Source organism: Tetranychus urticae, chromosome 3 (assembly GCF_039701765.1).
Source record: "Tetranychus urticae isolate SD_2017Ah chromosome 3, NJAU_TeUrti_SD_1.0, whole genome shotgun sequence".
NCBI classification, from domain to species: Eukaryota; Metazoa; Arthropoda; class Arachnida; order Trombidiformes; family Tetranychidae; genus Tetranychus; species Tetranychus urticae.
This window is the reverse complement of record NC_142960.1, coordinates 2,333,635-2,621,992: the sequence shown is the minus strand read 5'-3', so window position 1 is coordinate 2,621,992 and position 288,358 is coordinate 2,333,635. Positions and strand designations below refer to the sequence as shown.

At 32.0% G+C, this 288,358-nt stretch overlaps 10 protein-coding genes and 2 long non-coding RNA genes across 16 annotated transcripts; 8 read left to right on the top strand and 4 right to left on the bottom strand.

The window, feature by feature from the left end:
- Positions 1-54,174: 54,174 nt before the first annotated feature.
- LOC107365998 (cell adhesion molecule DSCAM-like) lies at positions 54,175-102,070 on the bottom strand. Of its 2 annotated transcripts, none has more exons than XM_015933576.2 (14): positions 101,743-102,070; positions 84,851-85,060; positions 81,845-82,009; positions 81,257-81,583; positions 79,602-79,928; positions 74,069-74,295; positions 73,202-73,388; positions 68,365-68,523; positions 65,849-66,904; positions 65,559-65,726; positions 65,019-65,462; positions 56,268-56,564; positions 55,580-56,038; positions 54,175-54,758 (listed from the first exon to the last, which is right to left on the bottom strand). In XM_015933576.2, exons 1-14 carry the CDS (start codon positions 101,798-101,800, stop codon positions 54,481-54,483), a joined length of 4,362 nt encoding a protein of 1,453 aa, XP_015789062.1. In that variant the 5' UTR covers positions 101,801-102,070; the 3' UTR covers positions 54,175-54,480. The 2 variants fall into 2 exon arrangements, with proteins under 2 accessions (XP_015789062.1, XP_015789063.1); XM_015933577.2 differs by having other exon boundaries at positions 84,851-85,057; positions 101,743-101,928.
- A 10,755-nt stretch (positions 102,071-112,825) lies between these two features.
- Positions 112,826-137,702, bottom strand: LOC107365959 (nose resistant to fluoxetine protein 6-like). The gene is made up of 10 exons (XM_015933541.3): positions 137,197-137,702; positions 135,835-136,073; positions 117,554-117,762; positions 117,001-117,128; positions 115,999-116,244; positions 115,577-115,926; positions 115,282-115,361; positions 114,854-114,976; positions 114,067-114,374; positions 112,826-113,332 (listed from the first exon to the last, which is right to left on the bottom strand). Exons 1-10 carry the CDS (start codon positions 137,570-137,572, stop codon positions 113,004-113,006), a joined length of 2,388 nt encoding a protein of 795 aa, XP_015789027.1. The 5' UTR covers positions 137,573-137,702; the 3' UTR covers positions 112,826-113,003.
- A 1,374-nt stretch (positions 137,703-139,076) lies between these two features.
- LOC107365957 (cell adhesion molecule Dscam1-like) lies at positions 139,077-189,797 on the top strand. 2 transcript variants are annotated; one of them, XM_025161602.2, is made up of 14 exons: positions 139,212-139,412; positions 142,648-142,809; positions 151,518-151,664; positions 152,476-153,210; positions 156,385-156,792; positions 159,728-159,916; positions 162,258-162,545; positions 165,382-165,684; positions 177,005-177,619; positions 184,170-184,586; positions 185,277-185,459; positions 187,197-188,235; positions 188,316-188,583; positions 189,072-189,797. In XM_025161602.2, the coding sequence occupies exons 1-12, from the start codon at positions 139,355-139,357 to the stop codon at positions 188,132-188,134; spliced, it is 4,443 nt and encodes a 1,480-aa protein (XP_025017370.2). In that variant the 5' UTR covers positions 139,212-139,354; the 3' UTR covers positions 188,135-188,235; positions 188,316-188,583; positions 189,072-189,797. The 2 variants fall into 2 exon arrangements, with proteins under 2 accessions (XP_015789024.2, XP_025017370.2); XM_015933538.3 differs by lacking the exon at positions 188,316-188,583 and having other exon boundaries at positions 139,077-139,412.
- A 30,644-nt stretch (positions 189,798-220,441) lies between these two features.
- Positions 220,442-221,586, top strand: LOC107365944 (uncharacterized). The gene is made up of 3 exons (XM_015933523.3): positions 220,442-220,838; positions 220,913-221,013; positions 221,070-221,586. The coding sequence occupies exons 1-3, from the start codon at positions 220,710-220,712 to the stop codon at positions 221,479-221,481; spliced, it is 642 nt and encodes a 213-aa protein (XP_015789009.1). The 5' UTR covers positions 220,442-220,709; the 3' UTR covers positions 221,482-221,586.
- Positions 221,587-222,614: 1,028 nt separating this feature from the next.
- Nup107 (nuclear pore complex protein Nup107) lies at positions 222,615-225,600 on the top strand. The gene is made up of 3 exons (XM_015933522.3): positions 222,615-222,876; positions 222,970-223,290; positions 223,362-225,600. The coding sequence occupies exons 1-3, from the start codon at positions 222,705-222,707 to the stop codon at positions 225,536-225,538; spliced, it is 2,670 nt and encodes an 889-aa protein (XP_015789008.1). The 5' UTR covers positions 222,615-222,704; the 3' UTR covers positions 225,539-225,600.
- Positions 225,601-226,596, bottom strand: Sys1 (Sys1 golgi trafficking protein). The gene is made up of 2 exons (XM_015933524.2): positions 226,253-226,596; positions 225,601-226,022 (listed from the first exon to the last, which is right to left on the bottom strand). The coding sequence occupies exons 1-2, from the start codon at positions 226,480-226,482 to the stop codon at positions 225,785-225,787; spliced, it is 468 nt and encodes a 155-aa protein (XP_015789010.1). The 5' UTR covers positions 226,483-226,596; the 3' UTR covers positions 225,601-225,784.
- A 188-nt stretch (positions 226,597-226,784) lies between these two features.
- Positions 226,785-231,965, top strand: Nup358 (nucleoporin 358). Of its 2 annotated transcripts, none has more exons than XM_015933507.3 (15): positions 226,785-227,018; positions 227,137-227,204; positions 227,321-227,706; positions 227,868-227,932; positions 228,019-228,165; positions 228,228-228,293; positions 228,367-229,777; positions 229,840-229,995; positions 230,062-230,256; positions 230,368-230,543; positions 230,615-230,804; positions 230,863-231,009; positions 231,075-231,269; positions 231,386-231,561; positions 231,631-231,965. In XM_015933507.3, exons 1-15 carry the CDS (start codon positions 226,941-226,943, stop codon positions 231,691-231,693), a joined length of 3,519 nt encoding a protein of 1,172 aa, XP_015788993.2. In that variant the 5' UTR covers positions 226,785-226,940; the 3' UTR covers positions 231,694-231,965. The 2 variants fall into 2 exon arrangements, with proteins under 2 accessions (XP_015788993.2, XP_015788992.2); XM_015933506.3 differs by having other exon boundaries at positions 228,016-228,165.
- Positions 231,966-234,839: 2,874 nt separating this feature from the next.
- Positions 234,840-236,224, top strand: LOC107365744 (uncharacterized). The gene is made up of 3 exons (XM_015933300.3): positions 234,840-235,209; positions 235,288-235,379; positions 235,747-236,224. The coding sequence occupies exons 1-3, from the start codon at positions 235,117-235,119 to the stop codon at positions 235,937-235,939; spliced, it is 378 nt and encodes a 125-aa protein (XP_015788786.1). The 5' UTR covers positions 234,840-235,116; the 3' UTR covers positions 235,940-236,224.
- Positions 236,225-239,511: 3,287 nt separating this feature from the next.
- LOC112539249 (uncharacterized) lies at positions 239,512-240,611 on the top strand. The gene is made up of 3 exons (XM_025161615.2): positions 239,512-239,880; positions 239,956-240,047; positions 240,395-240,611. The coding sequence occupies exons 1-3, from the start codon at positions 239,788-239,790 to the stop codon at positions 240,567-240,569; spliced, it is 360 nt and encodes a 119-aa protein (XP_025017383.1). The 5' UTR covers positions 239,512-239,787; the 3' UTR covers positions 240,570-240,611.
- Positions 240,612-242,081: 1,470 nt separating this feature from the next.
- sff (BRSK family serine/threonine-protein kinase sugar-free frosting) lies at positions 242,082-283,827 on the bottom strand. Its single transcript, XM_015933508.3, has 16 exons — positions 283,224-283,827; positions 283,058-283,152; positions 280,725-280,810; positions 277,795-277,935; positions 277,464-277,614; positions 266,808-266,876; positions 266,324-266,470; positions 250,018-250,052; positions 249,593-249,644; positions 248,294-248,406; positions 248,065-248,180; positions 247,107-247,221; positions 245,441-245,748; positions 244,728-244,900; positions 244,284-244,521; positions 242,082-243,883 (listed from the first exon to the last, which is right to left on the bottom strand). The coding sequence occupies exons 1-16, from the start codon at positions 283,327-283,329 to the stop codon at positions 242,898-242,900; spliced, it is 2,931 nt and encodes a 976-aa protein (XP_015788994.1). The 5' UTR covers positions 283,330-283,827; the 3' UTR covers positions 242,082-242,897.
- Positions 278,317-281,787, top strand: LOC107365934 (uncharacterized). 2 transcript variants are annotated; one of them, XR_016200272.1, is made up of 5 exons: positions 278,317-278,605; positions 278,686-279,257; positions 279,349-279,437; positions 279,495-280,628; positions 280,695-281,787. It is a non-coding gene; the product is annotated as an uncharacterized LOC107365934 (long non-coding RNA). The 2 variants fall into 2 exon arrangements; XR_001569517.3 differs by lacking the exon at positions 280,695-281,787 and having other exon boundaries at positions 278,359-278,605; positions 278,672-279,257; positions 279,495-280,103.
- A 1,863-nt stretch (positions 283,828-285,690) lies between the features above and the next one.
- On the top strand, positions 285,691-287,692 carry LOC107365849 (uncharacterized). Its single transcript, XR_001569504.3, has 3 exons — positions 285,691-286,342; positions 286,434-286,744; positions 286,920-287,692. It is a non-coding gene; the product is annotated as an uncharacterized LOC107365849 (long non-coding RNA).
- The last annotated feature ends 666 nt before the right edge of the window (positions 287,693-288,358 follow it).

The following is a 288,358-nucleotide window of genomic DNA, read 5'->3' as shown; positions in this document are numbered from 1 at the left end:
TAACATCTCATATCTTTACCATCAACTTTATTTTGATCAATTGGCGACCACGGCAGGATGGTCTGCCTCACCAACCCAACAGAACCTCAGTATAAAAAATTATAAAATTTACCAAATCAGTCAACTTTCTTCCTCAGCTACGATTTTACCTCAGCTACGTTAAATTAAATTCAGTCATGGTTTTAGCAGATTCTGTTACCACTCTATTCTTTTCTACTCAAAAAAGCACAGTTACCGGTTTTCAAGATCAAGAAAAGTGATTCTATTTCACAAAAAAAACTAACAGCGAAAATAAAAATAGTGCTAGTCCAAAGTTCATCAGCCATGACCCACTCATACACGGTGCAACCCTTGTATGAGTGCAAACAATGTCAAATTTTAAATTAAAACCAATTGTGATTGAAAGATTTGATGCTGTAAATTTTGCCAGACGACACATTTCTAATCCATTAGTTCAACTAATTGGAGTCACGGGACTGATGAGCTTTATTAGTTTATTTTGTTTGCTCATTGGTTGCAAAATTAGAAATAGAAGAACTACTTATGTCCAACCAAATAGAAAAGCACAAAACTTTATCGGCCTGGTGACTAGAAGAACCATTACCAAGGGCAAAAATCCGAAAAGTTACAATGTTGTTCACCTTTATTAACCTTTATTAATTAAAATCTTTGTTTTCTTTAAATATTTTACAGAATGGACGATCAAAATAGAGCCAGCCTTGCCAACTTCATACACGTGAGGAATAGAGCAGAAGAAAAATTGAATTCTATAATAAATGTATTGAGGACGAAGAATTTCCACTTTCAAGGCGTGTACGCTATCTTTATATGTTATACAGGAACTGGCAGTTCTAGAACTGATGTTGGAGGCTGCAACACCTACAAAAAATTATATTTGATAAAATTACATGGTAACGGTGGAACCAGAAGATTCCAGGCCCTGGTTGGAGACATGTTTGTCGCTCTTGAACAAATAGAACGATATATAGATTGTAATCATTTAACTTTCTTCTACGCCATCATACGTAGAGAAAATATAGAAGAGTTTATAAACTTTGTTCGATTCTAGTTAATTAAACTTTAGAATAACTAACTTTAAATGATTATCATAAATGTTGCAAAAGAGTTCAAAAACTCTGTTTAGTTCATTTCATCCTATTTTAATTCCTTGTAGAATGGAGAGACAGCGTACAAAATGGATGGTCATGCGGAAAATTGCCATTAACCCCATTAGGGGCATTAATTTTCTATTAGAAACAGGCGAAGGTTATCCCTCCGAACCATTCTTCTATAGATACCTAATGGAGAAACGAATTTGCAAAAAAATGATATCGATGGTGAAAGTATACTGTCGCTATTACCGAGCTAAAGCCAGAAACCTTATAAGGGAAACTCAAAATTTAAAAGTCGACTTATGTATGCGAATAGAAGAATTTGAAAAACTAATACAAATTAATCATTTAAACAATTATTACTTGCTTTTTAGAAAAGAGATTTTAGATGAATTCAGAAATTATGAAAATGACCCTAACTTAGCTAATTAACCCTTAAAATCATTAATTGTGAATGGTTTCCATATATGTTGTAAATGGAGACTATATAGTTGTAACCGAATTGTAACTTCGTCATCTTCGGACCTTCGGTAAAACTCTATTTACTTATTCAATCGGGCGCAAATTGCGAATCGTAGAAAAAAAGTTCGGGATTTAACAACACTTATTTGTATACACATGCATGATTTCGAAGAATTACTAGATAAGTATCAAATGACTTACTATTATTCACTTTTTTCTAAGGAAATTTTGCATGAATTCAGCAATTCGGAAAATGATATGCATTTAGCAAATAAGACCTTAAATATTAATTGTAAATGATTGCCATAAATGTTGTAAATAGTAATCATGTAGTTCAAAATTCGTAAATCGTTAATCCTAACTGTAACATCATCATCATCATCTGAATCATCATCTAAAATAGTCAAAAGAGGGACCTTTTGCGTCTGAGGACGGGGGAATGGTAAAATAAGAGAGTTGGCAAGCTAATCGCGCCAACTCTCAAAACAAGACTAAATTTTATTTTAAGCTCAACTTAGGCTGTAGCTTTATAAGGCTCTAAAAAGAAACATGAAGATGAGGATGAGGACGAAGATGAAGATGAGAAAATAAAAATATATGTATATCATGTACAATGTTATTTAGATTTAGATATATAGATTTCTGTTTGTATAAGTGACATTAGTTTTTAACTCATATTAAACAAGTTAATTTATAAAATAAGTGTGTTTCATTGTTCCTAGTGAAAATTCTTAGCACCATTTACGCTAAGAGCTCCAATCCCAAACATTTCATAAGACAATTACAAATTGCTCACCATTTAGATCATCATAATTCATCATTTCACAATCATGTATTTGTGAATTATCAGGAAAAAGTTCATTGGTAGCTTCTTGTAGTCGAATATCTTCATCTCTAATGGCGAGTAGACATTCGACTAAGAAATTGTCATCTTGAACAATTGTCTCGAATAGTTAAAGACATTCTTCAGTCCCCGCTGAAACAACCAATTCACCATTTAAATCGCAATGTAAATTTGTTCCAGATGAACTCGAAGATGGAGAAATCGATGATGCTGACTCCAGCGAAGATGATAATGAAGGGACAGGTGAAACTGGTCGAGAAATTGATGATGAAGAGTGGGATGATCCAGATTTTGAAGTTGATGGAGTAGAACAATCGTCCAAAAGTTTTTTGAACTTTTCATGTGAGGGAAGCACCACTTGTAGGGGCTTACACCCGAACTTTTTAAACAATTCATTTTCTTTAATTTCTTTCATATTTAACTATTTAAATAAACTGTTGAGCACAGAATGAAATTGAAAGATGCTGATGGATGAATTGACTATGTTTTTTTCTGTGCTTAATTTCATAAATAGTAAAATATTATCAATTAAATCATTTTCATTTTAATAAAGTGAAAGATGAAATTCTAAATCACGTCATTTTCGCAAAGGGTTAAAATGAAAATTGACATGAAATGCAAACAATCGGAGAGCATAAATGGAAGAGACAAAAAGCAAAATACTCAAAATAATTTTTTGTTAAATAAAATGTGCTGGTCATAGATTGCGATGATGTATCTGTTTAACGTGAAAAGAAAATGAATCCGATAAGTTTCAAGAAAATGATTATATTTATTAAATTGACCTAAAGTGACAAATTTTGGGGCTGTTGAAGATCAATATGATACATTTCATACTCATGCTGCATTTTTTGAAGGTAGATTAACAAGCAAATGAACCGTACTGGAGCTTTCTTTATCGAGTTGCATTCGTTTGCATTTGTTTAAAGGGAAACATTCGTTATCCTTCTTTCATTCAGGTTCAGCCTTGAACAATCAAGTGAAACAAACGGCCAAGTGTAAGAATCATTCATGCATTTAAAACCATAGATACCGTAAGATGGCGAATCATCAATAGTGACCTTAAGAAGGCGCATCATTGGAGCATTAAAAAGATAGATATCAAAAGACGGTGTGAAGGTCAATCGTTAGGTCAGTCGAGCGTTAAGTCAGTCGAGCGTGAAACAATCATGCGAAAGGGGGTGTTATTTCCGTTTTCGGTCTGTGGAGTTGAAGTGTATGTTTTCGTACTACTGCAACAGATTGGTGACAAACTTTAGCGGTCATACCTTAAAATGTCAACTCAATAATATACTGGTATGTATCATATTATCTTATGCGCACCTATTCAGGCTTTATTGATGGTTTGTTGCCCGAAAATTTCCAAAAAGGACACAAAAAGATCATGAGCTATGCAACTTCATTTTTAAAGCTAAGCCAATGTTAAATCTACGAGAACTGCTGTGTAACACATATATGCGTTTGTGTCCACATTTTTTTCAGCTATGCATATTTTCGATGTGTTATTCGTTCTTCTCATGTTTTTCTATTCTGGAAACCTGTGAGACCAACTTCTGGTAAGGTTTTTACGATTGGGAGCTTTTCAAAAGTTCAGCGGCTGTTTTTACTCTTTCAACAAATAATAAAGAAAAAAGTAAAACCATTCCAATCGAGACAGTCTTATCATTTACCTAATTTTCATTTATTGATTAAATCATGTAACCATGTTCTTTCTCGAGTAAAAAGTTGACTCAAAAAGCTCAACCAGCATAAATGGAACAATGTTTAAAACAGAAATTGGTTGAAAGAAGAAAAAGAAAAATTACATGAAACAAACACAATTCTAATTGTATCTTCAAGTTTATCATTCCCTGTTATTTCTTTGTTTAATGTTCACAGGGAAGGTCATTTAGTTATACACTTTGTCATTATCAGAATTGAAATAACATGCTTTGGGAGTTGACTATTTTGTGCCTCGCATTTTCCTTCTCCAAACACACAAACACAGTTTCCATCAGTTGCATCTTATTATCCCAATTATCATTTTTGAATAACTTTATTGGTTAAAAGTGAACAGTAAAAAAGAAAAGCGCAAAAGAAAAAAAAGTTATTCAAAAAGTTGAGAGTCGCAAACTTGAAACTTGAAAGTTGAACAAAAATTGAAATGTTTCCAACCAAATTGTCATCCATTATCACAACTTAACTCCATCAGAATTTACTGGGAGTTTTGAGCCTTTCTCCTTTCAATTCCAAGTTTTTTTCACATTTTTTCAATTGTTTTCTTTCATTGTTGAATACTTTTCTTTTCATCAATTGATTATCATGTAATTACGTTTAAGCGGCAACCGAAATGAGCAACTTTTCTGCACTTGTTTCATTAAACTTTTCAATTCTCTCATTATTAACCCAATTTCTCATAATTTATTCATCTCATTTAATCAATTCAATTGACACCAAAATATTTCTCCCTTCTAATTATCATTACTCTACTATAGCTCACTTTCACTTGTATAAAACAACCAAGACTGGGAAGGGAAGGAATGCGAGAAAAAAAGGAAAAGAGGAGAAAATGATAACCAAATTATATTAATACAAAATGATATCAACTAAGAATGTGAGGCGCAATAAAAAGTTATCATTAAAACGAAGAAACGAAAAGGGAAAAAAGTGAAACTCGATAATGAACAATATAATTTGGGAGGAAGAAAAGGAAGCAGAAAGTTTCATCTTCATTATTAAAAATTTCATGATGAAAAGAATGAGAATGAATTCAATCACAGTTAGCTAATTTTCGTTGCTGCAAATTAGAGTAAAGTTGCACTTGTTTATGTTTGCCTTTACTTGCTTCTTTCGTTGTTTACACACTTTTACTTCATTAGATTCATCATGTAAAGCTAAACGTAGTTGCTTGGAATCGTAATGAACGAACAAAAAAAGGGAAAACTTATCATTTCTACTGAAATTGTTGGATATTTTGTCATCATTTGTTTATCCTCTAAATGATTGACAAAAGTTTATTCTCATTTCTAGATGAATGCACTTTCCTATTTCTGTCATTTCACTTGAAATTAATTTGTTCACCGCTCAAGATTATTAATATAATCCAATCAGAGTAAATGTTTGAAAAACGATTAAACCTCTTTTTCTTGGTTCTCCTTGTTGACAGAGAAATAAGTTTTACTCGATGAATAAATAAAACGTGCCAAACGAATGGAAAATATTTTTCACCCTTTTCGCTCTATTCTGGTTATCTCATTGTCAACAGAAAACTTTGTCATCTGAAAACAGGACGAAAAAAGGAAAAAGTGGTTGAAACCGGAAAATGATCAGTTTGAAAGATTCTTTGTTTTTCCAATTTTCCGTTTAAATGAGGTTGATTAAACAATGGTGAAGCATCAAAGTTCATTAGTTATAGTTTTGCATCATTTTTTTCTCTCTTCATTTTCAGCCATGATAAGAAGGGTTTTGCAGAGGAATATCAGGAGAAGGAATGCTTGGAATGAGGTAAAAAAGGCAAAGTTGATGATGATGATGATGAAAAGAAGGAAAAGGAAAGGGAAAATGTTGTGATGGAAAACGGAAAGGGAAGTTGAAAAGCAAATAGCGATGAGAATCAAAATTTTTTCTCGCCAACTTTTGTACAATCTTTTTCCATCATCATCATGATCGTCATCATGGAAAAGGTAAAAAATGTGGAGAAAAGTTGAATTGAAAAATCGACTTGAACTAAAAGCCTGTTGGGTTAGGTTGACATAAATTTCAATCTCATCGTTTGAATTCTTTCGCATCTTCATCATTCTCGAGGGAATCCTTTTTTTCCTTCTCTCTCTCTCTTGCTCTATGAAAATAGTCTTTACCTAGTTTTTTTGCTTCTCTCATCTTCTCTCAACTTATCTTCATCATTTTCATCTTTACCTTGTTCTGTCCTCTCTTTTCCTTTTCTCTTTCTCTTTAAGCTTAACAACTTGCAAGTAAAAATATAAATCTCTTTATATCTCCCAATTGGCAAGTCAAAAGGTGATTAAATGCAACTAATGGATAAAAATATCGATTATCGAAACAAGAGCAACATTTATATCTCATTATAATGATACAGATAATTCAACGAATTTTCAGTTTCACTTTTCGCTCTTTCCTTTAACGTTTAGCTTAATTTTCTTTATCCTTTCCATTCTAATAACTTCAACTTGTCTTTTCATTCTTTCTTCACTTTTCTTCATTTTTTCCTTCTTTTTTGCTCTTCATTTGTGTTTTTATATTATTACTTCAACTTGTCACTTTTAACCTTGTTTTCCCTCCCTGAAACATTCCTAATATTGAATCTTCTTTTGCACTAAATTAGAGAACCATTCATATTAATCTGTAATTGTAATTCAATTATCGTTTCAACTATAACTTTTTATTTCTTTTCTTGCACTCTTTATCCTACTTTTTATTTAGCAGCCAATTTTTATTTATTAATATCAATCAAATGGAAGGTGAAAGGAAAGAAAAGTTGGCCAAAAAGAATGTGAAAGAGAGGAAGAAATAAAGATGAGGATGATGAAGAGAATAAAGTAGGAGAAATAAATAAATAAGTATTGATTGAAACTTTGTATTACTAGAAAGGTTCAACTTGATTATTGGTTCACTTCGCATTTGGCTAACCTTTACTTTTGCCCTAATCTTAGGTTTACACTATTAATCTCGCAATGCATGGCAAATGAATGAACAAGGTTGAAACTGGCAAGACAGGGAAGGACAAAGAATAGAAAAGGAAAACAAAAAAGAGTCTCACAAGACTTGCTTTATTTTGTTTTTGTTTCTATGCGTGGACATGATAATGTTTAACCAAGGTTTACTTTTTGCTTAATTGCAAGTGAATGCGAAAAAATAATGAATAAGATTGGTAGGAGTTAAGAAGAGCAATAAGAAAAGTTTGCATTTTTAATGAACACAAGTGGCTGACTCTGCCACTTTCCAGTGCAAGAGCAACTCTCTATTGGGTCACAATTATGCTTAACTGTTGGCCTACTTGAGTGGCTTCTGGGTTGAAGATGGTTGATTAACTCTTGAAAAGATTGAAAGTGCCAAGTTGAGAGAGAAGAGAAAAGTTGAAAGACAAAATAACGATTCATGCAACTTGAAGGTTTAGTCTTGTGAGGTACATTTATGGTCAATGGTGGTCAATGAGTGTCAATGTGGACACTTTGAAAATATAATTATTGGACTTGAATCAAGAGTTGAACAATGATGTTTGATGAGAATAAAGAGTGAAATATCTGTAATGTTTGTGTGTGTGCTGTATTTGATGTGTCCATGTGTGCCAATGTGTGATAAGTTGGAGAAGGTAAAGAGAAAAAGGCTTTTTACATGAATTGGCTTACTTGCTCAATACATGATAATAGAATAAGAATGTTTCAGGAAGCAAAGCCAAAAGTAATTGACATGTTACTTGCAACTTTTATCCTTTTGTCCTATTCACTGTTTTTATCTTTTCCTTTTTTTCTCTACACACATACACACACTTTTATAAATATATGTTGTATTGTACATAATGTATAATAACAGTATTGATGATTCCATGTTTCAATAGTAAAGGTGAAAGTCTGAATTGCGCATTCTGTTTTATTGTCAGAAGAAGAAGAAAAAAGTTTTTTTCTCATTGTTTCCAAAGTGGAAGAGGAAAGGCAAAGAGTGATGATGAGAGTAAAGAGGAAAAGGTAAAGAAGGAAAGATTAGGAATGAAGATAATTTGGGCAAATCAAATTACTGGAAATCCAATTTTTGGTTGCAAATCTAACTTGGAACGAAAATTGCGTTACTTTTTCTGTTTACCTGTCAATGGTTATAAGGCGCAAATAGGTGCCAACATTATATGCTTTTTAGGTTTAAAAATAAGGCAAAGTGACACTCAGTCAATCAACATCAATGTTGACTTGCAATTTCAGGTGGTAAGTGTTAATGATTACTCGAGTTAATCTTGTTTTTCTTGCTGCTGCTCTTCCCTTCAACAGTAAAACCTTGTAAGTCAACATTTGCTTACAGTATTTAATTGTGAAAAATGGACAAAAAGAGAAAATTATTTTTACCTTTAGAGATTCAGATGAAATTAAAACTCAATTGAAATGCCAAGCAAAAGCAATCAATTTAATCTTTTTAGAAAACAATTTCAAGGAAAAAAGTAAACAAAACTTTCATTTCCAATTGATTATCAAACTGTTTGAGTTTCTCATCAAATGTAAAACTAAATTGAAATTTTTGATGAAAAAGTAGAAAAATGATCGAAAAAATGATCAAAGTTTAAAAAATCCAATTTTCGTCACAAAATTAAGAGTAAACTTTTCCTTAACCTTGCTTGAAATTTTATACCCAATTCAGTTTCCACAGAAGCCTTCTCAGCCTTAATTGTGAATAGTCATGAGATTTATAATTTTGCCTTTTACTTTGCTCTTTACTATGTCAATGAATGATTGAACTAGAAAGCCTGAATTACTGTAAGATTATCATGTTGACATAAAAAAGAAGAAATGTGAATACAAACGATTTGTACTCTTCTGTTGGTTTAGATAAAGTTTTTTTTCCTTCTTCTCTGTATGAACAAGGTGAGCATGGAAAGAGACAGGAATAACATGCAAAACAGAAAGGCTTAAGCTGGAAATGAACTGAATGTATTAGAAGGAAAAATTTATCCCTAATTTTGGGTAAAAAAGGTAGAAAAGATGATGATGAAGAAAAGTGCAAAGAATAATTTGTTCGGATAAATTGATGGGAATGTTACAGGGAGTAAAGTATTATTATTAAAATTAGATGAGTTCATGTCATGTATTATATTTGCAAGTTGAAAGAGAAGGGATCAGTTGAAAATGAAATGATGAAAGGTAAACTGCTATTTTGTTTTTTCTTCTTTACTGTTGCTTTGCTTTTTTCTTCCCTCCTTTTTATGCTGTTTTACTATTTTTTTTCAGTATTTTGACGTTTTGTTATTCTGGATATTATTGTGTGTTCTTTCTCTACAAGAATTGGATTTTACTTTTTCCCTTATCACTTTAGTCTTGGAATCAGCTTTGCAAGGGAAGGTTATCAAAGTCAAACATTCAAAGTCAACTGTTTCATCATTTATTTTTCACTCCAAGCCAAACAGTATCAACAATCAATATCAACACCTGGAACACATGTTTTTATCAATCTATTGCGCTGTGACTATTTTCCAAGAAACCATTGTTTTCTTTTCCTTTCGATTGTCTTGTTTCAAGTTTAAATGTTAACAGATTTGTATATACTTGAACACTCATTTGTAGAGCAATTGATCATTCAGTTGCACGTAACATCGATGTAGAAAAGAATTGGCTTTCATTGTAAAGAAAATCAACAGACTGTAAAACGATCTTATGAGTAGACAGATAAAACTATCTTGAATGATAAAAACTTATCAATTCGAAATCAGATTTCAACTCAATGAATATTTAATCACTTCAAGAATCGAAATAATGATGAACATGATAAAAATACAGCTATCCATAATTAAAATGATGCTCATTTTACCAAATTCGTTTAGCGAACTAAGTCTCTATCGAAATTTCAGTCATTCTAGCGGCACGTACAGAGCAGCACCTTCGTTATGCAAACCAAACAAACTAATTTAAATTGGTACTACAAAAATGACCTTCTTCTATTCCAGTTTCAGTTCGATCATGTTGAATATTATTCGAATCCTTTTTATTTTATGTAATATCTACTAGGTGTTCGGATGAACTATCCCTACATTGGCGCGTTTATTACTCAAGAACTATGAATGCTTGCAACACCTGCCTTACGTCATGCGATAGACGAAATGTCAAATCTTTGTATAGCGCTACTTTGTAAAATTTCCGAATACAGGGTGCTTCTGGTAAATTGTCAAAGTCGAAAAAGTGTCAGTAGTATAGAAACATACGCTTCTGAGCCATAGAACGGAAACGGAAATAGGGGAAAAACTCGTGCCCCTCAGTCACTGACCCCCTGACACCGTCTTTCAACGTCTATTTTATCCCCTGAGGCACTTCCGCTTGAACACCGTCTTTCAACGACAGTTTTACCGTCTGACATTTCCGGTTGAACACCATCTTTTAACGTCTGTATTTGACCTTGAATTCTTGTTTACGATTCACACCGTCTTTCAACGACATTTTTAGGGCTCGTTCTTAACACTGTCTTGCAATCTCTATTTTCGACATTAATTTTGGCTGAAAAAAGGAAAACGAATGTTTCCCTTCTTTAAGTCATCAATATATCATCTTTCGTTAGCATAAATACCTCAGGCAATTCAAAGCAAGTGAAAACACTTACAGAAATGGTGTTGTTTTTTCAAATTTCTTTATTTTATCAAGCGGTACTTCACCACGGATGTCTTCCTCTATGATCGTTTTTCACATATATTGAAGCAAGAACACAGTACATAAAACAATCAGTGTCACAATCCAATTTCAATAAACATTTCTTTTCCTGAAGTTCTTGGGGTAATTTATATCGGTGACATCCACCTCTATGAGGTTGATAACAAGCAATAAGTACATCAATTTTACTGATGTCAACTATAGTGAAACCACTTCCTCTTGATCGATGATTTCTTTTATTTCAGTGAAGCACTCATCAAGTTAATGACTAATATTATCTCCTGGTAATGATGGTTTCATTGTTGAAGGAATGTCAGCTGATGTTAGTTCAAGCATGTTCATCTTATGGAAATAGACTTTAATAATAATATAGAATTTTATTGGTCCTATGTCATCAAGATTAATTTTGAGTATGTCTTTGATGCGGGATTTTTGATGTCGCTTCACAATATCAATATCCACCATATCAGTCATGTCGTTAGTATATACGCGGAATTTTCGATGGAATGCAGCCTCAATAAGTTTATAGTCACTTTGAAATGATGGTGAAGGTAAATCTAGGATGGATAGGCTAGAACATGTCCTTTGATGTGCTCGATAACGTGCTTCGTTTACATAGCTTTTTTTACATTTCGCACATTTCATTTTCATTTTAGGTGCTGATGCCTTGGCCTTGACACATGGGGCATCCTGAATCACAGGTTCTTTGTCAAAAAGACTTCAAGCCTTTTGCAGTTATTTGTGCAGGTGCATTGATGGATCAAATATTCCGATAATGGCTCAGCTTCTTGTTTAAATTTGACAACAGAATCCATATATGCGAAAGCTTTATTTCGTAAACGCAGCCGCAGCCCGTTTCTCAAGGCATTAGGAGCTTTCCTTCGATCGGCTTTATAGTTGATTCTGTACATCTCATCAATCGCTGCATTAACTTCAGACATTTCAAATAGTGAAAGATGCAACACTGTATTTACCTCCTGAAAAGATAAAATATAAACGAAATTTAGTAAAAGTAATTGATACAAAATCAAAAAAATTACTTTCATTTCTAAATCTATGTTCATCTCTTCTCGATGAGTCGGAACAATGTCCATTGCATTTTCCTTCTCCAGATTCATAGCGTTTAAAGCACTAGTGAGGTGATCCATTTCAGAAACAGAGAGAATCCAAGAATTTCAAGTGTTAAACTTTAACAAATAATCAAATGATTTGTACGTAGTCAAATTTACAACTGAAATCGTTTTTACATTTCTCCGTGGTATTTATTTGCTCAGAAATTAACAACGAAAATTGCTCATGAATTACGTTTGGTCATCGCAAATCATTGCAGGAAGCCTTTAGGCTATTTATGAAATTGTAACATTGAATCATTCAAGCATTTGAATTGTCAAAACATTAAATCGCTCAAGCAAGAAATGACAACAGAAAAGCAACATGATTTTACTTAATTGATGTTTGAATAATTAAATAATTTTGCCTATTTATGATGAAAAAGCAACATAATTTTACCTATTTATAAAAAGCTTACCACTTTAAATTGACCGCTCAAAAAAATTTACTGCGCATGTACACATAATTGCACAGCAACGATAAATCAGCTGTTTGTATAGACATAGACATCGTTCTGACAAGTTTAATAGATCAAATTTGTGATTAATTTTGCATCCTAAATCGAGCAAAATGAACTTCTTAGTTTTTGTGCTTATGGTAACAGGTAAGTTTTGTGTATATTTTATCAATAGATCATTGTTTTTAACCATCGAATTATTGTGTTTAGCAGGAGGTGAAAATGAAGTGGCAGCATCACAAGCCCCATCAACAGCATCTAATCAACTCCAAATTGATGAACGAATGACTAATGAGGAAAATGACCAGGAAATGAATGACCAGGAAGGTGGACAGGAGGATGAACAGGATGGTGGAAAAGGTGATGAGCAATCTGCGATTTGAAATTGGAGAAGTCCGACATCTCGGGCTTCTTCAATTTCAAAGTAAGTTTCTTTTAAACTTGCAAAGCTGTTTTTTGATAGATGTATTTTTCTTTAGAGTCTACACCAAAAGGTCCAGTATTTTGTAGGGTAGGTTGCACTAAATCTTAATGGTAAGTTAAAAAAATAATTGGTGTTTAAATTGGTTATATCATTTGAAATATCATGAGAAATCATAAAAATTGAAATTATTTAATTTTATGCTTATTTAACCAGCTAGAAAGATAGTTGAAACATTAAATTGATTCATTTGACACTCTTATGCTTTCAAATAGGGAAAAATTTATTTTTCGTTCTTTCAGTCAAAAATCATGTCGGAAATAGACATTGAAAGACAGTGTTAACCGTATTCATCCTTAGGATATGAAAATGGTGTCGAAAGATGGTGTGAATCGTAAACAAGAAACGATGATTACGCTTAATAAGCATGATTTCATCGCTTTTTGATTCGACCCGTCGACTTGTCAGACACCCGTGTGATGATGATGATATTTTAGTTAAGTTTGATAAGTTTGATGAGTTACTTGTGAAGAGAGTTATGATAGACGGGGTTGCTTGTTGAAATTAACGTTTACTTCATTAAGACACTTTATTACTGTTCAACTCGTTTGAATACATAAGATGGTTTGTTTGTCTAGTTGGAACTCAGACAATGAGTTCTTAACTGTTCAGAGTTTATCACTAGAATGCATAAAATGCAAGATTTTTTCTGAGTTTAAATAATTAGATTTATCAATTTGGTATTTGGGAAAATCTAATCTTAAAATCTACTTACGTCTTATTGACGCAAATTAGTATGATACAATTTCATTTGCGTCAATAGAGGATTTATTGTTTTAAATCTGCCGGCCGCTTTTCGGAACAGTCCCTGTTCTGTTTCCATCAGTTGATATCTTTACTCTCCACTAACCAGCTCCTGGCTTCTAACCCCGTTGGAACTCGTCCATACGTTTTGAGTAGGTTATAATAATTCACGTATAATCTTAGGACAAGTTATTGTTTTACACTTGATCCGAGACTGCTTAATAGTTGTTGCATTGAGGATGCCCGCTACTCAATCAAACAAAATCATTTTTTGCTATAGAATATTATACATGAAATTAGTTGGAAATTTTCGGAAATATATCCCAGCTGATTGATATATGCTTGCGAACTATCATGAGATGTTTTCTTAAATTATATTATGCATATTAAAAAGCAATATCTTGATAAATTCTGTATCCAATATTCGGTCAACTTGATTGTAGCTATTGATCATGCCAGATACAGCAAACCTTTTCTTGTTCTTTTTCATTCCGTTTATAAGTGTCCAAAAGTTATGTCTAAAATTTGAAGCTATGTGATCTTCAATAAATTGTCTGTCCACAATCTGTCCATGTTGAACACCATTAATAATAGATTAGAAGTGTGAGAAGCAAGCCAACTTTTGTCCAAAGAGAGAAATAAAAGTTCGTCCCTTCTTTTGACAATTTTAATCAATTTTCACTTTTTATTTCACCTTTTAATGTCAAAATAATTTCATAATTTACTTGACATCACAAATTTCGTCGTGTTACAATAGCTTTCATTTTTCTAATTCGATATTTGGCAAACAAGGCAAGGCGAAAAAAGTAGAAAAACACAAAAATTCTAACATTTTCCTCAACCTAAATCAATCGTTTTACAATTTTCATCTTGAAACTTATTCTCATCATTTTTATCCTTATTCTTAACCATCACCATTGATCCCACCTCAAGGCATTCAAGCAGATTCACAGTTTAAATGGTTTAAACGGCAACGAATGATGATAACGATGACCTACAATACTGCTCCTGATAACCTTTTCCCAATCAACATCCTAATAGTGTTTTTCATTTCCATTGTTTACCATTCTTGGTTATTGTTGTTATTGTTTTGCATCATTTTCATCCCTTTTCATCATCTTCTTGTTTCCCTTTTTTTTATTTCCTTTTATGGTTACCTTTTGCCTTCAAGCCAATTCCCTTACAGCATTTTGATGGTCTCTTATAATAATAAAGAAGCTTTTCTTTTCTCTTCATCTTACAAACAAAAATGCACTTCTTTCTCCCTCATAATCAGGGTAAAGTTCTGGTATTGGCTCAAGTTTTATCTCGCCTTATTTCATTCTCTTTCACCTCTCGATTAAACCTTTTTTCCCTCTTCTTTTATTATTATTCTTCTTCTTTATCTTCATCTTCTTTATCCATCATCAAGTAAACTTCAACCATTCCAAGTGTAATTCTGTATTCGACAAGTTGAAGGTAAACATTGTTAAAATTAATTAAACAAGAGATTCTAATACCCAAACAGTTTACCATTCAGATCGATTCTTTGGTCTGATAACTTGCAAAGAATAGTGTTTTTATTAAAATGTGAAAAAACAAAAAGGCTGGATAATTACTTTGTTAAAGAGCACAAAAAATGTTTAATCCTTTTCTCCTTCCTACCTTTACTTTTCAATGAAAACTTTTCATGATCAACCATTAATTTTCAAAAGTTTATCCTCTTTAAATGACAAATTAACAATCGATAAATCATTTCAATGATTACTTTTACTGAATATATTGATATCATGACAAGAAGGAAAAAGCTTGTGATTAATGGTTAATTAAGTTGTAAAAGTTATGAGGTTCTGTTGATGGAAAGTCATAAACTAGAGTTTGACATTGATCAAGTTTGGGATAGAGGAAAATGTAAAAATGTAATATCGAGTGCTGGGAATGTTGATGGAAATTTTCATTGCGAAATTTCTTTTTAACTGTCGATTGATTGTTTAGTCGAAGGTTTAATTATTAGTCATTGTGATTCATTTTGTGTTTTGTGTTATACTGATAATTGGCTTATCGGATGATCGGAAAGTTGATGAGACAAAAGGAATTGAAGAAAAGGAGAAAAAGGTAAACCAGGCGAATAACCTTTTCCTTTGTTTCTCAAGCAGATTATATTTATATCTGAGTGCAAGTCAAGGAATCTCATGGAATTGCTATCTAAACCTTGATTCAACTCCAATCAATGATGCTTGGTTGGCTTTGGATCAATTGTTGCCAGTTTTGCTTCTCTTTCGTTTAACCTTTTTAACCCTTTTCTTGTTCATTCTCATACTTGTGTCTTTACTTTGGTCAATAATAATTGACCGAGAATTTGCATCTTGATCTATTGCTATAATTGGGTTTTTCATTTGTACTCAGTTTTGTTCAAGAGAAAACACTTTCCTTCAGAATTTTGACAATTTCATCATTTTTTATTTTCTCTGCATTTCTATTCAATATGCAAGCCGACAATTTATCGTGATTGTTATTGAAAGCGGAAATTAGGTGAAGCAACATGGTCAGCTGAATCTAAATGCTGGAGTAAATAAAACTCTACATTGGGAATAATATTTTTTTCTCTTTTTTTCTTCTTCTTTTTACCTTAACCATTCATTCCGAATGTATTTATTTTCTTTATTTTCTCATGTATATCAGGCTATTCCTTGTTTACCTTTCATTAAGTAAACCTCTAAACATGAGGCCAAACATATGAACGACAATCAAAGTTTTACAAGCACATGAAATGAATGGAAAGAGAAGTGAAAACAAAATGATGAAAGGAAAAAGAAGAAAAGAAGTCGAAAAACTGATTAATATTATTATTGAATAATGAGAAGGTGAGTGGAATAGCATACAAATATTTGGCAAGAAGAAACAAAAAGAAAGGGAAACAAAGAGAAGCAATAGATTAGGAAGGTAAAGAATCATTACATGAAGCATATTTTGCATGAATAAAAATTCATATCTTCATGTCAATTGGTCGCTCTCAATGTAGCACTTGCACTTGATGTCTTCACTTTACTCGACTCTCAAACTTGTACAAAAATCATTATGCAAAAATGCGCAACATTGTTGGAGCACCAAACATGTTACAATTAACTCCTAATAAAACTCAAAAATAAAACATGAACTTCAAGTTTTTCCGACCAACTAACTTGTAAGACTTACAAGATACTTGTTAGAGCAAGTGTCGATGATTCCGTAATAACTGCAGTACACCAATGCATGAACTTTGACTCCACAAAGCCCTCCATTCATTCCTGAGTTGCATCAAGTCTTGCACTTATTTGGAATAGTCGACTTGATTGTGCCTCAAATTGCCTGCTAAGTTCGGCTGCTTTTTGTCTCAACTAATTTTCATTTGCATTCATGTGCTTAAGCAAGAAAACCTGTGATGATTGAATAATATGATGGCAAAATACTTCAATCTCTGAACTTCATTCTGATGTGAATGAGAAGATCGACAGAAAACATTTATTGGATTTGTACATTCGATGAATTTTGCTCTTTGGTGTTTATTGACTGAACTTGGTTTTTACTTTTCGAAACTTTGGTTATTTTCGCTAAAAAACTGTTCTTTTTTGCCGACACTTTTCATGTGTTCTCTAAAGTTGACTTGAGCTCAACAAATTGAAGCAATTTTTCTAATATTTGCACATTCATTAACCTTTCACCCTCATCATCATGCACCAAATCTTTTTTCAATTCAGTGTCTACTGAATCATTTCAACATTATACAGAATTCAGCTCTTGATTTATTTGTACTTTAAATGCAAGTTTTCCAGTAAATGTAAAAGAAATAGAGAATCATGCAATTTTCCCTGGTAAAACAGGAAAAGAGAAAAAAAAGTTGAAATGTTAAGATTCGATTGGAATGGAGATGATGAAGGGCAAATATTTGTAAAGATTGTTTAAGATTCTCAAATGCATGACTTTTGATTGTCATAGCCATTAATCTGATCAGAATCAATTGTCATGTAAATCAGACAGAAGAGAAGAAGAAAAATGTGAATTTACAAGAAAAGCAGAAATGAAAACTAAAGAATTGAAACGTAATTTTCATAACGCATACATCCATGTTAATGATATTTATACTTGAAATAGAGTTTGATAGGAATGAGAGAGAAAAAAAGAGAAAAAGCTTGGAATAGAAAAATTCTGTTTGATAATGTTATATTTATACACTAACCAATAAGTAAATAATATTGATAACAATAGTATTTTTTTCCTTGATTCTGCAATTTCTTTTTCTCTTTCCTTCTTTATTAAATAACAAAGCAGGAAAATATGAACAGACAAAAAGATGATGTAATTTCAAGAACATATCAATAAACTGAAAGAAAAAGAAATTACTTTTGAAAAGTTCTTTCAACCTTCAAAATCGCATTTCCTATGTGATTCCTTTCGAGTTTCTGGCAATATTTAAATTTTCACTTTTCATGAGAAGAAGAAAAAACTGGAGAAAAGTTGACAGAAAAGGAAAATTGTTTTTTCCAAATTTTCGACAGACTCACTTGCTAAGAAGAGTTGCATGAGTTTGATTCAGTTTATCGTTTGCCGATGATTAGAACAATTTTTTCGTTCTTTTTGCTCCAAAGTTTCAACGAATGGAAATGAACATAAAGATAATTGAATATTGTGAATGGATTAATGGTCATGATAAAAGTCATTTTACTCTTGTAATGGTTGGCAACAATTCATTTATTACTTTGCCTTCTTTCATCGGACATTCAGGTTCATTCATTTACTTATTAATAATGATAATCAATAGTAATGATGATCAAGTGAAAAAAGAGGAAGAAATAGAAGTCGAGAGAATGCTGTCCATCATGTAATGGCTCAATGTTTATGCATTGTTTTCGCTCATTTCTTATCAATGAATTTTGATTCACTTCTTTCATTGCTGGCAACTAATCAACTGAAACTAATATCGATCATACATGATAATGATTCGGAGAAAAAACGATATTAAGAAAAACATTTCTGTGTTGATAGAAGGTTGATGAATTGAAAGAAATGAGAGGCGAAAAAACATATTTTCCGAATTTTCTCCACCAACTTTCTTCTGAAAATTTATTCAGAATATGTTCATGTTTATTAGTTAATAGCAAATTTACTTTTCCTTTTCATTTGTTTTGCAAATTTTCTTTTTCAACTTTCCTCCATGAGCTGAACGTTTTTGCAAAGTTCTGTGCGTCAGAATATAAACAACAACTTTTCTCGCGTTTCACAGTTTCGCATATTTCAATATTCGATTCCACGTTTACACGCAATTTCGCGCACTGTTCGTCCAAAGATTGAAGATTCATTCGCTAATGTAAAAGTTTTGTCACTCTTTATTGGCTTAGAAGCACTTTGAGATTGCTTGTCTTCAATGGAGCTTTAAGTCAAAGAAAAGATGAGAATGCAAAAAATGAAGAATCCAAACATTGCTCTAGTTTTCTGCGAGTTACATATTTATCAGTTCATCTCATTTCAGTTCCATTTTGAAATTTTTCTCTTCTTCTTCTCTGCAATTTTTAATTTGAGTCTTGCTTCAATGCAACTTTAATAAATCAAAAAGCATGAAAGATTAAAAAAGATGAAATCAAATGCTGAAAATGCCTTTCCTTTTATGCTTCAAATTGAGCCCCAACATCTATTTCATTGGAATGTATCTTAACTTTATCATTAATTCTGAGCATTTTTTTGATTCTATTTTGCTGAGATTCGTCAAAATTTCAGAGTAAAAAGCATTTATCTGTCGACAATTATTTTCTTCTCTTTTTTCTATTTTTTCGATCAGTCTTTCAAATCATGTAGTTAACCCGAGCATGTTATACCATTTACCTTTTTTAACCTCTTCTTACCTTCTTACCTTAAATCCTCTTTTCTCTTCTCAACTTACAGAAATAATGATTGCGATTTAATTATTTTATTGTTTCCCTGTTTACCTTCTGGGAGTTACAAGAGATAAAAATCAAAACAAAATCAAATTGTTTTTAATAATGATGCATATCTAGTTGACTAAAGGTATTCACATTGTAATAAATGTTTATTCAATTGCAATCAATCTTCATCTCATCATCATCAATTTATGGATAAAATTTTTTATTGCGGTTGTTTTGCTGTTGAGTTATTAGTTTTTTCATCTTAACCAATTCAACTTTTCTACTTTTTCATATCTAACCATAACTTATATTAAACCTTTTTTTCAAGTTACATCAAAGTGATGGAAACTCGAATTTAAGTGTTGAGGATGAAAAAAGGCAAGATAAAGAATTATCAATTACCATTTGGGGAAGCGAAAAAAATGATGAGATGATGAAGAGGAAAAGGAAAGGATGAGCAGAGAAAAGGAAGAGAGACGAAAAGAAAAAAATGTTGGAGTTAAGATGATTGATGCACTTGATGTAACTTCAACTTTATCTTGTTGCTCTTCATTTCTTAAAGAGAGAAGAAAATTTTTCATCATTTTCTCGCCATTCATTCATTCATTCATTCATCTGTATTTCATCTTGAAATGTAGAGATTTTTGTTTTAGCAAATTTTTCCTTTGTAACGTTCAGGTAAGCACAAAGATCCGAATCTTGAAAATGAATTGAAAAATTGAGAAAAGGTAAAGTTGATGATGGAGACAATGATGATGAAAATGATATCAAAGAGGTTGAATAAATGTGCAAGCGTAAAAGGTGGGAGAAAGACAGAGATGGATGAGTTGAATAATACAAGAATAAGAGTCGAATGAAAAGTTCTGAAATCGATGAATCATCAGACTTTTGAGTGGCAAAAGGTAGGAAGGAAAGAGAATGAAGAAAAATTTTTTGCTTCAATTTGATGAGAAAAAAAGAAGTGAGGTTATAAAAAGAAAAGAAAATTATTCTTATCATTCTTATGATACTTGAGTTGTTAGAATGAAAAACTCAGTGAAAGAAAAAAGGTTCAGTATGTCCTATCAAATAAAAAAAATGACATTTGAAGAGTTAAGAGGGAATTAAAGAGCAGATCAAAAAGGAGAAAAAAATTTCAGATGAAAAAATTCGAAACAAAAGAAGGCAAAAATTGTCAGACAAAAAGAGATTTATCAATATTCCACCACAACGCCATCTGTTGGTCAACATTGCAACTTGCAGGGAGTTTGACTGGGAGTAGTTTTTATATCAAGTGAATATCTAAAGAAAGTGAAAAAGTAAATATAAGTTGAACATTTTTTTTCTGTCCATGATTAATATAGTTTTCACATTTTTTTCTCCTTTCGAATCATTTAGACTTTTCCTTTTCTTGTTTGTTTAACTCTGTTATTTTCTTACTTGCCTCGACTCCATCTAAATGGTTGCACTTGAATAATGATGCTTATGCTAATAATGTTGAACCTTTTTTTCACCTTCTTGGGTGTGATACCTAAATTCAGAGTTGATATGATTTTTCGAATTTCCATCAATCCAAGTGTCCGAAAAATGTGTTTTCCTGTCAATGAATTTCTTTGCACTCTTTGCTTCCCTGTTTTCACTCCCTACATTTGCCAGCATTTGAGAGGCTTTAAAGAAATGGTTAACTTAGCAAACTAACAGAGTTAAATATTTACATTTACAGTTGGCTTTGCTCAATGGGATGATAAAAAATTCACTCCCAACCCTTTTGTACTTCTTTTGCACACATTTATTTCCAAACAGTTATTCAATATCTAATTGATCAAAAAATTGATCAACGAAACAATTTTGCCAAGAAAAAGTCTATTTATAACATTTTTTTTATTCCTCACTTGCAAATGTTGCCATCATTTTTTGATATTAATTTTTCACTCCCAGTAAACTTCACCTTTCTTTCCCATCTCAACATTTGATTGGGCAGGGAGTGAAGAGAAGAAAAAACAGTTATTCTTCAATTTCGATATTCTTACTTTATTGGCATTCACCATCCTTTCAAAACTTGAACTCACTCTATTCTCTTCTCTTACAAGATAAATATATCATTCTGAATAGGCAACATTTCAAACCCATCAAACCACTTAATATGAGTATACAGAATTGAATACTTAGCTCAACTGGAGGTTTAAAATTACATTTTGTTATAAATGCCAAAAAAGGAAGAAATAAGAATGAAGGAAAAAGAATAGAGAAAAGAAGAAAAATTGAGAAATAAAAGGCAGGCAAACAAAAATAAGCCTCAGAATAAGCAACTGAAAAGCCATGTTCTTCTCTCTTTCGTTCGATTCATCTTCTTCATCTTGTTGATTTTCATCATCTTCAGAATCACAGATTACCTACATTTTGTTTGATTCAACTTATTTTCCTCTACTTTCAAGTGAATAAAAAGCAAGCACAAAGAGAAGAGACAATTGATAGAGGAAAAACAAAAAGTGAAATGAATTTAAATAAAGTTATCAATTGTTTCAAAAAGTCCGGAAATTTGGCATTGAATAAATATTTAGAGCATTATCTTAACAATTTTCCTTCCATGATACAGAAAATATTTATTTATTCCAATAAAGTTTAAAGTCAAGAAGTTTACTTTTCTCCTTTACTCATCTCATTATAAAGAATAGAATTACATTGGAGAGAGAAAAAAAGAAATTCATTTCGTCCTCAATATTTATTTATACCATCAAATGTCACCATCATGATCATCATTTGTTCAATTGATTTCCATTTTTCTCCTCATTTTTTTTACAATACTCAACTTCAAATCTTGGCTTTGCTGTAACTGTAAACTGACGACACAAAGTGAAATGAAGAAAATAGTCGAAGAGCAAAAAATTTAATTATTTTGCTTTTTCTTTCGACTTAAAGTCACTATCGAACTGTTATCATTTCAAATGTACTGTAAGGGATGTACATAAAAAACCTTAGTCCATAAATAAATATCGCTTTGAGGTACCAATATCAAAATTAACTTTTATTAAAGAAATGAGATTTAGAAAACGTTGGGAAATAAATCAAAATTAAAGAAATAAATAAATTTAAATCTAACTGGGGAAACTGAGGTTAAACTGCTTTAGTAATTTGGCTAACAAGACAATATGAGTGAAGTGTTAATGTTGATGAGAAAATACTTAATAATGTAATTTAAATTTGAGAGAGATATTTATACAGAGCTTATCAATGACATCACTTTAGATAGCCAATGACAAATAGCTTAATGAGAGGGGAAAGAATGACTAACTGACCCTAACTTAACATTATTAATAGCCTATCCCTAACATAGCCCCTTGGTTGACTGAAATTGCGTGTGTTCAGAAGGTGGACGATCTTTTGCCATTGTTATGTCGAACAGATTGGCCACAACTCTCCACGGTATTTCATTTTACTTTTCAATTCCACTTGACTTTCGCCATTTGGCAAACAAACGATTGATGTTAATGCTGTAAGGTGGACGCAAAATTCTGTCTCCATCGATTATTGCTGCAGGGTCGTATGAAGGTGACCATTTCCATTTTGGATCTGCTCTCATTCTTAATTTGTCAGGCCAGTCTCCAATTATTTTCATTACTTCTTTCAATAGTGTAGCCATTTGTGAGTTTCTTGGATAAATATAATTTCTAAATGGTCTTGGTGTTAGTGCTCCTTTCTTAACTTCTTTAAATTCTTCTTCAAATTGTTCATGATCGATTAGGTACAAAAATAATGTATAAGTAGCATCAATGATAGGTGAGTGTTCTCCATCTTGTATGATTTTCTGAAAAAGGATGAAAGTCGAAAATCGCAAACCAATTGTTTCATTTCTTGCAAGTCGAGGGTTATAATATTGATTGACATCACGAACTCGTGGACGAATTTTATACCAATCTTCTTCGTTGATACATAATGAAACAAAATCATTCAATCCTCCAGCAACGCAAATAATATCATATTGAAGAAGTATTTCAATTGCTTCCTCTCGAACCTCATAAAAATTTTGAGCATCTTTCAAATGTTCCCAGGTAAGTCCATGAAAGACTGTGTTGAAACTTTGAATAGCATACTTCGGATATCGAATAATTTTGTTAAGTCGAGCATTTCCAGCTCCATCCACAATACCAATCCAAACAGTCTCTTACTTCCTGAGCTGAATTTGAGCAACTAAATTCTATTTTAGAATTTCTAATTTTCACAAGCTTTTGACTTCTAATTGTAATCACTTTTCTTTGGTCGAACTATTTTATCAGCTTTTCTTTGGTTTCTTTGCACTTTTGAGGAAGAAGAATGAGTTTTTGAGTTCACTTTTGTTGAATTTGATGATGAAAAGGGCTTCAAGAGGACGACCTCTTAGCTCCTAATTTCACTATTTTTGGCACTTATATCACAGTTGTTTCAAATTTTTGCACTTTTGTTTCACTGATTTTGCTGAATTGATGAAGTTGAGTTAAACACTGATGATGAATTTGATGAAGAATTTGGTGAAAGACTTGTTGGAATACGATGGAGAGAACACTTGTGGCTTGTTCAATCTGAACCTTAACGTTGGAGAATATGGTGAACAGAGGAGACCTCTTATCACCTATTCTTTTACCTAAAATTAAGTGTTAAGCGGAGTCCGCTATACACTTAATTATGTTTATTAACGTTAATTTGATTAATGTTAAGCGGTGACCGCTATACATTACCATAAATACCTTTTAAATAGAATAGAATAATTTTGACTTATTTATGTCAACTGTGAGAGAGGAAATGGTAATTAAATGCCTGTGTCCGGCTTTACATTAACATAAATGTCGCCCTCTGTGACCATTGGGCGTAACTAATGAGGAGGTGTGTCTTCACCCTTTTGTTCTCTTTTGTTCCTCATTGTTCTCTTTTGCTCTTGTAAGGTCAGGCGCTTTTGTTTTAATCAACAGTTTCAGTTAATTAATTAATTAACTAATTAATTTTAATTTTCTTTTTCCTTTTATTTCGATTGAAAAGCGGGCTCCGCTTTTCGATCTTAAGGTTGACAGTTGAGACGCGGTCTCCGCATCTTACTGTCTTCCTAGGTCTTTTCACTCTCTAGGTTTTGGTTTGTTCCTTACACGTTTCTAATGTTTCTGTTTTCTCTTCTTTTCATATTTTAGGTAATTCTTTTTGGTTTCAATTCTTTGTTCAGTTTTCCATGCAATTTGTTAAGTCCCGGCAGCAGACTTCCAGGATCTCAAGCCTTTCTTTTATTTGGAATTTGTGTTTATTTTCTTTTTCGTTGTGCCATGGTTTAACCCAGTTGAAATGCGGTCTCCGCGTTTCTCTGGTTCTGTGTTTCGATTCCACTTCTCTCAGTGTTTTCTTCAGTGTTTTCTTCAGTGTTTTCTTCAGTGTTTTCTTCAGTGTTTTATTCAGTGTTTTTATTTAGTGTTTTTATTTAGTGTTTTAGTTCAGATGAATCCAGTATGAAATGCGGTGTCCGCGTTTCTCTGGATCCTTTAGTTTCATTCGAATTCTTTTAGCTTTTTCTCCTTGATTCAGTGAGGTCCAGTTGAAATGCGGGCTCCGCATTTCTCTGGCCTTGTTAGTGCTTTCAATCTTTTTAGCTTCTTTCATTTTATTCTTTTATTGAGCTTTGTATAGTAGCGTGAGAAGAGGTCTCCTCATCTCGCTTTTACCACCATTTTTAGTTTATTTCTTGCACCTTTTAGTAATTAGTTGAGCTGTTTGTAATAGGTGAAAAGAGGGCTCCTCTTTTCGCCTAATTTTTCTTTCTTTCTTTGCTTTTCTTTTCTGAGTTTGATGTAATTCCAATTTCTTTCAGAATCCTCAGTTATTCCATTTCTTTTTAGTTTTTAAAATGTTATTTGATGAGTTTTTGTTTTGGGTGAAAAGAGGACTCCTCTTTTCGCCCGATGTTTCTTTTTGTGTTAAAACCTTTGAGTTAGTTTAGCTTCCAACTCTTAAAATTTTTTTTTTTTAAAAGAGGAATATATTTACAATTTGTTTTAGTTGATTTTAAATGATCTCGTCTTAGTTTCCATTAAATGCGTCCTTTCTTTTTGTTTTCTTTGCACAGCTTTACTAGGCTATATTTAATTCATCTATTTTCTCGATGATGCTCTAGTTTCCATTAAGTGCGGTCCGAATGACCTTTTAGTATACTTTCTTTTTGGCCTTTCGTTTATTGTTTGATTTTCAGGACTTTGCATAGCTTGACTAGACTCTTGTTCATCATTTTCTGAATCGGATGCTTCATCAACCTCGGTAGCTGAGTCTTCTTTCAGATTTTTCTCAGGGTATTGTTTTAATATTATTTCAAGGTTTGATGGCTTAGTTATTGTCAAAGGTTTCATTCTTTGATAATTTTGTACAGACACTTTTCCTGTGTCTAAATTGTACAATTCAGCGCTGCATTTATATGCATTTAGAACTACGTATTCTCCTTTGAATTTCGGTGTAGTCTTTTTGGGGCCATTAGAAACATGTTTGATGGTGCATATGTCACCTCTTTGATACTTTGGTTCAGTTAATTTTTCGTTTCTTTTCTTGGCTGTTTTTGCGGAACTTTCTTCCAATTTTTCTTTTACTTTTTCTCGCGCTGTTATTATATCTTTTTCTTTGTAGTTAGGGTCAATGCTAAATTCATTGTGCATTGTGCCCCTTGGTTCATAATTGAACATTAGATGAAAGGGTGATTTTCCCAATTCTATCTTTATCGCAGTATTGTATGAGAAGACAATTTTAGCAATGTCTTTATCCCATTCTTTTTCATCATCTTTTGCAAACATAGCAATTCTTTGTGAAATTATGCCATTTAATCTTTCAACCATTCCATTAGTTTGTGGTCGATATGCAGATGAGTTGATTAATTGTATTGAGTTTCTTTCTGCGAATTTTTTCATTTCATTTGAAATTAAATTTTTGCCATTGTCAGATTGAATAATCTTAGGCGTTCCATGAACATTTATTATGCCAATTAGGAAGTTTATTATGTCATTTGACGTTCCTTTCTTATATGCTTTTGCCCATCCATATCTTGTTAATGAATCGACAGCAGTAATTAGCATTTTATTTCCAGTTTTAGACTCAGGGTAAGGTCCAACTAGATCGATTTGGATTCTATCCATAGGTTTGTCAGCAACTGGCATCGGTTTTGCCCGTCCTTCATTTGTTGTCTTTGATTTATATTCTTGACAAAGTTTACATGCTGCAACCTTTTGTTGAATTATCTCCTCCATTTTAGGAAAGAAAAATTCTTGTTTTATTTTTGCTAGAGTTGGTTTATATCCAAAATGTCCAGCTTCTATCGAATTATGACAGCTTTCCCATACTTTATTAATTAATTTATCTGGTAGATAATATTTTGGTGCTTTGTTTTTGTTGATTTTGAATATGATTCCATCTTTGATTTCATATTTCTTTGTTTGTCTTCCTTCAGACAATTCAGTTCTGATGAATTCGCACCTTGAATCTTCTTTTTGTGATTCTTTTAATTCACCCATGAACTCTTTTTCTTTTCTTGGTAGTTTCACGCTGAACAATAGATTCGCATGATATCCTTCATCCTTTAGTAAGCTGTCTTCGAGCATTTCAACATGTATTTCAGCGGTCGCCGCTTTAATACAGTTGTTTTCATCATTTAGTCCTTGATCGTACATAGTAAAATCATTTTTATTAGGATGAGAAATTCTTTCAAAATACAACTGATTTAGATATTTGTCATAGTGATCATCTTCAATTTCGCCTTCAGGTCTGTGTGCCCATTCATTAGATCTTGACAAACAATCAGCTGGATGTTTTTCACCTTTCAAATATTCTACATTAAAATCGAAATCAGCCAATAAAACTTGCCATCTCATTAGCCTAGGTGATTTAAAAATTTTTTGTTTAAAAACGCATAATGCGTGATGATCCGTAACGATAGTGAATTGTTTATATCTGAGGTAGTTCTGGAATTTCATACAGGCGTAGACAACTGCTAATGCTTCTTTTTCTGTTGTTGTATAGCCTCTTTGATGCTTTTGTAGTTTACATCCAAAGAAGTAAACCGGTTTCCAGTCTTCATTTTCCTCTTTTTGTGTCAGCATTCCTCCGATTGCTACGGCAGATGCGTCCACTACCATTTTTATTTCTTTTTGCGGATCGAAATGAGTTAATGCACATTCTTTAATTAAAGCTAATTTTAGTTTTTTCCAATCTTGTAGCTGTTGAGCGTTCAGTGCAAATGTAACTCCTTTGTATTTGTTTTTGCATAATTCAGTTAGACTTGCAGAAGTTTGTGCATAATCTTTAATGAATCTTGAGAAGTAATTGAATAGTCCCAGTTGGGATCTAACATGTTTGAGTGAGGTTGGCGGTTTTAAGTTTTTAACTCTTTCAATCTTTTTAGGGTCTGGTTTTACTGTTTTGCCTGACACTAAATGTCCAAGACAAACAAATTCTGTTGTACCAGTTTTCAACTTTGAAATCCTTGACTTGAAGCCATATTTTCCAAGAGCTTTGCATACTTTTTCCATATTTTCACATAGTTCATTTATTGTTTTGCCAAAGATAGGTATATCATCGAAATACCCTAAACAGCATTTGTATCTTAAGTCTCCAAGGACTGTATTTATGCATTCTTGAAAGTAAGCAGGGGAATCAGCTAATCCCATAGGTAGTCTCTTAAATCTGAAACAACCTTCCTCTGTTACAAAACTTGTTTTATCTCTTTCAGCTTCAGGAATTTCAATCTGGTAGTAACCTTGTGCAAGATCTAGAGTTGTAAAATATTTGTTTCCTCTTAACATGTTTATAGCATCATCAATGTTAGGCATCGGATAGACTCTTTTTTCAATCAGCTTATTCAATTCAATATAGCTGACAACCATCCTGAATTTACCATTAGGTTTCGGTACGATGAATGCTGGTGCGCCACCTCCAATTGTTGATTTTTCAGCTATTCCATTTTCAATTAATTCATCAACAATTTTTCTTAGTTCCATTCTGTGAACTTCATTTAATCTAAACGGTTTGAGTTTAGGAATTGGTTTATCACCAATGTTAATTTTAATATTGCAGACTGAAGCAGGAACACATCCAAGGTCATAAGTTGACTTTGAAAATGAATTTTGATTTCTCATTAAAACATTCAATAGTTTTTGTTGATCATTATCAGGCAATTGTGGGTTAATTGTTTTCTTTAATGCTTCTTTTATGTCTGTTATTTCTGAGGGAAAATCATCTTTCCTCACTTTTGCTTCTTCAATCTTTGCTAGTAGTGATAGTTCATTTGGATAAACTTGAAGCAATCTTTCCATTAGTGGAGTTTCACCCATTAATTCAATTTTGTTAGCATCAAAATCTTGTGCGAAGAATGTTTCGAATAGCATTGATATTTCATTCTCTTTTGGTCTTTCAATTTCAACTTGGTAATTCTGATTGTCATCAATTTGTTTGATAGTGAAGGGATTCTCTTCACCGGTTCCAATAATTCTTGCATCTGTGTATTTGATTAGATTTGCTCCAAATAGCAATTCATTGTTTAAACCAGGAATAATATAAGCTGCCATCAATCTTATCTTATTTCTTGAGAACAGTTTCAGCGCTACGATTTTAGGACATGTGATTCTTGATTCATTTACACCACAGAATCCAATATTAACAGGATAAGAACTTAAATTTAATTTTCTTGCAGTAGCTTCACTGATTAAAGTTGCACATGCTCCAGTATCTAAAAGTGTTTTAAATACCAAACTTGTTGACCTTTCTTTTATCAATGTCATTGGAAATAGTTTCTCATTTTTGTTGTATGCTTGTTCTAGAAGTTGACAAATTTTACCCAAATCATCATTTCCTTTTATCAGAAGACTTTCCATATCGATAACAGTATCATTTATGTTTGCTTTAACAAACGCGATTGTATTCCCACTTGAACTTGGTTGAGAACTTTGAGGTTTTTGATAATTGTCTTTCTTTTTATCTTTGAACCAACAATCATCGACATTATGACCCATCTTTTTACAATGACTACATTGCTTTTTAGGTCTGTCTTTGTACTTATTGTCATAGTACTTGTTCTCGTTTCTTTTGAATGGCGTAGGATTTTTTGGTTGATATGGTTTTCTGGATTCTTTCTGATATTTGCTTTGTTCTTGTTTTGAGAAAACTTCAGAAGTAATTTGTCTTTCAACATGAGCATAATCATCAAATGTTATATTCTTTATTATTTCCATGCAAATTTGATGAGGAATAGTTCTTAATAACAGCATTGCAGCACTTCTAGGATCTCTCGTGAAATGAGGATTCACTATCTGGCAGTATTCTTTGACTTTGTTTAGATGCTTAATTATATCACCTCCTAGTTCAAACATTGATGTGTTGAACTTTGCGAAAGCTTCAGCAATTTCTTTACCAGTTGTAACATTTAAGAGCAATTTTTCTTTTAATTCTTGGTATTTAATATCAGGTTTATCTTCAATTGTTTTCTCTGCTATTCTTCTTGCGTCTCCTCTCAATGAACTTCTGAGAAGTCGCACCCATTCTATTTTAGTTGGATCAGCTAGTCTCATATCGTATTCCATCATTTCGAGGTATTCATGAAGCGGCACATATTTACCACTTTCAGCAGGCCATTTAGCCATGAGACATCTTTTTCTAGCTGTGTGATCACCACTTTTGAATCTTTCATGTTCATTTAAAGATCTGTTGAGATCGATTAGGTTCTCACTTTTTCCAAACATGTTGTTTATGATGCTAGCTTGCATTGGATGAATACCATTAGTGACCATTGTATCTTTATCTAGATATTTAGCTTGATGAGGGTATTTGATTCCACCACCAAGAAGTTTAGCTAATGTTTCTTCCGTAATTCCAGCATTTCTCAGAACTACAGACATTTCCCACGGTTCATCCACTTCATAAACTTGAGAGTCAGCAGTAATATTACCAGGTATTCCTTCGAATGCTCGTTGTATTGTATGAGCATGTAACACTTCGATTCTTAGCGCTTCAACTGAGTTCTTCTCAGGAGCATGGATACCCATTTTATTTGCTAGGTCAATTAGCTGCTCTTTTGTTAACTGCTTATAAGTATTCATCTCAATAGCTTTGAATCTGCTTAGGCTGTCTGTAAAGCTCAAATTGAATTCACCAGTTTCCTTGTTTTCCAGTTTTTGATTTTCTCCGTCTATCATTTACTCCAAATTAACTTGTCTTGGCAGCAGATTACTGCCCAGTGGCTAAGTTTGAATTCCGGGTGAAAAGCGGCGTCCGCTTATCACCTTTCTTTCTCTTAGGCACTGACACTAAAGAAGCAAAGCTGTAGTTAGCGACAAGCTGAGGTTTTTCCAAGTACACAGGGGGCCCAATTTCCTAATTTCGTTGAGAACAACTAGATCAGGTTGTGTGACGAGGAGACCTCAAGACACTTCCTTCTCTTCGCTGTTTCGGTAGACGACACAATATTTGCCCGCGTAGGGACAAGACGAAGAGTTCACAAAAGTTAAGTTGATAGTTTGAACAATTTAGGATTGTCGAGGAGACCTCAATAATCCAAGTTAGTTCTGTTTAGCTTTAGAAACACTAGGAAAAAGGATAACGAGGAGACCTCAGAATCCTTACAATTCCTTAACGTTTGTTTCACTTAAGCTTAGACGCGATGAGGCATCTCCACCATTTTTATGTAAGGGATGTACATAAAAAACCTTAGTCCATAAATAAATATCGCTTTGAGGTACCAATATCAAAATTAACTTTTATTAAAGAAATGAGATTTAGAAAACGTTGGGAAATAAATCAAAATTAAAGAAATAAATAAATTTAAATCTAACTGGGGAAACTGAGGTTAAACTGCTTTAGTAATTTGGCTAACAAGACAATATGAGTGAAGTGTTAATGTTGATGAGAAAATACTTAATAATGTAATTTAAATTTGAGAGAGATATTTATACAGAGCTTATCAATGACATCACTTTAGATAGCCAATGACAAATAGCTTAATGAGAGGGGAAAGAATGACTAACTGACCCTAACTTAACATTATTAATAGCCTATCCCTAACAGTACATTACCAAAGGATTTACAGAAATATAAACATTCGACTCAAAATGATTTTCAAGTAAGTATATAACCACCTCAGGGGATTATCGATATGCTTAGATGAAGTAAAATGGTGAAAAACTATAAGAGAAAAGGAAAATTGTGAAAAATTTCTATTCCCTGAATTGCATCAACTTTTCAACATTAGCTCATTGAGCTTCATGATAATGGTGATAACTTGAATCTATTAGGTTGATATAAATTTTGTGTTTTCAAGGCAACCAACAAAATATAAACGTTTTCCATCATTTGGTATTCCAGTGAAATGAAAATCTTATAATGGTCCATTTTGTTTCACATTTTCACACTGAAATCTATCAGATTTAAATTCACTCATCTCATGTAATCTGGTATCATTATTTGCTACTTTTTGATCAGTTGATAACCAGTTCACTAGTCCTTGATGAAATATTAGCCGATCTCAATGTTTACAATTGGCTAGTAAAATGATCTCAAGTGACAATATTTGGCATTCCAACAGGCGAATCAATCTTTCCTATTGAATGTTAAAGATTTACCAGTGATAAGAATAGACACATTTGACGAGAAAATTCATCATTTTTGGGTTAGAAATACATTGCTATTTGCACATCTTCAACCGAATTTTTTCGCAAATGCAGACACATAATTGTGAATGTTTAGTCAATTAGATAACAGTTCGATGGATCTTTCCTTGATTACTTCTCAAAAGAAAGAGTAAGAAAACGCATAAGTTCAAAGTTAAATACTTTAACTAACATTGCAATCGTGTAACGTGTTTTACATTAAGCAAATAAAACCGTCAGAAACGAGCAGTACTCAAATCTTGACTTACACTTGCATTATGATGTTAAGTGCCTGGATTTTGGACTACATCAAGTTTCATAAGAACTGTACATTCGAGTTGAGTCCAGTGAACGTTCACGTCAAAACTGCCAGAGTTACTTGTTTCATTTTTATAGCACTTTTCGGCACATCTCTAAATCAAGTCCAAGTTTGAGCTTGAAATCAACAACTGCAGTTTATCTCTACCAATTGTAACTTTATGTTGCACATCAGTTGATTCAATTGCAATTTTTGGATCCTTTTGATCAAATGTTATTTTCTGCAAACTTTAATTTTTAGTCCATTTTATGAAGTTTTTGAATTGGAAAATATAAACTATTAATTTTTCAAGAGTATCAAGAATTTATAAATCATGGCTTTGTTACTGACCACTCAAACCGATGGGGAAAGAGCAGTCAAAAGTATACATTTCGTGAGCAATAAAAATGAATTCAAACAAGTTTCAGAATAACTGTTGATAATTTTGAACAGTTTTGAACTTTCAGCTTGATGTATCACCAAGTAATGTTTGCGTATTGGTCATTATTGCTGCCATATTACAGTGTAATACTTTGTGCAAGATCAAGGGTAAACAAGCAATACATGTTCACCTGATCATTTTGAGCGAAATTTACTTTCACAATATTGTGACATTGATTGACGTTACCAAGCATTGAAAGAGTTTATTTGAAAAGTTTCATCGCAACTCGAGTATGAAATAATCAATGGAAAACAAAGTTTGAAAGCTCGAACATTTTTCCAGTTGAAACTGGCGAAAGAGAACATCAATTTCTTTAAGTTAATTGAAATCTGTGCTGCACTTTTGTATAGCTAATAAATGATGCTATTTTTTGAATCAATTGTCTATCGTATTAAAAAGATCATCAATTATAGTAAAGTGAAAAAAAGAGTAAAACTTGGAAATTGAATTTTATCAATTGAATGAGTGAATGCTAATGACAAGACAATCAAAAGGAAGAATGGGACAAAAAATGAAACGAAAAGATTGAGCAAATTAGGGGAAGAAATTGCTGCGAAAATTAGACTCGAGAGACTTTAAACAAATTGTGATGATTGCAAAGATTAAGTGGCTCCTTGAATTTAATTCTGTTATTGATTGATATTCTTTACAACCTTTTGTTCACAACCTTTTTACATGATAATGATAATTATACTGATAAGAGTCTAAATGTTGTTGATAATATTGACTCAATTTCAACTAACCTTAACCTTAAGGGTATTCCAGTTTTGAAAGAAACAGTCGATTGTAATGAAATGTAAGAAGCAGAGTAAAAAAAGTAAAAGATGAAAATAGTTAAGAGTTAGTAACTGAATAGTGAAAGGAAAAGTTTGGCGCAAATGAGAATCCAAGTTTCTACTTGGAAGGATGAAAAAAGCTTCGGGCTTCGGATTGATTATATTTTACTCTTCATCTTATTTTTTCTCCGTTCAACCTTCTTTTTCTTCTCTTTTTACATTTTTCCAGATAATATTTACATATACATTTACTAATATATTAATAATGTCACATGAACTTTCCAAGAGCCTCATAATGATAATGATGGAGAAAAGTTGAAGGCAAAAAAGGGTTCAACTTAGGGTACAACAATGTAAATGAAAGAAGAGAGAAAAATGTCGAAAAAATTGAAAACTTTCAATATCATGCAATGAGAATCTGATACTTGATAAAAGATGATCAAGAATGATTGGATAATTTGAAGAGTCCAATTTTCTGCAAAGTAATTACGCATGGAAAAGATAATTATATTGAATAAGATAATGAGCAACACGATTCAAGTCGATCATGAATTGCATGCAATTTGAGCGAAAATTTAAATTCAACGAAAATCTCATGGAAAGGTAAATCAAATTGCAGAATTGAGAAGAAAATTTCATACAAAATTCTTGAGCAGACAACTTTGATAGGATTATTCGGTTGTGATTACCTTGTCTTTGTGCCACTTTTTGCCATTAAAGTTGATCAATAATCAATTATCAGATTATGAAGAAATAATTGCAATTCGTTGTACCTTGACTTGATGAAGTGAACAATAAAAATGGCAATAAAATAGGTAAAAATATTAATAAAAGATAATCGTGACTTTAACCTTGTCAGATTAGTTCGTTAATCTTAATTGATTAACTCTTGGATGTTTACATTGGAAATAAATGATGAGCTCGGAAAATATTTTTCATCCAAATAGTTGAGCTTAATGTTTTGTTGTTTATCATTCAAATAATTTTTCCGATTTTTTCGTTAAAACTCTTTGATTCCCAATTTCGATTTGTTTTTTAAAGTTCATTTTCTTTAAATTGTTTGTTTTTTCTTTTGTGTCTTGATCTAGTATTAAAAATTCAGCAACAACTCTTTGACTACATTTATCATTTCTGTCTGTTCAGGTTTCTCCTTTTTAAATGTTCTTTCATTAATCTACCTGTGCAATTATTTTACCAACTTTACTTTTCCATCTTATTTTGTAAACTGTCAAACTTGTTTTATCTGTTTACACTGCTTTAGTGGCCAATGAGTAGCAATTTATATTGTCAAAATCAAAGTTTCAATCTTCAATAACAGGGTAAAATCGAGAAACGAATGGCGAAAATAAAACAATTTTTTCTACTTCTTTTTTCCTCTTCTTTCAAATCTTTTCATCCTCATCCGCCTTTCAAGTCTTCATCTGGATTCTCATTCTTTTCTTTTATACTCTTTTTTTTCTTCTCTTCTTCTCTTCGTCTTTTCTATCTGATGAATTTTGTTCATTCTAGGTTTAGAGGCTAACCAAAAGTAAGAAATGAAAAGCGTCTCAGTAACACTTATAAATATCATTAATCAACGTATTCTTCCTTCAGATTGTTTCTTTTTCTCGTCAGATTTACTTGGAGCAAACAAATTTATTATATCAATAGCATGAAATAATGACCTTTTTCTCCAAGAAAATCAGAAGAGAAAAGGAAAAAGATCTTTCATGTTATTACTTGTAACTAGTCATTTCATGTTGAACACTTTTTTTGCTCAAATGAATTTTTACACCCTTTTGTCAGCTATCAATATTTACGCTTAATGTGTAAAATTTCATATTTAATACAAAATCGGTTCAACTTTTAGTTGTGCAACAGATCAGTACCAGTTCTTTCAGATTCATTTGCAACAATTTTCCATCCACAATTCCGAATAATGCAATATACAAAGTGTTCATCTTTTTTCCAAGAGCTTCTTTAAGCATTGGACTATCGTATACTCTTTTAGATTGAATTTCAGCTGAATTAAATAATCAATTTCTTTTATTAATGATTACTTTTTAGTCTAAACATACTCCGAAAGCTATTGTAAAGTGAATAGTTTTTTATGTCGGTAAAGGTCTAGAAATTCGTAGCGTAGCGTAGCGTAAATGGCGTACATGGTAGCGTAAAATAGTAAAATGTGATCGAGTACAGAATTTAAAACAGTTTAAACCGAGACAGCAAGTGAGTAGGACAAAATTACGCGCGACTGACAAGACGCTTGAAAACCAGCTTGCAAAAATTGAGGCAGACAAGGGGGAAAATATGTGTATGCACGTTTGTATTTACTGTGGCGCTGAATATAAAGATTTCGTTGAGTTGAAGGAACGAAAGTTGGAGCTAAACATAGGAATGGTTACTAGCGAGTTCAATGTTCTGAAAGGCTGGACTTGATAGTAAATCGATTAAGAATAGGGCTCAGTATCTATTTCAGAATTTTCCCTTGGACCAAAATTACTTATGAGGGTATTGAAACATTGTGTTTCACTGATGATCCAGTCCCTCGGGAAATACTCGCACAATGGTTAGACATGTGGTTAACAATCGGCAGCCGTTCGTCATCTTCCTGATGCTCGTGCAGCTTATAAACCCGATCAAAGACCAACTCAAGCTGTGCCTTAGACCCAGACAATTCTACGCTTGTAAGATCATTTATTTTTTCTTTATTCCCTTTCCAATCTTATCACTATCCATTTTTAGTGTGTACCACCCTTACTTTAGCGGAGCGCTGACCTCCGAAGATCACTTTTCAAATCTTTTCTTTGCTCATATTGTTAAGCATGACCTAATCTATGAGCGTGTATAACACCATGTCAACCTGCGCTTTTGTAGCCTTTCACGACTCATTTTCTTTTATACTGTTTCTCCCGATATTTTTCTTATTTTTCATATCTAAGCTTCTCAATTTCCTCTTTTTTATCTATCAACAAATGTTTTCTATATTTGATTATTTTAGTTCAGTTCAATATTCAAAATAGTATTTTCAAAATACTTATAAAAACGTGTGATTACTTTACTATTAATGAGTGGTATAAATTATTATCTTTAAATTGAATTATAAAAATATGCCCAATATGGATTAATCAGAGACCAATGAGCACCTGCTATTGTGAATCATTCTGGAATAAAATACCAAATAAATAATAAATTTTACATTTATTGAGAAAATAAATTAGTTGATTAATAGGTGATTAAAACTAAGTTGTATATACTTTATGATAAAAACTAGAACTAGAACTTCTTTTTCATTATAAGCTATATTTATATTTTTCTTTTTCATCTCCATCTCCATCCTCATCATCATCACCAACATCCTGTTGGTAACCTTATAAGGCTACATCTAGAAATAAACTCAACTTACGTTTGAGAGTTGACAAGAATAGCTTGCCAACTCTCTTATTTTTAGCATTTCCCCCTCCTCAGGCTCAAAAGGTCCCTCTTTTGTCTGACTAGATGATGATTCCGAAGATGATGATAGAGTTACATTTGAAATTAAAATGAAACTTCATGGTTACCATTTACAACATATATGGAAACCATTCACAATTAATGTTTATAAGGATTAATTAGCTAAGTTAATGTTATTTTCGAAGTTACTAAATTCGTTTAAAACTTCTTTAGGAAATAGTGAATAATAGTATGTCATTTGGTATTGTTGCAGTAGCTCCTCAAAATCCTCTATTAATATACAAATGTGAGTTATGTAGTTCCGGATTTTTCTTCTATGGTTCGTAATTAATGCCCGATGATATCTGCAATAAACTTCCACTATGTGTACCATTCTTCCACAAATTCCTTTCGATGCGAGGAAACTACGCCTTTCTATTTCTACTCCATTCTATTGAAGTTAATATCGGTTGATTGGAGTAAGTTATTTATGATTTTAATTTGTAGAGTGGCCGATCGCTTCATGGATAACCATCTATTTAATCTATATTCGGACATTCTAAAGAAAATGAGAAGAATTATATGGGTTAGCTTTTTAGATTAGGATTATAATTAAAGTTTAGTTTACAATTTGAACTATATGATTATTATTCACAACATTTATGATAATCTTTTATAATTAGGCATTCTAACGTTGCATTAACTATAATCTAACAAAAATTTTAAACTCTGCTATGTATTCTTTACGCAAGATGGCGTAAAAAAAGTTAAATTATTGCATTCGATGTATCTTTCAATTTGTTCCAAGGCGACAAACATATCTCCAACCAGGGCTTGGAATCTCCTGGTTCTACCATGTCCGTGTAATTTGTTGAAATATAATTTTCTATAGGTGATAGCAGCTTCCAACATTAGTTCCAGGACGGCAAGGTATAACATGTAACGATATCGTACACGTCTCGGGAGTGGGAATTCTTCATCTAAGATTTGTTCATTATAAAATCTAATTTTTTCTTCAGCATATTCTTTCACATGCCTCCAATTTGCGAGACTGGATCTATTTTGTTCGTCCATTTCTGTAAGATATTTAAAAAAAAAACAAAGAGATTGGATTAATAAAGGTGATCGACATTGTAGTTCTTCGGATTTTCGGCCTTAATAATGGTTCCTCTCGTCACCAGGCCGACAAAATTTCGTGTTTTCCTATTTGGTTGAACATGAGTCGTTCGTTTATTCCTTATTTTGCAACCAATAAACAAGCAAAGTAGACTAATAAATGACATCAGTCCTGTAACCCCGATCAGTTGAACTAATGGATTAGTACTGTGTCGTCTGACAAAATTTACGGCATCAAATCTTTCAATCACAATTGGTTTTAATTCGAAGCTTGACATGGTCGGATTTAACAAGAGATTAATCTTCAAGGTTTCAGTTGCGTTAATGGTCATTTTTACGTGAGTAACATTGTAAAATGTTTTTCCAATTGTGAAAACAGTATCCTTAGTTATTCTGAATGGATAAATTGGACAAGGTTTAGTTATATCAAATATCGTAATGTTGTCATATTTCAAGGGCAAGGTCATTCAAGGTCATTGCGTTATTTGACCTCTAACTGATGTTTAGAGGTCATTTTCTAAGAGTGCAAAAATTTTCAGATTGGTTGATGCTAGTGACATGTGCATAATTTATACTGGTCAAAAGATATGAGTGTTTACACATTATTGTGTTGATCAATTGGTTTCAATAAAAATGCATTTATCTTTTCAACGGTGTAAGATACTAACTCGTAGTAAACATCAACCAATCTGAAAATTTTTGCACTCTTAGAAAATGACCTCCAAATATCAGTTAGAGGTCAAATAACGCAACGACCTTGAATGACCTTGACCTTGAAATATGGCAATAGAGTATCGCTGAAATTTCCATGAACAAAATCTCTAGCCTCAAAGTCAATCCAGTGCAGAGTAATAGCCGTTTTACAACAGGAAAATTAGCTGAAATGCCCTGTACTTTTATTCATCCTGCACTGTATCCTGTGTCTAATTTACGGTTTTTTCCATTAAAAGTTCCATCAGATATTATGTCTACGGAAATTAAAACCCATAAATGGAAATGTTCAAACACATCAATAGCATATAAAACTGCTGAATATTTGAGATGGATCTACTTCAAGGCTGATTTGCGAAAGGTTCATCTTTAAAGATTGTCCCAGTTAATCAGATGTGATTATTTGGAAAATAAAGTTCTTACAAAAATAGTCCTGTGTCGTATGTTTCTTTCTTATATTAAAATTTTTCATGTGATTTTTTTTGAAGGAATGAAACTTAAATATGAAAATGGATAAGCTTATTAAACCAGAAATCTAAATCTTTCATAGCAGCATTGAAGATTCTCTGCTGATTAACATCCTTTAGTGGTTTCAATGGTTTCTCAGCCATCTACACGCTAATCGATGTTAACGTATTCTGCACAAAATCCACAGATCTAGCACATTGATGCACTTTTTAGGCTGTTCCTGTTCCTTGCGAGTTTTAATGCAGCTTCTATACCATTTTGCTGCAGTTCCAGTTGAATAAGCTGCAAGAGCTATTAGTTTTGTTTCATCATCCCATTCTAAAGCAACAGCAGAGCTTTCGAATGATTCTAACCATTAGAGTAGATCTTCTCTTTCATTGTCATCAGAGAAGTTACCTATGTGTATGAATTCATTCACGAACTGACGCTCTTTTGACTTTTTAGTCACACTACTTAATTGCGTTTCTTTCTTCTGAGTTATTGGCATTTTGCTTTTATGCAAATTAAGCTGGCTGATGGTAAAATGTGTACATAAAATAGATATCAGCTAGAATTTTGTAATTGAGCACTAATATTGGTGCAATTATGTTAATTAAAACTATAATGTTAATACTAGATTCATTAATAGTGAAAGTTAAATGATTTTCTTCAGTTTCTGAATCTTCTAATGAGCTATACGAATTCAGTTGAATTTTATATACTATGTCCTCCCTACTAGAATTTCTACTAAAATTCAAAAGACTAAAATGATAAAACAACAAAAGATTTTACACATTTTCTCTTTATCTACTCATCATTGAGTGTTACGTAATACACCCAGTCAACGTGTTATTTTGGTTGATTCTAATAAAATAATGTTCATTTAATTGTAGAAGGCTATCAATAATATACTTAAAGGTAAAAACACTTGACTAACTATTTCATTATCAATGCAAAATATTTTTGTAGTTGGACTGATCATGTAATCCAATTTATTAATTCAGTAAATCACTGATTTAACTCAGTTAATCACTTGAATTTAATTCATTTATAATTGATTTGATTCAGTTCAAATCGTCAGTTTAATTAGTTGATTCAATTGCTTCAATTCATAAGGGATGTCCAAGGTCTGATCTTTCGATCATGATATATCGATATATCGAAAAATTTAAAAAGTAGGTGTTGTTAAAAAGTATTCCGAGAGATTCCGAAATTATATCGATAATATGGGGACTAAAAGGCAGAAGTATGACCAAGTTTCAGAGTATGTCTTCAAAAGATGTGAACAAAGTTACAACAGTTTTGTGACAACATGAAGCCGATATCGAGCTCTAACAAAAGCCAGGGAAATAGAGATATGAATGAACCTTGTAAAAGGATATTAGTTTCCCCCAGTGTAGGATTCAAAACAAATTTAGCGAAATTTATTAGATTTTTCCTCTCCATTTTACCGCTCTTGCTCGCATCAGCATATAGCAATGTTTAGACCCTCATTGCCGTGTCGACGGCTCGCTTCACTCTTGTTCCAAATCTTCCATTAGGCACTTGGAAGGAAATATAGATTTTCGGACTCACCAAACCAGACTTTGCTATCAATAATTAAACTGTGTATGAATGCGTTATGGCTGCTGAACTTTGCACTGGAACCATTGTTATCTAGTCTTCTTTGATTTCCACAATTTCTTATTCTTCAGCATCACTGTCGTAAGCCTTATCGTATTCCAAACCAATCTCTTCGTCCACTTCTAGTCTTATTCTTTTTTTTGAATTCAATTATCTTTTATTCGCACAACTTTAATCTCCAATTTGCTGTTCTACCTAAATTTTCTTGTACTAATCAAAGTGCCTTTTGTGAATTTCTTTCAATCATTGTAACCAATTCAATTTGTGACCAAAATTTATAACCATTGTCACTCCCTGATGGTAGTACAAACCATCTAGCGGCACATTACAATATGTCTGCGGGTTGCTTTCTATTCATTTCCGTTTTTGCTATATATTGATCGAAGATTTGTCGCGCATAAACATTTTTTTAATAGACGAGTTCTCTTCTTCCGATGCACCAAACTTGGCTACAGCCAAAGAAAAGAAGAACCTTGATTGAGGATACTGGATTGAGATCCATTTCACAGTATCGCAGGTAAACTAGAGAAGTACTGACTTTGCAATGATCGACTGTGAACTTCAGACGTTAACTGATGAAGTTTCGTCGAAATTTCGAGTATTTATACTATTTATATACAATCAAATGTCTATGTAAATATTATCTGTTTTTCAAGACCAATCAATGTAACGTTAACATATGTGTATATGCATCAAAATGTCAACCAAAAAACAATAGGTACAAATAAAATTATTATTGCCCATCTCTAGGCGTAAGAACGCCACCAGTGGTAGAGGGCAAAGAGTAAAAATTTCCAAAGAGTTTCCAAAAATGCAATTTGCTTGAAGGCGCTATGTTTATAGGCATTTTTAGTTAAAGGAACCATTGTATATACCTAGTTATCGGGAGTTAAAGATGCCGCTAACTGATTCGTTCGCAAATCTTCATTGTATTTTCACCGGTGTATTCCCCAGTGTTATGAACAGAGACTCCTTCTCCGATATTTTTCCTCTCTTTGGTAGATTGGTCCGAATTATTTATTCCTAAACCTTGTCCATAGGAATTTGTTCGCCAGATTGGAGATCAATTTTATAATTAGCGCGGGGTGATGTAATGAGAAAAACTTTCTTTCTCATGGCTCATTCACCTAAATAAGGAATGCTTTCTTTCCGTATTGATTACCAAATATGAACTTTATATATTTATTCTTTAAAACCCTAATATGAAGTTATCTCGTAAAATGCTCCCATGACCATTGATATAAAAAGAACTCAATAATCTTCAGAGAGTAAGTTCCGATCTAGTACTTAATCAACTCTGTTACGCTACCACTAAATCTCTAGCCCTAGAATGTATGAATTCTCTTGTTGAACTGAATAAAGTCATCTTAGACAGTTAACCTTTGCATTGTGGATAAGTTTTATCGTGTCCGTAACTTTCGTTACAATATTTACTACTACTAAGCGTTCAATATATTTTTCACTACTCATACGTGAATACAATAAACAAAATGCGCGGGAAAATGTGGCATAAAGGGGATTTTATCACTACTGCAACCATTTTCCCAAGGTGATAGGAAAATCTAACCGTGAAACTAAAGATCTTTTTAACAATGGAATGGAATTCCAGGCTTGTTTTGACGCATTTCATGTTGAATTTGGTTGCAATAAAATGGCAAAATATAATAGCCTGAAAATGGTTCACTAAATGCACATCCCTACAAAAGATAATGTTACATTGCACTTCGAAGGGAATGAAAAATTGTAGTTTAAAAATTATCTTGAAATGCATAAAGCTTTGCGCCCATTTTTGAGTAGAATGAAACTGAATGGCAGAATTTGAAATTTATTGTTGAACATTCAAATGCAATTTTTGCGTCTGGATAAGCTGGTTGAAATAAGTATTGTTTCTTGTTCTTAGAAGCTGTTTTTCAACTAAAAGAGAGAAAAGAGAAAAATATTCAACTCAGTTTTGCCAATAAAGAACCATTATTTTTACTCATCACCATTTGAAACAGATTGAATAGTTAATGGAGTTGATAACCTTTTACTTGAACTCGAATGATATTGAGTTGATGAGCGTTTTATTAATAAGTATTTGACATGAAAATGAGAACTTTTTATCTTTTCTTTTTTTCGAGTCACTTTTTTGGTCTTTCACTATTCACTTTACCACACCCAGAAAGGGTACAAAATGTTACAACCAATGAAGGATGATGATGATGATGATTATGATTATGATGATAGATAAAAGACGAAAAAGATTATTATTTTTCGTTACAAAGGTTGTTTTATTTGATTATTGTTGATGAGAAATTGTTGAGTAATGATTAAAGAAACAGAATAAAAATCATTCATGATTGATCCTGATTCAGTTTCAGCATCTGAACTCACAACTATTGCATTACATTTGAAACCAGAGGAAAAGAAGGAAAAGTTAAACGAAGAATGGAAAGATGATGAGAGAAATTCAAGAAGGACGAAAAGGAAAAGAAAGTAAAAGAGAGAAAACTGTTACGTAAAGTCATTACAATAGTAGTTATTCAGTACAATGGAAGCATTTTTCTACAGAACTTTTACTTTTCTCTCTTTACTTTCCATACTTTCGTACAGATTCTCTCAATACGAAAAAAAGATGAAGAAAAACTTTGCCTTTGTGTGAATATACATCTAATAAAAGTTTGATGATGATGATGGTGAGGATGATGAGGATATTCAAAGACATGAATGATAAACAGTAAAGAATCAATCAAGAGTAAAATATCCTTGAGGAGAGGGTGTGAAGAGAATAATGAGGAAAAGTAAAAGAGAGTAAATTTCGAGAAAATGATTCGAGTGAGAAGAGATGATGTGATGATGAATTTTACCAAGTCAGTCTATTGATTTGGTAAAGATGCTTCAAGCTAGAAAGAGGAAAAAAATTCATATCAACATTCGTTTGTAAACCTTTTGCTCAAGTCAAGTGTGCAAATTGAGAGAAATGAGAAAGATTCAGTGAAACACAATGATGAGTACCAAAGGCTAAAGTTGGATTTGAAGAACGAGAAAAATGATTCGAGAAGATGAAGGAAAAAAATGATAGAAACTGTACTCTACGAAAAAGGTGAAAAGTGAAAAAATAAAGTAAATGGATCGATTCACTGAGCCACCTTCACAACCTGACTGATTACACTTTTAGGTCACAAACAGAGATGCAACTCTGCCTCAGACCGAAACTTTAATCTTACCCAAGGTGAATCGACTATTTTTCACTCTTCTTTTTATGGTTAACTTTTTCTTCACCTTTTCCATCCTTCCCTATTAACCTTTGCCAGTCGATATTTTTCACTCTCTTTACCTTCCATTTCATGATAAATATCCATCATTACCATTGGACTATCTGAGAAAATCTTTTTTCTCTCTTTTTTCCCTTCTTCATCTTCACAATCAAATGGTTGATCTTTTAACTTTTGCTTGTTGCCCTCTTCATCTTAAACCTACTCAACTTGATTCACTGATTATCTCTGAAAAAAGGTCAGAATGTCGATTAATTAATGGGAAAATATGTTCAACAGAATTTACTTGAAAAAAATGAGAGAGAAACTGATTGAGGATAAAGGTACACACAAACTTATTACAACGCTTTATCATTGTAATAACATAAAAGTTTCATTTAATAAGATTTATCATGAAACTTGCAACAAAAGGAAAGTCGAGAAAAGAAAGAGAGCATTTTTTTCCTCAATACAATTGAAAGGCTTTAGCATAAACTAGTTGATGCTGACTTTTCCTCTTCTACTTCATCATCACCATCATCATCATTCTGATAACTTGATAATGTCATTTAATATGATGTTACCTTTTTTCTGAATGCTATATCAAAAGATTTCCCTTTCTCTCTACTCTTTTCTTCCTCTTCATCGTTCTGATTTTGCTGCTCTCTGCAATTGTTTTTCTTCTGTCGTTCTCACTCTCTTCTCTTCCACACAAAAGTCTATCGAATCATTATTTATCAGCTCTTATAGATTGTGCTGATGATTTAACATTTAATATCAATAGTATGAAAGAGAAGCCAAGAGAATATAAATGGTACTGTTTATACTATTATTACATATACAAAAGGAGCTTTAAAGGGATAAAAACTAAAGGAAATGCTGAGAAGCGGATATCAAGGATGAGAAGGATAAGAGTGAGAGAAAAGTTCAAGAGTATGATGATGAAGCTGATGAAGCTGATGAAGCGAGAGATGAAGCTTGAGAAAGTGAAAAAGTAATAGTTTCTTTGGTGAATGCTCTTTTTTTCTCAACAGTAAGTGTCTTTTCTTTCTGTGACTCAAAGGGTCAACAAAATTGGTTATTTTATTCTTCCGGAAACTCAATTATGAGTGATTCTTATTTCATGACAGTGCTCAGCAGTGCTTTTTATTATTATTACCTTTGATATGGAAAATGAAAAGCTAAAGGAGAAATGAATTTTATTTTCCATTTTTATCTTGCAGTAAAAATTCAGTGACACATTAGTTTCATCAACAGTGTATGGATGAGAGTCTTTACGCTTGGTACATGTTACAATGTTATTAAGGATTAAAATGCTATCATGCATCTTAGTTTTCAAATAATATCCATTTATGTGGCGTTTAACTTGCAGTTATGACACTGTTAAATCACGCGTAACAAGTAATATGATCGTTACCGATGCCTAGTTGCACATTAGTCAACACTAAGAAAACTATAAGAAACAGAGACAAAATTGTTAACCGTAAAAGTTGTATGAGCATGTTGAGAAATAATCTGTTTGCCAGTTAATGCGCAAGTTTTAGTGATAAAGGCAAACAAATTTCATTTCTACATTTACCATGATCGTGAGTTTGCCAGCTGAGGACTGATGTGACATCTGATGAGCAGCAATGAAGCTAGCTTTGATGCAGCCAAGACGTAATGTTAATAGGAATTGAGTCTAAAAATAGTCAAAGAATCGAATGATGAAGATTTTGCTGACAACGAAGACGATAATCAAAAATTTACTGGTAATGCAATTGAAAACTTAAATTGTGTATCTATACAATCTATCCGAATATTAATATTATCTTTTTAGGACTTTTTATAAGTTTCATAAATACTTCTATTATAAACAACAAAAATTTGCGCTGAAATCGTGATTAAACAGAAAGGGTGCTAAAGAATCGAACAATCGATGCAGGCAGTAGCAACGAAAATCAGAACGCAGGTTTTCGAGAAAATTTACATAAATTTAGGAGTGGGAAGATTATTAAACCAGTATAAAAATTTAAAACATTTCTCAATGTTTGCATATTGCTAACTAGCATATTATGTCAAAAGATAGACCACTAAGTACAAGGAAACCTAGCGCACTGTTAATCGCCGAATTGAATGAAACCTATCTCATCGTGTAGAAACCCATTGCTGATGAAAAAGTGAAGCACAATCATGCATAAAGCCTATTTCCGGTACCATGAGCAATCAAAATCTAATGAATTGAAATGAATTCATTAATACAATAATGACACCGTATAATCGGAGCTAGTTAAACTTTGTGGGTTGAATAACGTCTATAATGACTTAAGAAGGTGAGCAAAGTCAAATATTGTAAGTTGAATTCATTATTGCTAAAAATGAGAGAGTTGGCAAGCTAATCTTTGATTATTATTAACAAAAAAAACCCGGAACAAAAATTAAAATATCCTTGAGCTTAAATAAGCGGTAATGAGGTAATTTTTTTTATATTTTTTGAAGCAAATTAGTATGCTTCTCGAGTCACTTTTTAAAAAGTTTGCCTTGAAGATGTTGATACTGATATTTCTATGTTAATTAAATACAAAGTCTTAGATTGACGTTCGAAAATTGAAACATTGTTAGCGAACGTGATCTTATATTCAAAACAAATTGTCCTTGTGCGCGCTAGTATATAAGCTGATTGATTTTAAACCAATTTTCATATCAATTTAATCCTTCCATCGTTCACTTTCCAAATGTTCACTTAAACTGTGCTCATCTTTCAGTCTTCTTTGCCTTACTTTGCCTTTTCTCTGCTTTTCCTGACTTATTGGCCTAAAACTAATACGAAAAAAACACAAATAAAATCAATTGAAAAAAGTCGAAACTAAAATCAGCTCGAAAAGACAAAGTTTGTATCAATGAAAAGAAATCGGAATAGAAATCAACCAGTACGATAAATCTAAAGATAAAATGAATCAAAGTCAAAACAAATAAAGACTGATCAAGGTAAAGTGCATTTAACAGGATTGTCCAAATCAAAGAAAAAATTGCATCAAAATCAATGCCAAAAGATGATTTGAATCAATGAAACAAGTTTGATGAAACCAATGAAAAAACGTTGCAAGAAAATCAATGCAATAAATATTCATTCATAACAATTCAACATTACAATCGCAGCAATGCAGAAGAAACAAAACACAAAAGTTCAGCAAAAGCAGAGAAAAGGCTAAGTAAGGCTAAGAAGACTGAAAGATGAGCACAGTACAAGTGAACATTTGGAAAGTGAACGATGGAAGGATTAAATTGATATGAAAATTGGTTTAAAATCAATCAGCTTATATACTAGCGCGCACAAGGACAATTTGTTTTGAATATAAGATCACGTTCGCTAACAATGTTTCAATTTTCGAACGTCAATCTAAGACTTTGTATTTAATTAACATAGAAATATCAGTATCAACATCTTCAAGGCAAACTTTTTAAAAAGTGACTCGAGAAGCATACTAATTTGCTTCAAAATATATATAAAAAATTACCTCATTACCGCTTATTTATGCTCAAGGATTTTTTAATTTTTGTTCCGGGTTTTTTTTGTTAATAATAATCAATGGTAATCGATTATAGTTCAGTTATATTGAAATTGATGGGTTAGATTGTGTAGTTTTACTACTACTATGCAGAAACATTTCAAATGGTGCTCCACGCAACCGAACCAATGTAACTTGTTTTTATTGTCGAAAAGTTGGGCATCTAGCCAGTGATTGTCGCAAGACTCGTATTCAACGACCCAGATACAGCAACTGACGATTCGACTCTTCCTGATTCTGATTTATCCCCTACCAAAATTTGTAAATGTGCAATACCTCTTAAATTGATACAGGCCTCAAGCTAGTAATTATAAAGTAGTTGTTATTGACACAGTTGTGTCTCGAATATTGTTAAACTGTATCAATCAATAATTACACAGAATTGTCTGTAATCGAAACAATGTTTACTCCTAAAGGAGTATAAAAACGAATTGTTTTATCATTTAAGTTATCATTAAAGTAATGGTTTAAAACGAACTAACATCTTATATCTTTACCATCAACTTTATTTTGATCAATTGGCGACCACGGCAGGATGGTCTGCCCACAACTCACAACACAACAGAACCAATTAAATTTAGCTTTGAAAAAAATAAAATTTTCACGTAGAACCTTTAACCAATCTTTCTCAACAGATAACTCTTCATCTCCTGTCGTCAAGCCTCCTCAACCATCAGCCTCTCTCATCAATAAGTCACCTTCTCCTAAGGCACCCTTATCTTTTGTCAATTCGCCTTCTCAACCGGCATCTTCCGCACTTGCTGCTTCAACTGCTGGTGGATCCTCTGCCTCATCAAAAACTTTACTTTGTAGTGGGTCAGTAGACCAAAGTAAGTAAAAAAACACTTCAACGTTTATATCGTATACCTAGATTTGCTAGAAGCCAGGGCAGTTCCATAGAGGAAAACGCCCGGTGCTGCAAATCAGGTATCGCGTACGCGAGGGTGCTGATTTGTTCAGTAGTTTACAAAAAAAACACACACACGCAAGAAAGTCCAAAACTATTTAGATTTGTTTTTTTATTATCTATAGATGACAGTTCGAGACTAGATCGTCAACGCAGACGAAACAGGAATTCGCGTATACACAAAAAATTAAATGAAACAGAAAATAACTGCAAATAATACGCTAGTCTGATCAATAGGGACCATTGTAATCGCAATGTAAATATGTAGTTGAACTAAATAAAAGTTATTTCAAGTCGGAACTCTGTTTAGTAAAGTTCTTAATCTTTACATTCATGGTGGCTCGTATGCGGCTCGCTTTCCTTCGTTTTTCATGTGGAAGTCAAGCAACACATACTTCCATCTTAAATCAGCAACAGCAATTAAGCAATTGTCATCTTAAATGTTTCACAATTGAACCTTCAATTTAATTTTAATTACTAAACCAAATTGTCTCATTATCAAATCTGGTTTCAAAGTAAAAATAAATTTGGACCAGTTGAAAGTCATCTGGAAAGCAATTTAATCACCAGCAAACTCTTATTCACTCAGTCAGTTCTCATCCCGATTATAAACTTGAGCTGAACCGTAAGTAAATGAAAGTTAGATTCAAATAATATTTAGTTAACGTACTCTAGCATTAAAAAAGAACCTAATTGTGTACCTAATCTAAAATATATCATTCTAGTTAGATTGAATAATACTCTTATACTCATAATACCTAAATTTATTTTCATCAATTTTTCAAAATGTATCGATCCATGGTTTAAGAACTTTCCAGTTCGCCATCTTTCGTACATCTCCAATCTTGATTCTTATTTTTTGAAAATAATTTCATCCCAATACCATTGTATAGATTCATGGTTTAAGAACTTTTCAGTTCGCCATCTTTCATACATTTCCCAGTCTATATTCCTAATTTATCTGAAAATAATTTGATCTTAATACCTAAACTGTATCGATTCATGGTTTAAGAACTTTCCAGTTCGCCATCTTTCATACATTTCGATTAATTCGCTATCTAATTCTAATTCAAGTTTAATTAATCCTAAAATTTATCAATTGATTACATTTACTACTTGCATAATTAAGATTTATTTAAATGCTTTCTCGGTTTAACGCTGAATTAGTTACATTTATTCTACAATTACGAATGACTAAAGATAATCTTCAAGAGAAGTATCTAAGATAAAAAACAATTAATCAATATTTTAGCTAATTATCAGCAAAACACTTGGATCTATTCTCATATCACTAATAATATATGAAACAAGGAATCGATAAAAATAATTTGTGTGCTTGTCAAGATGAATTAAGTTTGAAAGACAAATTAGATCAAATAAAATCACATTGTACCTAGATAAGTCAACTTTTAAAGATTAATCATTAAACAAATAAATCAAGTCTACAAATAGACTACACCCAGACTAACAAAATTAAATTGTATTGCATTGAAAATTACATCTAAATTGATAGATTACTCGCAGAAAAACCACACCTCACTTGATTGGATTTGAAAGAGGAATTATTGCGCAATCTTGAATGCTTGCAAATTCACACGAAGAAGAATTACGATTGAATTAAATTAGAAGTGATTCCTTTAGTAAAGCTTTTACACACTATTTCGTGATCAAATATTTTAATAAAATATCCAAAAATCTTGCGTGCTTGACAATAGTTAAATTATGAAAATTACAAAAGGCACTTTACTTTTTAATGAATATTGATAAATTGGTTTTTCTATTATATCTTTTCAACTTAATTTTCCTTGAATTCTGTAATAACCTCAACAATTACATAAGGCGTTGGTTTCTAGGAGAGTTTATACTATCGACAGTTTGTTTCTTGGCATTGATTACAATCATCTCTATTATAATAATAGAAATGAATAGGATTAATTAAATTCAGATATCACGAATAAATTACAATCTAACTGACGCATTGCAGGGTACACCCTAAAACATTGAAAGCAAAATCTTTTGTTGTAAACCATTCATTCAATGAATCATCACATGTGAAATAAAAATTGAATACCTAAAAATAATCAAAATATAGAGATTAAAGCAATAAGTACTGCATTAAGAATCCACCCTTGGTTTGTTAACCATCAACCGATAGTAATGTTGCTTCATCACGTAGTTCCCTAGTTCCCCTATTAGAGCACTCTGGTGCAGTGATAGCTGATACAACATACTTACTTCTACAACTTGACCTACTTTTCCAGTTCAGACCTAATGTGCTTCTTTGTGACAAACCGTTTAAATAAATGATCACTTACCAAAATAAAAAACAAAGGTGATTTCAATTGTTTGGCGAGCAAGCTTCAACTGTTGTTGATGGTGCTTTATCTTTAGCACCCCTCTCGGCCACCGGCCATTTGGCCCAATCAGCTCGCATTGACGCAGGTACATCAAACTATTAATCTAATTACTTCGATTCCGTCGGTAACTTTTGTGACCTTGTCCTCATCAATACAAAGTATAGCACCCCATGGAAATAGTTTTGGTCGCTGTTTTACCCCAATTTTGTTTATACCACCCTAAGCAACTCTAACATCACACGATATTGTTAAATAACAATCGCTGGAGTTCCGTTCCTTACCCACTACATGCTTATAAAGCAATCTGATGTCCGTAAATTTATAAAGACATTTTTTGTACGCAAATACAAATACACAGGCATTTTTTTACTTATATTCAGTGGCTGCTTTCTCTTGGTTTACCAACATTCTCCTTTCCCCTTCTACATTGCTACTATCTCGACCGGCCCAATCTTTTAGCTGTTCCAAACTCACTTCCTGCATCCTACTTAACTCTATCCTGGATCGATAAATCTATCCTCAGGAATTCTGGACTGCTCACATTAACCCCCGCGAAGAATAAAGTACTCGGTTTGAGCGTGAATTGGAGTGTTGACGGGGTGATAACCCATATCAGCATGGCTCAGAACGAATTGTGCTAGCGGTACAGGTGGACTTTCGATGATTCCTCGCTTATTCTTTGATCTTTCTTTGATATTTTAGATTTTTTATGAGATTCAGTTTTATTCAATTCACTGGGTTCGGATGGTATATTTCTATCTACTTCACTGTTAACATTATTGTTGTTGTCATCATTTCCATGATTATACCCATTACCATTGTTGCAGTTATCATTATTACCATTATCATTGCCACAGTTATCATTATTATCGTTATCGTTGTTACAATTATCGTTATTACCATTATCAGCCTCATTATTTCCTGTGTCATCGTTGTTCCTTGTCTCCTCTCGTCGTATGCTAAAATCGATCCAAAATCGTCCTGATGGCGAAGGAACTGTACCCGGAGTGTATGAGAATTCATAATCCACAGACGAGTCATCATTCAAAGCTAAATTCTCGGATTTACCAGGAACAGGTTCTTGTGCGCTCGCTGAAAAAGTAAAGCAAACAAGAAATTAACTATATTTATAAATTTTCAATTCAAAATTGTAGCAATCAAAGCTGTAGCTCACGCCGTCAAGTATAAATGTAACTAGAAAAGCAAAAAACGCAGACGTGAGGGAGCCTTGGAAAGAATCCAAAGGATGGGAAAAGGGAGTCACTGAAAAGAGCCGAAGAGAAAGAAACGAAATCGAAATCTCACCCAGAGAAAAATAAGAGCAGGCGATAAAACATGAATACAGCAGCATAGAAGGTGACATCTTTTGAGTGAATTAAGAAAAATAATCACAAAAACATGAAACTAAACCTGGTTTTAGATGAACTCTCCATGAGGTCTTGTATTGTTACTACCAATGAATGAACATATGATAAACCAGGTACCGTTTCGTATCTATGAAGTGTGCAGGCGCCCTATTCAAACTCTGTTTTCGTTGACTCGTTGCTTTGGCTTACTATCCATTGTTTAAGTTGCAGTAAAATATCTTTGAGTAATTGTATCATTTTTTGCATAGTAAATAGTTGTTTTTCTGCTTAGGTTCTGTATTTTCTTTGAAACAGGAGTTGTTTCAATGCGACGCGGGGCAATTGTAACGTAAATAAATGCCCTGATATGGTTATGAAGTATTTTCCACTATAAGGTGATGATAATTGTATTTTAATTGATAACCTTTATTTGGATTAATGTACATATATAGTAATGTTGACTGATGACACTTTTCCCTAGTATATACACACTCCCGAATGATGGAGAAGTTAGTTCTGTTAAGATAAGCCTTTTAACTTGACATCCACATTGATATTGTAACTCTCATCTGTTTGTATCAAGCCTTCCCTTGTTCCCTTATGAATCCTACTATAATCCATTAAACTAGTTCAAAACTAAAGTTGATTCACATTTTCATTAATGTTGTCCTCTTTTTTCGTTACAGAAAAATGAATCTTTAGGGCGAGAATCAGTAAGTTACTATTGAACACCGTATCTCCATAGATTACTGCATAGAAATCGGTGGAAAAAACAAATTTCATTTTCGCCTCAAGGATTTATTTTTCTTGATTGATTTTTTACGAGCATTCAAATAAGAAACATTTGACTGAAATTGCAATAAATTTTGTACACTCATTGAATTGATAATTAATGATGGACCAAACTTTTGAAACATTTCATATTAATGTTAAAATTTTCAAAATTGATTCTAATTGTTAAGAATTTGTTTTCAAATGCTCAACACTAAGCGAAAGATTGAACGCGATTCAACCTGTAAACCATGAAGAAATAATCTAATTATCTCAAAATTTTAATATAAAAATCTTGGGTGAACTTGTGGAATAAACTTTTGAAATGGAGTGTAGAATATATTTCACTAACCGGAGTTGCACTATCTTTCTCCTATCATGTTATTAAAAAAAATTTTGACTGTAAATTTTCAAACTGTATTTTGCAACGATCCAAAAACCATGAAGCCTAAATCGTAGAAACAAAAATTTTTCTATTTCACCGTTTCAAGTTCTAAATCAATGAAGAGGAAAATCTGAACCTCTAGCTAAAGCAATTACAAGAGAAAAGATCAAACTAATTAGTTCCAAAATTTCCAAAACAGCTTAGTCCAAATCTGTTTGAATAGAAAAGTTATAGCACTATGCCATTTTTATTTCTGATTTTTATTCTGTTCAGTTTTATCTTCTGAAATTAGAATGCATTGACTCTGAGCTACAATTCCAGTCTGGTTAATATTATCAATTCGACGATGGCCATGATAAACACACATTAGCAAAAATAGTTTTGTGTTTAAAACTAATTAATCATTGACCAGAATTGAGCCAAGCAAGTATTTGAGCACACTGAAGCAATTCATCGTAATAATTACAATTCTCATGAAATGAAAGTAATAAAAATACGCAATCGGATTGATTGCCATTCGCCGCATTTTGAGCTAAATAAACAACCATCCATGATCAATATTGCAATTTGATTTGCAAGAGATAGATGGAGACAGGGAACAGATACAGTGAAACTTGTCATAAGTCTTGAACAACTCGTTGACCATACGCAGTTCAGCTCATTACATGCAGTTTTAATCTCACGTCAGTGTTAATAGCTCGCCATTGCGAATTCCGACTGATTTCACCACAATCTCTGGCTCAGCAGAATAGTTACATTCATTATCTAGAAGAGGGCAATGAGAAGCGACAATGTTTCATTCTTTTTAATTCGTTACCAAAAATATACAATTTTGCATTCGAATGAACAGTTTAATCAATTTTGTACATTGAAATTAAATAAAAGAAAAAGTTAATCTTTTGTGAAATTTGCATTCCATGTTGATAAACTATGGGTAAAAGAGTGAGAAAAAGACACTTATTTTTCTCTATTTCGCTCCTTTTTTTATAATTACATTTGAGCTTTCATCTTGTAACGATTGTACATTTGTCAGGATAAAAAATGCCCAGAGAGGCAACAATAAGGAAAGGACACATTCACAGGTATTAATGAAGTGCTGTGAAAATTTTCTGCTGACGATGAGGTACATCATAAATGTGATCGTAAACCCCTTTCCTTGGAATCCGATTATCAATAACAAAACGATACTCGTCCTCCATTGAACATAATTGACCTGGATTATCTCGAATCTCAAGATTCTCATTGTTTCCTGTTGAATAAAGGGATGTACAATAGGCTCGCTGGTGTTCATAGACAGGTTCACCTTTGATTGCCTTATTATATGAATGAAGGGAAACTGAATCAGCACCCTGGTGAGTCCCATCTATCATCATGGTGCATAAGAGAGAAGAGTAAGAAAAGTGAGAATTAGATACAAGACAAAAAAGCAACTTGATAATGATGATGATTATAATGATAATTAAATGTATCATCAAAGCGAAAGAAGGAAGAGCGAAAAAAAGAAACAGTTTTTTATCTTGTTGCCATTATTTTTACATCATCATCATCATGATCATGGTAATCATTAAATGAGCTGATATTACTAATAGCATAATAACTTGGATTTGCTGTTGAATCCAGTTCTTGTTGTTACTCAACTAGAAACAATGATAAACCCTGTCATTATTTTTCAGTGTTCAGTAAAAGAGAGAAAGACAAAAGTTTACTTTGACTGAACAAATATTGTATGGAAAAAAATGTTTAATTCGAAGCAATAATTTTTTTCGATTTATATTTATATTTCAATTCATTTTCTCGCGAGAGAAAGCAATCGTTCTTCACTGACTTTAAATGATAATTAAAGGTAATCTGAAACTTGGGCATTGACTTTATCCTGTGAAATGATTGAGATTTTGGTTATTGATGGAGAGGCTGGATTGAAGAGTCAATCTGATGAAATAATGTGAAAAATGATAATCACGATTGATATTTGATATAAAAAGAATGGCAAAAATGATGTTCCCTCGAATTCATTTTTTCACTTTTTTCAAGTCATTGAGCTACTCGAATGATTGGCTATCAATTTGTTCATTATTACAAGAGCATTAAACTTTGATTGGGTTGGCTTGATTAGATTTGAGGTCAATTTGAGAAACTTTAGGTTCTTCATATTGAACTCTTGTCAAGTGGTCCTTCAATACTTACAAAGGTCACTTTGAATTGTTTCACGTTGAGGTCTCAAAAAGACTATGTAAATGGCGAATAGGGCAACCAAAATGAGAACAATAATGGCACTTATTGAGGGAACCAAAATCATCAATCCTTCGACCAGTGATTTAGAGTCATTGTAAAGTAAAGGGGCAACTGTGGCTCCAGTTATGTCGAGAGTGGCAACCAGATATTTGGCTTCGGTTGGACCAGCTTCATTCTTAGCCGTCACAAGTAAATCATACCAGGTTCCGGGCAACATTTCTCTGATATCGATTCGATCAAGATTGGGAAGAATTCGATTGGAATGAAGAATCCATTCAGGTTGATATTGAGGTTTGTATTGAACCTCAAAATAGTCAATCGGACATTTACCATCAGACCAATTGGTTAACCATAAAGTAACCATGGTAATGTTACTCGTAATGAATGAATTTTTATCTGGAGCAATTGGAGCTTAGTAATTTAGAAGAAAATCCGAAAAAAGAAAAGAAATGAGAAAAGAATTGGTAACCATGACAACAAGAGAATTTCATTTTCAAAGTCGATCTTCAACTAGCCATACATTTATTCATAGATTTTCGTCATTTTTCGAAAGATGCTTGACTACATGTTGATGTAATCAAGTTGCACTTTCGAGCACAAAGGATCGACTTGAACTGAAGAGATTGAGAAAAATTCTTACCTGTTCCTTCGGTTTTGAAGAAAATTTCATTGCTTGGCTCACCTTTACCGACTTCATTAAAGGCACACATTCGAGCCGAATATTTGGTTCCACAAAGTAAATTTGATAAAAGGTAACGTCGATAAATCTTGGGCAGTCTAATGTCATCATAAACTTCTTCCTTTTCAAACTTGTCACAACGAAAGCTCAAAATGAAACCGTGAATTGAATCGGCTTCAGCATAACCAAGTGACCAAGTAAGTGAGGCACTGCCACTGGTTGAACTTTCAAAGGACAATTTGGGTGCTTTTGGTGGATCTGAAAGAAAAATGAGGAAAAAATGTTCCAATTAGATTAATGATTATGATGACACTAATGAAATGTTGAGCTTTTTGTTTCTCTACATTCATTTCGTTTATTCCTTTCTAATCCAAATTTATTCCAAATTCCAGTCAACTTGTTCAATTGTAAAGAAATACTTTTTTTTCTAACCTTTATTCTTGCACTTTTAACCTTTTTCCCTTTTCATCAAAATAATTGTTCCAAATTATTACCAAAAAATGCAACAATAATTAGCAAAGTTCATCATTAAAACTCACAGAATCAACCTTTTGTTTAACTTCCAATGTATTTCATTTGTTGAAACTCGAAATGCTGTTTATCAAATTATCAGTTTAAATTCAGTTTTACATTTACATTTATAAATCACTAAGAGTGTGCAGAAAATGTGTAAAGATAAAAATGAAAGGGAAAAAAGTGTTTTATATCGTTATCAGTTGTCATGTTTATTCAGCTAAAATTAATTCAGTTAACCTGAGCATTATCAATAACAAGTAGAATAATCATTCAATAACATTAATATTGTCATCTTTTTAAATTCCGCCAGAATGCACAGAAAAGAAAATCAATGAAAAAGTTGTGCAATTTGACAATTTTTAGCAAACCATTTTTAGAAGCATTTCACTTAAGAAAAAGTCATCTCATATCTTTATTCAGGGATATTTCAAGTAACAATTATTTTGCAAATTATCAATAAGTAATCACTCGCACTGTGAATGCTCACCAGAAAAAAATGGAGTCGAAATTGACTCAAGTTTTTCACTTCACATCTAATAGTTCAGTTAATCAATTTGGTTTTGAGAAAACTTAGTTAATCTTTCCAAGTTGAGAAGTTGCCCCATTTTATGCACATTTGTGATCATACTTTGCACTCAAATAACTCATGAACGGTTTATGTCAGAGTGCAGATTTGTGCCAGGGACTTGGAGAGTTTATCAACTTTAAGTTCAGATTTTCAAGATGACTCAAGGTTCCCTGATTATTTGACCTTTGACAGAAATATTTAGGTCGTTTGCTAAAAGGGTCAACCTTTTTTACTCTTGTTTAATTTTTTTCTCGATAAAGAAACTAGCATAAAAGAAACCCGAATATTCAAAATCAAGTTTTGTCAACAGAAGAATACGCTAACATGCACATTCTTCGGACAAGATGAGTTGACCGCCAGCGCATGTAAAAAAGATGTAAGTGTCCAACAAACGTAATTAACTAACGTCCAGTTAACCAATTCATTTCAGGTGGCTCTTATATGTTTCTAACTGTAACAAACATCAACCGGTGTAAATATCTGGTGATTTCAGAGAACGGCATTCAAATGACTGTCAAAGGTCAAATAGCTGAATGTCTCTGAATAACTTCGAAGGTTCGAATCCATCATTCTTCAATTTGTTGAAACTCATGGTTCGCATCTTAGGTATTTAGCACCAACGTGAGTTATGACTTTGAACAAACATACGCTATATTGACTTTCTAATAATCCTTTATGCAGAGTCTTGACTTTTGAAACAAACTAGTACATTGTATTCAGAAATGTTGGCCAAGACTTTTAGCCACATTACAAGTTGTATTGATAATTGAATGGTTTTTGTTGGAATAAAGTACGATAACTAAATAATGCAATGAGATTTTTGGTTTCCATGACTGTGCATAGTTATAATGTGATGGTCGTCAGAAAAATTAGAAAACAAATGAAAAGAGAATTTAATGTAAATAAGAATAAATTTGTTCAATTCTTGATTCTATTTTTCAAATTGGCTAAATTTGTGATGAACCATGTTTACCAAGATGAACATGGAGACAAAATGATGAGGATGTCAAGTGAAATGAAAGATGTTGAAAAGAAATGTAAAACTACTCTAAAGCTATATCGAGAGAAAAGAAAAGTTTTCAAGTGAATCAATCGTTCAGAATAATAACGATACTTGGAATCATTTTTTATACAAGAAAAGAGAGAAAAAAAATTTTTCTCATTTTTTGATCATCTTTTTGTCTAACGATTTAAAAGAAACAATGTTAACGACTTAAGTCATCAAAAAGAAAATGGTTTTTTTCTCTTGCAAAAGAAAGCAACGAAAAGAGACTCACAATTGAAACTATTATAATCAAGTAAAGCTATGAAAAAAATATGAAAATACTCATTGGAAGGGAATTTTTTCTTTCTCTTTACTTTACTCTTGGAACAAAATGTTGAGATTTTCAGATGAATGATTCGAGTTTGATTTGTGCAGGGAAAAACGTTGCCAGTTGAAACACAAACTCGTGTTGCTGATCAACTTTTAATGTTAACTTTTATTCCAAGTAAATAAGAAAAAAGCAAATTCAATGAAATGATTCAATTGAAATTCAAAAGGGTAAAGTTGGTGAATATCAAATTCATTGTTTTCCCTTTGCAAATGTTTCGATTTTAATGTTTTTCCATTGATCCCATCATTGACCCAAACTCTAATGATATGGAAAATGATAATAATTGGAATATCAAAACATTTCTCAAACAGAATTCTAATGAATATTCCAAGCATTTGTTTAATCATGACGAGTAGTTGAGTTGGTTTTTTGTTCTTTGCGCTTTTGCTCTCCATTCATCAACCATGTTAGACAATTGGAAGAAGAAGAAGAAGAGCAAAAAAGAAGTTTTTTGGTTCTTTTCTTCTTCTCCATTGGGTGTATTTCTTGGTTAATTTTCAGGTCAATTGGAACAAATTTGGTCACATGAATCATGATTCAATTTAGTCTTGCTTTCATATTAAACTTGTTTAACCTGACAAAAGGTATTTTCCAGTTCAATGGATCAAAAGAAAAGGCTCGTGCATTCATTCACAGAATTTCAATCAACCCTGACTAACCTGTAACTACATTTATTTTTCAACAGATAATCTTTTGTTTCACTTTTTCCACTGATTTATTAATTCTTTTAAATCAGTCTTAACCCTCCGTTGCTACTCTTATGACTTTTTTGTGCTCATTAAACTTCAAAACTTAATAGTAAAAAAACCTTTCGAGTTATAGATTTTTGCTTTTGGTTTATTGTCAATCACAGTCATAGGTCTATGCATCTGAAAAATCAAGATCATGGACATTATAGTTTACCTGCAATCTAGCAATAATTGTGAAGCGACCTGGTAAAATACAAAAATGTCAGAAGAGTAGTTTTGTTGAAATGCATTACCAATGCTACAGAGCAATAAAAAGACCTTTTTATTTTTTGGCCACTTTATTGCTTTTTTGTAAACACTTGCAAAAAGAGTAGTTTATAGCTTTTACAAGCCTTTGAAGGGAAAGGAAGTAAAGTTAGTGAGCTGAGGGAGGTTAAAGGTCAAACCAAACTTTTTGTTTTTTAGTTTTTAGTCTAGTTTTAGTTTTTACTTTTCTTAGTTTCTTTGACTTGTGGAGTTTTTTTCTTGCTTGTTCAATTCTTCATTTCAATATAATTTGATTTAGTTATGAATCGAGCGAGATTGGTAAATCTTGGCGATACAGAAATCGAGAATTTATTATTAAATCCAAGTGATAGTGAATCTGATAGAGGTGGAAATGATTCTGAAGAGGAAAGTGATAACAATTTGGATATACCAGAATGTGATTCTGATAGTGAAGAAAGTGAAAGTGAAGGTCCAATACCTATTTCATCGACAGCAATGGGACCATGTTCAACTTTACATCATTTGGATTTTTCAGACCATGAGGTTGAAGAAGCGAGTGATTTTCCTTCTTTTCGTAGTTGTTCGGATAACCCTAGCCAAATTATAAACACCTTTACAGGTAGGTTTTTGTATATTATTTTTTGAGCTGCATCGAAAATTAATAATTATTATATCTTATCAGGGAAGAATAATTTTTCATGGTTTGATACACCGGTAATGACTGGAAGAAGAGTAACAAACAACATCATCAGAGACTCACTCAGTGAAAATTACCACCCATGCTTATCAGGTTCGCAAGATATTGATATTTTCAAGAGATTATTCGATGCCTCTATGTTTCAACTCATCTTAAGATACACGAATTTAAAGATAAGAGAAGCTCGTCAGAAGTATCAAGGTTGCTCATATACTAATGATGTCGATTTGATTGAGCTGGAGGCTTTGATTGGATTACTCTATTACACTGCAATTTATCGAACAAGCCACACTAATTTGATTGATCTTTGGAGTACAGATGGAACAGGAATCGATATTTTCAGAGCAACTATGAGTCGACAGCGGTTCGAATTTTTGATAAACTGCTTGCGCTTTGATGATAAGGAAACCAGAAAGGATAGATTGAAAAATAATAAACTAGCATGCATCAGTGAACTGTGGAATAAATTTGATGAAAAATGTCGTCAATACTATAAACCTGGTTACAATCTCACAATAGATGAAATGTTACGTGGATTCAGAGGTAGAGTTTCATTCAAACAATTTATTCCAAACAAACCTGCCAAATACGGTATAAAAATTTTCATCCTAGCTGACAGTAAGACAAATTATTGCTTGAGATCTTTAATTTATTCTGGCCAAGGGACAATCGATGATCAACCATTATCAGCTGAAAAATTAGTGAAATTTCTTCTGATTGGATATGAGAATACTGGACGAAACATAACAATGGACAATTGGTTCACTTCAATACCACTTTGTAAAGCTTTGATGGATTCAGGTTTAACGCTTACTGGAACGGTAAGAAAGAATAAAAAAGAAATACCAATTGAATTCCAACCGAATGCATCAAGAAAAGAAGGAAGCTCAATTTTTGGTTTCAATGAGCAAATGACATTAGTTTCATATGTTCCGAAAAAACGTAAAGCAGTAATACTTCTTTCCTCAATGCATCATGATAAAAGGTGTGATAGTAAGACAGGTAAGCCAGATATAATTATGCACTACAACGCGACAAAATCTGGTGTTGACACATTGGACCAAATGTGTTCAAACTATCATTGTGGAAGAGGAACAAGAAGATGGCCAATGGTGTTATTTTTCACTCTCGTAGATATCATCGGCGTGAATACGTATATTTTATCGAGAAAAAAAATCAAAAGGAATCGATTTCTAAAAGATTTAGGGTTCGAACTGGTGAAAAAACACATGCAAAGAAGGTTGGAATGTGCAACATTGAAATTGAATGTGAGGTCTATCATAAATAACATTCTGGATATTAACGAAGATCAACCAGTAATACAAAGAAATGCGTCTTCGAGAGGTTCAGGTCGCAGATCTAATTGCTATCTTTGCAATCAAGTTTATAAACTGAAAAGAATGAGCTCAAAAAAATGTTGTGAGTGCGATAAATTTATTTGTAATGACCACATTGAGCTAACTTGTACTGAATGCAAAGAAAAAACTGATAAATAAAATTTGACAATTTAAATTCGACAATTAATAAATCAAAATCTATCATATGTCCATAACTTTTGATTGTTGATTCTGATAGATACAAATGTCCTCTAAAATATGTGATTAGTCTGATTTTAATATCTACTGCGGTTTGATTGATAAAAAATTAAGATTGAAAATTAGTGTCAAATTCATCAAAAATCAAAATTTTTGATTCGACAATTAATTAATCGAAATCTATCATATGTCCATAACTTTTGATTGTTGATTCTGATAGATACAAATGTCCTCTAAAATATGTGATTAGTCTGATTTTAATATCTACTGCGGTTTGATTGATAAAAAATTAAGATTGAAAATTAGTGTCAAATTCATCAAAAATCAAAATTTTTGATTCGACAATTAATTAATCGAAATCTTTCATATGTCCATAACTTTTGATTGTTGATTCTGATAGATACAAATGTCTCCTAAAATATGTGATTAGTCTGATTTTAATATCTACTGCGGTTTGATTGATAAAAAATTAAGATTGAAAATTAGTGTCAAATTCATCAAAAATCAAAATTTTTGATTCGACAATTAATAAATCAAAATCTATCATATGTCCATAACTTTTGATTGTTGATTCTGATAGATACAAATGTCTCCTAAAATATGTGATTAGTCTGATTTTAATATCTACTGCGGTTTGATTGATAAAAAATTAAGATTGAAAATTCATTGCATTTTCGAATATAAAGAAGTAAAAATCTCTTCTGCATTCTCACGCTGGGAACAATTATTTTTAATAGCACAATTCATAATAGTATCGAATTCAGGATCGCTCGTAGTGAATGAAAGCTCTGTTGAACAAATTAAATGAGATATACTTTTCCAATTTTCACAACTTGCCCAAGGTAATAGTCCATACAATATTTCATAAAAAACGATAGCTCCAGCCCAAACATCATATTTTGTTGTTCGTCGTCTAAGGTTGGAAGTCCAATATTCTGGAGCACAAAAATCAGGCGTAAAAATTTGTGAATCCGCTTGACCTTCATAAAAGGCTGCGTCGAAGTCAATCACAATCAATTCTTGTTTATCATTAATTGTTAGATTCTCAGGTTTTATATCACCATGTATGATGCGCATATTATGGAGGTAAGCAAAAGCATCGTAGAAATCAAGCACAAGCTTCTGAATCAAATCTAATCCTAAATTTCTGATTTCATTCATTTTTGAAAAAATACTGACACCACAATCATTGAAAATAATGAAGTCAAGCCCGAATTTCGACTCTAAATCTAAAAGTTTCATGATGTTTTGATGTCGAATTTTTTTGAGAAATTTAGCTTCCCTAATACCTTCGCCTTTCACTACACATTTTAAGATTTCTTTACCCGAATCACCTTCAATTCTGTAAATCTGTCCAGATTTGATAGCGCAAATAGCACTTCTGAAGGTTTTCTTTTTACTATTTATATAAAAAAGCTTGTCAGCTGCTTGCGTTCTGATTGAAAGAGGATCTAGTTTCCAAGAAAGGCGTATTTTCTCAAGTTTATCAATAAAATTTACCATTTCATCCCATTTCCTCTCTATTTTCATTTGAAAGTTTCTTTTGTAATTATTAATAGCATTCGTATTTTTTTTGCCATGACGGCAACCGATTCGGCTCAGAAAATTATATGGATCGTCTTTCAATGTTTGCAAAATGATATGCTTCTCGACTTTCATACCGAAAAATAAAAAAATTTGAATTGCAAAAAGTTTTATGTCTTCAGGCTTGGACTTACGATTTCTACGATCTAAAGGCTTACTTCGCATGTTCCCTATTCTGATAAAATCATGGAGATTTTCATCGAAATGACAAAGTAATGAAATTAATTCCATCTGCAATGAATAAATTGCTAAATTAGAACCTGAAATTTTCACCTGATTAGTAGTTTACAAAGCTTTAATTCTCTTACCTTTAAAATATTTAATATGAATCCAAAGATTGAACAATATTGTATTCCGATTCACAAAATTATGGTAATCCAATACAAATACACAATAATCCAATTGGAATCAAATTGATGAATATTGATGAATATTGGTGATATTGTTGAATATTAACTATTCACTAATTTATTAAAACAATTAACTAAAATGTTTGATTTGTTCACGAAAAGTATCGAAAACTGAGCACAAGAATCAGAAAACAAGATTTTTTGTTGCTGAAATGAAAATCGCAAAACTAAAATTTTGACTTGATTGCAAAAAAGAAACTTGAAAAGTCTTAGACAAAAAGGAAAAAAATCAAGTCGCCAACTAGCAAAGCAGCCCTTAAAACTAAAAAAGCAATAAAATTTAAAGTTACATTTTGGCCAGTAAGGGTCAAGGGTTACTCTTTCTTTTTAGCAATTTTTTTCCCTCTTATGCATTTTATTGTTTTATTGCACCAAACATTTTTGTCACAAGAGTAGAGTGCTTGTGACTTTTTTTAAGAGTAGCAACGGAGGGTTAATGAGATAATTTTGTTGACAAGAGAAAAGTAGAGAAAAAACTTTTGCTCATTTTACGAGTTTAACTTTGATCATTTCATGATTCACTTTCAAGTTTACCAAATTTGCTCTATTTGTTTAGTAATCATTTAAAGGTAAAGTTAAACAAAAAGTAAAGTCAACAAGCCTTGAACGTGTTTCATTTTGTGGTATAAATGATTCATTAGAAACAATTTATTTACTCAATTGTCAATGTTTAAAGACGAACCTTGCTGGACAAATCTGGTCAGTCGATTGACTTTTGTTCATTTGCTTGATAAAAGTGTAAAAATAGCTTTCAATCTTTTTGCACTTGCAAGCACTTTCTGAGCATTTCAAGTGTTTCAAGTGAAACTTGGAAATAAAGTTTGATTAAATTGCATGGTCATTGGTGATGCAAAAAAGCAATCTAATTGAATTTGTGTTGACCATTTCATGGGTTCAAGTGCAAGAATGGGTTAATTGTACCTTTAGGTGTTGGTTTGATACAGAAAAAGAGTTTTTCTTGAATCATTGTCACTAAAGTTATAATTGAATTGGAAAAGGATTTTACTTTTGGATGAGTTTTGGAAATGCTAAATTGGAATAAGCAAGTTTTTGGTTAAATTTCAAATTACCATTTGCAAAAGTTTCCACAACAATTTGGTCTGAATATGGACCTTCCCCTTCTTTGTTGAATGCTTGAACAATTATCGCATATTTGGTCGACTTTTTCAGGGAAGAAATGACAGTTTGATATTTCTTCATTTCTTTCGCTTGGTTAAAGTTTGAATTGTAACCAATTCTGTTGGTTGACTCTTCATAAGATGGCACATTGAGTAAGCTTTCCGTCACTGAGTTGCCAGAGTTGACAGACTCGTTAGGGTCAGGCAGGTGCATGGTGCTATAAGTAAATGATCCTTGTGTTGAAGCAATTTTATAGCCAATGTAAAAGCCTTCAATTACTCCCTTTCGAGGTTTACCCTCACCCGTTTCGAGGGAATCCCGAATAATCCAACTTATACGAACAGATTTTGAATCTAAAGGCACTGCGGTAATGTTTTCAGGCACAACTTTTGGAGCTGAAAATTGAATGGAAAAGAAGTAAAAGAATGTTTTTGAGAAAAAAATACAGAGTTTGGAGAGTGAAACAAATGTTGAATCTCAAGGAGTCTTACCTTCCATTCGAGTTATGAAAAACAATTCTTGGCTAAATTCACTTCGACCAATAGCATTTTCCACAGAAATCCTCAGATAATATGATGTTGATGGATAAAGATCTGTGATTATAATTGAGTTGGCTGAACTTTCACTAATGTACAAAGTTTTCCCAGAAGACCAAGTTTCTGTCAAAGTGGAAAGATAATGATTGAGTGAGAAGGAGAAAAAAGGTTGAACTGAAATTTGGATCGAGAGGGTTTCCAATGGAAATGAAGAGAAAAAAAACACTGAAAAATTGGACACTTACCAGATGCAGTTCTGTACTCGATGATGAAACCAAGAATGGGTGAGTTTCCAGTATGATGAACAGTCCAAGTAACTGTCAGCGAGTTGCTTTTTATTTGAGTTGCTCTCAGGTTATCCGGTGGATCAGAAGGTTCTTGGACAATTACTTTGACAATCGTTTTAGCGGACCCGTAAAAGTTGATTGCATTACAAATGTACAAGGCAGAGTCGTTACGGGTTGCCGAATGAATAGTCAAGATGGAAACTTTATACTTTGCATCGTCTTCTTCACGCAGGTTATAATTGGAAGAGTAACTGGTTGAAGTGTGCAAGTTGCCCTCATCACTACCCTGACTCAGTGGGTAACCATCTTTAAACCATTCAATAACCATTGGCAGAGAACCCGATGCTTGACAGATTAACTCGGTTCTCTCGCTGCGCTTCACTATCGACTTGGAAGTAACTGGACGGATTTTTGGAGGTTCATGGACCTTGAGAAAGGCTGAGACTGATATTGACTTGCCCAAGCCGTTGGAAGCTTCACACAGATAGGTTCCCTCATCATCAAGGGAAACTGTTCGTATGTGAAGTGATCCATTCTCGAGCACATGGACTCGCGGACTGCTCAGTATTGCAACAGGTTCACTTGTTTGCGTGGCAGAACGTTGAAACTTCCACCTTATAACTGGACTTGGAACACCGTCGGCTTGACAGTTGAACAGTACGGGCATCTCGGTGGTGGCAATACGACCACTTGGAGTAAGTGTAAAATGAGGCTTTGATTTGACAGTCAATTGAGCAGAGTAACTGGTCCAAGAGTGTAAACTGGAAGCTGAACAAGTATAGTTGCCCGAGTCAGTCTTGTTGAGATTTTCAATAATGAGTGAGGAAACGTATTCAGTAAGTGAGACAATGTGAATTGACGGATTGGGTTCACTTCGGTCAGCCAATGGAAGCCCATTCTTAAGCCAAGCAATAGTTATCGGTGGATCGCCCGATATAACTGAGCACATTATTGATATTCTCATTCCTTCCTCGAGACTGGTTGGAAACGAAAATGGACTCAATATTGGTGGTGCTTTTTCATGCGAACAAAAAAGAAACAACAAAAATGGCCAAAAGAGAATATTAATTTTCATCAAATTTCTTCACGTTTGAATTGATAATTGGAAATAATGATGTGCATATTTCTGTATAATGTGTCTTGCTATCAAATGAGTGTTGATGGTGAACCTACAAGTTTGACAGTTTCCAGTTGAAAATATGATAGTTAATGGTTTATGTTGACATTGTTATTTAATAAGGATTAATAATATTATCACATTTTTTTCTCACTCTACTTTTATCTTCTTTTTTACCTCATTCCAGCCTCAGACAAAATGGCCCTTTTGCCTTCCCTGTTCGTAATCTGATCTAACAATATTATCAACTATAATCAGTTAATCAATTTGATTGTCAATGGACTGTTATCATTATCACAGTGTAAATCAACGAAAGCATGAAAACGATAAAGCAAGTGTGAGAAGAGAGCAGAAAAAAAACAAGAATGAAAATAATGATAATGATGAGAATGAAATTGCCAATCACAAGAATAATGAACCATGAAAATGACGTTCCGTACTAAATGACAATACATTGACTCACAAGAATAGAGTAAGAAGCTCAACTCAAAGAGCAACAAATTCAGTGGGACAAATGATGATGAATGTTGAAAAGGAAGAGCAAATTTTTCTTTTTTCTTGTAGACAAATTTTTTCGAATTTTTTTTCCAAAATTATTTTCCTTCTCAACTCGAATTTTTCTCGCCGAAAACCTTGAACATTGAACCTTTCAAATTAAGTAAACTTGTTCTGACATGGAAATGAGTCGACTGCTGTGCCGTCTTCCTTGCAATGAGATTATTCATTAAGATGGTCAAATGAAAATCTTTTGTGTAACTAAATTTTGGCAACTCCAACAGAATGGGGACAAAGACTGGAAATCTTGTTGAACTAGATTAGGATCAAAATCTTTGTTTATATCTATTGGCATTTGCAGTTGGCTGGAAAGTCAAATAGTAAAATGGACAAAGAAAATGAAAAGACGAAAAAAAAGAAAATCTCTTGAACAGAATCTTGGATAAAGATCTTTTCATCCTGCTGCTTAGTCTCTCGATGGACTTTAATTTAACATGAATTCATCTCATCAACATAGACAATTGTCTTGCAATTATTCTTTGGATTCTTTTCTCTCTCTCTTGCTGCATGTCTTGCCTCCCTGTTCATCCAATTATTCAGCTGATAAGAGAATGAACTGTTGAAATTTATTTCTCTTTCAAACCGGAAATTATTTGAGTTACGAAAAACAACAATCGGTATTCATCTGGGAATGGCGTAAAGTTGATGTAAACTTGAGGCAAAGCATTCACAGAATGACAATGAAACTGATTAAATTCAATTTTATACCTCAGATTAAAGGGAAAAGTGGTCTTGATGTGCTGTGATGGACAATTAACATGGGACAAAAGAGATCGAAAATGTCTGTAAATCAGTTACTTACCAACAACATGAAGATAAAGATTACTTTCATATCGTTCACCATTGAGTGAGGAAACTATACACTTGTAAAACCCAGCGTCTTCCTTGGAAACTGATAAAATGTTGATCTTACCCAGACCAACGTGAATATGTCTTTCTTCAAAAGGCAAGCGTCGATTATCTGTAAAGACAAGAAAAAAAGTTATTAAATTCTCAAAATTTAGATTCCCAAAAACTGAACTCCCAATTACAAAAATTACATTCTCTAAAAAAGACTGGCATAGAATCAATTTTCTCGAAAAATGTATTTCTTTTCGTTCAGCAAATAAAAAGCAATAATAGAATCTAAAAATAGATAAACTTATAAATGTTAAACAAATGATGTCAATCCTAAACTAGGAACTCTTTTACCGTTCTAAACAAATTTTCAAACGATCTGGCGGTAATCTCAAATCATAATTTTCTCTCTGCAATATTCGCGATATATAGAACCATTAAACAAGTCTTTTCGCGAAAAATGTTCAACTAATATTCGGCAAAGAAAAAAGTTTTTCGAACATCAGTTGCGCTTGCAAAAAATTATATTTCCAAAGATTAAAAAATATCGTAATTCTTTTAGCATCAGAACTGCTCTTTTAAGTGGTTTTTAGTAAAATGTTTTCGTTTAACCGATTCTCTTGTAGCTATAATGTTGGAGTATCTAATATCAAGTTTATCTGGTTAAGACTTTTCTTCACGATAACAACAATATTGACATTTATTCTTGTCAAGTGAAACGGTCATGCATTAGACTGACTTTACTGAACAAAATGTAAAATTTGTTTAATCCTTTAAGTGCGCAATACTTATAGTCTGATTAAATTGTTGTCCTTAAAAAGTCTGCTAATTAGTGATAACGAAGAGTTGAGGTCCAAATGTGACACTTGTAAATGATAGTATTGGTGAGATGAGGGAGAAAGGAAGGAAAAGAGAAGCAAGAAAATTATCATTATCATTAACGTCATCTTAGATGACATTTTACTGTAAACATGACAAGTTTGATAACATTTTACTCTGACAAGATTCAACTTGAAACATGATACTAAAATGGATTGAAGTGACCTAAACAAAAAGGCAGCAAAACACTGGAACCAAAAATAATTTAGTTATTCATTTAATCTGAAAGAAGAAGGGAAACACTGAGAATGAGCAAGATATTCAATATTCTGTATGTGATAATAATAACTTTGTTTTTATTGATTTAGGATATTGTTATTGCTTCCCTTGTTGATAGTAATAATGATAATAACAGTGAAATAAATGGTCAAAATCTTGATAATCTTTACAACAAGGATAAGTATGGAAACTAAACAGAGAGAAAGAGTGAGAATAAAAAAGAGCAAACATTTTGATTGTCCAATCAATTTGCTATCATCGTAAAATGTACAAATCAATTGAGTTAAAAGATAGTATCGTTTAATGTTATTAATAACAGTTTACATGAACATCTAATGTTTAATTATCACAAATCGAATTATTTTTCAGAAAATTTTCTAATTCTCTTCAGTGCAATTGCATCGACAAAAGTTAAATAAAAGTTTTGACGAAATTTTCGATCCAAATGCTAATGAGAAGTTTTAAAATTTTGAAAAACATTTGATCTCGTTGTTTGTTCAAGACGACTAGAACTAAGTCTATCTCGAAATTTCATTTTTTTGTTTCATGTTTTGCTCGGATTTCCTGAATTTTTTCAAGTTTTGCAGTTCTCTTTGGTGAAAGTTTATGCAATAAAGTTGATAATATCGAAGTACAGTTTTGAATACAATTCTGTTGTTGTATTAGGCTTGCTTGAATAATGGCCTGAAGAAAGTGAAGTTTATCGATCAAAAAATGAAATAAAATTTTCCATTGTAATTAACACTTTGACCGAGTTATTGAAAGTTAAAGGGAGTAAAATTTCACTTTTTATATTATTAAATATATTGAATCTGAGTAAAGCTGTCAAACAAATTTTCACTCCAATCTACGTTTCACTTTTAACCATGTTCAATCATGATAGCTATTCAGCTATCATACCTATTTTCCAGTTTAGTTACCTTGTTGTTGGTGAGCTTTAGATTTTTTTCCTCCTATTCAAGCAATATTTTTACACGTTAAACTTGCTTGTTATTTCTGGCCTTTTCACAATTTCACATGCCAATCACATCTCAACAGAACATTCAGTAATTTTTGGTCAAATGATTGATAACATGAGCACGTAAATGTTTTACTTTGTTTTCTCAAAGTTTCTTTACTCATGAACTTCCATTACTCACAAAGTCTAACTTTCATCCACACTCAAGCCTCACTCCCAGACTCACTCCCAGCTTTACTCCCAGTTCCAACTCCCAGCAAGAATTGAGTGTTATTTTCAATAAATGTTGGAAATGAATATATCTGTGTAAAACTTGAAATTTTCTTGGGCTCTCTCTACTTATTATTCTGAGTAACCTCGGTAAATATATCAAAAGTGTGCATGTAAGATTGCTGATAAGCTTGTAAGGGCAGTATTGGGAAACAAAATATCAATAAAATTGTATCCAAAGAAATGAGAATTTTTTCCGATTCTGCCTTTTTCTTCTGATTCTTTCATTGCTTTTTTCTTTTTCCTTCTTTTTTTTCATATTAAAATGCAAAGAAAAAAAAAGTCTGGATATTACCATTCCAGGCTATAGTTCTGTAATTGACCTTACTCAAGGGTATTATTTGCTTTGATATGCACAAGATGCTACAATCTCATCCAATTGGCGTAAACATTTTTTTCCCTGTCAATATAAATCTTGTTATATATAAATATATTTTCTGTCATATTTTTTCATCTTCATTACCATAAAGGACAAGATAAAGATTTGAATCCTTTCAAGGTAATAACACTAATCAATAACAATAAAAGTTTGACGTAAAAGTATTGCATGCTTGATACCATTGGCTGTATACAATAACTGCAAGTCACTCTGTCTCTAACCTAATTACTGGTGATGATAAACATGCGAGAAAAAAGCTGTGATATGAACACGAAAAGAACAGCATTTTGTGTCAAATTTTTTCTTCTACTCATTCAATTGGTTTCATCCAACAACATTAAAAAGATTGACAAGAAATGACTAAATCAAGGTGTAAATAATGGTCAATGATATACTCATTCCAGGTAAAAAGACATTAATCAAAAAAGTTATCAACACTTGACAGTCACGAAGTCCCTTGAAAGACTTGGAGTTTGCTGTTGGAATAATCATCGTTAAATGGCACAATTGATCAAGTTAATTGTTTTTGAATCAACATAAGAGAGAAAAGACAATTTTTCGGAAAAATTCATTTTCATCTTTTCCATCGTGTTAATCATGATGATTACGTGGAGAGAAAAATTTCCATTGCAAGCGTCACGCTTTGGCTAAATGTTGTCATCGAACAATCTATTTCACTTTTTTTCTTCTTTCTTCGTTTATTCAATCTTGCCATTCTTTCGCTGCAACTCATGTGGTTACATGATATCATGTTGTACAACAAGACAGGCAAAGGGTAATGTAGTATTTAGTAAACCAGAAAGAAAAGATAAACATAAAGTGAAGAATGAAAATGAGCCAAAATCATGGGAAACAGTGAAATGTGTAAAACATTTATATCCATTTATCTGTTTAGTTTTGACTCGAGTTTCATCTTCTAAATTGTATCAGAATGAGAATGGGAATGAGCATGAAGTTTGTGGAAGCAAAGCTTATTACAAGGTAATTCATCTTCACTCCAATTCTTTACATGATGTTGTGTTGCCTCGTGTGTTTCAGTCAGAATAACAACCGTTGGAAATGACATTTTTCTCTCTCTTTTTCTTTCTTTCTCTTGACATAATGCATGTAAAAAAAGACGCTGATTGGGAGAAGAAAACTGGAAAAAAAGAAGGAAAAAAGAAACATTTACTCATTTCATTTCGTTTTCTGCCTTTTTTTATCTGTAAACTTTCTCATTCTGTTATTTCATTTGATTCATTTTCTTTGGAGATGCAGCAAAGAGAAACATTCCTACAATGCTGATACACTTTGAATAACACTTTTCAAGTTATTACAGAGGAACCTTTTATATGTATTTTTATGCATTTATTGGCAGCGGATGAAAAGCACAAAAAACAGATTGTTATAAAATGTTTGTATGAATGGCAGATGAAATTTCATTTTTTATCATCACTCAGCTCAAAAGTTTCTTGTGCAAACCAATTATACCCAAAACCAGGGAAAACACAATTTTCAATGTTGAACAAAATTTTAAGACAAAACTTGGGAATGAATAAAATTTTATGGCGTCCAATCAATAAATAGAATCTCAACCAAGAGACGATCAAAAGACTTTCATTTCTCTCATGATTCTCCTTTCCGTGCAAATAACATATCATATAAATCATATTCTGTGCCATAAAAGTCATTTTGTTTCACCCAAAACAGACTCAGCTCTTAATCAGTCCCATTCAGTTTATCAATTCTGTAAATAATCTTTGGACAATACAATGAGTTCCAAATGGGAAGCAATTTGTTCAATAAGCAAAACTCTGTTATAAAGTCGAATCTGTGTAATTAAAATATCAAAACTGAATACTCATTAATTTTTTAATATCGAAATGTTATTTAATGCTGTAAAATGAACTCGATTCTGTTTCTTGCTGATGTGCTAAACGTTTGTTTTCATTGAGAAAAAAGATTTTGAGACTAATAAAGAAGCACAAAAATATTCAGAGCCTCAAGGTTCGAAAACTGTAAAAACTTTTATATTATTGGAAAGAATTGCATTCAATGTTGGAAGATTTTATTTTCAAGTTTGATTTTATTCCAACCTTGAAGTTAACGTTTACTTACTTTTTGTGAAGTAAACTTCGTCTACAGGATATCCAGTGTAAGGACAGTAAAGCTGATATGTTTGCCCCATAATGGCAGTCATGTTGTCCATTGGCTTGATACCAGGCGGACCAATGATATCAATTCGAGATAGATGGGAAACTGATGAGACAGAATTTTCTGCAATGCATTCATAAGTTCCAGCATCCTGAGCAAAAAAAGATGAACGTGTTCATTAGAAATGATAGTTTCATCTGAGGTTGAAAAATTCTCATGGAAAGATTGGATAACGAAAGTGATAAAAACAATGATAATCAATAACCGTGAGAATAGAAACAAGACAAATCATATTTTCCATGTTTATTGATGAATTGCTAATAGATGAATGATGATTGTTTAAGGTAACAAGAGTTATCAAATTACAATCAAAGTTTGATCATTTTGCAATCACTCAAATGATTGAAAATTATTCCAATTCTGTATTCCCAGTTTATCTGTGCTCATTCATATTTCCATTTCTCAAACTTTTTTCTCATTTCTTTTTCATTCTTTCTGATGATATGTTACAGATTTCATTTTCTTGAATCAAACAGAATCATAGTTTAGTGAGGTGAGGCAAAGAAAATCAGTTCAAAGGATGAATTAATTCTGCAAATAAAACAACAGCAACACTGAATATACACAGAATTGGAATGAGGCGAAAAAAAGTGATAACATTTTGTCCATGTTTAACATGATTGGTAAGGTGTATTGGATCATGAAGGAGAAGAAGAAGAAAATGTATTTATAAATGAAAAGAAAAATGTTATCATAAGATGGATATGTACATATAGAGACTTTTTCTTCTCATGTTATTCTAATATTTTTACCCTGTTATCATTATCGTACCTGAACTGTTAAAGATGATATATTAAGAAATGATGTGAATCCCTTTCTATCCGCTGTCAAATAACCATAAACATTACTTCGAGCGAAACCATTATCAACATGTTTACCATCAATTCGCCATTTTATTGTTGGAATGGGCGAACCGAAAGCGGAACATTTTAAAGATAGTTGAGTTCCAGTGATCTTTATCTGTTCCGGAAAGACAGTGCCAAATGTCGGAGCTTTTTCTAAATGAGAAAAAAATGATATTGGTTTCATTAGAACATGATCGTGATATTAGAAAAGAACTATTCATTTGCAAGAAAACTTGAATAAAAGTTTCTGCTTATTATCATTCCAATCGTTAATCGACATTTCCAACTTTTCTTCAAATATCTTCCAATTATCGATGAAAAAGTTTCGAAAAAAAGTTGAATCATTGTTCTAAAGACTTCCAAATATTATTTCACTTCAATCGCTTTTGGTATTTTCAAGTTTTGGCGATTATTCGATTGCGTTCAAACTTTAAATTTATTCATTGAATCAATCTGAGTTTTTGGTTTTCGGGAAACTCCTTCATAGAACAAATTAGGGTCTTTCAGAATCTTGAGTGATCTCAATGAATGTAAGTTTCAAAAATAAGTTTCTCTGAAATTTACTTTCACTTTTGACACTCATTCCAATGAGATTTTGAACTTGCAAATCTAATGAATTTTAAAAATCGCTTTTTTTCGTTTTATTGAAACAATTTATTAGAACTGCTTCAAAGTGGAATCGCTTTTTGGGCGATGTTCAACACTTTACTCAAGAAATACTTAGATTTTGTTTTCTAAAAAATCGCTTTTAAAATTTTACACCATTTTTGAGTTTCCTTGATTGTTTCATATTCCATGTTTACTTGTCCTTTTCTTGCCTTTTCCCATGTTGAAACCTACATTTTTACTTGGTTGCAACATTAGTAAAGAAAACAAGAAATTGTATATTTTTCAAGTTTACGGAACAAAAAACAACCAAGAAAAAGACAAAGTTTATTTCCACAGATCATTTTGCTACAAATGCTTGGTAACCCAAGAAGGTGATGATAAAGACAAAGAGCAAAGTGAAAGAAAGAATCAAAAGAATGATTGAACTAAAAGATTGAGAAACTAAAGAGACAATCAGTGGGAGGAAAAAAACATAAAATATCACTTTTAGTCTATTCGTTATCATTCCCTGTTTATCCAAACTTGTCTTCACTCTCTGTATTCACTTTTATTCAATATTAAATATCGTAATGCCAACGTTTAGCTAATGTTTTTTCTCCAAACACTTTTCTTCTCAACATTTTTTCTCCATTTTTTTGCTTCTTCCCTCCAACTCTTCCACTGTCCCCCGTTCACTCAGACCAAGTGATATTCATTTGTTAGATTTAAGTGCAATTTCATCTTTAACACTGTTATTTGTTTTACCAAGTTGTACAAGTTGTACAACTTTTATTGATAATTCAACAAACGATCAACAAGAAACAACAATAAACAGCATCATCATCATCATTCCCATTTGACTGTTTAACTAATGTTTGTTGACTCTTGTTCATCATCTTAAAAACGTTGAATCTTTCATTCCATCTTGTACTTTCGTCCAAAGACCAACATTTGTCTTCATCTTTTTTCGTCCCTTCTCTCTCTCTCTCTCCATTTTTACACTCTTCGTTCAACTGATTCCTTCTCATTCAACTGGCCCAGAAAACCTGACAAGGCCAATCATCATCTTGTACTTTCAATCCTAATATTGATTTAACTGAGCGTAAAAAGCAATGTCAAAATCTTTATCGATAGATAAACATATCTTTTTTTTCGTTGTTGTTCTTTGCTTTCTTTAGCTTCATCAAATGAGATCTGCAATAATATTGAACCATCTCAGCTACTATCATTATTTGTTGCTTTTGACCAGTTTTTGCTTCCCTCTCGTCTTGATCCACTTTCTTTTTCTGCTTTCAATTTTTCTGCCTTTTCTTTTTCTCTCTTTTCCCTTCCCTTTAATCATCTCATTGAAAGCAAAACCTTAACCATTCAACTTGCTGTCCAACCCTGTGGCTTTAAGTCCAACTTGATGAAGCGAAAAATTAGCCATTCAAGTCAGGTCAATGAAGATTATGTCTTCAATTGTGATAATAATAGTAAATAAAAGCATAATAATAATAATGATGATAATCAATTGGAGAAGCAAAGCCACCAGAAATTGTCATAAACTTTTTTTTCTACATTTTACTTTATTCCATTTTTACTCCCATTGCCATCTCGATATAATCTCATTTATTGTTTCATCTTTTTTTCGCTCCTTCCTTCAACTAATCATGATGATAATTTCATTTTCATTGATAACTAAATCAAGTCGAATTAAAGAATGAAACTTTTTTTCTTCTTCTCCCTTTTCTTGATAAATAACAATTTGATTGACATTAATTATATTTATTAATCTAATGAATATTTATCGAGATAATTGAAAGAGCAAAAGTTAATTGAATAAACAAGCTTTGCCTCTGTTTCGAGCTCAATTTCAGTCTCATTCAAGAGAGAAGTTAATGAATGAGAAAACGCAAAATTTCGTTGCAATTCTTTCATCGTCACATTTAGTGTGACATTAATTTGATAATTCAAACTGAAAATTTCAACAAGTTTCGACCAATAATGAAAACAGATTAATCTTATCGTCATCACAGCCTGTGAACGTATAAATGTTATTAAAGCTCTTTCAAATCTCACTTTTAGTCAAACTTTTTTTTCTCGCGTTCCACTCTTTACTCTCGCTCTCTCTGTATCCTGCAATCCCTTCAAAAATATATAACTTTTTTGGAGGCAATAAAAAAATCGATGCAAACATCCATTTGATTGATGATACATTTTTTTGTTTTCTGCATCTCCTTGTTTTTTGCACTCTCTTGCCCTTTATTCATTCATCTATTTATCTATTCTGTTCTTTGTTCTTTCTTCAAACAGCATTTTCCTCAGCATTGTTGAAACTTTACTTCTCTGCTTACCATTCCATCACTTTATCCCATTGTTTCATCTCACTCTCTGCTATTAATGATAAACTCTTTTTTTACACAACACAGCCGTTAATATTATAACTATGAGACTAATGAGTTATGAATTCAATATGTGAATCGATTTTGGAGCAAATTAATGAATCTGGTGGATGAAACAGGGAAAAAAGTTGTGAATTAGACAAGAAATTATATTAATAATTGATCGAGTCAACAGAAGACTAAAAAGTCGTTTCCCCGTAAAGGCATCCTTCGTTGCTCTTTAGTCGATGCAGCAAGTCAAGACTTCTAAGTCAACCTTCTTATGAGCGCAGAGAGTCGAGACTGTAGGCAAATTGAACATTCAAAAGTAAACTTTGAATAGCAATTCGATGTGATTCAGATTGGAACTAATATAAAATTCTAGAAATATCTAGAAATAGAAGTCGGTTGAATCGGAATCCGAATTAAAAGTGTTTGTTTGATTGAAAGACGGAACAGTCTCATTGACTGAGGATGCTACCATTTGATTCATCAAGCATTATACTGTTGTATCGGTATTTCAAAAGTTTCAAAATCGAAACTGGATTTGAACTCTATGATAAATATTACTCTTCGATAATCTAATTTTCTGTTCGTTCATCTAATAGATTATTTCGTCTGTTTTTTGTTTTGCATTTCTGTTACTTTTTTTCTGATTCTTTTGGCTGCCAAGTTGTTCTTTGGTCAATGACATTTTTCGGTTTTTTGCCTATTCAATAAGTGTTGATGTGAAACGAAATAAATTCCATTCTTTTTTTCTCTTCTCGCTCAATCTTTGTTTTATACCATGAAATCATGAAGGAAAACACAATCTAATATCTTGATGGAATTAAAATTGATACCAAATAAATAGGATGTTTCAAGTCAAGTGGGAAGACAATGTCCTTTTTCAGGTTTCCTTTTGTGTGTTGACAATTTCCTAACCATCTTTTTCATCATCATCTTTCGACTCGATTCTTTCATTATTCCGAGCAAAAAAGAGAAGAGAAGAAAAAATTAATTTGAACAGAAAGTCAATTTAAATAGTAAAATCGATCCATCAGAAGAAAAGATACAAAAACTTTTCTCTCCATTCATGCGTCTCAGCTCTTGATCACATCTTTCATCATTTCATCATTACACCAAACTTTAACCAATGGAAAGATGAAAATTGTCGAAAAAAATCAATAAATGGAATCATCAAGTTTAACCTTGAGTTCAATTTCAACTTTTAAATAAATGTTGACCAATCAAACAGAAAAGCGATTGATAATCCAGAAATAAAACTTAAATGTTTAACCACAAGATTATGATCGCTATCTTCGCCTACACTTTCCATGTATTTATTGCTCCAATTTTTGATGGAAAAGGAAAGAAAGGAAGAAAAAAAGTAAAAGAGTAAAAGAAGATATTCCAAGTTGAATGTAAACAAAATTATCTGGCAACATTCTCATTACACAGAGAAAAGAAAATGTCACAGAAAATTTTCTTTTATCGATACTTTTCCCTGTTCTGAGCAAACAAAAGTAATCATAAATTTGTGATGATATCCAATTTGTATGTCTTCATTACACAACTCAATCCAAGACAAGTTTCATGGCTTTTCAACTTGTCTGATTAAAGATGAAGACAACTTTCTCAAGGGAACAACTGAACAACTGGAAAACGACGAATAGTCAAGAATGCTGTATTTCAGCTAATATAACATAAATAAACAAAAATGTTGAGACGAATGTTTTCAGTTGCTTCTCTGTTGAGGATAACATTCAAAGATTAGTTCATCACAATTGACTAATCGGCTTTGATGCTCAGCAAACGGATAACCTTGCGATTATTCATGAGAAGTGCTTATTCTGCTTGCATCTTTAGCCAAACAAAACTGGAAACGAATCAAAGTGAGGAAAAGTCATTAATTTTGGAATTTCAATTTGAATAATTTTTCTCTTTCAATTCTCGCCCCATCCAATTACATTTGTTGATCAACTTTTCATCAATTGATTTTCATGGCTCAGTAAACATGCATTTATTCAGCTATAAAAGTCGACAAATAAATGTCAATCAATTCGCGAAATTGACTTTTAAATGAATCTCTGGAAATGAGGAAAAAATTCAACTATTCTCTTGTATAAATATGAGAAGCAACTTTTTTCTTCATTTGATTAATTTGCCAATTTAACTGATCATAACGCCTCATTTTGTCACCATTTAATGCTTGGTAAAGGGACAGGGAAGATGCGACGAAAGGAGTTGAAATGATAAAATGAGATTGAAAGGGAAAACTATTATTACAAGTTCAATATATCGATTTGTAAAGAAATGATTTCAAGATGAAAAATATCGTGAAACTAAATACGATGGAAATTATTCTGCAATATCTTTTCTCACTCCTATTCTGCTTTCCAAATGAGAAATGCTGAAATTAAGTTGGAAATTTCATTCCCAGTAAATCATTCTTATTACTTGATACTGCAAATTGAGTTGCTTTTTTATTCAATAAACTCTCATCAATTTGAATTAGTATTGACTTACCCGGAATTTTAAGAGTTATACTCGAGTGGTACCATTTCTCGTGGTGCACTTCTTCAAATTGATAAGTCTTTATGAAACATTGGTAAATGCCATTGTCATGAAAATTGAGCGAGTGTATTGTCATTTGATGAGCGTCTTTAATTGCAATCCTATTGTCGTTTGAAAGTTGGCTCATGTTTTTATGCCATTTCACTTCACGAATAATGTCTGAATATTGAGCCAGGTTTTTATCATAACTGGGAGTGATAATAAGGCTACAATTGAATGTCACATCGGAACCAATTGCGGGTTCAGGATTGTTACTTGTAATGGCAACTCGGATGTCTCCTGAAAGACAAGGTGAGAAAATGAAAATTACCAAAAATTCTTGTTATCAATGATACATTTCCAGACGAGAACAGGGATTTTTCTCATCAGAACTGTCAGGGAGGAGAAATTGTTTCATATTTAATTTGAAGTTTTGTCTGATAAAAGCATTCTATCTTCATGCAGTTTTGGTATTTCTCCATAAAACACATCTCGAAGTCATGGAAATGTCCTTCGACATTTTGCTGAGAGTTTTTTTGAAAATTTTTCTTTTCTTTTTTTCGTTCATCAAACTCTCATTAGCCTAAATGCAGCAATTGATTCGACTTTAAATGAGAATTTTCGTCAATGCTACAATGTTGCAATTTTAACTTGAGAATATTTCATTTGTATAATTTCATGTTTGGTAACATCTGATAATTGATACGAGTCGTGTCTTTGATTCTTTTTCAGTCATCATTATGAACTGAATATTTTTGCGAAACGAATCACTTTTCTAATGCTCATTTGTTCAGTCGAGTAACTTTTTTGTTGCATTTAATGATGATGAGATGCTAAAATGATTCACTTTAATTGCGCAAAAAGCTTATAAAGAAGTGTAGAAATTAATGGGCCTGGAATGACTGGGAAGGTGGTTAAATTGATAATAATAACTCCCTGTCATGCTGCTAAGACACACAAAAAAAAGTTGAAGAAAAAATGAAATGGAAAAAATTCGAGATAAGATGATTTAGAGACATTATCAAGACTCCATACGGTTGATGAAGATAATGTGAAACTTTTGTTGAATTTTCTACTTTTTCATGAGAATAATTTTTCTATTGCTTTGATCAATGACATTTTTCTTGGGCACTCTAATCAAAATAAAATCTTGTTTTTGCTTCGATCAATTAACATGTGAAATCTTTTACAACATTTTATCCATTTTTGTGGAACTTAGTACAAATTGTGATTTTTTGGATTAAGGTATTTGTGAACGGATATGAGTTGAAGATGAAAAATGTTGATATTAGCTAATTTAATTTCAATGTCAATTTTTACTTGGAAGATGAGAAAATTGAAACTGATTACTTTGATACTTTGATGAAGAAATGAATTTTTTTATTTTCATCTGACAATGACGTTGATATTAGCTCAGGCTCAGTGTTAAGTAATTGGAATGCAGTGTTAAATGAATGTCCAAGATGTCAAATCTCTTGACATGCTGAGGAGGAGTGAAAAATGATTGCTTTAAGTAGAGAGTTGATGAAAGTTTTGCTCTTTTTTCAACTCTGGTTGTTCAATTAATTAGTTGATAAGACTGAAAATGTAACTTGAGGTCAGGAACTTTTTTTCTGGATGCAACTTACTCTTGAGAAATAAAGTTAGTTCAAAATGATTTTGGCCAAATGAATTGTTTGCAGAACATTGATACTTTCCGGAATCTCGAAATGTTAGACGAGGTATAAACATAATGGATTCCGGATAGAGATGTGATGAGCCAGGAAGTTGTTGCTCTGTGTTGGTATAGCCACCAGCAGAACCAGTAGTCACTGTATGCTTAAACCATCTTATGTCTGGTCGAGGAAAACCAATTATTGGACAATTTATAAGTAAAATATCACCTTCCTCTGCATGAATATACTTGTTGCTCAATCTTTCAGAATGAATAATTGGTGAGGTATTTTTAGAAGGTCCTGAAAAAAGAAAATCAAACATGAAATTCCAAATTTTTTATCACAGAAATCGGTATCCCAGTACAACTCCCAGCATCACTCCCATCAAAACTCCCAGAATAACTCCCAGTGAAGTTCTCTGTATAACTTCCTGTAAAACCTTCAGCATAACCTGAATAAAACTCATAGCTCAAACTTATTCTCGGAATTTTAGGTGAAATTTTTTATAAAGTTACTTGTGAGTGACATTCGATTTAAACTTTAAATGCATTGAATACTTACCTATTAATGACAAAGTAGCCCAATTGACTGAGTCAATTCTTGCTCCAGTTAGCAAATCTTGGACTTGACAACGATACTTTCTATCTAAATCACGTCTTGTTATATTATAAATGTAAAGATTGCCATTTGATAAAATGATTTGTCTCCATTTCGTCATGACAGCGGCTGTAAGATAATTAAAAGATGAGAAAATGTTATTCTAGGAACACATTTAGCTTAGAACTTGGTAAAAATGAAATTTCTTTCGCTCGGTCTAAGACTACTGCAAAAACTAGTTTTGTTTCCATTTATATCTTTCAGTTTATTTATCAATTTCCTTTGTTCCTAATAGTTTCAACTATTTCCACATTATCATCATTATCTGCTTGGATTTTCAAGTTGAATGATATAAGCAATGCTAATAGCATTAATAGTTTCTTAGTTTATTTTGACAAAGAGTTTGCATGATTCATGAGCATGCAAATGGGCATTTCCATTCATAGTGAACATGACGCTGACAAATTATTTGGTCTCATTCAAAACGAATCAAATGATAATGTTTCGGTGTACATTTTTCTTTCCAGCATTTACTGTTGGTTCAACTTATTCGCATTTTTTTGTATCGCAAATCTTTCATCAAATTCATCCTCAGCCATCAGAGTAATAAAAAAAAGTTCTGTACAAACTGATAAGAAAAAAAGGCTAAAAGTGTAATATCATCAACCCGATGAACTTTTATATTTTATTACCAAATGAATGGAAAAAAAACTTGGAATGGTGATACAATTGAAATGTATTATTGGATGAAACAGAAAAGCCAGAATGCAAGGAAAAGAGAAAAGAAAAAAAACAAGAATTGAAAAGAAGAAAAACACAAGAATAATGGTTTTATGTATATTCTGTGCTTGCGAATATTATATGCTGAAAGGAATGCAGAACTGTGGTTATCATCAGTAAAACATGGAGCACTTTACATATATTCATGCACATGGAGAACTGGAAACAGAAACAAGGATTCAGATTTGATGGATTATTGATTGTTTGCCTTTTCAGCTCAAGAATCATTTTGTTTTCCGTTTTGCTTTATCGTCTCTGACAATGAGCAAGTCCAAGCAATGAACCAAATGCAAGAAAAATAGTCAAATAATGATAACAATTTTGCTCTATTTACTTAATCAGAACTTTTTTCTCCTTCTCTCGTTTATCTCATTCTTATGTTACATTTATCATGGAAATTTATTGCAACAAATTGATGGTATTGATAATAACGTCAATTAATAATATTTATTGATGTTTTCAAATGCTAACAAGAATATCAATCGATGGCAATCCAACAGAAATAAGAATAGCAATTACGATGAATAAAGAAGTTGATGCACTTGCAACAACAAACTGGATTCAATTTCAATCCACTAAGTGATGACGCCATTACTCATTATAATGATTTGATATCAATTGATGTAATCAGTTTCAAGGTCAAAGAAAAGGTACATTTTCACTCCCAGCTTGGAAGGCAAAAAAATGTCGAAAATGCTGGGACTGACTGGGAGTGATTTCTATCTGCCAATGTTGGATTGAGTGATAAAATACTTTTCCTTTCAGCTAACATTTGCCAGTCTTTTTTTGCTGCTGCTGTTGGATGAAAGTGAAAATGAAAGAAGCAAAATGAACCTCCCTCGGCGTTTTGCCTTTCCATCACATTTCGATATATTTTTTTGCTCATTCTATTCTTGCTTACTTCTTGTTTTCAGACAAAATCCTCTGTTCCTAGTTAACCGGAAAACAATTTGTCAGACCATTTTGACAATACAAAAAAGTTGTTCAAACGATCACATGCACACATATATCCAGTCTTTACCCTGCCAATCCTGTAATGCAATTTTTTTCCTTCAAATTTTCTCTTTTCTCATTCTCCATCCTTCATGTGACTCCACTTATTCAACACTATCATCATCAGTTTCAAAATGATATCAAGCAACGAACAAAAACAGGAAAAAGTCAAAATTTAAAGAAAAGCGAACCAAGTCTTGCCTCGAGGTTGATGATGATAAACTCTGTTTTGAAAGGTTCAGCTTTGAAACTTTATTTCTCTTTTTTATCATTCCATTCATTTTTAAATACTAATCTAATTACACACTTTCAAACTCACTCCCAGTCAATTCCAGTCAATCAACAACAAGTTGCCAAATGAAAATCTCTATTCAGTATGAACCAAACATCAATTAAGTTTTTGATTCAAAAAATGATTTCTTAATTGATGTTAAGAAAGCAGAATTTCATATTCCAATAAAACTCGTTTTTCCATTATTCACTCCCTGTTGCCACTAATAGACTAGATTAGTGAACAATCCATCCCTGCATGATGCAAGATGAAAGGATAACTTGCTTAATGTTGAAAACGTTTGTCAACGAACAACACAATCAACTCGATTAATGTAAAAAGCTTTTCACTCCCTGAATGCTTGCAGTTTAAGGATTTTTATCAACTGTTGTTGCATCTTGTACCTAAACTGAATTGCTTTCCTTACTGGGAGAAACCTTTTGAATATCAGAAAATCAAATTGTATGAACAACTTATCCAGAAGAAAAGGAAGAAAAAAGCTAATTATGTTCCAATGTTTGTCCAAGTTGCAGAGCAAAGTAATTGTAACTTTTGTTGCTTCTCATCCAACTCCTCCTTAATTCACCTTCCCACTCCTTGTTTCTCTTTCCACCGAGACATTTTTGAGGTTACAATTCTTATCTTTTACCATGCTTTTAATGATGATGAGAGTGAATATAATGAAGAAGAGGCAAAAAAAGAATAACATTGTCAACTATAAAAGATGAGATTCATTTTACAATTGGCCAAGTGAGAGACTTGGAGTTTAATGAAAATGTAAATTGCACTTGGATTAACCTTGTTGTCAGCATCATTAAAAGTAAATTTTAAAATGAATAAAAGATTATCTTTAGTCGAATCATTTGTCATTTCATTTCATAATTGAACACTAAAGATGCATCAAGCCAGTCAACATTGAACCTTACCTGCAGAGTCGCTTGATATAGTTGATGCAGTTGAAATTGATGACAAGGTTGGAGCAAGAAATATCAAACCATCATCGGTAAACCAAGCAGAAACTTTAAACTGATTGGAAAAGGAAGAATCGATTTTGCAATGTAAAGTCACATCTGATCCAATGTAAACCTTTTCATCGTCAACTTTAATCTCTGGCTTGGGTCTGTCTTGAGTAGCTGCTGTTGCCAGAAAAAAAACCAGCGAGTCCATCGATGGAACGAGTATGGAGAGAGGAAAGAAAAGATAAAATTAGTAAAGAGATTGAATCAGAATCGAGTAAAGAAGAAAATCTTTTTTTTCGCAACACAACCGAAAAGATGATGTCTACTTGATGCACATTCATCATCTCAATCTCTTGCTCATTTACCTTGTTCACTTGTTCACTTTTCCATCTCACCCTTCAATCTTTTGTTTCGCCTCTTGTTAAGCATCATCATCACCATCATCAGCATCTTCACCAACAACAACATTATTATTAATAGTTTCAGATTATTACACTTCTATTTACTGGTCCCATTACTTCTAATATAATATTCACTTGAAAAGGTTCAACAACAGCTTCAGTTCACTAGTTGAGTAAACTTTATCTTCTCACTTGTCATCCATAATATTAACGATAAAATAATGTTGTACCCATTATTTTCATCTAGAGAGACTCTCAGTTAATTACAATTTTGTGACACCAAATGAGGTAAAAAGATTTTTCTCTTTACTTCTTCTTTTCACCTTTTCTCACTTTCATCTTTTTCGCCTGTAAAAATAGATTACAATTTTTTCTCGTTTCTTCTCTTTTCCCAGCTGGACGCTCCACTGGTCACCACTCATTAATACTTCATTATCTATGTGCAAATGGCCAGTTTCATCATGTTTACGATAACAACTTTGAATTTTACATTTTTTTCTTTTTCCCTTTTTTCCGTTCAAAATTCATTTTCTTTTCTTCGGTCAGTTACACTCTCTTTCCATTTGCAAAGTTCATTCTTGCACAAACAAATGATGAAGTGAAAAATGAGTGTAAGATGAAACAAAAAATAAAAGTTTTTCCAATAAAAAAGTTAAGTTCTAATCAACTCACTATTTATAACCTCATGAGCAAATCAAAGAGCAACGAATTTCACCAAAAGTTATTGATGAACAAACGAAAAGCCAATTTGATCGTTACTGTAGTATTGATGTTATAAGCAAATCAAGAAATCAAAAGATTAAAGTCAATGTTGAACAATTTCATCGAATCAATAACTTGAATTTGTTAAACTTTCGATTTGAATCAATTTTCGAAATTAAGATTTACTTTTGAGTTTTCATGGAAATAAGTGACAAATTGAATCTGTAATGATTGTAGTGACGATTATTGAGCAAACTTAACGATGCAAATTGGCCAAATGATCATAATTTGATTTCAACTTTTATGCTTCTAAATTCATTTGATAGGATGAATTTACTCACGGAAATGAAAATGGTAAAGAAAATAAAGTTAGTAAACTTGGATTCTTTTTTTCTTCCTGTAAATAATAATGTTGATGATAATGTAAGAGCTACGAGTATGAAAATGGAATTGAAAGATTTCTCTTCAAGAGTCGTCAAAGAATAGTGTTGCATTTGAGAGGTTTTGGTTGGTAAAAGATTGAAAGAGTTTTTTCTTCATTTGGAGAAAAGGTAAAGCATTTCAAGAAGAGGGTCATTCATGATGCATCTGATGCTTTGGTTACTCATGTTGGGCTAAATGTTAGAGTCAAGGTAACTGTTATACGTGAAAAGAGTAGAATTTTGTTGAGAGAAAAAAAAGTTTATATTTGTATGGATATTCACATTTTTTGCACTTCTTGTCTCAACATCTTTCTTGGGCATTTCAAGGGAATCCATTTGCATTCCAATTTTTGAATGAATAAGATAACTTTACTTCTTGGCTTGCTTCCAAAGAGATTCTTGTTCAACTATTAATGGAACAAATCCCAGTGATATTACCTGAAGATGGTAAAGACGATGATGAAGATGGATAGTGAAGAAGGAATATATTATTTGACTGCAAATTTGAGCAGCTTTTAGTGGTTTACCTTTCAAAGTTTGACTCGATTTGAGGTCAAACTTGTAGGTTTAGAATGCAAAGTTTAGGTAGAAAAGTTTCATTCCAGATTCTCTTTTTCATTTACCTTCTTATTTTCAACAAACTAATAAACAAGACAAATTGAATGATAAATTTTTTCGAGAAAAAAGTTTTCTTTTCTTGTAGAATATTTTTGTCCATTTCTCTTGAAGCACGTACAAGTTGTTCTTTCTAAATATTGCATGTTCCATGAAAATTCTGACCAGATACTTTGCAATATTATTTTTCCATGAAACTTGCCATTTACAGACTTTTACCTTGTCAGTTGAATTTCATTCTCATGGGAAGTTGAACAACAGAAATGGATTGATTTCAGTGGATTAAGTTTCTTCCAAATCAATCTCTTCTCCAAGTTAATAACCTACAATTTTCATCAGCTCTTTGACTTTATTTACTTCTAATTTCAACTCGATATCGAGTGTAAGCAAAATTGAAAAAAAAGATTCATCAAATTCGTTCGTCAAGTATCTCAAATTCCAGTGAAATTGAATCGAAAAGTTAAACTTGATTTTTAGTTCATTTTCACAGATCGAGAATGACAAGATTTGAGCATTTAAATCGAGCATTGTTTGCACATTCTTTGTCAATTAGTTTGCAAACTCATTTGGATTGCTAATGAGTTAAGTTAACCCTTTTCCCTTCAACTATCTTACCAAGTCAAACCTGGTAAAATCAAAATGAGTCTCTCATGGAATGGTGAGATAATCGTAGTTAACCAATTTATTCATTTGACTAACTTCAAACTGTAAACTTGTTCTGTTTATTTTCATCGAAACTCTTCTTTTAACTTTCCCTTCTTCCTTTCCGAAGGTAAAAGTGTTGATCCTTTTTGTTTCAACTGATGATAAAAAATAATATCAACTCGTTGATTTGTTGATCAATCTGTATCAATGTTGAATATAAAAGGAACCAAAATTGGGTAAATAATGTTGTATCAACTTTTTCTCTTCACTCAACAAAATTCTTTCCAACCATTTTTCTGGTTCATTGGCAGTGAGTAAAAAGGTAAAGAATGGAGTAAAGGGAAGGAACAGCAACAAAGAGTAAACCTTTCTTCCTCTCAATCATCATTCTCTGTCTTCTTATTCATCATTTCATCAACTTGCAACAAAACGGTAAAAAGTTGTAAATGCCAAACAATAATTTGTAAAGAATCGCAGTAAACCGTAAAAGTAAAGCAAAACTCTTTTCACCATTTTTCCTACTTTTTCCTCTTTTTTTCTCCATACATCGCACAACAATGAACTGAGGTGATTAAATTTCACGCTAATGATTAAACTTAACCACTTGGTAATGTTGAACAATTACGCTTTTCTCACTTATTCACTTTCAGTTTATGTAAATTAATCAACATTTAATGATTCAAATTAGCTCATTTGTAATCTTAGATTAACCATAACTAAAGCTCAAAGTGTGTTCAAAGGTTCAACGAAAATGTTCAACTCAATTTAAAGCGAAAAGAGTTAACAACTGTAAATATTAGCAATAAACTGATATCGCCAAATTTCACCCAAATTTATTCACATTGAATGAAGAGAAAATGGTTCAAATTTCAGAAATTTCAATTGAAAGAGAATAAAGTTTTGATGGAAAATTTACTTTTTTTCCCTTCAATCTTTACTTCATTACCAAGTTGATCATTTAATTTGCATTTATCGCAAATCAAGTTTCCACTCAATTTGTCCCTCAAGTAAAATATATCATGAAATATTTGCATTGATAAGTAAATCAGATTGAATGTGACAAGGTTAGGAATAGAGAAAGGAATAATTTCTTTTAATTCAATTTGAAACTCTTGCAGAATCCATTTCATTGAGGCAAACTCTATATTTAAATTTTGTGATACTTCAAAATTCGAAATTCAATGTTCGAATAAATGACTAAAAGAAATGTTCCTTTAGTCAATCTTTTTTATTCTCGAAAAGAAATTCCAAGCTCATTGAGTCAAGGTAAATGAATAGGTAAACGATGCAAAGAATCTAATTATAATTCGAACTGGAAACTTGCCTAACTCATTGCGTGTTTAATCGCAATTTTGATCGAACCTGTGAGAAGCTTATTCATGGAGAAGTTGATAAGTTGATTGAAAGATTCCTTGTTAACATGTCACGAGGAGCTCGAATAGAGTTGATAAACTGTGTCAAGTTAATCAACTCATCAATCTGTTACTTAATGAATAACTCAACACCTTTTAATTGTCTCGTCGGGATAATAAAAGATGATCCAGATTTGCACTTTAATTGAATACAAAAGGAAATGAGAAACTTTGATGCAAAACGTTTACTCTTTAAGAGCTTAAGCTTCACGAGTAAGTAATACGAAGGAATACGAATTTGCATGATAACAGAAGGATTGAATCGCTTCAAGAGTTTCAAGTGTTTTCAAGTAGAAAAATATTTGTCAAAATTCTGTTAACCTTCAATAAGTTGGACAGATAATTGAAGAGATTGAACGAAATTTTCCTTTTTCCTCAGATTCTTCCTCATTGTTGGCATTAATCAAACTGTGAGCAGTAAATTGATTTCCAGCAAATTTCCAATTCTCATTCAAAAAAGATTCCAATTTTTTCTTTTCCAAAACTTCTCCCACTCACCTTTTCGATTTGTGAGAATTCTCGAAAGAGAAAAAAGATTGCAAATTATTCGAGAATCAATGGTAAGCTCATGAGAACTTTTCATCTGCAGACTTATCTGATTGCAATTTAAGCTCATTTAAGTTTCATTTTATACTTTGTATTCGTTTTAATAGAAAATTGATTTACTTTTGAAATGAATCCGAGTTTCATTCTTGTTTCATTTCCTGTTCAACATTTGGCAACATTAAAGAGCAAAAGACTTCAAAGTTTAGTCTTAACAGTTTTACAAGTTGCCTGAGCGTAAAGATGCAAGAACAAATTGAAGTGAATAATGATGAAAAATATTTTGACCCAATCTTAAGGTCATAATTATTTCCGTAATCCATTTTGTAAACACAAAAGAGTCGATGGGTGAAAAAAGAAAAGCTGGAGAAGAAAGAAGCTTAGAAAATTTTCATTCTTTTCTGTCAGTTTCAATTTCTTTTGTTCTCAATGTTGACACATTTGTTAATCCTGGTCAACTGAGGAGAGGCTCAATGTCATTATCATAATGAATCCAAGTTGAATGCATGACAATTTGTCATCAAACAAATGAAACAAACTCATCAGTCGGACTGTATAATCTCTTTGTAAAACTGTTCGATAATATTGCAACTCATCTCGACATGAATTACTAAATAAGATTACATTGGAAAGTCTTTTCTGTCTGAGCAAACTTTTCCACATTTTTTCTACTCTTTATTCTCAATGCCAACGTCAAAATCAACATTTAATTCCCTTCGACACTTGCAATTGTTGGAATCAATCCCTGACTCTGGGAGTGAAAATTATCGATAAATCATTTTCTTCACTTTTTGGTGACTTGAATCATCTGAAATGGAAAAGAAATTTTATGCAAAGAAACAAAATGAAATGATAATTACAAGTGAACTGTAAATTTGCATATTAATAATGATAAGTTGCGTTAATGAGGTTACTATTTTTCTGTTAATTACAAGTGAAGTTACAATTTTTCCTGTTTTTCGTTTTTTAGTCCAATCAGACACTTTACATTACTCTTTGAGTTCAACATTTATCAACTCATTCATTCATATTCATAACAATTTTATCAGTAAAACTTGAGCTATCATTTGCTTGATTTTAAAACATCAATTCTTTTCCATGTTTGAATAGGAAATGATAAGGAAAGAGAAAAATTCAAAAATTAATTTCCTTTTCGTTGAAAATGCAAATAAATCAAACAGTTTTGATGAGTTTCCACTTTTGACCTGAGAGTTTAATTGAAAGGCAAAATTGAATCAATAATCATTTCATCATGAATTTGGTCGCTTCATAAGAGTCTCTAGAAACCTTCACAAAGTAAACTGAAAAAGTGTGAAATTGTTGAAACAATGAGTGGAAGAATGTCGATAAAAAATTTCCATTTATTCCCTTTTCTATCGATTGTTGATGAAACTCAATTGGAACAATTTTAATTACTAATTAGAAACGAGAATTGTGTATTTACATGGTAAATCGAATGAATTTTTTCTTCCCTTGCCATTGTTTGCGTTCATCTTCATTGTTACAGATTTTTCGACTCTTCATTTGATGACATGAAAAATGGATAAAAATGTTAAAGCAATGAATAGTTAAGATGTAGCTCAAGGGAAACTTTTTTTTCTCTCTTCGTAACATTTTTCCATCGTTCACTAATTGAGATTAAATTCAGTGATTGTTATACTATGAAAAAATAATCACGCTAATAACAATGATGATAATAATCCAAGTGGAAGGTTGGCTTAAGGCGAATAATGCAATGATATATAAATATACATTTCAATTTTGGATGTCATTCTCTCTGTAGCAACACAAACAAATGAAGATTTTTGTTCTCAGTTGAAACTCGAGTGAACTTGATAAGTATAATTGTGATCACAGTAATGATCAAAATTGCAAGTACATCAATAGTTTTTTATCTCTACATCATCACTCATCTGTTTAGGGTAAAAAGCCTTTTGTTGATTAACATTATTCAACACTATTAAGCATTGAAACACTTTTATTAAACATTCTTAATGGCTAAATCTTTCAATTGAACCATTTTGCTAAACACTATTTTCATTCAAACATCTTTAGTCTGTTCAATTAACTTTATCAAATCAACATTTATTGGCATTCAGTTTGAATGCTACGAAACAAAGATGTGACAGTCAGTGAGTAAAAAGAAATTTAATTTCTATTGAAGTTCAAATTGAATGTCAATTGTCTTTACAAGATATAATGCTATTCTATTTTCACTCCCAGTCTTGGAGTGAAAATTATTTGATAGAATTTGGGAGTTTAAATTCTGTATCAGTGAAATCAGTGAAACCTCAACATTCATGATTCAGTTGTATTAAAAGAAGGTATAATGTATCAAGTTATTGATAAGAATCTGACGAAGTCCGGTAACGTTCTGAATAACTCGAGCAGCACTATGATTCACTCAATAATTTTCTCGAATTATTATATATTCACTCCAGACTGTTTTATGCTGATGTTATCTAATGTTTAAAAGCTTTGGATTCTGCTATGAAATTGTTTCTCAGTAGTTTTGTAAATGCAGAATGAAAAGAATGCTAGAATGAAAATTATCTTCAGAGCGGAACTTGTAGAGTTTAAAATGTCAATAAAATGTCGATAAAACAAAGTTTGCATTTTCACTCTTCATAATCATTCTCACCTTTGCAGCTTTGCTCATTTCATTTTTGAATTGATGAACATATGCTTGCACTTTGCAAAAGAGTCGATCCTCAAGAGACAACTGATATAGCATAAAATGAAAGAGAGCAACACGCAAAAAAATGTTTATCACATTTCACCTCCCTGTCTAACCTTGTAAGAAAATAACATTAGCGTGAAAAGAAGAAAACATCGATAAATATAGTTAAATGTTGACTTTATCAGAAAAAATGTTCTGCTTTTTTTCAAGTTATGTATCAATAATATATTCATATTTAAAGTTATATTTCGCAAGTTATTCCAACAAAAATTCAAAATTCATTCCCAGTAGAGTTTTTGCTGAACATTTCATGAGTAAATGGTGAAAAGATGAAGTAGGTTCAACTTGTTGAGACTAATGCTTGTGAAGTTTCATAACATTCCTGTTGAATCGAGAGATTATCTTTATATTGATATTATCGAGCAGGGAATGGACAATATTTTTATGGCGATAAAAGCGATATTTTCAGAAGAATATTTGTTCTGGGATAATTTTTTGCTTGCAAACTGTTGGATCCAATTTTTTGTTTAACTTTGTGCATGTTCTTGATTGGTTTTCAACTTTATTTAACATTGCAAGTAGATTAGAGCATTTTACATGTTTACTCTTTCCGTCTTGTATTAATTGAGGTTATGTAAGCAAGATTAGTTGAACTGAGATTATTGGGTGAAGTTGAGTATTAAAGGTCTCCAAGAAGATTGCCATTTCATTTCTTTCTTTTCCATGTGTGTTAATTTGCTCCAGAATATTGGATTATTTGCTGCGAATGGATTAAGCCAAATGAAACATTCAATTCAACGATTCTTGTTTCCTCTGGATTAAGGTGACACCATGTAGCCTAGTTCTCACAGGAATTTATCCAAAATTTTCTTTTTCACCCTTCATTCTGTTTCATATTTTTCTCTTTCACTTGATTATATTTTTGTTGGCAAAATCCACATTTCTGTCTAAAGGGTGGCAAACAACTAAATGGCTGAAACTCAACAGGATATCTCTAAGCTTGCGATGAAATTACAACAATTCTCTTCTTTTTTCTGTTGTACAATTTTTTGTTTCCAACCCTGAAAGGATTAGGAAAGAAAATTGTTTTCCAGAATTCAACTCACTTCAAAAAAGAAATACAAATAAAGATAATATAATCAGCCCACGATAAAAGTTTACTTTTAAATAAACATGAAATTGAAACGGAATTGGCGTGAATATTGAATTTCATGTATTAATGATACCACATAATAGCTATTAGAAGCTTATTGAAACGGTGAATACTGCTGGATATGCATCTGGCTCGAAAGTTATAACCCGAAATGGACAAACTCAATTCTCTATCGCCAATGAAAATGTTCTATTCCTTAAATAAGGAAAAATTTATCTCTGAATTTATCATGAGAATTCGTCAAAAAAATAGTCAAAAATTTTGATTCGAACTAGAATAAAGCTTGACCGTTAATTTACGAATTTTAATTCGAGTTGCAATTGTCAAGTTGATTGAAGTTTACATGATAATTAAACCATTGAGAATGTGTTGGTTTTCACTGGGATGGAAACTGAGCTGGGAGTCAAGTGTCTAGTAAATGAAAAATATATTTACAAATGTTCATGAGATTCAAGAGTAAAGGGAGAGTCAAGAGGATGACCCTTTTTTGTGTTCAAGTGTAAACTTTTTGTTTGACCAAATGAATATCAAGTTCAATTAAGTGGGAATGATGAAAGGCTGGGAGGTGAAAATTTAATCAAAAAGTAAATGAAAAGCTATCTTGAGGTGACGAATCAATCTGGTCTGGCATGGGAGGGAAAGGCAAGAATATTACAAGTATCCATGAAATTTATCGTTTTTCATCAAATCAGTTGAACCAAAGTGTATATAGATGCAAATTTTATCCCTTTGTATCTTTGGTCAGAATAATAAATCTGTTGGTAGAAGACGAAAGATTGTCATTGATCATGATAATCGGGCAGCAAACTCTAATTACTCTGCATCAACCCTTGTTATCTTCTCAATAAATTACTCTTTACATTCTTTAATAATGTCATCCATCTCTGAAATTCACCAGCAAAAACAGTGAATGTCAGAACAAGAGAAAAGAGAGAAAAAGATCATCTTTAGCATTCTCACTCCCAGTTGATGTTAATCATCATCAACACACCTTCAACTCTATCTTGTGTAACCATCTTGATTTATCTAATAATAGCTCGATAAATGTCTTGCCATGAATATCCTTTGAATCATACATAAAGCACATTTCTTGTTCATTCATTCAGATATCAAAGCAACAAATTTGATGATAAAAAGACACGTAAAAAGCTCACGGAGTATGCACTCCCTGTAGCCGGGAAAAGAAGTAAAAAAACATTTTCTATTCTCACTCATTCATTTCTCATCATAATTGTAATAAATTGTGTTTCACATTATTTGACCAGAAAAAAAGAAGGGAATCAAAAGAAAATGCTACAATATTAACAGAGAGTGAAAAAAGTGATAACTTTTTTCTTTTGTGGATAACTAGTTTAGCACAGTTAATCTATCTCTGCTCGATTTTTCTTCCCTGACCTTTACATGAGTCAACATACAGTTTTCCAAATTATGATGAATCAATCAAAATCAGATTGAATTTTGTGTTTCAATGAAATTTGCGTCAAGATTGTTGCAGACTTTTCCTCTCCTCTTGAGATGTAGATGAATTAATTTGTCACAGACCAAATAAGATTATTTTGTCTTTTCTTTAATGACCCAATGTGTTTTTTAATCTTTTTGAGGTTTGTCAGCTGATGCAAAAATCAATAGCAAAGAAAAAAACTTCCCGATGAATTAGAAATTCAGACTTACTCAAGAACGGATTACACACGATCACTTATCGGCAGTCAAGCTAAAAGGCAATTTCTGAAAAATATATCTAACAAGCAGATTGTAAGCAGATTCTATCCTTTAAATCTTTGGATAGCTTGTCATTGAAAATTAATAAAAATAACTTTCCAACTAAACCTAAAATTCATGAATAAGAAACTTATTTGCCCAAAAAATATAAAAAACTTCTTGAGTTCATGGAAAAAATAAGTCATTCAGCTTCCTTTCTTAGAAAATTTTCCAAAATAGAATAAGCAAAGGTGGTTTGAGCTGATTTTTGTTGAATCATTACAAGTTTTATCATGTAATTTAGTCTATAACTCAAGTCAACCCAAAGTGATAAGAAATTAGTTTTTTTGGTAACATTGTTATTGAGAGTTCATCAATTTCAGGAAAGAAATGAAATTGCCACTCATGTCCCTTGTTGACTTGTTATGGGTTCATTTTTTTCACATGAAACTCCTTCTTTTCTCCATGAAATTGTTTTGACTTTGGTTTTCAAGCTTTACTCTTGTTTCAATAAGTAAATGGTTCTGTATTGGTTCTACATTCAGAGTTGAGATAAACTCGATTTTCCAATCATTTACAATCATGCAACTTTTAAATCAACATTTATTATTGCTTTTATTCAATTCAATATGTTTAAATTGTTAGCATGGAAAAGAAGCTCAGAAATTGGAATAAAGAGAAAAAATCAACAAAAAATAATCCGATTGATTCTTGAAAAGTAGATTTGACATTTAGCCGAGTAAATAGAGAAAAATTATATCAAATTTATTCACATTCGATATTTCATCAGAAAAAAAGTTTCAATTTTGTGTTTCAGCTGAGAATATATCAGCTACTACTTTACTTGAGAAAATTTATCTTTTCAAGTTCTATTCTGAACTTTCGATGCGGAATGAAAACAAAGATAATCCATTCAAATTCCCTCACATTCATTCCCTGTCTTTCAACAGAATTGAATTTATTCTCAGTTAGATCATTTACAAGAATTAAAAGGCAAAATTGACTCTAATTCCGATGAACGTCTAATGATCAATGAATAACAATATCAAGCATAAAAAATTCTGATAAAATTTTTTCTTAGAAAAAAGCGAATTCACTTAGAATATCAAATATCACCAAATGAGCTACGATAGATAAGGGACGGTAAAGGGTGCATAGAATATGAACTTTTCACAGAATTTACATTTGATGTCAACTTGTGAAGAGATTCAGATCTGATGAGGATATTTTTATTCAAAAAGAAAAATAGAGAATTGATGTTGACAAAAATTTTTTTCACTCCGAGTAGAGATGATTTGCTTCCAAACACTGGGAGTTAATCGGCTTTTTTAATTTCTCCAGATGCTTGCCAACTCGATCAGAGCATGAATATCATTTTTGCGAATTTAATTTACTCTTTCGATATGGAATAGATACTTTCTCCCTTGAACTGATTTGCACGATCCAGTCACAATAATGATGCAGACACTATGTGATGAAGGAAAGAGAAATGTTGACTTTCACTTTTTCACTCCTTTCATCATTAAATATGTGATAAGACATTGTCATTAGTAGCATGCATTCCCTGGCAGATAATGATGATGTTCAACTAAGTTCAACAATTTTACTCCCAGTAACAGTTTTGTTGAATATTTTTTTCCCAAGCAAATTAGTTTCTTCATTTATCCATGTTAGACATTTTATCACCATGCATGGTTGCCTTTTCATGTTGGAGCTGGAAAATTTATCGAAAAAAGAAAATTACTTTTTTCGAAATTTTTGTTACACTTTATCAGCTGATAACAGTAAAGTTCAAAACTCTCAATCATAAGATGAATGATAATGAAATTGACTTTTCTCTATAAAAACTCAAAGTTCAAATCCAACTTGAAAAACTCAGTTTTCGATTCAAGTTCGTTGGAACGAAAAATTTTTGCATTTCTTTTCTTAAATCGACCTTTACAAGGTTGATATTTACTTACTTGCCACCAACAAAGAGCAACGATTACACTGCGAAAGGTTATATCGATTCTTGAGCAAATAGACGATGATATTAAAAGAATCATGAATACACGGAAATGCTGTTGGAAACGATTATTGAGATTGAAATAGCAGAGGTTTTCCTTTGTCAACTTTTACATTTTATTGTTTGTGGTTCTCTGTGATTACTTGAAATCATTATTTGAGTGAACAAATTTTATTGCTTCAGGCAAAAATAACAAATTTGCTTCATTTCATTTTCACCATTTCTTTTTTCAATTATCATTTGAGTGTCAACAGAAGCAAAAAAGGAGAAAATTTTTATATTTTTCAACCTTTTTTGCTTGCCTGAGCCAATTCATGATATTCACAAGAAAAGCATTTCAACGATTGCCACATTTTCATGTCATTTCAACTCTTTTCAAATACCATTTGTAAAGTGAGAAAAAATAGATAAAATGTTGAAATAAACGAATAAATAAATGAATACGAACAATGAGCAATGAGCTTTTACAACCTGCCTTCAGGTGAAACGAAACAAGAGGAAACAATTTTCCTTTATTTTCTGATATCAACCATTTTCTCAATTTCATCATTGTTCACTGATTTTATTTCATTACTTTGAGTTTCACTTAAAGGTGTAAAGCACAAAACAATGAATCAAAAGAAAAGAGAAACAATTTTTGCCAATAAACTTCGGTTTTCACGAAAATGACTTGAATCTTCTATCACAACCTCAACATTTCAACATGAAAATAACACTCGAAGATACGATTCAAAAGTATACGTAATAAAGGAAATTGGAATAATATCTACCAACAAATGTTACCATTAAAGATAAACTCGAAAAGGATTATCTTCGTTTCGAGCAACTTTAAATATGAATATATTTTTGCTCAAAACCAATATTGTGCTTAGAGGTAAGAAAAGTTTTGTCCAAATGCGTTTTAATGAACATCTTTTTTGTCTGTTTTGCTCTGTTGAGCGATGAAACTTTGTTAAATCTCTTTTATCTTATTTGCAGTAAAAATTTTTAGTTGAAAATTCGAGAGTATTTATTGAGCATTTAGTAATGTAATCCTCGAAATTCGCAGTTGAATTACATTTCAATTCACAAAACTTTCGAATTCCCAATTTCGATTACATCAACAGATAAAACTCCAAGAGCTAAACTTGAATCTATTTCATCATTTCAGATGCCAAATGAGCAAACAATATCCAAATCATATCATTGCTTTTCTCGACTCTCTCGAGTTGAACAATAAAGCTTTACATAAATGTTTTCATCCTGAAATTCATTTAAGCAAATTGCTTCAAAATCCAAGATTTCACATCTTCTGTTCGAGTGAAAATTGAAATTCCTTTGCAATTACGACTCTTGATCTTCTGTGTTGCAACTTCATCTAACAAGCACAAAAATATGAATGCAATGAGAAATCAGAATTTTCTTTCAATCCGTTTTTCTTGCTTCTATTAATAACAAAGTATTCAATTTGAACATCTTGATTAGCCGGTTGAATATGGAAATCAAGATCAAAGAAATGCTAATGATCATCTGTATTTGGAACTTTTTCGTTGTTTTTTTTCTTTTCGTTTGTTGACTTGATCGTTGCAACTATTCATTACAGTTTTGGTTTTCTTTTTTGGAAACTTTTCTAATTTAAAATTACCATTTATAATCAATGAGTTTAATTTACACCTTTGAGTTTATTCTTGTTTACATGTTTAATTTATACTGAAATCAAGTTTCTTCAATAATTCCAATCAAGTAATTTGCAGTTTTCCTCTTTCCATTTCCATTTGAAATGAGAAAATGATAAACACTGGCAAGAATTGAAATTCAAGATTTGAATAAATTGCCCATGAAAATGAACTCTTCATTGGAATTGAATGTAAAATTCGTAGGGAAATAAATAAACTTCCAAATTATTCAATATGCAACTCTTGATTAGACAGTTTCTTTTTCTTCTCTTCTTTTTTTCTAATTATAACAATGTTATAAAGCGAATTCCCAGTCTTCAAGTTTGAATATTGAATAGTTGTAATTTAATTAGATTTGAGTTTTGAGAATCTGTCATGATTCAGTATAAATTCATTGTGGAATGAAAAATCTTTTTTGTCTCTTTTTTTCTTATTCATTTAATAGGTTAACGATAAAGGCAAACAAAGTTAGTTAAATATTTAAAAAGATAATTATTTCAACTTTTTCTTTTTCTTCTGTCATGTTCTTCATCTTCTTTCAATGAAACATCATGTTGAGGTTGATCAAATCACATGGGCATTCAATGGAATTGCTTGAAAAGTAGAGAAAGAAAGAGGAAAAGAAGAAAAAAAAGAAACATTCACAAGAAAAGCAATTGTTATTGGAAACAATGGATTGAAATTGTTGAACAGTGTAATTGAAATTACAAAAGGCAAGAATAGAAGGTTGAGGATGAGATAGAGAAAGAAAGAAAATGTAAAGTTCTTGACTTGAGAGTCGAAAATTCTTGTAAAACTTGATTTGGAAAAGAAAAAGAACTGAATTTGGAAACAATGAAAACGAGTTAAACAAGTTGAACCCTTTGAGTTGATCAAAAGGAAAATGAATTTACTTTGAATTGCAAGTTAAACAGTCGACTAAATTGTTGAATTTGAAAGGCACAAAAGCTCTGCTGGAAATGAACTCATCAGAATCCAAATGAATGCAGTATTGAAACTGGCAAGTGTTGAATGCAAGGTAGCATTGATACCAGTGAGAACGAAAGAGAAAAATGTTTTTACGAATTCAAGTTGAAAAGTTGAGTTCATTTTTTATTTACAATTTTAATTGGAACCAGAAAAAATACAGTTTCCAAGTTGGATGAAGAGGAAGGGAAAATTGACTGGGAGTGGAAATGCTGGGAGTAGAAATGTTTCACTTCTTGATACGTAGATTGACTGGGAGTGAGGGAAGGGAAGGAAAATTCCAAGCTGGAGTTGCAAGTCAATAAAGTTTTGCCAATCTGTAGTTTCTCTCGATTCCATTGAATCTCATCTAAACTTCATCTAATTATTGTTACGATTTTCTGCCCAAATGAAAAGAGTTACTTCAACTGTTCAAAAGTTGCAAAGTTATTAATGTTGCAATTGAGAAAATCAATTATCTTGAAAACTTTCTCAAACACATGTTTTCCATTCGTTATTAATCACAATTTTCTGGATAAATTTTTCTTCCAAATAACTTTTTTTTCCTTTTCATTCTTTTCCCGAGCATCAATTACTCGAGTTTGTAGTGAAAAATGTTTACATCAAGTATTGAGTTTCCTTTTCCTGGTTCAGTGTCACTTGGAGTATTGACAGTCTTATTGATGGCTAGTTGCTGATACACGGAGTGAAGAAGCAAATGCAATAAAACAAAAGAAGTAAAAAAAGAAAACAATTGTTTGTAGATATTTTTCATTCTTGCCAACCTCAACTTGGTTCACAATTGCAAGTGAAAATGGATAGAAAAAAATGTAAATAAAAATTGTGTGAACAAAAATGCTGATGACGTAAAAAGGTTGTTGTTGAAACTCATGTGTTACTGCATTGGACTTTTATCTGAGCAAAATGTTGAATCTGTTAAAATTTGCTTTCTTTTCCTATTTTGCTTTCTCTTTTTGCTTTCCTTCTTTTTTGATTTCTCTGCCTTTTCACACAACAAAGAAAATTGTTTTCTGTTCTTAATCGTTTCCGAAGGCAATCATTTTTTTCTTATTCTACCCTCAACTCTTCAAAGTATTACTAATAACATGATATTGTTTCAGATGAAATGATTCAGGGACAAGTTTGCTTTCAAAGTTGCAACCACAATTGGCTTTGCTCGTCATTTATTTAATGGTTTACAATTGAATTAGATTTTGACGATAAAAAAAGGTCTAACATTGTAAATCAAGAAGAATGACAAAAATAGCCAATCAACAGTTTCGATCAAGAATTACACAAAAAGAAATTTTACACAATTTGTGGAAATTTTATCGAATCTTTTGGAAAAAAGTTTCAATTTTTTTTTCTTTGAAAGTTTAATCATAACTAGCTGATCAATTTTCATCGAAATTAACTTGCCATGAAAATTTAGCGCAAGTTTCAAACGAATGCAAAATTGATTACTGTTAGATGTATCCATACCTATTGTGCAACCCTTCACTTGTTTCCCCTTTATGTCTAATCTCTTGCTCAATACATTACGTATCTTTATGTTTAAATTAACCGTTAAGTTTAGTCAATCACTATTTAAACCATTTGAATATCAATAATCAGTTAAGTCTTTAAACTTCACATGTAAATACTCTATATGTTTTATATTACAATTAAACCATTCGTTTTACTCACGACTCTCAATTACACTATTCGAAGAACTCGGAAATACGTTAATGCAAATATTAATACTCATACAAGTTTGACTGTGCGGAGTTTTATGTGATCTTATAGTAACGGATTATTTAGTTACTTTGAGACTGATTGATTTTAGTTCTGCGACTGCATAGTTTTATGTTTGTTGATTTTAATTTGTATTTTTGTAATAATCTTTGATTTCGATTTTTATTAGCGAAATTGGTATTTTCTTTGAAAAAAGTTCGGTTGTGTTTTATTAATGAATAATTTTTAGAAGTTTTTTTCGATTCTTACCATATTTACTTGGAAGTAGAGTCAACAGTCCAATGATGAGTGAAAATTTAAAGACCATTTCAATGCTTGTTTAATCCTTTATCCACTTTTATCCACAAATTTTACTTCAAGAAAAGCAAAACTTTTTCTCGTGAAAAAACTTTAATCTATAATCAACTGAATCCATGGTAAACTTGAGTCACAAGGAAACTTTATTAATCAATTTGAAATGGAAACAATTGATTGGTAAAGTTGTCAGTTGCAACCGAAATCGTTGACACATTCGAGTTGAAATGAGAGACAAACTCACTGATGATGATACTTTGGTTACAAAAAGCCAACTCCAAGTTTGTTATTGAATAAAATGGTTCTCACATTTGCACGAGGAAAGGATGAACTTGCGCAAGTTTAGTTGATCAAAATGCCTCCCTGAACAAAGCGCCATCTGAAGGAAAAAAATTCTTGTTATATCTCTTATCAATTCACATTTTAACAATTACAGTTTTATCAGACAGCTTCCAAGCAGTTCATGTTAACGCACATCAAGAGTGAAAATATAATAAGTCGGCAATGTCCGATGATAAAAAAGTTCAAAGTACAAGGTGCTTTTAAAATTTAAATTTCAATATCGAACTAAGAACTGCAGCCAAATCTTTGACTTATTTCTGGATCTTTCAGACTTCATATGATTTTTATTGACGTGTTTGAAACTTTGTAATTTTTAAATTTTCTGCTTTTGTTTCAATTAAAATTCAGAGCTCGTCAATCAATTAATGATTCATGGCTTGACCTACAAATATGAATGCAGTCTAGCTATTGAATGCAACGAAGAAAGGAAAATTATGAAAATACAAAGGCAGGTTTAAACACTTAATTTAAGATCTTTATTATGAATTTTGTGACAAAAATAACTCAATTGTGATCAATAATTATTGAATCAATCATTTGTTTTTTTGTCAACTGAAATTTTCTTTACAATATTCATATTATACTGAGTTCAGAAATAATTATTTCGACTTTCAAAGCATATGCCATATTTTAATGGATTTACAGGGATAGGACCACCCTTTGGGCCGTGAAATGAAAGAAATCGTGAAATTAAATACAAAACTTAATTTCCCACATTTACATATGCACACCAATTATCCAATTTACACAGCTTATCATACGTCTTCTTACCTTTCCAAATGACATTTCGTACAAATTCATATTATTTTGTAGAAGTGAGGCTATGATTACTGTTTGCAGTTTACTGTGCATCAGATGGTTAGCTTTTTACCTGCTTCAATGGACTCATCAAAATTTATTTTCAGCAAAGGAGGATAGCCAAAATGCTGGATTTCGGCCTAAGATTCAGAATAAAATGAACCATATATCAATCGAAAGCTTATGGTATTTAGAGCATGCCTCTCCTAAGATCAGATCGAAATTCTCATCCCCTGGCGAGTTATGTGGCGATTCCCCGACACCATGATAACCAAGTCAGACTCAATTTTTCAGATAGAATTTTTTATGCTGATTTCAAATGGTGCTATGCATGTTGTGCTAAACCTGTTGCTTTTTGAGATTTTAGAATTTTAATAATTATTTCTATGAAAATAAATGTTCAAAGCCATGGTGTTTCTTTTTTACCATATGATGACACCATCAGACCTAGTACATGATGCTCAGCACCTTAAATAGTATCAGTAAATCTCTCAAAGCTGAATAAAAATTATCAGATTTACACTAAACTTTTCAATTCTAAAATATTTGAAATGAATACATAGAAACATGGAAGAAGGACCAATTCAAAATTTATTGAAATTCTTATTCTTTTACAATTCTTTGCTTATCAATGATAAATGAAACTTGCCAAAGCAATTATAAGTGTTAGTGAAAGGGTGGACATGGATGTAATGAAACTGTTGTTTATGGTAAAGAGATTGGCGAAAGTAAAGCCAACGTCACTTAATGCCATTCGAGCGATGAATATGTCATTCTAGAAGAAAAATTGGAAAGTATTAATAAAAGTTCATTTTTGGGATTAATTGAGATTCTATCATTGCCTTACTTCATGATATAGATGGATTGAGTTTAATTTGAATGATAGTTCATATAAATCTTCCAATCCTTGGCGAGATAAGTTGTTCACTGAGACCAAGTTATAAGTCAGGAGCATCAAATGAATTGTTTGCATGCATATGGATGATAGATAAATTGGTTCGATTTTTGCCTGCGGTCCAAATAATTTAACAATGTTCATGATGTTATATGAAAAGTATTCAATGTAAAATAGTGTTATAAAACAGCGAACTAATTTCTCAGCATATTTTGTCGATCGAACTGCATGACTGTATTTTTTTCTTAAGCTTCTGATTTCACGGAATGAATTAAACAGTTGATTCGATGTTTCGTTCAAAGCAGCAATTTGTGCATTGATTTCATTGAAAGCAGCATGTAAACAGATGCAAATGTTACAAACCATGTTGTACAGGAATAATGATCCAAATACGATGAAGATTTCATCAATAATAAGAAGAGTTACTCTAGTTGTGCCTAGTATTTTCATGTATGGTGAAACGTAGACCATCGAAAGTATAGAGTAGCAAATAAAAGATGCAGCAAGAATATTGAGATTCAATCGCCGATTCCGTTTGATTTTACCCACAGTTGCGCTATTAAACTCAATGGATAGTGGCTCAACAGTAGAAATAAATTTTTTAAAATAATCCGGATTAAAGCCAAACAAAACCACGAAAACTTTGAGTGACAAAATGATTAAAAAAATGCAGGGATCAACCCACTCAAAGATCGATATCTTTGTCGTGTAACCGTAATTTTGAAAAACATCAATAGAATAAACGGCAATTTTGAAAGCAGGACAAAAAGCGATGGTAAACAACAGGAAAATTTTGGTTACTGGTCCAAGTATGTATTTGGAGGGTAAAATGTACCCTTCGAGGATAATTTGCTTGGGTGGATCCGATCTTGTTGGTGAGGACATTTCAACTGTAACTTGCGGTGTTTGCACGAAAAATGAGTAGTTTTCTTGAAATCAGTTTGACGAAAGGCTCTATTCTAATTTGCTTAGTTCAAATGGGAACCCAGGGGTCTTCGATCAATTTATGGCTTAACTAGCATATATCAATAAAATGACCAAAGAAAATTGGGAAAACACAAAGGAAGGTTTAAATCATCATTGATTTTTAATTTATAATCAAAGTTATTGTGCACTTTACGACGCATTTTAATCTTGATCCAATTGTAATCAAAACTCATTAAATCAATCATTCAATTTTCTGTCAAAAAAAACCAATGGAGTATACATATTGTATTGAGAACAGAAATAACTATTCCAACTTATGACAATTTACATTGATTCAAAAGGATAGTGAATTTATTGGTCCCCTAATGAGAGCCTTGAAGATATTTATCACATTTATCTTTTTGAGCGAATATGTATTGACCGCAGTTTTATCGATTAAAAGCAGTTTCAGCCCTTCACTGACACACGGGTGCATATTCGACTGCACCCCGAACGAAATTTTCCAAACCAACGTTGAGTTGTCCGTACACTGATTGTTCCGCCACCTAAAACGTTCATTACCTTTTTGTATGACCTCAGTTGCATTATGATCTGAACTGAACTCAGAAAACAGGATTTAACAAATTTCAATGATTTCACGCCATAAAAACAACCATTTGATTGAAAATATTTGTCTACCACCTGAGTAAATAAATTCTCAGAATACAATTCCGTATTCGAAATTCGTATTCGTTGATAAATGAAACTTGCAAAACTTGCAATTATGATGATGAATGAAAGGCTAATCATCGATGTGATGAAACTGTTGTTTATGGTGAAGAGATTGGTGAAAGTGGAGCGTAACTTAATATGGAAAGAATGTCATTGTATGAGGAAAAATTAAAAGTAATGTAAAGATTTAAAATTGATAGTGGTTCTATTATTGACTTACTTCATGATATAAACGGATTGAGTTTAATTTACATGAAAGCTCATACAAATCGTCCAATCCTTGGTGAGATAAGTTATTCATTGAGACAAAATTATAAGTCAAGATTAGCAAATGAACTGTCTCGGTCAATATGGCTAATGGACGAACTAGATCAATTTTAGTCTGCGATCTGCGTGATTTAACAATATTTATAATGTTATAAGAAAAGTATCTATACATCTATACATCTATACAATATATAAAGTCAAAGCATCAAATTTTTGCGTCAAGAGTGTGGTCGAACTGAGCGGGTTCTAACAAAAAAAATTACACTGCGTGAAAGCCCTAATTCAACTACAACGACGAAAAATAGGAAAGCTGTCCTCAGAATCTCATGACCTCTGAGAAATTCATGAAAATAGAGACTGGGGGAAAAAATGTAGAATCCGTATTCAATAACATTGATAGAGGGGGAAAAACTTTTTGTTATTTAGGTTTATGGTTGGTTGTTGACCAGAATTTTATGTAAAACTTTGTCATTTGAGTAAAGAGGAAAGAGGCACCGACTTTTTTCACCAGTTTTTTACCGTCTTTTCACCGTATTGTTCACCATATTGTCCACCACTCAATTCAACACATCTACCAAATCAACCAAATCAACAAAATCACTTTTTCAAAAAACTTTTCTCAACAAAATTGTCTATCACTTTAGAGTGGCTTTTTAGACGGGAAAAGACGGTTAGCATGGTTGGTTAAAAGAAATTTACGATCAGTCATGATCGTGTCTCAGCTTGTTATATTTAAAGTAAAACAATGTTATGAAGTATCGAAACAGTTTCTCAGCATCTGTGCCGATCGAACTGCATAACTGTATTTTTGTCTTAAATTGATTAAATTAAGCAAACAATTGATCAATGTTTTGTGCTAACTAGCGATTTCTGAAAAAGTGTTTCTACTTTTCAGGCAACGAGTATCAAAAGTCAATTAGAGGTCACATATCTGAGCTACCTCGAACGCCCTTGAGAAATTTATTGTTCTTCATTTTTTAGCATTTGGTTGACTGAGCATCATAGATCTGACCAGTGGTTCAAAAGTTATTAACAAACGACCGTCAAAGATAAATCAGCAATTATTCGTTAGACTATGGGATCAGATTTTTTTTCAAAAATACATTTTTTGAGTTTCATGGTAACCATAAGCTATAAAAATACATTTTTTACTTAATTTTTAACTGTTGATTGTTGTACATTCAATTTTACACTAACTTCATGCAAACTGTATGAATTTTAATCTTTTTAAAAATCAGCAATATCAATAAAGTGACGATAAATAAACTGAATCAAGAGACGATTTTGATGCAATTAAAGCGATTCACCAATATACAGAAGATCGATCTAGAAAATGAATGACTAGTTTTAGATTAGTTGGATTATGCATTAGGGTTTAATTTCATAGAATAAGATTGTTTAGAGGAGTAAGGTTGTGTAAGGGTTATTAGGGTTAGATGTTAGATCGCCTCTTCAAAAAATTCTGTCAAATTCTGAGACTGTTCATTTCTGGTTACAGATATTCACAGTGCTTCCCTCTATTGGATTACAGTCTAATGATCAATATCTAACAAGAAAATCTGCAGTTTATTTGTGGTTTCGAAATATGAAATTTTAAATATCGACTGTTTCACTGGTTGACCATGTCATACAAAGACTGTTGTTTACAATCAAATAGAAAATCACTAAATTCTACTGAGAACAAGCATTAAGCATAAAATCTTATGATAGCATCTTATTGTCTTTAGTAAAGCTCAATTGACTCATCCAAGGGATGTTATTGTTTCTTGTTTCAATTTTCTTATTGAATGGAGATTAAACTACTGATAACGATGGAAATGTTCAATAGAAATCGCAAAGGACGAGGACAAAAAGAATAGGGAAAACGGCCTAGCTAAATTTTCAGGGATGAACCAATTTTCTTAAACTAACTTTTGTAGCTGAGCTTAGATATGCGATCCATTTTTTTGTATTCGAAGCCGTTTTCGAGAAAATGGCCTTAAATTTTTTTTTATTTGAAACAAAGTTTTTTAGATTGATTTTATCATGCTGATCATAGATATTTAATCGGTTTCTGGATTGACTTCGTAGTTGCTGAGATAAGTTGAAAATCGTGTTTAAAACCATTGAAACAATACCTAATGATAAAGCAAACCTGAAAATGAGAATGACAAAGTGCGTGAAGCCAAACAGAAAACAGATTTTATCCATCTTTACCATAAGAGCTTTCTATTGGTGCAAGAAAATTTCGAGAAAAAATCCGCAAAACTAGCTTACTTCTGATAAGTTTGAATTTTTAAACGGAAATTGATCTGTAGGTTCAAGAAATAGTTCGTGAAGCCAAACAAAAACCAGATTTTATTACTCTAAATGATAAGAGCTTTCTATTGGTGAAAGAAAATTTCAAGAAAAAACCCGCAAAACAAGCTTACTTCTGATAAGGTTGAATTTTTAAACGGAAATTGATCTGTAGGTTCAAGAAATAGTTCGTGAAGCCAAACAAAAACCAGATTTTATTACTCTAAATGATAAGAGCTTTCTATTGGTGCAAGAAAATTTCAAGAAAAAATACGCAAAACAAGCTTACTTCTGATTATGTCGAATTTGGTTACGGAAATTGATCTGTAGGTTCAAGAAATAGTTCGTGAAGCCAAACAAAAACCAGATAATATTACCTTTATGCATACGAGCTCTCTATTGGTGAAGAAAAAAATCCGAAAAAAACCCGCAAAACTAGCTTACTATTGATAAGGTTGAATTTTTTAACGGAAATTGATTCGGAGGGCGATAAAAAGTCCATAGGTAATACATAAGTCAATTTAGCCTTCTACTGCACAGTCAATCTGAGTATTTGTTGACTCAATCTGGATTTTTTACTTGTGTATGACGATTACTTGCTTCCAGTATTGTTTGACAGAAGTTAAGTCTGATCTACTTCGATAAACTCAAAAAATGGCATACAAGTTTTGTTTGCGGGTTTTTTCATGAATTTTTTCTTCACCAATAGAAAGCCCGTATACATTAACGTAATAAAATCTGGATTCTGTTTGGCTTCACGAACTATTTCTTGGACCTACAGATCAATTTCCGTTTAAAAATTCAACCTTATCAGAAGTAAGCTTGTTTTGCGGGTTTTTTCTTGAAATTTTCTTTCACCAATAGAAAGCTCTTATCATTTAGAGTAATAAAATCTGGTTTTTGTTTGGCTTCACGAACTATTTCTTGAACCTACAGATCAATTTCCGTTTAAAAATTCAAACTTATCAGAAGTAAGCTAGTTTTGCGGATTTTTTCTCGAAATTTTCTTGCACCAATAGAAAGCTCTTATGGTAAAGATGGATAAAATCTGTTTTCTGTTTGGCTTCACGCACTTTGTCATTCTCATTTTCAGGTTTGCTTTATCATTAGGTATTGTTTCAATGGTTTTAAACACGATTTTCAACTTATCTCAGCAACTACGAAGTCAATCCAGAAACCGATTAAATATCTATGATCAGCATGATAAAATCAATCTAAAAAACTTTGTTTCAAATAAAAAAAAATTTAAGGCCATTTTCTCGAAAACGGCTTCGAATACAAAAAAATGGATCGCATATCTAAGCTCAGCTACAAAAGTTAGTTTAAGAAAATTGGTTCATCCCTGAAAATTTAGCTAGGCCGTTTTCCCTATTCTTTTTGTCCTCGTCCTTTGCGATTTCTATTGAACATTTCCATCGTTATCAGTAGTTTAATCTCCATTCAATAAGAAAATTGAAACAAGAAACAATAACATCCCTTGGATGAGTCAATTGAGCTTTACTAAAGACAATAAGATGCTATCATAAGATTTTATGCTTAATGCTTGTTCTCAGTAGAATTTAGTGATTTTCTATTTGATTGTAAACAACAGTCTTTGTATGACATGGTCAACCAGTGAAACAGTCGATATTTAAAATTTCATATTTCGAAACCACAAATAAACTGCAGATTTTCTTGTTAGATATTGATCATTAGACTGTAATCCAATAGAGGGAAGCACTGTGAATATCTGTAACCAGAAATGAACAGTCTCAGAATTTGACAGAATTTTTTGAAGAGGCGATCTAACATCTAACCCTAATAACCCTTACACAACCTTACTCCTCTAAACAATCTTATTCTATGAAATTAAACCCTAATGCATAATCCAACTAATCTAAAACTAGTCATTCATTTTCTAGATCGATCTTCTGTATATTGGTGAATCGCTTTAATTGCATCAAAATCGTCTCTTGATTCAGTTTATTTATCGTCACTTTATTGATATTGCTGATTTTCAAAAAGATTAAAATTCATACAGTTTGCATGAAGTTAGTGTAAAATTGAATGTACAACAATCAACAGTTAAAAATTAAGTAAAAAATGTATTTTTATAGCTTATGGTTACCATGAAACTCAAAAAATGTATTTTTGAAAAAAAATCTGATCCCATAGTCTAACGAATAATTGCTGATTTATCTTTGACGGTCGTTTGTTAATAACTTTTGAACCACTGGTCAGATCTATGATCTGGACCTACAGATCAATTTCCGTTTAAAAATTCAACCTTATCAGAAGTAAGCTTGTTTTGCGGGTTTTTTCTTGAAATTTTCTTTCACCAATAGAAAGCTCTTATCATTTAGAGTAATAAAATCTGGTTTTTGTTTGGCTTCACGAACTATTTCTTGAACCTACAGATCAATTTCCGTTTAAAAATTCAAACTTATCAGAAGTAAGCTAGTTTTGCGGATTTTTTCTCGAAATTTTCTTGCACCAATAGAAAGCTCTTATGGTAAAGATGGATAAAATCTGTTTTCTGTTTGGCTTCACGCACTTTGTCATTCTCATTTTCAGGTTTGCTTTATCATTAGGTATTGTTTCAATGGTTTTAAACACGATTTTCAACTTATCTCAGCAACTACGAAGTCAATCCAGAAACCGATTAAATATCTATGATCAGCATGATAAAATCAATCTAAAAAACTTTGTTTCAAATAAAAAAAAATTTAAGGCCATTTTCTCGAAAACGGCTTCGAATACAAAAAAATGGATCGCATATCTAAGCTCAGCTACAAAAGTTAGTTTAAGAAAATTGGTTCATCCCTGAAAATTTAGCTAGGCCGTTTTCCCTATTCTTTTTGTCCTCGTCCTTTGCGATTTCTATTGAACATTTCCATCGTTATCAGTAGTTTAATCTCCATTCAATAAGAAAATTGAAACAAGAAACAATAACATCCCTTGGATGAGTCAATTGAGCTTTACTAAAGACAATAAGATGCTATCATAAGATTTTATGCTTAATGCTTGTTCTCAGTAGAATTTAGTGATTTTCTATTTGATTGTAAACAACAGTCTTTGTATGACATGGTCAACCAGTGAAACAGTCGATATTTAAAATTTCATATTTCGAAACCACAAATAAACTGCAGATTTTCTTGTTAGATATTGATCATTAGACTGTAATCCAATAGAGGGAAGCACTGTGAATATCTGTAACCAGAAATGAACAGTCTCAGAATTTGACAGAATTTTTTGAAGAGGCGATCTAACATCTAACCCTAATAACCCTTACACAACCTTACTCCTCTAAACAATCTTATTCTATGAAATTAAACCCTAATGCATAATCCAACTAATCTAAAACTAGTCATTCATTTTCTAGATCGATCTTCTGTATATTGGTGAATCGCTTTAATTGCATCAAAATCGTCTCTTGATTCAGTTTATTTATCGTCACTTTATTGATATTGCTGATTTTCAAAAAGATTAAAATTCATACAGTTTGCATGAAGTTAGTGTAAAATTGAATGTACAACAATCAACAGTTAAAAATTAAGTAAAAAATGTATTTTTATAGCTTATGGTTACCATGAAACTCAAAAAATGTATTTTTGAAAAAAAATCTGATCCCATAGTCTAACGAATAATTGCTGATTTATCTTTGACGGTCGTTTGTTAATAACTTTTGAACCACTGGTCAGATCTATGATCTGGACCTACAGATCAATTTCCGTTTAAAAATTCAACCTTATCAGAAGTAAGCTTGTTTTGCGGGTTTTTTCTTGAAATTTTCTTTCACCAATAGAAAGCTCTTATCATTTAGAGTAATAAAATCTGGTTTTTGTTTGGCTTCACGAACTATTTCTTGAACCTACAGATCAATTTCCGTTTAAAAATTCAAACTTATCAGAAGTAAGCTAGTTTTGCGGATTTTTTCTCGAAATTTTCTTGCACCAATAGAAAGCTCTTATGGTAAAGATGGATAAAATCTGTTTTCTGTTTGGCTTCACGCACTTTGTCATTCTCATTTTCAGGTTTGCTTTATCATTAGGTATTGTTTCAATGGTTTTAAACACGATTTTCAACTTATCTCAGCAACTACGAAGTCAATCCAGAAACCGATTAAATATCTATGATCAGCATGATGCCATCAATCTAAAAAATTTTGTTGCAAATAAAAGAAATTTAAGGCCATTTTCCCGAAAACGGCTTCGAATACAAAAAAATGGTTCACAGTATCTTGTTTTGCATGTTTTTTTACAGCTGAAAAAATTAGTTTGAGAAAAATCTAAATCTAGGCCGTTTTCGTCCTCATCCTTTCATCTTTAAATTGATAATCTCCATTCGGATAAGATAATTGGCAAGAATTAAACGCAACACCCTTTAATTATTCAGCTATTGAAGGGCTGCTGATAGTTTCTGAATCCAAATCAAGTGATTCTAATGGGCTTCGATCAATCTCATCTAGCTACTCAAGTATAGTCAAGTGTGCGATTCGGCTAACAGTCTACTCACCTTCACATCTGAACCTGGCTCCCTCAGTAAGCCAGTCAAGTAAAAAAAGTTGTTGCAGTGTTTGTGCCACCTTCAAACACTCATCTACGTATAAGACTGGGCATATGTTCAACAACTGGAATCGAGTAAAGAACAATTTTTGAGGTTTAAACTCATCTGATCAGCTAACTCAATCTAAACTGAAAATGCGAGTCTCAAAGTATGTTTATATTATTCATCAATAGGTGGAGGCGCGATCTTCACAAGTTGAATCAGCTTGAAATAAATGAAGATTTAGGAATTTCAATGTTCATGCGATAATTCATAAATAAATAGCATAAATAGCAGTTTCTCAGAAAATTATTAATATTTTAATTATGATAATAGTTTATTTACAATTTTTTCAGTTGTTATTTCCACCATTTAACATGTTAGAAGCTTTAAAAAAGTATTTATTTTATTTATTCATTCATTAGTGAATGTAAAGACGAAAGAACTTATTAGAAAATTTTTATGCCAGAACTCATCACGGTGAAGGATAGACGAGTTTATTGGTTGACTTTGATCGTAAATGCTGTTGAGAGTCTTTAAACTGACTACTCTTAGCCGATGTAATCAGTTTAATTAGACAAATAAAAGGTGATTCAAGCAACAATCCAGCCACAAATGACACCAAATAAGTGAACAAATAAAAGGCCAGAAAACTGTGAAACATTGAATAACCGGAGCCAGTTAAAGGTTGCCGAGTTGAACCATAATGATACCATATAATGAAGGGATGCAATAAATAAGCCATATAAGTTAATCTGCTCAAAGGAATAATACCCTTCCATGATAAACATTTATACAGAATACCTGAGGAAAAGAGAGAAAAAAAGGAAAATCAGATAAATGTATTTGTTTCATTAAAAGATAGACTTGAGGATTTGTCGAAAAAAAGGACAAAAGTTTTTCCATTCTTTCCTTTATCCCGACAAACAAATCAAATTTTCGTGTTTTTCATTCAATTTTTGTCTTTTTCTCTCTCAACAAATAAAGCAGAGTTGCTCATTAATTTACTTGTTTTTTACCATTCCATTGAATCATGATAATGAATTGTTGTAAAAGAAGAGACAGACGAGCAAAAAAGTGGAGATTTTCATTTTTACTGTCGAAAGAAATGATATTTATTGTTGAAATGTTCATGTTAATGGAAGAGCAATGAATGTAAAGTAAAATGATGAAAAATGTTTTTACTTGCAATTATTAAATTAACAGTGAAAAGAAGAATGGAAAAGCAGAGAGAAAAGTCAGACTATTAATTGTAGCTTGTTAATTGTTATCGTGTTAATTCAATTAGGATTGCAATTAAAAAATTCAACTTTGATTAATGTTAACTAAATATGTTGATAAAGGAGCAAATTAGTCTATTCATTATTGAACATTTTTTGTTCCCTATTATTACGATTATTAGTCGACATTCAATTTTTTATCATAAAACAGCTTCCAAAAGTTTTGTCCTTCAAAGTGAATTTCAAAACTGGAAAAGGTTCGAAACAAAAAGTGTCGAAAAAATTTTTTCGAAAAAAATGTCAAATCAAGATTCTTACTTGAACGATGGTGAGCTAGATAAAAGATAAAGAGTGCAACATTGAATGACCAGATTGACCGAAATGTGGCTGCATAAGTCGAACCCAAAATAGTGTTTACTTGTTGACCAGCATTCCAAGGGTAAATACCGTAAAGGGAAACAAAAGTCGATACAAGACTGGAAAAGGTAACCAAAAGAAATGTAATCTTAGAGAATTTAAATTTTCTCTTTGAAGCCAACAGATAACCAAATATTAGGCCAATCAGGTAACTTGATAGATGAGTCCAAGGTTTGTAATAATAATCCAAAATGAAATTCCATCTTTCCCTGAATATTTTCAAAGTAAGAATAAGAAATGGTTGGACAAAAGTTTCAATAATTTGTTAGTCACTATCGAGTAAAAAAAAGATATTCATTTCATGATCATTTTCTTCCTTTTGCAAACTTTACATTTTCTTCTTCTCGATATTTTTAGATTCAATTTTGTTTTCTTTACTCTATTTTTATACTTTTCAATTCGTGAAATATTATTATTCAAGAATTGACAAGATAATTCTCTGAATTTTATTTTCTTGCAAACATTTTCCTTTTTCACTTGTTCTTCTTTCTTCAATCTGTTATCCAGATGAATGAAAATTTCCATACAATAGAAGAGTTGAAAATTTGTATTTTCTTTTTCTGTCTTTTCTTCTCTCACTCTTCTCACTTCCTCTCACGATATATTGAAATTGAATTTCGATAAGAAGATTTATGAAAGTTTGCATTGGAATAATGAGTTGCTTTGGGTTGATTAAGGCAAGGCTTACGGTGTGGCTGGTGATGTTGATACAATTGTTGGCGGATAATTATTTACTGCTGCCAACCAGAAACTGATTAATGTTGATGTTACCATGAGAAAAGTAATTAAAAGGAAACCCATTTGAGTTGATCTAATAATAATAATAAGCATAATGATAATGAAAATGTAATCAAATTAAAGAATGGAAAGAATGTTTGCAAGTAAAAAAGGAAAGGGAGAAAAGAGAGAAAAGTGAAAGTTGAAAAAGTAATGAATCAATTAAAATGTAAATTAATTGTAAGTTAACAGATCAATTCATTTTATATTTCAAATAAACATGATAATCTTTTTATTCATTGGATTAGAATAGCAATTTTTTAGCTTCTTCTTCTTTTCTCTCTATAAATATTTAAATCAAGTGCCATTTGCATGTATAGTGGGTTAAGTTTTGTTTACCTGACGAGAATGGAAACTAAAATGAGGCCAATAATGTGGAATTGAAAGTCATTGCTTAAATACCAGGAATGCATTAAACACTGAAAGAAGAAAATGTTTTAGTTGTTAGTTTGAAATTTTTTTTTCGATTTTTTATGCTCTTCAAGTTTAGTGTCAAGTTTATGATAAGTTGTTTAGAGTTTATGAGCCTCGATTTTGATGAGCTTCAAATTTTTTGATTGTATCCATAACAAACTCGGTATAACGTATGGATATCGAAAAAAGTTTTTTTCTTAAAAATTCGAAGTTTACTTACAATGTCTTTTGTTTGAACAAAGTTGTTAATGTACAGCAAGTTGGTCCACCAGGTTGAGTAGCAAGGCTCGGCTACTGGGTTGACAGTCTCTTTCCAGAGGGGACCTTGTCCTAGTGAGGGAAGGATCAAGGCAATGCCAATGGCTACAAGGTATGGTGGAGTGAGTCTTATGTAACGGATAAATGTGTATACAAGTGGATTGACCTTTTGATGTGAGTCAACTTTACGCCAAACTGAGTAGACGGTGAGAAGCCCGCTGAGCAGGAAAAATGTGTCGACACAAACAGTTGCATTGAGAAGCCCTTGAAAGATGAAGCTGTTGTACATTTTTTCCGAATTGAAAGATTGATCTGGAAAACAAATGTTAATGCAAGGTTTTTAATACTTGATACTTTCAAGTGAAAAGGATAGTCCCAACTTACTATAATTTGTGTGATTAACTAGTCCAAAAGTGTGTCCACAAATGATCCAAGCCATGGTCAATACTCTGATTCCATGGATATGACTCAAAGTTTCCGTTGGATTTTCCTTCATGCTCAATATGCTCTTGGCGTTTCGTCGAATAGAGAAACATTTTAAAAACTTGATGAACCTTTTTTCAGAGTGGAAGCTTATCGGCGCAAATTTGATTGGCCGGTCACTTGATAGTGATAATGAAGGCATTGACGCTAAAGAAGATGAAAGAAGCATAAAGAAAATGATGTAAATTAGATCGGAATTAAATTCAATAAACACTTCATTTTGTATAATAGTAACAATAAAATTATCAACCAAGCTATACTAATCACAGTTTGAAACCAAAAACTGTTGGAAATGAAAATTGGTTCCAATTTGATCGAAAGGTATGAAAAATTGATCGCGAGGGGAAAACTCGAAACGAAATTATTCAAATCAGATGAACTTTGATAGCAAATTGTGTATAAAATCGAACCATAATGTTAGGAAATTCGTTGCATCTTTTTCCTTTAGACTGTATCAAGATCAAAGTCACTTGCACCATATTTTCGTGCATGAGTTTTCAATTAAGAAAGATATTTCAAAACGATTTTTAATTGTTATTTGCTGTTTGTATTATTTGAAATGATTTCCCTCACCATAAATCTGTCTGGCGGAGGCAAATCAAAAAATTTGGAAACAAAAACAAATGCTGATAATCTGATTGAATGAAAGTTCTAAACTCGATAACTTGCAAAAATTTTCTTCTTTTGTCAGTCATTTTTGTTTTACAAATAAAACTTGTGTCTTTCATAGTGGCACTAATTTTCTTGGATGCAACTAGAAAAGAAAAAAGAAGCAAAAAATCATTTCCAATTAACATGACGATAATAGGTAACGACTATCTACTGAAAGAAGAAGTTTCGTTTCGATTGTTACAATTGATTGTGATTATCAATGTTGCCTTAATTGGACATTTTGCGACTCACCATTTGTCGAATCCTCCTTCAAATGGTTAACAATGGATGGATTGGTTAAACCTTTAATTAAATGCAATTGATTAATGTCAACCAGAGTTGCAGTTATTACCAGTAAGCCAAATGCAACCAGAAAAGTTCTAATCAATGGAATGAAATATGTTATTATTATTATCATGAACATCAAAATGAACAGTAAGAAGATGAGTTTGGCTCAAGTTGAAGGGAGAGAAAAGCAGAGAATCCCAAAAATGGAACATAATTATTATTGGAATCGAAATGAATGAGAAATGGTGCAAAAAGGTTCAACAACATTGAGTAAGACAATGAATGGTTGGAAAACTGTGAATGTCGAGTGTTGAGATGAACTTGTCTACCGTTTGGGGAATTTTGATTAATCAGTTTATTCACTTCAAGTTATCCTTTTTCATCATTTTCTTACCTCTCGATGAGAATAAAGTTCATCAAAAATATTCAATTGCAACCTAGAGATTTCTTTCTACCACCTTCAACCTGTCCCAACTCAGCTAAATTTTGGGCTTCATTAGTTAATCAGTTTACTTACATGATTATCAGATGAACATTTTCAAGGTTAAAGTTTGTTGAAACATCACATTCATTTCCAACCAATTCAACTTGCAAGTTAATTTTAGTCAATATTGAACTTGTTATCCGTCTAATTTCATCAGGTGTGCAAGTTGATGGAGTACACAAGCCAATTCTTATTGGAACGTAATAAAAGTAGTGTGCGTTTGAGGCGAGCCAGCCAATCATCTGAGAATAGAAAATGAAAAATATAAAAAAATGAATTTTTAAAACCAACCAGATAATGTTATCCAGCAAAGGTTTTTATAATAAAAACAATATTAAACATCAAAAAGCGTATTTGTTAGAGTCTTTATGCAACTTTGATCTTTTCATCTGTATTTTATTCAATGATAAAGTTGGTCTGCATTTAATCAAATTGACAAAAATTGAATGATTGATTGTATAAGTTTTGGTTACAATTGAATCAGAAATTGAATTTTTTGCCTCTGAAAACACACAATAACGTTGGACTCGATAATTATAAATCGATAATTTAAAATTATCTTCTTTGTGTCTTCAATTTGCTTTGATCGTTGCGTTGATTGTATTCATATTTGCTAGTTTTTAACTGGTGAACCACCCCAGATCTCACTGAAACTGAGCAGACTAGAACCAAACCCTTTCTGACTTTGAGAAAAGGAATCATTTTTCGTGCAATAATTAAAAGTTAAAGTTGAAATATTAATATTATTAATATATTTATCAACAAGGCAGAACCAGCCAAAGAAAATGATTCTTGAAGGATTCATTATACCGTCGAAATACATACTTGGACGTGCAATCAAAATCCTTCTTTTGGTTACCCTTGCTTTTTGTCCAGCCATACAAATCGCTCATCATTCTTTTTACACCCTCCCGCTTTGTAATTATACGACAAAGATATCAATCTTTGAGTGCTTTCATACCGCTGTAGCTTTAATCATTATGTCACTTAGAGTTTTGTTGGTTCTGTTTGGTTTTAATTGGGATTATTTTAAAAAATTTATTTCCACCATTGAATTGTTATCCATCGAAAATGATAATTCAGCTGTTGAGACCATCAAACGAAAGCGTCGATTAAATTTCACCATTCTTGTTATACCTTTTATCGGTAACATAACTCTTTGTGCGGTTTTCATGTTATCGTTTCACCGAAATTTTGGGATATATGGAGCGACTCTGATAGTCGTTAATGAATTTTTCATTATGTCTGGATTCTTATTCCTTCTTAACGCGATTTGTAACATTTGCATCTATTTACAGGCTGCTTTCAATCAAATTAATTCACAAATTGCTGCTTTGAACAATGCATCCAACCAATTATTTCATTCATTCCATGAAATTAGGAATTTAAGGAAAAGATACAGTTATGCAGTTCGATCGACAAAACATGCAGAGAAATTGTTACGCTACTTCATAACATTATTTTACATTGAATACTTTTCTTATGGCATAATTCATATCGTCAAATCATTTGGACCAAAGACAAAAGTTGAGCCACTTTGGCTACTAGTTATAATGAGCCAAACCATACAATTGCTTATCTTGACTTATAACTTGGTCTCAGTGAACAACTTATCTCGCCAAGGATTGGAAGATTTGTATGAACTTTCATTCAAATTAAACTCAATCCATCTATATCATGAAGTAAGTCCATCAGAGGATTTCAAGCAATATCATAACTTTAATTTTCACTTTTCATTTTTACTCTCAGAATGACATCTTCATCGCTCGGATGGCATTAAGTGATGTTGGCTTTACTTTTGCTAATCTCTTCACCATAAACAACAGTTTCATTACATCAATGTTAACCCTTATAATTTGGTCTCAGTGAACAACTTATCTCGCCAAGGATTGGAAGATTTGTATGAGCTTTCATTCAAATTAAACTCAATCCATTTATACCATGAAGTAAGTCAACAACAAAATCGCAATCAATCCCAAATTATCTTTTAACTTTTCAATTTTTTCTCCTAGAATGACATCTTTATCGCTCGAATGGCATTAAGTGACGTTGGCTTTACTTTCGCCAATCTCTTTACCATAAACAACAGTTTCATTACATCAATGTTCACCCTTTCATTAACACTTATAATTGCCCTGGCAAGTTTCATTTACCTTTAATAATCAAAGAATTGTAAAAGAATAAGAATTTCAATAAATGGTGAATGTTTCTCTGAAACGGATTGAACTCTGACAATTTATTCACTCAGACAGTTCCATGTAAATCCATATGTGAGGGTTTCTAAGGGGTCATCAAGGCACAATAGGCATTTATGCTCTATCGCTTGATCTCATATTTTTATTATCTTTCAAATCAATGGAAACTTTCCTTGAAAAAAGTCAAATAGTTATTCTTATTCTCAATATAACATGTACATTGTTTAGAAAATTTTTCTTAGCGAAAAATTGAATGATTGATTGGATAAGTTTTGGTTACAATTGACATAAAAATATAATTATTTGCGTTGCAATAACTTTGATTATAGGTAAACTGTGATGATTACAAATCGATTATAATTTAAAATTGCATTTTCTGTTCTTTCATAATTTTTCTTGGATCGTTGCATTGTTATTGTATTTGCTAGTTAAAACATAATTTTTTGATTGATTGGCGAGCCATGGAAACCTCATTGCAACTGGATATTACGTCTTTTAGTTTTAAGACCAGAAATCATTTTCTGTGCAAACATCAAAAGTTAAAGTTGAAATGTCTTTACTAACAAGTCCGAATCCACCCAAGCAAATGCTTCTGGATGGGTTGATTTTACCCTCAAAATACATACTTGGACCAGCAATCAAAATCCTTCTCTTATTTACTACTGCCTTTTGTCCGACTTGTCGGATCGTTTATGCTTCTATTTATACTTTACCACTTTGCAATTACAATTCAAAGATATCGATCTTTGATTGCGTTCATGCCTCTTTAGAAGTAATCATTTTGTCGCTTGTAATATTAATGGTCCTGTTTGGCTTTAATTTGGATTATTTTAAAAAATTTATTTCTACTATGGAGTTACTATCTATTGAATTTAATAGTACAACTGTGGCTTCAATCAAACGGAATCGTAGAAGAAATACAATCATTCTCTTCATACCTTTTATCAGTAACGTTATTGTTTGCATGGTTTACATGGAATCAGAAATTCAAAATGTTGACATATTCAAAGTCATTTTGATTGTCATTAATCAAGTTTGCCTCATATCTGGATTATTTTTCTTCCTCAACATGACTTGCAATATTTGCATATGTTTACATGCCACTTTCAATGAAATCAATGCACAAATTGCTGCTTTGAACGAAACAGACAACCAATTGTTTTATTCATTCCACGAAATCAGAACTCTAAGGAAAAAATATAGTTATGCAGTACGATCGACACAAAATGCTGAGAAATTGTTTCGATACTTTATAACAATATTTTACGTTGAATACTTTTCTTTAAACATTATGAATATTGTTAGATCGTTTGAGCCGGAAACAAAAATTGGACCGATTTGGTTGGCATCCATACTTATCCAAACGGCCCAATTACTAATCTTGACTTATAATCTAGTCTCAGTGAACAACATATCTCGCCACGGATTGGAAGATTTGTATGAATTTTCATTCAAATTAGATACGATCCATTTATATCATGAAGTAAGTGAATTACAGAATCTCAATCAATAGCAGAAATCAACATTTTACTTTTCTATTTTTCTCTTATTTCATTCTAGAATGACATCTTTATCGCTCGAATGGCATTAAGTGACGTTGGCTTTACATTCGCCAACCTCTTTACCATAAACAACAGTTTCATCACATCCATGTTTACTCTCTCACTGACCATAATCATTGCCCTGGCAAGTTTCATTTATCATTGATAAGCAAATGATTGTAAAACAGTAATTTCAATAAAAGTACGATTATCAACAGTTGAATTCTGAGAATTTATTTACTCAGGTAGTTAAACAATATTCTTCATCAAATAGTTCATTGTACAAAACTGAAATTTTCATATAATTCTAACAATCTATCAAACAAACGATCTCAAAATTCTTTAAATTGTTGAGTTGACGCTATTCAAATACACCTAACCTGTTCGCAGAAAAGATTGGACGTTAACTTTGGTGTGGCAAATCGAAGTATCCGTTAAAATATTGAGAATATTTCAACAGTTTTTTGTAGATTTGTAAATAAAAGTATGAAAAATGTCTTGTGAAAATTTGAAATTTCTTGACAGAAGATTCAGTTAGTTATCGAACATGGAGCGCAGATCAAGAAAATGTTTTTTTTTCATTTTATATTTCTTTGCATCACTGAGCGCATTGAAAATGTACCTGATGCGGTCAGGTTTCGTGAAAAACCGAAATTTGGAAAGAAAATGATGTTTAAAGTAGCAATAAGGGAATATGGGCATTCACAGGTTAATGATCAAAATGGGCGAATTGGAATGGCCAAAAATAGGTCTAAACTATTTGATAAACCATATTTCTGCCGTCAAATGAAGAATTTTGTCTCAAAAGAGACCTATTCTGAGTAAAACGGTAAAATGTCATGAATTGTAAACGCGAATGTTTGACAGATGAACTGATCTAAAAATTTTATATTTTGTCTGCATATTAGCTCATTTACAGCCTCGTAAAGTTGTCGTCCAATCTTTTTTCCGAACAGCTTACTAACTCCACACTCAGTTTAAACTGGTCTTCAATAAATTCAGGTTGATTTAGAAAGCTGATTGCGGTTTTGTCTGTTCGCACATTCGCTTGCCCTTTTTTGTAACTTCATTTTTGTTATTTGAATTCATTAGGGGACCAACAGATTCACTATTCTTTCAAAGCACTGAAACTGTCCTGAGTTAAAATGAATATTTCTGATCTCAATATAATATATAAGTATTGCAAAGAAAGTTTTAGCGACAAAAATGATTGATTTTATAATTTTTGCTTGCAATTGAAACAGAAGATTGAATTTTCTTCGCAAAATGGGCAATAACTATTGTTATAAAATACAAATCAATAATGATTTAAACCTGCCTTTGTGTTTTCATAATTTTCCTTTGGTCATTGCGTCGGATACCTAGATTGTATTGTTTGTTAGTTAAACCATAAATCATTTATTGATCAAAGAACCCTGAATTCTCATTGAACCTGAGCAAATTAGCACTAAGCCTTTTGTCAAATTGATTTCAAGAGAATAAATCATTTTTTTGTACGAAAACCAAAAGTTATAGTTGAAATGTCTTCACCAACAAGACCGAATCAACCTAAGCGAATTATCCTCGAAGGATACATTTTACCCTCCAAGTACATACTTGGACCAGTAACCAAAATCATCCTGTTGTTTACCATCGCTTTTTGTCCTGCTTTCAAAATCGCCTATTATTCTATTTATACTTTTCAATTTTGTAATTACTCGACAAAGGTATTGATCTTTGAATGCGTTCATATCTATATTACTGTGATCACTTTGTTCTTTAAAGTTTTCTTGGTTTTATTTGGCTTTGATTTGGAGTGTTTTAAAAAATTTATTTCGACCATTGAATTACTATCTATTGAAGCTAATAGTACAAACGTTCGGACAATCAAACGAAATCGCTTATTTAACCTCATCATTCTTGTTATATCTTTTATAAGCTACTCTATTATTATCACGATTTACTTTTTACCTCATGTACAAAAACTTGGTATAGTGAAAGTCACTTTGCTAATTATTGATGAATTTTTTATGGTATTTGGATCGTTATTCCTTTACAACATGATTTGTAACATTTGTATCTGTTTGCGTACCGGTTTCAATGAAATCAACTCACAAATTGCTGCTTTGAACGAGAAGTCGAAACATTTGTTCAAGCCGTTTCATGAAATTAGGAATTTACGGAAAAGATACTCAATGAACTGCAAAACTGCAAAATGATCAAATTTTCTAGATGAACCCTGAACTCTGCGCAAACTAAGCTGAACTGACAAACTGAGCAAACAACAAACTGATTTCAAAAAAATTATAAATCATTTTTCGTGCAAACACCGCAAGTTAAAATGTATTCACCAACACGAACGAATCAACCTAAGCGAATTATTCTCGATGGGTACATTTTACCTTCCAAATACATACTTGAACCAGTAACGAAAATCATCCTGTTGTTTACCTTGGCTATTTGTCCTGCTTTTTCAATTTATTCCATGAAATCAGAAATTCACGGGAAAGATACAGTTCGATGGACAAAATATGCAGAAAAATTATTTCGCAGCTTCATAACTCTATTTTACGTTGAATACTTTTCACTGAACATTGCGAACATTGTTAGACTATTTGAACCGCAGACAAAAGTTGACCCGATTTTCTTATGAGCCATACTTACCCGAACTGCCCATTTGCTAATCTTGACTTATAATTTCAATCAATAATTTTAATTCAATTTCAAAGGGAACCAATTCAGTCACTATCATTTCAAATCAAGAAACTTTTCGAGTTAAAATTACCATTTCTGAGCTTCGTATATGAATATGAATATTACAAAGAAAGTTTTGTTTGACAAAAAATTGAATGATTGATTTAAACAGTTTTGATTACGATTGAATCAAAAAATGCATTATTTGCGTCGTACAATGGCTTTAATATTAAATTAAAAATCGATGATGATTGAAATCTACCTTTGTGTTTTCATGTTTTTCCTCGCGTCTTAGCGTTGAACCCCAAGATTTTATTCATATTTATTAGTCAAACCATAAATCATTTATTGATTGAGGAACCCTGAATTCTCATCGGAACTGAAGAAAATTAGCATTAAATCAAACTTTTTGTCAAACTAATATCATGAAAACAAATCATTTTGAGTGCAAACACTGAAAGTTACAGTTGAAAGTTGAAATGTTTTCACCAACTAGACCGATTCGACCCAAGCGAATTTTTCTGGATGGGTACATTTTACCCTCAAAATATATACTTGGACCAGTAACCAAAATCATCCTGTTGTTTACCTTTGCTTTTTGTCCTGCTTTCAAAATCGTCTTTTATTCTATTAATGCTTTCAAAATTTGTAATTACACGACAAAGGTATCAATCTTTGAGTGCGTTCATCTCTCTTTAGTAATAATCATTCTATCACTTAAAGTTTTGCTGGTTTTGTTTGGCTTCGATTTGGATTATTTTGAAAAATTTACTTCTACTATCGAATTAGTATCCATTGACACAAATAACAATACAATCAAACGGAATCGTCGATTGAATCTCAATATTATTGCTATATGTTTTATTAGCTATGCTATACTTTCTTGGATTTACACTTTACCGTACAGGAAAAAACTAGGCATAATCAATGTTACTTTACTCATCTTTGCCGAATCCTCCATCTTACTTGGATCACTATTCCTGCACAACATGATTTGCAACATTTGCGTCTGTTTACGGGCTGCTTTCAATGAAATCAATGCACAAATTGCTGCTTTAAACGAAACATCGAACCAACTGTTTAATTCATTTCTTGAAATTAGAAATTTAAGAAAAAAATACAGTCATGCAGTTCGATCGACACAAAACGCTGAGAAATTGTTTCGCTATTTCATTACACTATTTTATATTGAATACTTTTCAAATAACATCATGAATATTGTTAGATTATTTGGACCGCAGGCAAAAATTGATCCAATTTGGCTATGTGCTATTTTGATTCAAACAATTCATTTGCTAATTTTGACTTATAATTTGGTCTCAGTCAATAATTTATCTCGCCAGGGATTGGAAGATTTGTATGAACTTTCATTCAAATTAAACTCGATCCATTTGCATCACGAAGTAAGTCAATAATAGAACCACTATCAATTTCAAAAATAAACTCTTGACTTTTCAATTTCTTCTCATAGAATGACATCTTTATCGCTCGAATGGCACTAAATGACGTTGGCTTTACCTTCGCGAATCTCTTTACCATAAACAACAGTTTCATTACATCCATGTTTACCCTTTCATTAACCATCATTATTGCCTTGGCAAGTTTCATTTATCATTGATGAGCAAATAATTGTAAAACTTTAAGATTTCAAATAAATGGCTGATTATCCAAAATATACCGACTGAACTCTGAGAATTTATTTACTCACTCCTTTAAATTTTTTACTAATTTCTGTTGTCTGAGTTCAGTTAGGTCATAATGCAACTGAGTTTATTCAAAAAGGTAATGAATGTTTTGGCTGAGGAAACAATTTGTGAACGGACAGCTCAACGTTGGTTGAAAATTTCGTTGTTTAGTCTAATATGTACTCGTGTGTCAGTACAGGGCTGAACTTTTTCAATCGATAATAGCGCGGTCACTAAATCTTTGCACAAATAGATAAATGCGATAAATATCTTTCAAGCGCTCATTAGGGGGCCAATACATTCACTATCTTCAAATCAATGAAACTGTCCTAAGTTGAAATAATCATTTCTGATCTCAATATAATACGCATATTACAAAGAACACAAAAAGTTGACAAAAAGTTGAATGATTGATTTATAATAAGTTTTGATTACAATGAGAAAATTTCATTATTTTCAAAAATGCACAATGATTTAATATTAAATTAAAAATCAATGATGATTTAAATCTGCCTTTGTGTTTTCATGTTTTTTTTGGTCATGGCGTTTAACACCTAGATTGTATTCGTTCTTATTGTTAAACCATAATTCATGAATTGATTGATCAGATTTAAGCCTTTTGTCAAACTAATATTATGATAAGAAATCATTTTGTGTGCAAACACTGCAAGTTACAGTTGAAATGTATTCCCCAACAAGTCCGAATTCACATAAGCGAGTTATTCTGGATGGGTACATTTTACCCTCAAAATACATAATTGGACCAGTAACGAAAATCAGCTTATTGTTTACCTTTGCTTTTTGTCCTGCTTTCAAAATCGTCTTTTATTCTATTAATGCTTTCAAAATTTGTAATTACACGACAAAGGTATCAATCTTTGAGTGCGTTCATCTCTCTTTAATAATAATCATTCTATCACTTAAAGTTTTGATGGTTTTGTTTGGCTTTGATTTGAATTATTTTAAAAAATTCGTTTCTACTATCGAAATGCTATCCATTGAAACTGATAGTACAACTGTTCGTACAATCCAAAGGAATCGTCGATTGAATCTCAATATTATTGCTATATCTTTTATTAGCTACGCTATAATTTCCACGATTTACCTTCTACCTTTCATGCAAAAACTAGGCACAATCAACGCGACCTCAATCATCATTGTTGAATCTTTCATATTACTTGGTTCATTATTTTTGCACAACATGATTTGCAACATTTGCGTCTGTTTACGGGCTGTTTTCAATCAAATCAATGCACAAATCACTGCTTTGAATGAAACATCGAACCAACTGTTTAATTCATTCGATGAAATCAGGAATTTAAGAAAAAAATACAGTCATGCAGTTCGTTCGACACAAAATGCTGAGAAACTGTTTCGCTGTTTCATAACACTATTTTACATTGAATACTTTTCTTTAAACATTGTAAACATTGTTAGACTATTTGGACCGCAGGCAAAAATCGAGCCGCTTTATCTATTGGCCATATCAGTTCAAACAATCCGATTGCTTGTCTTGACTTATAACTTGGTCTCTGTCAATAATTCATCTCACCAAGGGTTGGAAGATTTGTATGAACTTTCATTCAAGTTAAACTCAATCCATTTATATCATGAAGTAAGTCGACAACAGAAACGCAATGTGCCTTAAAAATTAACTTTTACTTTTAATTTTTCTCGTAGAATGACATCTTCATCGCTCGAATGGCACTAAGTGACGTTGGCTTCACCTTCGCCAATCTCTTTACCATAAACAACAGTTTCATTACATCCATGTTTACCCTTTCATTAACTATTATAATTGCCCTGGCAAGTTTCATTTATAATTAATAAGTCAAGAATTGTAAAACACTAAGATTTCAAATAAATGGTTGACCGTGATGAAATACACCGACAAAATTCTGAGAATTTATTTACTCAAGTTGACAAATGCTTTCAATCAAATGGTTGATTGCATAAAACGAAATCCTTCAAATTTCTTACTAATTTCTGTCTTCTGAGTTCAGTTAGGTCATCATGCCCCTGAGGTTCTACAAAAAGGTAATGAACGTTTCGGTAAAGTAACAGTTTGTGAACGAAAAATTCAACGGTGGCTTAAAATTTCTTTTTAGTTTAATAACGTATGGAAAGTTAAAACGGAAAAAAGGTAATCCGATAATTTTTCGGAATCGGATTATCGGATTAGTTTCAAATTTTCAGGAATATAGCGACAAGGCTTAGGTATATAAATATGAATAAAATAAGTATAAAAATAAGGCACATGAAACCATTAGTACGCATCATGTCGAGGCTGAAGCAAAGTGATGTTTTGCACTCGTGTGTCAGTACAGGGCTGAAACTGCTTTTAATCGATAAAAATGCGGTCAATACATTTTCGCACAAATAGATAAATGTGATAAATATCTTCCAAGCTCTCATTAGGGGACCAATAAATTCACTATCCTTTTGAATAAATGAAAACTGTCATAAGTTATTATTAAATTAAATTATTTCTGATCTCAATAATATGAATATTACAAAGAAAGTTTTGCTTGACAAAAGATTGAATGATTGATTTAATGAGTTTAGATTACAATTAGAAAATTTCATTTACAAAACTATAGAAAGCTTGCAGTTTCTTAATATCTCGACCTAATATTTCGACTTCTAATATTTCACTATTGACTTTGACACCTAGTACAATGGTTTTGATTAAAAATTAAAAATCGATGATTATTTAAACCTGCTTTGTGTTTTCATGTATTTCCTTTGGTCATAGCGTTGAACACCTAGAATGTATTCGTATTTATTGGTCAAACTATAAATGATTAATTGATCGCAGAACCCTGGATTCTTATTGAAACTGAAGAAAATTAGCATCAAGCCTTTTGTCAAACTTTGTCTTTGTGCAAACACTGCAATTCACAGTTGAAATGTCTTCACCAACACGAACGAATCCACCCAAGCAAACTATTCACGATGGGTACATTTTACCCTCAAAATTCATAATTGGACCAGTGACCAGAATCATCCTGTTGTTTACCTTGGCTATTTGTCCTGCTTTTAAAATCGTTTATTATTCTATTTATTCTGCTCGATTTTGTAACTACACGACAAAGGTATCGATCTTTGAGTGCGTACATATCTTTATAGCTGTAATTATTTTGTTTCTTAAAGTTTTGATGATTCTGTTTGGCTTCAATTTGGAATATTTTAAAAAATTTAGTTCCTTCATTGAATTGTTATCTATTGAAACTGATAGTTATACTGTTCATACAATCAAACGGGATCGACGCTTGAGTCTCATCATTCTTGTTATATCATTCATAAGCTACGCTATTATGATGACTATTTACGTTTTACCTCACACCCAAAAACTAGGCACAACTAAAGTCACTCTGCTTATTATTGATGAAATCTTCATGGTACTTGGATTATTGTTTCTTCACAACATGATTTGTAACATTTGCATCTTATTACGAATCGCTTTCAATCAAATCAATTCACGAATTGCTTCTTTGAATGAAACATCGAAAAACTCGTTTAATTTCTTTCATGAAATTAGGAATTTAAGGAAAAGATACAGTTATGCAGTTCGATCGACACAAAATGCTGAGAAATTGTTTCGATGTTTCATAACACTATTTTATATTGAATACTTTTCACAGAACATAATGAACATTGTTAGACTATTCGGACCACAAGCAAAAGTTTCACCGATTCACCTATTAGGCATAATTACCCGTACAGTCCAATTGGTAATCTTGACTTATAATTTGGTCTCAGTGAACAACTTATCACGCCAAGGATTGGAAGATTTGTATGAATTTTCATTCAAATTAAACTCAATCCATTTGTATCATGAAGTAAGTCAATAACAAAATCGCAATCAATTTCGAGATTCATCTTTTACTTTTCAATCTTTTTCATAGAATGACATCTTTATCGCTCGAATGGCATTAAGTGACGTTGGCTTTACTTTTGCCAATCTATTTACCATCAACAACAGTTTCATTACATCCATGTTTACCCTTTCATTAACCATTATAATTGCCTTGGCAAATTTCATTTATCATTGATAAACAAATAATTATAAAAGAATAAGGATTTCAATAAATGGTTGATTATCCAAAATACACCGACTAAATCTGAAAATTTATTTAACCAGGTGCTTAAAAATATTCTCGATCAAATATTTGAATGTGTATAGTGAAAGCGTTACAATTAGTTGATTAAGTCCTGTTGCCTAACTTCAGCTCTCTTCGGCTGAGGTTACACAGAAAATCAATTAACGTTTTAGTGAAGAACCCATTAGTGTACGGATAACACAATGTTGGTTTACGAAACATTTCAGTTTATCTATGCATAAATACAAAACTTTAGTTTTTCATTTGAACGGTATTTTTCGATTTAGTAACGATCTCAAATTGTCACTGTTTCAATGTTCTTACGAACGCCAGACTCGATTTAAACTGATCTCAATAGATTCATGTTGGCTTTGGAAGCTGATATGCAATTCTGCCTGTTCGCTTATTTGTTTGCGTTTATTTGTCTCTTAGCTTTTGCTTTTAAATTTATAACTCAAATAAGGCGTGTTAATATCTTCCAAGCTCTCATTAGGGGGCCAATGAATTCACTATCCTTTTAAATCAATGAAAACTGTTATGAGTTGGAATAATTATTTCTGTTCTCAATACAATATGAATATTCCATAGAAAGTTTTTTTTGGCAGAAAATTGAATGATTGGTTTAAATAGTTTTGCTTACAATTGGATCAAGATTAAAATGCGTCGTAAAATGCACAATAACTTTGAATATAAATTAAAAATCAATGATGATTTTAACCTTCCTTTGTGTTTTCCCAATTTTCTTTGTTCGTTGAATGCCTAGATTGTATTGATATATGCTAGTCAAGCCATAAATCATTAATTGATTGAAGAAACCTGAGTTCTTATTTAAACTGAGCAAATTAGTATTGAACCTTTTTTCAAGTTTATTTCATGAAAAGAAATCATTCTTCGTGCACAGACCAAAAGTTACAGTTAAAATGTCTTCACCAACAAGAACGAATCCACCCAAACGAATTATGCTCGATGGGTACATTTTAACCTCTAAATACATACTTGGACCAGTAACCAAAATTATCCTGTTGTTTACCATTGCTTTTTGTGCTGCTTTCAAAATAGTATTGTATTTTATTTATTCGTTTGAATTTTGTAATTACTCCACAAAGGTATTGATCTTCGAGTGCGTTCATGTCTCTATAGTAATAATCATTTTGTCACTTAAAGTTTTGATGGTTGTGTTTGGCTTTAATTTAGATTATTTTAAAAAATTCATTTCCATCATTGAATTGCTATCTATTGAAACTAATAGTACAACTGTTCGTACAATCAAACGGAATCGCCAATTAAATCTCAATATTCTTGTTGTCTCTTTTATGTGCTCAGCTATACTTTTCACGGTTTACATTTTACCACACATACAAAAAATAGGCAAAATCAGAGCTACTTTGCTCATTATTGATGAGTACTTCATGGTAATTGGATCATTATTCCTGCTTAACATGATTTGTAACATTTGCATCTGTTTAAGGGCTGTTTTCAATGAAATTAATTCACAAATCACTACCATGAGTGAAACATCGAACCAATTGTTTACTTCATTCCGTGAAATCAGAGATTTAAGAAAAAAATACAGTCATGCAGTGCGATCGACACAAAATGCTGAGAAATTGTTTCGCTGTTTTATAACACTATTTTACGTTGAATACTTTTCACAGAATATTGTGAACATTGTTAGATTATTTGGACCGCAGGCAAAAATCGAAACACTTTACCTATTGGCTATATCTATCCAAACAATTCAGCTAATACTCTTGACTTATAATTTGGTCTCAGTGAACAACTTATCTCGCCAAGGGTTGGAAGATTTGTATGAACTTTCATTCAAATTAAACTCAATCCATTTATATCATGAAGTAAGTCAATAAAAGAATCTCAATTAATCCCAAAAATGAACTTTTATTAATACTTTCCAATTTTTCTTCTAGAATGACATCTTTATCGCTCGAATGGCATTAAGTGACGTTGGCTTTACTTTCGCCAATCTCTTTACGATAAACAACAGTTTCATTACATCCATGTTTACCCTTTCATTAACCCTCATAATTGCTTTGGCAAGTTTCATTTATCAATGATAAGTCAAGAATTGTAAACAAAAATTCCAATAAACGTTCAATTGGTTCATGTACAGTTTCCATATACTCATTTTTTCATTCTAGTTTTTAATTGTTGTGTTTGCTGACAAATTTATGATGATTTCATTGAAGTAGTCAAAAAGCTAACAACCATTTGCTGTACTATACAGTATTTTTCAAAAAAATTGTCAGTAATTAAAGCATTCATTTTTCATTAATTATAAACTTCAGATAATTGAGATTAGCTGGGCTAAAACTATATGAGTCAAAGATGAAATTTGAAAAAAATTAGCATGATATGTGCCGTCCTTCGACTTTTATACACATAACAAGTCGAGTTTTTAGTGCAAAAATTATGGAAGTTAAAAACTTCTATGGAGTTTATAATGGAGAAATGATAAGCGCCACCTGTTGGTTTGTTGAATTTAGGGTGACCGACCCGAATTAACTCTTATTTGCCATAAACTCGGACTTTATAATTTTATTTTCAACCCTGAAAATGATTATACGATTGACTCAGCACACATTAGCAATGTCAAAGCCTAAGTTTGAGACATTTTTCAATCCAAAACAGACTTGCAGTCTTTTTTCATGATTTTAGGCAGCTGAGGTCATTTCAATCTAAATTTTCTCGTACAAATCGCACTCTAAATGCTGAGATTTTTTGAAAATCAAGTTCACTGAACACGTTTTAGCCCCTTAGCAAAATTTGATGAAATTCCCACGCATAATATCAGAGATATTCCATCGCGAAACGAACATAGAGAACTGACAGTTTTTTTGAAAAATACTGTACGTTCAAGCACTGTAGAATCACCAATCATAAAATATCTGCTGCTACAAAATAAAATGACTTTGATTGAAATGTCATTCGTAAAGTTAAAAAGACTAGTGATAAACTATGAAAGTAGAAAGTGCATGTCGAAATTTGTTTAACTGGAAATTTCATTCCAAACTGGGAGAGTTCTTTATCATTTATATTATTAGCATAAATATGATAACACGAAAAGTGAATTGCACAAGATTCAACTTTTTTTTCGAGAAACTTATCTATTCACACATCATTTTCAACTATTTCCATCAGTTGAATATCAGGCAAAACAGAAAAGATATAATTGTTTCATCTCTTCTTTTTTAGACCAAATTTTGTTTTCTCTCTTTTCGCTCAATGTTTTGTTTAGTGGTTTACAAAGACCAAAACTGTCACACAATCAATCAACTGTTGCGTGACTAAAACTTGCACAAGATGAATCAATGAGTCGAGAATAAGATGAAAATGAGAAGCAGAAAGAAAAAAGTGTTGAACGAAAAAAAAGATGGAAAATGATTTTATTCTTATTACAACAATTTTGAAAATGTAAACTAAAGAGACATTGAACAATATGAATAGACAGTTTATATGTAAACGTATGTTGCACAATAATAATGTGTACATGTTCATTTGAAGCGTGATATGAAACTCCCTATTGGGAGTTTTTTTACTTCTCTAGTTGTCTTTCAATTTGAGTGAATGTTGAACGAAAGATAAAAATATCTTATGTATCATCATCATCATCATTCTCATGCATAACTTTTCCTATTATTCACTGGGAATTGAACTGTTAATAAACATTATATTCAATTTCACCTACGAATGCTGCAAATAATACACTAGACAATATATTTCGCTTTAAACTTGACATGACATTTATTCACCTTTATTTGTCATCATTTTTGAGAGAAACAAGATTTTAATAAAAAGAAGCTGTGAATTGAAAACTAAAAGCCAACGAAGACAAAAAACAAACTTTTGCTCGTTGATGTTTTGCGTGAAATAAGTTTCGCTTGAATTATAAGAATTTAAAGATTTGCGAATCTGAATCTTTTTGTAGCAATTCAAACTCGCTCAACTCGTTGAGCTATGAATCAATGAAGGATAGAAAATATTATTTCTGAAAAGAAAGGCGAATTTTGTCCCATTTTCCTTTGGCGTTTCGAAAGGAAAAATAATTAGTAAAAAAAGTTCTTTTAAACTGAAGAATATCTTTTCGACGCATTCTTGTTCTGTTGGACCTTCACGGTTAAATCATATCTAGTCTATTTCGATTCAAACTATCCTTAAGTGACTTTAGAAAAAAATTTAAATAAGAAACAGCGATATTTAAGGTCAAAAGAAATGGAATCATTAACCTGTTTAAGGATTTATTGTTATTACTGCTTTTGTATTATCTTTTATTTTAATAAATACTTACTTAAGTAAATCTTTTTGTTGCATCTGCTTAGTTTTGATATTGTAACTTGGTAAGAATTATTGAGAAGGAAAAGTTTCAAAAACAGAATTGAATAAAATCAGATAGAAAAGGCAAAAATGAAAAATTTCACAACCAAAAAGGTAACAAAATAGAGTCTGGAAAACTCATTTTATCATCAAAAGTAAAGTTTTTAACAAAATACAGTTCTGCATTTTGTACAATTTATGAATTAAAGAAACAAAAATTTTATTATTATCATTACGAGCATAATCACGCAGCAGATATTAAGATTTTACATTTCTATTTTCCTTCAATTACAACTTTTAAACATTTAAACCAGTGATGATGGATCAAAATAGACAAAGCAGACAATTTCCAGGATAATACTACTGGTAAATCTACTGTTGCTTTGACTTGAATGAATATTTTCATCTAAGATCGCCCCATCATGCAAACATCACTATGATTGAAGTTGGACTCTTCAATTCAACCGAATATCTTTTACTCAAAAGTCTTGAAGCGAAAATTATTTTTGTCAATTTATGATTAAAATGATTCTAGACTTTTCTAACTTGTCCATCAAAGTGATCAATTCAACTTAATTGACCAAAATGTTTCAATTTGGAATGGAAGATGAATTTTGTGGAAAAAATTTTGGCTCAAAATTTTTCCATGAAGTCACAAGTCAAACTACTTTTTTGCCTACCTTTTACCTCTGTAATTATTAAAGCTCATCAATCTAAGTTAAACTCAATTAATTAGATCTTAAGGTTCATCAGGAAAGCTCAATTGGTTGAGTGGAAAAAAAATTTCGGGTAAAAATTTGTTGTTTGCTAAAGGCAAATTGCGTGATTAAGAACACAATGTAACCTGAAAATGTAGCCCTGTAAGCAGTGAGAGGAAAAAATATGATAATAAAAGGTTATCATGAAGAGCAAAGTTGGTAACATTAATTGGAATAACAAATTTAAAGAAGTTGATGATTACAAGGGAAAAGGATTCATCCAGAGAAGGAGAAGAGAAAGGAAAGAAAGAAGAAGAAATGATGATAAATCCGATGAATACGTAAGTAAGAGATTTATGTACAACTCTAATTAAGATTTAAGCTACGTTACAATCAGCCTTCGAATTGAATGGAAAGGCGAACAACACTTTTTTTACCTTAAGCCTTGTTCAACTCATTTAAACGTAAATTAGTCTTTAACTCAATAAATTGTTGCATGGTTAGCATTTAATTTCCACTGAATCAATTAACAAATGGAAGAGTAAAAAACTGTATTCTTGTCATCAAGTTGAGCTGATGAAACAATATTGAATTACATGAGAGTGAAATTGGTTATTTTGACTTTCGATGAAAGGTGAATCTTTGATTGCAATTTAATTTTAAAACTTATTCCAAATTTGGTGACAATTGAATTGAGAAGAAATGATTGAAATCAATTCTTCTTTTATTGATTGCTATCAACATCTTTCCATTATTAATCAACTCGACTTGCAACTTTTCAAAACAATAATGATCGTCACTTTTCTCTTCTTATTTTTCCTTTACTCAAATACAATTATCATGAGTAAAGTGGATATTAATGTTACCGTAACTTTGAAAGTTACCTTATGGAAGACAAGTTGGTTAACGATTGCGGAAGCATTGAATTATCATCATTATTACAGTCATCATTACCATGATCATTACCTCTATTTTACGATTATTCAGTCGAATAAGTTTTGGAACGTCAACCAAATGAACATTGAAAATTTGACGAAATTAGATAAAGCTTGTGTGCGGTTAAAGGTTTGAAAGAGGCTAAACAACTAACCTGATCTGGTGCTGTGAGGTTGGCCAACGAGGTTATCTTGTTGCTTATGGTTCCCCATTTGGGTCTTGGAGGCAATGGTGGTCTAATCAGTAGGGAACAGTATTGGCCTTGTAAGGTCTTCACTTGTGACCCAAGAGTGAGACCCTTGTGCACTGAAAGACACTCATCGTAACGACCAAGATGTGAATTGCTTCCTTCCAAAAGACCGGTAATTGGAAGTTTTCCGGATGAATCAAATACTATCAAAAGAAATGTAACAAATGAAATTTTCATGAAAAAACTTTTTGCCATTCAACTGTCAATATCATCATTATCATCATCATCTTCAAATTGAACAAAACAATGAAATTTTTAAAAATAGATTTTCATTTAGTTTTGTTGGAAAAAACAATTTTCTTCTCAAATAAACATTTATTTCGCACAATTGTTTTTTCCTCTTGTTTGGCGCATATTGGACAACAAGATTAAGTTGTCAACAGTTAGCGCTGTTGGAATGATTATCGACTAATAATTATCATGATCTAGAGAAGAGATTGGCAAAATATTCTAAATTAAGTTAGCAGAGAATGAAAATCTGAATTTTTAAACATTGTTCTTTTTCCATAGAAGCTGAGGATTTCAGCGATTCATCAGCAAATCAACTCTTTGTCTGAAAATGAGTGAAATTGGAAAACTTAGGAAATTAAATTCCATGGTTATCTGTTTTAATGCCTGGATTGAAATATTTACCTTTTTTAATCCGATTTGCGATTTAATCTTTTTAAAATGAACTCAATTGCTGATCAATAATCAGTTAAATTTTTCATTCCGTTTGTCAATCAGGTTAATGGTAAAGATTTTTCCCATTTTTCTCTCCTTTTCGTTCTTTTAATTTTTGCTTTTTACAAATCGTTATTATTAACAAAGTCAATTGTTTGATTTAGTCAAGTTTGAATGTTAATTATCAGACTTTTACCTCGTTTTCGTTAATAATAATCGTTAAACTCAAGGTAAGAGTCACACTGATTGTTATGAGTTTCAACGTTTTGATCAGGAATCAATTTCCTCGAGTTAATGAAGTTCAATAATTCAAATGCAATTCATAAAGTTCTAGAAACTTCGAACTTCAGTTCAATGAAACTGCAATTCGTCAATTCAAAAGATTCGACTTTTTGCATCAATTATCATTGGACAATTTATCGTCGAAATGAATCCTTTGCTATTCAGTAAATTGTCTTGCAAATTGGAAAGTTAAGCAAAGATAAAAGTCAAAAGTCTCTTTCTCTTTATTCCACCTTGTTTTGTTGATTGTTGTCTATTCAATTGTTATTAAGACGATGATGATTAAGATGAACAAGAAATAGACTGTTAAGCATTACTTACTTTGAGTGGCCCAAGTTTCAAGTGAAGCCAAATCTTTAAGGAAACGATGCAAAGAAAACTTACATAAAGAATCGACTGAAGTTTGTTGAAGGGTTTCATTGATGATGGGTTCAAGGAACGAAGTGACAAGTTTACTTGAAGCCGTACGAAGGGACTTCTCCAGGTTAAACCATTGGCCAACAAGTGGGTCCAATTTACGAGTAGAGTTGGCCGAAGACACAACTTGAAGTTGACCCAATGTGAAGACCAAGTAGCACAAGATGCAAGTAAACTTCATGGTAGACAGTCGAGGGTTGTGCACAAGAGTGTCTATCTGTAGTTGGCAAAAGTATTTTTTCATCAAACGATTGACAGTCGGTGGCTTTGTCACTTGCATTCAACTTTGTTTATCAAAATATTTTGAGTTACTCTAAACTTTTAGAGTAAAATAGAGAAAGAGGGAAAGTAAGGATGATGAGGAGAAAAGGAGGGGTGAAGATAAGAAAATGAATCAGAGAAAGTGTGCTAATGATGAGGAGAGAGAGAAGATGATGATTAGTGAACCAGTTCGATGAAGATGATCTGTAGACCAAAATGGGGTCAAACTTGTTTCGCTTTTGTTCTCCATTAAACTCTATTGTATTCGTCAATTGGTTACTTCTTTTAGAATTGAACTTAAATTTGGAAATGAAACTTTTCTTTCCTTTATCAACTTTCATCTTCATCATGACTTTTCATCTCATGATTGACAGACGACTGTTAATGAAAGTTCAAGTCTACCTTGAGCAAAATGTCTGTAACAATGATGTAAATGATCAAATGCTCTGTAACTTGTTGCTCTTTAATTGTCAATTTAGTGGAGAAAATTCAATTTCACCAAAAAATTAGGTGCACTTGAATTTGCGTTTCATTTTTTTCTCACTTTACTTTTCTATTTTTACTCACTCGAGCTTCATTGATTCATTATAGTTGAACATTTTTAATCCAACCAAATCCATCTTTTTGGTTGACTAATTGATTGATTCAATTTTAATCGCTTTTTCTTTTCGTTGACAAAATTTGGTTTACCTTGAAATTCACTTTCTTTTTTGTGCTTTACATTATTCAATGAAACTAATGGCAATGAAATTCATCTGTAAAAGTTGAGTATAAATAATTGATTTCATGAATAATTAGAATGGAAAAGAGAGAAAAATCTAAACAGTTTCACAATGAATCACAATGAGAAAATTTAACTTCGCTACAGTTTGAAAGCAGAAAGCTTGAAAGTTTGAAAGAGAAATTCAATGAAAAGCAATAACTTATCAATTCAGTTCAATCTCTGTGTATCAAAATTTCCATGAATACAGAAAAAATACTTTTCTTTTCAAACTTTTATCGCCAAAAGCGCATTGAAACTTTAATACATTTTCAATTTTTGCTGTTCTTTGATACCAACTTGATTTGATAAGGCAATGAACAATCAAAATTTTTCCGAATTTGAAATGTGAGAATGAAAAGTCTGTAAGTATAGAATTAGATGAAAATCGAACTTAAAAATTTCATTCTTTTTTCAATTATCACAGGTGAATCAAATTTCACTCGACTCGATATGAGTTAATGAACTGGATTGATTAGGAAATCTTGTAAGAAGAAAAAAATTTTCCACAAAAGTTGAAACGAAAATTTCTGGTAATTTTGTCTTTCAACTTCATCAATTTTCTTTCGTTGTTAATTAAGAGTTTGATGGAGAATAATTAATGAATTTTCTTATTGCGAAATGTAGAAATGATGAATTGAAATAGAATTTCGAAAAAAAAGTTTCTTCCCTTAGATGGCGCTTTGCTCAGGGAGGCATTTTTATCAACTAAACTTGCGCAAGTTGAACCTTTACTCGTGCAAATGTGAGAACCATTTTATTCAATAACAAACTTGGAGTTGGCTTTTTGTAACCAAAGTATCATCATCAGTGAGTTTGTCTCTCATTTCAACTCGAATGTGTCAACGATTTCGGTTGCAACTGACAACTTTACCAATCAATTGTTTCCATTTTAAATTGATTAATAAAGTTTCCTTGTGACTCAAGTTTACCATGGATTCAGTTGATTATAGATTAAAGTTTTTTCACGAGAAAAAGTTTTGCTTTTCTTGAAGTAAAATTTGTGGATAAAAGTGGATAAAGGATTAAACAAGCATTGAAATGGTCTTTAAATTTTCACTCATCATTGGACTGTTGACTCTACTTCCAAGTAAATATGGTAAGAATCGCAAACAAAATTCTTTCAAAATTTCTCAAATATCAATTCGAAACCAATTAACTAGTTTAACAAGTTAGACTTTCTCCATAAAACCTCATTCTCTCAACTTATAGATAAATGATTTACTATTGATTATGCAAAGGATGAATGTTTTTCATCTTTTCCATGTCAATTCAGAGATGAATATTTTTGCCCAAAAAATGCACCAAAAGTTCAATTCTCAACAGAGATTTAAAATGTGAATTGAATGGAAAAAAATCAGTTTTGTTCAATTCTTCCAAGGCTTCAAGTTTACCTTTTTGTTCATCAAAATTCATTTTTGCGTGTCAATTGACAACATATTTTTCACCTGAATTATTATTGCATGATAAACTAGTTTCACTTTTACTGATTCCATTTACCATGAAGAAAAGAGTTTATTCATTGGAGTCTATTTTGCACTTCATTAAATGCACTCGAAGTTGAAGCTCAAAGAGAAACGAGAAAATTTTTCAAAAACTCGAAAGACTTTGAATGATTTGAAAAAAAGTCAAATTTACATTCACCTTTAATTAGTCCAAGATTTTATCATGAAAAATGAACAGTACCTTTTCAATCATTTATTCAAAGCAAATTGCTCTTTACAGTTAAGTAAATGTTATTCAGTCAACTTTGACCCTTTGGTTAAACAAGTTTGTACAAACTCAATCACATGGAACATTATTTTTGTGAACAAAATCGAGAAAAGGTCAGAAAGAAATGTGACAAAACGAAGAGGAGAAAAAAAATGATTTCCATGAAAAGGAAAAGTTGACAGAATTGAGCAAATTAAAGTCAACATTTGGATATATTAATTAAAAAAGATAAGAGTGAAGAGAATGTCATTGAAAGATTTATTCATTTGGAAGGAAAAGAAAGAATTAAGACTTGGAATATTCCTTTTTCCCTCAAGCCTTTCCTCATTTCCATTTGCTTAACAAACACTAATTAAGCTGCAAGATTCATTAATTAACAACATTTAAAGTCAACCTTTTCTTCTTAACCTTTTCACGTCTTTCACTGAATAAGCACTTTTTGTGCGTCAAACATCATTTTGCAAAACTTGAATCGAAACATTTTTTTTCTTGAGACTCGAAAAAAAAGTTATCAAAAAATCCAAATGATGAGCAAACATCAAGTCATAATTAGCAAGCTTTTTGTTTACTCGCTAATAAATCAAAACTTTTCAACTTTTTATGTTTACTTGAGAATTTTTTTTCTTAACTTTTTTCGCCAATCTTGAAACTTTTTCAGCTCCATGAAAGGGTTGTGAAGAAAATGGTGAGAGAAAAAAATGAAAATTTGTTTACATCATTTCTGTTTAATCTTTTTTTTCTCCTCTTCTGAACTCATTGGTGTTATCATTGAACATTTTCGTCTTCATCATTTTCTCTGTTTCTTCAAAATTGGAAATGCTTTAAATAATATGTTCAACTGATTCTCATGAAAGGCAAATTTAGTCGCTGAAATAAAGAACTAAACATTTCTGACTTTTTTCTCTTCTCCTCAAACAGTATTCTATTCCAATCCATTTACTGGAAATTGTTATTTTTTCTTCTCTTTTTCCCTTCTTTTTCCCTTCTTCAAAACTCTACTCATTGGTCCTTAAAACAAGTTCAGGAAGAAGATGAAATGAGAAGGCAAAAAGAGTTGCTATTGGGTGCAAATATTCTGGTTATAAGTTCAAGTTGAAATGATATTTTCAAATGAATTCTGTTACATTGTGACAGAAGAAAAGTTGAACAAAAAAATGTATTCAATTGACTCATCATGTAAAAAAATTTCTCTTTTCCTTCTCTTGAAACTTTTCTGCTGATCCACTTCAAGTGATACATCAAAGTGATGGTTTCAATTGAAAGATTAAATTATCAATAATTCTTGTCCAATCAATGAAAGAGAGAAAAATGTTTCAACAATTTTTGCCAGAATTTTTTAATGTCTTTTTCCATCTCGTTTTGTCTTTGCTAGCAAATTGGTTGAGAATCATTTTCATCATCATTTACGATAATCTGAATATTGCGTGATAATAGCTTGTAACAATGAATGATCTTGAGTTGAAAAAGGTTCAATTGTACTTGAAAAAGATTTGTTTGAATATCCATTTTATGATGAGACAAAAAAGAGTGGAGAAGCAAGGAAAAGGAAAGAAAGAAAAGGTAGAAAAAAAACTTGATTATTGAATGTTGCAAAGGGAGTTTATTTTTGAACAGCATAAAAGGTTGGACGAAAAATGAGTGAATAGATAATGTTAAATAACATTTCATCAAGTATTCAATGTGAAATTCTTTATCTCCTGTTATCATGATAAACCTCTATTGACCCCGTCTCAAGGATAAAAGGTGATGATAATGTATTTCTCTGTTAACTTAATGAATAATATGAATATGTTGTTATCCAATAGTGTTCAACTTATAACAAAACAAGGTTAACAACAAAACGTTATCTAACTCAATTTGTATTGCATTATTGTATTACTATCTTTTTTTATCGACTCAAACTAAGTCGTTGGCAACTTGTTAGACTCGATTGTACAAAGTGCTGAAATGTTGAAATGCTTTTTTCATGTCGCTCCAACATTTAAGCTGATATTAAGTGTTTCGTAGTTATTCTAATGAAAATGTTACAGATTTGCGATTTCGTTTGGTTCTTCAAACTTTATGAGAACGACAGTTATCTCAACTGTGATTAGAAATCTGACTTCAATTCCAACTCGTATTCTTAACCAATCACGTGTCAGTTACACTTTACGTCAAGTCTATCATCTTGTCAAAATAAAATATAATCTTTGATATGATTAGATAAGTGATAAGAGTAAATGTGAAAAGTTATAATTTCATTTAGACGTTTGATGAACGATAACAAGTTCAAGATGTTGAGCTTGATGAGGTTAATTTAAATCTTGTTTTCACTTTGACTTACATTTGTGCAAGGTTATTCATTGGTTGTGTTGTATAAGTTTACCTAACCAATAAGTAGTGTTACTTGTACAAATCAATCATAATTATTTAATGAAAAATTTACACAAAATTGCCTCTCGAGGAAAGGAAAAATTCTGCATCCATTTTCATATTTAATTTGACAATTTCATGCGATCTCAAACTTGAATCGAGAAATCAGTTTGACAATCCATATAAATGTTTTTTGAGAAATTTTCTGTTTGAAATTTCGAAAATTAAAGTAAACATTTTCTCACAAATAAAATTCTTTTTAATTTCAGAATTCATCTCTTTATTGGAACCGAGAGTTTATGACGAATTTGTTATCCAAGGTAACATTGCCGTGTTTCGATGTCAAATTCCCGATCATCTTAAAGACACTGTTCGAGTCAAATCATGGTATCTCAGTAATGGAATCATACTGAAACCTCCAGAAAATCGAGGTAAGAGCATTCGAAGTTCTCAACAAAATTTTGAAATTTTCTTCAATAAAAATTCCTTACAACTTGAGTTTTCAAAAATTAATAAAATTTGAATAAAATCTATTCAAAGACTGAAGTAAAACAAAATTAGCCTTAAAAAGTGTTCAAAATGAGTTCACAAACAAAGTAATTAATCATTTTTCAAAGAAAATTTAAAATTCAAATTAAACTATAAAAATGGCAAATTAATGCTGATCATAATAAAAGTTTTAATAACATTGGATAATCAATTGAAAGTCAAATAAAAGTTCACATTCAACTCGAAATTGTGATTTGTTTTTGAATAGGAAATTTCGCCTCGAGCAAACTCCTTTCCATTGTTCAACTCGATTCAACTTATCGAAACATGTAAAGTTGAACAGAAAAGTAAAGTTTAAATTTCTTCAAAGTTGTTTTTTATTCATTATAAACATTTGAAATTCAATGTTTCGTTAAAACTCAATTTTCTCGCATCTTTTTCATTCTTAACTTTTCTCCCAAGTTCATACTCATGAACTATTTAGATTAACATTGAAAAGTGTTTTCCTCGAAAAAGAGAAGAAAAATTGTTGAGAAGAAATTGAAAAGAATAATTTATCAAACGAAAAATTATCAAAGTTTCAGCATAGAATCTGATGAAATAGTTTCTTCTGCAAAACTTTTCTCTTCATTTATTGTTCACCTTGTCAGCGATATCAATTGACCATTTAATTGGTTACAAGTACCACTTGATTGAGATGATAAGAACAACAATAAAAACTCAATTGGAATGGCGATATTAATGGAAAGAAAAGAAAAGTAGAGAACAAATTTTTCCAACGATAATGATCAGATTCATTTTTCTTCGTTCGCTTCTCTCTCGATCAACAATCAAATGTTTTTATATTCACTGATATTGTCCAGTTTGCTTGGCTAGGTTAACAGGAAAATACAAAGAATGGAAAATGGATAAAGAAAAAGGAAAACGAAGAAAAGATATAAAAGGAAAGAATAACATTGACATGGTTACATTCTTGAAGAGTCTACATGACATTATCAGTACTTTATATCGCCATATCATTACCATCATGTGCATCATCATGTTCATCATCTTTACATGTTTAGTTCTTTTCCAAACAACCCAAAGATTCCAAGACTTTTCTCTGCCAGTTTCTCCTTCCATTCCATCGATACAACCTTTACAATCTTTTCTCCAGATTCCTTTCTCTTCCCATCAAGTTACATGATAATGTTAACATTTTCAGAGGTTTACCTTTACATGATTATCAGGAAAAGAATCACAAAAGGTATGGATAAAGAGAAAAGATGCAAAAAGAAGAGAAAAGAAGAAAAAAATGTTGATTACCAGATTACCATCTTGGAATGATACATTTCCATGTATCATTTTCTCGGCTTTATTCATCTTCTCCTCGTCATTCGTCATGCCTTATCAATGAGCAATAACTTATCTTCTTCCCTGAACAGAGAAAAGAGAAATTATTTTCCTTCTCTTCACATTTTAATGAGAGACAACAAATTTCCTCTTTACTTTCATCTTCGTCAAAAAGCATTATAAACATTTCACTTTTATTCACACGACTTAATTTCACCTTTATCATGAGCTTGCAAGGAAGACGAAAAAGGGTGAAAATTGTTGTTTTATCCAAAGACAGATGAGAAGCAAAATGTCAACTTGAACGAGGTGAAAAAGGCGTCTTTTATTAGCTTCTGTAATAATGTCATAAAAAATGGAAAAAGGGACAAGAAAAGAAAATCGAGTTTTCCTTTTTACTCTCACAAATTGTTGTCATTAGTATTATTAGCAAATGTGACGATATTTCATTTGGAAAACCTTTGAACTCGCCAAAATTGATATTGTAATGTTGGTAACTGTGACAATGATCAATGTTTCGTTGCATCGTTTATCATAATCTCAACTCTTTTACTTCAAGTGACAATGTTTGTTGGACGAAGAGTAAAGTTGGTGAAAAGACGAAAACAAAGCAAAGAGTAAAAGATGAAATTCAATGTTTTCTCTTCTTCTCTTATTGTTGTCAGAAATGAATGAAACATTGAGTGAAACTGAAAAAAGGAAGTTGACAATTATTTTATCATTTCATTTGCCAACGAAAAAAGAAAAGATGAAAAAATAGACTTTCGTTGGTTCAACTTTTTGCATTTACTTTTGGTTTCTTTCGTTGTTAACAAGAGCAAATGTTGTTTATCTTGAAATGCAATTTCCGAGTTTATTTTTGAAATTACAAGTAAATAAAATTATCAATTTGTTTGCGAAATTTTTATTTGGAAAAATGGCAAAATCTTTGCTCTTCTTTTTTCGCCTCTTCTCACTTTTCAATTGTTCAATTCACAATTCATCAGGAATCAAATTATTGAACTTTTCTCTCTCGCTTTTTCTCATCCGATTAAGGTTAAGTGAAAACATGAAAAGTTGAATGTTCAAGAGAAGCGATTGAAAGGGAAAAATGTTGAAAGTCAATATTTCAATATTGACTTTACAGTTTAACTGTTTTTGAGTCAATAAAGGAAAGAGACTTTGATAGAGTCTTTTTCAATTCACCTTTAAAATATTATCAAATGATAATCAAGATAATGATGCAAGGTTCGCCGAGTGATGAAAGGGTAAAGGATAAAAGTGTAAATGTTTCTCTTTTGACTGGAAATCATTTGCAGCAAACTATAACTTTACTTGGAAAATTTTGTTTTTCTTTTTACCCATTTTTTCCATTCATAAATATGTGATTTACATTTAAAACCTTTTGTTGGTAACCTTCTTTAGTCTCTTCTGTTTTCATCATGATCGGTTTGAGATGGAAAAAACAGAAAAGTCTAATAATTTGCAGAAATAAGCATTTTTTGCAAGTCTATTCAACAACAGTAATCGATAGTTTAGTGACATGCATTAATGAGAAACACTTTGCTGGAAAAGTTTATCCATTGTGCGATAAGACAATATCAGTATTGAATAGTTTAACCCAGAAAAAGTGTTTTCAAGTTGACAATATTTCTTTTTTCGCTTCATCATCACCATTATTGTTACACTTATTGTCATCATCATTATCATATACTATCACAGTTTCCAGTTCTTACCAATATTGTCATTTGACTCGGATAAACAATTGGGTTCAGTTAAAATTTCGATGTGAGAATGGATTCATCCAAAAGTATTGGTTTAACACTTTATTTAATAAGTATTATTTATCAGTCATTATAACAAATAGCTTTGATGCCGAAACATTCAGTACAATTATTAAAACAATAATCCTAATATCTGATGTTTTACATAAAGATTAAAAAAAGATAAAAAAACATCAAATTCAACGAATGTCTGCATAACAAGGTTGTACAGGGCATTTCAGCTAATTTTACTGTTGTAAACTGGCTGCATCTTTGCCCCTGAGTGAACTTGGGGTTAGATATTTTAACTAGGGAAATTTCTGCGATACTCAATTTGTCACATTTCAAGGTCAAGTTCATTCAAGGTCATTGCGTTATTTGTCCTCTAAATGATATTTGAAGGGCATTTTCTAAGTGTGCAAAGATTTTTCAGATTGATTGCTGCTAGGGACATGTTCATAGCGCATTCTGGTCACAAGAAATGAGTGTTTACATATTGATGTGTTGGTCAATTGGTTTTAGACAAATGCATTAATCTTTTCAACGGTGTGAGAAACTAACTTGTAATAAAAATCAACCAGACTGAAAATTTTTGCACTCTTAGAAAACGCCCTTCAAATATCATTTAGAGGACCAATAACGCAATGACCTTGAATGAACTTGACCTTGAAATGTGACAGGTTGAGTATCGCCGAAATTTCCATAGACAAAATATCTAACCTCAAGGTCACGTATGGGCAAATATATAGTCAACTTACAACGGTAAAATTATCTGAAACGCATTGTAGATAATTGATATATCATGACACGCAAATGCAGGATATCGCTATAAATTTTGCTGAATAATTAAGCTAATTGGGAAGCATGAATTGATTGTTTCGCTCGAAAATCAAATACCTGTTGGGAGCTTTAATTCGAAGAATTGCCTAGAATGTAATATTTCTCGATCTTCATTCCATATAATTCCGACAGAGGATCTCAAATTCAACCCATCACATCTAAGGCCCATTAGAAGGTGAAAGAACCAAAATTTTGCACGCCGTGTACAAATGGTCAACAGCCTTGTGAATAAGGCCGAAGAAATTCATGATTTTTTCAACGAAATCTTGTTCACTGATGAAGTCAGATTCAATTAGAGCGGTTGTATCAATGGACACAATTGTGTTGATACATCACACGAAAGCTGATTTTGAAGTTTAATATAGCCGGAAAAATCTATCTAAAAATTCTTGCAGTAAAATCTGCAACTGTTTCCACTTTTGTAACGAATCGTTTCACGATGGCTATATAAGATTGAAAAAATAGTGTCATACAAAAATTTGACATTTTTCTTATAGAATGACATTAAGTCAGCATCAATCTCTATCTAGTGCTGTGTTGAGCAACTAGCTTCAGAAAATTGATATTTATAATTCATACAACCAGCGGACTTTCATTAATGTAATTTATAACCAATGAAAAAGCAACGGAACACTTTTGTACTCCTGAAATAACATGTTTGACTTTACAATAAAAGTTCAAATTTTTAAACTCATTTATATGATAAACAGCTGAAGATGATTCAAATAAAATGCTTGGTAATGGTTTGATATCTTAAGCTGACTCAAATAAAGGCACAATATTTGTTTGATTTTCATAATTCTAATCATATTCTCTTCAACTTGACTCAACATTATAGAACTTTCTTGCTTCTTTACTTTCCAGATGTAAATAGGAAAAATAAACGAGTCAATTTGCGTTGACAGGAATCACATGTAATTATATTAACAAGGTTAAGTGTTTGCCTTCGCTTAACATATAATTGTAGATTGCAAACGTTAACAAAACAAATACACAAATGCAAACATCTTAAACTGTATTATCGTCTCTTGATTAAACCTTATCATTTATTTTGCAAAACAATGGATGAAAGACCTTTTAGGTTATTCCATCCATTATAACTCTAACAATTATTGCACCTTTTATCATTACTTTTATTGCCATTAGAGATTCATATATTTATCTATTTCCATCGTTGAGCATTTTCACATCTCAATATCAATTGATATTATTTAACCTTAACCCTCTGAGGAACCGTGAAGCAAAAAAGCAGTAACCAAAGGGATCAAGAGCTTCTTGAGAAAATGCATTTTCTTGCTTCATTTCACTTTCATCATCTTTTGTCAATAAAACTTCATATTTTCACATTTTCTTTGTTTGCCATTTTACTCTCATCACACTTTGACAATTTTATTGACCATTTCCGGAAGGCAATATTATCCACAGAATAATGAATAATCAAACAGATTTTCATCTTCTATTTACATTCAAGCTGTTATTGCTTCAACATTATCAATTATATATCATATTACAGTCCATTTGACTCATTCTTGGCCAATAAAAATGTTCTTGTTCAATTAAGTTCATTCAAAAGGATGAATAAACTGTTTCCCTGAAAAGTCAAGTTCCTGTCAAAACACAAGCCATGAAATGAAGCAAATATCTAAATGGAGAAAAAAAGTCACCTGGAATATTTCGAGTTGCAATTTCTTCTCAATTTTAAAATTCCAAAACGAAGAACATAAAAACTTTAAATGTTCCAAGTGGCTTTCACAGCACCAAGTATCAATATTCATTTGAAGTAAAGTCATTGGCTCATTCAGTTGCAATTAACAGAAAATGACTCGAATGGAGATGCGAACCAATTGACGAACAAAATGAGAAAATTTCCAACAAAAATTTTTGACATTCGAAGGTTGATTTTACAAGTTCTTGATTCGATGTTCAGTGATTTTTAAAAAAATTCTGATTCAAGTTGCGCTGGCAATGTTGACATGTCATTGTTCAAAACTAAAGTTATCTCGGCTTTTCTCAGTTATAGTTGTTCAGCTCATTGATCTAGTTTAATGTCACAAATGAGATTAATCATTGCAAATTGATAATCCTTTTGCTTCCACAAGCCTCAAAGTCGTTGAACAAGAATAACATTTAATAATCATGACACTTGTTTAGCTATAATGCAAGATGAAATGTTTTACTTTTCGCAATTGGAATATTGGATTGAGAGATGAAAATGTAGAACAAGAAAATTGAATTGTCTTCTTTTCTCTCTTTTCACATTCTCACATATTCTTTTCAGTGTATTGTTAATTAAATTTGTCTCTGTCAATTTCACTTTATTAAGAGTTGGAATAACTTTTCTGTGTTGAATCCATGGCTGGGAAAAGAGTTGCATGAATAATACTGACAAGGGATATCAAAAGGAGAAACTGAATGATGTTGAAGAAGAGAGGAAAGGGAAAGTGCAAGATGCACCTAATTTTGCGATCATTCAGTTTCTTCAGATTAATTCACATTGAATGGGTTGACGAAGAGAGAAGAAAAAAAAGAATAAAAGAAGATTCTTCTCAAGATATTTTTCCTTTTCTTCTTTTGGAGACGAAAAATGAGGTAAAAATAGGTTCTTCAGTTAATTGATTATTTAGTTACCAATGTAAATGAATTATATCAACTTTACCATGAAACATTTTTCTTCACTTTTTTTGCGCTTCTAAACTCTTATCCAAGACTGAAAAGGGAAAACATGAAAACTATTCACTTGATCAATTCTTGAATATTCAATGGGAATCATTTTTATTGAGGTGACGATGATGAATACTGTTCTGCTTAAGATAATTTGTTTTCCACTCAAGAAGAGTTTCAACATTATCTAAGGTAATAGTCAATTTAGTTTTAATTTATCATGCAAATTTTGTTCCTTCATTTTGTTCCTTTTCCAAGCTGTTTCTTTCCTACTCGACTCTATATCAAGATTTTGTTTTGACCTGAAAACTCTGAATCTCTCTTCTTTACTATTCATTGATGTTTTCATCAACAAGTATTGGAATTTTATTTTTGAAACTTTTTTCTTCTTGCTTTTGTTAAAGTTTTTTGTTGGTTTTTGTGCATTTCTGTGTTTTGATCTATTGCGAGCTTTGTGCGCTCATGAGTAAATTTTGGACAGTTTATTTACTTGATGAATTGAAATTTTCAAGTCCATTAAATGAAAATTCTGCTTCTCTTTTGTTTTGGAAAGCATTGTCAACATGAAAATGGAATGAAACCGAAAAGAAGAAATGAATTTAAATGTTGAAATGGTTGATTAAAGGGTAAATAACTGTACTAATTGACGTCATTATTTTGTTGTTGTTTCAGTTGAATTAAGTTTCCATGATATTGAGTTTAATTTTGTAGTTAAATGTTGTAAATGAAAAGAGTGCTCAATTCTGCAACAATTTACAATGGAATAAAAAAGAAAGGAAAATTTGTTAATTGATTTTTAATTGAATCTAATTTAATTGCTCATTGAACAGGCACGGATTAAACTCATTCCATGCATAAGCATTCAATTCAATTTCAAGTATTGCATCAGCTAATTAATAATGGACTAGTGCAGTGTAAAGCTGCAGGCTGTTACTGACTCACTGCACTCACTGACCGTGTATCAATCATGAAGTTCTACATCGTAAATATTTTCGAAAAAAACCTAATTTCTTTTTAGCGTTTTTTTTAAAGAAGCGATTTCCAGAGCAATCGCTCTGTCTGAAAACACACTCAATTCATTTGTGAAATACCGAGCATATTAAATCCCGAGCTGAGGTCGAACCCAAACGCAGAAGATCAGTGCATCAAGATCAACATTGGTTGTCCGTGAATGACCCCAATGAGGTTCATTGAATACAACCTAAGAGATGCTACCATTGGGATGAAATCTGTGCTCAACTAGAGCCAAATTTTTACGTCTTTTGTTAACTAATTTTTTGCTGACAATTTTGCAATGCTGACTAAGGAACTTTTGAAACATCATTTTTCCCCATTAAATTATAATTGGCAGAAAAGTGTGATAATTTGAAAATATCATCTTTACATAGGCATCAGTGAAAGACAAAATTTTATTCACAGTTTAAATTCTCAAGATTCTCATTTGATATTTTTAATGGGAATTAATAGTTGAACTTTATTCTCCATTAAATTAAGTGAAGAAAGAAAAGGCTAGGATAAGGCTTACATGATGTTGATAATGATCATGATGAGTGTGCTGCTGCATGATGAACAAGGTTAAAGTTGAACAGCAAGCAAAAAAACGTGAAGATGAAGTTGAACCTGGTTAATAGTTATTGTTGAAAGAAAATTTAATTTTAAATCAACACGTTATGATAAGAAAGTGTAAATTGGTAATGAAACAATCAAGAGGCACAAATTGGAAGTGAAAATGATGAACAGGCAAAGTAATAAAGAGAGGAAAAGTGATGTTGAAAAAAAGAGAAAATAATGTAAAAGAAATTCTAAGTTGAACAGAATGATGAAAACGCACTTAATTCCAGATAAGTATTGAAATTAGAAGACTCAAGATGAAGAGTTATAACAGAAAAAACTCACGCAATTTGAAACAATCCATTAAAACTTTAAGCGAGAAAAAAGGACTAAAATGAAAATTCGAAATGCAACATCTTTGCAAGAACAAGAAACTTTGAAAAAGAAAATTTCAAAACAAAGGAAAAATTCGAAGAAAAAAATTCTATTCTCAAACTCAATTCTTTCTTTTCTCATTTTCACAGATAAATTCACAGCTTTACCGTCTGGTGAGCTTCTTGTACGTTCAGTTGACACTGAAGATTCTTATCTTAAAGTTCGTTGTGAAGTTAAAAATGATAAAACTGGTCGAACTGGTATAACCTCAACTCCAGGGAAACTCACAGTTATCGGTAAGTTGGAAAAGAGAGAAATTCTTGTTTTTTTCGATATTCCTTTTCCTTTCACTTCTTGTCTCGAAAACTAGATGTGAATTGATTTACTCGAGTAGCTACATTCACATGTAATATTCATGGCGAGAAAAGGCATAAAGTGATATAAAAAGTACCAATAACAAGAGTAATAATAATGGCAATAAAATTGTGCTTTATCACCTTGAAGAAAGTGAAATAATAGCGAACGATAAAAAAACTCTGGAAAAGTGATAATAATATGGAATTGCAATAATGATAATAATAAAATAGCAAATTCTATACATTCTTATATTTTCTTCTTTATGGTTAACCTTGTTGTTTTCTGGTGAATCAACATTATTCAGTAATTTGTCATCAATTATTTGCTCTCTCACTTCCATTCTCCATTCAATTGTTTACTCTTTTCTCTCGTTGCTTCTCTTTGGCTTCTTCACCTTTTCATCTTTCATTCGTGACTTTATCCTTATCACTGATCATTACTTTCATTAGTTTCAACAGTTTCATCATTTTCATGAGATAAAGTTATGGAATCCATTTCCATCAATTATAACTCGAAATGATAAGAGTAACTGAGCAAAAGTTTCACAAAGTTGCTGAAAATTTCAAGTTTCCATCGAGAAAAAAGGACATTAAATTTAAAAAAAGAACTCATCTTAGAATTGATTGGAAGAGAAAATTTTGTCAGCTGAATTGTCATGAGAATGAGAAGTTTACGGAAAAGAAGTACAATAAAATTCTTGCAAATTCATGTTTTCTAACCGTTTCTGCCTTTTGCTTTTTTTACATTCAGAAGCTAAAAATCCTTCCAGTCCAAAGATATTTTTTCAATTACCTCAAATAAGTGCTCGTGAAGGTGACCACAGTGTTTATCTACCTTGCATTGCCTCTGGTTATCCTTTGGTAAAGTATGAATGGTTCCAAAGGATAAGTGATAGATCAAGCGATGAATATGTGCCTCTAGTAAACCTCAATAGACCTTCATCTCGTTATTCAACTACCGATGGACTTTTGATAATTACTGAACCCAAATCAAGTGATTCCAATGAGTATCGATGCATCTCATCCAACAACTTGGGTAGAGTCAAGTGTGAGATTCGGTTAACAGTGTACTCACCTTTACGTCTAACCCTGACTACCAGCCCGACTCTTGTTCCAGTAAGCCAGTCAAGTACAAAAGTTAGTGCAGTGGTTGGGTCACCTTCAGTCACTCGTCTACCCATAAGCCTGGGTTCAAGTTTATCTTTAAATTGTACAGTCAAAGGATTTCCAGTAAAGAACGTTAAATGGACAAAAGAGGGTAAAACTTTACTCGAATCAAGTTTACCTTTGGCAACACTGAAACCAATGAAAAGTTCATCATCATTACCAGCTCAACCCGATTATCGTCATTATCAACAGCCAAACAGTCATCACTCACTTGTTCTTGATTTACTTTCCTTGGAACGTAAACATGAAGGTTTCTACATTTGCTTAGCTTCTAATGATTTAGGATCAACTCAACAAACTATTCAACTTTTCTTTGATGGTAAATATCATTCTTTTCACTCATTATTTCTCATCATTTCTCTTTTGTATCACTTTCATCTATTCAATAGAACATTGAAAAACTTGCATTTTCCTCTCATGCAATAATGTAACGTAAATATAAATATCATCATTAATTGCATTTGGCCTCTGGTTAACCTCAGAATAGAAGAAGAAGAAAAAGAAAGGCAGAAGAAAAAAAATGAAATTCATTTATCCAGCCCTTATTATCCTAATTATCTGAATCATGTTTTGCTTTTTTTCTCTCTTTTCTCTTTTCCAATCTGAATCAGAGTCAAAAAAGCATTCAATTATAATTGCATTTCAATTCTCAACAGAAGAATAATGTTCATGTTCGCAAACCTTTACTCAACTAATATTATTAGCAATATCATGTTGAGAATTTGCAAAGGCAATACAAAATTTTTGTCTCTTCACATTGAGTCATGTATATTAATGTTGCTTCACTTTTACTTAAACATTTCATTTCTCATTGAACAAAAATGTACTTTGATTGCTCGACTTGACCCATAAAAAATGATGACATTTGTTGAATCAACTGATTATGTTTCAATCGTTCAACTTGAAGATGTAAACCTTTCAAAGTACATTTAAAATTAACTCTTGAAGTAATCTCATCTTGGAATTTAGTTGCAAGCAGAAAAAAAAGAGTTTCAACAAAAGTTCAAGTTCTTTCATTGAAACCCCATTTAATATTCATAAAAAGAGTTGCAGTGAAAAATAGTTGAGCCTAAGGTCAAAGAATAATCTGTTTGTTGAACATTATTGTGCCCAAATCGTTTCAATTTAAAGCAACAGTTGAACAGAAAAGTACTTCAGATTTCGAACGAAAAGAATCAGAATCAATCTGTAAAATTCGTTGGCATTTATTTGGAATTTATGATAAGGAGAATTTTTCGTTTTTTCTCCCATTCATTTTCGAATTGAATTAAACAAATGGATTCGCTTCTTCTTCTAATGTTGCACTCTGAAAATGACTACCTTGTGTTTGGCAATTACATTTTAATCAGTGCAGATTCACTATTGAACATTATCATTATTGCAAGGGAGTCAAGAGAGACAAACGTAATCCTAATTATCTTTCGTCGATGGAAACTCTAACCAATTCTCATGAGTAAAATGAAACAGTTTACTTTGATCTGTCATCAACAAGGCCAATTAAATGTAATTATATTGAAACAGTTAACCATTAGTTTCAAGTTAATGCTAATGTTTACCTGTTTACTCTTGTTAATCACAATAAACTTTCATCATTATCATTATTCTCATTCTCAATCCATTTCTCTTTCGCTTCTCTTCCAATGCAACTGTTGACAGTCATCAGTTAATGATTGGTTAAAGATGAAACTGAAAGCAAGGTTAACAGTCAAAGACCAATCATCCCTTGCAATTCAACTTTAAACGGAAATTGTTGAAGCTCAATGGAAGCAAAGAAATGCAATTTGATTACAACAAAGTGAGAGTAATAAAACAATGAAAAACAGTAAATATTCAAGTAACGTTAAATGTTAATCTCAACTTGAATTTCATCTTTACTCATCCATTAGATGACAAAAAGTGATTTTTTCATGACACTTGTTCAACCTCATTTTGTTCACTTGTCAAAATTTTGCAATTTTCCCAAGAGAAAATATTAGAAATATAAATTCGTCTCAACGAAAAATTTTCATTGATACAAATCACTCCCTGACTAGGAGGCGCGAATCATGTGTGAATGAATAAAGTTTGCAAAGTCAAAAATTGATGAAATTAAAAGTCATGAAAATAGAATTAAAAACGATAATTTATTATGGGAGTGATTAATATTATTGAGCAGGGAGTAGAAAGATAATGCTGATGAACAAAAACGTAACAATGATTTTGTCCGTTTAAATGAAGTTCAGACACGATAAAAGTGTTACCGAATAAAGGTGAAAATCAAAAAAGATAAACTTTAGTTATGCGAATAGAATCAAATGATAAATTTACTGGGAGGGAAAAATATCATTCGGCAGGGAATAGATGTAATATACTGAATGCGAACAAGAGCCAAAAGTTAGTTTTGTTTAATGAAATAGAGTTCTCATTCTGATTTTTTGACAACTTTTTGCATCGAATTCAATAAATCGATGCAAAGAAGAAAAGTTTCTAACAGAATTTCTTTTTCGCTTGTTGAAGCAATGGAAAAGTAAATTGTAAAAGTTTTGCCTCTCATTATGAACTAGAGAAAAGTAAGGGATAAAAAGATGAATTACATGATTGGATAGAAATGCAAGTGATGAAATGCTCAACAGACGTAACTTTATTTGAAAATAAAAGGTTTTGACTGAATAAAAGCATGAAAAGTTTAAGGAAAACAAGAAGAGAATAAAGTTTTATCTTTTCTAACAAGCAATCTTAATCTTTAGTCTTTCTTTTGTGCTCTCATTTTCAACATCTTTTCTCGTCATCATCATGCTCTTCATCTTCTTATCCTCGTTAACTTTGTCTATCCATCTTTAACTCGTTTATTTAAGCGTTTTACGAGTTTAGACTAAAGAAGAGAGAGAGAAAGAGAAAGAAAAAGAGAGAAGAACGTTTCAATGTATTAAAATAAATCGATAGACGTAAAGATTTAGCTCTTCTCACTGTTGTTGTTGTAGTTGGTGATGATGTTTATATTGCTGTTGAACCTTTTAAGACACGAGTAAAGAGTTGAGAGCGATCATCTTAATTGAAAGATTACTTTTTTCGCTCTTCTTTTCTCTCTCTCTCTTCACATGAAATCATCAGATAAGACATTGGATAAGAATAATGTACATCTAATAAGTGATAAGATATTTTGCTGCTCAAAATAAAAGTGTTATCCAAAAGTAATCTTGGAGTGAGAAACCAAGTTGAACTATTTAAAAGCAAAATAAATTTGAAGCCCATTATTTTCAATTTGAACGTTTCCCAGTCAATAAAGTTGAACACTTCAAGTCAATTTGTCAAAGTCACAAGGCTATTGAATCAATCCTTTTGATTATGCATTTCAATCTTCTTTATGCATTATCAGTTCTAGTTAATTGAAATTAATGGTTTTCAATTTTTAAGTAGAAAATGCAAAAGAGAACAAAAATGGGAAAAAAATTCTGTCGAATTTCTCTGCAAAAATTTTCAATTCTTTTTTTTCTTTTCCGAAATTTTCCTTTAGATGAAGAACCAATTTTTACTGAAACTTTTACTGATCAACTGTTGTCACCAGGAGCTTCCCTTTCCCTCATTTGCTCGGCTCGTGGTCGACCCTTGCCTCAAGTGACTTGGACCCTCGACCATGAGCCCATCAAGAGCTCCCATCGAACCAGGTATGCTGACTATGTAAGTCAACGGGACAAGGTTACCAGCTATGTCAACGTGTCTTCCATTCGAACCGAAGATTCCGGTTTGTATCAATGTATTGCTTCCAACACGGCTGGTAAAGTGACCCATTCAAGGCGAATCAACGTCTATGGAGAACCTGGAATTAAGCCACTGGAAAACCGAACCGCACTGGAAGGTGACAATGTTTGGTTCTATTGTCCAGTCTATGGCTATCCTTATGGTGAGGTTAGCTGGTTGAAAGGTATGAAAGTCTCATGTTTATCATGGCAATAAGTGAAAAGTAAAAGCATAAATGAATTCAAAGATTCGTGACTTATCTCCAGATATAAATTGCTTTTTTTTCTTTTTTTTCAACGTTCGTCGACTGGACAGCCTTTATCTATCTGACAACATTATCCAGTGTCTTTGCTTGATGAGTATGATGAGTGGTTTACAGAGGCAAATGAATAGAGTAAATTGAATCGAGGAATAGGAATGTTATTGGATTGAATTGGAATAATGAATAAACAAGAAATGTTAATGGAAACATGATAACAGTGATTGAGTAGGCTTGTTGGTGGCTTTTTGTTTCATCTTGCAGCTCTCACATTATTTAGTTTTTGCAGATAAAATTCTGAATAAGAGAATGAAGAAGAGAAGGAAAAACACTGTGATGATGTAAAGATAAAGGATAAAAGTAGTGAAATGAGAAATGCCTTTTCTTCTTCTTCTCTCTCTTCTCTCGAAAGCACCAGTCAAAAGGATGTGATTATTGGTGGATAACGATGAATAGAAAGCTATTTTTTCTTCTTTTTCTTCTTCTCATTCAAGATATTATCCAATGATAGTTTTTGTTTTTCATATCATATAAAGATGAGATGGAATGAAATGGAGGGTCACTTGAAGAGTTTTTTTCTCTTCTTCTCTTGAAATGTTTTTATTCTCATGTTTGCCTGACTTTTGGGTTCGCTTTTTGTTGGTCCATTATTACTGGGAATGTGATAGAGTAAATACGATGAGTCGACATGCTTGTTGCCTGTTGTTGAGTCGAGTCAATATGAAGGAAAAAAGATGAAGAAAAATCTTCTCAAATCGAGTCACTTTTTCTTCTGCTTTTTGCGCAACAAAATGATTGGAATTTTTGTCGAGTGTTTATCATTTGGTTCAATGAGAAAAGTGCTAAGGTTAAGGATAAGGTTCATGGAGCTTTTCACTCATCTTGACACAAATTATTGCCATTAATTTCTTCATCAGATAACACGAAATTCTTGGAACGAAATGTTCTAAGACAATTAATCTGAGATTTAATGTTGGCAAATAAATAATTCAAATTGGAAAAGGTCGAGAAATGGACAAATCTGTTGATCGAGTTCAAATTCGTATTGAAAAAAAGGAAATGATTAGTTTGGAAAAGATTTTGGATTATCGAAAATTCGATGGATTTAGTGTTTTCTCTATGTTTATCTTGAAATTTACTTTTCATTGTAAAGTTAATCAACTGTTAATCGAAGAATCGGTTGGCTGGAAAAGAAGCCTCCAGGCTTTGGTTGTTGGAATAACTGAGTCAACTGTTGACTGGATAAAATTAAAGATTGCAATTGGTTATCATCAGGTTATCATCAAGGGAAACAGAGATGTTGATCATGAAGATAAGAATCAGTGAAGCTTGTAAAGAATCGAAAAAACTTGGAATAGCAGAAGAAAATTGAAAAGAAATATTTTCTACTTTTTTTATTCTTCTCTTTTCTTGCTCATCAAAAGCAAATACAAGTGAAAACAAGGTGAACCAAAAATACATTCAAACATATTGCTTCATCTACTCACCTTGGAGTCACTCATGTAAAGACAGTTGAGTCTTTTTACAAGGAAAACGTTAACGATTTTTAACAGATCAAAATTGTTTCCTTTTCTTTCTTTACCTTCTTTACAACTTTAGTTTGTTTCATTTTCAACTTTTTTTTGATACATTTTTGTGTTTTCCTTTCAACTGATCTTCTTTGGCAACATCTTTCTCACAACACTATTCAATTCCTATCCTTTGGGTGGACATGGAAAGATGAGGCCAACATTGAACAAAGACGAATAGAGAGAAAAAAGAGAAAACAATTTTTTCCAGATTATCGTTGATTCTTTTTTGATTCCACTAAGAAGTTTTTTTTCTTCATTTCTTTTCCTGATTCACTCATCACTCAGCAAAATGAACAAATAACTATCTGTCAAATCAGTCTGAATACTTTGGAAAACGAAAGGGAAAAGAAATCTTTTCTTTCAAACTTTCACCTCAAACCAATTTCGGTTCAATTTTAAATTTAGTTTATCAAAAAGCTATTAGATTGAATTGAGTAACTCGAATGCAATGAACATGAAACTGAATTTCATCGAATCTCAACTGATGAACTTCAAGAGTTTTCAAAAGTTTACAAAAGTTTTCCAAAAAATGGAAAAGTTTTGGAAAATCAAATTGATAACAATTTCCAAACATGTTGATTTGAATGAAATGGTACGAAAGTATTGAAAAACTTGATCATTTTCGCGTTTAAAATTCCTTTCATTTACGCATCAATAGACATTTGATATTTTTCACTCCCAGTCGTCAACGTCATAACTCATAAAACAGGGAAAAGAGTAAATTTTCTCATTGATGGTAACCTAAAGAGAAGAGAGCAAAACAATTGTTTCTGTTCTCTCCTCACCTTCCATTCATCTTTTCAGGGCTCTTTTTGTTTCTCATTTCACTGCCTCTTAACCATCCCTTTCATCCTCTCATTGATATTGATATTTATAAAATGGCTAAAAAGGAGTTGAACAAGGAAAATGTAATGCACAAGATAAATTGGACAATTTTTATTGAGATGAATGGCTTAGTTATAATACAATTCTTGTCTTCATCTACTAAAGCATAAAATGATAAACACAATGAAACGAGCAAAAAAAGGCACAACAAACAAGAAAAGGAAGTGTTGCACCGAAAATAGTGATTTATGTTTATTTGATGTTTTTCACTGCAACGTTTTTTTCCTTTGCATTTTTTTCTCGCTACTTTCTTTGTCTTTATTTTCACTTTTTTTTGCCCTCTCTTTACCATCTCATTTCTATCATCATTATCATCTTGATGATGCTTTGTAAATGTTTTCTCACTCTCATCGATGTTTTATTTACTTTTACTTTTTTTTGTCTCTTCTTCTTGTTCTCCTTAGATGATGAAATGGTTCCGAGTAATGGACGACAAGAAGTATTTACTAATGGCTCTCTATTGGTGAAAAATGTCAATCGTAAAGTTGATGAAGGGTATTATACCTGTCAGTTGAGTCATTTTAAAGGATCAGAGTATAAAAAGCATCAAACTCATCAACAGATTTCATCGAAAAGTTTCCTAAAAATCATGGGTAAGCAAAAGAGTCAAAGAGCAACAATTCAATGTCAAGTAATGATGGAGTTTAAATGAACATTTTTTTGCTTCTACGAGTTGCACTCAAAGAGGCCAACCTTGAATCAACAGTCAACCTAAAGGGTTCATCGTCTTGGGTTGCAATCGCACTGTTGATCAGGGTAACTTTACTTTTCTCAACATTTTTTTTTTCTTTTCTTTTTTTCTCTTTTCTCAATCAACAACTTATCATCTTCATTTCAACATCCAACCTGAAGGATTCTCTGAGATCTAGTTTATCAGTAAACAATTTTCTTCGATCTTCAAGCTTTTTTTCTTTGATTCTTTGATCGGTTTATTTAGAGTAAATCTGTTGTAATCGATAATATTTTTTTCATTTCTATCTTCTTCACACTATCTACTCGTCTTTTCTCATCTCTTTCTCTTTTCTTGTGCAATAAAAATTCATGCTGAGGCCTGTTTATAGTTCATGAAGAATGTTAATCTTCTAAGCGTTAGTTTATCATCATTTGTTTGTTTTCAGATTCTTTTTTCTTCTTGTGATTACTTTTTTTCTCTCAATCACATTTTTTACTGTATCTGAATCTCTTTTTTTCTTTATGTCTTACTCAAACTTGTTCGTCGACTCTTCTCTCAACGTAACCATTTAACAATATCAGCGAAAATGCAATTTCTCTCTTTGACACTGTCAACAATAATTCATGTTTTTCGATTTCCATCACACAATATTTATCCAAATTTATCTGTTCAAACATTGTTGAATCAAACAAATAAAAATTCGTCCAAAATTATCATTCATTTTTCATCGACGCAAACCAATTGTTAGAGATTAACAGATACAACCCAAATCATCATGATTAATGAAGCTTCCAATGCAATCCGCTGCAATTACAATCATTCAGCTTATCATCAATATTTGAAAAGACAAAATGCAATTTCGAACAAATAAAAACAAATTTCGCTCATTCTTTAAAAAATGCTCCTTCATATTGAAAAGTAAAAATGAGAATATGAAATGTTCTCAGCAGGGTTGCGTGTTGGAACTTTCATTGAAGCATTTTCATAGCAAACTATAATAACATTATTACTGTTTTCTAGCCAACAGTTATTAAGCTCAATGATAACACTTGATAAGTGCAATAAGTTTTCCAAGTCTGGAAGAAATATTTTCGCCTCTTGAGAGAGAAGAGAGAAAGAGAAGATAAGAAAAAGAATGAAACTTGAAAATGAAACTGGCGACAATTCATATTGTCTTCCTACTTAACTTTATTGACATCATATTTCATCTTAAAATTTTTACAGTAAAACTTGAGAAAAGTTCCAGGAAAAAAAAGAGAGAGAAAATGAGGCGAATTTATTTCTTTCAATTTTTCTCTCTACTCTTTCTCTACTTACAGTTCTCCAGGAAAATGATGATGATAATGATGACCAAGAAGATGACTTGTCAGCAGTTTTACTTTTCTTTCTACTGTTATTGTAATTCATGTAATAACTTGCTTCCAAGTTGATAAAGTTGAGAAAATCTTAGTTTTACTTTTCATTTTTCACTCCCAATGATACAAATAATGATAACAAAAATAACAATCTTTCAAGGTGCTAATGTTGTCTACTTGCTGTGATCATTATCATGGATAAAGGTTTCAAAATTTATTAGCTTTTATACTTCACAATTGAATGGGTGGAGTCCAACTAATAGAAGAAATAAATTCTCGAAATGATTTCTTCTCGCTCATTTTCGATACATTTCATTCTCATCAAGTTTTCATTATAATTATTCAGCAGAATTTTTTACCAAAAATTGCGTGGCAACTCAGAGTGACCTTTGATCTTCAATACAAAACATTTTATTGATTAAGCCAATTTGGAAATATTGATTTCGATGCTTTAATAAGTTCGAAAAGGCACCGCTATGGTGCGAGGTTTCGATGCAGAAAATTTTTCATAATCAGTTTGCAATACACAGTTTGAAAGCTTTGAGCCTTGTTCATGAACTGTTGAACAGAAATTTTTAAAGGAATTTTTTCAACGTCAAAAATGATTCAAATTGGTTGTGCAAATAATATTCGACAGAGTTGTTGGAAATTCACTGAAAGACTGGAATAGATTGACTGATTAAATTGTCACAAATTTCTAGTTGAGCAGCTTTGTAACTCTCAAAATTCTGACAGTTCAGCATCAAATAGCCATAAAGTGGCTAAAATTTGATTCTTCAAAATGTGTGAAACTTTACCATGAAAGAAAAGAATAGAAAAAAAATTCCATCAAAAGACTTGAAAATTCGCTCTTTTAATCTAATCCATTCCATTTAATCGAAAATGCATTTCAATTTTTTCAACTAGTTGGACCTCGAATCGACCCATTCTCGTTTCCAAAAGACATGGAAGAAGGAATGAGAAATGTCGCCTTTTGCACAGTTAGTTCAGGTGATGGACCAATTTACATTGATTGGTACAAGAATGGAGTCAAATTGGATTCAAATGGGTTCGGCACTCGAATCGAGATGCTCAATAGCTTTACATCAACGATAACCTTTCAATCATTAACAACCCAACACACTGGTAATTACACTTGTCTAGCATCCAATTCAGCAGCCAGTGTCAACTTTACTGCTGAAATGATAGTCAAAGGTAAGTTGAAATTGTTTGTCAAAAACTTAGACACAAACACATGTAAATACAACCAGAAACAACATGAAGGGAGAATGTAAAAGAAAGCAAAAAAAAAATGAGATAATTAACTTTTCTTTTTTCTTGCCTTTCACTGAAACAATCTTCTTCTTCTTCTTCTAATTCTTTTGGCTTCATCTGTGTTTTGTCCTTCCTTCCTCTTCATGTATCCATCCATTATATACTCTGAATCAAATTGCCAGTCAAGAACAAGCAAAACTGGGGAAAGTGAAAGAAAAGAAAAGAAAGAAGAGAAAGAGGAAAAAAAACAATAGAAGATTACATTTAATAGTTAGCTTGCTCAGAAACAATTAACTTTCAACATTCATTGCAATTGTTGCTTTTCCCTTCATCTCCTTCGATCCTGAAGTGAACAGTCCATTGAACAATTTCAATCATTAATCAAACGGTAACATTGATCAAACTCACACAGACACACTCAACATGAGTTTAATTGAAACCAGTTAGTCATTGATATCTTCATTGATCTTTAATATGAAAATTTATGTCAAACTCGAACACTCTTTACGAACTTTTCCCTTTACCTTCATTTTGTGATAAATGATGGCAAAGCGAATTAAAGTTTGCCTTTTTACCATCAATTTTACTAACAAAAATTGCCTCGAGATTTGTTGCTTTCAAACCTTGATTCGACTTTAATCCATGAGAATTCAATTGATCTGAAAAGATTGAAAGCTTAATAATTTAATCAGCCGATGGTTTAATCTTGAGATCAACTTTTCTTCGAAATCTACTGATTTTGGATGATGAATTTCGAGATGAAACTTTTGTGGTTCAAAGTAAGATTAATGAGTTTTCATTTTTCCTAATTTTTCAGTCTTTTTTTGACATTTTTTTTCGATAATTTTTTTCTTCTTGAAATAAGATCATCTCTTTCATCCCTCAACGCCATCATCTCTTCTTTATCCAATCAATTTCAAGTACTTTTTCTTTCAATGAATTGAAAAGTTCATTTCTTTCAATTGGAAACAAATGCCAAATCAAAACTGTCGATTTGATATACAGATGAAGATTTTGCAGTTTCAAAAGTCTATGAGAGGAAAGAAAAGTGTTGTCGAAAAAAAAGACTAAACAAAACTCGACACTTATCCTTGTTCAATGACACATATTAAGGATATTTTCATTCTTTTACTTTTCTCTGGTGAAGAAAAAAAAATACGAACTTACTCACACATAATCAAGGGTTATCAATCAAAAAGCAATAAACTGAAACCTTAAACAATCTCTTTTACTTGACTCATCATTTTATTCCAACTAAAAACTCTCAACATTAGCACTTGTGCCTTTTACCAGTCACTGATTTATTCGCAAGCTCAGCACTTTTTCCTTGACTTTTTTCTTCTTTCACTTTCCCCCAACATTTACAACACAAGTTTGTCTTGGCATTAACAAGAGTTGAAATAACAATTGTCAAGTTGGTGAAAGGTTAAACTCGGCAGTTGAACAGTTTCATTGGACAAACTTTACATTTAATTTGACATTTTGTTTATTCTTGCACATTTAACTCATCATTAACTCATCAATTAGAATTGCAATTTCGTCCATTTCAAATCAATACGCTTGGGAGTTGGAAATTAACTGGGAGTGAAATTACAGCATTCACTCCCAGTTTCCAAGTTTAATATTTTTTTCTTCAACTGTCCATCAACTTTAATTCGTTAGTTATTATTTGCAGGAAAATACTTCATTTTTTAGGACTTCAGCCGGAATCATGCGAATGAATTTAAACTGAAGAATATTTTTTTCTGCAGATTTTTTGATTGATATTTTATTTGCTTCACTTTCCGTAGTTCCTTTGTTTCCTGGGAAAGGCAAATATTTACCATTCTTGTGGTCAGTAAAGTGTCAAACAATTTCAAAATTGTAACAACCAATTGAGATTCCAAATTCTTAGAGCTTCTTTTCTGCTCATCAGGGATTCCAAATGATTGACAGAAACAATAAATAGTAGCAAAAAGTTGGGAAAATTGCATAATAACTTTATCCGTTTCTCACTCCCAGTTTGCTATCAATTATCTATTATCATAGTTTAGAGTTTTGAAGAATGCTGAAAATTTTTCTCTTTCTTTTTTTCCATTGATAACATTAATTTTGCCATTGTCAAGTTATTGTCTCGAGCATTTTGAACAATATTCTTGGTAAAGGTGACAAATAAATAAATTGACTCATATTTTATGGAAAAGCTGAAAATTTGAACAGGAATGAAATTTCTCGATACGTTTGTTACCTGTAATGCTTTGAACTTCTGACAGCCTCAAATATTTCAGTTTCAGTTTTCACTCGAAATTCAAACTCTCATCTTATAAAGCTCTATATTGTTCAAGTTATCACCAGGAATGATTGCCCATCTTGAAATTCATTTTCAATCCATTCAATAGAGTAAATAAGTTATAGAATTTTGAAACTCGATAATTTAAAATTGGTAAAGCAATAAATTACCAACTCACGCTGATAGTTCACACTATTCAAGTACTCAAATGTCAATTTTGGTGATTTTCGTGGTAATTCTTATGACCTCGACTGAAGACGTAAAAATTCTGACTAAACACCAAAGTTTTTAGAAACGAATAATTCGTTAAAAATTATCATAAATCTAACTGGGAGTAAATATTATCATAAAGTGTGTGAAATCTGAGGTGGTTTACACTTCATGTGAATTATTTATTGTTAATATTGAGCAAGTTTCCGTCAAATGAAGTTCTGTCCACTGAGTATCAGGAAATATCGCTGGATTTCGTCAAGAAACTTGTCTGAATTCTATTTTTTCTTTCATTAGTTTCACCAACTTGGATCAAAGAGCCAGTTGACTTGGAAGTCATCAATGGAGCAAAGGTTATTCTTGATTGTCAAGCAGCTGGATTCCCCGAGCCTCAGATTCGTTGGAAAAAGGAAGAACTCGATTCCAACGAAGCCAAAGCTACTTTTAAAACTATCATAAGCAATCCTCACATGCATATTCTTGAGAATGGTTCATTGTTCATCTCATCAATTGGATCATCTGATTCAGGCAAATACATGTGCCAAGCAACAAACGGAGTCAATCCTGCATTGAGTAAAGTGATTAACGTAAAATCTCACAGTAAGTTGAATTGTTTCGCACTAATATCAAGTTAACCACAGAAAGTAATTAACAGAAAACATATCTCAATATGTTTTTCCTGCAAAAGAGTTTCGTTAATTTTCACCAGCACTTTGGCACAACCTATTAATCATGTTTTTGCTCACAAACATGATAATGTTCATTTCCTGACAAATTGTTATTCAACTCATCAGCAATTCAAATCGAACTCTTTTATTTCACTTTTTTTCTGAACCATCATAAACTATTCCCTGGGAGTGAATAAATATTGCTTTACGATTCTCTTTTTTTTCTTACTCCATTGAGAGGCAACTTTTGGTCTCTTTCGTTTCAAACACAATTAATTTCTTGACATGATAATGTTCAATCAATTGTACTCTCTTGTTTGTGTTTTCCTTCCTTTTCTCCTAATTTTCACCAATAGAACGATATTTTTCACCAATTGACACTATTATCATCATTATCATTACTTTCATCGTTATTATATGCTTTATGCCTGTCATTATTGTTATTGTTATTTTCCTCTCACACTTGCCATTGTTATTGTTGCCTCTACTTTTCCTAACGAAACTGTTGATAAAGGTTCACCAAATTGACTTTGTGAACGCTTCGATAAGCACAATAACAGAAAAAATGATAATAATTTTCACTCCAAACTCCATCATTTAACATGTGCGCTTACTTATAGCTTCTCAGCTCATCATCTGCATTACACTCATAATGACACACAAATCAATAAAGACTGTTATTAATAAACTTTTTCTTGCAGCATCACTCCCAGAGTGCCTTTGGTTATTAAAAGCCAGTTATCAAAAAAACTGCAGATTGTAGCTTTAGGTGGTTTGACAAACAGCAGAATGATATTCAATGCTGAAAATAATACATTCAAGGTTTTCCTGATAATTAGCTATTCCAATTTGTTTCGTCGAAACAGGATATCAAAATTTAGAAAAGTCGACTAAAAATAGTTTTTCTTTTGTCTTATTGCAAGGAATGTTACACTCTTCACATTCAATGAGAATGCTAAGGAATTTTGAATTCCCTTAATTGATGACTGGGAGTGATTTTATCGTTGATCGTTTGTAAGATTATTTTTCCTTCCAAGTCAATTCTAATATTCAACTTATATTTTTGTGTCGTGAAATCCAATATCATGAGAAGATGGATGATGAAAGTGAAGAAAAGTTGAATTGAAAAAAAAGAATGGAAAATAAGACAATTGAATGAACAGAAAAGTCTTGGAATGAAAATTGAAGGAGAAAAGGTTGATAGCATTTCAAAGTAAATGGATAAATAAACTGAAGATGATGTAAACGATGAAGATGAGTGAGGAAAAAATTTAGTTGAAAAGACTTATTCAAATTTCGAATGTAATCCAATTTTTTTCCTCATTTACTTTTAAGTGAATGAAAAGAGAAGAAAGGTGAAAAACGAAAATAGAATTTAAATGATTCACAGATTTCTCAATTATCTTCATTGACATCATCATCATAATCACCATTTACCATTTAACTGAAAAAACTTTTGTTTTTAATCTGCATTCAAGTTTCCAAACTAAATGCTAAAAGTTTAAACTTGGATATTTGATAAAGCTATTAATATATGCAATAAAAATTGTAAAGTAAGTGATAAAATTACATTTAATAATTGATAACATTTTTTATTATTCTTAAGGTTAAGGGAGGTAACAGGGAAGGAAAACAATATTTGCCAAATTGAATTTCAACTTTTATTCTCTTTTTCATCTGATAACCTTAAGTCTCATCGGGTATTACAGGGAGTAAAATTGTGCTGAATAATGATATTCAAATTCAACAGGGAAGGAGAAGGTTGAAAATCCCCAGTCAACAGAAGATTTTTTTGGGTAAACTTTTACAATTTTTTTACTCATAATTGAGTCAAAAATTCTAGCGCATGGAGCGATACTCAATTTTTGACTCAAGTTTAGATGAAAATGAGTCAAAAATAAGCGTTTCTCGCAAAATTCTCAAAGTTGAGAAAATCAGATTTTCAATTGATGCGTTGTCAGTTTTATGAGTAAAAATAGAAGACATTTGAGATTCGTCATAGTTTGAAATTTCAACGCATGAAATTTATTACAACAAGTTCTAATAAATAGACATAAAAATAAAAATTTGAAAATATAATGAGTGAATTTTACAATTTGAAAATATGTGAAAAATAGAAAAATTCGTGAATTCGTTGAAATTTGATAGAATTGAATAAAAAATTTGAAATTGGAATAAATGAAATTAAGTCAACACTAGATGTGTTTCTAATCCACTTCCATAGGAATCTCTTCAATGTCAATTTCCATTGGTATTTCCTTTTTCTCTGTCTCTTTTTCCTCCGCTTTTTCAGTGTGAACTATCATTTCAACGTTGATTTTCAGCTGCTCAGTTTCTGCTTGAATCCTGGAATGATAAACAGCTTTGATTTCATGTCCGCTTTCGGGTAGTGAAAACCAAAAATCAATTCTTTCAGTGGCGAAGCTTTCTTGATTGATGAGATTCATGATGAGTTGTTGGAAAATATCTAAATAGCTGAAACGATGGAATCTAAGCTAATAGATTGGAATGATTTCTGTTTACAATTTCTGTTGCTCTAAAGATGAATCTTTAATGTTGATTTTCACTGATTATTGAGAACTTGATAAATGTTGATGAGAATTATTAATTAAATTCACTTGATAATTAAATTTGTCACAAAAAACTGAATTTTAAACTTGAAATTTATCACGAATTAAAGAATTGAAAAACTAAATACTAAAAGCGGAAATAATCGAAAAATGTTCGAAAAAGCTAACGAAAAAAAAGCTGCTCAAGCGCTATCGCTTAAGTGTTATTCAAAAAAGATTCTACGAGAAAATCGTTATGGTATTTTGGATGAAAATCCGTGCTTTTAATGAGAATCCCTTTTCTCTCGACATCTTGGACTCGGATCATGTTCTCGTCTGTCAATCCTTTGATTATGTGAATGTGATCCAAATCTAATGAAAATTCACCAGTAAAACCTTTGAATTTAACATTCAATTTTTGGCTTTTGAATTTCGGACCGATGAGAAAAAATTGATTTTTCAATTCAACGATGCACTTGATTTGCAGAAAAAATCCTTCCTTTGTTTTTACGATCGAATCATTTCTTGTTTTATCTTTTGAATAGTCTTGGGTACTGAATCTAACAGAATTGTAGGAAATCGAATTGTGATAATGAATATCTGATTTTCTGCCAACAATATAAATTCCAAAGTTGTCGATCAACAAATCTAGAGCCAACTTCTTGATTCCATCATCTGGATTATCTAGTTTGACGGCTGTGATTATTGCTTGACCACTTTCACATGAATTTATTCCAAAGTTCTTCATAACATTGGCTGGTAATTTCCATTTTTTGACTTTCGTCTCTATCAGTTCTCGATGTTTGAAATCATTCATAAAAACACGGACTAAATTCTGTGCTATATTTGAGCTTCTTCGCACTTTATCTTTGAGGATTCCCATCTGATTTTCACATGGATATGCAGAAATATTGGCGAATGGGCCAATGAAAGAAACTGAATCGGAAAGATGTGAAAGTATATGGAGGTTGTAAGTAAGTTGATTTTTTCCATACAATTTCTGGACGCCAGTCTGGAATTCTATTATCAAATTCTTGATTTCGACAAGAAAATCATTCGGGACATTCGGTTGATTTAGAATCGAATAAATTTTTGTCAAACATAAAATGTTGTTAATGAATCTCGGTCTAAGTAAACCTTTAACGCATGGAAATAGATAATAGCATAGCATGCTATCATACTCAGATGACTTCCAATATTTCAACTGATTCAGGTCACGCGGTATTCTGGGAGATTCAGAAGGCACCAGAATCGACTTCAAACGATTTCCCAACTCCGTTTTGAAAAGATTTCTTTCAACACCTGTTTCCATTATTCCAATATTATCACTTCCTAACCAGCCTTTGAAAATTATATTTCTGAATATTCCCAACACTATGCAGTGCATAGGTTCCACTGAAAATCCATTCACAATGTCAAAGTCAGACAATTTTAGAAGGGGCGAATATCCAACAAGACCCATGAATCGATTCGTGTCGAATTGAATATTGTCTGGATTTTCGAGAAATTTTTCGAAATTGAGAAAATCTTCTTTGGTTCTTTTGAGATCCATCATTTCATTATATTGAAGAACTGGATAAACTCTTGCTCCTTGGTGTGTTCCAGCTCTAACAAGGCACCAATCGCATCCATTTAGATGATTGAACTGCCTTACATTGCGAAGATAAGCTCGCATTGGTGCGTCAGCGATAGCAGCAATTAGATGAAAAGTAGCTTTCACGTTCTCTGAACTTTCGGTTTTCCAAGTAATCGGAGATTCCGAAATTGTTGACAATTCTTGAATGATAGGTCCAAGATAAATTTCGACCGGTGGTTTTTTTCTACCCACGAAAAGACCGATAAGAAAAAAATTCTCCTTTCTGAATTTTTTCGCCATCTCATTGACTGTCATAAAAATCGGGAAAATCGAAACGTTTGAACTATTTCCAGCTGTAACCTCGTCAGCGTGCAGAGTCAATGTGTATCTTTTAATATTTGAGTTAGAATTTGAAATTTTCACGCGTTTAGCAGCAGAAGAATTACAAATATCATCAGGATTTTGATGATTTTCTTGGAAACATGAATCTGGCAGCAATGGCAAGTGAATTTCAAGCTGAGGCTTGAAAAGTATATGTAAAAAATAACGATCTGGTTTCAGCTGGGCTTGAAAAATTTCCCCTTCACAAACATAAGTTCCAAAATTCTTGACTTCTCCAAAAAAAGGACCGTGTGAATGATTCTTTTCACAAATGATGTAGACAGCAATCGCACTAGATTTCGCTCTTTTATCCCAAAAATACCGTATATTTGGAAGAAGAATCTGATCTTGAGAAAATCTTGAGATGAAAGCATTGATTAAATTGACAATTGTTTCAGATGCACTCAAAGTAACTCCAGGGCAAGATAGTATAGTTGAAAGAATGGCTTCACAAAATTCCGATTTTCCAGGACCCAAATAGTCATTGTCATCACAAATTGCTGATGATGAAGATGTTGATGTTGATTCTGAAGAAGATTTTCTATCCATAAAAGCTGGCTTTCTTAGAGTAGAAATCGGTTCGTCGGAAACTGGAATTTCTATCTCTTCTTCAATGTTGGGAAGAGAGAAAATGTAATTTTCAACTTGTTGACTATGAAGCCTACGTTTTTTGCGATTTGAAGATCTCGACAAATTAGAGCACATTTTAAAATTCAATTTAAAAACAAAAACAATAAAAATTTAAGTAAACATGTGTTTTTAATTTTTATCAAAAAGGAAATGGAAATAAACAAGATTGAGATAAAGAGATTATCTTATCTTTGAAAAGTGTTAAAATCTATTAAGAAAAAAGAACTTTAAAAATGGGCGTTGCTTAGTAACAATTAGAGATAAGCGCTAATTTTCTATTCTAAAACGTGCTTTTACTTTCTTCTGTGCAATTAATTTGCTTAATTTTAGTGTTTTTTCACTAATTAGTTGAATTTATTTTTGTGAATTTGATTTTTTATGTTAAAATCTCATCGAGTGATCACGAATCGTGTTTTTAATAAAAAAAGTAACCCAAAGTTCATCAATAATCAACGAACAATATTAGGAGTTTTACTTTCTCTAATGGAGGGTCAAAAGGTAGCTGTTGCTTTGATTCATTTAAGACAAAGTGATGAATCTGACTTGATGATTCCGATTGGTTTCAAAATCGATGAGAAAAATGTTCCGGATGGTATAAAACCAATGAAATTCAATCCCTCGAATCTTGTAGATCTTTCAGTAGACGGTTGTAAATCCATCAATGTGATGATCGTTTCATTAGGCGGTAAGAATTTTTCAAATTTGAATATTCAGTTAAGCTTCAGGCTTTTGATTATTTTTTCAATTCTTTTCAAAATTATTAGATGATTCTCAAGAATTGATTTCAATTTATGCTGGTTTTTGTGCTAAACTGGAGAAATCCGCATCTAAAGTTGGTAAATTCGACAAGAAAATCAATCACTGGATAAACATTGAATCTTTGAAAATTGAGCAAAAAGGGCAGAAAGTTTTGCAAATTGTTAAAAGAGAAGATTTTGAAACATTCATGAATAGAGTGGATATTTTAAAGAGAAGAGAAAGAGCAAAGACGGGTCAAGAAACAGCTTCGACGAAACCAGATGATAATGTGGTAGATTTGGATTCTACTGGTTCAGATGAAAGTGATGACGATTCTGATTACGATGGAGAAAATTCACAACGCAATTCCAACAAACGTGATTTTTCTGATCGAAAAGCTTCTAAGAGAAATTCTGATCGAGACGCAGTCCAACAAAGTCTCGAAAAGATAAAAAATATAATTAGTCATCCTAAAGCTGATCCTGCTGGTCGAACATTTATTGCAGAAACATTCAACATTCTTGAATTTCTCGTAAGACAAGTCGATTCGCTTGATAGTGTTGAAGCATATCAATCATTTTCAAATGATGAGGACGAGTTGAGATTTCTAAGCGAGGAAGATCCAACAAAAGAAGTTGGTAAAAAAATTCTTATAGAAGGAATTTTACCATTGCCAGCAAGAAAATACAAAGCCGCAATTAAATGTAAGAATCCCAAACAAGACGAATTAGACTTTGGTCCAGCGGCTGTTATCACGAATTTGATTAAATACACATTTCCAGATCATTGGATTGATAATGTGACTTTGAGAGGATCTGGTGGGCGTGTTTCATTAATCAATATTTGGAATCATTGCGACCCTCATCAAATGCCTTTACAAGAACCAACCGAGCCTGGTCTCGGAGAATCAAGATTCAGGGCACTTTTAGGTAGAATCTTATTTTATTCGAAAATAGAATATTTTCTGAGTTTTTTATTTCTACTTTCAGATCATGCCGTTAGGATCAGTGGTCGAAAATCATACGACAAATCTACTGAAAAGATCCTAGTTTCTTCTCTTTCAAAAGCCATGCATTACGCACGGAGCAGATTAATTGCAGTTAAAAAAAGTAAATGTGAAAATTTCTTTGAACTCAAAGAAAATGTCAAATCTAAACCAAAAGTTGATCGAATAGGAAAAGTGGTGAAAGGAACTCTCACTATTCATCCTCCTACATCCACTGTTTCTGAGACGAAGGCAAAAGGCACTCACCATACTCAGCCCAAAGAATCTAATATTTTTGAGGTCATGATGAATCACGAGGCTTCAAGTGAGGATGAAGACGAAGTGAGTGAAATCATCAAACCTAAAAAGAATTCAAATTCACACAGAATTTCAGACGATCTAGAAAATGATGAATCAGAACCAAAGCCTTTGAATTCTGTTGATTTTTCGAATCCAAGCTCAGAACCTAATCCTGAGGGCCAGAACTCTGACTCGGGAATAGATTTGTCATCTAATTCTAAGACTGAATTAGATAAAAATAAAACACCTGTTGTAGTTTTGCCAAACCTTGAAAATTTTCAAGAGCAACAAATTCAATCTGAATCACCAGGATATGCAGACACTGAAAGTTTTCCAGTTGAAAATAGCCCTCCAGCTTCTCCACTTCACACATCAACTCCGAAGAGAAAATTCGACGAAATTGAAGACAAAAAGGCTGAGGAAGAGATGAAAAAAGAGAGAAAAGAAAAAGAGGAGAAAGAAGAAGAGGAGAAAGAGGAAGAGGAAGAGGAGAAAGAACAAGAGGAGAAAGAGGAAGATAAAGACGAGATAGAGGTGAATAAGCAAGATATACCATGTGAATTCGAAGTCAAAGAAGTTGATGATTTCGAGCCTCTCACTCAAAAAATTCCTGGGGTGGTAGCTGATGACTGTGATTCTCAATCAACTAAGAATCCAGAAAGTGATGATGATCTTTCTGAATATGAACGTGATCTTTTATCAAAGCTACAAAATAATCGGAAATTAATGTCGCGCTTCATGGCTAGCATTCCAGACAAAAATTAAGGAGAAAATAATCAAATCCAGGTTTTTATGATAACCAGAATATTATTTTTGAATTTTTTCTATCAATTTGAATTACATTTTCCCACATTAATCAATTACTTTCCCCTTCAAATCCCTCCCCAAACTGAATTCAGTACAAAAAACTAAAATGTTTTAAAAAATTATACAATTGTTAAGCAATTTTAAATTGCGTGATTTCTATTGGTTCTTTTGGTTAAATTTCCAAAAACTGGTTTTCAATTTTCACTCTGGTTTTCATTTCCTGTTCCTGTAACATTTTTTGATTTATTCTCCCATAAATTTTTTAATCTGCAATCCAATCGCAAGTGTGTTTGTTTGATTTTCAATATAATGCAATCAACTCGTGCAAAAAAGTCAACAAAATTTCCAAGTCTTGATTCTTTCACTGTGAAACCGAAACACCGTCCACTCGATGTCTACAAAAGTGATGATAATTTAAGATCAAAAATCAAGAAATCTAAATCTGCTCATTTGTCTACTAGTGCTTCAAAAAATGTTGAATTTCCCTCTGGGAAGAAATCTTTCACTCAAGATTCAATTGAAAGCAGCGAAAGTAGAAGTGAGTGTTTCATCGTAATATTACCTTTAGTGATAGATGAGAAAAAACGAAATTCTAATCAGCCAATTCTAATGAGCATCGACAAAAAGAATTTTCTGGATTTAGGAATATCTGAGGATCAGCAATGGAGTCAAGATGACTCTTCTAATCTTTTCAACGGATATTTCAAGAAAAAGAAGATTTCTTTTAGAATCATTGCTTCGGGAGGTGAGTTGAAACATTTATTTCACATTAACTGAATTCTCATATTAATGAATTTCTCTGATTCCCTTTCAGATACATTGACTTGTTTAAAAGCTTCATTATCTGAGAATATTAGACAGAATAATTCCTGGCGATTTTTGAAAAAGATAATAAATTATACCAGTGAATCAGTTGAAATAGATAGAGATGAAACTTCATTAGATGATAATGAAGATTTACCATTTATCAATATGACATATGACGAATTAATCAGCATTTTCCAGTCTCCAGCTGAATTCAAAGAGAAACCAGCTAAAGCAACAACGACGATTGAGAAATGTTCCTCAGACAAAGATTCAAGTAACGAAATTGACATGACAAATATAATCAGTAAAAACGCAGAAAAGGACTCATCATCGAAAAGAGATGAAAATCAAAAGACCCCTTCTCCGAGTACCAGTATTCATGACAACCACGGTGATTTCCGGGTGAACCTCAAATCTAGAATTCAAACGATTTCTAACAATATTAGTGAATTGAAAAAGAAAAAATGTATTTTATCTGAAATCGATAGCACTGGAATTATATTGAGATCAGTGATTGACACAATGGATGAAATGTTTTCATGTTTTTGTGAGAAAAACAAAATAGTCAAGGAGAATTTGAATGTTATAAGCTCTAATGATGAGACTTTCAAAGTAAAATCTAAGGTATGTTTTTCCAAGAAATTGAATTTCCATGTTTGTTTGAATTTAATCTAATTTTCTCAATTATTTGTAGAATCAAATTTGTCTTGAGGGAAAATTTCCAATCCGTTACGATTTATATGAAAAGGCAATGAAGCTAGCAAAAGCCGATAATCCATGTTCGATAGCGTATCAACTTACAAGAATAGCTTTTCCAGAACATTACTATATGAATGTTACGCTAGGAAAACGAATTTTTTCATACGAGGAACTTTCAGACTTCAAAAATTGTATTGTTGACAAAAATCCCAAGGAAAAAATTCCATTGGCTCTGGTACTATCTTTCGAAAATCCACTCGAAAAACCTTTTACTGGTGAAACGGATTTCGATTTAGGTCAAGCTAGAATCGACTCTTACTTTGGTATTTCAAATTTCATTTCATTTTACGGATTCTTTTGAATTTTCCACTAATACAATTTATATTATTTTTCAAATCAGATCACATCTTTCGGAAAGCAGGATTCTCCAAATATTCTAATGAAGAATTATCAAAAGTACGATCCCGAATAATTCGTGTGCTGTGTCAATTGAATCAAGAAAAGCATCGCAATTCAAAAGCGAATGTAAACGAAGCGCATAATTCAAATGATGAGAATTCTGAGGAGCAATGGATCTCAGATATCATGAGCAGTGAAATTTTCCAAGAGAATGAAAATTGAATTTTGAATAGAATATAATTTTTTCTAATTGAATTTGACTTTTTTCTATATTTTCAAAATTACAATAAATCTTTTTTTGCAAATGGGAATCACAACTCAGAATTATTCAATTATAGAAATCAACGTTTTGTCAATCAAGCAATCTTGAAATCTTACCTGCTTGATTCAGAATTTAGAAAAATTAAAGATCAATATTTTGATTCGATAGATTCGCAGGCTGAATAATTGCAAATTTCGATGAAATTAGATATTCATAGGCCAGTATTTTGAATAATACTAAGAATCTTGCACTTGAGTAAACAGATTCTTGCTTCGTGAATCATCGCATTGACCTCATATTTACTCATAATGGACTCAAAAATGAGTCCATTATGAGTAAAAATTCACTCAAATTTTTTACTTTTGAATAATTTAAAAGTAAATATTTAACCGTTTTTACTAGATTTTGGCTCAAAAATGGTTCAATATGACTGTGAGTCAAAAATGAGTAAAAGTGGCATTTGAGCAAAAATTTTGATTCTTTTTTTACTCAAAACTGTTGACTGGGTCCCTATTAAACCAGGTAAGGAATGGAAAGTTTAAGCAATTTATTGCATCTTATTTATCATTTTATCTCAAGTAAAATGTCATAACCTGAGTTTGGATAACAAGTTGGATTCAAAAATATGTTTAACATGAAAAGTGATGGATAAGTTCATTTTTTTTGTTCTTTACTGTTGATTCCTTTTCATGTTGAAAATAATCACGCAAGTCTTATTATTATTTAATGGACACAGAATTATCATTCCAAGTGGCTGGGAGTGTTTTTTTATGAATAGAAAAAAATAACTTTTTCTTTCTTTCGAAACAAATGAGATTTTTTTATAAGATTATGTTTTACACAAAATAATAAATTTGAACTCTTTATAACAATTTGGAATAATTTGAAATGGAAAAAGTGAAAAATGTTGGAATGAATTGAATTTCTTTTTTATATTCAATTTGGAATTATAAGATTATTTTGTAATGAGATTACAAGTTTAATTGTTTGATAAATTGTTTTCCCTTTGCAGGGTAATCAAGAGATGAAATGGTTTTATCTGTTAATTGCTTTGATGGAATATCATTTTCGATGTTGAAATTTTCAGAATTTTACTTTTTTCTTTTTTTCACCTTTCAGGTCCGCCCATTTTCGATTCAACTTTTGTGTCGAAAATTGTAAAGAAAGGAGATTCTCTGAGTTTATCATGCAATGCTTCAGGTGATGAGCCGATTGTCTATCAATGGAAAAAGGATGACATTGATTTGGATCAATTGATGATTGGAGGTCGATATAGATTGGATGAGAATAAGAAAAGTTCACAAGAAAATTTTGCTTCGGGTTCGATATTGGCCATTGGTGTAGTCGATAGAAGTGATTCAGCCTTGTTTACCTGTACATCAACCAACTCGTATGGTTCAGCCGAGAAAACGTTTCGATTGATTGTTCAAGAACCACCAGAGACTCCGATAAATTTAAACTTGAATGAGATTAAAAGTGATTCTGTCCTATTGACTTGGAGTGAACCTTATAATGGAAACTCGCCAATCATTGAATATATTGTGCAATATCGTTCAACGGGTTCCTCGGGATGGAGTTCAAAAGTGAGCGAATCTCGCGATTCAAGTTTATCGACTTCACTTACACTTGAAAATCTCAAGGCAACAACCAACTATGAGATTCGAGTGATTGCCAAGAATGCTCTTGGTTCATCAGAACCTTCCCAGCAAATTACCTTGGTTACCTTGGAGAAAGGTGAGAATGAAGAAATTGAAAAAAGAACTTTTTTTACTCATTTAATGATGAATGAGGGAATGAAATGAGAACGCAATTCTCATGGAATAAGATGAGCGTAAAAGACAATAAATAAAAGTGATAACATTTTGGGTCAAAACTTTAGTTACTTAAAGTTGGTGAAGTAAAAATTGACTTTAATATTTGCTCTTCTTATCATTATAACTTTTATCTTTTATTCAATTGATTCAATCGTTTAACCTTTGGATTGTTCACAGTTGCTTTAGATTCCCATTTGATGGTTGGAAAATTTAATTTCAACAAAATGAAAATTATTATTTTACTTGGCCAACAGAAGAAAACCATTTTTACTCAATAAAAGATTTTCTCACTTTATTCTTTTACCAATTTCGTTTTACTCTTTGAGTTTACCTTTTCTTCTTGAACAGCATTTCTTTTCACTTGATCGACATTGAAAAATGAAAGTTCATTAATGATGATAAAGTTGATAAAGAATGGAACAAAATTTTCAGTTTCAATGTTTTATTCTTTTCAAGAAAAACGAATGGAAAAGAAAGAAAGAAAAAAAACAGAAGGATGAAGTTTTTTCTTCTTTTCTGGTTTGTATCACACTGGGAGGTGATGATAATGATGGTAAAGGTAAATGATGAAGTAAGAAGGAAAAGTTGCTCAAATAATTGGCACGAGAAAAGCTAAACAAGCGATCAAGTTGAAAGTGGAAATATAATTGGAAGAATGGGAAAGAAAGAAAAATATTAAAACTCGAAATTGAATGTAACTCGATAGCTTTGGGATTTACTTTTATTCTTGTCTAGTTAAGTTTCAGTCAGTTGCTAGCATTTGCCAAAGACTCAATCAAATGAGTCAATGTTTTGAACCAATTGCTTACCTTTTTTTGCTCAAATTATTCATTCACTTCTCTGTGAGAATCGAAAAAAATTGTTGAAACATTTTTCTTTTAAACAACAACATTTCCCAAGTTGCATCGTATTGCCATTTTGATTTCATGGAATGAAAGATAATTTTGTCTGTGAGAGAAGAAAACAGATAAATGATAAATTTAATGGAGCTTGAATGGGCGAGAAAATGTTTTTTTATGCCGAGTCTTTCAGAAAAAATACAATTTTCATGAATTTTTTCTTCAGATTCCCTGTAGAGTTGAGTTGGGAGAGAGAAAAATGCTCACTTTGAACACTTTTGATTCTCACTCAGACTTGATTAGAACTTCATTTCAAAGCAATTTCAAGTTTATTGAATTTCATTTCAACCAGAAGATGACTCGAGCGATTGAATTAATGAATCTTCAAATTAAACTTAACTAAACGAGAAGAATCAAAAGATTCGTAACAAAAATGCAATGTTCACCAAACAGTAAAAAACAAAGAACGCAAAAAAGCAAAGTTTCCTCCCGAATTCAGATTTTTCCAAAATTCAGTTTTCTGTTGAAACCGATAAATTTGGGTCAAGATTTGAAGAAAAAATCTTTGAAAGAAAATTTAAAATTCAAACAACTTCGCCGTTCTGTTCGTTCACTTCAGATTGAAATAATCGGAGTCTAGAATCGCAATGCCAGTGTTATTATGATAAAGAGTAGCATTGAGTGACAGGGAAGATTTGCTTCGCTCAACGAATTTCGCAAATCATGTTCGAATGAAGTTTCCATTATTCAACTAGGAAGCTTGTTCTATTTCGATTTATTTATTAATATTTTGAACTGTTTGGAAGCGATTTTGTCTTCTGTGGTCAATGTTCGAGTTTTTTTCACCATTTATTGATGTAAATCTTGGAATCAATTTTGCAACTTTTCAATTTTTCATTCAACTATGATAAATGGTTGCAAGTTGTTTAGCAAGTAACAGATTATTTTTGAAACATTGAAGTACACTGAGTGAAGAAGTCTGTTTTCAAGTGAGTTTTGATGAATGAAATTGTTTATTGAAATAACATTACTTTTCACTGGTTTTACTTTCTTTCAAGTTAACTTGCAATTTTAAACTCTCATCATTTGGTTACTGACCAGACCAAGTTTGACCTATTCAAATCATTTATTATCAAATCCTGGATTCTGTCAATATCATGATTCGAAACAATTGAGATGCGATCATCAATCATGGCAAGAAAAGTTGAAACAAATTGAGCTTCCATTATTCATTTGTGAATATTTTATAAACACAAGATTATCAATTTCACGTTGAGGTTAAGCCTAAACTTTGAATAGAAAATCATTTGTAACAGAATTTTCTTTCTCCATCAAAGAACTTTGCTCAACTCTTTTCTCCAAATTGCTTAGAAATGAACAAATTGAGTTTTAATAAGATTCGAAAAACATTAAGTTAAATGGTTTGTCAATGAGAAACAAAAGCAAACTATCGAACGAAGAAAAAAGTTTTCTTCTCTTCTTCCATTGATTTAGCTGTCTATTTGTCACAGTGAGTTTAATTGAATTCGTGTTCAATCAAGGTAAAAAATGAATGAATATTTTTACTGTTCAAATGTTGAAATTGAAAAAGAAAGGAAAACAAGTGAAGAAGAAAATTTACAAATTTCGATAAGTTGAATGTTGACGATTTTTTTACGGTACAAAGTTGTTCAAAAGAGACAAAAGTAAAGGAAAGTTGAATTTTGATAAAAAAAGGCAAATGGAAGGAAGAAAATGAGAATGTGATAAAAATCGAGAATAACAAATAAAGAAGTGAAAAGAAGGATGAAATTGAAGATGAAGATGAAGGTGAAAAGAGTTGTTTGTATATCACTTTGTATTCAGATCAATGCCACTGTAATCTATTTCCGATCAAGTTGTAAATATTAAAAGTAAGAAGATGAAAAATAACTTTTGTTAAAAGTTAGTTTACCTCAAGTTTCAATGGAACAGGCAAGACTCATGGAATGTCTAAACTGAATCTAACTGCATTTTTGGCTTCTTTTTTTCCCTTTCAGTTTACACTCACTAGAATCCATTCTCTGTAGTTATCTTTGTCATCTTCATCTTTTCTCATCGTCTTCATCATTATCATGGACATTTTTTTCTCTGCCTTTGTTGCTACTGAATCTTTTATCCAACGTGATGAGGTGAGAAAAAATGATGTTGTCTTGTTGTAGAAATGATTTAGAAGAGAAAAGTGTTTGAATGAAAAAAAGGAAATTATGATGATGATGATGAAAGATGTGAATAACATGAACATAACTTGAAGGTAAAGGTACATTTGGGTGAATCGATTATGAGCATTTATTGATATTTATTTCAAATTTTTCCTCAAGCTACTTTTGTATGCTTTCCAGTTTTCACTTGTTCTCATTGAAATTCAAGGATAATCAGGTTAGTCTAGAATCGGTGATTGAAACATTCAAATGTAACACATTCAGTTGCATTCAGTTACATTCAGCATTCTTACCTTATTCACCATCAAAATGTTTCCAACTCGACTTGTACAATTTTATTTGATAATAAAATGGAAAGCAACAAAATTAACAAGTTCATCGAAAAAACTCAGAACAATTGATTCCAATGAGATTCAGCTTCACTTCCAATGATTTTGATACTTTTCGCACAAATTTAATTTTCCCTTAATTTCATTTGAATCCGATTTTCCATTCAAATTTCACTCATTTTCATTCTTTTTCATGGAATTTTTTCAGTTGCAAATCAGTAACATAGATTTGAACAGAATTCTAAGAGTTCTATGCCTGTTAAAATCGAAATTCAAAGTTCTGATTGACTCTAAATTACAAGAGAAACAAAATTCCAATTCGCAAATATCTAAGGCTACAACTGTTAAGAACAAGTTTAAACTTTTTCAGTCTTACGAGTAAAACCTATTGGAGCTGCTAAGCACAACCTCAGCCTAACCATCATAAGGTGACTTGCTGGTCCTAGTCTTGGGTCTGTTACTCGTAAATTAAATTTTGTTAGTTTTCATATTCTTTTCGATGAGACTTTTCCTATTCTTAATCAGTGAAATAGATTCAAACAAATGAACAAAACTCGATATAAGCTGAAGTCGAAATGAAAATTTCTGACTCATACAGAATCAACAAGATATGCAATTTCAATTTGCGAATAAGCAGAACGTTTTAAAAAAGTTCAAGTTAAGCAGAGTAATGTGCTTCAAGATGCTATGGACAACCATAGCGATCATCAGGAGACTTGCTATTCATAGTCTGGGTAGTAAATCGTAAATATGTTTAGTTGCAATTGACTGTTTCTCGATTGACTTCGTTTCTTTTAGTTCAACTACCTTTATCAATGTGCTCGAGGCTGAATCTCTCTCATTCCATCGTTGCTTTCCTCTCCTTTTCTTCATTCCATCATTTTCTAGTTAACTTTATCTTAGGGCACAATTTAGTTCCGCTTGGCATCTTTCATCATCTCTCTTCTATTATATGCATACTTTTTTCATGATACATAATCGTAAAGAGTGAGAGAAAGAAATGGAAACTTGAAGGAAAGAAAAGCATTAACTGTCCCATTTACTTAAATTCAATGCTTTTCTTTGTGTGCTCATCTTTTCTTTCCTCTGTAGCCCATCAAGGATTGATTGATTTTCCTTCAATAATCATGTAATAGTTGACTTTATCCATCTCAATCTGCCAAACTTGTTTCAATAATTTCCTTTGAACTTGAATCTTAAACCGATATACACAAAGCTATATTATATAAATCAAAATAAACTTAACAACTCAATCAATTTGTAAACAGCTAAACAGCTTAAACTAAGCATTTATATGAAACAAGAGAGAAAAAAGAGAAAAGTCAAATTGATTTGAAACGAGAAACAAAAAACAGATTAGTTGATGAAATGTTAATCATTTTCTTGTTGATCTTTTCGCTGTTCAGAGTTCAAGATTAAAGACGAAAGAAAGCAAAAGAAGAAGTTTACAAAGAAGAAGAAGAAGAAAAAGTTAACTCGAAGCAAACAAGACAAGACTTTAATTCCCTTTCGAGAATGCATTTAGATGAAAAAAGAAGACAGAATTGAATTAAATGTTGATGTTGTTGAAATTTGCTTTTTACATGGCTAAGTTGTTGATGTTCCTCACTGTCTACCTTTAATGTCAAACTTAATACCAATTGATGCAGAAGAAGAAGAAAAAGAAGCGAAGAAAAAAAAGTCAAATCAAAATAAGTACAAACCGAAATGAACGAAAGATGAACACGAAAACTGTGCTGTAAATTTTTTCCTCCAAGAAGGTCCTTAGGTTAACCCAATCTAATGGCTTTGGGTACAGTTTTAATTTGTTTTAAGCAAAAGGCAAAAAGAGGTTGCAAGAGAGAGAAAAAAAACGAATCCAACTCTTGTTTCTTAATCACCTAGAAACTAATTTTCTCTCTAATGAACAATTAACAGCGATTAACTTTTCAAGCTTACCTAAGTTCAAGGTATGTCAACCTTTTCATCAGCCCAAAACATTTACACTAACATTCATTAGTTGAAAACTATTTACATAGGGAAAGAGAAGAAGGCAAAAAATGTCAAACACTAAATAACATTCGTTTAATGAAAAATTCATTCCTAAAATTGTTGGAGAAAAAAAAGTTGAAATTATCAATTCCATTGGTAATGATGGAGTTTTCACTCCCAGCAGTTTGATAGTTGATAACATTGTAACTGGATGGAATTGCGTGAGATAATATTAGGCTTTTGATGCAATTATTTGTAATCAATTGAATCAGTTGAAAATTCAATTAATTGGAATCTCTATTTTAAGTCATTCCCTGTTGACGATAATATTAATAGCATTTGATGGGTTAAATTAAGCTTCCCAGTTGAACATTACTTTTGATGGAAATAATTTCATTACAAATGTTGATCGATAATCTCATCTGGAGAATTAACAGATTTATTGAAACATTTTTTTCTTCCTTTTCTTTTCTTTCGATTTTTTTCTTCTTTTCGATTCTTGCAAGTTTAAAGATTATCATTCATCGACTTTTATGCAAAAATTTTGTGCAATTAACTTTGATCGCACTCATGTTCAATCCGATGAAATATTCATTTCAATAACAATTTGCATTCTTTTTTCTGGGAAACTTTAAGTTCTAAAACTTAAGCTGCTCATTCAATTTATTTAATTCAAATGGATATTGGATATTGTTTGGAAATGCTAAGTTGCTTTTTCTGTCTCTTTTTTCTTCTTCGTTCCTGTTTCTGTTCAATAATCGTACGATAATCATTTATCTATTCAGTTTAACATTAAGGAGATTATTTTGGTACAGAATTGGTTTAAAAGATTTCATCGTTTTAAAACATTTTTAAGTAATAAAATATTGATATTTTTCGTTGAATAATAAAATTTATCTTTTCGTTTCAACCATCATTTACTCCCTGATCAATCTTGAATAATGTGATAAGATATTATTTAAAGTGTATTTTTAGGTTCAATTGAGAGAGAGATTTTCTGGGATTTTAGAAAAATTCATTGAGAATCCATCATGTTGAAGAATGATAAATTGTTAATTAAATGGTTAAAAAGAATTTTAAGTGAAAAGAATTTCCTTTTCAATATTCATGAGAATTCTGTTTTTTCTTTTTTTATTTACTGAAACTTTTAGAGCCCGTTTCCCCACCTCAAGATGTGAGAATCACTCCTAGAGGTTCAAGTGTGCTTAAGGTCTCATGGAGTCCACCCAAGCCTCCTGAAGGTGATAAGGAGCCAAGGATAACAGGCTACCATATTGCCTACCGAAAAGCGGAAAGTGACTCGCCTTATTTCATTAAGACCATTGAGGTTGCACCAAATAAAGTAAATGGTCGAGAAGAGTACTTAATAGGAGGATTGGAGCGGTTGACTAGGTATGAGGTTAAGGTGCAAGGATTCAACATGGCAGGTGATGGACCCTTTAGTGATCCATTGGCTGCTGAGACACTTCAATATGATGCACCAAAAGCGCCAATCGTAACTATACTAGGTTCGACACCAATGACCATTGACTTGTCCTGGGAGCCAACCGGAGATGAGCCAGTTACAGGTAAAGAGCAACACTGAGCACAGAGAAACATTGATGCATAGATATTGTTTTAAGTTGAAATGTTGACTTAAAGCAAAATCGATTAATTGTAGGAGAATAAAAATCGAGCATTGGACAATAATCGATTAAATGTGATGTAGCTTATTCTAATGAGACGGAATTTTAAGCAATCTTTTTCTTATGTTCGTAAGCGAAGTCACCCTCAATTAAAATTATGAATATTAGCTTAAGAGCCAAGTAGACTATCTAGTGAAATGAGAAATAATACAAATCGATTAATTTCAATCGGATAAAAATCGATTTTTACATTTATATTTTTGCAAAAATCGATTATTTTGGTACATAACATAAGGCCAAGGAAAGTCAACTTCAGTGACGATTATTGCTATGATCAATACATTATAGACGAAGTTTTTGTTGCAATAATGTAAAATAATCAAATGATTAACTTTAAACTTGGAATCAATCAGTTCAACTTTGAGTGAAATAGCAACAAATCAAAAGCAAGTGATAGTTTCATGTTATTTATCATTCATCTTGTCATGTTTATCCTAACATTTACATTCAAATAAACCCTTGTTTTCCATGCACTTGGTTTCCATGAAATTCTTGAAACTTTCTTTTCCATCTCCGATTCATATCCACTTCAGTAACTTTTCATTTCTTTTTCACTTTTTTCTCATTTTTCAGGTTATCTAGTCTTTTACCGAGCGGAAGGTAAAGAATGGATTTCACAGCAAGTCAGTTCGATAACTTCATACACCATTTATAGTGCTCAATGTGGTACTCGATATCAAATTTACGTTCTTGGCATCAACGATGCTGGACAAGGTGATCACAGTGATACAGTAATTGCTCGAACCGAAGGAACAGGTAACATTGCATTACCATATTAATCATTCAACATCAACTGACAATTCAAATAATGATGTTTATTCAAAAGTTTAAATTCCACTTGAAGAACCTTCTGATATTCAGAAAACTGGAAAAACCTTTCACCTTGTTTCCATGAGAAAATGAACGAAAATTTATCAAATTTTTTTCCTCGATTTTTTGTCACTTTTCCCTTTTAAATATGCAAACAAAGAGAACATATTTTTCATCATAATTGAGAATTGGTAATTTACCTTTATAAATGCATTTTGCTTGGTTGAGCTTTTGAAATGCTCATTATCATCATGTTCAACAGTATTCATTTATCAAAAAAAGCAAAAAGAGTGAAAAAATTACATTTGAAAGTACATTTGAACAGAATCATCAATCCATTCAGTTGACTCATTTCAACCTTTTCCAAAATAACATCAATTAAGAATCTGATTTCAATATTCATAATGTATTCAGGGAAACTCAAAATTCAACATTAATTTCATCTTCTAAAGAAATATTTGAAAACTTTTAAACTGTCAACACTTCAGTGACAATCAAATGGAAATGTTGAAAATTAAAAATCTTTTCTAATGAAAATTGAAGTGATTCAATTTGTCTTAATATTTCAAGATTGAAAATTGATTAATCTGTTCATTCATTCAATTATCGCATCTTTTAACCAAATTAACCGTTCGACTTTGCCATTAAAAAACAAATTTCATCAAATACTAATTAACAAAGAGTTTAATTATTGGATAATTTAGAAATTTTTTTTCTTCAACTTTTTCTTTTTCACTCTTTCTTTCGGTGAAAATGACAATCTATAATTAACCAAATAACTTGAAGCGTACTTTAATTGCAATTAGTTTGATAACTTTTTTTCGCTTCCCTTTGTTTCTCATTAAGTTAACCTTAAATTTTGTCCTTTTTTGTCTCCATTTCAAATTCATTAAACTTTCAAGTGAACCAGAAAATGTTCAAGGTTCATGGGATTGTCGAGTGTTTCAAATTGAATTAAATCTAATGGTTGCGCTATTGTAGTTATTATTTTCTTGTTGATGTTTTTTTTCGTTCATTGGTACATGCTTTATTTTGTTAACATGATTAATTGTGATTAAAGATGAAAGTAAAATCATAATCATGTTTAAACTTGTTGACATGATAAGTGGTATTAAGTGTTAATCCTCTCACCTTGAGTTGGTCAATGTGTCAATCATCTTGCACTGATAAACTCTATGGATTCACTTGCTTTCTGAGGTTTAATTGAGCATTTTTTCAGACGATTCTTGTTTTACGATTCATTTCTTTTCTGCTGAACTCGCTTTGAACTCATTGCTTTCGATATTTAATCGATTCTCTTAGCAGAATTGCTTATTATCTCAAGATATACAAATTTTCTCTGATATAGTATTCTTTGAGTTGGGTTAATTAATCGATTTTTCATCTAAAAGATCGATATCGATTAAGGTAAATCGATTTTTTCAAATTTCATCTGAATTTATTCGGCATTCAAATTAAATTTTAAATTCAAAAGTCGCTTTAAATTCTTTCTAGTTGAAAGTGACTTACTCCAGGTGAGCCGATCCAAACCGATGATCGATATTTGCATGTTTTTGTGATCGATTTATTGATAGCTAAAAATCTATCGATTATGTGAATTGTCAGTTGTTAGTAAATTGATTTGAAAATGAATGAAGTCTATTGCAAGTTTGATGAAATCTTTTTGTTTTATTTCTTTCATAGCTCCAGTTGCCCCAGATAAATCGTCATTCCTCCAGTCCAATTCAACTTTTGTCTTGCTCAACCTTCACTCTTGGCATTCAAATGGTTGTCCTATTTTGTACTTTGATATTCAATATAAGCGTCATGGTGATAGAGAATGGCTTTCCAGTTCCACTGGCGTTCCCGTAAACTCAAGTCCTTATCTAATTACCGACCTCAGTCCAGCCACTTGGTACAATCTACTAATGAAAGCAGTAAACGAAGCAGGCTCAACAGACGCAGAATACGTTTTTGCCACCTTGACCTTAGACGGAACCCTTATACCGCCCTTGTCAGTAATCAATGAACTGGAAAATGAGCCAGCAAACAAGTTGACTTTCACCTCCAAATGGGTTGTTCAACAGTTGAACCTGATTCTTCCAATTCTTTGTGGCCTCGGAGTCCTGACCTTGGGACTTATTGTCATTTGCTCCCTGCAAATGAGAAAATCTTTCATAGGTAACCATTCAGATCCAGATGGACTTTCAACTTCTGCTGGACTGGGTGAGAGTGTTTACAAGATAGACAATACTGCCAACAACGACCACCTAGGTTCACCCATTACCTCAAGTGGAAATCATTACAAGACTGAGACCATAAGCACCGAAGTAAGGTCAACCTGTGATCCAACCCTGACCGTCAACATAACTGGAGGTGGACTTGGAGCCGGTCTTGGAAGCTGTCGTCAAACTGTTGCTTCTTCAAATGCAGCAGCAACCTCAATATATTATCCTTCACCTTATGCCTTATCCCGAATCGAAGAGTATCGAACCCAAGAGTATGGTAACAAATGTGATGAAACTTACAAACTGAGTCGATTAGCGCGACCACCTGGTCAGATAACATCTTATCACGACTATGATACACCAATATTTTTAAAGCGAGTCAATTTAAATTCAGTTTCACCCAGCCTTGAATAATTGAAATGAACTCAAATTCAAAGCAAAAAGTAAAAAAAAAAAGTACAATTGGGACCAACAATTTAAATGCTCAATCACCAATCACCAATCTTCCACCAAAAGTAAGTTTCAAACTCAGATGGAAACCCATCCAAAGCTGCAAAATCCATAAAAGACTTAGAATTTCATTTCATTCTCTCAGATACTTATTCACAACGCATGATGTAAACATGAAAATATCGAGCACTTTATCATTATGCATGTTAATCAACTTTCATTTTTCCATTCATCAACTTCAACGTTGAATGAGAAGCCAAAAAGAAGGCTTAAACAAGCTTACAAGATTACAAAATTTTCGATGATCTTACAAAAGGTTTTCAAAGACTGTTTTGCTTGATAAATTGTTCAACTTTGTTTAAACTGTTAAACAACAAGCTAACAAGGCAAAAAGACTAATTGGTTTGTCGAAGGTAAAACTGAATCAAAACGATAAAACTCAACTCTTGCTTTGTTCGTTCAACAAAACTCTTTCAACTGCCTTCCCTGGAATCACTCCCAGCATTCACTCCCTGGCTCATTCCCTGCTGTTGTCGATATTGTGATATTTTTCCTTGATGAGTCTTCATCTTATCCATTTTCCCTTCTCATCATCATCCTTTTTACATCCTCTTTAACCTCCCACATAACATGTCCCTACTGCTGTGCCAAAAGCATGAAAAAAAGGGTTTATCATTCTTGGTGTGTTATTTTTGTTTTTCCTGTGATAACCAATCAATAAATTAGCTAATCAGAGTACAACTTTGCGCACTTAGCAAAAGATCTTCTAATTTAGTTTACAATCGATAACAAACCATCAGCTAATGATGATTGATGTTGAGCTTTTCTCTCTCGCTCACTCTTCTATTTTCATCTCTCAATCTCTTTTTTTTTCTTCTGCTCTCTCTTCATTTTCTTAAAGGTTTTGTCCGAAGTGGAAGAAAAGCAAAAACTCACTACAATGGAATCAACCATGAAGAAGTTATATCAGACACACTCATGAGGCTAAAACTCTCAGAATGTGAATTCAGCAGAAATGAAGCAAATGATGGAAATCCTTCAATCACGTTTCATCAGCATTCTCATCTTTCCCACTTGGTCGAATCAAAAATTCAATCGAAATCCAAGTTTCAAAAAGAGACGAAAATTTTTCGCAAACATTCAAAACATCATCAGAAAAGTTATTTGTTTTCATTGAAATGTTAATTGTTTTGTTTCTATATTGTAATAATTTAACCTCCTTTCAAGACCACATGTAAAGGTCAACAAAAAGGAAAAGTTTCAAAACTCAGAATTACCATCCAAAAGCTTTCATATTTTGCCTACCAAATTGTTTACATGTAATGCCGAAATAGAAAAAAAAATGATCGAAAGTTTCAACCGATAAAGAGAGAAAAAGAGGAAAAAATCTTTTTCCACTGCACATTCATTATTCATCACAATGTTGACAAACCAATTTTTTGTGCTCAACATTTTCATGGACGAAAATAATTTGTTCAAACTGTTATCCTGATTCACCTTTATTCACACTTTTTCATATTATGTACAAATACCATGTAACTTTGTGATAAAAAAACTTTTTCTCTTTTCTATCAAATAAAGATGAAAATGTCTCCAAATAAAAAGTGAAATTGCTTCTCACCAACAATTAGACTTTTTTAAGAAAAATTGCAACTTGGAAAAATTTCATTTCCATTTTAGGTGAAACTATTTGCTCTCTAAATGTCGAGCTAATAACATTGGAATAAACAAATTTTGCATTAAGCTGTTACCTGGGAGTGAATATTTATCTTATCAATATTAATAGCCAAATTTGTGATAAACTTTGAGTAAGAGTTTCATTGCATATTTCAAGTAAAATGTCAGCAATAACTTTTTTTCTTTCCTTTTCTTTCACTTTCTTTTTTTTTCTCTGCTTCATTCTCAGTTTCAGTTTCCAATTGACTGAGCAATAAGCTTATCACATCGTCACACTTGAGATTGTAATTAGGAGTGAATCTCGTTTTTTTTGTCTATTGCCTGTTCTACTCTCTGCACAGTTTCCAGCAAACTGATGGATCAACAAAATTGGTTGCAACTTTTTTTTCTCTCTCTCTGCTTCTTGTTCGCCTGAAAAATTGTCTCCTGTCTTTTGGTGTAAAAATGAAAATATGATGAAAATGGAAAAATAGTTCAATAAGAAGAGAGTGAAAAAAGAAACTTTAGATTGATGATAATTTTCATTTGAAACTCATCTCTAGATAAGAATTCAATGAAAGTGATATACTTTTTTGGCCTTTAACTCTCTTCTATTGACTAGTCACTACAGATTGTAGTTTACAGTCTATCAAGGTTTCATTTTTTGACCATCATTCTGATTCATGGCAAGAATTTCAATGATATTCTTGACCAATTTTCCACAGTCAGTTCGTTACTCTTTTAGTGCTTCTTCTTCAATTGGAATCAAATTGCTTCTGTTCAACTTCCATATAATCATGGAAAAATTGTTATTACAATTTCTAGAAATGATTCAATAAGAACAAATCGCATGGAATGATTATTCATAAAAAATCGATTTATCGAAAATTCAGTAGAGTTCGAACTTTCGACTTTTGGAAATATTTATTCAATGTTAACTCATCCAATTATATATCTTGATAAATTTTTATTTTCTTTTTGAACTTGGATAAACATCTGAGCCGTTGACCAATGGAAATGAAGTTTCTTGTGGCTTCAGACAAGAGTTAAATTCAATGAATATATAGATCTGGAAATTGTTTTCAAATTTTTGTTATCAATAGTTGAGACTTGTTCATGATCTTGACAACTTTGCATTGTTTTCACTGGGAATGATAAAAAGAATCAAAGGAAAAGATATAAATACGATGAACAATGGTGAATGAAATAAATTGTTTCCAATCAGATAAATCATATTTTCAGTTCTACACACATTTGTATTTTCATTTTTCTCTCTTTCTTCTTTTTTCGTCCTTTCTTTCTTTTTCCATGGTGATAAATTTAGATTTATCGTGATATTGTCCTGTTTCTTGTATTGTTTATGGTTATTATGATGAGTAACAAACTTTTTTGGCAAAAAAAAGAACCTACAAAAGAAGAGAAGAAAGAAGGCAAGAAAACTGAAAAGTAAAGGAAGAAAAAATTAGGAAAATATCATTCATCAGAATCAGAATTCATCTCAACCCCCATTTTTCTTCTCTTTCTCTCTCTCTCTCTCTCTCTCTCTTTTCATGAAATAATAATGATGATGATGAAAATGAGAAGCACGAGGGAAACGACGATTAAATTGAGAAAAGTTGAAAAAAAGCAAATCATCAGACAAATAAGATTTTTGTCACTTTTCCGGAATCAATTGCTCTGATGATTATTCACTTCTTGTCATCTTCATCATCGTCATTATTTGTTTCCTCAACATTATAAAGAACAAAATTGTCACTTTTCATGATCGAAAAATTAATAAAATTTCGCAATGTCAATTAAATAATTAGTCTGGCAAATCTGATCAAATACACGATTGAATTTCTGGAAGAAAAGTTCTATTAATTTATCATCCAATTTGCATTCATTTGTACAGAAAAATTTACAGAAGGCACAGACTGCAACACTCAGGGTGCTATAACAGTGAGAAATAAGCATGAAAGATTGCAATAAATGATTGCTTGAACTTCGATGGGTTATTTAGATTTCTTGCCTGAAGTTGACTGAAGAATGAAAAAATGTACAGAATCGTTCGTTCTCCAACGACGAAGCTATCGCACATACAATATTGATGTTAACAACTGATCTACTGATCTCTGTTATTGTACTTATCATTGTCTTTCAATGAAGCTTTACTTTTCAGGTAACAGAATTAGTTCATTCGATTTAGCTTTCAATTAACCATTTGATAATAATAATGTTTAAACGCCCAAGTGAATCAATTCTCTGACCTCAATTTGGTTGTTTAGAATTATTTATTAAATATCAATTTTTATACTTTTACAATTATTTTTTCTTCAATGATAAATAAAACTTGCTAAGGCGAGTATGATGGTCAATGAAAGTGTAAATAATGAGGTAATGAAACTGTTGTTGATGGTAAAGAGATTGGCGAAAGTAAAGCCAACGTCACTTAATGCCATTCGAGCCATAAAGATGTCATTCTAAGAGAAAAATAAAATGTTGATTTTTGAAATTGATTGAGATTATGTTATTGACTTACTTCATGATATAAATGGAGTGAGTTTAATTTGAATGAAAATTCATACAAATCTTCCAATCCTTGACGAGACAAGTTGTTGACTGAAACCAGATTATAAGTCAAGATGATCAATTGGACTGTTTGGATGAGTATGGGTACTAGGAAAATGAGGTCAATTTTTGTCTGAGGTCCGAATGATTGAACGATATTGATAATGTTATAAGAAAAATATTTAATGTAAAATAGAGTTATGAAGAAACGGAAAAATTTCTCAGCATTTCGTGTCGATCGAACCGCATAACTGTAACTTTTCCTTAAATTTCTTATTTCATCGAATAAATGATTGAACGATTGATTAGATGTACCGTTTAAAGTAGCAATTTGTGAATTGACTTGATTAAAAGCAGCCCGTAAATAGATGCAAGTGTTGCAAATCATATTGAGAAGGAATAATACTCCAAATTCAATGAAGAATTCACTGATTATTAGCAAAATAATCACGGATCTGGGAATATCTTGATAATATGAAAACATATAAAACAGACTTAGAATGATGTAACCAATAAAGGGTATAACATGAATGATGAGATTCAATCCAAGATTTCTTTTGATCGCGCGAGCAGCTGAAGTATTAGTTTCGATGGAAAGTAATTCGATGTTGGAAACATATTTTTTATAATAATCCAAATTAAAACTAAACAAAGCCAACAAAATTTTAGCAGACAAAACGATTACAGAAACAGTGGTATAAACGCATTCAAAGATCGATAGCTTCGTCGTGTAATTACAATGAGAAATACCGTAAATGGATTGATAAGCGATTCGGAAAGCTGGACAAAAAGCAAGAGAAAACAAAAGAAAGAATTTTGTTGCTCTTCCAAGTATGTATTTTGCAGGTAGAATGAATCCATCGAAAATCATTTGCTTGGGTGGACTTGAACTTGTTGGTGAAAACATTTCAACTTTAACTTTTAACTTTTTTTCCCGAAAAATGATTTCTTTTCGTTCGAATCACTTTGAGGAAGGCGTGTTAATAAGTTTGGCCAGACTCAATGAGATTCCAGGGCTCGACAATCAAAGATTTATGTTTTAACTAGCAATACAAATACGATGTAGCTAATCACTTAATCTATAGTTTTTAAGCTAACAGGATTGGTTAACTGATTTCAAACCTTTTTAGACAAATAAGTGATTAAATCAATTCTCAGAATCCGTTTGATTATTTAGGACTATTAAACAATTATTGAAATTTTTATTCTTTTACAATTCTTAGATTATCAATGATAAATGAAACTTGCTAAGGCAAGTATAATGGTCAATGAAAGTGTAAATAATGAAGTAATGAAACTGTTGTTTATGGTAAAGAGATTGGCGAAAGTAAAGCCAACATCACTTAGTGCCATTCGAGCCATAAAGATGTCATTCTAAGAGAAAAATTGAAAAGTTAATTTTCAAATTGCAAGTGATTATGTTATTGACTTACTTCATGGTATAAATGAATCGAGTCTAATTTGAATGAAAGTTCATACAAATCTTCCATTCCTTGACGAGATAAGTTGTTCACTGAGACCAAATTATAAGTCAAGATTAGCAATTGGATAGTTTGGATGAGTATGGCTACAAAAAAAATCAGGTCAATTTTTGTCTGTGGGGCAAAGGATTTAACAATATTGATAATGCAATAAAAAAAATATTTAATGTAAAATAAAGTTATGAAGAAACGGAAAAACTTCTCAGCATTTTGTGTCGATCGAACCGCATAACTGTATCTTTTCCTTAAATTCCTTATTTCATGGAATGATCGAGTGAACAGTTGGTTAGATGTTTCATTTAGAGTAGCAATTTGTGAATTGACTTTATTAAAAGCAGCCCGTAAATAGATGCAAGTGTTGCAAATCATGATGAGAAGGAATAATACTCCGAACTCGATGAAAAGTTCACTGATGATTAGCAAAATAACTATGGATTTAGCAATATTCTGAGTATATGATAGCATATAAAATATGGTTAGAATGGTGTAACCGATGAAAGGTATAACAAGAATGATGAGATTTAATTGAACATTTCGTTTGATCGATCTTACAGCTGAACTATCAGTATCGATGGATAGTAGTGCAATGGTGGAAATGAATTTTTTAAAATAATCCAAACTAAAGCCAAACGAAATCAACAAAACTTTGAGCAACAGAATGATTACATTTACAGTGTGATGAACGCAATCAAATGTCGATTCCTTTGTCGTGTAATTACAAAGTGAAATACCGTAAATGGACTGATAGGCGATTCGGAATGCTGGACAAAAAACAAGAGTAAACAAGAGAAGGATTTTGGTTGGAGTTCCAAGTATGTATTTTAAGGGTGAAATTGAATCCATCGAGAAACCTTGGCTTAAGTGGACCTTGACTTGGTGTAAATTTCAAATTTAACTTTTGTCCGAAAAATGACTTCTTTTTGTTAGAATCAGTTTGAGAAAAGGCGTGTTGCTAAGTTTGGCCAGACTCAATGGGACTTCAAGGCTCGTCAATAAATCAAAGATTTATGTTTTAACAGCAATACGAAGACAATGAAGCTAATATTTGATGTTAAGTTAGTTTGCATTATAATATTTGTAATTATCAATTTGACAATTCATTTATGATGAAAGTCATTGTGTATTTCCAGCCTGAAATAATTTTCTTGAAGTAAGATTTTTCTTCTATAGTCTCTTCTACGTGCTCACTAAATCTACGAAATTAGTTAAGCTGATTTCAACCATTTGAGACAAAAAACTGAATAAATCAATTCTCAGGGTTCGTTTAATTGTTTGAAATTATCAACCGATTTATTGAAATTCTTATAGTTTTACAATTCTTGGATCATCAATGATAAATGAAACTTGCCAAGGCAATTATAAGTGTTAATGAAAGCGTAAACATGGATGTAATGAAACTGTTGTTGATGGTAAAGAGATTGGCGAAAGTAAAGCAACGTCACTTAATGCCATTCGAGCGATAAAGATGTCATTCTATGGGTAGAAATTATAAAGTCAAAGGTTAATTTCTGCTATTAATTGAGATTCTGTTATTAACTTACTTCATGATATAAATGGATTGAGTTTAATTTGAATGAAAATTCATATAAATCTTCCATTCCTTGGCGAGATAAATTGTTCACTGAGACCAAATTAAAAGTCAATATTACCAATTGGATTGTTTGGAACAGCATGGCTAATAGCCAAATCGGTTCAATTTTCGTCCCCGGCTCAAATGATCTAACAATCTATACAATATATAAAGTCAAACTATGAAATTTTTGCGGGAAGATTGTGGCCAAACTAAACGGGTTCTAAAGAAAATTTTCACATAGGATGAAAGCCATGATTAAACTACAATCGCAAAAAATAGTTCGAACTTTCTCGGAATTCAGGTTACTGAGGAATTAGTGTTCAAACAGTGTAGGGGAAAAAACGCAGAATCCGTATCTTTTACTATTGACATTGGGGGAAAAACTTTTTGGTTAATCAGGTTGATGGTTTATTGTTGGATTAGAAGGATAAGTAAAACTGTTTGCGAGTAAAGAGTTAAGTGAAAAATATTGTACCTTAACTGTACAGAAAGATTTCATTCTGTTCAGCTGTATAACCAGATTTTATTTTACTTTTTAGTTTTTCTCATTGACGATGGTCTTTCATCAAGAATTTGAATCTTTAAATATGGATTGAATTTATTGTATTTCAGTGAAAAAAATTACGATCAGTCATGATCGGGGGTTCCACTTGTATTCATAATGTTAAAAGAGAAATATTCAATGTAAAATATAGTTATGAAGTAACGCAACAATTTCTCGGCATTTTTCGTCGATCGAACTACATAACTGTATCTTTTCCTTATATTTCTAATTTCCTCGACTGAATGATTGAACATTTGGTTAGATGTTACATTTAAAGCAGCAATTTGTGAATTGATTTGATTGAAAGCGACCTGTAAACAGATGCAAATATTGCATGTCATGTTGGCTAGGAATAATGATCCATATACGATACAAGCTTCGTTAATGATAAGCAGAATGACTTTGAATATACCAAAATTTGAAGTTTCTGATAGCGTGTAAATGATGCAAAGTATGGTGTTACCGATAAAGGGTATAGCAAGAATGGTGAGATTGAATTGACGATTTCGTTTGATTGTTTCAACAGGTGAACTGCTAGTTTCGATAGATAGTAATTCGATGGTGGAAATAAATTTTTTGAAATAATTCAAATCAAAGCCAAACAGAACCAATAGTATTCGAAACGACAAAATCATCAAATCTAAAACGGTATGCATGCACTGAAAGATCGATTCCTTTGTCGTGTAATTACAAAATGGGAGAGAATAAATTGAATAAAAGACGATTCGGTATGCTGAACAAAAAGCAGTGATAAATAAGAGCAGAACTTTAGTTGCTGATCCAAGCATGTATTTTGATGGTAACATAAAGCCATCCAGAATCATTTGCTTCTGGGCATTCGGACTTGTAGGTAAAGACATTTTAACTTTGACTTTCAATGTTTGCACGAAAAATGATGCATTTTCTTGAAATCAGAAAAGGCGTGAAGCTAGTTTGCTCAGTTTCAGTGAGCTTCAAGATTAATCAATCCGATAAGCAAGATTGATTTTTTAACCAACAAATATAAAGTTTGAATTAATATCAATTTGTAATCATCGTTTTCATGATCTATAATAAATTCATTGTGAGTTTTGTTACCCAAATAATGCACTTTTTTTGATTCAATGGTAACCAAAATTTATGGAATCAATCATTCAATTTTTTGTCAAATTTTTTTTCAATTGTTATAATTATTATTATTAATATATTGCTGATAGGAATAACTATTTGGCTTTCTCAGGGAATTTCATGGAAGTCAAGGGAAGCAATATCTGATAGAAACTGTTTAATCGTATGAGTCAAAAAGTTGTTTTGTTTAGATTTATTAACATTCATTGAAAATTTCATTGTACAATTATGTGTATTACAATTTTTTATTCTCAACGATAAATGAAACTTGCCAAGGCAATTATAATGGTCAGTGATAGGGTGAACATGGATGTAATGAAACTGTTGTTGATGGTAAAGAGATTGGCGAAAGTAAAGCCAACGTCACTTAATGCCATTCGAGCGATAAAGATGTCATTCTACGAAGAAGATAAGAAAAGTTAATTTTTGCAATTGATAGCGAATTTATTATTGACTTACTTCATGATATAAATGGAGTGAGTTTAATTTGAATGAAAATTCATACAAATCTTCCAATCCTTGACGAGACAAGTTGTTGACTGAGACCAAATTATAAGTCAAGATGATCAATTGGACTGTTTGAAACAACATGGCATATAGCCAAAACGGTTCCATTTTCGTCGTTGGTCCGAAAAATCTAACAATATTCATGATGTTAAAAGAGAAATATTCAATGTAAAATATTGTTACAAAGTAGCGCAACAATTTGTCAGCATTTTGTGCGGACCGAACTGCATAACTGTATTTTTGTCTTAAATCTCTGATTTCATCGAATGAATTAAACATTTGTTTAGTTGTTCCATTCAAAGCAGCAATTTGTGAATTTATTTGGTTGAAAGCAGCCTGTAAAAAGACGCAAATGTTGCAGGTCATATTGAGAAGGAAGAAAAATCCAAACGTGATGCAAACTTCATTCGTGATAAGCAAAGCGGGTTCGAATATACCGATATTTGTATTTGTTGCAAACGTGTAAATCGAGCAAAGAATGTTGTTACCGATAAAAGATATAGCAAGAATTAGAGAGCTTAATCGACGATTCCGTTTAATTGTTCTAATAGCTAAACTATCATTTTCAACAGATAGTGATTCAATGCTGGAGATGAACTTTCTAAAATAATCAAAATTTAAGCCAAACAGAACCAACATTATTTCAAGCGACAAAATGATTACATCAAGGACGGTGTGAATGCAATCAAAGGTCGATTCTTTTGTCGTGTAATCACAATTTGGAAGATAGTAAATAGCATAAAAGACCAGTCGGAAAGCTGGGCAAAAAGCGGTGGTAAATAAGAGCAGAATTTTAATTGACGATCCAAGCATGTATTTAGATGGTAACATGAATCCATCCAGAATCGTGTTTTTCAATGGATTTTCACTTGATGGTAAAAACATTTCGACTGCAAATTTTAATGTTTCTACGAAAAAGTTAATTTTCGCAATTGATAGCGAATTCATTATTGACTTACTTCATGATATAAATGGATTGAGTTTAATTTGAATGAAAATTCATACAAATCTTCCATTCCTTGGCGAGATAAGTTATTGACTGAGACCAAATTATAAGTCAAGATTAGCAATTCGGTTGTGTGGACAGCCATAGATAATAGATAGATCGATCCGATTTCTGCCTGTGGTCCAAATGATCTAACAATATTCACAATGTTGAAAGAGAAATATTCAATGTAAAAAATTGTTACGAAGTAACGCGTAAGTAACGGTAAGCTGAACAAAAACCAATAGTAATTAAGAGAAGCATTTTGGCTGATGATCCAAGCATGTATTTTGATGGTAACATGAATCCATCCAGAAGTATTTTCTTGGATGGATTTGGACTTGTTGGTAAAGATATTTCAACTGTAACTTTTGATGTTTGCTCGATTAATGGTTCCTGTTCTTAAAATCGGAAAAGGTGTAGTTCTAAGTTTCCATTTGGTATCCAGTGCTCGTCAATCAATAATCAAAGTTATTGTACAAAGAAAATAATTATATTTTTGAATCAATTGTAAGCAAAACTTATTCAATCAATCATTCCATTTTTTATTGAAAAATTTTCTTTAAAATTTCCATATTATATTGAGAATAAGAATATTATATTTACATTTTTAAGGAAAGCTTCTATAGCGAAAATATGAGAAGTTTCCTCGATCAAAATTTAGTACAGAGTGGATTAATAGCCAAATTAAATAGTAGAGCTTTGCTGAAGCCTGTATAATTCAATATTAATCGATTGCATTAATTGAGTTTGACACTCAACAGGCCATCCGAGTGTGCATGACACGTTTGAGGTTGATTTTGAGGCTGACTTGATTCGCTATTGTTTATGCTATAATATTTATTAGGATGATAAATAAAAAAGATGAATGATAAATGCGTATAATATAAGCTTCCGATAACTCATGTCTTCACTGAACTAGCATTACTAGCCCTTTATTACTAACAAATTACATTATAACGTTATTTAAACATTTAATTACTATAACGCTCAGTCGTCTAAGTCAATAAATTCGCAGAGTACCATACACATGTTGTGAATTATTCACCATACATTAAAATTCTTATTATTTTACAATTCTTTGTTCATCATTGATAAAGGAAGCTTGCCAAGGTAAGTATAATGGTTAACGATAGGGTAAGTAGCGATGTAATGAAACTGTTGTTTATGGTGAAGAGATTTGCGAATGTAAAGCCAACGTCACTTAATGCCATTCGAGCGATAAAGATGTCGTTCTAAGAAAGAATGGAAAATCAAGAAGTTTATTTTTGATATTAATTTAAATTCTGTCATCCACTTACTTCATGATATAAATGTAGTGAGTTTAATTTGAATGAAAATTCATACAAATCTTCCAAGCCTTGGCGAGATAAATTGTTCACTAAGACCAAATTATAAGTCAAGATTAGCAGTTGTAGAGTTTGAGTAAACATGTAAATAAAGTAAATCGGATCAATTTTCGTCCTTGGTCCAAATAATTTAACAACATTCATAATATTATAAGTAAAGTATTCAATATAAAATAATGTTATAAAACAGCGAAACAGTTTCTCAGCATGCTGCGTTGATCGAACTGCATAACTGTAGTTGTGTCTTAAATTTCTGATTTCCTCGAATGAACTGGCCAATTGTTTAGTTGTTTCGGTCAAAGCTGCAATTCGTGAATTGATTTGATTGAAAGCGACCTGTAAACAGACGCAAATGTTGCAAATCATGTTGAGGAGGAAAAATAAACCAAATGTGATGAAAAATTCAGTAAAAATAAGTACAATAACTCTTGATTTGCCAAGATTACGAATATTTGTTAGCAGGTTGATCGAACGAAAAATTATGCGACAGATGAAAGTGATAACAAGCATGATGCGATTGGATAAACGATTTCGTTTGATTGTTCGAACAGCTGAACTATCAATTTCGATGGATAACAGTGTAATGGTTGAAATTAATTTTTTAAAATAATCCAAATCGAAGCCAAACAGAACCATCAAAACTTCAAGCGACAACATGGTTACAACTAAATCGATATAAATGCACTCAAAGGTCGATACCTTTGTCGAGTAATCACAAAATGGGATAACGTAAATGGAATAATAAGCGAGTTTGAAAGCCGGGCAAAAGGCAGTGGTGAACAGGAGAAGCATTTTTGGTGCTGTTCCAAGTATGCTTTGCGAGGGTAAAATATAACCATCGAGAATCACTTGCTTGAAGGATATTGGACTTGTTGAAAACATTTCAAACTTAACTTTCAATGTTAGCACGAGAAATGGTTCCTTTTATTAAAAGCAGAAAAAGTGTAATGCTAGTTTGCTCAGTTTCATTGAGATTTCATAATTTGTCAATCAATCATTGATTTATGTTTGCTTAACAAATATGGGTGCCATAGCTTTTCAATGCAACAGACCAAGGAGAATAATGAAAACAAAAAAGTTCAGTTCCAAAAAGTATCGATTTCACTATTTGTCTACAATTTTATTGTCACGCAAATTATGCAATTTATGATTCCATTGTAGCGAAATTGTATTGAATCGCTTTTGTCAACAAAAATTTTCTTTATAATATTCATCTTATATTGCGAATAGCAAAATTATCGACTAAAGTTGAACCTAGAATCAAGGTTAAACTACAATCGCATTTCTGCATTTATTGCCTAACCCTGAACTGGTGATTCTTCAATAACCTAATTTACAAAGCTTAATATAAGCTACTGGAAATGACAGAATATGAAATTTCCTCAAACAAAATTTAATACATAGTCGATTAATAGCCAAATTAAATTGTACAGCTTCGCTGAAGTCCCCTTTATTAGTCGACTTCATTAAATGAGTTTGGCACCCAACATTAAAATAGAATGAGTTTCTTAGCAATTCAGCTTGCGAATTATTTACTATTATTTAACTTATTTAATATTTATTATAATCATTATTGTTTTACAATTCTTTGGTTATCAATTATAAATGAAACTTGCCAGCGCAATTATAAGGGTTAATGAAAGGGTAAACATGGATGTAATGAAACTGTTATTGATGGTAAAGAGATTGGCGAATGTAAAGCCAACGTCACTTAATGCCATTCGAGCAATGAAAATGTCATTCTAAGAGAAAGTGAAAAATTAAAAAGTAAAAAATAAATAGCAAAAGTTAAATTCTGAAATTGATTTTGACTCTCTTATTGACTTACTTCATGGTATAAATGGATCGAGTTTAATTTGAATGAAAGCTCATACAAATCTTCCAATCCTTGACGAGATAAGTTGTTCACTGAGACCAAATTGTAAGTCAAGATTACCAATTGGATTGTTTGGCACAGCATGACAAATAGCCAGATCGGATCAATGTGTGTCTTCGGTTCAAATGATCTAACAATATTCATAATGTTGAATGAAAAGTATTCAATGTAAAATAATGTTATGAAGTAACGCAACAATTTCTCAGCATTTTGTGTCGACCGAACTGCATAACTGTACTTTTGCCTTAAATTTCTAATTTCATGGAATGAATGATTGAACATTTGATTGGACGTTTCGTTCAAAACAGCAATTTGGGAATTAATTTGATTGAAAGCGACTTGTAAACAAATGCAAATATTGCATGTCATGTTGAGGAGGAAAAATAATCCAAATGCGATGCAAACTTCATTAATGGCAAGCAAAATGACTTTTAAATGGCCGAGATTTCGAATTTCTTGTTCCATGTAAGTCGTGCAAACAATAATGGTACCGATAAAAGCTAACAAGAGAATGATTGTATTCCTCCGACGATTTCTTTTCATTGTTTGAACAGTTGAGCCTTCACTTTCAATTGATAGTAATTCAATCGTGGAAATGAAGTTTTTGAAATAATCCAAATTAAAGCCAAACATAACCATTACTATTGCAAGGGACAAAGCGATTACCTCTAGAGCGGTATAAACACACTCAAAGATCGATATCTTTGTAGTGTAATTACAAAGTGGGAAAGAGTAAATAACAGCATAAACGATTCGGAAAGCTGGACAAAAAGCAGCAGTAAATAAGAGAAGGATTTTGGTTGCTGGGCCAAGTATGTATTTCGAGGGTAAGATCAACCCGTCCAAAATCATTTTTTGTGTGGATTTGGACTTGTTTGCAAAGACATTTCAAATGTAACTTTTGATGTTTGCACAGAAACTGATTCCTGGTCTTAAAATCAGAAAAGAATACTCGGTTTCAATGAAATTTCCAGAACTCGTCAATCAATCAAAGAATTATGTTTTAGCTACAAAATAAAGGAATCATTTATGAATACAATGAAGCGATTAAAGGAAAATTATGAAAGCCCAGAAAATGCGATTTTAAATTATTATCGATTTATTATTGTTACATTTTACAATCCATCTATGCTCAAAGTTATTGTGCATATTGAAGCATAAATTATTATATTTTTGATTCAATTGTAACCAAAACTTATTCAATCAATCATTTTTTGTTGCATAGATGCAAATGCCATTGTATCATGATGATCCTGGATATCAAGAATAATGAGAAGAGTTTAGGCACTAATTCACAATCTATTTAGTATTATATTTAGTATGTATTATTTAGCCGTATTATGTAATTGTTTTGGTGAATATTTTTGTACCTGAAAAACCTGACTGGTATGGATTTCTTTTGATGCCTCAAAATCGTAGTTACTCCATAACCCATCGAGCAGCCCTGAACAAGTTGCTTTCAGATAGATATTAAAGAATCAACAACATCTATAGACAAATGATTCAATGTTCATTCAACTGTTGATCTTGGAGAGTTAAGAGGTTGATTTTGAGGCGCTTTCGCTTAAGTGTTTAAAACCGTGTATTTCAAATGGTAAATGGTTATAACAGTAAGCTTCCGAAGCATCATGTCTTGACTGAGCACTTTACTGTTCAACAAATTAAACAAACAAACAAATAGCTAACTAGCTAAACATTGAATTATTAAAACAACTCCTTAGACGATCAATCTCCAGAATTCATTTCGTTTTTCAGATTAATCACCATTTATTGAAATACGTATTCTTTTACAATTATTTGATACTCAATGATAAATAAAACTTGCCAAGGCAATTATAAGGGTTAATGAAAGGGTAAATAGCGATGTAATGAAACTGTTGTTTATCGTAAAGAGATTGGCGAAAGTAAAGCCAACGTCACTTAATGCCATTCGAGCAATAAAGATATCATTCTGTGAGAAAACATTGAAAAGTAAAAGTTAACATTTGGTATTGATTGAGACTCTGCTACCAACTTACTTCATGATATAAATGGAGAGAGTTTAATTTGAATGAAAATTCATACAAGTGAAAGGAAAATGTATCTCAGAAGAGGCCTAACTTCGAAGACTGCACAACTTGCTTTCACTACAAGTTTTTAGTTCGTATCGTGGATTCTCATCCAGATCGGTCAACACTGTTTAGTTTAACACTTACACGACTTTTAGATCTCAGAGAGATGAAGAAGATAGCTGAAGCTATGAACACAATTATTCGGGGCTGGAACCCTTGAGTCGCGAAGACATAAGATTGTGTTAAGATCACAAGTAAAACAATTGTAGACTCGTTTCGAGTATTAACTTAACTTGAAGTTTTTATTAAAATTGAAAAGGAACTGATTTACTTGAGAACAAAGGTTAATTTTAACGTTTTTTAATGAATTTGAATAGCTTACAAAAGCTTAATGTTGAAGGTGAACTTGTCAGTTTGAGAACAAATTAACAGTTAAACAAAATATCTAAAGATATCTCTATTTATCTTAAAGGGGAAACAAAAGGAATCAAATTGGAGGGAAATTAAGTAAGAAATTAAAAATCTCTGTCTTTGTTTGTCGACTTTGGGTTGATGGTGACAAGATAACAATTAATACTGATAAAGGCTATGACGCCACTTTTTTAGGTATCTTGTACCCTTAGCAATATTGTCTTGAGACAACTTTTTCACCCTTGTTTGTAACCGTAGCCTTTGTACGTACAAAGGGATTAGCAGCTACAAGCTAAGATAAGATGAAGAAAAAGAAAGGGAAAAAGTTAACTCTTTCTTTTTATGCACAATTTTTGAGCTTAAATTTTAGTCTTGTTTAGACCAGATTTACGACCATATTGTGGTCAGATTTTGAGGCTTAAGAGCTCCTAAGAGCTTCACCTGAAGTACACATGAAATCTATCTTGAGTAAACAAACAAAGAGCACAGAACTGAAATGTAAGAATTGAAATTGCTAAAGCAATGAGAATACAAAAATTTAAGTTAAATATGAATTTGAAAAGTAGTTAAAACAATGAAAGAAATGAATAATTGAAAAGCTTTTAAGAGCTGAATTGAAATGAAAACCAATCCATTGAACAGTTTGAATGAGACCAATTTTCCTACCCTTCACTACCCAAGAAGTAAGACCATGAAGTCTCTTTTAAACTGGATTTATGGTGAAGGTTTGAATTGACTGGTTAATAATCGGGTCCGGAATAAAGATGGTATGAATTGGATGAAGAAGTGGAATAGGATTCAGCAGTTGAGGAATATCGATTGCTTCCAGGGGGTGATGGAACTAATTGTTCTGGTGAATTGGGTGCATGTATGGCTTCAAATGGAGGAGGCAATTCAGCAATCATTTGCCTAATTCTTTGTAATTGTAGCTCTCGTTGAGCATTGTATGAAGCTGCAGAGGAGGCTGAAGATGTTGAAGATTTAGACGATGCAGATTGCTCTGATAGTGATGAATTGCTGGATGATTGAGAGCTTGAAAGAGATCCTGAATCAACTGATTTATCGGATTCCTTAAGGAATGAGTAAATGGATGAAGCGGATTCTGATGATGGTATCTCAATTCGAGGTGGAGGGAATTGAGAGTTTGAAGCTCGATGAGATGATGTTGAATTGGAGCGAGGTCGACTTTGCTGATTAAAATAAGATTGTTGAAGTCGTGAAGGAAGTGAATGATTGGATCGGACGGAATGGACAGATGCATTTGAATTGTTGGAATGGTTTGAATTGTTTGAATGATGAGAGTTGTTAGATTGATTTGACCTAACAGAAGCATTTGAATTTGATCTAGATAAAGGTGTCGGTGGCGTGTAATGAGGGGAAGAAGAATTAGGAGGGCTTGGAATGAGTGGAGGAGGCATTTGATTAGGCTCCTCGGGTTCTAGGTCAATTAAGGGAATGTCAGGAGCGGCTTCGATAGCGAGTGGAAGTGGTGGATGAGGTTGATCACAAGGTCTACCAGCTTGTTGATTGGAATTAGTTGGGACAGGAGAAGTAGAAGAAGAAGTTTGAGAACTTGTTGAGTGTTCAGAAACTTGATCACTGTCGTAATAATTGTTCTGAGGGCTGTTAGCAGGGCTAACACATCGTCGATTGAAGGTAGGAGTACCATGTCGGATGTGATATGTCCAATCAGTTGGCCATTCAGCCAAACCTTGTCGAACTCGATTATCATAAATTTGGAATAGTCGAGCCATATGAGGGTTACCACAAGTTTGTGGGGTATTACCATAATGAATTCCACCGTGAATTCGAGCCATGTCTTCAATTGGTTCCCAGAATGCTAAGTACATGTTCATAGCAGTGATTGCTTCCAAAGCAGGCGAATGAGCCTCAGGTTTGAGGACGAATTTAGGAAATAGAAGGAAGGATGAAAGTGCAATTGAAGCTGGAACTCCTCGATAAGGTGAGAAGTAGTGGGTAACATCTCTGAGTTTTGGTTTGAGATATTCAATTTCTCCTTGAGTTAAATCTAAGGATCTTAATAGATTAATCAGACCAGCGCCAATGATTGATGTTGCTGTGAGAAAGAATTCGAGGATTTGGTTTCGAACTGAATCAAAGTTTTTAGCATATTTGATGTCTCGATGTGTGAGACCATGAAACTGTGTATCCATATGATCAATTCGATATGGATATGAAACAAAACTTTCGAAAACAATGTTTCTGTAACCGTCGATGATCACAACCCAAACAGGACGAGGTCGCATTAGGATTTGAAGAGGTTCACCCATCATCTGAATTCTGCAATAAGCCATGTGAATGCTGTATGTTGTTGCAGGCGATGGATGAAGTCGAATAGCTTCTTGAATTAAGTTTTCAGTAGATGGTTTCAATCGAGGCATATTGATTACAGTGAGACGATTGAATTCGTGGAACTGGGCTCTAGCTTTATTTAGCCTATTTTGCTGGTATTGAACATTACCAGTTGGTGCATTTCCTTGAGTGTTTAATGAATGAAATCCTTTAAAGGATTTAGGAAATACATGACGAGCAGTTTGCATAATTTCATCTCTGAGTTCAGGAGGGATTCTCTCTAATGGATCGATTCTTACGAATGGACCGATTGCTTCTCTTTCAGATTCTGGTGCAAGATCTCTATTGTATCGTGGGGTATATTTAGGAGGAAGGCCGACTGCAATTTCTAACCACTCTTTCGAGTCGTTAATAAGGTAGAAGGGAACTCGGGACCAGAATATGGTATGAGGTCTTTGAGGGACAGAAGAGAGAACTCGATTGCCTACGGTTGGTTCAAAACCAACGATGTTTTGGATGAAGTTTTCATCTTCATCAAGGGGTTCGGTAGGATCTTTTACTCGCTTATAATTGTTCCAGAAGTTTAAGCTAAAGTTTGCAAGGGAACGAATTGCAACTGGATTAAGGAGAGGATCACTTGGATCAGAATCTTTTAAGTTTGATAAACAAGCCCAAAGGTTAAATTTATCATACCATTTATTATCATGGTTATTGTGTGCAGGAGGAAGGTTTGCTTGACCTGTTTTTAGGTGAGTTGGCAAAAAGTTTGCTAACCTTTTTGGAGCTTTTACAAGCTCTTCTCTAACTTGAGTGGATACGAAAGGTAACTCGATATTAAAATCAAATTCCTCAAGGAATAATCCTAATCTACACTTATGTTCATGTTTAAGAATTTCATTAGGGGCAAAAGATTCTGAACAACAAGTTCGGCGGCAATTGAACAATAACTGATTGTAAGATTCAGTTAATTGTTTGGAGGAAGTTGGTTGAAAAAAGGGATAATCATCCTTGAATGCAAAATGTTGAACACATTCAGGAAGAAGGCAGAGGAATTGATGAGGATGGTAAAGAGGGAAAAGATTTAAAGTAGAAACTAAATCTCGAAGCCAGTCAATGCATAAAGTGCAATACCAATGTTTACACGATCGGCATTCTTTAGGATCTATCGAAATTTGTTCACAGAAATAGCATCGAATGCTCTTTTCTATGTCTTTTAGATCATTATTTTTGACCTGTGCTTTAGTAATACCGTGAGGTATGGCTTTTAAAGGCATAGTTTTTACTTTCTCATCATCATAGAGGTTAAGGTAAATTTTTTCTCTGATCATTAACTCAAATTTGGCTTTTAAATCGGAGAAGGCTTTAGCCTTAACTTGAACCAAATTTTTAACTTCAAAGAAGCGTTCATTAGATAAGTAGTCAGGAAGTGGAGCTGTGGGTAAAGGAGCTGGGTATTCTCCTTTCTTAAAATTATATTCTGAGGGTTTCAAGTATTTTTCGGGAAACTTTTTATCAGGATGGATAAAGAGTCGAGGATGGAGATCTTTTTCTTGAAGGGGATATTGGATTCGAGATTGATTATTTTGAGAAGAATGAGAGGAATTGGAAGAGTTGGATTCTGGGTAATTTTTGGTTGTTGAAATGGGATCTTGCCATTGAACGGAGGGAATGATTTTTGTAGGAAGGGGACGATAAATAGGATTGCCGTTGAATCTGAGAGGAGTTTTAACTAATTTACTTAACTCAGGTAATTGTTCCATGAGAATAGGGAATTGTTTTCGGAGTTGAATTGGTGGAGCCAAATACATTCTTTTATATTGGAGATGAGAATCGTTTGCAGGACGTTTACCAGTGTTAGATGGACCAGATCGAATTGAGACAGCATTTGAAGTTGAAGGTTGATCAATCGGATTTGCAGATGAGGATGCAGAGTCAGAGTTCTTGGGCAAAGATATTCGCTGAGCTGTCCTGATTGCTTGAGTTTCATCATCGGTTTCACTTTCCGATTCGACTAACTTTTCAAAGTTAAAGTTACCTTTAGTGAACTTCACGTTCTTAGGAGGTGGTGGAAGCATTGAAGCTTTGAATGATGAGGATGAAGAGGCAGATGGATGCGGAACACCACAATGAACACGTACAGTTCGTACAGCACCAGAACTAACTCGAGGGTTAGCATCACGAGAGTCACTAGTTTCACTTTCAGATGGTTTAGGAACCATAATGACCACAGTTGGATCATCAGTCTCGAGAGACGGAATGAGATGAGCATCAGGGTTTGATGATTGTTGAGGTGAAGGTGAAGGCGACTGAATTTGTCGAGGTGGAGTTGGAACTCTTTCGAGTTCACCACTGGGTAAGATTCTCTCAATTAGAGTTGATCGTAAAATACGATTTTTAACAATTTGCTTATTGGGTTGAACGTTTGGCATAATTAAGCGTAGAAGTGACAAGAATGTAAGGGACTTAGAAGTTAAAACTGAGGGAATTGAATTCAGAAGGTTGAAAATTTGAGGGAAACTCGGAAAAATCACAAGATTTAAAGAATCAAATGAATAAACTGAAAACTCTAAAGAGTTAGATAGAAACTTTGAATAATTGGAAATTTGAAGAAAATTGAAATTGAATTGAAAATTGAAATTGAAATGAAATTGAAAATCAAAGAAATGATAATTAGAGAACTCTTGAGAGTTAAGAAAATTTGAAGACAATTTAAGAAACTGTTCCACAAGAAAGGACAATGTGAAGTGTCTGGGGTTAAGTGGTGAGAGAAGTAAGTGAAGCGAGGGAGCAATTAGCGCTTTGCGGTTAATTGTTAACCAACGGTTTTGGAGGGAAAATTTTTCCTTTGTCTCTAATGAGTGAGAAAAGGGGTTAGACTCACTCACACTTTCACTCTTAATTTTGCTTTCCCCTTGTGGATTAGACTTAACGCTATTGGTCGAGAAAGCATAAGCTTTAACAAGCGTTGACAATCTGTTGTTTTCAATTTTTCTTATCTCTGGTAAATCTTCACTAAGATAACAATAGAAAAGCACAAAAGTGTTAGAAGTTAAATTTTGAGCTAATTTGGCTTGATTTCTGGTTAATCTTTTTTCTTTAACTAAATTAGGATTCTGCTGAGAAATAGCACGATCAGCGGTAACATATTTCTTTCTTGGCTTTTTCTTAATTATATCATCAAAGTGATTTTGAATATACTCAGAATTTTGAGGAATCAATGAAGATGTTGAATTTAGATTGTTAAGGGTTTGATCTAAGATTCCTTCAGGAATAGCATTAGTTTGAACTTGATTTTGAGCTGAATTTGTTAATTCATTTTGACTCAAATTTTGATTCTCTTTTTGCAATTCATTTTGAATTGAATTTTGAATATGGTTAAAGCCATCATTGTTATCAGTATTGATTATATTCTTAAAGGAATGGTTATTTAAGGGATTTTCAAAGTTAATTTTTAGGAATTGGTTTAAATTGGAAGGCTTTTTGGTTATGATTAATGGCGGAGAAGGAACTGAATTAGTTTGGTTATTAGTTGAGGAATCAGAGGGAATAGGGAAATCAATGGATTCGTTTAAATCTGAAGTTTGTTCATTTGAAGTTTCATTTGAAACTGAATTAGTTTGATCATTTAAATCATTTACTGAATCTGTTGAGGGTAAATCTGTGATATCACTTAAGTGATCATTGTTACTGGCTGAATCAATGAATGGAGGGGAATCTGGAATATCAAAATTTTCATTTTCTAAGTATGTCTCTGGGTTAAAATACTGATTTTTTAGCTTTTTCATTTTTTCTGATAACTCTCCTCGATAGAGTTTTGTATTACTTACATTACAACTGAAAAGACCTAAGTCTTCGAGTTCTAATAAAAGTAATGAGCCTTTCTGAATACCACAAACCAAGTATGGACCATGGTATTTCTCACGAAGTTTCTTACTAATTGAGGGATCTAAAGATTCATTTTTAACAAAAACGAAATCACCTTCTCGATAAGGAGAAGATTGATGGAGGGCTTTAGTCCTATTAATTTGATAGATCTGTTGTGAGTGTAGACGAGCATAAGCAAGTTTTCTGGCTTGATTTACATCAAATGAGAATGTATCAGGGATTTCGAGCAAATTATCAATAGGCTTTCTAGGGTGTCTACCAAATACTAAAAAGTATGGGGAAAATCGAGTAATTTTATGAATCGAAGTGTTAATAGCGAAAACAGAAGCTTCTAATGCATTCTTCAGATTTTTAGTACCATTTTGCAAAACATACGATCTTAGTCTTTCAGCTATGGTTCGATTACATCGTTCCACAATACCTTGGGACTGAGGATGGTATGGATTAGATTTTTCATGCTTTATGCCATTTTCCTTTAAAAACTGATGTACAGCTTCAGAAGTGAAGTTTGTACCTTGATCTGTTTGTATAACTTTCGGGAATCCAAAAGTTTGAAACAGTGAAGTTAATAGGGAAATAACGGTTTGAGCAGTTTGATTAGTAGTAAGCTTTGCAAATACATAGCGGGATAGGATGTCTACTAAAACAATGATGTACTTTTTTACCTGATTTACTACGATGGGACCTTGAACATCTAATTCTAATCTTTCAAAGATTTCATTGGGGATAGGTTTAGTTGAGGGGTCTACGTAGATAACATTAGTGGGTTTGGAAATTTGACAAATTGTACAGCTATCACACAATTGTTTGACGAGATCATAAAGATACTGACACCAAAATCGTCGAGCGATTTGAAAGTATGTCTTTTCGGGACCGAAATGTCCACCAAGAGGAGATTCGTGCTCGTAGGAAAAGAGATCTTTTAGGAGTTTCGAGTCAATAACCAGTCTTGAACCAAAAGGAGTGTTAACATCTTTTCGGTACAGTAAACCATCTTTTATAATATAACGTTTAAGCGTTACAGAGTCATTAGCTTTATAAAGCTTGATGATGTTTTGGATGTTGGGGTTATTGGCTTGGATCTCTCTAACTTTTTCTTTCCAAATTGAGAATTCAGATTTTGAGGGTTTCACAGAGTTTTTGATTTGATCAACTTCAGTTGAAGTCGAATAGCACAGAGATGGAGGAAGGGAAAAATCATTCAAGTGATTAGATTCAGGAGCACAGATTTGATTTACACCAATATCGTATAAACGATTTTCAAGAGGATCAAAGAGATAATCAATTAGGTAAATTCTGTCAAGGAATTCTTCTTCGGGATCTATGATTTTTCTATGAGACCAGGCTGATTGATATCTTGAGAAACAATCAGGGGGATGTGTTGATCCTTGTTTATAAACAACTTTAAAGTCGTAAGTTGAGAGCATAATTGACCATCTTTGTAGACGAGAGTTCTTGAAATTAACTTTGGTAAGTTGACACAGTGCGTGATGATCTGTTTCTATCAGGAATTGTTCTCCTTCTAGAAAATGATTAAACTTGTTGATTCCAACGAATATAGCGAGAAGTTCTTTCTCTGAAACTGAATAATGTTTTTGATGTTTTTGGAGTTTTTGAGAATAAAATGAAAGTGGAAGCCAATCTTTAACTTCTTCGATTGGGGTATTAGGATTGTAAGATGATGAATTTGGATCTTCTTGTTGTAAGATACCACCAACTGCATGATCGGAAGCATCAGCAGCAATTTTCCTTCGAAGTTTGGGATCATAATGAACCAATAAAGTAGTTGAAATGAGGGAACTTTTGAGTGTATCAAGGGCTTTCTTGTCTTCTGGCATAATACGAAATCTTTTTTCCTTTGAAATTAAACGATAAAGTGGAGCAGCAAGAGTAGAGTAATTAGGGATATAACGGGAGAAGTAATTATAACAGCCAAGTATGGATTGAAGTTCGCGGACATTGCGAGGGTAAGGAAGGTTTTTGAGAGCTTCGACCTTTTTGGGGTCTGGACGGATTCCTTGTCCTGAAACGAGATGACCAAGAAGTAAAATTTCAGTGTAACCAAGTTGACACTTTTCAAGTTTTACTTTTAAATTGTAATCTCGTAGGCGTTGAAGTACCATTTCAGTGTTAGACAATAGATCTTGAAAATCTTTACCAACGACTGGAACATCGTCGAAGTAACCAATGCATTTTTGATAAATAAGTCCTTCAAGAACTTTGTTCATCAACTTTTGAAAGATGAAAGGAGCTGAGGCTAAACCCATTGGCAATCTTTTATAGTGATATTTGCCATCAGGAGTGACAAAAACAGTTTTGATTCGTTCCTCAGGAGGAAGTTCAATCTGATGATATCCTTGAGCGAGATCAAAGATATTGAAATATTTGCCATTTCGAACGACTTCGAGGCAATCATCAATGCGAGGCATTGGATGTCTTGGAACTCGGGTCAATCGATTAAGTTTACGGTAGTCGATGACCATTCGAAAACTTTTATCAGGTTTAGGGACGAGGATAGCGGGAGAACCACCAGGTGCATTGCTTTCTTCAATAATATCATTGGCGATCATTTCATCAATGATTTTCTTGAATTCATTACGTCGATGAATAGGACAATTGTAGGGAAGTGTTTCAGGAACTTGACCATCAAGATCGATAGAGATAGGGCATACAGAGGAAGGGACAAGACCTAAATCATTTTTTGATTTGGCGAAAGTGTCTTGAAATGAGTCTATTAAATCGGCTAATTGGTGTTTAAGGTGATCAGGAAGGTTTTCATCTATTTTATCGTAAATTTTAGTTTTAAAAGGACGTTCGTTTCTTTGTAGTTCAATAATTTCCTGTGGAGAATGAAGATCACATTTAGCAATTACAGCAGTTGAATTACCAATTGGAATTGAAACAGGATTAGTTGGACGTTTTGCTCGAGTATCGAGAATGTATGAATCTGAATCATTACCAGTAGGATGCATTGTTGAATCAAAGATTTGCTGAGTTTCTTCAGGAGTGCAGAAGCGGAAATAAAAAGTCGGATCAAGCGGAATGGAATCAAGATATTCCGAGCAAGTTGTGATATAATCGTTACCATCGGACTTGAGTTGCATGTAATACAAATGCAAAAATGCGTTACCAATTAAACATTTAGGCTCAAAGTTGTTAACTATTTGAAGTCGGAAGACTCGGGAATCTGCCATTTTAGGATGCTTGACAACTGCATACGCAATACCATGCGATGGAACGTAGGTTTGAGCAGCAATACCTTTAAGCGATCGGGTATACGGGATGATGTGAGCGCCTAATTCTTCAGCAACTGAAGTATCGAGAGCAGAAACAGCGGATCCTGTATCCAGTAAAACTTTACCTTCGCGGACAATTTGCTTATCAGGACGACAAAGTTTGAAAATAGCAGTAGGCATATGGGTGAGTTGAGATTCACCAAGATGAGTTAACATTGGAATGTTTTGACTTTGAGTGGATGTTAGAGCGTATGAAAATCCAGGATTTCTTAAACCATCTTGAGTTGGTTCAGGAGGTAAAGGATTTGATCCAATTGTTAAGTTGGATGCATTAGCAGGAGAATTGGTAATAGCAAGGGGTTGAGAGGAAGAGGATGCTTGATTTGTATTTGGATTTGGGTTTGAAGTGGAAGGATTTGAATTTCTGTTTGAATTATATGGACGATTATTTTGTGGTCTGGTTCGACATTGGTTAATTGTATGTCCAGGTTTCTTACAATAGTTGCAAACAATATGAGTGTTATGCTGGGAAGTATGACTATGGGATTTGGATTGATAAGGTTTTGTTTGATTTCGGGAATCAGTTTTCTTTAACATTTGGGAAACAGTGGAAACTTTAGGTTGGAAATTGGATTTATCATTTTTATCGGAACGGGATTTGTTGGATTGTTGTTGTTGGAGATATTCAAAATGTTTACGAATGAGATAAGTGGTAATTTGGTCTAGGTTGCCATTATAACCAAGAGTGTAAATCTCTGAAGTAAGGAAATGAGGGATATGAGACATTAACTCATGAAGGAATATTTCAGGGGAATAATCACCAACAGCTTTACTGAAGGCTTTACGAAGTTTTTGAATAAATGTAGAAGGGTGTTCAGAGAGGGTATATTTTAATTGCTTTAATTGGAAAGCGGCTGAGTATTGTTGTACTGGAGTTTTAATAGCGTTTAAAAGCGTATTAACATAAGTATGATAATCAGTAATATCATCACTAACTTCATTCTCTGCAATAGCGAGAATTTCATGAGCTAAAGATTTGCGAAAACATCGAAGACGAGTAGCATCATCAACATTTTCTTGGGCTAACTTATTCTTAGTTTTATGAATAAATTCAACCATCTCTTCACCTTTTACAAATTCAACAACTGGAGGGTCAGGTCTTAGGATGGATAAGGATTGAGCAAGAGATTGGGTATCAATACCTTGGTTATGAATGTTAACAGGAGGGATAGGAGGAGAGGAAGCAATTGAAGGTGGAGGAGGGGGAGCTACCGGAATTTGAATACCATGTTGATTGAGAACAGCGATGAATCGTCGAATTGATCCAAGAGCAATTGGAAGAGCATAAATCTCATTAGGAGCTGACCTAAAAATAGTTTCAGTGTCTCTACCAAGAGTTCTAATAATTGTTTGAATTTCGGGTTCAGTTAAACCATTTTGGCGGCTTTCAATTACCCATTCAGGAATCTCAAGATTCAATACGGAATCAATTGGTAACTCACCAATCTCGTTATCTTCGAGGGTATCACCGTAGATCATTAGGTGTGTACGAAGACATTCGTAGAAGCGTTTGAGAGCGAAAGGAGCAGCAGGGATATGAACTTGCCATTCAGCGAGATGATTAACTGCTTGGTCTGGCGTTAGCATCCGAACTACTACAACACCTTCAGGAGCGTTGAAATGAAGACCAGAACGAAGTTGCATTGTTGATAATTGGTGAAGATTAAAATCGGAAGAAAGCTTTAGCTTTGAAGATGAGTGATGAAAGGATCACAGAAGTGATGGAGTTAAAGTTGTTGAAGATCACACAAGTGATGATGAATTTAAAATTGTTTAAAATGGGTTAACTTGAATGTTTTTGAGTTTAATTTTAATTTGAATTGAATTTGAATTGAAATTTGAATTTGGAATTGAATTTTGAAATTGAAATTGAATTGAGGAATGACTTTGGAATTGTCAGGAACACCGGATAAAGTGATGAATTTGAAATTTTTGTTGAATTTGTTGAATTAATTGTTCTTTGAATTGAATTAAGAGTTGAACGGAATTGACTTCAATTGAGTCGAAGGGCACAAGGCAATAGTAAATCACAGAGTGATAAGGAAATAGAGTTCAACGGGAAATGCTCTGATGGCGTGACTTTGTTTTAAGTGAACAGTGAACTTTGAAGAGTTGAACGATGAAATACTCAAAGGTATGAATAGGAATAAGGAAAGAGTTCAACAGGAATGAGCTTAAAAAAGCGTAAGGGTTTTTGAAGGTTAAAAGGTTACTTATCGTAATTGGGAAACTGGAAATTGAAATACCATAAGGTATGGGTCATGCAAATGACAAACAGAACAGGTTGGGACACGGACGGAGATCCTGCCGTGGTCGCCAAGTGAAAGGAAAATGTATCTCAGAAGAGGCCTAACTTCGAAGACTGCACAACTTGCTTTCACTACAAGTTTTTAGTTCGTATCGTGGATTCTCATCCAGATCGGTCAACACTGTTTAGTTTAACACTTACACGACTTTTAGATCTCAGAGAGATGAAGAAGATAGCTGAAGCTATGAACACAATTATTCGGGGCTGGAACCCTTGAGTCGCGAAGACATAAGATTGTGTTAAGATCACAAGTAAAACAATTGTAGACTCGTTTCGAGTATTAACTTAACTTGAAGTTTTTATTAAAATTGAAAAGGAACTGATTTACTTGAGAACAAAGGTTAATTTTAACGTTTTTTAATGAATTTGAATAGCTTACAAAAGCTTAATGTTGAAGGTGAACTTGTCAGTTTGAGAACAAATTAACAGTTAAACAAAATATCTAAAGATATCTCTATTTATCTTAAAGGGGAAACAAAAGGAATCAAATTGGAGGGAAATTAAGTAAGAAATTAAAAATCTCTGTCTTTGTTTGTCGACTTTGGGTTGATGGTGACAAGATAACAATTAATACTGATAAAGGCTATGACGCCACTTTTTTAGGTATCTTGTACCCTTAGCAATATTGTCTTGAGACAACTTTTTCACCCTTGTTTGTAACCGTAGCCTTTGTACGTACAAAGGGATTAGCAGCTACAAGCTAAGATAAGATGAAGAAAAAGAAAGGGAAAAAGTTAACTCTTTCTTTTTATGCACAATTTTTGAGCTTAAATTTTAGTCTTGTTTAGACCAGATTTACGACCATATTGTGGTCAGATTTTGAGGCTTAAGAGCTCCTAAGAGCTTCACCTGAAGTACACATGAAATCTATCTTGAGTAAACAAACAAAGAGCACAGAACTGAAATGTAAGAATTGAAATTGCTAAAGCAATGAGAATACAAAAATTTAAGTTAAATATGAATTTGAAAAGTAGTTAAAACAATGAAAGAAATGAATAATTGAAAAGCTTTTAAGAGCTGAATTGAAATGAAAACCAATCCATTGAACAGTTTGAATGAGACCAATTTTCCTACCCTTCACAAGTCTTCCAGTCCTTGACGAGATAAGTTATTCACTGAGACCAAGTTATAAGTCAAGAGCATCAAATGAATTGTTTGGATAAGTATGGCCAATAGGAAAATTGGTTCAATTTTAGTCATTGGTCCAAATAATCTAACTATATTCAATATGTTAAAAGAAAAGTATTCAATGTAAAATAGAGTTATGAAGCAGCGAAACAATTGCTCAGCATTTTTGGTCGATCGAACTGCATAACTGTACTTTTGTCTCAAATGTCTGATTTTATCGAATGAACTGACCAATTGTTTAGATGTTTCGTTCAAAGCAGCGATTTCTGAGTTTATCTGATTGAAAGCAGCCTTTAAACAGATGCAAATGTTGCAAATCATGTTGAGAAGAAATAATGTTCCAATTGTGATGAAAAATTCATTAATGATAAGCAAAGTGGCTTTAGCTACGCCAAGGTTGTATGTTAACATGTAAAGCATGCGAATAATTGTGTTACCGATAAATGGTACAGCAAGAATGATTAGATTCGATAGACGATTTCGTTTTATTGTTCTAACAGCGGAATAATCAGGTGCAATAGATAGCAATTCAATGGTGGAAATGAATTTTTTAAAATGATTTAAATCAAACCCAAACAGAACCAACAAAACTTTAAGTGCCAACAGGATTACAGCTAAAGAGATATGAACGCATTGAAAGGTCGATACCTTTGTCGTGAAAACACAAAATGGGAGAGAGAAAATAGAAAAATAGACGATTTTGAAAGCAGGGCAAAGGGCAGTGGTAAACAAGAGAAAGATTTTGGTTACTGGTCCAAGAAGGTATTTCGAGGGTAAAATGTATCCATCTAGAATTATTTTCTTGGATGTAGTCGGACTTGGTGGTAGAAACATTTCAATTGCAACTTTCAATGTTTTCACTAAAAATGATTTCTCTTCGTTGAAATCAGTTCGAGAAAAGGCGTAAAGCTGCTTTCCATTCCCAGATGCCCAGATTCAATTAGGTTTCAGGGTTTCGTCAATCAATTAATTGTTTTTTGTTTAACTAGCAAATATGAATACAATGTAGCTAGTCAATGGAACGTTAAAATGGAAATTCATGAAAACATGGAAGGTCAGCCCAAATTATTATCGATTTGTAATCCTGGATTTCACGATCTGTCTGTAATCAAATTTTTTTACCACTTTTCGAGACAAGCAATTCATTTTTTTTATTCAATGGTAACCGAAATTTATTGAATCAATCATTCAATTTTTGTCAAGAAAAGTTTTCTCCACAATACTAATCTTGTATTGAAACAGGAATAATTATTTGACCTTTCAGAAAAGTTTATATTCATTTGAAGGAATAGTGAATGCATTGAAAGATAAGATCACACTTTGGAGGTTACTCTTGTCTTCTGCTAATTCGAACCTAAACCAGCAAATGGACTCGACGAAAAGAAATTCACAACTTCGGTCAATTTCGATACAATTTCGCAAAATAAATCTCTCTTTAAATCATTTTGCAAAGATCTGAAGACTCGAAAGTATATGCGATTTATATCAGGAATAAGCTTGAAACATAATGATTTGAGATTTTGATAGTTTATGTTTCGTGGCTGATATCTTTCGTTTACCTTGATCGGCTACTGATCATTATTGAAACAACTCGAACTAATTTGAGCAGAATAAATATTGCATTTTCTCGACTTTTTGAAATTCATTTAAAGAAATATTTACAATCAATCAAACCATTTTATGCCCAGAAATGATTCCAATTACAATTTGTCACAACAATCAACGAATGGAAAGGAAAACATGAAACCATTAAACAAGACATATTATTATCTTTTATCATAAAATCTATTCTCAAGTTTACCAAGATTACAATGATAAATTGTGAATATTGAACTTGGCCTGAAACTCAAATTTAGTGTCGTAAAGCCATCATGATTATTCTAAACAATCAAGCTTGAAAATTATTCGCTAACATGTTTAAAGCTGTGTTTATATCGAAATAAATGTTTTCTTCTTTGACTGTTTATAAAAAGCAAGTTAAATGTCTGTTATTTCCCGCTGGATAACAATAACAATATCATTATCATTATACATTTGACAAGAAAATGCAAGAATTTAAAATGTTGCCTGACAATAAGATTACCATGATTAAAGGTTGGAAAATGTAAAAAAATGAGAGAAAAAAAGAAATGATTTTTACCTTTTATTGTTTATTCCATTGAAAGCTTAGTAAAAGTTAAACTGCTATTTGGCTGATAATTTATATTTTGCTTATCACAATGAAATCCCTTTCACCTCCCAGAGCCAACATTATATCAACCTTTGTCCCAATATTGGATGGAAAAGAGTTGCCCAAAAATGAAGATAAAAATGGTCATCAGAGTTTAAGGTTTCATTGAAAGTTATCTCTTTCCTGGAAATTACTTTATATGTATGAATTGGTAATGGTTAAGGATAACATTTTTTTTCATTGAAAATCACCTTTTTTACTGGTGAAAAACAATTCTAAAGTTGAGATGAGATTTACAATGAATTTGCTTTACCAAGCTTTAAATGAAAAGGAAGAGAGGAGAAGAGGAAAAAACAATTGAATTCTGTTGGTGAATAGCATGGGATAAGGAAAAGATTATCTTAGGAATAAAATTTTTCCTCAAATTGATAAACTGTTAAGTTGCTAAAAGAGCGATAACATCTCTTGAATAAATGATAGTTTCATCTAATTCCTTCTTTCACATTCTATTATCCAAATGGATTTCAAACACTTTTCTTGCACAAATTTTCAATAACTTCTATATTTGGCTTCTTTTGGTTATTTTATTTACAAATTTCGGACACAATTTTGGCTTTTATTTTTCACTTTAATCGTCATCTAAATAAAAGAATTGAATCTTAGGTGACTGTAAATGTCCGTCTCAATCGCCTTTGCTTGAAACCTATTTAACCAAGAAAATGTTTTCCAATTGAAATTTCATACAAAAATCAATTTTAGTTTTCAATGAAACTTGATGAGATGAAAACTCAACAGTGAATAGCTTTAGAGTTTCGAACCATTTTCCGAGTCTCTGGACTTTTCATCGCTTATGTTCAAGTGACTAGACGAAATATTGGCCTTAAAATCTTGAAATTCGAAATCTTGCAGAATATTTTTACAGAAAATCGAACCTTCAAAATTGGGTTTTCTGGTCAAAACAGATGTTTAAACCAGCCAAACCAAAATAACCGGAGATGAATGATTTTACTTGCAAATAAGCCAAAGTTTATTTTTTAGACAAAAGTGTTTTCTAATATTTTTATTGTAAGAAAATCTTTATTGTTATTTGTTGATTGTTAGTCATTTAGCTTGATATTATTTTAGGAGTTTGATTCGATTTACAGTTGTTAACCATTTTGTATTTGGAAATTTGTTTTAGGCGGTTTTGAGGGAAACCTTTAAATGGAGCAACAGGGCAGGTCAAAGCTGGTTTTTGAGTTAACATTTGCTTTGACCATTTTGTAGCTTTACTGTAACCCAAACAAAGACCTTATACATATGTGTTTACATTTACAAAAATCATTCATCTTTGATAATTTCTGTTTGAAATGAGTGAAGACAATGACTCGACCGAAACAACTATAAAAGTGAAATTGGGTGATGAAGACTATCATGACATTGTCATTGACTGGACAGATGATAGCTGTGAATATAAACAACAACTTTTGTTTCGAAAGGTAAGACCATTAGATTTTCACTCTAAACATCTCAATTTTCATTTGATATTATTTGCTAATTGAAACAATTATAGCTGGCAGAGTTCACTGGAATACCCAGTAAACACATATTCAACAGTTACATTCACAAAGAGGATTTCCCTTTCTGGTTAGAGAATACGGATTATGAATACAGGTAAGATGATGATTGTTGAAATTCATTGAACTAATACATTTACTGTGATTCAACAGATATGATACAAGTCCCGTTACAAATGAAACTCTCATGACTAACTTTAAAGAAGGCGATTGCTTTGCTATTCGTACGAGAATGTTTATGAACGATGAACGCGATGATCTTTTCTCTATTTCTGTTGATTTGATTTCTTCGAGACATTTCCATCCAACCGAGTGTAGACACTTCTGGTGTCCACATAAGGATACAAGAGGTTTGCTCAATAAGAGGAGAGAAATGATTTTAAACTCTGGTTTACAGGCAAAAATCAAAGCTGCTCTTCCAGAGAGAAGGTATTCTTTCGAAGGCGATGAATGGGTCAAAACTTTAGTCAATTTCAATATCAGACAATATTATGGTTCATGTTGTTCTCGCAATGTAACAATAAATACCAAACACACTCGCGATTATTTACCACACAGAGGATAAGAGATGTCGACTGGATTGTGGTTTAGCTTTTATTTGTAAAATTATTTTCACTGTTTTCCAATCATTTGTATTGATTTAAATTTAATAAATTTGTATTATAAAAGATTCTTATTGGATAATTACTGTTCATCAGATGGAAAGATTTGTGTCCGAAAAGAGTGAATCTCTTGGAAATGTCGAGGCATAATTGATCTTCACTTGCTTTATTGTTAGGTTTAACTGTATTGCTCTGGTTTTTTGGGTTCACTCAACATTTGACTAAATCAATAGAATATTTTCCATTGGTTGAGTTTTTTCAATTGTTATGGTCTTTTTGTAGTTAAAGGTAAATAGTTAATTTTGTTGGAATCGGCAATTTTCCTACCTTTTCATTTTCATCTGAAAATGAAACAACCTTTTTTTACCTCTGCTGTAGCTTTGATCATTGATGTATTGAGGCTTAAACATTGTTTTTACTCGCTCCTTTCAATTTGTTGTCTTGTTGACTTTAGTGAAAACCATTTTAATAATGATTTAACCAAACACAGCTTAAGTTAATATTGTATTTTACTAGATTAAATTAATGTCTAACACAATAATAATTGTTACCTTTCCAGTTGGGCTTTTATTTTCAACTAGAGTTGCTCCTTGTTTTCCAGGTTTACATGGGTTAAGGATGATGTGTTAACCATTGTTTAAAGTTTGCTTTTAATTTTGGTTCTTTCTTCTTCTCTTGTTTACTTTGTGCTTTTCATTTTAATTTGTTTCTGTTCCAACATAATCAAAGGTAAGATGAACAATTAATTTGATTTTTCATTTAAATTTATTCACTCGATTAAACAAATGTATTGGGAAACCCGTGCCTCTTAATAGTTCAACAACATTCAAAACATTGAAAGGATGCAATTAATTTTGTGCTCTTTTAAAATTAGTCAATTTACTATTTTATTAATGTAATTTCCTGGTAAAATTACATTTCCTAAATCAAACATTTGTTGGGTTTGATTGGAAAATTAAGACTAATCTAAATTATAATGATAAATGATAATCTTAAATGAATCTGTTAACTATTTTGTAAATGGCGGTTGTTAGTATCGATGGTTTGTATCGATAGTATTGTCATCTGTTTCAAGCCTGGGAGACACATTTTGTTTAATGAAAGCGGGTAAAATTTAATTGTTCAATTTATCTCTTCTTCTTGACATTAATTATTAATAGTTTGATCATTTTTATAACCTTTCATCATGGATACAAGTAGAATGAACTTTTCTTTAAATTCAAGTCATTACAACTCCATGGTTGCTCAATCTCCTGCCGTTAGATCTTCTCGGAGTCGTTATGCCAATCTTCTGTCAACTAGTCGACAAGCTGACCTCAGTAATATTACCTTTTCATCATCTTTTCGCCAGATTTTATGTAAGTAAACTTGAATTGAGTTTTTCCTTTGCCTAATTTTTTTATAAAGCCTATTGATAACTAATGCATTCTTTCCATTCCTTTTTCCTTTAGCACCAACTTCTCCATTTCTTTTGCCTCAAGAAGATACGCCAGAAATTAGGGAACAAGTATTTCCATGTTACACTTTATTTAAATCGTTTCTAGAATCCAAGAAACGACTCGATGAAGATTTGGATCTATTCACACTTGCTGAAGAATATGAAAAACAGTGTTGTGATCATCTCTCAGTTCTTATGTCACTTAAAACGGGTCAACCCATGGATCCTAAAGATGTGACCACTTTACCACCCAGAATGGAAACCCTTTTACGATCCGAACGCAACTCATGGAGAATCATAAGAGGTCTCTTTGAAGATCGAGTTAAAAGTGCTGGTAAATATTCAACTCTCTTTTTTTCCTTTGATTTCTACTCACTTAATAATGCATTTCATTTTATTTTATAGAAAACTCTCAACTAGAAATGTCCGACGCTGAAGATATGATGGTTGATGCAGCTAATAAAAAAATGAGTGACCAAGAAGTAATTGATGCTTTCTTTGAACGTGACATCAATGCTAGAACCATGCAACTTGTAATTGATTGGCTAGAACGAAATGAACAAGAAGACATGGATTCCGAAAAGTACTGTGATAAAATGGAATTCTATTCCGAAGGACCTCATAGCTGGGAGAATACATTGCATAGTATAAAAAATCGGCAGTTGACTATTACTGACAGTCAACATTGTCTAGAAATGGATCCTGATGCTCCAATCAGAAGTAACCGTCCGCTGCATGATCTTGATAAAGAAGATGAAAATAGGTTATTCAAGCATATTCTTCGTTATCTTAGAGCTGGAAGATTGGATTTTGCCAAAGAAATAGCAGAAAAACTTGGTCATCATTGGTTAGCTGCTGTTTTAGATGGTTGGATTTTATTTGATGATCTCAACTTCAAGGAAGGGCTAACTGAAGATGAAGGTATGCTAGTTGTGCAAGGTAATGCTTGTCGTGATCTTTGGAAATATACTTGCTTCAAATACTCTCAAATGGATAACACCAATCAATCAGTATATGAATCAGCAGTTATTGGTGCTCTTTGTGGTAATTTAAAGCCAGCTTTATCACTTCTTACTCGATGGTCTGATAGACTTTGGTTACTTATTAGAGCCTCTCTCGACTGTCTCATTGAACAAGAACTTCGTCATACCTATTTGCCAAATATTGTCACTGCCCGCGGATCAGGTCCTATTGAAAATTTTAGGAGAAGTTCAGTTGATTTGCCCGATGAATACTGGAGTAATTTAAAAAGTTTTGTCGATATTTTCCGTGAAGCTGATGCTTGCTTTAAAAATGAAAATATTTCTATGGAAGAAAAGTGCCACCAAGCATTGCAGAAAATGATTATCTTAGAGGATATTGAAGGGGCTTTGGAGTTTATGATTGATTGGATTCGAAACAATTCAATTGAGAATGAAATAAGACCCCAAATTTGCCGATTCTTTGCTCATGTTGTTCTGTTTCTCACCGAGTTAAAATTAATCGATACCGACTCTAGACGAGGTTTTGCCATTTCTGTTCTTGAAGAATATATTAAATACTTGATTGATTGGAAAGAGATCGAGTTAGTAGCTCCATATGTATCTCACCTTCCACCAGCATGTCAAGTCACAACTTATTCCAAACTTCTTGAATGTATCACTGATAGAAAAGAACGACAATTAGCTTTGAAAGCAGCTAAAGAAGCATCATTGGATATCCAAAGTATTACGAAAACAGTTGTAGAAACAATTAGAGTTGATCAACATGATATGATAAAGAAAGGAGATTTATCTACCTTGCCTTCAAATGTCGCTGCTGAATCAGAGGATGACAATATAAAAATTGACGCACTTGATTGGCTTTCCATCGATGATGTCAATTATATTGAATTATTACTTCAATCAAATGCACTTCTTCGTCAATTTTCTCTTGCAGGTAAAACAGATTCATCCAAAAAGACTCTGAAAAAACTTCCCGGTAATCTTATTGATGGATCTCTCAAAATGTGGAGAAAGAAAGCGGGACAAAAGAAAAAACCTCCGCCTCGACTTAATAATGCCATTCGTGAACATCTTTGTCATTTAGCATACTCACATGCTATTGAAGCATTCGATGAATGGTTAACTTACTTTACAAATAGTAAACCTGAAGAACCTAATCCACCGACATCCAACAGATTTACAGATAAAGTCGCATATCAACACTCTCTCAAACAATATGAACATGAAGTTGAGCAATGGAAATCAATTTTAGGCTTACAAGCTAGATTGTCGGCTGAGAAAATTTACAATGTTCTCTGTTTTGCTGACGGTGGTTGGATGGTAGACACTAAAGCAGATCCAGAAGAAGATGACTTCCGAAAAGAACAAATGTTTAGCCTTCGTAAATCTAAAATTCCTCAATTAACTTTCTTATTATATACAGTTCTTCATTCATCAAATCGATTACAGGAATGTCTTCAAATTGCTGATGTGATCTCTTCCGAAATATACCAACTTTATAAGGAATTTGACCGAGATCAAATCAAAGCTTTGTTGCACAAATTACGTGAAACCTCTATAGTTCTTCTCGATCAAGGTAAAGACTGTTGTGGTTATTGATAAACAATTAAACGGTTTTCTAAGCTTTTAAGGTGTAAATAAATTTCCTCTTTAAAAAATAATTTTCATCAATCAAAAATGTTTTCATTTTATTGATATTTGATCTTAATTTTCATGAGATTTGTAAGCTTTCGCGCTATAAATAAGTTGATTTGAGATTTCATAAATAAATTAATAAATAAACAAAAAAGTAAATAAGAAATAAATCTATCTGGAGAATGAAAAAAAATGAAAAACAAGAGGTATTTATACATCAGCTCCAGAGGAGAGCAGAGGAATTGCTTTGATTTCTGTTTGCATGCATAAGTATTCACCAAAAATACACATTAATGATGCACTAATGACATTTAATATCCACCAAGACCATGTATTTGGAAAATATCCATTATAAACCCAAGAAACAATTAAATGTACAACATAGCACGTCGCTGAATAGTCTAGACATGGCTTGGCTCTGCCAACAAAATACCATAAGTAGAAAGATCTGAAAAAGAGGAAAAAGCAAAGGTGCGAAGTGTTAGTGTTCACGTGGTTCTGTTAATGTTCACCATTTTAATGTTCAGTTAGAGCCTGTTCAGATACCTTGAAAAAGCACAATCACATGAATTGATAAAAATTCATCTACCAAAGGATTTCATCATTGCAGGCAAAATTGAACATGTTGAAAACAAAAAAAAACAGATTTTGAAAAAACACAAAAAATAAGCGACTTACCCACAAACAGCGTTAATGAGATAACTTAATATGATGAGTATATTATGACCAGATTTAATCGTCATTATTTGATAAGTAAATATGTGAGTTAATGAGGGTGATTCAACGTAAATACAGTCGACAACATAGATCAGGATGGCAAGGGAAGTATAAAATAAAGCTTGGATGGTTAAAATTTGGGAAGTAATAAGTATTGGGTCCCATACTGTTAATCTAAATTTGCCCGTCATTAGGCTTATTAAAAAGGTAGACTTAGGTGATGATAAATCAGGATAATTGAATAGGCTTTGAGTAACATGAAATTTAGATAGAGATATTACTCTTATCTATTACTTTCCATGGCTCAATCTGTTTAAGGGAAATTCAAAAACAAAGAAACTGAATTGAATTCTCAACAACCTTCCGATAGGTGACTCTGAAGATGTAGGAAATTGCCCTTTTTGGTATTTTTTTGAATTTGGCGGTGAAAACGATTGTTACCTCATAGTAACCGGTTACTGTAACAGGGGAAACTAACCACAGTTACTGGCTTAACCAAAAAAGTCGTCTAATCAAAGCACCTTTATTCCCATTGTGTGTGATTTTTGTCTTAATGAGTCATTGTCCTGCTTGTTGATTCAACTGATTAACTAATTTTGTTACTGTTGATCACGTTTGGCAAGTTTATCAACTCATTTTCAATTAAATAATGGCCAATTTCGCCAAGAAACTTGATTTGGATAACCATGTTCTCAATTACAGAGCCCGGCTCAAAAGTGATTTTGAAGTAAGTTGAAAACGTCTTAACTGCCATTGACTATCCTTGCCCTTTTACCCAACTTGCTTCTTGTCCTTTCTAAATTATGTTTTTCTAATTGTTTTGTTTTATTTTTTCTTTCAAACAGCGTAAATTGCGAGCTAAAAATTTTGCTAAACTATACTATTTGAACAAAGAGTACTCCAAAGCGTTAAGGTAAATTCATTGTTATTATGGCGGGAGTTTTGCTTTGAGCCAATCTTTTGAAAAGTGTACCGTTCAAAATTATCTTATTTATTTATCTATCTCGTTTCTTTTTCTCTCCTTACCAGGTATCTTAGTGAATTTATGAGTGTTAAAAATGATTGTCCTGCTGCTTACAAGCTGCAAGGAAAAATTCAGGAAGCATTGAATGAGAGAGATGCTGCTGTGCAATCTTTCATGAAGAGTCTGGAACTTGATCAATCACAATCTGATTTATTTGACAAAATCATGGACCTGATTCCCTATACTAATTTAGAGCCTGATAAAGTAAAACTGTGGACAGAAAAATTGCAAATGGCCAAGAAAGACAGTAGTTTCCTCGATAAAACGAAAATTTGCTCACCATGCTCATCTCCCGGTAACATTACCCTTGATATTCTTAATAACTCAATCAACGAACCCACAACACCAGCCTCATTAAAAAATTTGGCCGATCTTAGTTTGACTGGAAGAAGTGAGTTTTATTATAATTTAATATAATCAATATTGTCATCAAGTGCCATGTGACTAACACTTCCGTTTACTTTAAATGAATATTAGTGAATGTAGTGTTTATCTGCACTATTTTTAAACACGTTTTACGTAAAAATTAACTAACAATTATTTTCTGTTTAGGTGACGACTTAAACTCTACCCCTAGATCTAGTCGATTTATTTCACCTAAGGCACTGTCTCCTTTCGTAAGTACAAAATTTGAATAATGAATCCAATTTTTTAATGATGCATATATTCTTATTATTAATATCCTCTTTTATTGTTTCAGCAGACTGCTAAGGTTAATTTTGAGAAAATAGAAAAAGAATTGATAGTCTTATCTCAAGCCCAAGAAGGTATTGTTGAGAGTGTTGTGAAGCTGCAAGACCAGGTCGCAAAGTCTAACGAAGAAGTTGTTGCGCTTATCAAAGGACTACAGGTAGTGTTTATTCTTTCTATAGCTAATTACGTTTGCCTAATGTCTTCTTGTTTATAATTTAGAAAAATTTCGAAAAGTTTAACCTGTCTGGTCCTGATAATTTATCGAAAGATTTAACTATTATTAAGGTAATTTTAATTTACAATATGCCACTCTAGAGTAATTTACTTAATGCCTATTCTTTTTTATCGTGAACTTTAGGAAACTGTCATCAAGCATACTGAGATGATGGACAAAGTGATGAAATCTCAAGTTAATTTAGAGGATGCCGTCTATGAGTTAACTGAATCTTATGGTGCTGAAACTCAAGGTGATGGCGCTGTTGCTGACAATGATAATGATGATGAAGAAAAATCTATTTCTAATCAACCTGACTATTCCTCATACAATCAACCAACTCGAGAAAATTTCCCTAAAAATCAATACTCAACAGTTCCATCAGATCAATCTGCGAAAGTTGAACCGGTTTTTAATCCAAAATCTGGAGTATTTTCTAGACTCGGTCAGTCACCATCATCTGGTATTTCATGGCCAACTCCTGTGAATCCTTCCTTTCCCAATCCCTATATCCCTATCTCTCCTCCTGCTGCTGAACAAACTCTACCAGCTAATCCATCTACACAAAATACGAGTCTATTTAGTACTCCTTTCCCTTCTTTCGGGTCCAACGTTACTCCTACTTTTGGAGCTTTTCCACCAATTTCCTCACAGTCAATTCCTCAAAGTGCTCAACCATCTCAACCTGGTCAAAGCTCACCCGTTAAACCTGCAGCCGATCCAATTGCTGATATGTGGAAAAGTAACCCTGGAGAACGTTGGGAATGCTCTGGCTGTTATATGCGTCATGCTATGAGCGTTAAAAAGTGCCCTTGTTGTGAAACTTATCAACCCGGTTGTTCATCACCAGTTAAACCATCCCTTTTCAATTTTGGTATACCTCAGCCTGAAAGCAAGCCAAAAGATCAGCCATTTTCTTTTAGTTTACCAGTGAAAAGTTCTGACACGAAAACTGAATACCCCAGTGCTGATGTGTCTGTCAATCAGTCTATTCTCAGTGCTACTGATAGTTCTATCAATTCCAGCATTAGTTCTAATCGATCCGATTTCTCATTTAGTGCTGGATCATCTAGTTTCCCCCAATTTTCGTCGGGTATCAATACTTCTCTATTCAATGTCTCTCCCTTTGGCAATACTACCAATGAAAATGAAGCTAACAGGCAATCAGCAAATAAGCCTTCGATATTTGGTAACATTAAAGCAGAACCTGCTAAAGACGCTCAGAGTAACGTGAAAGTTTTCGGTAATACGAAGGAATTTCCGTCTTTCTCTTTCGGAGGCTTCAATCCTGATGCCATTTCTAGTAACCCCTCGAAATCTAGTACAGCAGCACAAAACGATGAGTTAACTGACTTAGAGATTGTTTATGTTAAAGAACCAAAATCTGATGAAGCAGAAAAAGCTAAAAAGTATCAGTTACCAATCAACTTTTATGATTATATGAATGCTAAACCTTGTCCTGGATGTCGTGGATGTGATGAAGATGCATCATTAGATAAAACTAGCGTGAAAACCGAACCAAAGGCTGAACCAGCTTCTAATCAGGAAGGATCAAGTAAATTTAATAAAATTTTTATACTGAACAGTGATAAAAACAGTTTTTGCATTTCTTTCCAGATCTTTTTGCCGCTGCTATGTCAACTTTTGGAACAGCACAAACGAATTGGGATACAGGAAAAGCAAGCTGGAGTAGTATAACCGCGCCAGTTCCATTATTCTCTAAACCAAATAAAGGTGGCGACGAAGAGGACAACTTTGCAACTGGTGAAGATGGTTAGTTGCTCAAATTTTATTATTTTGATTGAGATTTTTAATTTCATTTATTTATTTCAATATTAGCTGGTGGCTCAGAAAACGCTGTATTCAAACTTCCAACTATTCAAATGCCTGATATCGTGGAAGTAAAAACCGGTGAAGAAGAAGAAGAACCTATGTTTGTATCAAGAGCTAAAGTTTTCCTGTTTAGTGATAAAGAAAAAGAATGGAAAGAAAGAGGTGTTGGAGAGTTCAAATTACTTAAGCATCCAACGAATAGTAAGTTTTATAATTTTATGTAACATATCAATGTATAAAATCCATACGTTTTATGCAATGAATTTATGCATTTTGTGACCTCGATTAACTTCTTTACTTTTTTTATCACAGACACTTATCGAATGCTCTTGAGAAGAGATAAAGTACTAAAAATCGCCTGTAATCAACGAATTACTCCATCAATGAAGCTTGAACCTTTAGACAATTCGGAATCGGCCTTAACCTGGGCTGGTGTCGACTTTTCCGAAGAACCCGAGAAAATGGGCAAATTTGCTATAAAATTCAAGGTTAGTTTTATTTAGTTTAAATAATGATTCAAATATTTATTAAATTGTATAAATATCTTACTTTTTTACAGAATAAGGAATTGAAGAACGATTTCCTGGGTAAATTTGAAAATATCAAGTCACTATTATCTTCTGAAGAGCATTCTTCTGAACCAGCTGAATCAAGTAAAGCAAAGCCAGAGCCAGAACCGGCTTCAAAAAACGATCAGCCTTCAAAGCCAAGCTTATTTGGTTCAACTTATTCCCAAGACTCTAACACGAGTAAGTTGAAATAGTATTTCATTTAGCAAAATAGTTTATTTACATTCAATTTTTTTAGATCTTTTCCAACAAGCCATTGATGAAAATAAAACTGCTAAGAGCACTTGGGAGTCAACTAGCAGTGAATGGGAAATGGTGATGAAGCCACAACCTGTATTCCAAAGAACTGAAACTAATGAAAATGAGATTGAAGGCGGTGAAGATGGTATGTCACTCTGATTTTGTTATTTGAATTGAAATTTATCATCACTTTTTTATTTATTTCATTAGCTGGCGGCTCGGAAAACGCTGTATTCAAACTTCCAACTATTCAAATGCCTGATATTGTGGAAGTAAAAACCGGTGAAGAAGAAGAAGAACCTATGTTTGTATCAAGAGCTAAAGTTTTCCTGTTTAGTGATAAAGAAAAAGAATGGAAAGAAAGAGGTGTTGGAGAATTCAAATTACTTAAGCATCCAACGAATAGTAAGTTTCATAATATTTATCTAACATATTAATTTACAAAAGCATGTTAGATATCCTGTACATTTTGTGACTACGTTAACTTTTCTATTAATAATTTTCTTTTCCTTCAATTATAGACACTTATCGAATGCTCTTAAGAAGAGATAAAGTACTAAAAATCGCCTGTAATCAACGAATTATTCCATCAATGAAGCTTGAACCTTTAGAAAATTCGGAAGCGGCCTTGACCTGGGCTGGTGTCGACTTTTCCGAAGAACCTGAGAAGATGGGCAAATTTTGTATAAAATTCAAGGTTAGTTTTATTTAGCTTAAATTATGATTCGTTCATTTAATTGTATTTATATCTTACTTTTTTTTACAGAACAAGGAATTGAAGAACGAGTTTTTAAATAAAGTTGAAAGTATAAAATCACTATTGTCTTAAGATCAACCTTCAAGATCCACCAGAGGCCAAATTTACGTGTTATCATATTATTCCTTTTTGTTCGCCTCTCTGGCTATTGTAATGATGGTGATTAACCATGATTGTTGCGGCTGTTACAGTTGAACCTCACAATCAAGTCAGCCAAGAACACATTCAATCATTCAAACGTTAGCCCCAGTTTGATAAAATTTAAAAAAGCCTCAGGTTAAATGTACTTTGTCTTTTTTAATCTCATCTTATTCTAAATCATATAAAAATTTCTTACAACTCAACGTTGACTCCAATTATTTTGTTATTATTGTAACAACTTGTTACAATTAATTTGCTGCTTATTTTGCAGGAAAAAAAATGTTGCGGTTATCCTAAGAAACAAGGTAACAGCAACAGAAAAACGTAATTCTCATATTATCCAATCCAATTTAATCCAATTGAATGATTAAAGTCATCAAGTGTGCTTTTACGCAAAGACACAAACTCATGTTTGATTATTGAAATGGCTTACAACTAGAAGAATCTGGAATTCATGAAATGAAAATCGATTTAAATTTGACAGTTTGATTAAAAAAGAGATGAAAAGTCAAACCAAGTTAATGAAATAAATCAATTCCACGAGCTTTCCAATGCAACCATAAACAATTTAAAAAAGGTGTAGGTTGGAGATGAAATCATTGTGTTTGGTTAACACACAAAAATAGAGTCAAAGATGAAGTTTAATGAAATCAGATCAATGGATTGAAATAATCTAATACAGAATGGAATAAAATGAGAAAAAAAGATTAATTGTGCAAGTTAACACAGTTATTAAAGGAAATGATTGCTTCAGACATTCCAATTAATTTTGTCCACACTAGACATGAATAAACAACAATTTCCTAAAATTTGACGTAAATTGACAGAAGAAGTAAAAGATAAATGTTAATGATTATGTCGATGTGAGGTTGATAAAGCATGATTGTTATTTGTAGGGACTTTCTTATTGCCGCTGGCAACTCCGAGTTGAGTTGTAAAAAAAAGTGATGAAAATTTACCATCAAATTGCAAGCACTAAGAATGTTAAAAATGATATTCTTAGCCTTTCATAATAATCTGATTATAGCTTTTCAACATTGAAACAATGTTCATTTCAACGGTTTTTCATTCAAATGATCAGAAGTACATTGATGACGATTACTTGGTTAATTTGCTATTCTCGACTGACTCTATTATTACATGTGAATTGCACTATAATTTGAACGTTTGTTGCTTTTTTATGTATTTTTGCTTTCGTCAGAAAACGGAAGACCCATGAGCATGAATTAAAATTGATTGTTAAAGTGTGCACTTTAATTGATGAAATTGATGAGTACTTCTGAACGTAGAAAGTACTTTGTAGATTTAGGTGAAAATGCCAAAAATGAAGCTTCTCAATTGTTGAAATGATAACAAAGTAATGAAAGGATTTTTCCCTATTCCAGTTTGTCTTTGCTTTTTTTCTTGCCTTTTGTTCAGCCTACTTGTGTAAGCTTAATGATTAATTTGAGACAATTTATCAATTGTTTGCTTAGTTGATTAACACTTCAATTGTGTTGACGCCTTAGAGGCCTCTACACGGGGCCACAAAACAATGGTCAATTGAAAGTCTAAGGGCAAAAGTTGGTTACCTTTGAGTGTTTGATTTGCGCTTTTCATGTTTTCCTTGGGTTCAAACGGAAATATTAAGAGGAAGACTCTTGACAAATTAGACATTAGCAGGGCGATTAAGACAAATGATTAAGATGATGATTAAGATGATAATGATTGAGATGAGTGTGAAGACAGAGTCAGCCTTGATTGTTAACATAACTCGGTGTTTCCTTGTTTAAATTTCATCATAGTGATGAGCTTTGCAATAATTGAACAAAGTAAATCTTACTCACAATGAAAGTCAATCTTAAAAAATGTTTAACAATTTCAGTTAATCAATCTTCCCAACTAATTGTCCAATATAAAATAGAAAAGGTAATTTTTCAAATTTTTCACTTTTCCGCATTTTCAAGGATTAAGTATAACATTGGATCAACTGATTGCCAAAGTAAACAAAGCAAATCATGGGATTGATCTGATTTTAAGGTTGAACACGAGATAATAATTTTGTGTGCTTCTTGCGTGAACAGTCAGTCATACTTGATGGGCAAAAGGTCGACTCTCTGGGTTACACTAAACCATATCAACTGCTATCATCAAGTAAACTCAGTAAACTCTTGACAAGCTTTTGAATCAACCTTAAGAAAATTTTTACTTGAGTTTCTGTTTTAACCAAATGGATCGGATGAATATAGTGAAAGAAGAAAAAGAAAGGTAAATTGAATGATGATGAGGATAAATGATGATAGAGGAAAAGTTGCCCACAAATGATGAAATGCGCGACTTTCATTGGCAAACCTGTAAAAGACACAAAAAGGTAAAAATAATTCGTTCGCCAATTACAGGGTCAAACTAAATTGTTTCAAATTATTAGTCAACCTGATGTGTTACCTTGTTTCTCACCAAATTTGCAATACTTTACATTCTTCAACATCCTTTCTCAGTCCATCACATTCTTGCCTTTCCTTCATCCGCTCATCCTCTCTTCTCCCTCACATCTTCCTCATCTTCACCACTATCTTCATCATCATCTTTATCATCATCTTCATGCTAATCAATCTCATCTCTTTGATGTACTTGACAAACAAACACAAAAAAGAGAGAGATTTCCATCTTTACCTGAGATATTTGATAATGATATTTAACCATTAATTATCATTACGTATTTTCATTTTGGAACCAAACAACAAAAAAAAGTTGCTCAAATTGTTCAGCAAACAAATGGTTCCAATTGACAACTTTTACTTTTCAATCTCATTCAAATGATGAAACAAAAAAAAGACTTTAATTAACTCTCATCACCCAGGAAACTTAGTAAAATATTGTCTCTCTCTCTCTCTCTCAATCTCTCATCTGACTCTCTTCCTCTGGAGTGGAAATAGTAAAGAAATGAAACTCTGAGCAATCAATAATAGAAAATGAAATTCACCAAACTAAACCAATCATTACGTGATTATCATTAAGGCGGACCTTCAACGTTTTAACGGAGTCTCTCAAACCTGTTTATATAAGTAACTTGATCCTCACCAAGTTACACTCATTTACACACACAGTTAACACACTAGTTGATCAAACATTTGCCAAACGATAACATCTTTATTATTAAAACAATCAATCGCTTTAAATCAGTATAAAGTGTCAACTTTAAACTCGCACTTCAAATAGTTTTTTTCATTCACTTTTCATTTCTTAACTTGTGCTAATCAGGTGAAAAGACATTTCCAGTTTTCTCTGTCGCTTTCATTTTCGCACCGAAAACCAACTTTTGCTCAACTCTACCCGTGCTCACCCAACTTCTTATTGAACCACATTAACCAAGATATGGAACTAAATTTCAAGCACAATTTACTGTGCACTTTCGTTTTACTCTCCATCCTTTCATCAGTTTACTCATCAATTGAATCAACAACTTCGGTGAGTTTAGTGTCCGAAAGAGAAGAAAAAAAAATTCTCCAAAAAAAAAAGTTTCTCACATTTTCATTTCGTCATTAGGTTTCCAGTGAAGTAACTTATTGTACTTATTCACAAGCCTGTGGTTGGATCGTCTTTGATCAAGACAAGCCAGCAATGATGATTAAAAACTTGTAAGTAACAAAATGGAAAATGAAAATTTCGAAAATTTAGAAGAAAAAATTTTTCCTAAAACATTGACTTGAAATTGGGCGACAAGAGATTTTATATTAAGATGTTGAAAGCTTATCATTGCATCGACACAAAAAAATATCACGAGACAATTAATTGAACTTGTTACGTTAATCGTCTTCGCAGGAAACATTTTTTCCCTTCACTTTTGGCTCACTTTTGTCACTACTTAACTCCAAGTTGTAACAATCAACAGTAAAAATGCAATTGATAACCAATTTTCCCCTCATTTGATTGACTTTATCGATTTACCTTTTCATTAAGATTAATTTCTTTTCTCTTTTTTTCACTCCTTTCTACCTTCTTTAGCTGCACCTGTTCAGAGGGACATTCGTGTGTTAAAACATACCATGAACCCAGTAATCGAGCCGACATTTACAATTGCCGAAGTTCGATACAAGCTGAAGGTAAAGAACGCTGGCCGACGAATAAGCATATTTCAACGGCGAATCCCAATGGAAAGTATAGCTTTCAACGTTCCTCTGATAATTTATCTAATTAGAGTTACAAATACTTTTCCTCATTTGCTAAATAACATCATCAATCACCAACAATGGAAACTTTTCATTCCCTTTTATTTACCGTTTCATTTTTACTCTCACTTGCCATTTGTTAATGTAATTTTACTTTAAACACCCAAATCTTCATGTAAACTAATCATTAACCAATTAATATATCAAACCCATTATCATCATTATAATTGTTATTATTATTGAATCAGTTGAATACAATGACTTCAGCCAAAGAATAATTTATGTTTCAATAAAAATGGAAGAATCGAACAAAATTTTCTTTTCCTTTTTTTCTGAATAAATTGTGTTGAGACTGCCAATGAATATTGAAACTTCAAGACGAGATTCTGTTGAACTTATTGATCACTCGTTTGACTGAAAAATATTTTGATTGTCAACTTGTTTGGTTGAACGATATCAATTTATAACAATCTGAGCTCTTTTCACAAGAGCTATTAATATTGATAAACAAATGATCAACATGTTTTGTTACAACTTCAAGGTTATACTGTTAATCAAAATGCTCAACTGTAAATGTACGCAAATATGCGGCTCAAGATTTGCCTTTCATTTTGCGCTCGTTTTCATTCTTTACCTCTTTTCGGTTATCAGTTTCATGATGTTAGGTTGATGATCTCAATGAAACCATTGAGTGCAACATTTGCTCATAAATTCACAAGAAATTCAGTTTTCCCTTTTTTCTACTCTTCAAGTTGATTAATGATTGTAAAGTGCTTACGTGCGGCCAGTCTAGCAATTATATGAGTTAACCTTGACCCATCAAGAACATTGAAATTCTTGTCTTTTCGCTTTTCTAATTTCCATTCAAATGTGAAACATTTCAATGTTTGACAAAAGTTTCATTGAGTATTTTTAACAAGTCTTCATGTACCAAAGGGTTGACCCTGTTTTGGGTTATCTTGAATCTTTTTTCACATCATTCTTGGTTTGACTCATTTTATCTCGGTAAAGTGCTGATTCAGATTATTGCAAAATCGGGGAAATTATGTTTTGGGTTTGTAAATCGAAATCTGATCATTTTTTTCCGCTCTTTTCCAATTTTCCATGCTCGGAATTCCTCAAGTGATTAACTTTTTTTTGCCAGATTGGATGCACTCAAAGCTTTGTTAACAAATTGAGTCATGTGCTTTTCCAATATCAAGTGACAAACTTTACGATAAAAGAAAATATTTTCCCTAAAAGTTAAGCTTCTGTTAAAACAAGTTATGGGCAATCAAGAGTTGATCTAGTCTTGCCTTTGTAGCTTGATGGACTCTAATTAATGACCCTATTTACTCAAAGTGAAAACTGAATCAACTTGTTGAAACTTTTATCTGATTAATTGCTTTATTTTCAATTATTGTAACAACAAACTGCAATCGATGGCCTCATCATGTGATGTTTGCTTCATGTGAGGTTGTGTCAAAGTTGATGAAAGATTACAGTTTATTGTAACACTAAATGTTTATTCATCAAACTTGACTGACAGTGCAGTTGATCAAGTCCAGGTTGGTATTGATTGGGTTCACTTGAAGAGGGTCGAGCTGTTGCATTGACGATTTAGTCAAGATAGGGTGAAGTACGGAAAAGTATTGTCGATTCAAACCAATCTCGGCTAACGAGTCACTTCCTATGCCGATTCCAACGTTTATGACTAGGAGTTGAACTGGTGAAACTTTGGAGGCAGATGGTGAATAGATAATGAAAAGAGGGAAAATAAGGAAAAAATTAATCACCAGTAGAAAGTGTTTGCTCAATGAGCAATTGAACAACTCTTTAAGATAAATGCTCAATGCATATTGGGTTCAAATATTAGCGTCATTACTAATGACTCATTAGTATTGTAATCAAAAATGGCTCAACTTTGACTATCTTTTAATCAACGACATTAGATAAATGATGCAAGTTTCTTTCAACTCGTAGTTGAACTCAATGAAAAACGATGGCCAGTGTATTATCATCAGAGATTCTCGAAATAATATTATACTTTAACTTTTTAGACTCGAACTAAAAGTCTAGCTTTATGTTATAATTTGAAATTAAAAATGCATAAATTTGATCGTCATTTGATTAATCAAGCAACTTGTCGTTTTTATTTTCTGAAATACTTCGATAGACTCCATAAAATGACCCTTTTCTGAATATTCTCCATCTTTTATTGAAAAAGTATTTGAGTTTATTTCGATAATGCGATGCAATGTAAGTTAGAAATAAACAGCAGCAAAAAAATCTTGAAAAGACCAATGAGTGTATCAGAAGTTAAATCGAAATAGACTTTAGGTTCAGAGATTCAAAGTCTAGATCTCATTGCTAATGTTCAAATTTTATCACGCATTAGACTTGTTAGTTATAATTTGTAGGTTAACTGAAGAGACAATATTCATGCTTTAGACTTGAGGTCCGATAGTGTTGTTCCTATTCTGATCAATAGATAGATTATAATTGTTTGATGATAACATCTTCGAAAAGTATAAATTACAAATTTTAGATGAGACAGCAAGCTAATTCTGATGAATAGTACAAAAACATTTGGTAGTCCAAGATTCTGCTTAAAAACGCGTTAAACTTGAAACAATTGCTTCAACTAACTGTTAATTGTATGTTAACTTGAATTTGAAATGAATGGCAAGTGACATCTAGTGTCACTCCAGCACACGATTTGATCAGATTCAAATTATCTTTGAAATTGGTTGATTGATAAATCGATTTATCTCTTTATTTTCGCCAAAATGGCCTTACAGTCAACGTACATTGGGTACTCTGAAGGATAAAAAATGCTCGAAATTCACGTTATCAAATACATCTTCACTCAAGTTATGCTCAATCAAATGATTAAACGAAAAGGAAAAGAAGGGAAAAAATGAACATCAAATTATTTGTTTACAATTAATTTGATTAATTAGTTAAATTAATTACAGATGTCTAGAAGTTTATATTTTTGTCTTTTTTTGTTACAGCTCATCATCAATTTTGGCTTGCAAGAGGCTAAGTTAATATCTACATAAGATACAAGGCAAGAAGATCATAAGGAGAAGGTTAAGACTCGTTAGTTTATCAAGTTGTCCTCTTGTTCCATTTATGGTTGGACCCATTTCTCCCATTTACAGATCCATCATAAATCCATTGCATGGGTTTCTGCCATAGAGTCGACACTGGTTGGGTTAGGTTGACGGTTTAGGTTCAAACGTTGTCGGCCATCAACTTGTGATCTAAGCTCATTCGCCTTCCATTGGCAATTAATCGTTCCCGAGTTGTGTTGGAGGAAGAGTTTGATAGAGACTGCTGTAGTTGTAGTGAGGGTTGACCTGGAGATGCTTGGGATTGGGTTGAGGGTGTTGTCGATGTGGGTGAGAGAGAGAGTGGTGAGAGTTGAGACCCTGGTGAGTGTAACGATGATGGCGATAGCGTCATTTCACGAGCCCCTAAACCATCATTATCAAGCCTTTTATTGTTTTGCAAAGCTCAATCCTCTCTTCTCTCTCACAACTTCCTCATCTTCATCATAATCTTGACAACAATCTGACTCTCTTCCTCTGGAGTGGAAATAGTAAAGAAATGAAACTCTGAGCAATCAATAATAGAAAATGAAATTCACCAAACTAAACCAATCATTACGTGATTATCATTAAGGCGGACCTTCAACGTTTTAACGGAGTCTCTCAAACCTGTTTATATAAGTAACTTGATCCTCACCAAGTTACACTCATTTACACACAAAGTTAACACACTAGTTGATCAAACATTTGCCAAACGTGCCAAAATTGTCAACTTTAAACTCGCACTCCAAACAGTAATTCACAATTTTACCCGCTTCTCATTGCACTGCATTCACCAAGATATGGAGCTAAATTTCAAGCACAATTTACTGTGCACTTTCGTTTTACTCTCAATCCTTTCATTAGTTTACTCACCAATCGAATCAACAACTTCGGTGAGTTTAGTGTCCGAAAGAGAAGAAAAAATTCTCCAAAAAAAAAAGTTTCTCACATTCTCATTTCGTCATTAGGTTTCCAGTGAAGTAACTTATTGTACTTATTCACAAGCCTGTGGTTGGATCGTCTTTGATCAAGACAAGCCGGTAATGATGATTAAAAATTTGTAAGTAACAAAAATCGAAAATCAAATGTACGAAAATTTAGAAGAAAATAGAAAATTCCCCTCATTTGATTGACTTCATCGATTTACTTTTCATTGAGATTAATTTCTTTTGATTTTTCGCACTCTTTTTTTTCTCTTTTTGTTCATTTCTTTTTCCACCTTCGCCAGCTGTACCTGTTCAGAGGAAATTCGTGTGTTAACTACTTAACCCCAAGTTGTAACAATCAACAGTAAAAATGCAATTGATAACCAATTTTCCCCTCATTTGATTGACTTTATCGATTTAACTTTTCATTAAGATTAATTTCTTCTCTCTTTTTGTTCATTTCTTTTTCCATCTTCTTTAGCTGCACCTGTTCAGAGGGACATTCGTGTGTTAAAATATACCATGAACGCAGTAATCGAGCCGACATTTACAATTGCCGAAGTTCGATACAAGCTGAAGGTAAAGAACGCTGGCCGACCAATAAATTGAATATTTCAGTGACAAATTCTAATGGCAATATTAGCTCTGGAAACTGATAATACAATATTCTAAGCAGAATTTTCTAATTCTATTCTAATTTAATCATGACATAATCAAGAATAAAGATAATCATATATTTGCATATTCTGAATATATTATTTCTGCCTTTTTACTGCCTCTGATAATCTATCACCAAATATGGAAATTTCTCATTCCCTTTATTTACCGTTTCATTTTACTCTCACTTGCCATTTGTTAATGTAATTTCACTTTAAACACCCAAACCTTCGTGCTCATTCTGTTGAACTTGCTGATCCCTCGATTGAAAAATATTTATCAACAACCTGTTCAGTTGAACGATATCAATTTACATGCACTCTTGTCGCAAAATTTATCAATATTGATAAACAAATGATCAACATGTTTTGTTACAACTTCAAGGTTAGATTTGCCTTTCATTTTGCGCTCGTTTTCATTCTCTACCTCTTTTCGGTTATCGGTTTCGTGATGAAAGGTTGATGATCTCAATGAAACTATTGGTCCCCCCATTGAGTGCACCATTTTCTCATCAATTCACAAGAAATTTAGTTTTTCCTTTTTTTCTACTCTCGACTTTCCATCAACATAATTCATGATTGAGTGTTTTCGTGGGGCCAGTTTACCAATTAGGTGAGTTAAGCTTGGCCCATAACGAACATTTAAATCCTTTTCTCTTCGCTTTTTACTAATTTTGCATGAAATGTGAATCATTCCAATGGTTCTGACTAGGAGTTGAACTGGTGAAACTTTGGAGGCACATGTTGAATAGATAATGAAAAGAGGAAAAATAAGGAAAAATTGATTATCAGTAGAAAATGTTTGCTCAATGAGCAATTGAACAACTCTTCAAGATAAAAGCGTAATGCATAGTGGGTACAAATTGTAGCGTCATTATTATTGTAATCAAAAATGAATTAACTTTACAAACTTTTAATGAGACCAACCACATTAACTCAATGGTGAAAGTTTGTTTAAACTCATAGTTTAGTTGTTGCACTCAACGAAAAACGATGGCCAGTGTATTATCATCAGAGATTCTCGAAATAATACTTTAGCTTATTAGACTCGAACTAAAAGTTTAGCTTTATATAATAATAGTTAATTTGAAGTTAATTTGTAATTAAAAATGCATAAACTTTGGTCGTGCTTTATTCAATCAAGCAACTTGTGGTTTTTATTTTCTGAAATACTTCGATAGACTCCATAAAATGACCCTAGAAACCCTGGAAATAAACAACAGCAAAATGATCTTGAAAAGACCAATGAGTGTATCAGAAGTTAAATCGCAATAGACTTTAGGTTCAGAGCTTCAACGTCTAGATCTCATTACTAATGCTCAAATTTTTATCAGACATGAGACTTAGATATGATTGGAAGTTAACTCAAGAGACAGTATTCATGCTTTAGACTTGAGGTCCGATAGTGTTGTTCCCATTCTGATCAATAGATAGATAATTCCACTTAGCATTGTCACACCAGCTTACAATTTTCTCAATTGAAATTTAATCTGAAATTATCTTTGAAATTGGTTGATTGATAAATCGATTTATCTCTTTATTTTCGCCAAAATGGCCTTACAGTCAACGTACATTGGGTACTCTGAAGGATAAAAAATGCTCGAAATTCACGTTATCAAATACATCTTCACTCAAGTTATGCTCAATCAAATGATTAAACGAAAAGGAAAAGAAGGGAAAAAATGAACATCAAATTATTTGTTTACAATTAATTTGATTAATTAGTTAAATTAATTACAGATGTCTAGAAGTTTATATTTTTGTCTTTTTTTGTTACAGCTCATCATCAATTTTGGCTTGCAAGAGGCTAAGTTAATATCTACATAAGATACAAGGCAAGAAGATCATAAGGAGAAGGTTAAGAAGATGGTCAAGAAAAGGAGAAGAAAAAAAAAAGATTAAGATGAGAATAAAGATGAAGGATGAAAATATGATGAATAATTAGAGGATGAAAAGCATCAATGGATCAGCCAATTAAGTTGACAGTTTAAATCTTCGTCTTAGGTTCCACTTCATTTATTCAAAAGTTAACTTTGGATACTTTCCGTTGAGTTTAGTTGCAAAAAGAAACAGTTTTTTGTCCCAATAAAAGGTTGAAAAGCAAATTGCACTCGTTTAATTTAGTTAATTGCAATCAGGAAAGAAGATGAAAGGTCAAGAGAGTTAAAGAGAAAGAGAGAAAAAGAGATTTCAACAAGTTCGCACATGATGATGTGATAGTTTTGATTTTCAGCTCAAAGTTTCGTTAGTTTATCAAGTTGTCCTCTTGATCCATTCATGGTTAGACAATTTCATGGGTTTCTGCCATGGAGTCGACACTGGTTGGGTTCAAACGTTGTCTGCCATCAACTTGTGATCTAAGCTCATTCGCCTTCCATTGGCAATTAATCGTTCCCGATTTGAGTTGGGTGAAGAGTTTGATAGAGACTGCTGTAGTTGTAGTGAGGGTTGACCTGGAGATGCTTGGGATTGGGTTGAGGGTGTTGTCGATGTTGGCGGTGGTGAGAGTTGAGACCCTGTTGAGTGTAACGATGATGATGATAGCATCCTTTCACGAGCCGATAAACTGGTTAAACTGGGTTCACGTGGACGAACCATGTTCATTGTCGGTCCTTGTGGTCCATTGGTAAGGCTCAAGCCAACTCCACTGCTCGAGTTTAGACCGTTTAGACTTATGTTTGTACCATTGGGCACACTTTTTACATTCTTGACTGACCCATTGTTGATGATTTTGTTGCTGCTACTGATGTGCTTAACCTGGGTTGATGTTACACTCGAGACACTCCCTAGACTGCTATTTAATACGTGATTATTACTATTGTTGTTAACCTTATTTAAACAGTTATTTGTATTATTATTATGACTTGTATTGTTAACATTGTTATTAGTATTGTTGTTATTGTTATTATTATTGTTATTGTTGTTGTTATTGGTGAGTGTAATCTTGTTGTTTGTACCATTGGAATTGGAATTGGCCTTGGAACAGACAATCAATTTGGAACCATTTTCTGTTCGATCAAAAATGTCACCTCCAGCATCTTGGTCCGACTTGCAGCGAGAGAGCACATTTTTGACCGTTAAACTTGTTGTACTTGTTATTTGAGGTGAAACCAGGGAGACTGTGTCTTCAGCACCAACATGAAGTCGAGTCGGGGTCGGTGAAAGGCTACCCGATCCACATGAACCACAAGAGCTATCACTAAGATCACGGGTTGGTCGACGGCTCATTCGAGGGGACAATTGATTGGTTCCTCGACGACCCAACAAGTGAACTTGTAAATGATCACAGATCCTTTTGAAACGACGAACTGGACCTGCAAAAAGCAATAACAAAAAAAGTCAAATCAATAATTAAAAATTGTTTTTCTTTAAACCAATGAACTTGAAATATTGACAGAAAACCCAACTCAAAAAGCTTTTAACCACCATGAAGAAACGAAAATCGTCGAAATTCAGTGCAAAAATAAAAAACTCGAAAAGTGATTCTTGAAATTCTTCAGCAAGAATTGCGAAAATTTAAAATCTTTTATTTTTCGTTTCTGAAAATATTTTCAGTCATCAAAAAAAAAGTGGCTAAAAATTGCAGAATTTTCTAACGAAATTTGATCAGAAAAATTTTGTTAAAAGTTTCAAATTTCGAGTTTCCGGATTGATGATTTTCTCATGAGACTTTTTTGAATTGTTGTAAAGTGAAACTCGAAAATCTCTTCTCACCTGATATTAATGTAAAGGTTATCGCGTATATTGTTGGCTTATCAATTGGATCTGAATGATCTTTACCATTGACTGTAACTTTATCATTTACACTTGAATGGCCATTCCCAGGGGGTCCAGCTGGAGTTATGCTCACTTGGAATCGTACATTTCGTTGAAACATTGCCGTGTTTCCCGGTCTCTTATATTCAACTCGAAAAGACATTGGAGACAAAACCGAGTGACTAAGATCAGTTACCTAAAAGAGCAACGAAAGAAGAAGAGAAAAAAAGATTTAAATGAATAATGAAACAATCAAATGAATAATCACGAACAACTTGCAAGCTAAACATGAATGAATCAATTAGCAGTGCTCTTAATGATTCACCATTATGTTCATCATCTTTTGGATAAACTTTTATTTGATTAACTTGAGTATTGAAGGTAATAATTTGATTGACTTACAGAAAGAAAACCATGGATAAGGTCAGCTTTAACAGCACTTAGAGGCTTATCCTTGACCAGTAAAACATGAGTCTCGTCTCGCTCAGTTCCCATCAAATTACCAAACCAGGAACGCTTAGTAAGCTCGGGTGAAGTCTCTGGTGTAAAACTGGTCTCTTCGTATGGAGATGGAACTAATTACAAAGGGAAAGAAAAGTGAATTAAAAAGTGTTTGCTTATCCAAATTGATTGAGGGAAAGGCGAAGCAAATATTCCTAAAAGGGAATCACTACGATTCTCATGAAAATTGAATGATATTATTGAAAGATTATTTTTCTTTCGTCTTTTCATCAAAACTTTTTTTTTCTCTCAACTTTTTTCCTTCCCTTCAACAACTTTCACCTTTTCCTTGCTTTTTTTTACTGTGAAAGAGTTAATGGGCTGTAACTAGTTGATTTTGGCTTCAATTTGTTGCATTGCTTTTCACTGTTCAATTCAATTGGGAAAATACAAAGTATAATCTATTGCTGCTGGGAGACTGGGAGTGAAACAAGTTGTTTATTGAATAGTTGACTGTATGTATTTGTGCAGTTGAAAGAGCTAAGGTTATTTATTTGAAATCTTTTCCTTGGCTAGAGGCTATTTTAGTGACCATTGTTGTTGATTGAGTTATTTTTGGCAACAGAGAAGGTTAAGTTTACTGTTGGGTTGGAATATTGTTCAATGTTATTTACTTTGCATTTTTCTTCGATGAAATCTTGGACTTCCAAGGAAACTATTTTTCAATGTATTCAACCTTGACTTCCAATAAGGTTGATTACCAAGTCCAGGGGAACCTGGTGGAGTATTGATTGGACTGGATTCACTTGAAGAAGATGAGGTTCTATTTGGTATGGGTTTGGGTGTGTTGAGTGGAGAAAGTAAAGGATTATTGAGCAGACTAGAACTGCTGCCGGTTGATGAGCCACTTCCACGGCGATTCCGACGATTATGACTAGGAGTACAGTTAATGTAAACTTTGGAGGCAGAACAAGTACTAATACTGTTGGAGAAAAGGAAATAAAGAAAATGATTAATTGGTTAATGTCAAAATAGCAAAGGATAATTATCTGGTTTCTTTAAATAGAGTAAAAGATCGATACTCTTTTTGTGCAAAAATTCATCATCATTTTGCATTATTATTGTGACAAGTTGATTTTGTGAGAAGCAATTGCTCTAACTCCATAACTAATTTCATGACTAAAGTTGACTTCATCCTAAGGATATGTTTTTCACATCACAATTATTCAAAGTTTATTTGATTATTTTGCATTATTATTGTGATAAGAAATCGGTTTGGTTACTTCAGTCTCTTTAATGACTAAAGGTTATTTGCTGTTGACTCAACTTTCCCAATAAACTGATTCAGAGTTTAACTTGCAGATGTGAATCAAAGTGTAACTGATCAACTTTGCTGACTAAAAGTTTGATTATTGAGATTAGCCTTATGGTAAATTGATAATGACTGATGGGTTTACATGGGCACATCTTGCAAAAAGTGATGGCTAAGTTTATCTTCAATAACCTTTGAGGAAAAACGTCGTGACAAATCGGATAATCCTTTTTTTCTCGGGAAATTTTTCGGAAATTGTTGAAATATTTTGTGAATTTGGTGTTTCTAGAGCTACCGCTAATAGATGGTATTAGAACCAGTTAGTCAAAGTGAATCTTTCGGATGATAGCTTCGTCCTATTACTCGACACACATGACACATGTACTATTTGTCCGAACCTGCTGAACTGAACAGGATTTCTTTTGCAACGACAAGTCATCAGTTGGATAAAACTAACTTGTTTCATGGATTTTAATAATCTTCAATTTAACTTTGAAATTCCAAAGTTGGAAAAATAAATTGACTGAAAAATGTGAAAGCTCAACAAGCAGAGTTATGTTGAATCCAGAAAAGGATTTTCTCGTTTTCAAAGATAGATTCCTGACAATAAGTTGAAGGAACGCATATTTTTGTGAATATTTCAATAATTTGATCCAATTAGCGAACTAATCCAATTGTTTTTGATAGATTATTGATTTTTAGAAATTCTGAATTCAAAAAGTTCCAATTTGGAAGACTAATAAGTATTGATTGGATTAAAAATTGAAAATATTGTATTTTCTGAGAAAAATTTGAAACTGGTTTGAAATTTCGTTGCTATCTTTTCAACAGATTTCATCTTTTGTAACAACGAAATTCATTTTCCAACTCTACGGTAACCATATTGTCAATAATCCTGACTGAAGGAACCAGATTTCATTTTTTTCTGGCTTGCGCTTGAATAATCTTGAATAGTTTCCATGACAACGATTTCTGTTCACCGGCAAATGTGATGATGATTCTTGAGACGACTCAATCAGACAACTTACTTGAAAGGATATCGACGTGGAGTTATGGGTGAACCATCGCTCAACATGTCAAATGAATATTTGGGTCCTGATCGAGCAGCGGCTGAACAAGTATCAACACGTTTACGTGGCGGATCTAAATGAATATTGAATGAAAACAAGAAATGGTTCATCAAGATAATCTAGCAATAAAACATTGAACCAATAAAGGCATTGAAAGTTTGAACAAAAACAAAGAAAGATATTTTTCTTTCTCTTCAACCTGCAATAATGAACAATGAGATAGAAAAGATGAAATAATATTATTGTTATTATCATCATTATTGGCTGGGAGTGAAAGTGTCAGGAATGAGCAACAAAAAGGGAAACTTGTGGGCACAAAATTGTCAAGGTAAATGTGATTGTGTCAGGTTAAATTGATGGATCATATTAACTGTTTTCTTGTGTCCATTCACTTTCAACCTATTTATCTATTGAATCAAGCTGTTCCTATTTTTGTCTCAACTTTACTCCAGATATTATTTGTTATAAACCATGCGATTATGGAACCTGATTTTTATCCCCTCAAACTCAATCATTGGTATTATTTTTATTCTGTCACCATTTCCCTTTCAACCAGCAAACCATTCATTTAATGTCTTTCCATCTCTATTACTTTGTCTCAAGATGCAGTTAAAGATGCTCAAAGGTAGCAAAGGATGATGACACTTGAATTGATGAAGATGTGAAAGCACACTTTGTACTCTTGTAACTGGACAAAATGAAAATACTTTTTTCTCTTTACTTTGTTCATTCTCACACTTCATGAAGACCAATTAAGAGGTTCAATCACATGATTGAATTCTGATTCAATATTCTTTTCCATCCAATTTGACTCAATTTGCATTCTCAGAAACTTTGACTTTACGAGTTGACCAGTTGCAATTGAATCTGTTTGTTCATCTTTTTGTTTCTGTTCAACTTTAGATTCGATTGTTACCTGTTTTAACTGATTCCGATCGATTCCTAATGATGACTTCAGTTTCATCTTCAAAGGCAGGTCGTCTCCTCTTGCGATCCAAGAGAAGAAAGTAAATTACTTTTTCCATGTTATGACTGGATTAAAAGGAAGAAGAAAATGAAATGAGAAACGACCAGATCAGTTTCATGTCTTTTACATCCTGATCATGATCAGAATTGTGAACAAAGAAAATAAAATGAATCATTACTTTGTACTAAGAAGTTCCCTTAGAAGTTTCTCCTTGTCCTTGAAGCATCCCAGTGATGTCATGTTGGACAAAACATCAGGATCGAGATCATCAACTGAAGGAATGATGTGAGTCTAAAGAAGGCAAAATATAAAAGAAAATATTAAAATTACTTTTCATCTTTTTTCAGCTTTATTATAATTACTATTTTCCATTTTGCGTTTCAACTTTTGTTTCATTTCAACTTTCAGGGATTTACTTTATCTCTCAATCGGTGAGATAATTATTCTGATAATATTCATTTTTTCAGTTTCCATTTCAGCATCTTCGTTGATGGAACAAAAAATTGAAGGTAAAAGTTGAAAACTTTCATTTCACTTTATGTCATTTAATTTGGAATGAATCTCATTAAAATTTCAAGTTTTGTTCGACTAACCAAGAATTTCTAATGAAAAATTCGATATAAAAATTTTCGTTCGAAAGGAAGTTCGAAGAGTCTTTTCATGAGAACTTACAATTTCCATTTTTATCTCAACTGTGACTTGAAATCGAAAAGTTTCTTTGAATTTCTTCGAATATAAACATTCGAATAGAGTTACAATAGTTATGGTCAAAGTCACTTATCACCTAACAATGGTGAACATTAATTTGTTGAGATTGAACAATGAATCAGATTATTGGCTTTTCGATTGAAAAACAAAAGCAACAATAAATTGTGGAATGATAAAGATAAATGTTGATTTGATCGTTATAATGTTAATGGCCTTGTTGGTAAGGAGCAAGGGAATAAAATATCGATAAATTGTTCCATTGAAAAATGATTAAAGTTGCAGTGTTAATATGGACTTTAATTGTTGCTATCAAAGTGATTCAGGTAAAAATAATTGAAGTGAAAACCCAAATGATGACAGAAGAAAAGTGATTGAATGTGAAAAGAAAATGAAACTCGAGAAAATGTATGAAATAAAGGAATGACTGGAGAAGGAAATAAACCATGAAAATAACGATAATACTAATAATAAAAGAAAAAGAAATTGAGAAATAAAAAGTTATTCTCAGTCAAATAATCTTTTTGATGAGCATTTCTTTCTTTCTTTCAAGGTAGGTTCACAGTAAATGATTGTCCAGAAGTCCAAGTCATTTCAGAACCATTATCAAGTTGACAAGAAACCAGAAGAAAGGTTATCATTAACTTGCATTGAAATCTTGAGTTTACAGGTGAGAGTGAAAGTAGCATTTCAAGAGCAATTTTTCAAGATTTATTTGAGAAAAGGCAAAATGGAAAATTGAGAAAAGAAGGAAAAAAATTGCAAATCTTACCTGAACCACTTCCTTCATTGGTAATTCAAGTTCGAGTTCAGCTTTGCTTCCACTTTGGGTTCAAGTTTCAAATTGTTTTGTAAAGAGAGAAAAAGTTCATTAAAAAATTTGTCAAAATTCAAGAGAAAATTTTAAAAAGAAGATTATTTTTCGCCAAAATTCAGGCTCATCGATTGACCACATTATGTAAAAGGTTGGTAAATGTTTTGATGCTGTCAGTGACAGTTGCTAGTTAATGTTTGTTTTGACATTTTCATCTGTCAATATTGCTATAAATCTGTTTACTGAGCCACTTGATTAATCCTTCAACTCATGGAATTCATTTATGATCGACTTTTACTCATTTTTTTCTCTATTAGGCTTTTCTGTCTCGCTTAAAAGAAATGATTTTTTGTTGAATTCCAAGGTGCTCTTGATATACTTACCCAGTTACCCATGGATGTCGAACTACTTCTTGAAGCTGAGTAAAGGAAAAATATAAATATTGAATTAATTTGAGTAAATAGTGAAATTGAGAAAAAAAGGTTATTCTTTTTGAATATATTTGAAAGGAAAATGAGACATTTTTTTGTTTAACCTTCAATTCATTTTTACAGACGCACAAGAAAGCGATTCAAATTGTTCATTTGATATTCAGTAATGATAGTTTGTTAGTAAAAAATTCAATTTAAACTTTAAATTATTTTATCATCTTTTCTCTCTCTCTCTTTCTTATTATGCTAATCAACCTCTATTTATGTTGTCAATTATCTACTTCATAATCATTGAGCTGAAAAAAGTCAATTCACGTAATTCATGGGAAAAAGGGTTGAACCAGTTTTGGAATAAAAAACCGTTTAATGAGCTAGAATAATGTTAAGATGAGCTTTTAACTCAACAGGATTGATAAGGTTCATCAAGCTGCCATTCAAGACATTTAGTAACGAACAAGAAAGTTGAAGCATTTTGTCTCGTCCAATATTCAAGGCTAGGATCAACTCCTTTTTCGAGTGTAACTCTCAATGACCAATCGAAAATGCAATTGTTTCTGGAAATAAATTTTTCTGCTTCCGTACAAGCGTCACTTCGATTTACTGCCGAGTTGTTCGCTTCTAGCGAAGATAACTGAGAATGAGCTGAAACTCATTTTTTGGTGGCAAAACTCATTGGAAGAATCTCCAGTTTCTAAGTTAAAACAGATATTCAAAGTTAGTCAAAGTTCCCAGTGCAAAATGATTTCCATAAAAGTCATTTTTCACTCTTTTCCTTCATGTAAATATTTAATCTCGATTTGATTCATTTAATCAATTCAATTTTTTGATAATCTTCATTTAACATGTAACAATAAAAGAGAGGAAATAATTTTGTTTGTTTTGTCCCACATAAATAGATTGATGAATTATTTAAATACCGAACGTTTTTTTCCTTCATTTCAACCCTGTTTCAAGTCATAACTCACAAACGTTATTCCTTCCCAATCAACCCATTCTTTTGATATTAATATAAATAGCATTTGACCTTTTACCCTCTCAACTCGAGGTTGACTCAAACACAAGTTAATTATTTACTCGCAATCTAAATATAAACACAATCTTGACAAGAAATGAAAAAAAACAGAATCAAGAATCAAAGCTGAATAAAACATGAAATGAAAATAATAAAAACAATGAAAACAAAAACTCTATTCATTTCTAGATCATTTACCTTGCAGAGGAAAAAAAGAAGTGCAAAAAAGTCGAAAAACTAATCGGATTAAAATTAAAGATTATTCCGATTCTCGATGAAGAGTTGAATTTCATTGAAAACAATGCAATATTGAAATGAATTAGAAAATGTTTTCTCTCGAAATTCAAGTTGCAATCAATTGATGTGAAACAATTTATAAAGATTATGTTAACTTTGGAAAGAATAAAAGTTTTCATTTTCTCTTTCAAATTAACAAAGTTATCTCAATCAGCAGGGAGTTCAACTTGGAGGTAATAATATAATTGAATTACCAGTAATCAGGGTGAGCTCACACCGAGGTCCATTCATGGATTAATATGAATTACATTTTTTTCTTCTTTTCTTTTTCTTCACTTTGCCTTCTTCACTTGTTTATCAAATTTTCATTCCTCAACAATTGATAAACTTGATTCCCTGATTGTGGCCAGTTATCATGACTATTTACAGAAATAATCCTTTCTCCATCTCAAGAGATTTCCAAGTTCATCATCTTATGAATCTACCATAATCATCATTCACTTGCTTCTCTCATTGATACTCTTCTAATTCAATTTCAAGACAATTTCAGAAGCAAATAATGTTCAGCTATTCATCAATTCTCATCAAAATTCTAATTCCATCAACCTGATCATCTTTGGGACAATTTATCTTGGAATGAGGAGGCAAAAAAGGAAGACAAAATTGTTCCCTTTTCTAGTCAACTTCAATTAACATCCAAACAGCATTGTTATGATTATAACTCAATCATTGCTACAGTCATTTACAGGTAACGCATTTAATTTAATTATCAATCAAAAATAATTAACTTGGACAAGTGAAAGGTAAAGGAAATGGTTAACATTTAAAGGATTAATGATTGTCAACGTTGGCTCATGGAAGCTCTTTGTTTACATCAACAATGGCGAATCTTTTTAACTGTAAATTCAATTAAAACATGCTAATGATATTCAGTGTTATTCAACTTTCAACGTCGAATGTTGCTCTAATGTTGATCAGACTTTTTATCGTCATTTTGTATTTTCTATGCGACTTTTTTTCTCGCAAAAATTCTTGATTGACTCTGATTTTCATTATGTGCAGTTTTGTTGGGTAATCATGTTATGTGATCCAGTCTGCATGAGGAAAGAGAAACTGAATTACCATTCAATTTGTTTGCACATTTGCTGTTTAATGATAATTTATATGCACAAGTTGAACTTTTACTTTGGTCAATCAACTTGAGCAACTCTTTTGTATGCAAATAGAAATCGTTTCTCCCTTTTGCCATTCAATTACCGTATTGACGCCTGTAAGCCGTTTAAGGCTCTTTCGTATATAGACTTTCTGTCAAGATGTCGATTCTTAATTTCATTAAAGGCTCAAGTGCTATTCTCATGCGTTTCCTCGCATTTGCTTTGAAACATCTTTCATTTTTGCTACCAATGAATTCTCGATATCGATTGATCAGTTGGTAACCTTGACTCGTTAAATGAGCTTTGCTTAAACGATTTGTCCTATTATGATTTGCTCTTCCCTGAGCTTCCTTTATGTCTTCAGATCAATGAATATATGTCATACTCTGGTAAAGGTGCGATTCGTATTCTTGATGCAATTCGAATTTGTGAAGAAAAATTCTAATTCAGAATTGAATGATTGATTGAATAAACTTGTTACAAGAATTAATCTATTAGAGTCAGAAATTTTCATTATTTGCGTCACTAAATGCACAATAAAAATTATTATAAACGAATTCTGTCATTAATAATTACAAATCGATGCGAATTAAATTTGACTTTCTTGTGCTTTCATAGTTTTACTTCAACCGTTCCATTGTATTCATATTTGCTGGTTATATCATAGATATTTGATTTATTGGGAGATCTAATTGAGCCGAGCAAACTAGTATTGCGCCTTTTCTGCTTCCAAGAAAAGTCACCATTTAACGTTCAAACATTAAAAGTTAAAGTTGAAATGTCTTTTCCAACAAGTCCGAATTTCCCAAAGCAAATGATTCTGGATGGATTTATATTGCCATCAAAATACATACTTGGATCAGTAACCAAAATCTTTCTCTTATTTACCTTTGCTTGTTTCTCGGCTCTCAAAATAGTCGTTTACTCTATTTATGCTCTCCCGTTTTGTAATTACACAACAAGGGTCTCGATCTTTGAGTGCGTCCATGTCTCTATAGCAGTAATTATTTCTTCGCTTAAAGTTTTGCTGATTCTATTTGGCTTTGATTTGAATTATTTTAAAAAATTCATTGCCACCATTGAATCACTATCTATTTCACCTGATCATCGAACAATCAAACGAAATCGTCGATTGAGCCTCATCATTCTTGTTATAACTTTCACCGGTTACTCCACTCTTTGCATAATTTACAGGCTATCAAGTATTCAAAATCTATTCGAAGCAACTTTGCTTATACTTTGTGATATTTTCATTGAATTTGGATTATTATTCCTTCTCAACATGATTTGTAATATCTGCATCTGTTTAAAGGCTGCTTTCAATGAAATCAATTCACAAATTGCTGATCTAAACGAAACACCAAAACAAGTGTTTAATTCATTCCATGAAATTAGAAATTTAAGGAAAAGATACAGTTATGCAGTTCGGGCGACAAAACATGCTGATAAATTGTATCGCTACTTTATAACGATATTTTTCGTTGAATACTTTTCTTATAACATAATGAATATTGTTAGATCATTTGGACCGAAGACACACATTGATCCGTTTTGGCTATTTGTCATGTTGTGCCAAACAATCCATTTGCTGATCTTGACTTACAATTTGGTTTCAGTCAATAACTTGTCTCGTCAAGGGTTGGAAGATTTGTATGAACTTTCCTTCAAATTAAACTCAATCCATTTGTATCATGAAGTAAGCTAATAACAAAGTCCCAATCAATCCCAAAAATTAACTTTTGACTTTTCGATTTCTTCTCTTAGAATGACATCTTTATCGCTCGAATGGCCTTAAGTGACGTTGGCTTTACTTTCGCCAATCTCTTTACCATAAACAACAGTTTCATTACATCCATGTTTACCCTTTCATTAACCATTATAATTGCCCTGACAAGTTTAATTTATCAATGATAAGCAAAGAATTGTACAACAATAAGAATCACAATAAAGGACAATAATTCCGAATAATAAACCTTGCCTCGTTAAATGAGCTTTTCTTAAACGACTTGTCCTATTATGATTTGCGCTTCCCTGAGCTTCCTTTATGTCTTCAAATCAACGAAAATATGTCATAGTCTGGTGAAGGTAAAATAATTATTCGTATTCTCAATACAATTTGAATCAATCTGTAAAGAAAAGTTGATTGATGATTGAGTTTTAGTTACAATAGAACAGAAAAGAATCAGAAAATTTCATTAAATGCACAATAAATTTGATAATAAACCCTTTTTGTCGTTAATAATTACAAATCGATGATGATTTCAACTTGCACGGTGCTTTCATTGTATTCATATTTGCTAGTTAAAACATAGATCTTTGATTGATTAGCGAACCCTGAGACCTAACTGAAACTGAGCAAAGTAGTATCATGCCCTTTCTGATTTTAAGACAAGTCACCATTTTACGTTCAAACATTGAAAGTTACAGTCAAAATGTCTTTACCAACAAGTCCCAATTTACCAAAGGAAATGCTTCTGAATGGATTTATATTACCTGCAAAATACGTACTTGGACCAGCAACCAAAATTCTTCTCTTATTTACCTTTGCTTTTATCTCGGCTTTCAAAATGGTCTATTACTCTATTTACACCATCCCGTTTTGTGATTTCACGACAAAGCTTTCGATCTTTGGATGCGTTTATGCCTCTATGGCAGTAATTTTTTCGTCACTTAGAGTTTTGTTGATCCTGTTTGGCTTTGATTTGAATTATTTTAAAAGATTCATTTCTACCATTGAATCTATCGCCCCTGATTGTTCAGCTATCCGAACAATCAAACGAAATCGTCGATTGAATCTCATCATTCTTGTTATAACTTTTATCGGTCACTGCACTCTCTGCATAATTTACAGGCTATCAAATATTCAAAATCTTTTCAAAGCCGCTTTAATGATTACTGGTGATGTTTTCTTTGAATTTGGATTATTATTCCTTCTCAATATGATTTGCAATATTTGCGTTTGTTTAAAGGCCGCTTTCAATCAAATCAATTCACTAATTGCTAATTTGAACCAAGCATCTGAACAAGTGTTCAATTCCTTCGATGAAATTAGGAATTTAAGGAAAAAATACAGTTATGCAGTTCGGGCGACAAAACATGCAGAGAAATTGTTTCGCTTCTTTATAACGATATTTTACATTGAATACTTTTCTTATAACATTGCGAATATTGTTAGAGCATGTGGACCGAGGACACACATTGATGCAATTTGGCTATTTGTCATGTTGTGCCGAACAACACATTTGCTAATCTTGACTTATAATCTGGTCTCAATGAATAACTTATCTCGTCAAGGACTGGAAGATTTGTATGAATTTTCATTCAAATTAAACTCAATCCATTTATATCATGAAGTAAGTCAATAATAGAATCTCAATCAATTCCAAAAATTAACTTTTACTTTTCCATGTTTTTTCATAGAATGACATCTTCATCGCTCGAATGGCATTGAGTGACGTTGGCTTTACTTTCGCCGATCTCTTTACCATCAACAACAGTTTCATTATATCCATGTTTTCCCTTTCACTAACCCTTATAATTGCCCTGACAAGTTTCATTTATCAATGATAAGTAAAGAATTGTAAAATAATAAGAATTGCAATAAAAGGCGAATAATTCCAAACCAATCGAACTCAAAAAATTCATTTTTGCTATTTAAACTGAATTGGTTAAGTCTGTAAGCCTCTTATATTATGTATACAGCTTTTCTGTAAAGATGTCAACTTTTAATTAGTAATTTCGTTAACGGCTCAAGTGTTATTTTTTGCGTTTCCTCGCATTTGCTTTGAAACCTCTTTCACTTTTGCTTCCAATGAATTTCTGATATCGATTGATCAGTTTGTAACCTTGCCTCGTTAGACGAGCTTTCCTTGAGCGACTTGTGCTATTATATTATGATTTGCTCTTCCCTGAGCTTTCTTTATCTCAACAAATCAATGGAAATATGTCATACTCTGGTAAAGGGGCAATTTCTATTCTTAATGCAATTCTAAATGCAAACACAAAATTGAATGATTGAGTGAATACGCTTTGTTACAAGAATCTATTAGAGTCTGAAATTTTCTTTATTTGTGTCACTAAATGCACAATAAATTTGATTAAAAATGAATTCTGTCATTGATTATTACAAATCGATGCGAATTAAATTTGACTTTTTTGTGCTTTCATAATTTCAATTTAATCGTTTCATTGAATAGCCACAACTTATTCATATTTGCTAACTAAAACATAAATGTTTGATTGATTGGCGAGCCAAATCTAATTGAAATTGAGCAAACTGTTATTACGCCTCTTCTTAAGGAAGAAATCATTTACGTTCCAACATTGAAAGTTACAGTTGAAATGTCTTTACCAACAAGTCCAAATCCATCCAAGGAAATACTTCTGGATGGATTCATGTTACCCTCGAAATACATACTTGGATCAGTAACCAAAATCTTTCTCTTATTTACCTTTGCTTGTTTCTCTGCTTTCAAAATGGTCTATTACTCTATTTGCGATCTCCCATTATGTAATTACACGACAAAGATTTCGGTCTTTAAGTGTCTTCATGTCACTTTAGCAATAATCATTTCGTCGCTTAAAGTTTTAATGATTCTGTTTGGCTTTGATTTGAATTATTTTAAAAGATTCATTTCCACCATGGAATTACTATCTATTGCACCTGAGCGTTCAGCTCTTCGAACAATCAAACGAAATCGTCAATTAAATCTCATTATTCTTAGTATGACTTTTATCGGTTACTCCACTCTTCGCATACGTTACAGGCTAGCAAGTATTCAAAATCTATTCGAAGCAACTTTGCTTATCCTTTGTGATATTTTCATTGAATTTGGATTAGCATTTCTTCTCAACATGATTTGTAACATTTGCATCTGTTTAAAGGCTGCTTTCAAAGAAATCAACTCAAAAATTGCTGATCTGAACGAAACACCTAAACAAGTGTTTAATTCATTCGATGAAATTAGAAATTTGAGGAAAAGATACAGTTATGCAGTTCGGGCGACAAAACATGCTGATAAATTGTTTCGCTACTTTATAGCGATATTTTACATTGAATACTTTGCATATAACAATCTAAATATTGTTAGATCATTTGGATTGAAGACACAAATTGATTCGCTCTGGCTATTTGTCATGCTGAGCCTAACAATCCATTTGCTAATCTTGACTTATAATCTGGTTTCAGTGAACAATTTATCTCGCCAAGGGTTGGAAGATTTGTATGAACTTTCATTTAAATTAAACTCACTCCATTTATATCATGAAGTAAGTCAATAACAGAATCTCAATCAGTTTCAAAAATTAAATTTTAATTTCTATCTTTTTCGTAGAATGAAATCTTCATGGCTCGAATGGCATTAAGTGACGTTGGCTTTACTTTCGCCAATCTCTTTACCATCAACAACAGTTTCATTACATCCATGTTTAGCCTTTCATTGACCATTATAATTGCCCTGACAAGTTTAATTTATCGATGATAAGCAAAGAATTGTAAAACATGAGTTTCAATAAATAATGAATAAATCCTCTCCCAAAAAATCTTGATTGACTCTGATTTTCATTATGTGCAGTTTTGGGTAATCAGGAAAGTAATGAGGAAAGAGAAACTGAATTACCATTCAATTTGTTTGCACATTTGCTGTTTAATGATAATTTATATGCACAAGTTGAACCTTTACTTTGGTCAATCAACTTGAGCAACTCTTTTGTATACAAAAAGAAATCGTATTGCTTTTCAATTACTGTATTGACGCCTGTAAGCCGTTCAACCTCTTTTGTATACAGACTTTCCGTCAAGATGTTGACTCTTAATAATTAATTTTCTTAACGGCTCGAGTACTATTACTGTGCTATTTCCTTGCATTTGCTTCTGAAACTTTCGACATTAAAGATGAAATTGAAAAGCATATCAAATTATTTCATTTTTTAACAATTGACAAAGATCGACACGCTACCAGTGCTGTAATTACAAACCAAATGTAGATCGATTATAGACTGTTTGAACTAACCAATTGGTGTGAAGTTATCAATCAATATTCAATGAATGAAAGGAATGAATTTTCAAAAACGAAGGATCAATCCATTAGAAACTTGTTGAGTAGAATGTTGATATTTCCCAAATATTGAAAAACATCAAAAACATGAACAGTAAATAATATCTTCATGTATTAGGAGCTTGAGTGTTCTTGAAGTTCAGAGTTTTCAAAATAAATCGCAATTCCTACACAGTTCAATCTAATGGTTTGATTTGGAAAATGAATCAATACTCGCAGTAGATTGGCGACTATTTCAAGTTTGAATTTGAAATTTGATTAAAAGAGGCGAAATGATATTCATTGAAATTATATGAATAATTGAGTGTAAAAGATGTAAGATATTAACTCAGGGAAACATCAACTGTGAAAAGGTCAAAGATAATCAAGATCGAGTCTTGAAAAGACTTGAGGAAGTGTGGTTAAATTGATGGGAAGACGATGAAGTAAGCCAGGTTAAATGTGAGTTTCAACAAGTAGCCAAGTTGCGGGTTGACGAAGCAGATAATTGAATTGAAATTGGTTGAAATATTTTCTTATTAAAAGTGATCAAAGTTTATTCTCACTGTAAAGTTAAAGTGTAGCCACAGAATTTACAGAGGCTGAAGACAATGCGCGACCCACATGAGCAATATCATGAAGGAAAAGAAATTTTCAGTCATTTTCATCATTATTTCTCGCTTGAAAAGTTTCAGTTCTTTTACTTTATTGGAATCATTGCTTGGTCAAATGAACTTTTAGAATGATAAACAATAACAAAAACTGTGAATCAAACCTGAAGTCAATTGGAGTGAAAATATTTTTCAAGATTATCAGAGAATAATAATGATGAAAACTGAACAAATCAAAGGTCAATGTTTGATTAAAATAATTTTTCTTTTTTGCCTTGCCACGACAATATTGTTCAACATGACATGGAAAACTAATAAGAAAATTGAACTTTGTTGAAAATGTTTTCTCTCGATTCTTCATCGATTGCCTTCATGATTCACTGAGAGAATAGAAATTGATTCAAAATGTTCACTTTAACTGAAAATTTTGCTCTATCACGATATCACAATTGCACATTAAAGAAGGGAAAAGTTACGAAAAATGAGTTTCAAGTTTTCTTCTTTTCTTGCTATTCCAAGAATAGCATGAAACTTGGTAAAGTCAAATGAACTTTAGTCTCATGATGAAGGGTGCAACATTTATTTTGATATAAAATAACTCCCAGTGACTATAAAGAGATAAAAGGTAAACATGAGGATAGTTTAAGAGAAAAGAACAAAATCTGTTGCAAGTTTTGGAATTTTTCAGATAAATTTAATTTTATCTTCTTTTATGAATAATCGATTCTACCTTAGCAGAATTTTAAACTTCCATTCAGGAAATGATTCAAGTTTCATCAGTTGGATCAATGCTTGAAGCTAAACCTAAAGCTTGTAAGCGGAATATCATGAAATAGAAAAATAAGACATTATTCAATTTCGATTCTGTATTGTTCAAAGTTGAGCTTTTTTGGGTGAAAATGAATTCGACTTGGAATTTTGGCAAAAAAAGTTGCAGTAATTAGTAATTAGATTTGATCGATTGAGATGAATTTTTCTTCTCATGAACCAATTGAACTTTAATCTTTCTTCTTGACGACTCTTCATTAATTACTAAAAGGGCGAAAAGATGAAACTTTGGATTCTCTTTTATTCTTCATAACTTGTCAGGTTATCAGATTAACTCAGTCAAGTGTAAATAAAATTGAATAATCAAAGTAAATTACTTTATGAAAGATGATCCTTGTGATTATGAGTAACAATCCAGTTTCAACTTTGCTCAGTGAACACCAAGAGTTTCAACTTTCCTGCTGTGAATAACTCAATCGATTCATCATTGAACTTTATTGTTACAAGCAAGAAACAAATTAAAGGCTGAGTGATACTTTTGTTTGAATAAATATATTGAAGAATCCATAAGATTACAGATTCTGGGATTGAATAGACAGGGAGTGAAAGATGTTTGAAGATATTCTTGATACGATAGAAACAGGAGTTTGTAATAAACTCTGAGAAATGCTGAAATAACTGACAAGAATAGTTGTGACTGAATAAGGATATAATTTTGTCTATGAAAGTTGATAGACTGATGAAACCTTGAGGTTTGCCTGAAGCTTGAATTTGCCAACACAATTGTTGATAAAATGATGGATGGAATGAGATGATGAAAAAAAGCCTCTCTTGTTATGGTTAAAGCTGTTGCTGACGAAAGCTGCAGGGAGTGTCTAACACTGAACGATGATAATAAAAGTGATAATGAAAATGATAACAATGATAATAATAATGGTAATGATGAAAATAATGATAATAGTGATGATACCAATGAGAATGATTATATTGATAAATAACTGGAATTGTCTTCTGTTTGGTTCATTTTTTTCTCCTATCAGAATTACGATTCTGTCGATCTGATATTCATTCGTCTGTAACGGCTATCTGGCAACTAATGAAATCTAAATATCTGTTCATTTTGGGAGGAAATTATGATAACACATCAGGGAGTTAATACTCCAAGGCTTATCAAATAATGGCTATAATCGTGTGATGTTGATAGCAAATTGTGACTTGTTTTCAGTTTAATGTTCAATGTCAGGGTTAGAACAAGGTTACAATTCAAGGTTATTTCATGAGTCTATTGTGGCTCATGTATTGATTTTAAAATGTTTAGTTTTTTATTTATCAATTTTATCATAGAATTGGAAATTTTCTGTCAGTCAAATTGAGATGAAATTTTCCCTCAATTATGTCATTACCATGAAATTCATTATAAATTAATGTTAATAAATAGCATAACAATTGAAATTGAATTTGCATCTCTTTTTATTCATAAAATTATCTCGATTCTTTGGAGTTTTTTTTCTTCATTCCCTGCTTGGAGTGAAAAATTTGATAACAATAGATGAGATGAGATAATAATTCTTAAAGCATGTTTCAAGGAAAAGTCAAGTTTTATCAAGTTATCAGGGAATGAAAATGCAACTGGGAGGTTACATTATAACTAAATTGAAAGAGATTGTTGATGATTAAAGATAATCTTATTGACTTTGATAGAATTTTTTGCTTTCAATTTTTTTTCTCATGTTCATATTGGCCATGTTGTCATTGTTGATGCACAGATGTATGTTTATTCATAAAAAACAATCTTGTAGCATAAACAATCCCTGGGTTTATTCAATGGTAATGAGGGTATTGAATGGTAAGATGTTGAACAGTATAAAGGGGGCGAAGAGAGGAGAATAGAATGAGGAAAATTGCCATTCATCTTTCAGGGAAAATGTGATTGGTAAGGGAAAGGAGAATAAATATTCTAAGCAGAATGCTGATGTCAAAATAAGAAAGTCAAAGAGCATTCTATCAACTCTAAGATCTAAGCCTCAGCCACTAGATGGTCTAGATTAAATCTCTTCTGGTTTGATAACATAAAGTTGATAACATTTTTACAGGGAGTATCTTTATAATTACAAATGTAACTTTCGATTCATCATTTTTTTCTCCTTCTCTTTTCAAGATTGGCTAAAACTTTTGGTGAATCAGAGTTGGTCAACATTGAACTGAACCAGGAGAAGATTTTCATTTTCAATTGGACCATCAAATGAATTGAACTGAATAGCCTATTGATGTTTAACTGTACAAGAGTAGAGATTTGCTGATGCTGGAATCAATGATTAATCTGTTTGTAATGAATAAATTAGCCAATGTCAAAAGCGAACAACTTTGACCCTGATTTTGAGTTGACTGAATCATTCTGATAAAATGAACCATGAAAGGGATAATTTTATTTATTACTTTGTCATAACATTTTCTTTAGTTGCAATAAAAATCTTATCAATAAATTGCATTCCAACATCATTTCGATAATCAGCTTTTCCAAAAAGAACTTTTGGTGAAAAATTTTTCGCCATTGCATTCTATTCTTTTATCGATATTGAGCACTTTGAAGAAGGTGAACTTTTTTGAAGGTTATTGATGAATGAACAGAATCCACTGAATCTGTTGATGAATGCAAAGTCAAGTCAAGTGTTATTGGTGAAAAAACTCGAGTTTTTTGCCTTATTTTTTGCAGCGATAAGTTATGATGATTATTCTGATAATAATTTCAAATTCTTGAAAAAATATGAAACCTTTTGTTCGAACAAAATTTTTTTTCTTTTTTCGCTCTTCAACTTTTTTCTCTAAACTTTTGTTGGTTTTCGAGTTGAAATTGATTCAAATGTCATTAGATTAAATCTTGAACTTTTCATGTAATCATTGAGTGATCCCTTTCTCTATCTGATTCTGGAAACAATTGGAAAGACACATTTTACAATTGAAAATCCATTTAAAGGTTCACTCGAGTTGATTTTGTCGTTTTTTGTCTCTTCAAGTTTAACAAATGAGATTGATGGAGGTTAAAGTGTAAAATGATTTATTCAGTTTTCCTGCTTCCAGTCAACTTCATGTGAGTCTCAATGATCAATGAAATATGGTTAAGTGAAGTAGACAGAGTAAATAGATAATTGATACCAGAAGAATGCGATTCCGAAACAAAGTGAAGTAAATAGTAAAACAATAAAAAATCGATTCCAAATCAAAGCACAATTCAATGACACTGAGAAATTATCTCAAATTCCCCAACTATTCGTTGGATAATCGCATCCACTTCAACCTGAAAAATTTCAAGCATTTCAATCACATTTAATTCGATTTTTAACATTTTAATCAATTTCGAAACAAACAATTTCAACATTCACTTCGAAATCAAAAGTTGAATTGATCATGAAATAGATTCTCTCATGGAAAGAAGAGCAATTGAATCGAAATTTCGCCAAAATGAAGTTTGTCCAATTTTGTACATTGAGATAGTTCGTGGTCTTGAATGAGTCAAGTTGAATGACATCGAAATACGAAGAGTTGAGCTTGAAATTACAAGAAAATTCTTGATGCTAAAAGAGATCTAAATATAGATGAGAAGAAAAGAAAATTTGCGAAAAATTCGTCTCATTACCCTGATAATGAACTCAGTTTCATCCAAATATAAACCATGTTATCAACAATAATAATGATGTTGAACATTTTTGCAACAATTTTGGTTCATTCCATTTTACATTTTTGATTGGATTATAGTTGACAGTTAAACTGCTTCCAGGTGAATGTAAAGTATTCAAAAAGGAATGAGAATTCATAGAGAAAAAATATCTTTATATTCAGGATAACATTTCTTTTGGAATATAAACAGAATTGAGAAAAGGGAGAAAAAACAAGTTTTTCAAAGTTGCCAATTTTCTGTGCTCAACATTTTTTTCCCCAGTTTCTGTGCAAGTGCAAAGTTACCAAGTTTACTCACAATCCATGAAAATAAAACAATTTTTTGCTTCCCTGTTAACCGCTTCTCAAAAGTGCAAAGCTTATTCAGTTGAAACAAATTTTAGTTGTTGGTTAGATTTGGATAGCTTCAGGGAGCAAAATATTCCAATTAATGATAACTCTTCGAGGACTCGAAGGCTATTTTACTCTTTTTCCTCTTCTTCATCTTATTCCTTCTCTCTTCAGTAATATCTCATATTGCACACTGAATATGAAAAAAGTTTTACTTGGAAATGCTATGAGTTGAAATTGAGTTGCAAAAAGACTGTTTGATAATGATAGTTTGGGTAGGAGTAATAACCATAATAATAATGATACCTACAAGTTTAATATTTTTCTCAATGTTTGAATTCATTCATATTCAAATGTATCACTTGAACAAATTGTGAGTCTCTTTGATCAAAAGAATACCTTTTTTCTCGAAAAGATATTTTCTCATAAACAGAAAAGCAATGTTTACTTATTCTCTTTTCAATGATATTGCATTCTAATGAGTTTAGAATTGCATTAAAGTTGACTATTTGAACCAATTTGCTTTCATGGAAAGGATATTTCAGTGATGATTGAGGAAAATTGTGCAAAAAAGTATCGATGAACCGGGTTAAACTGAGGTTAACATCACGAAATTAGTCAATTAACTAACCAGGAAAATGTCATCGAGGATTAAACAATCGAATCAGAATAAGATAAAAGACAGTTTGATTCACCTGCTTGCAGCGATATTCAGGAACAAGGAAAATCTTCAAAATCGTTCTTTTTGTCGCTTCAGAAGTTATAATCTATTTTTAGTTCTGATATTGCGATTTGAATTCGTTGATGAGAAAGTCACAATAGTCTTCTGAAAATGCTGGAAATGAATTATAGAAAAGAAATTCTCTGGAAAAGAAATTTTTGTATAAAAGCTGAACTTTGGAAAGCGTCAAAATTTGAATGGAAAAGTGGGAAAAATTTGAAAGAACGCGAAATTAGTTGGAGTTTTTGTCTTTGAAAATCCGTCATCAGATATCATTTGAAGATTGACAAAGTGAATAGACATTGAGATATGAAATAAAGGCTGAAAACAAAGCAATAAGTTTGACAGTAAAAATGGAAAGTCTATTATAGAGTGAAAGATGATGATCTTTGTGAGTGACATTCAGTATGATTAGGGATGAGTGAGGGCATGAGAAGTAGCAGACGATGGTGAAGAGCAAGGTTCAAGATGAAAAGTTGATTGAAGTAAAATGGTGAAATGGGAGGTAAAAAGGAAGGTTGAATAATGCTAGAGATGACAAAGGGAACAAGTTTATAAGATGAAGATGAATGTAACCATGAAATGTAACTATTATCTTGGAATGAATGGGAAAAGGGAAAATCGCGAGAAGAGACAAAAAAATGTTGAACAAAATTGACATGAAAAATATTTTCTCTTTTACCAAGTTAATTGTGAAAAGGGACCAAAATATTAGTTGATTGAATTAATGCGATTAATGAAATGCTGAGCTTTTATATGAATTAGGATCAACTTGGATAGGGAATCAACTTGAAATAAGATATCAATCTTTATACTCTTTTAATATTAATAATCTTTACGAGTTCATTAGCTATTAATGCCTTTCAAGAAACACTCTCATGGTAATGTCTATATCGATGACATTCAGAGCATCCAGAGTAAAATCTTTTAATAGAAGGATAAATATTTCATTTCATGAAAAAGTTTACTAATAACTAAAATAGTTTCAAAATGAAGATCATCGACTCAAATGAAATACAACAGGTTGATGAAGGGAATGTCAAAGCAATTTGCTTTTCAATTAAAATGCAAAATTACATCGAACTCAATTGACTTTTGACTTTTTAAAAAGTTGAATAATCTGTTCCAAAATGCATTTCGCTCAAAATTCTAGAAGAACTTTTCTTTTCATTCAAATTTGGAAAGACTTACAAGAGCGAGTTTCCATTGAATAGTCAAACAGTTCTAACCTTTTCTTATGAACTCCTGTCCAACCTTAACCTTCACTTAGTCTTTCAAGTAATTCACAAGAAAAGTCATTGAAAACAATCTCGAAAACTGTTCAAAGCATTTGACTTGAAACTGTTAGTTTCGGGTTCTACTCTTTCGAGCTTAAAGCGCTTCTCTCAAGTTTTAGTCTTTCACTCTTCAACATCATAAAGCGAAGTAAAACGAGATTTTTCGATTTTTAATCGACTTTCGAATTTGAAATTGTGTTTAATGCGAAAAGCGCAAAGTTATTGTAAGTAGAGACGCGACATTGAATGATCTCTTATATTTTTGAATCTCTATGTCAGGTGCGTTCAGAAAATGAATCTTTGGAAGAGTTCTGAAAATTAAGATTCGTTGAGTAGATTTGGGTTTTTCGATGTTGAACAACTTATGAAGGTTTATTTTCCTTTGGAATGCAAATTGAAGGGAAATGTCTCATTGAATTCGGTAAGGTTGGTACTCACGGTCATTCGTTTGTTTGTATCAACCTCAATCATCCCTCTGAGAAGATCTTGGCACTCGGGTGGAACAAAGTGAGGAATGTGGAAAACTCCTCGTTTTACTTTCTCTAACAATTGGCGAAGGTTATCATCATCAAAAGGTAAGGCACCCTGTAAAGAGAGTAATTGCATTATATGGAGAAAAGAAGAAAATATTTCATTATTCAACTTTTTAACCTCATTATTTGAATAAATTTAATGTTGAACAACTGGCAACAGATAAGGAGAAACATTTAATATTATTAAGCATTCATCATATCATTTCGTTTCAATAAACTTTCAGCAAAAACAAGACATCAAATGAAGCACATTATTTTCATTAAACATCATTTACATTACAATTTCAATGAAAATGTAAATGATTCAATGTTGATATAAACATTTTGATTCTTCGTTTCAATCTATCGAACCAATTCCAACTCAATTAAATGATTAAACATTAACTTACCACTAAGAGAGCATAAAGTATAACACCGCAACTCCAAACATCAGCTCGTCTTCCATCATATTTTTCACCCTGAAAAAGAGGAAAAAAGAAAAGAAAAAAATGAAATTCCATTTTCTCAGAAAAAAATGTTTGAATTTTGAAATTTTCACTTCGCCTTTCAACGAAATAAGTTCAAAGGTAAACTCTTTTGAGGCGTCTTTCCAATGATTCTTAACAATATGTCTGCGATTCTCATGATATTTCATCTGAATAATGGTTTCAGGTTCAATCAGATTATGTAAATGTTAACAGTTTCGTGGTGAAATGAGTCTGATCAGAATGGATGGTTAAGATAAATGGAAAAATTTGAATGATATTTATTGAAATTCGGAAGGAAAAGTAGAGAATGTTACATGAAAATTGAGTTAACCTTAAGTGGATCTTCAAGGGTCAAGAATAGATCATGTAACCTTTGGGTCAAGTTATTATTCTTGTGAACTTAGTTTGAGTTTTCAAAGACAAAGCAGAGCAAAGAAATGAGATTCAAAGATTTACCATAAAGAATGAAAAGTGTGAATTGGATTCAAAGTCTTTGAAATGTTGACCTTTGAGTTTCCTAGTCAGTAAAGAAATGAATAATGATGTGTTTCTGAGCGAATTTCAAGATTTCGAATATTTTGCAAAATATTTTGATGGAACAAAAAAGCAAAATTCATTTTGGTTCCATTCATTATGGTACTTTGGTAGTTCGACTCTGTGCTATTTGAGGTGATTTTGAGTAGGAAGAACATTTTTGCATCATTAACACCTTTACTGAATCTCATTAAGAACCAATTATTTTAAAGTCATGAATATTTGTAAAGTTGCTAAAAATGTATGATATTCAACCAATTTTCAACTTTAATTAACTTTGTAAGTCTCCATTATTGAACAATGAACGATAATCATTTTTCAAAGGCTTCCAAGTGAAACGAAATTAGGATTAAATCAATTTAATTCATCAAATTTTGCCTCAAATTGAGTTGACAAACTTTTTTGTCAAACTTGACGATTCTTCTGTTGCATTATTTATGTAAAATAACTCAAGAGCTTCACAAATTTCCAAGTGTTTTCCTAAGCAAATTCAGCCAAACAACAACAACAATCTCATGTTTCAATGAAATTAATCCCTAAACTGGAACAAAAGTTGACGTTGAGAGCGAAAGAAAATAATGACAAAAATGATCGAAAAATTAGATCAAAGTCTTTTCGAAAAAAAAGAAAATTGTTATTTTTAGATTTTCCAGATAAAGGTAATTCCAAAGTAAACAGTTATTAACATTTAGCAGAAAAGCTTTAACTCTAATTCAATGAACAAATTGGCTTTTAAAATAAGTCTCTGAAGAAATCGAAATGCAAAATTAATCGAACGCTTGTGATCGAAATTTTACAAATTTTCATCAATTTACTTCGCCTTCAAAACTTAAGATTCGTTCGTTCTTTACTTGTCCAGAAGCTTGAAAGTTTATCGACTTTTAAACAAAACTTTTAGTTATATTCGAAAGCCTTTGAGAACTTTGGCTTCGACTTTGACTGAATTGCTGAAATCCTTCGAGAAGTACGAATGAAAATTTCCATCAAGTTCGATGCTGAATCGAAGCTAATGTAAAGTCTTTTCGGCTTCATTTCGCTCGATATGTCAAGACGTAAAAATTGTTGAATATTGCTGTAAATAACGAATATGCATTTTTACAGAAAATTGAATTCTTGCCATGATCATGTTTATTCTCTGATTTTTTTTCTATTCAATCTATAAATCGATAATCAATATGAAACAAGAATCAAAGGCTATCTGAAACATGGTAAACATATCACATAAAGTTCGTGAACCAACAAGATTACTTTTTTTCCTCATTTTTTTCCTCGGTTCAACTCTATACTGGTCAGAATCATTTCTAGTTTTTTCTTTGGGCATCAAGCAATGAATGCGCCAAATAAAAGGAGCTTCATGTAAATATTATAACTGATATTCGAAAAAAGGATAATCTGAAGGCAGAAGTGGAATTATCATAAGATTTTGATCGTTTTTTGTTGATCATGATTCATGTAGAGTAAAATTTTTGGGCAAAGAAGAAAATTTCTTTTTTCTTTTGATAACTTTCTTTTCTTGGTCTTTTCAGATATCAATCAGATTTATGTAAATGGTTATTCACTGATTGAATGAAAACTGACAAATGTTGAAATGAACATTTTCTTCCTCTTCTCACCGTTTTACATTTGAAAGGAAGAAATATTTATTAATAGAAAATGATAAACACCAAGAATATTGAAATGGACTGAAAAGGAAGGAGAACGTTGAAATTTCATGAAACATGGCGTCACACATGATTGATGCTAAGTAACTGTGTTATCCATAAAAGTAGTGATCATCATTATCAGCCTATTTTGGGTTTGGGTAAAAAATGAAATTCTGTCAAAGAGAAAATGGAAAAAGAAAAATTTGGAGAAAAAAAACTTTTTCTTTCTCTTTTGTTTCACAAAACTGAGAGCAATTATTCAGTGGAAAATGCATGATAACGATTAAATTGGAATTTAACTTTCAAGATAAAGAATCGTGTTTTACTTGACCATCGAACAAAAGCAAATGTTGAATGGTTTCGAGTTGTGAGTTGGAAAGAAAATGAATTTGTTGAATTGATGAATAAGCATTGAAGAGTTGGAGGAAAGGCGAAAAATGATGAAAAACATTTTTTTTCTTCTCCAAGCAAATTATCATGAAAAATTTTGTTCCATTCTGTTTCTCTCTTCAATGAATGTTCATTGAACCAAATAAGCACAGGTTTACGAGATGTGATTGGACGAGAGTTGGGATGAAGAGAAGGAAGAAAAGTGTTAATGTGTTAAATGTTGAGATTATTCTGTAACATGATGAGAAGGAAAGAAACAGGGAAAAATGATGAGCAAAATGAAAAGTAATATCATGAAAGAAAAGGCAAAGAACAAGAAGACTCAAGGTAAAGATTTATCTGGCAACTTTATTGGATAACTTGATGACTGTTGATTGGGTGAGTTGCTGTTCGATGATTAGGATCTTTGGCCTTTGGTACACTTGGAGTTTACCTGTTTCCATGTGTCGAATCACGTAATGGAACTAAACCTTTGCTAAGCCCAATGATCCGGAGAAGAAACTGAATGCTGATTGGAATCATGTTGATTATGATGAAAATGAGGAAAAGGAAGAAAAGAAGATGAAATTATTTTCTTCTTCTTCTTCTTTTCTCTTCCTTTTCTTGCTCGATGCTCCTTGTTAGTCAAGTTCAATTCCAATGAATATAATATGCTTTTTTTGTTTCTCTCTGTTTTCTGGTGTTTCTCTTGATTCTCCATGAATCCATTGAGAATTGGTAAAAGCATTTGGTTTAAGGAATAACATTGTCGATCATCTAAGAAAATCCTTAAACTCAATGATTCTCATCATCATTATCGTCATCATTCAGATTCTTTATCGCGATACAAAAATTGACTTCCCAGGCATTCCCAGTATTCTGGATAACAGTTAATTCCTTGCATTGATTGTTCTTATCTTTTCCAATCTTTTCCAATTTTTGTTTCTTCTTTTCTTTTTTATCGATTATTTAAACAATATTACTCTTGAACTTTCAAATTTTACTCAATTTTCTCTTCTTTTCACCCAATTTTGGGAAATCAATATAAATTGCAACAATTATTGTCTTATGTTCAACTTTGAAAGTTGAGACTTTTCAGTTTTTACCTTTTCTTTTCAACTTTTTCTTCCCTTCGAAATCGAAACTTGCAATAAATATTTGATTAAATGAAAGTGAATCAATTATTCGACAATTTATTTCGATATTTCAAGCATTGAGATGAAAGATGAGAAGATAATTTCAATTCTGTTGTGAATGCTCATCTTGATGAGTCTAACAGAAAAGTTGAAAAGCAAAAGAAAAGCATTTTAAAGTGAAAAAATGGAAAACTTGAGAATGAAATTTTTTTCCATTTTCTGCGCTCCAATAATTTATAACATTTCACATGAAAACATTTAATTGTGAAGTGAAACAATTAACTCAACTGAGCACAAGATGTTTCAAGTTGAAGCTTTAATCAAGATTATCTCATGTAGCATTGCATGATGGAAGCATTTATAAACAGTGAAAGAAAATGGTTAAACATGAAATGCAAAATGATATCCACAAGTCAATGGAAGTGAAAAAAAGATTTGAAATAAATTATTGTTCACAGAAGGATTGATGTCGTTAGCATTTTCCTTGATTCAGTTCATGGTTCATCAAGTTGTTTTATTTTGATATTATTACCTTTTCTTTTTTTATTATAGTTTAGGAAACGTTTTACTGTGTGATTTATGGTTTTACCTATTCATTGGTAGCAAAATGTTGTCCAATTTTTCACTAAACATTGCAATAACATTGGTTGAGGGAAGAAGGTGAGTTTTAAGGGAATCTTTTCCCAGTCTTTTTACTCTATTACTTTGTACTCTTCTAATCTATTCTAATTGTAGATTGATTATGGAGTTAATTTTGTTTTACTTTGATATTGACAATTTAAGGAGAACCCCGAGTTTGCTGCTCTTTAACAGGCTACAGTTAATGTCTTTTTGCACGTTCTTTGTCATTCCCTAAATAATAATAAACAACCTTGGGAGTGACAAGTTGCAGGGAAGAAGATAATCAAAATAAGTGATTCTCAGTAAATCAAGTAAACATTTTCTTTCTCATCATTCTTTATACAGGGTTCATCGAATAGATGGCAACATTGGAAAATCATGAAAAATTTAAAATTAAAATTTGAATCGCTTGTAGCCAAAGCGATCTGTCAACTTTGATTGCGATTTAACTCCATTTTCAGCTCGAGTTTTGAAATTCGAGTTTTGGATTTTAGGATTTTTCTATTTTCGATTAGATTGGCTGATTAAATTTGAAAAGTTAAACGATCCAAGTTTAGGTTTTGTGGTTAAAACAAGACCTTGACTTATTCGAGATCGGTCTTTGCCAGCTTCGAGATGAAATACGATTTATGTTTGGATTTTCAAGATTTTTGGTTTTAAAAGATTTTAATTGTCGATTAAATTGCTGCGATATTTGGAAGGTTGTGTCAAGAAAATGTCACTTCTTAACATTTTCGCACATTTTCTTATTTCATGTAATTTCTTTTCTGCTTTTTGACTGAATTGCTTTTTTATATGAATCTGAGGAACACAAAGAGACAGAGAATTCAGTAGTTCAAAAGTTCGTTTTTTGTTTGATTATGATTCTCGAATCGATCAATCTTGTGTTTTGAGTTTAGCTTGAGTTGGCTTATTTGGAGTGATTCAACTTCGATTGTAAATTAAAGTGTTAAAAATCTAGAAATCTGTTTGTATTTTGAATTTGGAATGGAAATTTTGAAAAAGAGTTTTCAAGTTCGAAGAAATGTAAAAATCGAAAAAGGCTAATCTGGCAAAAATTGAGTTGAATGTGAATTCTTAACGTGAACAGAATGTTGGCCCTCTCTGTAAATGTTATTACTGTTTGTTTGCTCATTTCACCCAAAACTGATCTTCTTCTTCCCTCTTCTTATCTTCTTTATTTGCTTACCTCAAAATGTTCAACTTAAAGTAAAAGTTCTAACCCAAGCTCAATTAAATTGATTATCATGATAATGTTACCTAACCTGTTAAAGACAACAAGAGCCACTCTTTGGTCAACCTTAATGGACCTTTTGTCACCATTTTTTGTCTTTCATCTACCAAACCAAAAGAATCAAAAGAAACCATTTTTTGCATATTTTCATCTTCTACTCATTCCACACCCAACTCAACCAATATCATGATCTTAGGAGAGTTCAGTTCCTTGCTGAGTCAAGATTAAAACTCAAAGTCAAGATGAATAATTGCCAATCATTAGATTGAATATTAATAGTTTCAATTAGCATTCACTGTCGACGTGAAGAGAAAATATTTCATGATAAAAATGGTTAATTTGATTAATTGCCTGTCGGTTGCTTAATAACTCGAGTTCGTCGAAACATGAAATTCTAAGAGTTGAAACATTCTCATTTTGTTTACACCTTGAAACAATTTATCAACTGAGAACTTTTTTATAACACAATTTGACTTGCATCAGTTTAGTATAAATATTGATAAAGTAAACGCTTTTGTCAACTTAGACTTTTATTAACATTGAACATGAAATGACCGAAAAGCCTGGCGGCAACAAGATTATCTTTCAATTTACTTTTTGTTTTTAAACTTTTCTTCTTGTTTGTTCGGATGAACATGGTAAAGATTGAACAGGAAAATTCATTTTTCTGTTGAAATGATATTAAAAAATGTTTCAAGAGCAAAAAAAATGATAAACCAGAAAAGGATGAAACTTTTTTTTCGCTGTTAATGTTTGAGATGAAACAGAAGAGAAAATGTTTGAAGAAGAAAAGAATGGAGAAAATCTGATTCAGGAAAATGTTCTGTTTTCAAGAACATTAACTTTGTAATGGAAATTCAGAGTGTCAATGATCATTGAAAACATTGATGAGTAAATTGATTTTGTTTTGTGCTAAGTTCAATCATTGATGTTGAACCAATTCTTGTCTCATTTTTGAAATGAAAAATGTATTTACTTTGGAAATGAATTTTTCCTCATATTTATTACTATTCAATGTTTACAGTTGAATTTGGACATTTCATGGAATCACTTTTTCCACAGTTGTTGGACAATCCTTTCAATTGGTGTTCATTCAATTGGCTTCTGTTGTTCAAGTAGACAATAGATTTGGATTAATCTCAAGTTTTAACGCTCAACATGATTGGATAATAATTTAAAGTAACTTTAAACCATTCAATTGTTGGAATGAAAATGGTCGAACCTTTTGAAACATTGAAATCGATATCATGATGAAACAACATCTGCACAAGAATCTGAAGCTTATCTTTTTCATGTCAAATAGTTTCATGTAAATCAGAGAATACTAGGTTTTCTGATTTCTATTGGAATTAATCGATAAGATATGTCTAGAATAACAATTATCGTGAATGAAAAGCGTTAATATCGACTTGTGATATGACGCACCTTTAAAATTTTAATCTTGTTTTCTGACTTTGGCTGAAAAAGGAAGATATTGAAAAGCAAATTTTCTTGATTGGCGTAAAATTCTGAATCAGAAAAGTTCAGTTGGAAAATTTGCGAATAGGCATTGCACACTCTCTGTTTGCTATGAGATGAGAGTTTCTACACTTGCTAATTTCTGATGTGAAGAATGCAAGTTTTGGATTCTTCCCTGTAATTGGCATCATCACTGATAAAGTAAAAAACAAGTCTTTCTTGGAGCCAATGGAGAGGCTCGGAGTTAAATTACGATTAACTTTACTTCCCTGTAAATATTAGTAGAAACTCTAAATTACAAGAGTATTATATTTTACTTTTCATCCCTGTTAATCAGAATTTTTTCAATACTCAGAAACAAATATAAAACTTATTAGCAACTTTGAGTTTTGGCAATCTCATCATTTTAAAAGGAAAATAGCCAAATCAGTTCAAGACTTAGATTAAAATGATATCAATCGAAAGCTTATGATAAGTGGAAAATTCCCGCCTAAAATCAGGTCGAAATTTTCATTCTCACATTCGAAAGTTATACAACAAATCCCTTAGGATTCCATGAAGACCACAAAAGAAATTTTCATGCTAATTCCTAAGTTATCATGCGTGTTGCTCTAAACCTGTGGATCATTGAGATGTCGCTCTTCGAAAGTTTTTCACAATGTAAACGAATCCTCAAAGTTATTTGAAGGCCAAATCAAAATTTTTGAGCCCACTTGCAATCATGAAATCATCAGATCATGAAAGGTCAAAAATAATGTTTTTTTTTGCAAAATTCATTCAAAATCTTTGAGATCATTTGAAGCACAATGAACTGTCATGAAATTGGTGATTTAACTAATCAAATTTCTGGGATTAATAGGATTCTGAAAAAATGTAAAGCTGAATTTGATTTTAATGCAACAATTTTCATGATTGGTGGCCATTAAGGCAACACTGAATGTGCCATTAAAAGTTGAAAAATCATATAAATTTAAACTTTGCTTCCCTTAAACTATCCAAGTCAATGCTCTTACATTACTTAAGGTTGCATTACAAAAAACGATTATCCATTATTTGATGAAATAATTTTCATATTTTAATAAACTTTAATGATTGGAGCTGCAAGAAGCCTCACAAAAGTTAATGTCTACTAATGCTTCTGATAACAAATGGCTACCTGTCAAGCTGATGAAAAACAGGTGAATTCACTGACAAGGTGAATGTTGAAAAGAAAAGGTGAAATGATAGAATCACAAGGATTTATCAAGATAATCGTTTTATTTAAATTTTTCCTTCTTCTCATTCCATAACTTTATGAACCTTGAATATGCAATATCAGCTAATAAGAAACACGATTCAACATGAAACATTTTCATCATTTATTTTGATTAAATATTTTCCGAAAACAATCAGTTTAAATGATGATAAACCATCATTTAAAGGTTGCCATAAAAAGCATGAAAAACTTTATCCAAAAGTTGAACCAAGATTTGACCATAAAATTGAAATGATGAAGTCGTTCAACTTACAGTTAACTAAATTAATGGACAATTAATAAATTGTCTTTAATTGAATGTTGGGTAAGAAGGGAAACAATGAAGGCAAAACAACAGAATTAAGTTAATTATCTTTATCTGATAAAATGTTAATCAATTGCAAGTTGACAATGGTTTTCAGTTGTAAAGTGAAAATGTTAATCTTGCTTCTTCTGTTCACTCCCTGATGATCAACCATGAATACAATGAGTTTCAAAAGAGATAACAATATTATCATTTATAATCATGATAATAAACACTTGGAAAGACTTCATGAATTGAACAAAAAAGGGTTGATTAAAAGACAATTAAAATACAAGTCTAATTGAAAAGATGATAATCGCCAGGAAAAAGCTTTCATTCAATATCCGAAGATGGAAACGAAAGATAAAAATAGAGAAACGAGTTTTTTCCAAACGAAATTTCGAATCAAAATACGAATATATTTCAAGGTCTCAAGAACTTTCAGTCTTTGGTCATTGCAATGATAAATTCAATGGTCACGACTTTGGAATTTCAGAATTTTCGATTTTAAAAAAAAGAAATTCCCTTTTCGATTTCATCTCAAGTAAACTTTTCCACCTGATTTCAGACTCGAAGTATTATCTTATCTTTTCCAGTTTGTCTATTAATTGTTTTTAAAATTCAGGTTTTCTAAGCGATCATTGATTTAGAATTTTCGACTTTTGATTTTTTCGAGTCTTTAGGTTAAGTTAGGTTAAGTTAAGTTAAGTTGAGATTCGAGTTTGAGATATTTACTGAAGTTCATGCTTGTTCAGGTTGAAAATTTTTTAACAAAAAAATGGATATTCGAAAAACTGGAATCTTTGGGTTTTTTGTTTCTTGCGAGTTTTGGTTCGAACTTCATTTATGGTTCGATATAAAAGTTTTTTGCTTTTGTGTTCTTTTCTTGACTTTTGTTAACCTTTATTTTGGGTTGCAATTTGTGTGATAAATTAATTAACTTCAATTGATTAATTGGACAAAAGTTGATTGTGTTGTTCATTTTGATGAACAAGAGATGAACATGAGATTCATTTTCAACTGATAATGATAGTTTCACAGCGAAGTAAAGAAATGAAAGTGAAATGGAAGAGAGGAAAAAATTGTAAACTCAAATCACGTTCAGTTTAACGGGCAACAATTTGATAATGAAAACCTTTTCTGGTTCCAAGATTTTCATTTTACCATGGTTATGGTTGTTGAAACTTATGAAACAATTTTCATGTTCACAAGTTGAAGAATTCTGGAAAAGAAAGAAAGGTAATTCAGGAGGAAAAACATTTTTCTTTTCAACAATAATTTCTTTTCTCTGTTTTTTTGGGTGAAAAAAATTTTGACCCAAAAGTTTTGATTGTGTTGTGAAAAAACGATGTAATTATCTGAACACCAGAATGGGATAATTATTCAATGTTTTGTTTTCAACATTTTTCTTCTTCTCAAAAATCGATTTCATATTTTTGCAGGAAACTGTTTTTTTTCGAATATCATATTCATGATTCCATTGAATGATTCAAAGGAAGATTGTTTCACTGAATTATTAATCTCAATGATAGTTGGTAAAGTTAGTGACCTGACAATTGTATCGATTTAGGTTTCAACTGGGCTGGAATGGTGATGAGCATGGAAGACTTTAATTTTGCTAATTGTTCTGATTTGCCTTTTATAATTGTTTAATTTACAGACTTTCACTGTTTCTGGTGTGAAAATTTTCGTCAAAAAATATTCTGGTTTTTAAGATTCAGAGCTTTTCTTTCATTTTTGATTCTATTAGAGTTGTTGAATTATTCAGTGTAAAGAGATACAAGAATAAAATTATTCTGTTCTCCTTTTTTTGAACCTGTTTTTTGACTTGCCATAGAGTTGAATTTAAATTGAATTGCTGTTGGAGGAAGACAAGTAGAATTAGTTTTACGCCGTTTGCTTGATTAGTTGATTAGAGAGAGGCAAGTAAATTGTATATGTTAACCGGAATCATTGGAAAGTACAACATTAGTAAAGAGTAAATTAGAGTTGGTTGTTTTTTGGACTGGCTCTGGGTTTGGGTTAATTGAATGGTCAATTCTTACCCTGATAACCTCTGGACAAGCATAATGTGGTGATCCGCAAGAGGTTTCGAGCATACTTCCTTCAATTTGAAGGGAAGCCATTCCAAAATCAGCAATTCGTATATTATTTTTCTCATCCAACAATAAATTTTCAGGTTTTAAGTCACGATGGCTGGTTAAAACAATGTATAGAGACACAGAGGTTAGATTGGTAAATGATTTTTACATTTTGGGTTTTGGGTAAGGATAAGATGTTGGTATTAGGTTAATTTGGATGATGATTTAGGATTATTAGTAGGGTTTGGGTGATTAGGGATAATTAAGGGTTTTGTTTTTTTTGCTAGCTACTTACCATATAGAATGACTGTGGCAAAAATCAAGAGCAGAAATAATTTGACGGAAAAATCTTCGAGCCTCTTTGGGTGTAAGGCGACCTTTTTTAACAAGATAATCAAAAAGCTCTCCACCAGATACATGTTCCAATATAAGATACCTTGATTCCATGTGATATTAGTGATTAAAAAAGAGAAAAAAAGAAATAAAAAGAGTTAATTAGTTGGTTAAAAGAAGTAAACAAAATGGTAGAAACCAAAGAAGTGTGATGATTGAGATTGGCAATGGAAGACACTTTGCCTTGAAGACCTTTGTAATTACGGTAAATTTGCCATTAGTGATTAAATAAGAAAAAATATAATTAATAGATGTTGTATTAATTGTAGTTTATGATTATGTTGATCAGTTACAATAGATAACAATTTGTTAATAGAATTAGAAATAAATTTTAAAATGGATTAAATTTCTTGAAGTCACAGACATAATTAGAAGATTTTCCCTAACCCTTTGTTTGCATAATCGCGCCCCTTTTGTTGAAGTGTGAAATTAATGAAAGCATTTATTTTCATGTTTACTCATCTATTACACTCGTCTTGATAATAATTAATTTTCTACTTATGTTTAATTTGATTCTGATTATCATGGTATTCACCAACTATCAGGGTATTCAAAGGTGTGGTATTTCTGGTTGAAATAAATCTAGATACTTCTGTTCGTTTTATATCTTCTGGTACAATCTTTGTTATGTAATGGATACTGGAAAGCGATCTTTTGGTTGCAGTTTACTGTTCAATGGATTTGGTTTTTGATTCATTTTTTTTCTTATTCATGTAAGTTATAATTGTAATTAAATGTGATTAACTAGTGAAACTAATTTTACATCTACAACATGTGAGTTGAACATCTTAAGGATTCTGAATTGGCTAATTGGATGGAGTAACAAGCTTCATTATTTGGAACCAATGGAAGTATCAAAGTGATTAATTGATGTTTGTTTGTGCCATAAATTATTTTCTTGGATCATCTACACTGGCAAATACTCTTTCCTCTTGAATTACACTGGCTAATGTTGAATCAGGAATTACTTGGTCTTTCCAAAATTTGTCTCATCCATTGATGAGTCAAACTCTGTCAGCTGATGTAATCTTACCGATTTACCAGTTTTATGACTTGATTTCCTATTTTGATATAAAATATTTGGCTTGACTATCAATTTCCATCTTAACGATAAGTTGAACTCTTATTTGACCATAATATTGTTACTAATTTCTGGATACCCAAGTAGCCTTTCACCCAACTCTCTTAAATTCCTGTTCAATCTTATCTACACCTCGCAAGATTTGGGAACTTGAGTTGGCCAGTCAAAATCTATTTATAGCTTCTATCAAGTAATCTGACTCTCTGAATGGGTTAATTCTCAAGAGTTTCTTCAATTTCTTGCCCTGATTAATGTAATGTTTTTATCTTACATTCAACCGTTAAGTAAGTATTAAAAACTCAGAATATTAAAAACCAAGAATCAGATATTCTTTATTCATTTCTGAAAATAATTCTTTCTCTTCTTTTTTTCTAGGGTTGGTTAAATATCTATCTCAATAAGCTGCTCGTGAATAAATATGCTAATCGAATGAAATGTCTATTGAAAAGTTCAAAGGGTTAAAGGTTTGTTTTGATGATCATTTGTTTTGAAACTCACATTTCCTTTTCCATTCTTTTCAGTACAAGCATGCAGCATTGCTTTCTGTGTGGTTAACATGTCGTATTTCATCATTAATCTTGGTCAAGTTAATGATAGAAAATTGAATGGCAATAAACGGATAAACCTGAACGCTCACATACACGCACACCAAAACCAACAAAAAGATAAAGCAAAAGAGTCAAATCAATCAAAGTAAAGTCCAACCAAAGTAAAATGAGGTACAAAATCCAGGGGACAAGCAAAGACAAGCAAAAAGGCAATCAGTTAAAATAATGTTTCTATCATTGTCTAACTAAAGTCAAGACATAAATGTATACACATGGATAGGAAAGTAAACAAAACTGTGATAACTGTCAACAAATCTTGAATGAACTGTAAGAATTAATTTACAGTTAATATTGAAATGTTGAAACTCTTCAACAACGTCATCCTCGCTATCAATCATGAAGGAGCAAAAGTAAACACAGCCAATAATAATAATAATGGTTACAACAAGAAAAAAAAGACATTCAACTCTGACTGCAAAAAAATATACAAGTCAACATACAATGGAGGAGAAAATTTTTATTAAATCGTCTCAACAGATTAAATGAGATTTACCCATTTTGAATAAATACATTTGGTAAACATTTGGATTCACCAAATTTGATTTCATATTGAACCTGCTGATTATGTGTACATTCAACTCAAACATGGGAAATGTATTTTTCACCATTATTTTTGACCATGATTGGCTTTAGTTGACTCTCATCTTTTACCCATTTAACCTCTAATATCCGGTAATCACGCTATCGAATGACTTTAATAATGTTTGGTAAATAGCTTCAACACAATCTAAATACACATTACCTTAAGTTGGTTAAAATCTTTCTCATGAAAATAGCTGAAAATAATGAACAAGGAAATGAGAATGAAAATAAAGATAAAGGCATAATATGAAATCAAGGCAAGGAACAACAAAAAACATTGCAAAGACTCCCAAAGTAATCAGTAATGGACAAATTTTTGGAGGTTTTACCTGATGTACCGAAACAAGGGCCAACAGCGTTTAATCATTCAATTAAACGCAAGATTATCTTAATCTATTGATTTATTGTGGAAACAGTTATTATCGTTAAGTTTTCTATCACCATTAACTTGATTATAATCACAATGTATAAACATATTGATATTGATTTACTTCATTTTTTGCTAAATTATTGTTTTTTCTTCTTCTTTAGGTTATTTTCCCTGTTATAATAATAACTTACAAATATTTTTTGTTTTCATAAACATCATATAAACCAAGAACATGAGGATGCTCAATTAGTTTCATTATTGCAATTTCACGTTCAACCTGGAAAGAGAAGGAAACAAAAAGGAAAATGATTAGCAATTCAATTTCAACAATTTACTGTTAAATTTAACGATTTGGCTCAGCGAAACACCAATCAGTGATGGATAACCAAGCAAAGATTGAACAAAGACCAAACATCAAAAACATTAACATTCAGATGTATTGATTAATTTAATTTGGCAACATTAATCGTGTTCGATGGCATTCAGAGAAATGTTTCGTTAAACTTCAAGTTAACCTCATGGAATTGATAAATCACTACTTATTTAATGAACATGATTCAAGTCAACTTGTCATTCCCATGATGGACATCCAACAATAGATTTGACGATTTGTAATGATTAAGATGATGAATATAAATGATTCAGAGATTGCGTGACTCCAACTTGCTGAACAGTGTTCAAATCTTTCATCGACTTGGATAATTCTTAATTGTCAGAGAACTCGATTGGCAATGATAACTGAAGCAGCAGAAACAAGAGGCTCAAGTAAATACCAATTGTGGATAAAATGAAAAGTTGAATGAACTAACGTTAACCTGAACAAGCCAAACAAACCCAAGACTAACAATGGTAATTGGAAAATTTGAACACAATCAATTTTTATTGAAAAGGCGCAAAATCGCAATGAAACATTCCTGTAAAAATCAAGAATAATCAGGCCAATTAAAGGTTGATCAATTTCGAGGATTATTTAGTCTTGGATTGCAACCAGTTCACATTGTGATAATTGAAAACAGCTCTTGATCTCAATTTTGCGAAATTTAATAGAGTCAATAATAATGTTGATTTAAATATCAAACAACATTGAAGAGCTTTTTATTTAATCAATTGAAATTTATGTAAAGCAACCCTTCAACGTTGATCAACTATTCACTTGCTATTAGAGATGCTTGAGAAGTCTTGAAAAAAAATCAACACAAGTTGAGTGAAATCATATTATTTATCAAATTTTAATAAAATGTCATCTTCTCGCGATTGTTTTGCTTCACTTGGAAATGTTTTTCATAATGAATCTTGATTTTTCAATGTGAAAAGTAAATTAAATTTGAAATGAAATTGTAATGAAATAAGGCAAATTTTCGTTAATATCTCATTATTATAGATACATTATTAATAGAAGTGAATGTTTGTAGAGTTGATTGTAAATTGGATTCAAGTTGGCTGTTGAAATGAAAATAATGAAGCATGTTGATCTTTGATCTAATGATGATTGACACTGTTGGACAAAATAATTATCAAGTGGTCAACAAGGTTGATGAATCAATTTACACTGACATCTACTTTTAAGGCCTAATGTTGTTCATTGGCTATTCAATGTTATTAATAATGAAAAGGAATGAAATATAATGGTGAAGAAGAAAATAGACAGAAAAAAGGAGAAAGATGACAAAATTCAGTGGACATGAGTATTGAAAGATTTAATATTCAGAGTTAACATGGGAAACTGGTTTGAGTTACAACGGGATGGTGTTCATGTAAAGGGTTGCAGGTTTTACTGTCTGTTCATGTTGAAGGACGTTTACAATGAGATTGCTTATAAGATGGATGAAAAGATGAGAAATGATGATGAAATTGGGTGAGAAACTGTAAGATCTAGATAATGTTGAAACTAAGTTACTTGATTCGTTTCGTCAACGATCGATAGAATCGATTGGCAAAATAACAACGGAATAGATGAAGAGAAGAAGAAGAAGGAAAAAGAAGAAGATGAGAATTATTTTGACGGATTCCTAAAACTGGTTAACAGGCAAAAATAAAGAAATAAGAAGATAACTGAATGTTGTTACGTCTTTCAGGGTAAATATGGACCTTTTTATATTATCTTTCATTCCCCTTCAATCTAATAAATCTTGATCATATCAATTCCCAACTGGATGACGTTTCTTTCCTCTTCATCATTGCTAATGTTCATCAAATTTTTCTTCTCCATTCAGTAAATACATTTTAATCTTTCCTTGTTTGTTTGTTTTCATCGGCCAACATCATCGATATTTCAATTTTGAAGGGTTCAAAATTTCATCGACACTTTATTCAATCAATTGTTAATAAATGGTAATAATAGTTCTTGGAGGTTGAAGTAAAAGTGTTAACAGATTGTTTGGGTTTTGGGTTTTTGCTTTACTGTTTTTTGCCAACATTTAGGTTTCTTGTTTTGGATGTTTTGGGTTTTTGTTTTTACTTCACTTTTATTGGGTTTTTTCTGGTTATTAGGATAAATTAATAATCATTATGGAGATGGACTTACCTTTTGTAAAACTGATTCTGAGAGTTTTTCACGATTGATTATTTTAACAGCAACTTTTTTACCGGTAACACAGTGAACACCAAGTTTAACCAAACCTATTATCAGGTCAAGTTATTGGGTTAGTCTGGTAATCAGCTTCATTAGATAGATGGTTAGGTTAACTTACCTGTTTGACCTTTACCCAGAGTCTTTTCAAGTCTGTAAGGTCCAACATATTGGTAATGGTGAAGATCTCTCTCCTCTCGAGCATTGGTTTCTCGTGTTGAGGACATATTACTTGCACTTGATTAACACATGTACGTTATATGTTGATTAAAATGGATTAATGAGTGATGCTTAGTAAACCTAATGACACTTAATTTTGACGATTTCGGGCTGATTTTTTTGGAGGCAATTGGAACAATATGAACTTAACTATTATGGAAGAAAAATACTTATTTTGTTTGCTGTTTGGTTACGCTTTGCTTTGGTTTGGCTGATTAAAAAGATTAACCAATCGATTTGATTGATGGTTTGTTAGGAAAAATAATGATGACAAGAAAATGATGCTGGTCCTGATGATTGTAAACAAATAAGAATCACGGATTAACCAGTTTTTCCTTGAGATGAGGATGGCAATGAAAAAATGCTTTACTCCTGGTTAGTGTTGAAACATTCACCATAATCAATTATTTTCTGGTTAACCTTTTTTTCTTACTCTGACTTTGGCTGCTTGGCTGACAATTGTGTTATTATGGTTAACAAAATGAAATTATATCAAGCGTTAGGATGGGAGACACTTGATAATTTAAAGATAACCTAATAATTGTCATTCACTGATTGTTGTCCTTTTCCCTTTCAATTGGTCTTGTTATTGTTGTTGTTCACGTTGACTCCTTTTTGGTGATACCTTTTCAGGTTAGATGACATTTTTTATTTTCTGGTCACAACAAGATGTTTCCCATGGATTAAACCGATTCTTATTCCTTAGGCTTAACTCTAAACACTTGACACCAACATTATGGAAACTGGTTAACACTGGTGTTGAAGGGTTTGGTTAAAAGTGAACACAATTGTATGGCTTGTTTCATATTGATGTTGGTAAACAACACTGTTAATACACTTTTAAACAATCTGGTTTCTGTCTTTTCGGTTTGTCCTTTCAATGTCGATGGTGTGTTATGTTGATGGTTAAACTGTAAGGATAAGGTGTAAATAAAAAACAAAAAATAAAAGATGAAACTAAAATGAAAATGTTTCTTCCCTTCTTCTTGTCCTGCTAATAATAAATAAGAGATTGGAAGAAGGAGAAAAAGAAGAAAATGAGGAATACAAAACCGACCTTAAATATATATTCGAGGTCATCAATGAGCAGCATCCGTGTTCATTTGTTGGAAAACAAAATTCACCCAAATAATAATAATAATAGTAAAGATAATCTTTCCTTTGCTTCCCAGTCAAACTGGGAATGATCAATATTCTCATATAATCTACAGCTCAATAGATGGCGTTTCTTTACTGCTTGTTTACACTTTACTTTTTTTTATTTTTATCCGTTAATGTCTGAAACTTTATTCAATCAAATGGTTCTTTCAAATCGTTTATCTTTTTGTGTGTATCTTTTACAAAGATTAATGTATAAGATACTGCAGTAAAGAGGTACAGAGAACCTGAAGGGACAATGCCCACTGGAGGGCACCACAGAAAAATTTTGATCAAATTGAATGGGAAAACTATTTTTAATTTTTTTACAAAAAAATGAAAGATTAAAATTAAAGGTAAATCACAGTAAAAATGCGACAACTAGCGCTTGAGGTGGGCATTGTCCCTTACTAACATCAGTACCTCTCAATTGCTGTATCTTATGCTTTAATCTTTGATCTTTTACATCTTTTTCTAGTTAATTATCCAAGTAATCAGTTGTGTAATCCAGCTAATTTCAATTTAAACCTCAGCCAGTCTTGGATCAAGGAAGTCTTTTAACATCGATCTTATAATATTGGATTGTTGGATAATTATTATTGTAATACAGATGATTACAATTCCGTGTTATATAAACTCAATCTAACATTGTGGATATCATTATCACCAACCATGGTCATTAATTTTCATCAACAAGCCTTAGAATGGGTATAAAAATTGTAATTAAAAGAGCTTCAACCATTATCTCAAGACTAAGAATTGACCCGGCTTCAAATTGCTGTACTAACTGTTAATACAACTGTAACTGTTATTGCTGGTCTTTGTGCAGTTTTAGTTTAAGTGTTGTCTATTTTTGAGTATCAATTCAAAGAAAATCTTTTAAAATATAATCCGTCATAAATTTAATCAATTAAAATCCTGGAGCTCGGAATGGTATCATTGAAAATTAGTTAACCAATAAAGTGGTTAGAAAGAAAGTGTTAACATGGCAAAAAATGAACTCTCAAGGAACAATGAAATTATGAGGCAATTAATTAGCAGAACTTGAGGCTTTTTACCAGCTATTATTATTGTAACAATTAATGAAAGGTTAAAACAAAAAGCAAATGTTACAGCTAAATTGATTCACCGATTTAACAGGTTGATTTACCAAATTTAGTTATAACCATGCACATCAGATGGCGTTACTTTTTCAATGGTGGTTTCGCTTTTAATTCAATTTAAATTAACAGAAAAATCTTTGATTTGTTTCGTGTTTAAAAACAATTGACACAAGATTGATTGAATAGTGAGCTTGAACAATGAGGAAAACAAAATAAGGAATTTGATTCAGTGCATTTCTACCTGATAAAAGTGGACGATCCATTGATAATGTTAAATTTAATCGATCTCTTTGATTGCTAAAACCAAAGAGTAATTATTACTCTTTGGCTAAAACACACTGTATTAATCTAAATTTCATTGTATCTTGTCCAACATAAACTTTAATATTTAGCTCTAAATGTTCAAATTCAAATTCTCACAATACTTCTTACCGTTAGAAAATCAGTTTTTATCACGTTCTTGAAAGATTTGACTCTACAGCTGTTAAGCTGTAAACTAACCTATTATTAATAGTTCAAATGCAAGTAAAAATGTTTCTTTTATTCACTATAGAAGCCTTTTTTTACAAAATTATTTCAACATTAAGCTTTAAATCAAATGAAAAGATGATATTTTTCATTGCTGATCTCAGATTTTTTTTCACTTTAACAAGATTCGCTTTAAACTGGCACGACAGTAAAGTGGTGAAAAATACCCAAAAGAGTTTTACTCTCAACAATACTATCTTGAAGCGATCATCATCACTCTCATCTCATGATTAACTTGAACAACAACAACAACGTAAGTACATTTCAATCTCTTAGCCAAGTTCATCCTTGAAAATTTACAATATTTACATTTAATTTAATAATGGTGAAAATAATGTTTGCAGATATCATATCAAACTGGTGACCCTTTACATGCCTCTTTTGCCCAATTAATCTTGTACAAGAACGGAATTCCAGAAACAAGCTGAAAGAATCTGGTCATACCTGTGTGAGTCTCAGCATGAACATGTGAAAGATAAGAATGGCTGGAAAGAAGCAACAGAAGAAGGAGCAGAAGATGAAGCAGAAGATGAAGCAGAAGATGAAGCAGAAGATGAAGCAAAAAAAGCCAAAAGGATGATTCAGAAGATACCCTCAAGGCCGTTGTAAAGTTTAAATGATGCTTTAAAATCAATGATTAAACCACTGAAAAAAGGTAAGTTTGAAAAAAGTGTTTGGTTAGAGTGCAAGGATACAACAAGTTGAGAGGAAAGAAAAATTATGACAAGTGAATTTATTAAACATTAACATATCTAATCCTAGCAGACTTTACTCACATTGAAACCATTTTGTTAAACATGATATTAATTCAAGCTAAATTTCATCCTCAGGTCAGGCCAAGACGTAATTGTCCATTTAGGCTGTACAATCAATCTTGATGCCCTTCCAATATGGCTAAACTCATGATTTATACCAGACTTGTGCTTAAGGCCAAACCGATTTACATGTACAAATGTTCACCCAATGGAGTTGACCTGACTCATGATCTCTCTGGAAATGGTCACTATAATGGTTGCGTCTAATGGACATTACAGCCAAGATGAAGACTAGACAGACCAAGATGACAAAGCCAAGGACCCAGTAAAGACATTTTCACCAAGCGATCCACACTTTTCTCAGGCCTTTGCCTTTTCTTTTCCCATTAACATTTGCTATTACCAAGTGTTACACAATTGCTGCTTGTTGCTGTTGATCAGCTAGCACAATTTATTAATTATTTCATCCCAAGTGGCTTGGTTGATAATAATGGAGAGCAAATTGAAAAACGATTAAGCCTCAATACAATTATAATAATGATGTTTTTTGCTTGAGTTGCAATGTAATGATGAAAAATGGAGGGAAGCAAGAAAACATGAAAATCATTTAACCTTTTCATTATAATTATTGAAAAGATTACATGTAAATTATCATTAGCATGGAGACACAAAATTATATTTTTATCAATACAAATGTTCATCATCTTTCCTTTATTAATAGCATTTGAAAATGGCTATAAAATTATCTTTTCTTTATTTTCATTCATCAATCGTTGGATATTGTTAATGTTCAAAGGGCTTATTAATTGTATATTTATTCAGTGTAAATTGAAGTTTACCTCAATTGAGTGACTGTGATTGGCGAATTATGTTAACCTTTTCAATTTACTGGTTCAAACGTAAAGGTTAGCTTAATTGTCAGTAAGGCATAGAGAAAAAAATGAAATAATCATTTGATTCAATCGACTGTAATGTTAACCATGTTTTTGTTTGTACCTTTGATTGTCTCTTAAATCATTTATTGTTCCAATTGATTTGCTCAGCAAATGATAGACTATGAACTTTATCCAATTTTTCATTTATCACCACTCATTGTGAATCTGTCTGTCCATTAATCGATGTAATCTATTAAGATTTTCAAATCTTTCAACCGCCATTTGTAGTCTGGTGCTGAAATTGCCAGTCAAACAACGCTTTTTCATATTCAATAATTTCTCAATTTTAGTGATAAATTGTCAATTATGTGTATATCAAGATGATAATTAGAAGCATTAGCTAGTAAACAATTTGGGAATATTGACCTTAAAGCCTAAGGGCGTTAAGAGCAGCGTGAAAGTGAAATTGTTATTGACAAAAAATGGCTAAATATCACCAAGGAAAAGGTTGACTATTAATAAAAATGGGATTCGGTTTAATAGTTGCGGGTAAATTGTTTGTCCGTGCTTTAAACATTTCTTATCAATTGTAAATTAAAATCATAATTGTTAAGGTAGAGTCAAGTGTTTGAATCAGCA

Coding starts and splice junctions, on each gene's coding strand:
- LOC107365998 (XM_015933576.2), bottom strand. CDS start 101,800: ATGGTCTTTAAATTTTCACTCATCATTGGACTGTTGACTCTACTTCCA. Junction 65,727..65,848: donor CGAGTACAGAACTGCATCTG/GTAAGTGTCCAA, acceptor CCACTTTGACAG/AAACTTGGTCTTCTGGGAAA. Junction 65,463..65,558: donor TTTCATAACTCGAATGGAAG/GTAAGACTCCTT, acceptor TTCAATTTTCAG/CTCCAAAAGTTGTGCCTGAA.
- LOC107365959 (XM_015933541.3), bottom strand. CDS start 137,572: ATGCAAGTGACAAAGCCACCGACTGTCAATCGTTTGATGAAAAAATAC. Junction 117,763..135,834: donor ACCTCACAGCACCAGATCAG/GTTAGTTGTTTA, acceptor TTCTATTCTCAG/ATGATTGGCTGGCTCGCCTC. Junction 113,333..114,066: donor TCTAGCTCACCATCGTTCAA/GTAAGAATCTTG, acceptor TCTTTTCCTCAG/GTATTCTGTATAAATGTTTA.
- LOC107365957 (XM_015933538.3), top strand. CDS start 139,355: ATGGTCTTTAAATTTTCACTCATCATTGGACTGTTGACTCTACTTCCA. Junction 142,810..151,517: donor GAAACCTCCAGAAAATCGAG/GTAAGAGCATTC, acceptor TCATTTTCACAG/ATAAATTCACAGCTTTACCG. Junction 153,211..156,384: donor TATTCAACTTTTCTTTGATG/GTAAATATCATT, acceptor ATTTTCCTTTAG/ATGAAGAACCAATTTTTACT.
- LOC107365944 (XM_015933523.3), top strand. CDS start 220,710: ATGAGTGAAGACAATGACTCGACCGAAACAACTATAAAAGTGAAATTG. Junction 220,839..220,912: donor AACAACTTTTGTTTCGAAAG/GTAAGACCATTA, acceptor AAACAATTATAG/CTGGCAGAGTTCACTGGAAT. Junction 221,014..221,069: donor AATACGGATTATGAATACAG/GTAAGATGATGA, acceptor GTGATTCAACAG/ATATGATACAAGTCCCGTTA.
- Nup107 (XM_015933522.3), top strand. CDS start 222,705: ATGGATACAAGTAGAATGAACTTTTCTTTAAATTCAAGTCATTACAAC. Junction 222,877..222,969: donor ATCTTTTCGCCAGATTTTAT/GTAAGTAAACTT, acceptor TTTTTCCTTTAG/CACCAACTTCTCCATTTCTT. Junction 223,291..223,361: donor AGATCGAGTTAAAAGTGCTG/GTAAATATTCAA, acceptor TTTATTTTATAG/AAAACTCTCAACTAGAAATG.
- Sys1 (XM_015933524.2), bottom strand. CDS start 226,482: ATGACGGGCAAATTTAGATTAACAGTATGGGACCCAATACTTATTACT. Junction 226,023..226,252: donor CTCATTAACGCTGTTTGTGG/GTAAGTCGCTTA, acceptor CCTCTTTTTCAG/ATCTTTCTACTTATGGTATT.
- Nup358 (XM_015933506.3), top strand. CDS start 226,941: ATGGCCAATTTCGCCAAGAAACTTGATTTGGATAACCATGTTCTCAAT. Junction 231,010..231,074: donor GATTGAAGGCGGTGAAGATG/GTATGTCACTCT, acceptor TTATTTCATTAG/CTGGCGGCTCGGAAAACGCT. Junction 231,562..231,630: donor AATTTTGTATAAAATTCAAG/GTTAGTTTTATT, acceptor TTTTTTTTACAG/AACAAGGAATTGAAGAACGA.
- LOC107365744 (XM_015933300.3), top strand. CDS start 235,117: ATGGAACTAAATTTCAAGCACAATTTACTGTGCACTTTCGTTTTACTC. Junction 235,210..235,287: donor CAATTGAATCAACAACTTCG/GTGAGTTTAGTG, acceptor TTTCGTCATTAG/GTTTCCAGTGAAGTAACTTA. Junction 235,380..235,746: donor GCAATGATGATTAAAAACTT/GTAAGTAACAAA, acceptor TACCTTCTTTAG/CTGCACCTGTTCAGAGGGAC.
- LOC112539249 (XM_025161615.2), top strand. CDS start 239,788: ATGGAGCTAAATTTCAAGCACAATTTACTGTGCACTTTCGTTTTACTC. Junction 239,881..239,955: donor CAATCGAATCAACAACTTCG/GTGAGTTTAGTG, acceptor TTTCGTCATTAG/GTTTCCAGTGAAGTAACTTA. Junction 240,048..240,394: donor GTAATGATGATTAAAAATTT/GTAAGTAACAAA, acceptor CATCTTCTTTAG/CTGCACCTGTTCAGAGGGAC.
- sff (XM_015933508.3), bottom strand. CDS start 283,329: ATGTCCTCAACACGAGAAACCAATGCTCGAGAGGAGAGAGATCTTCAC. Junction 277,615..277,794: donor TGCCACAGTCATTCTATATG/GTAAGTAGCTAG, acceptor TGTTTTAACCAG/CCATCGTGACTTAAAACCTG. Junction 266,877..277,463: donor CTTGTCCAGAGGTTATCAGG/GTAAGAATTGAC, acceptor CCTCTTTTTCAG/GGTGAAAAATATGATGGAAG.